General features: G+C 34.8%; 26 protein-coding genes and 1 long non-coding RNA gene across 34 annotated transcripts; 13 read left to right on the forward strand and 14 right to left on the reverse strand.

Annotated features, from left to right (window-relative positions):
• Positions 1-8380: 8380 nt before the first annotated feature.
• LOC116344399 lies at positions 8381-11173 on the forward strand. Its single transcript, XM_031772907.1, has 3 exons — positions 8381-9120; positions 9593-9732; positions 11069-11173. Exons 1-3 carry the CDS (start codon positions 8472-8474, stop codon positions 11099-11101), a joined length of 822 nt encoding a protein of 273 aa, XP_031628767.1. The 5' UTR covers positions 8381-8471; the 3' UTR covers positions 11102-11173.
• A 485-nt stretch (positions 11174-11658) lies between these two features.
• Positions 11659-12889, forward strand: LOC116344408. Of its 2 annotated transcripts, XM_031772927.1 has the most exons (5): positions 11659-12265; positions 12349-12503; positions 12567-12602; positions 12665-12700; positions 12771-12889. In XM_031772927.1, exons 1-5 carry the CDS (start codon positions 12166-12168, stop codon positions 12795-12797), a joined length of 354 nt encoding a protein of 117 aa, XP_031628787.1. In that variant the 5' UTR covers positions 11659-12165; the 3' UTR covers positions 12798-12889. The 2 variants fall into 2 exon arrangements, with proteins under 2 accessions (XP_031628787.1, XP_031628788.1); XM_031772928.1 differs by lacking the exon at positions 12665-12700.
• Positions 12890-42526: 29637 nt separating this feature from the next.
• Positions 42527-70868, forward strand: LOC116343558 (probable basic-leucine zipper transcription factor O). Its single transcript, XM_031771688.1, has 7 exons — positions 42527-43375; positions 64726-65291; positions 65475-65807; positions 65950-66197; positions 66306-66792; positions 66911-67208; positions 68207-70868. The coding sequence occupies exons 2-7, from the start codon at positions 65101-65103 to the stop codon at positions 68765-68767; spliced, it is 2118 nt and encodes a 705-aa protein (XP_031627548.1). The 5' UTR covers positions 42527-43375; positions 64726-65100; the 3' UTR covers positions 68768-70868.
• On the forward strand, positions 50134-53553 carry LOC116343559 (4,5-DOPA dioxygenase extradiol-like). The gene is made up of 2 exons (XM_031771689.1): positions 50134-50138; positions 52333-53553. Exon 2 carries the CDS (start codon positions 52359-52361, stop codon positions 53142-53144), a length of 786 nt encoding a protein of 261 aa, XP_031627549.1. The 5' UTR covers positions 50134-50138; positions 52333-52358; the 3' UTR covers positions 53145-53553.
• A 1203-nt stretch (positions 70869-72071) lies between the features above and the next one.
• LOC116344534 (serine/threonine-protein kinase Smg1) lies at positions 72072-134404 on the forward strand. Its single transcript, XM_031773138.1, has 15 exons — positions 72072-72351; positions 72451-75725; positions 75800-77661; positions 77732-78512; positions 78573-78842; positions 78912-79232; positions 79307-79343; positions 79444-79489; positions 79561-79612; positions 79856-79882; positions 79960-80099; positions 127680-128026; positions 129670-131347; positions 131543-133082; positions 133178-134404. The coding sequence occupies exons 1-15, from the start codon at positions 72206-72208 to the stop codon at positions 133363-133365; spliced, it is 10710 nt and encodes a 3569-aa protein (XP_031628998.1). The 5' UTR covers positions 72072-72205; the 3' UTR covers positions 133366-134404.
• LOC116344535 (beta-2 adrenergic receptor) lies at positions 85801-94761 on the reverse strand. The gene is made up of 4 exons (XM_031773139.1): positions 93512-94761; positions 89951-90083; positions 89194-89571; positions 85801-89074 (listed from the first exon to the last, which is right to left on the reverse strand). Exons 1-4 carry the CDS (start codon positions 94355-94357, stop codon positions 88410-88412), a joined length of 2022 nt encoding a protein of 673 aa, XP_031628999.1. The 5' UTR covers positions 94358-94761; the 3' UTR covers positions 85801-88409.
• Positions 134405-135138: 734 nt separating the features above from the next.
• LOC116344181 (TATA element modulatory factor) lies at positions 135139-139865 on the reverse strand. Its single transcript, XM_031772616.1, has 4 exons — positions 138760-139865; positions 136215-138688; positions 135897-136130; positions 135139-135826 (listed from the first exon to the last, which is right to left on the reverse strand). Exons 1-4 carry the CDS (start codon positions 139259-139261, stop codon positions 135584-135586), a joined length of 3453 nt encoding a protein of 1150 aa, XP_031628476.1. The 5' UTR covers positions 139262-139865; the 3' UTR covers positions 135139-135583.
• A 155-nt stretch (positions 139866-140020) lies between these two features.
• LOC116344011 (acyl-CoA-binding domain-containing protein 6) lies at positions 140021-141186 on the reverse strand. The gene is made up of 2 exons (XM_031772372.1): positions 141087-141186; positions 140021-140913 (listed from the first exon to the last, which is right to left on the reverse strand). Exon 2 carries the CDS (start codon positions 140910-140912, stop codon positions 140109-140111), a length of 804 nt encoding a protein of 267 aa, XP_031628232.1. The 5' UTR covers position 140913; positions 141087-141186; the 3' UTR covers positions 140021-140108.
• Positions 141187-141276: 90 nt separating this feature from the next.
• Positions 141277-143354, forward strand: LOC116344507 (protein misato). The gene is made up of 3 exons (XM_031773091.1): positions 141277-141464; positions 141633-141716; positions 141781-143354. Exons 1-3 carry the CDS (start codon positions 141384-141386, stop codon positions 143317-143319), a joined length of 1704 nt encoding a protein of 567 aa, XP_031628951.1. The 5' UTR covers positions 141277-141383; the 3' UTR covers positions 143320-143354.
• On the reverse strand, positions 143345-145564 carry LOC116344506 (GPI transamidase component PIG-T). Its single transcript, XM_031773090.1, has 4 exons — positions 145299-145564; positions 145106-145228; positions 143916-145040; positions 143345-143838 (listed from the first exon to the last, which is right to left on the reverse strand). The coding sequence occupies exons 1-4, from the start codon at positions 145558-145560 to the stop codon at positions 143477-143479; spliced, it is 1872 nt and encodes a 623-aa protein (XP_031628950.1). The 5' UTR covers positions 145561-145564; the 3' UTR covers positions 143345-143476.
• A 14-nt stretch (positions 145565-145578) lies between these two features.
• LOC116344511 (C-factor) lies at positions 145579-147733 on the reverse strand. The gene is made up of 4 exons (XM_031773095.1): positions 147422-147733; positions 146377-146428; positions 146119-146309; positions 145579-146053 (listed from the first exon to the last, which is right to left on the reverse strand). The coding sequence occupies exons 1-4, from the start codon at positions 147545-147547 to the stop codon at positions 145679-145681; spliced, it is 744 nt and encodes a 247-aa protein (XP_031628955.1). The 5' UTR covers positions 147548-147733; the 3' UTR covers positions 145579-145678.
• LOC116344508 (thioredoxin reductase 1, mitochondrial) lies at positions 146979-151358 on the forward strand. Of its 2 annotated transcripts, none has more exons than XM_031773093.1 (7): positions 146979-147157; positions 149220-149277; positions 149482-149772; positions 149844-150071; positions 150144-150565; positions 150632-150971; positions 151060-151358. In XM_031773093.1, the coding sequence occupies exons 1-7, from the start codon at positions 147142-147144 to the stop codon at positions 151187-151189; spliced, it is 1485 nt and encodes a 494-aa protein (XP_031628953.1). In that variant the 5' UTR covers positions 146979-147141; the 3' UTR covers positions 151190-151358. The 2 variants fall into 2 exon arrangements, with proteins under 2 accessions (XP_031628953.1, XP_031628952.1); XM_031773092.1 differs by lacking the exon at positions 146979-147157 and adding an exon at positions 147811-148205.
• Positions 151359-151471: 113 nt separating this feature from the next.
• Positions 151472-152659, reverse strand: LOC116344510 (deubiquitinase OTUD6B). Its single transcript, XM_031773094.1, has one exon. It carries the CDS (start codon positions 152551-152553, stop codon positions 151636-151638), a length of 918 nt encoding a protein of 305 aa, XP_031628954.1. The 5' UTR covers positions 152554-152659; the 3' UTR covers positions 151472-151635.
• A 153-nt stretch (positions 152660-152812) lies between these two features.
• Positions 152813-157422, forward strand: LOC116344082 (extensin). 3 transcript variants are annotated; one of them, XM_031772472.1, is made up of 15 exons: positions 152813-153495; positions 153557-153825; positions 154019-154147; positions 154270-154437; positions 154507-154617; positions 154749-154946; positions 155013-155126; positions 155264-155393; positions 155553-155786; positions 155876-155953; positions 156033-156085; positions 156201-156390; positions 156561-156680; positions 156753-156812; positions 156882-157422. In XM_031772472.1, exons 1-15 carry the CDS (start codon positions 153213-153215, stop codon positions 157115-157117), a joined length of 2373 nt encoding a protein of 790 aa, XP_031628332.1. In that variant the 5' UTR covers positions 152813-153212; the 3' UTR covers positions 157118-157422. The 3 variants fall into 3 exon arrangements, with proteins under 3 accessions (XP_031628332.1, XP_031628331.1, XP_031628333.1); XM_031772471.1 differs by having other exon boundaries at positions 152814-153495; positions 154267-154437; XM_031772473.1 differs by having other exon boundaries at positions 152814-153495; positions 154267-154437; positions 156201-156378.
• A 962-nt stretch (positions 157423-158384) lies between these two features.
• On the reverse strand, positions 158385-160756 carry LOC116343956 (transcriptional adapter 3-like). Its single transcript, XM_031772290.1, has 5 exons — positions 160570-160756; positions 160206-160390; positions 159045-160141; positions 158846-158984; positions 158385-158780 (listed from the first exon to the last, which is right to left on the reverse strand). Exons 2-5 carry the CDS (start codon positions 160378-160380, stop codon positions 158701-158703), a joined length of 1491 nt encoding a protein of 496 aa, XP_031628150.1. The 5' UTR covers positions 160381-160390; positions 160570-160756; the 3' UTR covers positions 158385-158700.
• A 281-nt stretch (positions 160757-161037) lies between these two features.
• On the reverse strand, positions 161038-163201 carry LOC116343676. Its single transcript, XM_031771881.1, has 2 exons — positions 163026-163201; positions 161038-162939 (listed from the first exon to the last, which is right to left on the reverse strand). Exons 1-2 carry the CDS (start codon positions 163065-163067, stop codon positions 161038-161040), a joined length of 1944 nt encoding a protein of 647 aa, XP_031627741.1. The 5' UTR covers positions 163068-163201.
• Positions 163202-163412: 211 nt separating this feature from the next.
• LOC116344007 (acetyl-CoA acetyltransferase, cytosolic-like) lies at positions 163413-166228 on the reverse strand. Of its 2 annotated transcripts, none has more exons than XM_031772365.1 (7): positions 166138-166228; positions 165648-165708; positions 165460-165581; positions 164920-165397; positions 163921-164171; positions 163723-163864; positions 163413-163650 (listed from the first exon to the last, which is right to left on the reverse strand). In XM_031772365.1, the coding sequence occupies exons 2-7, from the start codon at positions 165688-165690 to the stop codon at positions 163511-163513; spliced, it is 1176 nt and encodes a 391-aa protein (XP_031628225.1). In that variant the 5' UTR covers positions 165691-165708; positions 166138-166228; the 3' UTR covers positions 163413-163510. The 2 variants fall into 2 exon arrangements, with proteins under 2 accessions (XP_031628225.1, XP_031628224.1); XM_031772364.1 differs by lacking the exon at positions 166138-166228 and adding an exon at positions 165884-165983.
• A 1952-nt stretch (positions 166229-168180) lies between these two features.
• LOC116343854 lies at positions 168181-176215 on the forward strand. 2 transcript variants are annotated; one of them, XM_031772133.1, is made up of 12 exons: positions 168181-168824; positions 169146-172796; positions 172864-173624; positions 173686-173833; positions 173895-174131; positions 174206-174337; positions 174462-174635; positions 174697-174776; positions 174857-174967; positions 175046-175202; positions 175266-175485; positions 175564-176215. In XM_031772133.1, the coding sequence occupies exons 2-12, from the start codon at positions 169226-169228 to the stop codon at positions 175751-175753; spliced, it is 5781 nt and encodes a 1926-aa protein (XP_031627993.1). In that variant the 5' UTR covers positions 168181-168824; positions 169146-169225; the 3' UTR covers positions 175754-176215. The 2 variants fall into 2 exon arrangements, with proteins under 2 accessions (XP_031627993.1, XP_031627992.1); XM_031772132.1 differs by having other exon boundaries at positions 168181-168746.
• Positions 176216-176982: 767 nt separating this feature from the next.
• On the reverse strand, positions 176983-178191 carry LOC116344016. The gene is made up of 2 exons (XR_004201374.1): positions 177243-178191; positions 176983-177169 (listed from the first exon to the last, which is right to left on the reverse strand). It is a non-coding gene; the product is annotated as an uncharacterized LOC116344016 (long non-coding RNA).
• A 2243-nt stretch (positions 178192-180434) lies between these two features.
• LOC116344284 (E3 ubiquitin-protein ligase BRE1-like) lies at positions 180435-182069 on the reverse strand. The gene is made up of 2 exons (XM_031772756.1): positions 180861-182069; positions 180435-180793 (listed from the first exon to the last, which is right to left on the reverse strand). The coding sequence occupies exons 1-2, from the start codon at positions 181910-181912 to the stop codon at positions 180784-180786; spliced, it is 1062 nt and encodes a 353-aa protein (XP_031628616.1). The 5' UTR covers positions 181913-182069; the 3' UTR covers positions 180435-180783.
• Positions 182070-188890: 6821 nt separating this feature from the next.
• Positions 188891-204300, reverse strand: LOC116343886 (myophilin). Its single transcript, XM_031772187.1, has 3 exons — positions 204165-204300; positions 203556-203858; positions 188891-189999 (listed from the first exon to the last, which is right to left on the reverse strand). Exons 2-3 carry the CDS (start codon positions 203607-203609, stop codon positions 189484-189486), a joined length of 570 nt encoding a protein of 189 aa, XP_031628047.1. The 5' UTR covers positions 203610-203858; positions 204165-204300; the 3' UTR covers positions 188891-189483.
• On the forward strand, positions 190282-193307 carry LOC116343885 (zinc finger protein 160-like). The gene is made up of 4 exons (XM_031772186.1): positions 190282-191650; positions 191827-192024; positions 192224-192273; positions 192515-193307. Exons 1-4 carry the CDS (start codon positions 190477-190479, stop codon positions 193028-193030), a joined length of 1938 nt encoding a protein of 645 aa, XP_031628046.1. The 5' UTR covers positions 190282-190476; the 3' UTR covers positions 193031-193307.
• Positions 204301-206630: 2330 nt separating the features above from the next.
• Positions 206631-209147, reverse strand: LOC116344035 (eIF-2-alpha kinase GCN2-like). Its single transcript, XM_031772399.1, has 5 exons — positions 208870-209147; positions 207756-208776; positions 207606-207686; positions 207061-207544; positions 206631-206996 (listed from the first exon to the last, which is right to left on the reverse strand). The coding sequence occupies exons 1-5, from the start codon at positions 208931-208933 to the stop codon at positions 206766-206768; spliced, it is 1881 nt and encodes a 626-aa protein (XP_031628259.1). The 5' UTR covers positions 208934-209147; the 3' UTR covers positions 206631-206765.
• A 434-nt stretch (positions 209148-209581) lies between these two features.
• LOC116344115 (eIF-2-alpha kinase GCN2-like) lies at positions 209582-279985 on the reverse strand. Its single transcript, XM_031772524.1, has 8 exons — positions 279956-279985; positions 211886-212271; positions 211694-211825; positions 210804-211100; positions 210646-210717; positions 210475-210586; positions 210044-210415; positions 209582-209978 (listed from the first exon to the last, which is right to left on the reverse strand). Exons 3-8 carry the CDS (start codon positions 211717-211719, stop codon positions 209862-209864), a joined length of 996 nt encoding a protein of 331 aa, XP_031628384.1. The 5' UTR covers positions 211720-211825; positions 211886-212271; positions 279956-279985; the 3' UTR covers positions 209582-209861.
• Positions 212519-214285, forward strand: LOC116344114. The gene is made up of 3 exons (XM_031772523.1): positions 212519-212849; positions 212912-213984; positions 214060-214285. The coding sequence occupies exons 2-3, from the start codon at positions 212939-212941 to the stop codon at positions 214067-214069; spliced, it is 1056 nt and encodes a 351-aa protein (XP_031628383.1). The 5' UTR covers positions 212519-212849; positions 212912-212938; the 3' UTR covers positions 214070-214285.
• On the forward strand, positions 224341-225841 carry LOC116344117. Its single transcript, XM_031772528.1, has 3 exons — positions 224341-224456; positions 224522-225439; positions 225744-225841. Exons 1-2 carry the CDS (start codon positions 224406-224408, stop codon positions 225395-225397), a joined length of 927 nt encoding a protein of 308 aa, XP_031628388.1. The 5' UTR covers positions 224341-224405; the 3' UTR covers positions 225398-225439; positions 225744-225841.
• Positions 227963-229225, forward strand: LOC116344116. Of its 2 annotated transcripts, none has more exons than XM_031772525.1 (2): positions 227963-228078; positions 228183-229225. In XM_031772525.1, the coding sequence occupies exons 1-2, from the start codon at positions 228025-228027 to the stop codon at positions 229080-229082; spliced, it is 954 nt and encodes a 317-aa protein (XP_031628385.1). In that variant the 5' UTR covers positions 227963-228024; the 3' UTR covers positions 229083-229225. The 2 variants fall into 2 exon arrangements, with proteins under 2 accessions (XP_031628385.1, XP_031628387.1); XM_031772527.1 differs by having other exon boundaries at positions 228016-228078; positions 228170-229225.
• Positions 279986-288358: the final 8373 nt, after the last annotated feature.

Genomic DNA, 288358 nt, shown 5'->3' on the forward strand with positions numbered 1-288358 from the left:
CCATAGCTCAAACCTAATGTCTGTTATTGTGTATAAAACATGTAGTGTTTCTTCCATGTCTATGCTAATCGAAAAGTGTCGATTATATACATATTAGAGACTTATTTTTTTTTGCTCTCTCTCTCTCTCTCTCAATTTTTCATCGTTATACTATTTAACAGCATTATTTTGCCTACACAATTATCAGAAGTTCAGTCAGTTGTTGGTGGTTTTTTTTGTGTGCCTTGATGGATAGAAGCCAATTGAAAGAAAACCTTTTTCCAATCAACTTAATTAATGCGTTGCGCAAATCGAAAAATAAATCTTTGCACCAACGACACCGGATCGTATGGGTATGCTTATGCTTCGATTGGTCTTCAGCCTTATTGTAGCTCATTCGAACCAGGCTCTGTCTCCCTTCCACTCCTTCCGTTTTGTTATTTCAATTAAGTGGAAGAAATTATACGTTTCACTCGAACGATGTAGTATTATTATTTCGATTTTTTTTGCTATTTAAGCGCTTGTTTACTTTCTTAACTTGTTTATAAAGAATAGGCAATGAGCATATTCGCTATGTGTTTTTGTATTCAATGAATTACTAATGCCGTCGCCGTCGCCACCGATTGTCCGATTGAAAATTATAGATCGATTTGAGAGATGCCGGTTCGACGAATCAAGGTAGTGTTTACGTTTGGCTTGTTGGCAATTTGCTAGAGTGTGTTAACACATTATACGAATAAAAAAAACCGCGCGCGCACAATACAAACGTGCACAAAAATCCAAGTGAACCAAGATATAAAATATTCACATTCCATTTGTGCGCTTACAATCATTTTTACGATTATTGATTTAAACTAAGCAGAGCATTTTATGGCCACTCCTAATGACAATGCTGCATAACTTTTATCAATGCGACGAAAACAAAAAGGAAAAAAAATACACATTTCGAACGGTTTGCTTTCGTTCATACGCATACGAGGAGTACGCATTTGTGTCGTCTTCGCATTGTACAAATTTATTATCGTATTTTGTTTTTTTTTGTCTCTTTGTGTAACGCGTGCGTTTAATCTGATCTTATATTTTCAGATCGTCGAAAGAAAACAACAAATATCATACGGTGACAAAGACACTGAAAATGGACAGATTTCCAGATTTAAAATGAAGACAATTTGAAAAATGAAATGGAGAAAGAAATACCGAACAAGAAGAAAAAAAAACCAGAAAAACATGATAACAACTTGATCTTCTTGCTCGAAAGAGCTGCTTGAAACATGTGCGCGTATTTAACGACACACAAAGATCACATTTGGACAACACATTTTCACACATTTCATTTTGAAAATTCTATATAATACGATTGCTCACGCGTCGATCGTAGATAACCTAAGATCTAACATAAATAAAATCGAAATCATTTAATTGTCGCTACTTCATTTCACGCTTACGATTGAGTGAAAGAGACATTCACAAAAAAAGGAGGTTGAATAAGTCAAAAAATCAATTCAATGTTCGATTTTTTTTAAATAATACTATATTCTCTATCTCGTTTTTTTCTGTTTTGTTTTCAAATGCATTTAATCGACAACATGGACCTTTTAATCAGCTTTTAAGAGACATCACATTTAGAATGACCAATTAATGGCCTGAAAAATTCATAGATCAGTTGAAAATGTGTGTTATTTTTTTTCTCGTCTGTGTCTCTTTGCCATGAGGCGCTATTGGTTTATGTCACACCGATCAGAACGAACAAAAAAAATAAATACGCTCTCTCTCGTCTATCGTAAACTTCGGCACTGTAGTATGTGCTTAATTGTTTAACATACCGTATGATAACATTATGACCCGTCAAATAGACTACGCTATTTAGATTGTAAACACTTGTGCCACTGAAATGATCGAGCATTACATTTTTTTTCCACTGTCAATCGTAGTAGAAAAAACAGCTGAGCGTTCACATTGATATAGTTTTGTACTCGGTTTGGCGCTCGTTAGGTGAGATTTCAAAACATTTTCATCAATGCACCATGTTTTGTTTTCTTCTTCTTCGTTCATATTTTATTGCTTCGAGAAATGTTATTTAAAATAAGATTTACAATCGCCATTGTGAAATCGGGCGTAACCTTATTGAAACTCTCATTCTCGTATTTTATACATTCAAAAGCCAAGAATCTATCGATTTCTTTTTCATATATTCAACTGAAACTGCTAAATTCCGGTAGCTAAAACAAGTTCTTCGCATAATCTTCTTAGCGAAGTGATTCTTTTTTTTGTTGTTGAAAATATACGCATATGGTTTTGTATGGTTGTCTATCTATGGTTGTGTGTATGTCTTTTTATGATTGAACCTTAATTCTCTCGCCTCGTTTTTTTCCTCTTTTCCAAATGCTTTATGCGATTGTTATTATTTTGGCATTTTATTTCGGCAAATCCGTTTATATGTGAATACCGATGAAATTCGTCGTCGTTGTCGACGTCGATGCTCTTTGTTGTTGTTGCTGGTGGTGTGCAGCTCAATTAAAATACTTCTTTTTTTTATCATTGTCTGTTCGTTGTTGTTTGGGTATGCCTGATGACGCTGAACAAAAAATTGACATAAAGTAGTTTATTAATATCATAAAGTTCAATGAAAACGTGAAATGATCAGCTTGAAATGCAGCTAAGACGTGAACAAGCATGAAAAGATGCGAAGAGCCAACCAAACCGATTTGCATCGAAAAATAATAAGAAGAAAATAAACTGGTTTTACTACTCGATGGTTGATCGTGCGCGATTGCGCAAAACTCATGAGCGTGCGCATTTACGTTTTGTGTGTAAACTACGACAACCACAAAAAAAAACTTGTTTGATCGCGCACACACATATACACATGAGCAGATTATTTGCTCGGCACATTTAACAATGAATCCATACGCTAAACGAAGAGAACGAAACATTACCAGCGATACAAAGAGATGCGAATAAGAAGTGAAAAAAAAAACCATCCAAATTTGTTATCTAAGACGTGATGCCTTGGTGAGTTTTCATTTCAATGTACGGCTTTAATTCGAACGGTGTTTCTCCGCCTTTGTGTGTTTCAGGTTAATCTTGGTATTGCGGCTCAGACGACAAACCATCGACACATCGGCGACAAAAGAATTTATACTCTTGTTGGAGCCTCATCAAACTAAGAGTTGAAAGTAGAAATTGTCGCCTTTTTATGTGAGCATCTTCGGCGCTGTAGCTTTTTTTTACTTCTCTTATACGGAACCTGATTTGGGTATAATGTATATTGAAGAAGAAATAACGCGCGCGAATCACTTTTATGTCGACGCAGCCGTAAACCTGATATCCGGGACCTGCTCCTCCATTCGAAATGTAAAAATTTATTCTATTGCAAATCCGTTATAAATGAACACCTTCTATTTAAGAAATACGGAGATGAAGCGAATGAAAAAACAGAACTAGTGACTAGCATTCATACGATTGTAGACGTAATTGAGTAAAATGGCAGAGCCAAATGATTTAGCGTTGTTGTTTTTTTTTATCTTCAAAAACATAAAACTTTAACATTTGGCGGTAAAGTTTGTTTTTGACAAACAAGTGAAGAAAAAACTATGATCGGAATGTTGATGGTTTGTTTATTCAATGGCTTTATCATATGAAATTGATTTAATTAACAATAAGACGCCCATTGATTAAATTAAGTCGCAACGGAATCACAGATTCGAAGAGATATGTAGACGTAGAGAGAAAAAGGTCAAATCTCACAATAAGATACACGAGCAATGAGTAATGCGAAACCAATGTTGGGAACATAAGCAATGGCAATGCCAAGGTTGTTGATCATGCACACAGTTTATGATGCAATCAATTGCGCTACTGTACATATATTTTAACAATTTGTTTTTTTTACAAAATTGTATTAAACAATTCTCGGTAAAACGATAAAACTCATCAACGATGGAGAAACACAAAAAAAAATTGATTTTAACGTAATTGGACATTTTACCTCCCGATTTTCAATACAATGTTGTTTTTCTGCATACGAAAATCATGTGGGCCGCGTTTACTGATTGTGACGAGCACGATTCGAAGTGGTACGGTACAGTACAGTCCGATAAGTGTAATTAAGAAATCGGTCCAATCATGCCCGAAAATACTTAAGACGATACCGACGCAACGCACCCGAAATAAAGCTTGAATATTGTTTTCTTTTTTCGGCTTGAATTCAACCACAAGGAATATGTGAGCCGTCGGCACAGCCAAACAAACCACAAATTATTTGTGCTTCATTATTTGAAATCGAACACGATTACGATGGGAGAAGAAAAAACGAGCATTGCTTTTCTGTAATTATGGGGCAAAGCCGTTAGCGTTTCAAGAAAATTAACCTCAACTACGCACATCTCCCCCTCTTTCACTCCCATCTCCGGTATAATACGCATTTTGGAATGCGCTTTCCTTCTTATTATTTAATGGGTCGCATTTCACACTCGCTGCGATTGAAAAAAAAGTGCCACGAATCAGAGCAAACAAGTAAACCGAAAAGAAGCCTTATTCAAGAGATTTTTCTTGTACATGATGGCTGTCTTCAATGTTTTTCACGTCGTAATTATTTCTGTTTCTTGCATTTTCCTTATTTGCGTGGAATCCGGATTTGTTGCGATAATCTAACTGCGAAAGAATCTTCATCCATTCGCGGTAAACACAACATGCGCGACACAATACTTTGCCATTCGAACCAAAGATTTTTTTTTTTAATATTTGGCCTTCCCATTCAATATTTGATCACATCTTTTTGCGATGAAACATGAATTATTTTTTTTTTCATCAAAAAGGAGAAATCAGAGAAAATATAATTGAGTAACAACATCTAAATCTCCCAAACCATTGTAAGAACCATACTTTTTCTTAAATGAACCTTGTCTCAAAATGAAATGAAGTATGTCGAAAAGTATGATAAAAGTCAAATGGGACAAAGGCGACACACTTCAGCACGATTCTTATTTCGATGAAGAAAAGGTTTTGTTTACTTAATCATGCGATGGAGTGTGCAAAGGATCACCTCTCGATGAAAAAGAAACGACAAATCACTCAAAAAATAAGCACTAAAGATAAATACCTTTTAAGTTTCAATTTGGATATGATTTTTTTTATATTTTTCTTCCATTTCATCTTAAAGATAAATAAAAAAGGCGTTGCCCTTTCGAAATATAAGTAACACAAGTCTGGAAATCTTTTTTTTTTTTTTGAATTAAAAAAAATCTCTCGTTTCTTTTCACCATTTATTTACGATTTAAGAAAAAAGCACGACTTTTTCATACATGATTGTTTTTTTTCTCTCTCTATCTCTCGCTTTTCGATGTTTGATGATATCTACTTACGACCTTGATTCGCAATGAATATGATAATTATTGACCCGTTTGAACCCAATTAAATTACAGGCTGATGTAGTATAAGATATTTTTCTGAATGCCAAAAATGGCGACCAACGTCTAAAATCTAAATCAAAGTCATCATTTTTTCAATCTTAATAATGGGAGTGATACTTTTAGTAGTCGATTATTAATAATATGTAGGCTTTTAAATTAATTGCATCGCTTCATCTCTGTGGGTATCAGTTTACAAACCACAATCGAGTTGTTTCTCTCTGTCTCTGTCTCTCTCCGCGTTTTCTTCACCGCGTTTTTTTTTACGCAAATCGAATCGAATGGCATTTGGTGTATATATTTCAATGTGAATTTTTTTTTTCGTATTTCATCTGTCGTGTGCTTTGTTTCTGTATTTTACGAGCGCGTCGAAATAGAGAGCTTGAGTTGAAGACATGTAAATTGGCTGAATCGATTGAGGAAAAGGTCTAACAAAACTGATATTTACAATTTGGCGTAGGTGATAATTGTTTAGCGATTTATTGGTTGGAATTGCCTTTTATGGTTGAAAGCAGTGAGTCTGGTTTTTATTTGGTTATTGATTATGCTGTTCTGTTTGTTGTTTTCTCTCTCGCTTTCACGATTCCACTTCATTTGAAATAACCATAATTTTTTTTTTTTGAATAAATCGAAATCAAGCGCGGCAGTATGTTGTCGCGTCATGTTGTGCGTTGTATACAATATTTTTATGATGATTTTTGTTGTTGTTTTTATCATTTTGTCATTTCAATTCACCATTTCGAATACAAATAATAATAATTGTATGTGATGGGTCGTTTGTGATGTGTTGTAATAATCGTACTAGAACTGGTCTCAAATCAACACGACGAAGAATGTTTCTGGTTTCCATGGTATGCTTTGGTCGTTTTTTTTAATGGGTCATCGAACTAGCCAATCCGCAATCTTCTTGGCTTAAAATCAATAAGTAGACGCAATGAGGGAGAAAACCCACCTAAGAAAATTGTTCGCGTGAAATAATGGACTTTTTGGTTTTGAATCAATGCTGTATTAATTGACGCGCGCGCACCATCATCAAATTGAAACAGAAAAAAAACCGGAAAAACACACATTTACTCTTTTCTCAAGTGTGTACACGCACACCAAATTCGTCGTCAAAAACATTTTGTCGCCGAATTGATTGACAGTGAACAATGTCTGATGTCTGCTCGCCGGACTAAGAATAATCATCGGTTCGAAATGTTATTCATTATTAGCAAAACATTTGCCATCAATCATTTATCTGTCACACCATTTCGTATCTCGATGTTTGTGCTAAAACGTGCAACGACACACATCGACTTTGTCGTCGTCGTCATCGTCATCGGCTGTGTGAACTTATGCTCTTCGAAGCGAAATTCTATCTCGGAATAAATATTCCACCATTCTTGTTGCACACAACCATAAATATTCAGCACATTCTGCGAATGATATTGGTGTCACACGAAAAGATAGCGAGAGATAAAATATATACACGCTGATGTTTTGCCACGAAAACCATTAATTACACATTGAATCAGAATGAGGCTCATTGTGTGTTTTTCCCTCATGTTTCTCAAAAAGCTCGAACAAGCGGATTTTCATAATGTCAAGCCAAGAGTGAATAAAAGGAGTCGTCGTATTTACCATATATGTTCGCATACTGCACACACGTTCAAAAACCACTGCACCAAAGAGCAAAAAAAAGGCATTTATTTTCTGCGCAAAAATGGCATTTATTCACGTTTGATTTGTGCCACTATCAGATTGCGCGCCTGCTCGAGTTACGCTCGCATATACAAATACATTGCATCGCCATGACCAAGAATGGTAAATTGCATGAGACAACACATTTAACCTTGAAAATCAATGTTCTCGCTAAATCGCAAAGTCAATCTATAAAGAATTTGAGCACACACCACCTCCAATCGAATGCATCTCGGTTTCAATTCATTTTAAGTTTATTTCTTTGGTGCGTTTTTTTCCTCACATTGATTTTAAAATGAAATTAAAGACAGAACTAACTTACATTTACAACATTGTAATTTTTCTCTTTTTTTAATTCTCTTGTGATTTATGCATTGTTTGGTCAATTTTGGACTGACTACTGAATATTTCAAGTGTAAAATGAATGGCTCGCCTGCTCGACTTACGCTCTCATACAAATGTACTGCATCGCAATACAAATGAAATATGTTATTGTTGAGATGTTGGACTCATATAAATACTTTTATTGGATATTTTTTTTGAAAACATTCAGTCATTCCTATTTGCTGAACTCTCAATAAGTGCACGATTGTATAGATGAGTTCATATATTGAACTTGTAATGAATATTTATTGAGTTAACCCTTAACCGGGCATGTCAAAATCATAACGTTATCGGGCAAGTGGGGCCTCTGAGGCCCGACGTACATTTTTCAGGCAAATTCAATTAAAAAAAAATCTACATTCAAATTTCAATGAATTTATACGACGAAAATTATTGTTTTAACATAATAGATATTGAATTAAATATGTTTTTTGTAAAATATAACTGAAAATGAAAAAATGATCAATATTTATTCCGAATCGGATGAATTTAAGTTTCAGTTCAGTAGTTGTTTAGAACAAATTTTGCACTTCATTTAAAAATTTTGATGACATTTGGTATGGAAAATGTACGTCCGGTAGTTCAAACCTCAATACAGCGCTTCTTAGGGAACCAAATTCAAAACAACTTTTATCAACGATTAGTAGAAGGATGAAACAATATATTACAAAACAATTTTTTTGATTAAAATAATATTTTATGCGATTTTATGTATCTTTTATTTTAAAAAATGCGCTACCGGGCCTCAGAGGCCCGACTTGCCCGGTTAAGGGTTAAATTTGATTTGGTCAAATTGCCCGCTTTTCCTTCAATTATTCAATTAAAATTAATTGTACGAACTTCGAATGAAATACACATAGTTATTTTTGGATCAAAATATTACAATTGGATCTTCTTAAATCAGTTTTATTTGAGATTCAGTCGCAACCAATCGCACTTTATTTTAGTCCTCATGAGAATTTCGAATAAGTTGAAAAAGATTCGAAAAAGTGTTATATAAATCAAAATCTGTAAGAAATGAAATTGATTTTTTTGCTATTCACTTTTGTGCCATTGTTCGTCGCAATAGAGAACGAAATATATTTTGGTAAACTGTTAGAGTCGGATTTGCCAAAATTCTGTTTTCATGCATCTATTTTACTTGAAGAAGGAGATACTCGTTGCAACGGAGCAATAATCTCTTCCACGCAAATTCTAACTTCCTTCAAATGTGTAAGATATTGGGATTATCATACTAGATATGAGTCAAAAAATATATCGGTGCGAGTCGGTTCAATAGAACGATTTAATGGGGGAATTGTTAGACAAGTAGCCAGTTTTAAACACTTACCCTATCCACTTAATGATCATATAGCAGAAAGCGATTGGTACAAAGAAAGCACTCGAATTGAGTTTGAAGATTTGGCAAAACTTGATTTGATTGTGTTTACACTCAAAGATCCATTGCCATTGGGTCCAACAATTTGCCCAATTCGTTTGGCTGAAAAGGAAGACGATATTTATGTAAAAATTGGAACTAGCGTTGAAATTGTTGGCTGTAGTACACTCAAAAGAGAAACAATAGAAACCAGGGAGTTGCATTCGATAAAAGAAACTATATCCAATGTCACTGAAAAATGTCCCCAATTCTTTTTTCCTAGAACGGGCATCTATAAGGAGGAGGGAGGTAAGAAGTTTGTTATTTATTTATTTTATTAATTTTCATTCATACAGTCAATAAATTTACACCCGCAAGAACACCTGCTTTAGTATAGCATTTATGGAGAATATAAATGAAAATTAGATTTTACACAATTGTTGATAGTTTCTGGGAAAACCCATTTGTGTTATTATTAGAGAACTTTTAATACGATTGACTATCAATGAGAAATTGGCCCTTTTGTTTTTCTAAAATCTAAAAAATTATCGGTTTATGCACTTTCCTCAAGAAAGAATTATATTTTCGGAGGAGTGAGGGCCTTTGCAGTTGCAAACTGTCTTATATCCATTCTTCTTTGTAAATTAACGTCATGTAAAATTTTGTGCCAAATGATTGGACTTTCCATCTTTATAAATATAATACACAAAATTTTGGTCGAACATTTAAAAAAGACTCGAAAACAAATTAAAAAATTTTAATTTCATATTTTTTCATATAGCTCCGTTGATTGTTAGAAGAAAAAACAATTTATTTCCCAAGGGAGAACCATTACTATTAGGAATAGTATCAGACGGTGATTCATTTTACTTTTCGTACAACGGAGTTGTGAAAATTTCAGCATTTTCCGGATATATAATGGTAAATGTACAATGTTATTATGTTTTATTAATACCTAAGACAGTGAAATACTCTTTTAGAAGAGAGTAAACTCTATTTGTATAGTTTTGTTCGACTCTCTTATCACTCTTTTGCATTAAACACGTATATTTAGGCAACGTGTGTGACAGAAATCACAATTTTGAATCTGAGTATTTGCTTTGCAAAATTTCATTGAACTTCAGATGATGACATTTTTGGAAGTCACAAATTAGTCACTGAATCTATGTAGAAGATTTTTTCTAATTTCGGCCTTTTTTATGAAAAGCCATTTCAAATTTACGATTAAAAACATTTTTGTGCATATTTCAATTTTTTGTTCATAATATGTCCACCAGATGTCGTATCGAAAATCTAAAGTCATATTTGTGAGTCACAAATTAATCACTAAAATTCTGCATGGTTAGATTTTCATTTTTTGCTTTCATTCAAAATTTCTCAAAGAGACTTTTTGGCCAATATGCCTAAATAGAAAAATGGTGTGAAATATGGAGTCAATTTTTGGGTTCGGGGCAAGGGGAAAGTACTAAATCATTTCAATACCAGTAATACGATCTACTACAAAAAAATACCAAGCTATATCAAAAAATACGATGCAGTACTGAACATTTATTTCGATCTGTCACAACTAGACAAAAGTGCGTATGTTGTTCCAAAAAAATGTGTTTCTTATGTAAGTAGGCTGGTTTTGCATTTGCCTTTTGCGCTGTCTCTTTATATATTTGGTTTTTGCGCTCATAAAATTTGTATTAGTATTGTTTGCAGCATGTTCTGTATGTTATTATTTTCTTCTAAGGCCGTCATATAGAGTTCCATTTCAGTGTCAAGGTGTGAAACACCACATAAACTTTCACCCATATCTAGTATACTTTTCAGTCCTCTATCGATTTACATCATGGGTAAACCCCCTCTCGTACCCCTCCCCTGAAAAGTTTCCCCCTTGTCCATGTATGGTTCAATATTCATGGTACCCATGGAATCGCCGAGGGGCATAAAAACGCCAAATATGAAAAGTCGGACAAATGCTTCAAATTATATTATTTTTTTGGGGCTCACTACCGATTCCATGCGAAAAATCGAAAATCGGGATATAACACATTAGAAGGTTTACTGGTTAGGCTATGTAAATGACAACTGGAAGTTTCAGAGTTGTAATGTTTCAAATTTAAACAATTTTTGTTGTGTTCTTCAATTATTTATTTTATTTTTTTTTGCATTATTATTTACATTAAAACTCCGAAACTTCCAGTTATCATTTACATACAAAACATTTTTTTTTCAGTGTGCCAAATAGTTCAATTGAGTTATTTTTTTATAGGGAAACAAAACGATGCCTGATGGTAGATGCTGAAAAACTCATTCAAGGATTAACTCGAATGAATATTTTTTGTACACAATAGTACTACTTCGATTTAAAGCTATGCTGCAATTTTTTTTGAGAATTCTTGTTACATTTTGTTGAATGTTTTTTTTTTTTGCTTTTTTCTGCAATCTTTGTATATTATCAACCGGTTAAGCCTATGAAGAGACAAAATGCGAATTCCCCTCATCTGTGCCATCTTGTATTCCATAGTTGAACTCAATTTAGTTACAATGAATTGAATCGAAAAAGAGAAAAAAAACAACAACAGTAACATGGCTACATAGATCTGTTGACCAGTGAGATACGTATAGCAATGGAATGAAAGAATGAAGAAAGCGTATATGTGTATGTATGCATCAGCACGCATAGATGTACAGCTCTGTGTGGCCGTGCTATTGTTGTTGTTTTTTCACTTTTTCATTTCAATGCTACAGAATTAAATTCAGTTTTTGCATCTAATTCACACTAAAATCAGATGGCGCTCATTAGCGAGATTCGCAAAAAAAAGTCTCCAATCTCATACAAATATACACCGGCTGTATATTATTGAAGGCAAATACATTTGTATAATTGAATATTCAGTCTTATATCTTTCGTCAACCAAAAGAGTTCATGATGAAAACGTTCGTGGTTTTTATTTTAATAGTAATTAGTTTTAAATGTGAAGGAATCAGAAATGGCTACATTGTAGATCCCAATCGGATGTCATACTATTGCCACACGGCCGCAATAATGTGTTTAAAGGGAAATGGAGAAAAATCGTTGTTTTGTTCTGGAGCCATAATATCGCGATATGCGGTTTTAACATCACAAGATTGCCAATTAGATTTAAAAGAGCAATGTTTAACATCATACGTTCGTGTTGGAGACGTGAATATTGAAAATTCAAAAGAGTATGTTATTGAGGATATCAAACCCTACGACTTGAACGTTCGTGAATATAGCTATTGCTTTGCTAAAATATCCGAGATGGAGAAGAAGACAAAAACTCTTCCGGCCGATTAAGAAGCGCATTTCTTTACGTTGAAGAGAGAAATTATTGCAGACAACAAATGTACTCTTTAAGAAAGAAGAATTTGGAAAAAACTGACTTTTGCTTCACGTATTATCATGGTGGACAAGAATTCTATGGACAAGATGGTGATCAGGGCGGTCAGTTACTATAAAATATGACTTATCCCTTTTAATCGTAACATATAATGTATGAAATTATTTTCCTTTTTATTTATTTCCAGCACCCTTAGTATACACTGATCCCGAAAACAGTAAGAGATATTTAGTAGGTGTTGATGGGTGGCAAATCAGAGATGACAAAACTGTATTTCTTGAAACTACGCCAAGAATTAAGGACTTTGAAAAGTGGATAATTCGACACATACCTATTGAACACGTAAGTTTAAAAAAAAAAACGACGGTAATTTTTATTTGAAAAAGCTAATTTTTTCCCCTGCAGGAATCCAATGATATTGTTAAAACACCTATTGAACACGTAAGTTTTATAGAAAAACTACGGTAATTTTTCTTTCAAATAACCAATTTTTTTTCTTGCAGGAATCCAATGATTTTGTTAAAACACCTATTAAACACGTAAGTTTTATAGAAAAACAACGGTAATTTTTGTTTAAATGTCTAATTTTCTTCTTTTTTTTTGCTGCAGGATATCAAAATGACACCAGAACTATAAATTGATGATGAAATACGGCTGATATATGATGGACCTCTGTGCAAGACTCTCTCCGTGCCTATGTTTCTTTTTTCTATTAACTAATCACATTTTCGGTCAAATATAATTGTTATTTTGGGAAATTTCAATCAAAAATATTTTAAATGAAATAAAATTAGAAGCATCATATCTTTATATTTTATTTTTTCCGAAGTTAATTGCTTGTTAAATATCAATGATGAATTCTCAACAATCCCTGTTTCAATTCATTTTAAGTTTATTTCTTTGGTGCGTTTTTTTCCTCTCATTGATTTTAGAATGAAATTAAAGAGAGAACTAACTTACATTTACAACATTGTAATTTTTCTCTTTTTTAATCGTTCGTTCCTCGAAACGAATTCCTTTTTTTTATACTTTAATGCATTTTCTCCTTAATTCTCTTGTGATTTATGCATTGTTTGGTCAATTTTGGACTGGCTACTGAATATTTCAAGTGTGTATGTGATAGAGTGTAAAATGAATGGCGCAAAAAAATATGCCAGTCATTGGCGTCGTAAATATTCGTTTTTTTGCTTCTTCGAACTCTTTTCGATTTTAAATGAGACAAGTTTAACTTTAAATCAATGTGGTCATTTAAAATTGTAAAATAGCATATATCTCTAGAGATCGGATAATCGGATGAGGAAAAAAATTGTAATTTCTTTTCAGAAAAGTGCATAAAATCTCAATAAAACCGTCAAAATACCATGAGTGATGTGGATTCGTAAGCTGATGAGATCGATTGACGATTATAAACACAAAAAGAAAAACACAAACCCATATACAGTTTTTCACATAAAATCTGCGGCTCTGAAAATGTGAAGAAAATGACTCAATAAATATCATCTTTCAATATAATAGCCGTGGCTCAATTTCATCTGCGTGACGCACACTGCGTCTGATGGTTTTTTTTTCATCACAATATCATGGCGTCTCATCGTTAGGTCTTTTTCTCTCTCATCTCATTAACGTCTATTTTCCCTTTTTCGAAATTGGACAGTAACCAGAATATTGTCATGAATGTCCATCAATTTCATATGCTAATTGGCTAAATGATTCGAAATGTGATAAAATATCACAAAAATCAAACATGGAGCAACAGTGTCACTAATCTTGTTGGATACAGTGATAATGAGTTCACCCATCTCAATATCGTGGTCACAATAAATAAATATATGCAATGGAAAATACAAAACAAACTGATTCGTTTTCGTATCGATTTTGAATAGAAGACGCGGACACAAAAAAAAACCGAACGCCAATAAAAGGAATTCTCATGAATTTTTGAATAGACTAAATTGTATTTTTTTATGGCGCTGTGTTTAAGTGTCTGACTATGTATGTTCGTGGGTACAATATTTTTTATTCAATCTATGAATATAGTTTTCGGTGATGACCGATAAAAAAATACAAGTTTTACTTTACTCTCTTCGTTTTGGCTTTTATCTCATTGTTAATGGGCGCAAACGAGTGATCGCGCACCTCGCTGCGTTCGCTCAACAACAAAACTATCACGGTGTAACAATAGCTAAGCGAAGAAAAACCAGAGAAGAACAACAAAAAACACAACAACGTAGAAAACGGGTTCAACACAAAATTTATGATTATGTGATAAAGAGCCATGTGTGTGTGTGTGCATAGGCACATTTAGAAATCGACGCTGGAAAAAAATAGAATAACACAAAACGTTGTTCTATTAAGATTAGGTAATAAAAATGAATTCAGTAGTATTGCTTTCCTATTTAAAGCCACAACAAATAACAACAATCGAAAATATCAATATCACTATTTATAGCCCGTGACTGTTGTGTGTTGCGATGAGTTTCTTTTTCAGCATTTATTTTTTTTTGTTCGTTCCTGATTCTTGACCAATTTTCCATTGTTTATGAGTGACTGAACGATTTGTATTACGAATACGATCGAGCGAGCCAATCTAATTAGGCGTACGCTATCGCTTTAGGTGCCTTTTGTAATAGACCCATTTTTCTATTCAATTATAGCCTCAAATTGATAATTTTAGACTAGCCAAAACAATCACAATTCCGAGAGGATTTCAATTGGCTTTGGGATGCAAAATGGAAGAAAAAGAAATTTTTCAATTTGCCTTTAAATTGGAACGAAAAGGGCAAAAATCGACAAAATTACCATCGTCAGTCGATGTAAAATGCTTGGCTCATTGTGAATGTATGACTCAACCAGAACGATGATGCAGTCTTTTTGAATCTTAATGGCGCACATTATGGACGATCATTCAACAACTCAGCTCGACATGGATTTAAGAAAATAGAAGCTATATGCATGTGTGTGCTGCGCGCAAACCATACAAAAGATGAAGACGTATAGAAAAGAAATTGAAAACTGGTTTCGACTTTAAGTTGCAATAAACCTTTAACATATCTTCATAAAATCCTCGAGACAAACGAAAAAAAAAATACATGAACATTGCTCGAAAGAGCGATGAATAAAAAAATATGTTCATGGTTTAGCTGGTTCTACTATAATCGCCTTCTTTTCGCAGCCAAAATGCATGCGAGAGAAATAAGCGAGAGGATAAATAGATAGAGGGAGAGAGAGAAAGAGAGAGAAGAGAGTGTCGATGCTAAATCGAAATTGAAAACGTTTTTACCGAAAAACTAATAAAACAAAAGGTATAAGAATAAAACCAGTTTTTTTCGCACATATTTGCCCTGCAATTGCGATTGTGTATGTTGAGAATGAAAGAACACGACCGAAAGGAGGATTCTTATCGGTAACTGATTTTATTGCACAAATGCTTCTCGAATGCATATTCGAAGTTTTTGTGCATTTTCAAAAGAAATCATATGAAATGCTTGAGTTGGTCTTTTCTCTCGTCTTGCTGGTCCGTTTCAAAGGTTTTTAAATTGATTATTGACTTAATTGCATGTTACGATGTCAGAAAATTATTGCTGAGCCTTGTTTGATGGGTTGCCACAGCATTAACGAGATGAACGAAGAGAATCGAATCAGTTTCCATTGACTTTGTTCGTTGTCTGCTGTTGCAAAAAGTTAAAATCTTTTTATTCGCTATGGAAACCATTGCGTTACATTTAGTTAACACTTTGGTTCATCCATAGAGCATAATGTGTATTCACAGCTACGAAACGACCGAGAGCGAGACGAAGAGCAAGAGATGAGCAGAATTTAAAAAGAGCAACAGAAAAAAAACGATGTGAGAATTATAAGCAACGGTTTTAAAAATGTGAAACGAAAGGAGAAACAACGTAATTGATGAAGATACGAATGTGTAGAGATGTGGCGGACAGCAATCAAGAGTTGATAAACAGAATAAGAACAAAAAGCCAGCATGTTTACACAAATTCCAGTTCTTTCACACAAGCGATTCCATTTTTGAAGCCGAAGCATCTCTTTTTTTTCTGCTGCTTTTACTTCTTCTTCAAAATATATGTTGTGTGTGCGAGTGAATATACGTTTTCCATTATAAATATTTATTCTTTGTGCTGAATTTGCTCATTTCTACGTCTTTCTTCTCTCCACACTGCGATTCATTTCTTATAGTCGTTTTTTCTCGTAGTTTTCTTTCATTATTTCAACATTTTTATGTGCGAATGGTTTTTTTTTGTGTGTGTGTGTTACGCATGTTTCCTTTGATGATGCGTTTTTTCCTTGCATTTGTTAAGCAAATATGCCATAAACGGCCTTGTCTCGTCCCACACACTCACATACCATAGTCCTGTGTCTTTACACGGCTCGAAACTCGTTCGATTCGAGTTTCATCGTTGATCGTATGTGGTGCACTATTGTTCAATCAACTGAATGATTTGAAATTGCAAAATAATTCAATGTATTCCAGATATTCGCAACGACTACTCAAAGTAGTCTACTCTCTATATATATTATCAACACGGAATTGAAAAAAGAAAAACAAATCTTTTGTGCATAATTATGATGGAATGTGTGATGAGAATGCTGTTAAATGCTGTAGAGACGAGAGAGAAAGAGACAGAGATAGAAAGAGAGAAAATCTGAACGAAACAAAGATTGAAAAAAGGAGTCGTTCGTTTTTTATCATCCTCATTCGCCATGGCAACAGGCATTTGTGTATACATAACAATAGCTGAATTCTTATACTTTTTTCGTGTTCATTTTAAAAGGTCAAGCGAAATGTACGAATGAATCAGAAGAGAAAAAGAAGAAAAAAAATTGCCAAAAAGCGCCAGCAACTAATTACCTCTATGTACAACAACAATGAAACCGGATCGATTTTCCTTCTGTGATTTCATCGCCCTTAACAACGGGCTCTCTTTTCTATGGCTAAACAAATACGCATTCTACCAATTTACATTATGCATTTACTTTTTCTCGATTCTCTTGTATTGTGTATTCTCGCCTACTCGCAAAAAAAATATATGTACAGAAAAACACACACACATATATGTATTCTGGTCGGTTTTTTTCTTCTTGAATTCTATTCCGATTGAAGATACAAAAAAGAAAATCACATGGACATCGTACATGAAATAAAGCATACGATTGGACGTTGTGTGTGTTTTATCTTCGTCGCTCTCCCTCCGATTGGTGTATGTTTTGGTTTTCGGCAAAAGCGAATTTTACAAAGCCATTTGGATTATGCGGCTGTATGGCAAAGCAATTCAATCGAAGCAAAGAAACGGACAGTCTCGAAGAATATGCACACATTATGGTGAGCTGTAACACACAAAAAAGACCCCAAAATGCAAAACTTGCATTGCACAAGCGAAAAAAATTCCAAAAAAGACAATGCCAAAATCGTCGAAAAGAGACTTAGTCGCTATTTTTGTAAAACGACAGCATTTAGCGGCATCTTAACTTTGTGTTTCATTTCTTTTTCCATCTCTTGTGAGTGGTCCTTTTTCCCCCTTTACCATCATTCATTATTCGGTCGCGTCGTATTTTATGTGGCAATTAAACCAGATGTAAATTTGCAAATTTTTCAACACATGCAACGTGAATAGCATCGTGTGGAGTCTTCACACTGGTTGAAACTTGTTGCAAATTCCGTGTGATGCACAAAAACCCGTTTCATTCGGGAATCGGCTACTGTTTTTGCCGGTTTTTGCTGTTCAAGCTACCACAATTAACAAAAGCCGAACGAGACAAAAAAAAAAACACAACAAATCAACAGCGAAGATATTTTAAAATGTAAGAGACAGAGGGAGAGAGAAAGAGAAACGTTTCATGATGATTCTTTTAATCCATCAAACAAAAGCACGTGTTTATAACGCACAAGACCTGAATGGCGCAACACCGTTTATTCAAAAGTTGAATAGGCCATTTTTGTGTCGAACTTCGTTAAGGGATAAAAGAGCAACACATTTTTTTTATAATGTTGCTAATGATGACATAATTAATGAGTAACGAATATTTGTTGATTTTTCGTCTTAAGCATTGCTTCTTTTCACATTGACCCGTCAAATGTCTCACAAAGTAAAGTTCTTGGTGATTATCAAACTTTGTTTCTTTTAGAGAAAAAAATTAATTTGAACATCTTCGAATACCATGGTTTCAATAAAAAAACACACTCAATTTATGACCGAAAAAAAAAATATTTCATGAAATTGACATCGAGAATGTGTAAAAAATCACTTCAAAAAGAATCACTATTTCTTTTGTCGTTGCAATCAAAGAAGAATGAGCACAACGAAACTTAAGGTAGATGCGCAGAATAGGCACATAATTGTTGTTTCACAAAGTTATCTAAATTACCGAAAAATACAGCAAACGACAAACATAAATTAATTTTAATTGCCCAAATCAACTGTTTCTCATTCTCTGTCTCTGCCCTCGCCGGTTCGCTCTCTGTTTATCTCTTCAAGCAAACGAAATTCAAACGATGCGTTGTGTGTGTCGAAACCGCATAAATTTTCCTCATCGCCACGTTTACGCGAGCTGCTAGCAAATAAGCCAGAGAGTTGGCAATCGGTGCCGGTGCACGTTGCATAGTGATTTGGTGTAAATTAGAAAGTACAACAATGTTTGTGTTCGCTAGTATTTTATATGGTTTGACAGTTACGGGATTTTCGTTAGAAAGAGAGCAAATGGAGATAGAAAAAGAATGAATTGAGCTAGACGTTAACCGCCCAAACATTAGTTATTTTCGGGAAGAATGATTTTAATTGAAATTCCTTTGTGTCGTGTACGAAATGATTTTGTTTATTTTCGGTGATGTCAATTTCGGGCCGGGATGTGCTTGCTTCTTTTTTATCCGATTAAATTACATTGTGACATGGTTTTTAAGGACGATGCATTGGCAATATAGCATCGGATACATTTACGATTTATAAGAATATGTTCGCTAGACATTCAGACATACGACATGACAAACCATTGAAATGTGAATTGTCTGTCATGATGAAATTCCCTGCGGACGACTGAATTATTTAATTAAACCGATTTGCATGATGGTTTTAACTATTTTCTTTTTTTTTCTTCTTGTATCTCGTGCGCGCTGCCGGCAAATCAAACCAAAACTCGGCGGAAAAAGTAATCGCATTTAAAGCGAGTCATCATGTAAATACGACCAAGACTAAAAATACCGCACGGTTCAACGACAAGAAAAAAGACTAAATGTGAATAATGTGAAGTGAGCAGTAGCAAATTCGTTGAATTGACTCGAATCAATGCACGCACGCATTCACAGAATAACTCACAACTTTTTGTTCCTTGTCATTCTTTTTTTCTCTCTTCCTCCCTCCCCCTCTCCATTTTTATTTCTGTGTTGGTTTTTTTTTTATTGTATTTCTGTTATTTTGCTGTAAATTGCTGAGATAGTAATTATTTTTTACGCAATGAATTTTCTGAACCGAAAATAACTGCGAATTTTTGAGGCCGTTTGCCAAATTCGAGAGCGCGCTTGCTAATTCAAGTCATACAAGATGGCACTTTGCAGATGCCCACATGTGAACGGATTCTTTTTTTTCATTGTTTTTGTTGTTTTTGATGTGCGCTTCCATCATTTATTGTCATCACAATTATTAATAAAAATTGTCGTAACGTCGGCTTTTGCTACAAACCAAATGAAAAACTGACCATTTGCTTGTCGAACCACGCATGCAAAAAAAAATATATGTGGCGGGAAAAAAACGCTTAATTACTGAAAAGAATGACACAGAGAACAGAGAGAGAACAAGAAGAGAAAAAAAAACAATGAAATAGCGAGAATGCGACAAAAAGTCATTTTACTACACATCGTTCGTGTGTATGTTCGAGTGACATTAATTATAACCAAATGTTTTTCATCCGAAATGTTTGCCATCTTTCAACGGGATTCCGATGTGTGCGCTTGTGACGCGGTTTCATTTCAATGGCACCGTTGATGATTTCTTGGTATTCCGGTATTCCGAAAATTGGAGAAATTATCAACATTTTTGAAAATTTCTGGCGAATTTGTCGTCACACTATACACTACCAAACACAATGTAACCGGCGGTCCGCAAACAGCTTACTTCATTTTTATAAAACACATTGAAGCGGTCATGTGGCTCAAAGCAGCACAACATCACGACCGTTGGAACCCATTCGTGTTTTTGTGTACAAACACACGCACACACATTGCACAAATTATACTATAAATAACGTTCATTTTGCAAAAATGAAGAATATAAGGCCCCGCTGGACAATCGATAAGCGTATAACGATTAAAATTAACCATTATGGTGATCCAAAACTAAGCGAATTTTTTGCGTCGTTATGCGTTCGATGGGATAGAGATTGTGTATGTTGTAATTTTCTGCAAACACTTGCTGTAGCCATTGCTAATAAGGTTTTACAGCCGGACACACTGTGAATGAACAAAACAGTCGCTTCATTATTCGAACATGTACCGAAGTGCGAATGGTCACTGCAACCAAGTATCAAAATAGCACATCAAAGCGTGTGAAGCCTTAGGATGTGTGAGGATAGCACTCGAGATATATCGAGAGCAGAAAAAAACAACCAACCGAACAGACGACGATGATGAAAGGCACTCTTCGATCGAACCACTTGAATGATGCGATAAAATTGCAAACACAAGCGATAACAGAGAGTGAGAGAGACTGTATGGACAGTAATTTACCCATTCAATTTTTATTGACTGCCCTCATCGATTATTGATTAGTTACGGAAAATTACAGTTTGCTTTGATTTTTATTCGAATGTGATAGAATAATTTGCCTACACAATGTTTCTTAGTGTTGAGGCTGATGTTCTTTTTGTGTGCCGACAAATAAAACCAAGAGTGAGTCAGTTTGAAAGCGAACTCGAGATAGAAACCACTGAACAAAAAAAAACCACCAACAACAACAATAACTGAACGGTTAAGCATTGCAGTTTCTGTTTTGCAAGTTTTCGAAATGCTGTCCATAAAATGCCAACACGAAGACACAAATCAATTAACTTTTGAACATGAACACTTGTTCCCCTCATTCTTCCTCGCCTACGTGCACATCGACATCGGACGAAGAGTGTACTCGCGCGGGGCACATGAACGACGTGTATATATGTGTGTATTCGAACACTTTTTTTATTTCTTTCATTAATGCTACGGACATAAAAATAAAAAAATAAAATATCACCACAACGTACGACCAACTATTTAAAACGACGGAACATGTGTGTTTATTTTTTGATATTGAAGTAATCGATAGTAATAGCCGCCGGCGAACATACATAGTATGTGCAATTCAATGACATTAATGGCGTCGATGAAAGTGTCGATGTAACGACACATACACGTTCGACCGATCAATTTTCATTCACCGTCTTAATCACATTGCTCAGCACAATTTTTTTTAAATGGTTTATAAAGTCAACATGTAAATTTTTGTCACCGGTACCATGCAATATTCTGTTGTTGCCACTGCCTACCACTATTGCTGCTGCCCAGTGCTGTCAAACTACATTTTTTTCCGCTCCACTGCAATCGATTTGCTCACGTCTCTCTCTCTCTTTTACCCTCTTTTTCTCGTTCTTGTCAGCCGATCGAGAAATGAGCATGTAACATATTTTAATGAGTGATCAATTTTATAGCAATTTCTTGAATATCTGATGATAAGGCCAATTAATTTTGTGCGCTGCATGTAATTACTTGTTCGGAAATATGAATTTAATGCACTCATCGAGACAACAACATGTTTTTCCATCCGCTTTTGACACTCCTCAAACCTTTTCGATATCGATTCAATTAACATCTCTCTTTTTATTCACTTAATCCACTGACCCTGCGATGCAGCAAACGATGTTGTCACTTAAGCTTAAGTGAAATTTTAACGGCAATTTTCCCGTGGAAAGTATTGCAACAAAAACAAAACTCGTTTCATTAATTTAATGTCGAAAACGGCGGGTTGTGATGCTTCCGGGTTGTGAAAAAATCATTTTGCAAATCACAATCGATTTATTTAATATTTTTATCCCCTCCTCCCCTTCTTCATTTCGCTCATGATGGTTGCATTTCCTTTATGATTTATTTCACATCAAACGAGCGTTTAGTTTGTCGATCGCTGTTTTCTCTCTCACTCTTCTGGTTACAGCTTGTTTTGTGGGTAAAAAATACGACGCAGATGAACAAGTGAACATTCAGCTAATGACTATGATACATCGGAAAATTTACGCCGTTTTCTGTCAGCTCACTTGTACTGTAAAACCCTATCGACAAATTTAATGATTCATCCGAAAGTCCATTTTTTTCGGCTGTGGATAATTTTTGCCAGTAAATCGATTTATTTATTTTTTGTTGTTTTTGCATTCGAGATGCTGACGCTTTTCATATTCGCACGATGTATGTGACACACGATCGGTCGGGCTTAATTGCTGAATTGAAACAGAAAAAGTACAAGCGAGCGAAAAATATGTTGAATAATGAATTGCCGACTGTTGACACTCATTCACCGTTTTATTGGCATTTTTACAACTTTTGAGTGTTTCGCCGAATTTAAATTTATCTCTGTTCGTTGGATTTTACTACGATGAAGCAACATGAAAGAGTTTATTTTTAATCATTTGCGAATGGGGTTTTCACGTGTATTCATCTTATGCTTTTCTCTGTTTGTTCGTTTGTGTTTGTGTGTGTGTGTGCAAATGATCCGACACCGACACGTATAACACATCGTACAGACAGCAGTAGCCTGGTTGACGATTTTAAATTGAACAGAAAACGATGCTTCCGGCCGACTGAAATTGATCGGCATCGAGAGAATTCGAACATGGGTCAGCATATTCATTCTTTGCCAAAAAGTCAGTTATTGTTGTGTTCCTTATCAAATCAGCACCTTCATCGTTCGTTCGTTTCACATTTCATCGTTTTTACACGTTCAGCATTCCTTTTTTCCGATTTTTCCCATTTATTTTCAATCGAAAACTCGAATTTAATGGCAGAAAATGTTCATGTTGTCGGTCACCTTGGATACGTCTTCATTCAATAATATTTTGTAATACACAATGCATACTTATTTATTTATTTATATGAATGAAAATCGTGTCGTGTCTAAAATTGCTTCAAATATTTAGTTCTATTGAATGACCTGAGCCAACGTCACACACACACAGCGGTCTATGCTCTGATTGACGTTTCCAATTTTTGCATGTGCCAAAATCAGTCTAACATACGCCGTCTGTAAAATAGAAAGCAAAAAAAGTTGCATCGAACTGTGTATGGCATTTTTTTTCTCTGTCGTATCAAAGTCGTTTGAATTTTACCTTCGATACGTTCGTTCTCCAAATTTTCCATTTTAATTAACATGGGTGAGCTTAATATGTCACCGTTCCTTTTTTTAGACACAAAGTATTCAAACTGATAAAGGTATTAAAGTACACATTTCAAACCGACCGAAAATCTTTTTTTTCTATTGTTGTTCACTGCTGGAGAATTTTCTTTAGTATTCGAGTTTTTTTTTTTTCGTGTGCCTTTCATTTTGACCAACTTGGTGGAAAATTCTTCAAAGCTTTACCCAGGGATATAATTCGTAATTGGATGAGCTTAAAAAAATGCGGGGGTTTTTGGCCAAATAAAAACAATACAATTTGTCAAAATCGCGTCATCTGTCCAGTCGACGTCAATTCATTTTACCACACTAACGGGTTCAGGTAGCAGCGACATCAACAGCCGTTACCGGTCTTCGGTGTGCAAAATTCAAAGAATGAATTATCATTTTTACGTGTTGTCCTACCCATTTAAATATCATGTTACAATCAAGTGATGCTCTATCGTACATAAATTTATAATTTTCCGCCATGAAACGAGAAAAAAAGGGTTTATTTTTCATTTAAACTTTGTAATAATCATTTTCCTTTCAATGCCATCCAAGAACGTGGATTCGTGTCAACGTTTTTATTTTATTGTCACGTTTAATTTATGTATACTGCATTCGAGTCGCTTTTGTTATAATATTGTCATTAATTTATATTTTATTATCTTTTTATTTTAAAAATGTATTTATATTGTGACAAATAAATGGAATCGAACAAAGGCGAGAATGAGAAAAAGCGTGAGATAGAGTGTCATCGGAACAGTTCCGTGCTCAATGAAAATGTAATAATAAGACGCGTGTAATGTGTTTCCTTTTTTGGGTCGATTTGCAACGGTCGTACGTTTAAAATTATATTTATAGAGAAAAGAAGGTATAGTCTGAAGTAAATGTTCGGGTATACGGTGGAGAATCTGCTACATCATTATCATTAAATGTAATGAAATGTGTTTTGTTTTCCATATGAATATTGCACTTGACCTTGAAATATTTAGCTATCTCCGAAAGGAATCTCGTTTATGGTGTTTTTGCATTGTTTTTATTTTAATTCGCTGTTGTTCGTTTGCGATGCACCAACCCGCAGCTGCTCAATTTTGCCGCCTGTTTTTCAATTTGTACAGATGTTCATGCGACAAATATGTGTATTGTTGTTCGATCAAGGACTGGATAATCGAAATTGTCGATGGGTTATCATTAAATTGTAGCACAATTACTCGCATGAATGAATGCAAACGATGAAAACGAAATTCCTGTAAGACCAATAAGCGCCACAAAGTGAATAATCAACATGAAAACACCCATGTGCCGCATTCATTATCATAAAATAGAAGTTTAAAAAAAAGAAACACTGTTATCCACATCGATGTGTTTCACAAAGTTGTATCTTGCGTTTAATTGCCGACCAATTGTATGGTTGCTTTGGAAAAGCGTCACTTCTACTTGTTGTTGTTGCGGCAAAAAGTTAATAGTTACCTAATTCAAAGTAAGTGGGCGTAACATTTTAACGATTCCCTCGTTGCTTTTGCACCGGTGCGGTACGGCCGTGTGAGCGTTGGCTTTAGTTCGTTCTGCTGTGTTCATGGCCACTTTTTGTGCAATTAAATCTCTAGGTATTTATTAATTAGTTAAATTTAAATTTCAAACGAAAAACAATTGAACACAAAAACCACTTGAAAAAGCGTTTAAATTTGAAATGATGAAACGAAACATTCTCAATACTCGAATGCGGCAAATTACGTCGATTGATTCAGTGAGTAAAATGCTTTTGCGCCACTCTCGTTTAATCTCGTGCATTTAGATGTATTTATATTATATATCTTTTTGATTTAAACAATTAACTCGAGTCTCATTGCTGATCAAAATGCAAATAATTTGTATATAATTAGCTTTGCGGCAGGAACGACTTTTCTCTCTCCCACTCTCCCTCTCTCTCCCTTGGTCGTCATTTGAATTATTTGCGTACACAACTTTAATACGAGCTTACAAATTTGAATATGATATCCACATAATAATCAATGCAGTCATCATTAAAAAGTTTTGTTCTGGACATTAAATTTGTTCGATTGCCATACTTTTTTGTTCTCGCTCACTCTCTCGATTCAATTCGAAGTGGATATGGGGAATGGAATTTTACACGCTCTTTTCCCTTGTTGAATGTTTAATGAGCTTTAGAATTTTCGTCTAATGACTTGTATATATTTTAAAAATGTAGATCGCGTCCCATTCAGTTTTATAAAGAGATTTTGGCATAAATTCCGTTGAGATAGAAAGATGATTACCATCGAAATCGACTTTCAGCGAATTTTTCGATGTTAAATTTCATTATGTTACTGGGCAAGACTAAAAAAAACCAGACTATGGCGCGTTTATAATCCGGTTCAAAGTTATCAATTATTTGCAAGCTGCTCTTTTAATCTTCTTCGCTGAAAGCAACAAGTTGTTTTTTTCCTCCTCTTTGTTCGGCACATTGTTGTTGGTGTTTTTCTTCTATATACTTGGATACGTCGGTCGATGGTAATCGAAATTTCGAGATAAAAGCTGCCTCAAATATGAACGAACGGTGATGGACCATAAAAATTGTAAACAACACTTCTGCGTAAGTTGCTTGTTCACGAAAAACTTTTCTTACAAGCATATTTAATTCGGAAAATGTATGCCCCTGGCATTGCAGTGCTGTTATGTTGAAAATATAATATAACCTCGTTAAATTATCGTCAAAATGATGAAATTCAAGCAGTGTGCAGAGATTTAAATGAAATTCGATTTTTTGAAAAGAAAACAAAAAAGTATTTATAGAAAAAGATAGTCAAGAAAAAGTTCAGCTTTTCATCTCTAAAATGCCAGAGAATCACTCTTAAATTATACTGATACATTTAAATATTCCCATCACAATACTGACCAAAGAGCTCTGAAAAAATTTATCAAGAATGCAAAGATATTTCCTTACAAAAAGTGACTCGACAACATTACCGAAAAATAATAATAATGAAAGAGTACATCAGCATAATTTCCGAGCCGGAAACGATTTAATTTAACAAATGCCGTAACAAGTCAAAAGGTTTCATGTGTCAAAATATTTTGTTGTCACTTGGAAAAATCTTTCCAGTGGCTGAACACAACACCACTTTAATCTATCTCATGTCATTTAATCGGTAACTCACTCATGTACTCGAGAATCAGATCAACATTTTATCTCGTCGGGTTTCATTCAAAAAAAGACGAAGAAGTTTTTCATTTTGAGCTCATGGAGTATTTGAATATAATCATTGAAATCATATATGGAAAAGTTGAAGGAGAGAAAATAACATCGTAGAGACAAAATGAAAAAAGAGACAAACACACACACACACAATGACTAAGTACACTTTGGGCCCATTAAAAAGAAGTGATGATTTAATTATGATGAATTTATGCGTTAGCAAAGTTGAATGGCATTATTTTCTTCACGTCACATAGATGAATCGTGTGTATGAGTACACTTGGGCCAGATTGTTTAGTGTTCATAGAAAAAAAAAATTAACATTTACATTATGTGCTTCAGAATAATAAATGGCTAACAATGGTGGTTTGATTCTATTGAGAGCGATAGAATGGAATTTGAAATTTAAACGCACCGCGCAATGAGAATTCAGAATATCGAAATAGATGGAGCGAAAGAGAGAGAGAGTCAGACAGACAGAGAGAGAGAGAGAGGGAGATGAATGATAAAAAATGAAGAAGATGTATCGCCTCCTAAGCAGCTTTTTCGCACCGATTATATTTGCATAATGTAAATTGCGAAAATATTTATGCTTCGTATAAATTATAAAGATGATTTCAAATTAAATAATTCAAAGTGATTTTGGTGTCGAGCTAGAAAAGAAAATAGCAACAAAGAACAGAAGCTGTTTCGCCTTAAAGGCAATGAAATAAATCAATAATTATAGTAAATTTTCCATTTATTTCCGAGACAACGGCAGAAAACAAACGTACACATCATAATGATGAAGATGGGCGCATCGGTTTCGTCTTGCGGCTTTATATTTCCATGAATATACCATATACATATCTATGTTGTTCCGTTCATTTGCATTCCAGTGCGTGCATCAGAAAAGTAAATAAATAATTATCGTGTAAAAGAGTAAAAACAATCGAATTGATGTGCGGCACTATTCCCCAGACGCTAAAATCGCGCATCGTGTGTACATTGCTGGATATTTGGTGATTTAGGTTCATTTAATGTCTGTTTGTGTGTGCCCCTGTATACGATGTGTGTATTTGTTCAAACGAGACGTTTGATTTTGATTTGAATGGTGCTGCGTGTACCGTGTATATTGTCGGTCTTTGTTTTGCTCGAAAACATATTGCCATACTCGCGGAATACACATCTATTGTTTCTAACCGTTTTTTTTTTTGTTGTTTGTTTGATGCGTAGCTAGTTGATTCATCGGTTTTCATTCTTTACAATGAACACGAAAATTAAATAGAATCTTACGAAAGAAAGAGCGTAGAGTGAAAAAATATATTAAGTGGCAGAACAATAAAATTAGCACTATAATCAGTACGTCGACCGTGAGTAGCAGACGGGAGTGAGTGTGTGTGTGCGAGCGCGCGCCCTTTTTCATTCGCTTGCCATGATGAGTGTATGAATATGAATATTTCAAATGGTATCATTTATTCATCATTTTCATTGTTTTAAATGCTGAGCTCATCACGATAGTTTCACTCTATCTCACTTTTTTTAACTCGCACGCACTCAATGTTATTTCATACACTATATATATTCACTTTGTAGTCTTCATTGATTCAGATTAGAATTAGAAATTGTGTGTCGGGTGTTGTCTTTCTCTTTGTGCACGTGAACGGATCGCGTACGCACTTATGCTTAAAACTCTCTCTCTCTCTCTCTCTCTCTCTCTCTCACCAGGCGGGTGAAGGCGGAAAGCAGCAAATAAAACGCAGACATGCTTAGTAAACCATGAAAAATAGCTTACAAAAGTTCTAACTAACAAATTTAATATTCATTTCATCGCTTGACGCTTCTCGATCGTTTTTGAAGCGTACACACACACACACCGAAGGAATGGATGAACACATTCACGATAAATTGCATCCTCACAGCTTGTTTTGTGTTACATCGCTTCTATTCCAAATTCAGAACAAGTGGAGATGAGCATGGACTTACATTGCTGGTAAACATACGACATATCACATCACATCACATTATACGGAGTGTCTTACGCAAGAGCATCAACAGAATTAATTTTGTCTATGTCATATTCGAGATATACGTATAGTATTTGAAACACTGGAGGATGACATATTCAAAATTACACGCATATGATTCATTCCACACGTGTTTTGGCGTTGATGCCAATAAATTTAATGGCATTTTCGTTTGCCTGATATTCCATTATTATTGTGTTTCTCCCTCTCTTTCTATCCCTTTCATTGCTTTGTTGCGGTTTTGTTTTTCATCAAATTAAATCTCCGGCCGAGATACGATAAATACATTAAATATAATGAGAGAAAGATTCTAGGCGTGCGGTGAGGCGCATTCAAAAAGAACGAAACCATCAAAATCTATATATGTTGTCTATTTTGTGCAAACAATAAATTTACCATTCGCTCCTGTAATACTCTCTATATCACACATATAATACAATAGGGTGCGTCAAATGCCAACAGTTTCAAAAATCTCTTCTGAACCCGGCCACTGAACCTCAGATTTTATAAAAAAAGTTATATTCAGCTCTTGTTCCGCGATTTTGTTTTCTCAAAAGCCGTTGGGAACTGTGAAAAGTTCAAAAAATGGTAGTACCCAATATAAGCCTACTATGTGTGTGTGACGGGCTTTGTGAGCTGCGATGTATAAAACTTTTTCCATTTTACACACCCTATTCATACACATTGTTGCTGTTTCTGTTGTTATTTGTTTTATGAATTGCTTTCACTTCGATGTCATTTCCATAAATATAAATTTAAATATCGTCCATGCATAAAGCCATCGTTGCTGTTCGATAACTGGCGGCGTTCTGGTGTATGTACGTGTTATTTGCAAACGAAATAATCACAATTTTTCAATAAAAAAAGAACCAACTACCCAACTCCATTGAAAATATTTCAGGGTGCTTTCAAAGAATATCAACTGACGTCAATGCCATATATTTCACCCAGAGGTAAATAATATTTCGCTTATGCATATACAGTCAAAGTCAAAATTCTGGAATCTTCATGATTTCCTCAGCCATGTGAAGTATTTTCAATATTAGCATGCTTGCACGCACGTAAAAAAGCTCGTCCGTTTCCTTTTGTTCTGCAAATCTCAGTTTTACCAGCCTTAGATGAGGGACACAAAGAATGTATGAACGTAAATAATGCCGCATTTATAGTAATATTACTTTAAAACTATTATGTACAATAAATTTTTATTGCTATAGCCAGAGAGCTCTTTACCATTTCTGCACCATTTTTATGCCATCAAAATATTTTCGGTTTGAAAAGTACGTCCCGCTTGTCGAGATAATATACATAAAAATTTACGTCTGTTATGATGATTCCATGTCAAATAGCATCGAAATGGCTTTGTGCTTCGGTAGACGAAATGCATTGTGTGTGCGATACGATTTGCCATTCCACGAAATGGGAGAGCCCATATGATGTGGAATCATCAAAATACATACCAATATTTATGTATTTTGTCTCAATGAGCTGAATCCTCCGTACAATTGCGTCTGACAATCTCAACAAAACGTACAGACTCAACATACATGTTCAATGTATGCGATAGCTTTCAATTTGATGAAAATATAATACAAGCGCAAAAATAATTGGCATAATAAACCATGTTATATTAGCGCGTTGTTATTATTGCTGTGCCTTCCCTCGTCACCGCCATCGTCGATACCACCACTGCTGCTTAAGCTGCACTTAGCGTTTCGGATCACAGTTTACCACTTGAAAATGTTAAATTATGTTATTCTAGAATTGCTTGTTCTTTTTTCGCTCTCTCTTCCTCTCTTCGTTAATCATGTTGTATTTCCATGTTGTACAATTAATTCTTCTTCTGTTGAATAAGTACATTTATGGCATAGTTTAACTGTTTCGTGTAAATGGAGTAGTTCTTTCAACCCCATATATGGAGTATCACACTAGATCACACATTTCTATGGAATCAAGTCGGCAAATATAAAAGGCGACAATGAAATACGCAAATGAAACGAGAAAAAAACACCATGCTAAAAGAATTCACTGAACGACGACTGACTGTGTCCCCTTCTAATCGAACGAATCGCACGACCATTTAACGATATAGGCATAAAAAATATATATTTATATTTGCACAGTGTACAACATATATTTTCATGGCTGCTATTATGACAAGTTGCATATACACACGATTCGCATTGCTGCAATGACAAAACACCGAGATAGAGACAGAGCAAAAGCAAGAGAGTCAGAGAGGGAGAGGGAGAAGTGCAGTAATTCGAGAAACCGACTGTATATACGACATGTAATTGAGCAAATAGTGAATTAAATGAGTGCATGACAAATGATAAACAATAGTTTAATCGGGCGACAGTTGAAATGATACATACACAATATGAATAAAAAATAAAACGAAAACGTTAAGAAGGAATCACTCAAAATGGGCAATTGAATACAGACCCTATTAGCCATATCCATTCATTAAATTTAATTCAAGCTCAATGACGATCGCATGCCCAAACGACATTCACGTCATTTGACTAGCATTGACCGTACGTACACACAATCGCTCTATCTCAATAAATTGGATTATTTAGTGAAATTCTGTCGCAAAGACAGTCAATATTACGCTATTTGAATCAAATTCATTTTCGCATTCACCATTTTCTTTACTCGACATATCATCACATGATATTCGAGTGAGTGTAATTTAGTCATTTTTTGACCTATCTCAATCTTTTTTACCCAACAATGATTGATTATCTTGATTGTAACCAATGAAATGAAGCTGCTTTGTAAGTAAAATGATTATGTCATGGTTCACGTGTTTGGTCAATCTACGATGAATTGAAGAACACATGTTTTTTTTTTTAATTTCGCATCTTATTCTGAAATTCCATGGAATGCGAGAACTTTGAACGGAATACTTTATATGTAATATTGCTTGCATCACTTTTGAAAAACACGTGTTATGTGATATTCACATGATTCCTTATATAATTTGCGTCAAACGATATTTAAAATTTTCAATGAATTTTGTATGTGTCACTGTGACAAAAGGTGTATTTTCTTGTAAATTTTTACTTGGTTGAAATATTCATAAAAACGGGTCTAAAGACAATTTATTTACAAATGTAAAATGTCGACTTGCGTCACTTTTATTGGATAGCATTATTTTTCGTTTTCAAAATCTTCGACAGCAATTTTCATTCAAAATTCCATTTAGGGTAGATGTTTTCAACATATTCACATTTAAATGAATGATGTTGTTTGATTCGGATGCTCTTGTCTGATGTCAAATTGAATCGAAGCGAAAAAAGGTCTTCCATTCATGCGCTTAAAAATACGATTTGATTAGTTCTTCATCATTCTCTCTCTCTCTCTCTCTCTCTCTCTCTCTCTATCTATCTATCTCTGTCTCTCTATATTCTGCACAATACCAACAGCGACACCCACAACGATGATGATTTTCAAAAAAAAATTGTGCTTTTCATTGCCAATACATAGAAGAACGCACATTCAAAAGCGGATTTTGATTTTCCACAGTTTTAGATTGATTCGACAGTAGCAACAAAAACATTGAAATGCCCATACGAAAAAAATCGAGACATGTAAAAATCATCATCAAAAAAAGCGTCACTTCAGAGACTAACAATGACGAAGTAATCTTGCTGGATGGTTTTTTCTCCCTCGTTTTCCTTGTTTCGTTCTATTTGCGAATAGATACTCGTGTGCACGCGCAAATTGAACTTAATTTGTAATAATATTCATGCTTTTCTCCATTAGATCGACTAAAAATGACGCAAAATATTCCGCATGGTAACGCTGTGAGGGAGAGGGAGAGGTAGAGAGAGATTTTGTGATGGTTATTGTATTAGAAAAGAGGATGGAGGCAGTAATAGTAGCGACAGCATCAATATCTGCAGAGTTAACAACTGTGTGATGTGAAGTACAGGAGAATCGCGTGTAGGTTTTTATATCGAATGAAATATGCACACAGCATCGATACACAATTAATTTGTAGACCGAAGTATATCGTGTTAAGCGTTGGTTTGTGTGCACACAAGGGCCAACGTTCATCGGAATAAAGGAAAAAAGATGGAGGACGATTCAGTGAGCGGGCTGAACAAGTAGCAGGAAAAATAGGATATAACAAAAATATATTTTGTAATTGGAAAATCACTGTGAGTGGGCGAACAATTTTCATATAATTACTGTGAAGAATAAAATGTCGAGAAATGACTTTAAATATTCCGAAAATTTGTAGATTTTTCCATTTGTGCGCTGATGATATTACATTTTTCCCCATTGAAATCAAAATGTCGACGTTTTTTTTCCATTGCAAATGACTTCATTAGATGGGCTAAGGCCGACTAAAGTGAGCGATTTTTACGGAATGCTACAAAGTCCCAATTAGATCAAGTATCAATATCGATTCAATGTTCAGTACAAGCTCATCCATTGAAGCGCGCATCATATAATAACATATCAATTTTTTTGCCATTCCGTTCCTTGTCGTTGGCACTGTTGCTACTGCTACTTTTGTTTGCATCGAATAGCATATACATGTAGAAACATATCGAATGGATGCTCAATTCAAGGACATTTCATCGCTTATTATGTGTAGTAACATCGTTACACCATAATTGATTGCGAAGCATCGATCGAATGGCTTGAGGAAATTGGAAGCGAATGATGTTGATGGAAAAATAGTAGAACAACGGAAATTTGTTTACCCTACAGACTATGGCTATACACGCATTAATGCGAACCGAGAGTGAAGAAAGTCAAGTGCGAATACACAAAGAGTATTTGTTCAAATTGAGAGTCAGAGAAGGGATTCCGGGACGGAAAATTTTGATTCATCTTTCAAGTTTGTAAATTTACTTAAAAGCTTTAGCATAAAAATATCCGAGGGATGTTATGTGGCCGTATGAAAAGATATGAAGTTCATTTGAATGGCCGCAGATATAATGTATATATTCACATTGTGCAACGACTAAACATTTCATGTGGTAAAAGTTTTATCTATTCGCAGTAAATTTAATAACAACTTACTTCGGCTATAAGTTTATCCAATTCCATCGCATCGTTGTCGTGTTTGTGTGTAATAACTAGGCCATTTGATGGCAAACATTGAGCAAAAGAGATGGAGTAATGCGCTCTATTTTAAAGCGCCTTCAGTTACTTGAAATAACTATTTTTGAAATAAGTTATTCTCTTCGGAATAACTCGTCTGTTTGTGTGGCTGTTTCACTTCATAATTCTGTGTTTTTGACTGTTAACAAACATGCCAACCATATGTACACTTTGTGAGTTAGCTATATTTGTTTTTTTTTCCTTTCATTTTTGAAAGAGAATGAAAAAAAGAGAATATAATATAGGTCGTAGATTATCCCCTCATCTATTTTTGAGGTAGAGACCGCATCAAGTGCAACTTGTTTTTATGGACCGAGATATAAACATGGTTTGACATGAGAGTTTAAAGTCTCCCTCATTTTATCTGTTCACTTGCTGCAACTAGGTCACATTCGAATTAAATCTGCAACAACAAACAGCAACCGCACACGAAACAGCAAAAAAAAAATGGAAATATATATATATGCTCAACAGAAACGTATCAGAGAAGCATTGCAATTGACACAGAATTTTAGAGTCGCATCGTTTTACCGGCAAAAATTGCTTACGGCCAATGACAAATGATGTTCTCGGTACGTGTACTAGCCGGAGCTGCATACACCATAGATAATATTCGACAAACTCATGCGAATACATTTTACATTTTCCACAACGTTGCACAATATGTTAGAAACGAATGTCGCGCGACTCCAATTCAACGAGTCAAATGTGTGTGGCCGTAATTCAGGATTTATGAACTCCAAATGAGTATGCATGCATACATATTTTTTAAAATTGCATGGAACATTTTGTGATATACAACGACACAGGAGGTACATAGTACGTACACGTAACGATGTTCCATTTTTCCTCTTTTTCTGTTGCACGGCGTTTTGACTGCATAAAATGCTATATTTGGTGTTTGAGCTTTTTTGCACATAAATTCCCCTTGGAAAATGCGATGCGCATGAATGGAAGCAAAAGCACAAATGAAAATGGAATTGCAAATGCACGACAACTGAATTTTTAAATGTACATAGCGTGACAGGAGAAACGAAAGGGAAATTTTTCAATCACCTTCACTTTTTTGCCTGATTTCTTATTCATCCTACTTTGACTCTCTTTTATCCTCTACCCTCTTCACTCTCTGTCTCCTTTTCACTCGAGTCCTTTTTATTTTCAACCAACGTTCTGCCATTAAATTGTGCGATAAGGTGCCTTGCAGACATATTGTGGGTTTTTATCTAAATCGAAGCATTTTTTTTAATTGACATATTTAATTAAATAATCTCCTACGCGGTATCAAATACGTCAGGCATTAACAATTGATGTGGTTGTGTTCTTGAGACGGATCAGTTGAAAGATGTTTGAAAATGCCAATATAAAATATCTATTTCAAAGAATTTCGATGCACGTAACATTTTAACCAACCGCTCACACACACTATTCACAAAGTAAATGCCAAACAGGCAATTTGAAATTGGAAATTGCGCAGAACAAACAATTTAACCTTTTCCAAATAAATTTATGCTCTTCGATGCAGTTTGAAAACATAAAAACTTTTTCCTTTTACAAACATCATACACCATAGAGCTGAATTAAAACTTATGGTTAGTAAAAGCGGTAAAGTAATTTGTGTGTGTGTGTGTTTGCCTTCATAGAGCAAGAGCGCACCATCAACTTTAATTCTCATATATGTAATTTTATGAGACCAAGTAATTTACTGAAAGTTATTATACACCGATGTTTTTATGGCATGAAAAATCATATATACGTTGAATGAATAAAGTGAGTCCTTGTACAGACATGCTCAACCGCTTTGATTGCTACCCGTACGTGTTGGACGGCAGCTGAATGGATTCGCGAGACTAAGACTTCTATGCCTATTTTGCTATTCTTAATGCATATTCAGTGTATATAGAGGCATGGATGGATGGATGGATGGTTATACATATATATACTACAACATTGTTCTATTGCCAAACGTGTTGAAACCTGCACCTGGCAACAATTACACTTTATATGAAAATGAATGCAAAATTATCATCAACCGCAAACAAACACGCACCGGTGGCAAATCGATATTGAAGACTCTATTTTTAGTTGTGGCTTTTCTGAAATGGAATTGCAAATCGATGAAAGAGGACAACATAAAATGAACGAATCAGCTATGAGAGAGAGGAGAGAGATCATATGAGAGAAAGAAATAACAAAGTAAATATTTATACATCCAATTTGAGCTTATGCACGTATCGTTACACGACCAAATTATTCAAGTTATTTACTTCCATTGTTACATTAAATGCGATCATCAATGTTCCGTGCGAGTACCGTTTCAACTTTATCGTGATAATTAATGATTCCAATCCATATATGCATGTAGTCGGCAAAGTAATATTATCGTGCATTTGGAACAGTACGAGCCAACGGTTTACATGCATACCGCATAGCTAACTACACATAACAAATCATCTATTTTGTAAAAATGATCACCGAAATCATAAAATTTATTAACCACTATTTTAAAATTATCGGCATAATATAGATTGGAATGGCATGGCAATTTCAAAACGGGTACTTGGCAATCGCCCCATCTTAAATCCGAACGGAATGTGGTTAAGTTTAGTCAAAATGAGGCGGTCATTATTACTGTGATTATTTAAAAAAAAATAGCAACTGACTTCTTCCTTAATCAGTTGATAAATCAACCTGCATCAATCTTCTTTTACAATCAAACGGCTGCATAAAAATCTAATGCTATCCAATGGCTATATATCCAAAATTCCAAAACGTTTGCTCGCTTTAAGATAAACTAAAAAACATTTGAAAATGAAGTTATTTGTTGGTTCGCTCATTCATCAAAAAAATTTACGTTGCCAATTGGACTATTAATTTTGACGGAGGTAATTACCTTTTTAATTTATTTATATTACCGACACTGGCAAAACAAACAACAAAATAATTGATGTTATGAGAAAAAAGAGTGCATTTACCAAGTGATTCAGCACCTTCAAACAAAACCATAATTTTGATTACGAATGACGTGTGCATCGTCATTTCATTCAACGTAATCATCAAGTAAACAGAGTAAACCTGTGCACCTTAAATCGCAATGGATTATGTTGATTTGATGAAAAATTAAAGTCGAAATCGAAAAAAAAAACCAATCCGCCGTGGATAAATGTGGTGCGGACTCAAACAAGGGTGCGCAATATATATCCGCTTTGAACTAGTTCAAACAAAAAATGTTCGCGTAAAGCAAATCCCTAAAAACACGAAGCTTTCAAAAAAAGAACCCTGAACGAAGAGAATGGTGTTTACAAACGCCCAAGAACTATATACACATAAAATCCGTGCATGAGTGACGTAGCTAAATGCCAAATATCACAAACTTCTTGTTGTTAAGTCGAGAGAATGACTGTTTGTTTGTTTGTCCATTGTTGTTTTTCCTCGTCTTCTTCTTTTTTCGCCTATTCTCTCTTTCTCTATCTATTCCACTATCTACGAATTGAATTATTCACGGTAAATGGTTATTTCAGAGTTCGTTTCGAGTAATGTTTTATTTCTGTGAATGAATCGTCGGTCTCATATTGCGTGCATGTACATGAAAAGGACACACTACGGATGGAAAATGTACGGCGCGCACGAATTGCGAAAATGGGGAGAAAATGTGTATACCATATACAAATACACACGTACACAACCAATGTGAATCGAATGGAAAAGCAGTGGAATTTACGTCAATCCATTTCGTAGTGGTGTAGTCGTAGCTGCTGAACATCATTAGTTGATGCGATACTGCACAATATATTTATAATTCAACCCCATTCACATTGGCTCCAAACACACAAAACGGATATGGCATGGCATGGAAATACAACAGAACAGCGTACATGTTGTTGTTTTCTTCGTTTTATTTTATTTCCGTCTCTCACTCTTCGTCGCACTGTTTGTCTGTCGTCGCTTTGCCATACTATTACCGAGTGGAAAAGCATGTGGAATCGATTTGGTACATAGATTTGAACGTAAGAGATTTTCCCTTTCATCCAAAAAATGTTTTTTTTTCTGCATTCATGGTTGTTATCGTGAATGGCAATTTTTCAGGTCTATGTGAAATTCATGTGTCACAGAAGACCCAAATGAAATATGTTTCTCGATACGAATGATGCTTCGGCAGAGAGCAGAAAAAGAGCGAACCAAATATGTTCGGTTATCTCTTTTGCTCTTAAACCACCATGTTGTATGGATATTTTGCCGTATTTTTGCCTGACGAATAGCAATTGTTCAATGTGTCGTCTCAACTCATCCTCATTTTCTGTATTTTCCCAATGCTTTTATGTACGTTGTACAATTTGAACGAACCATTGACACATCAGCTCCGTGCCAAACATTGTTGCTAACGTGAAGCATAGCAGCAAAACAAGTTTAATCCATTGGCACACAATGGAGGGAGAGAAAAAGCTTAGCGCCTACACGAGCCAGCTTCCTCACCTTCACCAATCTAGATAACTACACAAGGCAACTTCTCGACACTGGCGAGAACAACAACAACAGCAACAGCAACAGCAACGACGACGACGATGACGATGAAAATATATTCGTTGTGAAGTTGTAAAGGGCATCTTTTTTACGAATATATGCTTCAAGAGTTGTGCCTTACACGTGTACTTCGTTTTTTTTTTTTCACTCTCTCATTCTCTTTATTGTTTGTTTTTTGTTGTTAGTTGACAAAAGAAAAAAAAATTGTCGGAATTCGTACAAATATAATGTCAATTCAAACGCAAATAAGTATTGACTGACTTCAGTCAGTACAATTGTACACCGCAGGGAATCAAAAGTAATTATGAATTTGTTATGTATATATAAATAGCGAAAAGAGAATGAATATCTTTGGTTTCATTGTGGAAATTATGTACATCGCAACAAACCGACATCTTCATTTGGAATTGATTTCATTCTTTTTCATTTCCATTTCAGCATATCAACACAAAATGACACTGAAGACAGCAACCGGATTAGATGGAAATAAGTTTTTCGTTTTCGTGCCATTTTGAGGCAGACAACAATGATCGCGCGCGCACCGCGTCAACAACAGAAAGCTGAAAGTTAAATGTGACTTTTTGTTGCAAAATCCATTCAATTTCGTTTGATGAAATTAAATGATTTTATGCAAGTGTTTGCACTTTTAAATGTCACACAACCGAACTTTCAATTCAAACTTGGCGTAGCAACCGAAAATGTCGTGCACTATGTATACCACTGTGATTTTTCTCATTAAACACATGAACTTTACCACATGTGTAGTCACATATTTAATGCCGTTCTTTGGTTGACTTTTTTTTCTTCCTTTCGTTCGAATTTCAACAAATTTTTATTTCTTTCTCTCAATTGTCGCTTCTTTCGTTGTATTTTTGAAATTTCGTTTGAGCCATCGAAAGGTTAAGATTTGACCCAGAAAAAAAAGTTTTACTTTTTATTTAGAAAAATGCTTGAAAAATATATTTTCATCTTTGGCTACTATAATACATCACATACAAAGTAAAAAGAATCGAATTCATTCGGAAAAAAGAAATCGGAAAAGAAATACGACGACGATGGTGAGCAATGTAGGAAGGAGAAAGAAAAAAAATGGATGATGGAAACCTTTGAATCAAATATCCATTTTACGTCTCAGTTGTCAAATAGGCAACATCAATTTCGCAGTTGAGAGCCAAGAGTGGAAGATGAAAAAAAGCACGTCCACACCGAATACATACTTTGATTGACAACGAATTCAACTGCACAATCGATTGCAGGAGCGAGTGAAAAACAGCGAAAAAAAGATGAAGAAAACGGCGAATGAGCCGGAAAATGTTCGACTGTAACGAAGCGAAATATTTCAATCACATGTTTCGCTTGTCACAAGAAAAACGGCACACACACACACACACACGCCAAAGTATTCGAAAGAAGTGAGCGGAAAGATATGTGAAGTATTTCAAAAACTAATCAAAAAGGATCACAACATGTAAATACAAGAAGGAGCACTATCTGAGATTCCGCCTACACAATGTAGACCATTTGGACACACACACACACACACACACACACACACATTCGAATGGCACTCGTGACATGATCGACCTTCGAAGATAAATTTCATAACCAATAACATTTATTACATACATACCTCTCGTTCACTCACCCACTCTCTTTCTCTCTCTTCGATATATGTTTTCCAAGAATAATAATACACTCCTAAAGAGAAAGTAATACCGTTTCTATTTTCGGACAATAAGCGAAATTGAAATGAATTTATTTTCAACATAAGAACACAATCGAGAGATTTCATCAAAATTTATTATTTTACGGGCTTCCAAGAGTTGCGTTCATTGTATCGTTTTTATCGATTAATCATTTGGTCAACCAATTACCTTTTCTTTCACCCCATATGTGCGATATTCCCTCTCTCTGTGTGTGTTTGCTAGGCTTCTGAATCAATCAGCACCAATTTTTTTTTTTTATTATTTATTTGCTTGTAAATAATTTATCATGCTGCACATAATGACATTTTCATGACAAAGTTAACCTCGTTGTTCATTAAAAAAAAAGAAACAAGAAATAAATGATGCACACAAGTACCGAAGCGTTATCGTTTTTACACTCTGCCGACAAAAACTTGTGCGAGAGGTTGAGAACTTTCAACATTGTTTCTCATATTTAGTTTTCACGTGCAGACTTTTTCAAGTCGGAAAATGTTCTCTCATTGTGTACAGACAGTGCAAAAGCTTTGCCTACAGACGAAAGCCACATAAATCAAATTACATAAAATGTATCTGCAGTAAATGCAGTCGCAGTTAGTGTGTGTGTTACACACAGGCACTTGAAAGAAATCTTCGGTTAACTTTGAACTGAAAACTGTAATCAGAAAGAGACAAAGATACAGAAAGAGGAGGGGAGGCTGAAAAATACAGTGAAATTTAGTCAAAGTGCGTTTTGTGGGTTAAAAATATGATTTCCACTTCGTAAAATATTCATAAGGTATTTTGTAACAAACGATAAAAGGAGACGTCCTAAGATAAGAAGAAGAAAAGGATCGAGAGAGGGTGAGCGGAACATGTAGAAAAAATATCGCCTCAAATGTGCGAATGCAGTGTAAAAACCATTAAAAATGAACTTCAAACGCCCTTAATAGAAGTAAAATATTTCGATTCAGCGTTTTCAATGCAACACGGCAAAAGACCAACGAAAGAACAAACGAAACAAGGAACAACAGCAGAGAGAGAAAGAAAAAAAAAACAACAACCAAAATGAAATAAAGTAACAAGACCAACTGAGTACATTTGAAAAAGTTTAAAGCCATATAAAATTGTGCGTATCACAGCACCACCGATGTTTATTTTTGGATCATATTAACTTCTTTCGTTGTTCGTTCGTTGTCATCGTTTCGATCAGCGAACGACACACAATATTAGCGTGAGCTGTGTGAAGACAATATGCTGAGCAAAGAGAGATACACAAACAACAAAACTAACATTTCGCATTGCATACGGATAATTCGCTTCTAGAATAAGAAGAAGAATAATAAGAATTGTGTATATATGTTGTTTTTTATATAACGCCTGACGATATAGTATAATGTAACATCCAATATTGAATGCTTTCAGAGAGTTGGCTTTGTTGTGTTTTTTTTTTTTTCGCTTTTTTTCTCTCGTTTTCTTTTTATCATCTTCTGTAAGTGTGTTGTGTCTTTTGTGCGCTGTTTATTCTCGTTTTTATCGTTACTCTTCGTCCGTTGTGTCTTCTATTCTCCGCTTCATCGATACGAGAGAGAAAAAAAAAGTACACACTATAGTAGTACGCTGCTGAGTTACACACATCGTTCATATTTCATTTGTTTCTTAGTAGTTTTTTTTTTCTTCATCATCATCTTCTTCTTGTTGTTTCTTTCCTTGTCTCTATGCATTCTTTCTCTTTTACTTCGTCTTCCTTTTCTCTTCGAAGAATACTATTTATATGTTATTTCTGTTGTGCCTCGTTCTCTACGCTCTCTAACAAATAATACCAAATTATGTATAGCAAAAGGTAGTCAGGCTATGTGTGTATGAGTGCTTGGTACGATATTGGCTCGGTTGGTTTGCATTGTGTTTGTGTCAAGTGTATACGTACGACACAAATCAGAGAAGTTCTGCTTTACGTTTTCTACTGCTGTTGCCTGCTTCTTCTTATTAATCATTTGTGTTTTTTTTTCGTGTTCTTTCTTTCTTTCCTTTTCATTATTATTTACGACGACTTGGTCCGTGCGTTTCAATTCTCAGTGTAGTAAGTCGTCTCTCTTTCCGTTTATCGTATCCAACATATGTGTTGGAGCGGCAATGGTGTTACTGCTGCTGTTGCTGCTGCTGTTGCTCGTGAGAGATTCGTAGTAAATTGCGGTAGACATTGCCGGATAATGTCTCACACGAGAGCGATTACGTTATACAACGATACACCGAAGCGGAGCGAGACAGAGAATGTGTAAGATATTGTATGAGTAAGTGAGTGGTTGCCGCACGCGATCTATTTGACTGTGTGATGATGCGTCGTCGTTGTCGTCTACGTCGTGTTGTCGGAATGTAATGTGCCGATATTGTATGAAAATGCATTTGTGTGTTTTGACTCCTCGTCAATCGTTCAGCTGGTGTGTGCGTTTCAGTTGAGTTTTGAACGTTCAACAATAAGTCTCGGTCGATCGATGTTCGCCGGCTATCGATTGTAATCGCTCGCCAAACTCATTCTCGTTTGCCGATTTCGTATCGTGTCAGATTTTGTGAAAAAGGAATTTTTTTTTAAACTTATATATATATAACAACACACAGTCTTCATTTCCTATTGTGTATTCATCGTTGGTGATTTAAAAAAAAAAGACGAGTTTAAATTGTAATTTAAATTTATAATAAATTTATGCCAATTTTTTTTATCTTTCAAAAAAAGTCATTCGAAAAGATTTATTTGAAGCAAAAAAATAAACAAGATTAAATTCATTTGTGTCGACCACGTCGCATTTATTCAAAGTGCTGAGAAAAAGAATGTAACATTTTATGCAAGCAAATAAGAGAGAAGAAAAAAAAACAATTTTAATGCCTACACAATAAATCAAGAGCCGAAAAAAATAATTCTTTTTTTGTCTCTATGTAAAAACTTGAAGAATATTTCAATTGTAGAGAGAACAGTCATTTGGCACCGAAATCAATGGATGGTTTAAATTAATGAACAAACGAATATGGAAATAGCCATATCGAAAAGAAACTGCAGATGCAATTAAAACAAAATTTATTGAGCTAAAGTGTGCGTGTATATATAAAAAAAAAATATTTTCGAAAAAATAAAAAAATAAATAAAAATCTGGTGTAAGAGTGAGTGTTATATCAACGCAGAGCGAACAACAACCACAAATTGAATAAATTTTATTGCCGTCATCCCAAGAGGAACCCCGTTAAATTAACTCCATTCTGGCCAACCACATTATTCTACAACTATTTTTCATATTTATTCTACGTAAGTACCAACATTTTTCTCAGCCAATCAGTAGAATCTGACAGTGTTTTCAGTTTTTTTTTCCGAATGTGCTTTACTTTTCAATTTGATGTTATGCGACCAAACGTATACATTTTTTCGTTTCTGTTCTGTGATTCATTTGAAAAATTTATATATATATTTGTAAAATTCATGTGATCATAAACGGTAACCATTCATTCAATGCAAAAAAAAATTTCATAGTCGATGAATTAAAAACGAGCGAGAGAAGAAAAAAAAATAGAAGTTTGCCAACGATTTGCTTATCACCATTCGAATCGCCGATGACAGAAAAAAATCTGTTAAATGATTGTGAATGGCGCTGTGCGCCGCTTAATGCGATTCAAGCAAGAGGTAAATGAAGCCATGCCGAACACAACAAAAAAATCTATATAATATAAAGCGCTGGTTAGAATTCGGTGAATGTTTATTTTCCGTGTTATTTCATTCGGAATTAAAAATGCTTAATTTGTACCCCGTCGCCGGTCGCCAATATATTTCCAACAGGCGTTGCTGCCTGTCATTGAGGTGTATGCGGTTATTTTTGCTCGTTTTCTTTCAATCGCGCTATATATTTTTTTTTCTCTGCTGTTTCTTCACTCTCGTAATATTTGTGTTTTTTTTGTACTCTGTCGTTGTACGAGCTGCTCTTAACTGACGAAAAAAATCTATTCAAACACACAACGTATTAATGTCACACACAAACAAACGATGAAGACAGCAAATAGAAAAAAAAAATTCACTTCATTCCTTTTTGCACGACCGCATAATATGGTAATATATATATAAACACAACACGACAGCACCGAACTCTTGTTCTCGTTAAACAAATCAAACGCTTAAGGAATTCGTTTTCGTTTCATACAACATATATATATATATTCAAGGTCATGACTCAAGCAGAATATGAAAAAAGAAGCATAATTTTCTCTCTCTCGTTCTCTATGCTCAAGTGCAAGAAGAAAAGGCGTCGATTCACAAAATTATGAGAAAAACGGCGAATAAAATGCCAAGAGAAAATCGATGAATGATGAAACAAAAAAGTCCATCATCTTTTTTCCCCTTTCCGTTCCCGGTATTTCGCTATCGTGCAGTTTATTTTCTTTGGCAAAAACAGAACGTTGCACATGAAATTAACTGCTTTATAACCCAACGAACAGAATGAAGAAGAATAAAAAAAAAAAACACACACACACACACTCAATCGATATGCGGTTAAATCTAGCATGCGATTTTTATATCGATATTAATATGCAAGTATAGTATATGCGACAGCCCATTCAATCGGCGGACGAAAAAAAAAATAACAACACACATATAGTCGCTCACTCAAGATATTTGTATGTTTGCTAGAATAATATACATATTGTAATTCAAGTCAGTGCCACCAACTCCATCGCCACCGACGCTGACACCGTTGCTGTTGCTGTCGTCAGGTTGGCTTGGTATTAGTTGCGTGGTTAAAGCAATTATATAATACAGTGTATAATAAAAAAAAAATTGTTAGTCATATTGGCTCTCTTAGTGCGCCTGGCGTAAGTCGTTTCCATGTGACGACGACAACGATGACGATGAATGAGGCGAAAAAAAAACGAAACATTTTTTTTTCTTCAAATATATACGAACCTATATGGAACCAGAACTAAAGAAACTAAATCTAGTTCTCCTTAAATAGAAAAACGGTGCTCATGGCACTTTATTAATCACAAAATGGTTTTTTCTAATTTTATGACCAAATATATAAGTTAATCATTTAAATAGAGATACTGTTGAGTGCACCGCGATAGGTGTCATTGTCATCAACGGCGTTTGTTCTTCAAATTGCTTTTACGATATTTGTCGCAGTGTGTCTTAAGACATTGTAATCAATCATTTTAAATTCCATTCACGCACACACGCACACTCTCAATGGCAACTAAACCATATATATATTTATAAAGTTGCGTGCTCGCTTCGTCATTCTCGTTGCTGTCGCTGTCGTCGTCGTCGTCGATTAAATGATGGGAAATTAATTCATCAAGTGATTAATATTCCATTCAAGTTCTTATTGTGTATTTTGTCTCAATCTCTCTTTGTTTTCATAATTTGTGCCATTTTTGTTGTTATTACCAAAAAATTCATCAAAATTTTCAAGTAAGGAACGTAATTATATACACTCTGTCACAATCAAAAGCAGAAGTGAATGCAAAAAAGAGAAAACAACCGTATCAATAAATTGCGTTGAATAATGAGCGTGTACACAATGGATAAGAGGAATTTCATGTCCAAAAAAAAAATTACGATTCTCGGTTGTTGTTGATGAAATGAATACATACGGAAACAATTTAGAAATGGGACATGAGACGCTCACAAGAGGCGAAAGAACAGCGCGGATAAATTAAAAAATATGCGAGAACAAGAGCTCTATGAATTGAAAATTATATAATAAAAATACTTAAAATGCTCTCTCTCTCTCGTTCTCTCTTCTACCTCTTGCCTGTTTAATCTTGTGTATACATTTTTGTATCGTGTAACGTCGTTCAAGTCAACTGCAAACACCTACATGCCCGTTTCTGTTACCGTCGTCGCCGTCGCCGCCGTTGCTGCTGGTGCTGCTTGTTTTCAATCGCTGTTTATGCTCTTCACTGTTTGTTCGTGTTCATATTTTTAATTTGACATTATTTGGCTTAGTAACGTGCACAATTGCCGTGTATTCTTGGATGTTTATTTTTTGCTCATTCAATTGCAATTTAAATTCTATGATGATAGACATTTATAAACTGACCTCCCTCTTTCGCTCGCACATTGCACCATTATTGTATACTTGTTCATCTGTCGCACAGTCAGATCGGATTTATATAGTTGTGTATCGACATTGTTTTTCATGAATCGAGCGAATTCTTTCTTTTTTACTCGCAAGCTATACTTTGCTTGAATCGTTGTCGCTGTTATCAACGAAGCTACTCATGGATCATAGACAAAGTGACTATATCATATATAGTTATACATATAAGTATATATTCATTATTCAAACGGTTAATTATCACCTTTATGTTTTGCTGGTAAATAGCGAGAGAAAGAGAGGAGAGGGCGAGAAAAGGAGAATCAGCGAGTTGAATTTTCGATTTGAGTCTGTTGACATTCACAGCAAGATAATACATACACATTTTCGATTTTTGCTGATGATGTATATAAATTGTAATAATTATCAACAAAAAAACATGTCTATTTTTGCTTTTAAAGCTTGTTTAAGATATGGCCACTTGACAGAATTGTTTACATAGACAATAATTGATCAGCACATTGAACGGTAATTGACGAAGCGAATCAAATTGAAATAGCAATTATTTCATTGAATACAAATTTGGTAGTTTTCATTCGTATTTATCGAATTATCGAAAAATAAATACACTTAGAACGTTATTACGTAATTTTTAAGCCTGTTTCCATGGCGAATTTTCATTATGCAATGATTGTTATTATAGCGAAAATGTAGAGCATTAAATTTCAATATAAAATACCACAATCATCCCCGTTGACGAATATCCAATCAATATGAGTTCATTTATCGATAATAATATGCTTTTTGAGCTGACAGATGATTCCCAAGGCTGTAGTCATCTGCCACAATGGATTTTCATTCGGGATTTTTTCCAAATTATACAATCGCTTTTATGCCATCGGACTACACCGTATCACGGCCCAAATTGATCCATTTTTACCCCCACAAATTTGTCACGTGAAAATAAGCAGAAAAAAAAGCGAAAGCAAAGAAAAAAATGACTTGAAAAATGTCAAGAATGACAATTCATTGGCAATTAAATTCCATTTCGACAAGTTTCAAATGACATAATTGCCGAAGTTATGCAATAAACTCATCATTTTATCGTATACCATTTCTTCATTTTATTGATCCACTCTGGTCGATCCACATTTTTCGTATTTGGTATGCTCATGCTCAAATTTCACCGAAATTACATCGAGGCTTAAACGGTACCTTTAGTGCATCGTATCAGGTTACACATAACACCGCTTGCCAATTTTCTTCGGTTCTTCCAATTTACTTTCTTAAATTGAAAGTATTAGAATATATACATAGTAAAATGGGTCATTAAGTGGCATTGATTGTTCTACAAACAATAGACCGAAAAATGCCAAATGACCATCCCAGAGAAGATGGGAAAAAAACAACTTTAACAACAAACCATTTTTTGTACTTTGTATCTCAATAATTCGTATGCTCGACATCATTTTTCTTGGGAAAATCAGATACAAAAAAAAACACAAACCTTGTTAGTTGTGTGACTCACAATTTTGTTAGGGATAAATGGGAGAATGAGAGAATTTGAGATAAAACGAAAAACTTTTGTCCTTTCAAGATGTGATTCATTAGGCTAAATCATTTTTTACACTAAATCTATAATCCATTTTATGGTTCGACATCATCATCATTTCTCTCTTACGCACTCACACACAAAAGACTCGAGTGTGTATTGTTATTTGTGACTTTGTTTTCGTTGTTGTGATTTTTCTACCTGCTTGCGCCTAAGCATCACTGAGATTGTGGTCTCAGGTGTTTGTTCGTTTTAAATTTGATTATTTTGTATGTGAGTTCAAAAGACGAGTGTATAATTATTTACAAATGTGAGAGGTAAAAAAAAAAACCGGACCAAAAACTCATATTGATATTGAAAAAAAAAACAGGCTTTGCCAAATGATCGTTTCACAAGAAAAACACAATCTTCGAAAACTGATAGTTCACCCAATTAGTAATATAAATTAGAAAGAAGATGAAAATTTGCTGGCGGCAAACAAAACATGTTTTTACATTTAGTGAATCAAAATGCGTGCATATCAAAACAGCGATAAATGACTAATGATTTCGTTACGAATATAGAAAGAGCGGGAGAACATTAAATTTTTAAATCGACGTAATTTAAATGATTTGGGATAAATGATGGTGAGTGTTGAGTTTCATTCGATGAATTAATTTCACTATATATTGTATTGGATGCGATTGAATGTATTACGACAGCAAAACAACGAGATCAACAAAAAATCAATACTAATGAAATTCTAAAGGAAACAAAAAAAAGAGAAATGAGAATAATATGTTTTTCGTTCGAAGAAAGCGAAAGCTTGATGCAACAACAGGAACATGAGCACCAATGTTGATTATCTCCAAACATTTCAGATATAAAGTCATACGTTTTCGGCGTCGCTTCGCTTCGAACATCGAATTTAACTCACAGCGACGTGTCAATGTAGATTGTGTGTTTTCATCAGATTGATATTGTGCGTGACGTAATTGGGCATTTTATTCGATCGATAGAATGATACGGTCTGTGTTCAAACTTTGAAAATTCCATTTCAATGCAATTAGCAATTGTTATTGTATTTTCCAAACAGTTTCAATTTTTATCATTCGTTATCTTAATGGATTTTGAATTTTAATATTATTTTCCCTACATCATCCATCACCACCATTCACACGGACACATACACGTGCAGCATGTTTGTATGAGCGTCGCCGTTTTGTTTCGAATCGTTTTTTCCTTCTTATTTATTAATTCATGATAGCTTATTTAATAATTGAGTCCGATTTTAAGCCGAAATCAAAATGATTCATTTTCATATACATACACTTTTTTTGGGATGATATTTATTAACTGGTCAAACACATGAATTGATTTTTTTTGTGCTCGAAATTTTTATCATAAAATTCGTCCTGTTGCCGGGGTACACACAATTACCGAAAGTGAAACAAAAAAATGTGAATGGGTGATAAAAAAAATATGCTTTTATTTGAAACGAAATAATTAACATGTTGAAGCACATCGGTAGCACTGTATTTAATTAATCACAAACATGACCTGATGATGATGGCGGTGCCGATGTGGACGATGAAAGGACAGTACGAGACTCGAGCCGCACACAGATAACACACCAAATTAATTCTATATTTATCACATGAATATTACGTACATACGACGTCGAATGAAAATCAATGGACATTTCACTCATAAAAAATGCATATGTCGTCAAACAAACAACATACACACACGACGATTCGATCAAAATGGCCTGATAATAAAGAATTTGAAATCTGGTTGACCGTACTTTTATATTCATTAAACATTAAGGTAGACTGATCATGTCACGCTGTTTGACATTGCTTTCGATGAAAATTAGAAAATGAATTGATGATGAAAAACGAATGTGTCAAAAAGAGAGACAGTACGGTGCCAATGATAGAGAAAGAGAAATAATTCACTCAAATGCAAATGTCTATATGTGGTTTGACCAATATAATAATTTTATTATTAACAACAGTGATTTGATTAGTGTTTCGACGATAAAAACGCATATCTATCCCCATCAGTTTGTGTCCATTTGTTCATTGATTGAGTGCGTCATCAATCAGATCGGCGTGAGCGTAAGTGCGCGCATACACATGCCCAATCAACACAACAGCGGAATGAGCCGCCAGTCAGTTTTAACAATAATTGGTGTGCCGTCAATGAATTGAAATGGCATATCGTTTGTTTAATTAGTTTGTGTATGGCGAAGCTCGAAAATAAATTACACAACAATAATTAGAAGAAAAAAACGTATTTTGGCAACAAATCTCACTCTCCCTCTCCGAAGACACATTATTTCGAGGAAATAAACGAATAGACGCTTACAAATTGCAATGTATTTAGTTTATCTGGCACGTCGCTAGGCACTTGGCGCATCATGCAAATCAAATGCAAATTTATTCTACGTCATCGGAAATTTTCATACTAAATCATAATATAAACAGAGTGCGCGGCACGGCGAACGAATGAGAAAAAAAAATAACTTGCAAGAAATAGAGTGGGTGTGTGACTAAAATGAACGAAATTCCGATTGTGTGTAAAAAAACTAACGAACGAAAAAGAAAAATCGAAATAATTGTGAGCGTGAGTATGAGCAACGTTGAACGAAAACAAAGAATCGCATTAAAAAAAATTGGTTTTGCTTTATTTTGTCGTATCAAAAGTTTCTAAATTTATCCATACATCTTGCGGCGACATTTTCTCCCATTTCTCAGCACAATCGGGGCTCCGATTTGAAATGTATATACAAAACTCGGACAAAATGTTTGTTAACAAATGACAAACAAATTAATTTGAACATTGTTTTTCATTCAGTTTTTTTTTGTATGGGTGTGCGAGTGTTTGTCGTGTCAAATATAAACATTTCGTGGACAGATATGCAGTTTCGTAAAGCGGAAATACCATTTCATTTATTGAATGATCCTTCGGGCGCTACAAAAAGATACACATCAATATCGCGTTCATATCGAGTGAGTGAACTCATTCAAACGCTAAAATGAAATATAATCATGCCGAGAGAGAATTTCTCGAATTTATTTTAACACTACGATTCATTCATTCGGCGATGGCGAAATCATCGGTATTTTCTCGTTCATTTTCAGATTGAGGAAGAAAGAGAGAGGGGGAGAGAGAGACGTCCATATGAAATTTCATCATTTCACACACTACGTAAACAAATCGTAGAATATTTCTTTTTTTGTTAATAATCGAAAAAGTTGAAAATCATGTGAAATGTAATATGTTTCCATTGAAAAAAAAGCCAGTCATTTCATTGTAATTGAGTGTATTAGTAACATTTTTTTGTGTGCATTCACGAAACACTTTGTATATACTTTTCAGTTTTGGATATTACTATAATGCTGACGGATTTAGAATCATTTTCCGATTGTTTTTGTTTTTTTTTCTGTGTGTTCTGTTCATTCTTCTTTTCTTCCAAAACGCAAACATTGTTCATTGAACAGAGTTGGTGGCGGCGGCGGCAATAGCGGCAGCGATGGCGACGATGAAAGCAGAAAAGTCGGTTAGCAACAATTACAACGAGAACAACCGATGAATGACATAAAACATATGACAAAAACGTACTAATTGTGAATTTGTGTTTTTGGAGTGAGCACGCCCGTAATGATGATTCTTTTTTTTTTTCTTCTCTGATGCAGTTTGCGTGTGTCGAACGATCAAGTGGTAATAATGGTGAATTGTGCGTGGTTCAAAACCATTACTAATGCACTCTTGCAATGAATTTTAAATGAACAAATGCTGACATCAAAACAAGCTTTTTCATGAATGATCATGAACTCATGATTCAAACGTAGTTATCGCGTCGTGTGAGTGTGTACTATTTCGGTCGATTTAAATGTGTACATGTCGGTTTTGTTTTTTCCATCATCTTCATTGCATTAAAATAGCCTTTGACAAATCCCATAAAACTGTTCTCGTCTCCTCTCTCCTCGTATCGCATGTATGACACGATTTATTTACACTTTCTGCTGTTTCTTCGTTTCGTCTCTCGGTTCATAAATTTAATTGTTTGTTGCGTCGGTGCTTGCATCGAATTCAGTAAAATTTCCTTTGTTTTCGAGATATGCATGGCAAGCGACAAGCTTTTTCCATTCGAAACAAACAAACAGAACAAAAAAAATACTAATATAAACAAAAACATACATTTGGTAGCCAGATGGCTCAAAGATTCACTATTCTCGTTTATAAATATTTATTTAGAAAGAAAAACGCAATCAAAATGAAAACAAATCCGCATTATGAGCGAGTTGTGTGTGTGTGCGCGCGCCTTTTTTTCCCTTTCTGTTTATTTTTTTGTCTCGGACAGAGTAATCCAAGTCGGTTATTTGTTGTTTTTCGTCTCGGTCAAATAATGCAAACGTTATTAGTTTACCGATTTAACAATGATAAACAGTGTGCAAATACGAGACGATCAATCGATCGAGCGTGAAGATGAAATTAATGCTGTTTTTGTTCTGGTCGAACGGCAGATTCGACCTTGGGCAAACATTACACTATTTATTATTTCTCATGTTATTTGAGCTAAAATGTAATGTTGAAATGTGCACTAGCAATTAATTCGGACTTTTTTTCTTGTTTAAGACGTGCTACCGTTGGGAGAAGTCAAAATGTCTGTGAGACGAATGCCTGTTCTCTTCATCGGTCATGGTAGTCCGATGAATGCATTGGAAGAAAACGTGTATACCAAGCTATGGCGTCAATTGGGACAAATGTTACCACGTCCAAAGGCAATTCTGGTGATTTCTGCCCATTGGTACATTGGACGTACAGCCGTTACGGCAATGGAAAAACCACGTACCATTCATGATTTTGGTGGATTTCCACAGGCACTCTTTGATGCCCAATACAATGCACCCGGCGCACCGCAATTGGCGCAAAAAGTGGCTGACTTATTGGCACCGGTGTCGGTGACATTAGACAAAGATTGGGGTCTCGATCATGGCGCATGGAGTGTACTAATCCAAATGTATCCAAATGCTGATATACCCGTGGTTCAATTGAGCATTGACGCCAGCAAATCACCACTTGAACACTATGAATTGGGCCAAAAACTTAACGCCTTACGCGATCAGGACATATTAATTGTTGCGAGCGGAAATGTTGTACATAATTTGCGTGCACTTAAATGGCGTGACGATTCGGAACCATATCCATGGGCACAATCGTTTAATCAATATGTGCGTGACAATGTGAACTGGAAAGGTCCGGCCAAAGAGCATCCATTGGTTAATTTTATGAAACATGAAGGGGCCAAACTTTCAAGCCCAACGCCAGAACACTATTTACCGATATTGTATGCGCTCGGTACTCGCCAGGACGATGATCCCGTTTCCCTTCTCATTGATGGCAATTTGATGGGATCGTTGAGCATGTTGTCGGTGAAAATTGGTTAATAGCATTTTACGCCGGATAAATAATATCGGTCATGATTTCGTTTTTCTATTTTTTTCCCAACATTTTTGCATTATATCAGTAGCTTCCATTATCGCGTATTACTAACTTTAGCATGATGCCACTTTCATAAAAATGTTTACACATTTTTTTCTATTTGAACACCCCAATGGTCAGACGTTATCAATCTTTTCATTTATCCGGCGTAACTGTTAGCCGAATTGTTGGCATCGGATGACGCTGCTAATTAATCATCACATGCAAATGTTCCTTACATCAGTTCAGTTTTTTGGTTTCGAACATTCCAGAGCAGCATTTTCAGTTACCATTCTCTACACTAGCCTTAACCAATTTTTGTTGAAGTTTAGACAATTTGAAAAGTTCCTTAAATAAAATGTATTTATACATCAATGATTTGCATTTTATTTTGAAAATATTCAATAATCTTGCATCTTTAATGTCACCACCATCATTGAATTTTGTTTAACAGCATAATAATTTTTTTCATTTCAAACGGAATCTATTCTTAGATTCGGAAGTCATAATAGTCTATTGATTGTAATTTTGTCTCTTTTATCCCTCATGAATATATATCTCTCTATCGTAAAAATGAAATTATCACAATAAATATTTTCGGTCTATTCAACGTTTTATACGTATTTCTTAACCAAAAAAAATCAATGCATTACAATTTGTGTACAACTGTACTGTTGTCGACTGTCAAAAGAGCGAGCCAGAATTGAGACACGAGTTAAAAAAAAAATATTAATCTCATTTGTGTGGCTGTTGTTGTGAGCGCACGGGCACACGGTCGCACTGTCGCGCGCGCACTCATCACAAACGAGATAAATAATTGATTTTGTGCCATAAATAAATGGATCATTTTTTGTTGTTGCTGCTGTTATTGTTGATGTTTGTAGAAATTGTTTATAAATGAATCGATGTGTATTTAAACTTTGAAACGATGCGCGTGATTGCAAACAAACGATTGAACGAAGTAAGAGAAAAAGGGAGAGTGTTGTATTTGCAGTATTTCAATGTAAACAGTTCTTTCAAAGTGCAATCAGATAATCCGATTTTCGAGCCATAAAACTTCTACTCCCGATATTTTATGGTTTTATGTAGCACAATTTTATGCACACTATTAATTAAATTCCGTTTTCGCTATTTTTATTGCTTGCCCCAATTGAATACATTGCACATGATGTTGCCCTGTTCGGGTATTTTTTTCATCTTCATTCCTTCCATTCTTTATTTCTCTCTCGGCTGCTCGAAAAAGTAATCACTTAATTCAGGATGATGCCTTACTCTCTCTATCCTTCTCATTCTGTGTATGCCTGTCTGCTTGAGTAACGTGTGTTTACTTTGTATTTTGGGAAAGGACGAGCAAATAAAATGCCTGAAATAGATTTATCGCTGTTTAGCAATAAATTCCTTCAATAAAAAAATATATACTCGAAACGATTATTGCAATTGTGTGGCATTTTGCTACATTATTTTTGATATTCTATCTTTTGTTTTTGCCAATTGGTCATAGCGACAGCAGCGACAGCAAATTGACAATAACGACCAACGACAAAGTACTACAATATTTTCGAAATAAAGAAATCGCTAATTAGCAAAATGTCCAAAGATGACAAATCAAAATCACAAACAGAATCCAATTACATAATTTGACCATCTGATTTTATGCTTGCTAAATTCGATTACAATTCGATACTACTGAATGGCATGTATACGACATTTATGCAATTCGGTATGTTCGACACCATCTGTGTTGTTTTCGTTGGTGTACTCTCTCTCTCTCTCTCTCTCTCTCTTTCTCTGTATTTGTTCGCATTTCGTGACTTCTCTAAGCCTCTGTATGTGCGCCCTCTCTGCCTCTCTTCCCGATACAACCGATTTAAAAAAGTGAACAAGCGACCATACGAGAAGTCGTACAAAATGAAAACATATTCTGCAATATTGCTTGTATGCTTCAAATAAAATTTACTATGACTGGGCAGTTTTTCGACTGTATTTTATTTGCTTCGATTGAGTTTTGCAAGCAGAGAACACACAACACATTAAACCACAACAAAATACAATAAAATGAAAATCATTCGATTTGAATGAAGGCATTGAGAAGCGTGTGCATAGTGAAACTATAATGATTGCTATGTGATGGCGACGACGGTGGTGGCAGCAGCAGCAGCCCGACGACAACGACAATAATCAAATGTAATCAAACCCAATGAATAAATGAATGTAAACATATACAGGAAACCCCTGTGCTGAAGTGAAAAAAAGCTTTTAGAATGGAATGAACCATTCATCTAACATGACATGGACAAAACGTGAAACACACAAATTCAAAGTCAATTTTCAAATCGTACACACAATGATTGTTCTTTTGTTTCTCTCTCACACACATTCGATTTATTGGTTTCGATTGGTTTCACGCGCTAGGACACGCGCCTCTCGTCGTTTCAAATCATTCATGTAACATAAGCTTGGATTTTAAAACTTGTCAATATTTTTTTTATGCTGGAATAATAAAAAGAACACGGTGATGCTTCTATTTTTAGTTTCAATAAAAATGAATTCCGTCTTGTCAATGCAATCAATCGATTTCCACTGCAGCATTTCTATTTACATAAAAATTAACGTGTTTTATATCCAGACATCCATTTGCACCGGTCCTGCATACCGGTATTTACTGCATTTGGTTCCATCTCGTTCTCTCCATCTCCATCAGTTCTATGTCACTTTCGAAATATTACCGATTTTTAATTGGAATCAATTAGACAGGCAAAAATGATCAATTTGACTGCAAAATAATAACAATAATTTAGCACGTTTTCATAACAATAAAGTCACACCAGATTATATCGGGTTATGTGTAGAGAGAACCGTCTCAAAAACTAAATGAGGGAGAAAAATGGTTTTGAATAAAAAAAAAGCGAAAAGATATGACGAAAATGGAAATGGCAGTTCGAGAACAAAAGGAAAAAAAATGACTTTCACGGTACGACCTCTGATATATGTGTGTGTGTTTGTTGTATTTTCCACTCGTCAAAAGATCGACACGATAAAAGCAAGCTTCAAACTATAGCATAACAACGAGCTACGCCAAACAAACGAATTCAAAATGTTGTGTGTACTATACACAATGCGCCTCACCACTGTTAAGCACCGATATGTGCCGAGACAGAGCGTTAAAAATGAGTGGCGAGATATCGAGAGCGAAAACGAAAAGAGAATGAATGTTGTTGCAAACGAAGCACATAATAGACTTCGGTTCACAAAGCGACTAGAACAAATAAAGCGAAGGAACAACAACAGCAACAGCAACAACAACAACTACAAAAAATTATTGTAAAAAGCATCGCTCTCACACACAAAACTAAATGGCTTATTGCTAATGCTAAACGATACTCACATTTCGAATGTGAATAGAAGGCTTTTGTATGCGCTCTGTCTCGCACACAATGGAGACCGTGTCATGTAATCATGAAAGAAAACCAAGAAGCAAACAAAATAAAATAAGCTCACAACCGCACAGTGCCAGAGCATTGAATATGTGCATGCATGGAACGTCGTATCATTGTTGATTATTCAAGCGCTGGATTTACACTATTCTTCTATAGATATATAGATAAATCTATCAATATAGTGTAGCATATAGTTATATTCTAGGCACGACCAGCGTTAAACAAGCATTTCACACATGAATCAACATAAATGCGCTGCAAACACACATCACTTCCAAATAGTTTTTAATGATGGAAATATGTTGTGCATTAAAATCACTCTATCCACCAGTCGTTAATATATATACTATATATGTATAGTTTCCGTGCTAACGTGTGTATAGCCATAGATGGTGCAAATAGTACATATGTGGAAATGTGCTTTGGATCCCTCATTCGATGTACGTGTGCATGAATCGAGTGATAGGCATTATAGCTAGGTTTCATTTCATAGTGGCAACAGCAGCAGCAACGGAGGCAACACTGCGATTCACAGCTTCAACAAATGAATGATATTAATGGTAGTGGTGCTGCTGCTGCTGCTTGCAAAAGCCACAGCTCATTGTCGCTTGTTCGCGAGCCGCACACACCATGCAATCAATTGTATGCAATCTACACAAGTGCATTTTGTGCTCTCCATAAGCACACTCTATAACAACAGAAACCATCATACATACAATACGTATACGGCGTTGCTCCCTCTTCCTCTATTTGCCATTCAGTTCACCTCTATTTCTGGAATGCGAACGAAAGAGCGCGGAATTGGATTATATATTTCGCTTATATGCAGTGGCGTGTGTTTTTTTCTCTTCTTCTCTCTCGGTGTCTCTGTCTTTCTGTGAGTTCTGGCCTTGGCCATGACATTTTATTATGCCGCATATACATGCATGCATCCACATACAATCACATTCATGCATACACGCGCTCATACACAAAAGCGATCATTTCACCATTCATCATCGTGGTCTCGTCGTTGTCGTGTTGTTGCCGTTGGTATTTTGCTGCGTATCTTCCGTCCATTAGATAAAGATACGTATGGTGAATGGGGGCCGAATGAGCGCACGAGCACCACTTTTTTTGCTTGCTATATTATAACACTAACTATAGCGTTAATTCCATGCTCAATTTTAAACGTGCATAGATTTGTCGATTTGCAATGTGATAAAACTGGTACGAGCGCATTTATACACATTGCACACGCAGCTAGATCTAATCGTTCCGTCCCTCTTCTATTGAAGTGCATTTTGCTATTGTGCATACAAAACGATTAAGCTTTTGCATTTGAATGGCTCAGCCATTCGGCAAACTTTAGCCTCTCTTACTCTCGTCCTCACGCTCCTCATCACCACCGCACCGCGCCGCACCACTCATCCATGTGCCAATTCCATGTGCCAATTTCCAATTGTGTCTACAAACACGTTTGCAATTGATCGTACCCATTTAAATGTTATATAATGGTGTTTCAAGTTTTCTGCATTTAATTCAGTAATTCTCATTTGATTTTGGTTATTGAGATTCTTCAAGACCAGCACATGTTAACGGTGGGATATGGGAGGAAAGCGGTTTTTCAATTTCGCACTTTCAGTACAGTATTTTTCCTCATATTTCAATCAACTGAAAAGTGACTCCATTGTTCGACACAAAATAATTGAAAAGTATTTTTGCAATTGCTTCGTGTTTGACAATGGAATCCAAGTCGTATCAGTTGCGAACATATATACATACACAACACAACGCCAACAATGCACACAAACAAAAGAAAACAACCAAAAAAAGAACGAAGACAACATAGTCGACAGGATTGAATGCTGACATGTTTTCAATGCACAACTTTCACACACATACAGAGCGAGAGAGGGACTGCATCTGTCTAGTAATAGCTGAAGTTATTAAGATTACTTTAGTTTTTCCCGCAAAACTTTTACTTCGACTACATCGTAATACAATATTTGATTTTCGTGGTAATCAAGTTTCCATTGCAAAATCATAATGTTGTGTGTTGTTTTTTTCTCGCGAGTTACGCGAAGTTTTGCCGACTCGTTTTTCACATAAATACAGTACAACGGAAGATAACAAAAATAACAAAAAAATGAACAAAATTGATCGAAATTTATTCGTGCAACCATAAAATAGCTAGTGAACATTTTGTTATTCTATCAGCATGTTGAGAAACGTGTGTGTGTGTGTGTGTGTGTTTGTTTGGAAAATCTTGTTGTTGAACAGCGACAGCCCCTATAAGTCTTCCGCTCAACAAACTGAGAGTGTTGCTGTCACGCTGTATGTATGTGTTTGCTGTTTGCCGCACACGAACTGAGTGAATAAGCAAATAGAAAAAGGAAGAAAGAAATTGAAAATTGAATGGAATTCGCCGGCGATAAGTTTTTGTTTACACGAATGAAAAAAGTTGAACGTGTAGTAGCCGAGCACAGAAGGAGGTGGAGTAGCGAGAAAGAAATGGGAAAAAAGCGAGAAAAAAGACACACACACACACACATGAAATGAAAACGTGTACAAATAGAATGAACCGACACAAAAATGAATAGAGAGCTAAGAGTCGATTGAATTGGCGACGGAAAAGGTGCAGTGGGTGGAAAAACGAATGAAAAAGAAAAAACAACAGAAAACACATATATAAAAATAACGCGCAAGAACACGAAAATTTCTGTCCGTTGTTTTTTTTCAGTTTGTGTTTTGAAAGAAAACACCAGCGTGGAATTTTACTCTCACGTAATTTATTTTTGGATTTGAACGTCGTTCAGGTTGTTTATGAAAAATTATCATATGATCGATTAACTTAATATGCTTGGCAATTAAAATGGATATCGTGTTTTGTTCTAAATAGCTAACTCAGTATTTCAGTCTTTTTCCCTGTCTCTCTCTCTGTCTCTCTCATTATCTCGCTCAACAACGTCTATCCGTAGTTTTTGTTTGTTCGTCAATTTGAAACGGTTTGATGGTCCGTTTAAAAATAAATCGTTTACTATGCTGCCATCGTTGCTGCTGTCATACACCATCGTCACATAATCATTTTACGAGCTATTTACAAATGCAAATTTAATTCCGTCGCTTAAATGCTGGCTTCAAAATGTAGTTGAAATTACGACAATCAGGCGATTGCCGATTTGTTTTTCGCCCTATCTCTTCCTCTCTCCTGCTTCATCTTTGAGATGTACACTGTTCAAATTCCAATTTGTCTTGCACAAACAATGAAAATACAACATCAACGTATCGAATTACAAAAAACATTGCTTTTTTCCCATGCCAAAAATAATTTGCAATCGAAAAATAAATCATTGGGTGAAGTTGCGCGCGCTGCAATGCATAAAAATACCTCAATAATAATAATAATAAAAAAAAGATCCAATCTGGCATGTAAGAAAACATTGATAAAAATAGGAGTCGAGTTTATAAATGCTAGTGAGGCGAGAATACGGTGAGGGATAGTATGTATACGCGGTGTGTGATTTTGAATCGCGTCACTTCGCCCATTCACGTTAATTAACATTTTAAAAAATGAAACAGAAAAAAACCCGTATGTACGCCAGTGATTCGCAAAGAGTGAGAGAGAGGTTTTTTGCGTACGCGCAAAAATTAACGATGCCAATACACGAAAGCCAATGACTTACTACATCACTCAGGCAACCCGGCCATTCGACAATTTCGCACGAACATTTTTCGCACGACACAAACGACCATAATATATATAGTTACGAGTCAATTGATGTGCGTCGACGAAAAGCAACGTCTCTCTCTCTTGCTCGCTCTTCATTTTTTTTTCGTTCTTGATTTATTCAGCCATAGGAAACCGACTACATTTCATAACAATAACAATCACGTCAACAGCGATATGACAACGAACAAAAAAGAGTCTACACACTGTCGCACGTTTTCTTCATTACGTGTGTTGTGTGTATTTTGTTTTTCCTTTCGGTAAAATATTTAACAAACATAAGGCTATGCAAAGGCGATGAAAAGGTGCTTGAATGCGCGCGCGTGTGTATTATAGTAGCCGCTTCTAAAAAAATATATATATATTTCGTCGAGACTTTTATACCGTATTCATTTGTCCTCTTTTCAATCGTATTTGTATTCGTTGTCGTCGCCTATTTTCTATCTGTTTGCCAGTTCATTTTGATGTTATTTTAAATTCTTTTGTTCTCTTCGGTGATTATGTCTCATTCAGAGAGCGTCTAAGCCGCCGAATACAACGGAACGGAACTGATAAATCCATTGTGGCTCGAATGTGTGTTTCGATAGTGTGTAGTTTCAATTTCGTTCACGTTTCGCACGTATATATTATACCTTTATTCGGCCCTCTATCTATTCATTTTTAATTGAAATTGTAAAATAAAAACAAACACACCGTGTTTGGCTGATGTCAGCGTCTAAGAATTTAAATTAGCTGATACGCGAGCCCGGTACAGGAACGACGCAATTATATGACTATTATAGATTCTCAATGTGTCTCAAAAAATGTGTAAAGAAAAAAATAATTATCATTTGTTTAACTTTCAATTCTAAATGAGCTAATAAAAATGAATTTAAGAATAAAAAAAAATGAACACTTTGAACACATAAATGAAACGAGCAATCGAAGCGTACGATGCCATACATTGTGTATGCAATTTATATACGGTTGTAAATTATCCGCTATAAAAACACTAAGTTCATTATTATTATTTATTTTTTTGTCATTTTAGTCGCGCGATGTCACTCGATGTCATACATATGCATTCCACATATTATTGTTATTACTATTTTAAGTTTACATGAAAGAAGAAGAAGAAAAAAAAACGTAGCAACAAAACGAAGTGGCATTTCAAACGTCTGTGATTTGAATCGTTAATTTCGCGGAATTTTCTTATCAATAAATAAATGCGTGCACAATCATGTACAAGCTGCGTTTTTTATATATTATTTATTTTCGTCAAAACGTATAACAATCATTGTTTGTTGTGCTTGTTGTTGGTTTCATTTCTCAGACGATGCGATATATGTGATAATCGTACGTGCGTAAGACTTTTTTTATACATTTACTATGTTTGTTCATCGTCTTCTTTCGCTGTCTATTTCTGCGTGATGTTTATTATTTTGATAACAATCAAAAATAGTACTTCTAATGTGTTTAAACAATAATAATAAAACAAAAATTGTGCTAACGACGATGGTGGTAAATTGAAGTGATTAGTATCGAAATATAATCATTTGCAGGTCTCCCTCTGTGTGTGTATGTTTGAATAGTCGCCCGACGAACACTTTGTTGGAATTGTATGTTTTGCGAACACATTTTTATTCCATTTGATTCCAGCAACAACATCAACAGCGGCAACAATAAAAAAGAGAAGAGAAATGCCATATGCAAACAAACAAGCAAAGTAAAACCCTTACGGTGTACAACAAGCAAAGCAAAGCAACAAACGAACCAGGAGAGAGAGTAGAAAAAAACAACAACTTGGCATTTACAATGCGATTCCAATAATTTATACATATTGTTCACATTTTCCTTGTAAAACACTCCCATTCATAAGCAGCCGTTCGCGTTTCGCCATGCAACGACACTGTGCTCACTCGATGTGTGTATACAATTGGCTTCATTCATTCAGTTTTAATGCGCACTGCATTCCAGTTCTGTTTCTACGCCAAAATATACGATATATATCTTATAAGCGGCCCCCTTTTTTCGTCGCTTTTATTTTCGTTCATTTTCTCGGTGGCAGCCACACTGTGTGACTTTTATTATGTGTGTGTATGGATGATGATGTGAGTGTGTGCGTTTCGGCAGAATGTCTCATTTGTGTGAGTGTGTGTGAATTTCCCTATTTTTCATGAGAATCGGCTGGCGCGACACAAGCAAAACCAACCAAACACAGTATAACGAAGCTATGACGTCATGGCATGTGATTTATTAAACTTCATGACCTTGAGAACCGCTTTTCTTTTATTCCTTTTGTAAACATTTCCATTATTTATTCGGTTCAGTTTTCTCTCTCGCACACACACACACCCCGTTCTTGGTCTGGCTTTCTATTCAAATAATAAGCATTCAACTTTTCTTTTGCTGGATAAATGTTGAACGTGCGCGATATTTATACATATAGATATATTTTATTCTGCTTCCACCAACGTATTTTTGGATGGCACAAGAAAAATGGAATGCAATCTACGTGAAAAATATACGATAGTGAATTTTTCTATAATTTTTCATTCAAATTATACGGAATATTTTAAATAAGGAATGCGATGTATTCGGTTTCAGAATAAAGGCACTTTCCGTCTCATTCAATCTCGCTCTTTTTATTTCACTAATAATTGAAACAATTGACATAATTTACTATATTGAAGTTGGTATTTCTTCAAAAAAAAGAAACGTTAAAACGTCATCGTGTACTTTCCGTAGAATATATATTTGTAAAATTGTGTATTTGTCGATCGCGTGGTGGCAGGCCAAACTTTATGAATATTCATTCTCCTACTGAAATATTCAATGAAAATGTACATTTACAAAGCTATCGAACTCTATACATTGTTTACAATCGATTCGGATAATTGTTGACTGTGCATTGCACGAAAGCCCGTACAACAATTTCGATTTTTTACAAAATAAAAAGAATAAAATGCGCACCTATTGAGTTTTACGAGTTGTGAATCGAGTCAAATACCCCTTTTAATAATAATACGGATCAAATCATACTCGAAAAAATACGTAGAATGTTCGAAAGTCATCAGCAAAGCGGCAGCGTGAAAAAAAAATGCAAGCTCTATACAAATCCTTATTGACTTTTTCCTTATCAACTCACTTTTTCGCTTGCGACAAATGCAATAAAAAAACGTGCTCAAGATTATAAAATCATGAGTGGTGGTTTCTATATTATTTTCGGTCGTTTTTTCTCTCTTCTCATGTTATTTTCTACTATTTGAACAGTGTTTTATCGTTTGATTGTTTATTTTCCCGTTTAACAATGTAATTACAATTCCGTTTAATGGATGGATAGTGAAAACAATTGCGAACATTGACAGATAATGTTCGACGTGTTTTATCTATTTCCCGCAACAATGAAACGAAATGGTGAATGGTGGGAAATTGAATATAAAACGTAGCCCGGTGTTCTTTTCTTTTTTTGGTGTTATCAATGTCGTTCATTGAAAACGTGGATCATTCCATAAACATGAATGGAGATCAGTGTGTTAGAGCAAATCTTAAATGATTTCTTTGTTTTTTGATAAATCACAGCAGGTTTTATCCAGAATAAACAATAATTGCTACTTTGTTTGTACACATGCTCGGCATGGAGCTTTTTTGCCTTTGGTGATTGCAAATTGATATCACACGGTTTGACGTAATTATCGTACCGCTTGCTGATAAAGGAATGAATTTAATTATACGTTGGCAATTGTGTCTGTTCCTCTTCACCTGTAATTTTTTTTTTCGCTGCCTGCTTTTCTCATTCAATCATTTGCACTCATTCTACCCGCACAAAATATCAATCAAGAGTTTTGTGTTGTTTCGTATCAATTGCATCACATCGATTGATTAATTATATTATTGGTGTGATACAAAGTTTTCTTCTCACGGGCGTTTCCATTGAAAGTGACACTCTTGTGTGTTGCCTATGGTACTTGAAAAACTTTGATACACACAACCCAGCGGTTTTGTCGAAGCAGTATTGTTGTTGTCGACGCAAGAAAGAGGGAAAGAAAGTAAAGAAACACCAACCGTATCGCTTAAAATTATATATTTTTTGCCTTTTTCCCCTCCTATCTTATCGTGTGTCAACTTAGTTCTCGGTGACATTCAATTTTATGTGCGCGCTTCACTTCTTTACTCGTTTATTTTTAATACATAATCAGTTTATTCAAAATATTCATTGAAATTTACGGTGGAATTCTCCATCGGTGCCGTTTTTTATCACCAAAATAAATCATATCTAATTGAATGATAAAGTTCAATCGATTTTTTTTCTCTTCAAATAACACTTTTTTTTACTGATTTTTGAAGCACATTCATCATTTTTTTTATGGCAATGACATTGAATAATAATATTAACCAATTTTATCTTCTTTTTATTTACAGATCGAAAAAGAATTGTCGAGAAGTCGCATTGAAGTGGGAGTGGAATACGATAAGTTAAACACCTGCAATTTGTCTGCCAACAATAATTTTTAATAATATAAATACCAAGTGTTTATTTCCGTGACAATCTCACATTGATATATTATTGAAGTGAAAAATCGTCGACGGTCACCAAGTGAAAAACCGTTAAATTAAAAAATTACACAAAAGCAAAGCAAAAAGAAGAAGAAAAAAGAAATCAATTGTATTTTGGTGTTTGATCAGAGTGATCCAAAGAGTGAGAGAAAAGGCGTTAATAAACTTTGTCTGTGTTTTTGAGGCGGCTTGTTTATTTAACAATTCAATTATAGTAAATGTGTGATAATCGTTTGTCCGATGTTATCTGCTGTTGAAAATCATTTTGGACCAAGCAGGTTATACGCGACGGGAGCACATCCATATAACAATAACAGTGCCGCTGCAATTGGTGCGAATAGTAATTTAATTGCAGCTCCGTGTCCGATTGTCGCTCTACCAACGCCTATGTCAGCTACAGAGTTTGTACGACCCCATCCAAAACCAAATCGGTAAGGAGTCTTTTTTGTTTCTCATTTCTCGTCCAATGTTTTTTTTTGTCCTGTAACTCTGCAGGGTGTTTTGTCATAGATTACAATAGAATTTTTATCTATATTAAAATATTTTGCAAATAACAATGCAAAACAATATTAATTGAAATTTTTTGTTGTGTTTATTTTTTCAATAACCAACAGTTACAATGGCAGTCAGTCGTTGCGAAATGGCCTGTCATCGCCATCATCACGATCAAAATACTCGCCGTTAGACCAATCGGCACCAGTTAATTTGGCTGTGAGTCAATCGATGCCAGATAATGGTGCATTAGTGTTAAGCCATAAGCCAAGCGATGTAGCTGCACTGTGCAAGCCATCATCATTGGAAAGTGAACAGGAACAGATTAGTAATTCAATTGCAAGTCTTTACCAGCACAAATTGTCGTATTGTCAACCGCCATCAATTCCAGATGCTGCATCATCTCTTTATTACCAAAATTTTTATGCAAGGCCATCGACCGGTTCGGTTTATGGGTAAGTTTCTATTTTTTTTGCGCTTTCTGTTGAATTCAAATCGTTGCAGTAAATTTGGTGATAAATTTTTATGATTTGTGAACGAAAAAAAATTTGCTATGTATATGCTAACATTCATTTTTTGTGTATGTTTCTTTTGTAGACATTCAATTTATGCAACACCATCACATGCACTAGCAGGCGCACGAAATCCATTACATCACGGTGTTGCAACGTATCCGCATGTAGAATCATATTCAAATCCGTACTTATTCGGTCCGAATGCCTACAGTCCTCCGGCTGCAGCTCGACCCAATTTATCGCCACATTCACCAATCGGAACAATAACCGTAGGATCAGCATCACAAAACAGTAACAATACCTCGATCTCAGCACAATCGGTATTACCAGGTATGTAGAGAAAGCACAACGATGGCAAAAAAAAACAAAGCAGTTGTGATTGATTTTCTTTATGAAATGGACTCTAATGCATGGTATTATTTTCATTGTTATATATAGCTAATGCTTCACCGTTATCAGTGTCACCGCCGTCGATATTTACACAGCAACAACGCGAACAACAGCATCAGCAACACCAGCAACACCAGCAACAGCAGCAACAGCAGCAGCATCAGCAGCACCAACAACATCAACATCATCATCATCATCATCAACAACATCAGCAGCAACAGCAACAGCAACAACAACATCAGCAACAGCAACAGCAACAGCAACAACAACAACAGCAACAATATCACTTGAAATCATCATCAGAGCACAGTTCATCAGTAGCAAAGCCAGTTAGTACGTATCGTACAGAGGCCAAAGAAAAAGAGTCATCAATAATATCGAATGGTAAATCGGCAGATTTTAAAATACCTTCTGGAAAAGAGGGATCATTAAAACATCGAATCCTGACCCGGCCATATGGTGAAAAGGAAACGACAGTGAAACAAACACAAAAACAATCACTGTCGATGCATAGTCAAAACACAGTTGTCACAAAGTATGTCATCATATCCACACTCTTTTACTCAAATTAACACCGCGTTTCTATTTAAACCACCCAAAAAATCGATATGTCCTAATTTCATTTTTATTTTTGTTTCATCTTTCTTTAACAGGCCATCGGTCAAAACAAAGAACAATAACGTTAGCAGTAACAATAATAATAATAACAATAATGCGTGCAACAAAAATAAGAATTTGGGAAATAGCAGCAATTTAACGAATTTCAGCAAAGGTACACTCATCGAATTGTCAAGCGGTGAATTGAAGCGTGTCGAAGACATGCGAACCGAAGATTTCATTACATCGTCCAGTAAAAATCCGAATCTACAATTAATCGACACAACGGTCGTCAAAATGACGTCACAATCCAAAAATAACGTCCTAATCACATTGAGCTACAATAATACTAAGGTAATTTGGTTTCTTGTTTTCTCTCTCTCTCTCTCTCTCTTTCGTCGGTTCATTGTGTGCATTGATTTTCACGAATATCGATTCGTTGTGGGGTATTGAAGAAATTGGAATTTAATAAACAGAGAAATGTTAAAGCTAACGAGCCTGCCAAAGTGGCTAAATTGGAAATTGAGGTCAGACATTGATTCCATCCAATTTCCATAATAATTCATATAATTTTGACGCGTGGCTTATCTTCATTTTTCCGCATTCAAGCAAAATGCACACACCCACACACACACACAAATCGATCGTCAATGAGGCACAAGCCACCATATGCGATATGGAAACTGAATTCGATACCAAGCAATTTTATATTATTATTTGCCATTCGAATCATAAAATAATTTTCCAACAATTGCAAAATGTTTGCATATTCCATTCAGAATGTTGAACACGTGTCTAATACGTGCTTTGAATAAAATCAATATATAAATTGGAAGAGATTCGTGTTTCGTTTGTCTATAGACACTGTTTTTCCAACAAATCGGCAAGCGCACAGAGAGAACGAGCGCCAGGGAATTCGAATTGCAATTCGCATGGATTAAAATGCGGATAAAATTGGCAAATGAAATTTTGCAAATTGCAAAGAGATACGACAACAATCCGACACACACACATACAAACAATTTATTAAAACAATAGATCATAAATTATTATTATAGAATCATCATTTGCATTTTCATTTGACCAAAAATATGCAGTTTTATAGATATTGCAAGGCCACTCCCATCCCATCCATTTAAATGTTTATTATATATTTTCTGTTTTGATCATTTATTTCGATTTCAAGTCCAATGAAAACAATGTTTTATTCAAAATGTGTCACGTTTTATCGTGAAATCGCAAAAAAGCACACTCATTACCTTCGATTATATTGAAAAATTTCGTTTATTTTTTTTTCTATTCTATATTTGTCTTATCGTTAGTTGTTAATTTCTTTTCTTTTATATCTATAGATTTGCATGGAAACACAGACAAGTCATCCATTTTTTGTCTATGGCAAAGGATGGTCATCATTTCGGCCAGAAGAAACGTCAAACGTGCACGGATTGAAATGTCAATTGCTAGAAATTGGTGATGTTTGTATATCGTTGACACCACGTGAACAACAATCAAAATCCATATCGTCATCATCCGAATTGGCCACATCACCACAAAATCTCTCTCGTAAACAAATGCCACATACCATTTTAACTACAGCCACTGCAACAGCGGTAACAAGTCGTCAAACGCAATCGTTTGACATGTCATCGTCGTATATGTCACAACGGCATCCAACCGAATTAGTCTATGGCCATCACATTCGACCAACGATGCAAGATAATTCATTACGGAATTATAGTACAACAATGGCACCACCACCGCCGCCACCATCTTCAAGCGCCGATAATTCATCATCTGCATCTTTGTATGATAACGAAGTCATCGATGCAACCATGCACTCGAGAAAACGACGTGCGTGGTCGGTAACCGAAAATCTATGTGCTGCCGATCAAAAGAAAACCAAACAAAATTAAATGGCCATTTTTTAGTGGGAGGAGGAGGTTGGTTTTAACATTAAATATTGATCGCCACATTGGATTTTCCAGTTTGTGTGTGAATAAATGATAGAAAACATTCTCAGTGCAAATAAAATGAAAAACAATACGAAAAATCTCTATGGCTACAAACTGACTTCCTTCTATCGACTGATCACTCAGTTTACTGCATTTATTATACATGCGATTTGACATTGTTTTCACATTCATTGAATCGCTCTTATCGAACATTCATTGAATGCTTACCGCGATAAGATTGCATTGAGAATCGCATGCATTATGCAAAGCTGTTTTGAAACACGAAAGTGAACAAGAAGAAGCAGGAGACACGGAAAGAAATAACAATATTTTATATATATATATAAATGTCCTATCGTTGCCTGCGACTTTGGCTGGAAAAAGGCGTAGCAATTTCATACAATCATGTATTAATATACAATATTATTTTATTTTCTTTCGTTGGATTACACGTAGACAATTAAGTTGAAATAATTGCTGTTGCTACCGCTGTTTGCTGTCATTGAAATGCAATTTCACCTGTCATTTTGGTCTCGTTATAAAGCATTTTTTTGATGATTATCATTTTTTTTTCTAGTTGTCCTCTAATTTGTTCATTATTTCCGAAATGAAAATGTATTGTTTTGTTTAGGTTATAAACAAACATCCCATTCATTCAATGATATATTGTACGAAAATATAGTAAAACATTTTTAAAAAAAATAATCATTTAAACTGAATTTATGTGATCTTATTTCACTTTTTATTCAATATGTAACTAGTTTTTTTTCTTTGTTCTGTAATTGTGTAAATATTTAGGAGAAAATTCAATCACAGTTTAATTGATACGAATCTATCGAGGAAAAAAGATGAGATGATCCTTCACTATTAGTGGCATATGTGTTTATTTGTACTAGGTACTTCGTCTATTGAAATAGTTATTCAAGCCCAAAATAAAAACAAATACAATATACTGATATTGAGAATATTGCAAAACTAGAAAATTTATCCATTTTTATTATTCACAATTCTTAGAGAGTTTTTAGTTTATTTTTCGATGCTTGAACAAAAAGAATAATGCGAATGTAGAAAAAGTCATCATATTCAGATTCTTCTTGAGTTTGTTTTCTGCCTTAGATACTGCCACTACTTGATTTTTTTTCTCCTCTTTCTGTTTTGAAAACTTACATGACCGAAAGAATCGTCGATAATGAAAAAAAATATAGTCGTTGCAATGAATGTTACAGCAAACTCAGAATATTCGATAAAGAAATATATTTTTACATGTGGAATGAGATTTTTTTTTGTTCTCGGTATAGAATCTGATGAGAGTTTTGATTTTAATTTGCGATCTCTTATATCGTTGTATTTGAATACGTTGCCGTCAAAAACTGGGAATCGAATAATGTTTTTAAATGAAGTTTAATCGAAGATTGAAACACACTTTTTATATTGAATTTTAAGGGAATTTTGTGATGTGAATAAGAAATCGACAGTAGATTATGAAACAAAAAAAATTACAGAAATTTAATTAGTTAGACATTAAAATGGATGAATCCATTAAACTCGACACAAGTCATAATAACACAGAGATCAAAGGCAAGGAAGTAGAGAAACGAATGTGCAACATGTTTTACGTAAATTATTAACAAAATAAAAAGAAAATTTTTAGCGAGAGAATATATATGTTCATGCAAATGAATGAAAAAAAAAAAGACTTAAAGAAAACGAACTACTGATTTATATGTTATATACTATAACACTCTGGGAGTCAAATATGAATGATACGAAACAAACGATGTTGTTCGTTTCATTGCGATCTCATCTGAAACCATTTTTTTTAAGTCTTATAACAATTCTGTTTTTCGTTGCTCTTTTCCCTTCTCAACACTATTACTATTCGATTCAGCCAGTTCTAGCTAATGATATTAACCCAAAAAAGAGAGAAAAAGTGAGAGAGATAGAGGAAGAAAAGTATTTTATTTTTCATTGCAACACACATTAATTGTTATTAAAGATATACAAATATATATATATTATAAATAAATAAATAAATAAAAGAAAAACAAATAAACTAAATGAATTTTATGATATGTCATTCATTTCATGTGCATGTAATTTATAAATTAGATAAAACGTGAAATGAATTATATTTGTACGTAAATTTTTAAGTGGCAAAGAGCGAAATGGAATGATTTGTAAGAAGGCGTCAGAATCAATGTGTTATTTGTATTATAAAATGAAAGAAACAAAAAATAAAAAAAAACAAAATGAAACAAAATCTATTGTGTCGATTGTAAACCGGCTGAAAAAGAAGCTGCAACGTTTTAATGTTAATAAATGAATATTTTCTTATTGTGCATGTTAAGGTCAAAGGTCAGCGAATAAAAAATGAAAAGAGAATGAGATGTAATAGAAAGAGAGCGAAGGAAGAAGATTAGCAAAAGTCACTTTGTATGTTTAATGTGAATATTATTATAAAAAATAAAGCACATAGCATTGCAAAGCACATGAAACTTAAAACAAAATGAAGTCCGTCAATGCATCGAACAGAACAGTAATCAATTTCGGTTTTGCCAATTTCACAAATTCAAGTAATATGAATATACACCACACACACAGAGACACAATTTTATCCGTTGTATTTTGTATAATCTAAAATCAATAAAACTTGCAAGTGCATTTTTTTTCTTTCCTTGGCTCAAACATCATCATGTAATCCATAAGCACTCGAATCTATGTTACATAAATGTTCAAAAACAAATGAAACATAAAAACAACATGAAACATTTCAATAAAAACTACTTATTCAAATAAAATGCATCTTTTATCTTTCAATATCATAAGTACATCAAATGCACTCCAGCTGAGTGAATCGATTTCATTCAACCCGGAATGAGGAGAAAAACGCTATAATATAAAAAGGTAATGATATCGTCTCTTGGAAAAATGGTAATGATATCTCTTGGAAATGATATCGTTCAAAATCACTTTGATGGTTCGGGGAGTTGTTGCGAAAACATCCCAAACGCTCGCCATGCTGTTAAATTGACAAATTTACCATTTGCTCTAGAACAAAAAAAAAAACGAAACCAAAACAAACGATTATCCAATGTTTACAAAAAACAAGTGTCCAATCAAAATTCGTAAATCAGGCAACTCATTTGAACGCATCGCAACGTATGCAAACGCACTGGATAAAGTAATTTGACAGTTGTTGTCAATCAGATAAAAAGCGAAACGTCAATGAAAACGTTGCTGTCATTGCACAAGAAACAACATTTCTAATCAACACACATTTTGAACTGATTGAAGTTTTGTCTTTTAAAACTAAATTCCGAATAAACACCACAAAAGTATCAACAATTGGACAGCGAATTTGTCGGAGAGTTTTCGATAAATTGTGATCAACGTGAAGCTATGGAAGATGACGATGATAATGAGAGTATTATTTCGGTAAATAGAATGAGCGACACAAATGTTGTTGGCAACAGAGTGGCGATTTTGAAGAGTTCCAGATCGGATTCGGGCTCATCATCACGCCGTGATCGTCGTCGGAATCGAAGGTATGATTGTATTTTATCTCGTGTCTGTCTTTAAAATCAATTTTACATGAAATGGAAACGATTTAATGTGATTTTAAATGTGTTTGTGCGAATTTGCAGCAGAGACCGAGATGGGAACAATAGGCGCGTTGTGGTATTATCAAATACAAACAGTGGTTCGTCACGGAATCGTGGTAAAGGTGGCAGCAGTTCTACATTATTGGCGCCACAATGGTCTAACAACGATATGCGTTACAGTTCATCCGAACTTCTTGACATAACCTCACTTTCGGAAGCGTATAACGGCGATGTATTAAATACCAATAAAATCACCAATCTATTGGCCAATTTACCCGAAGATATGCGCATATCAAAGCTATTACGTCAATTGAGTACGGAAAAGGATGCAGTTGAAGCGCGTAAAATTTGCATGAAATTGAATATTGTTATAATGGACGGAACGAATGCGAATTACATTCGTCGATCGTTTGATATTCTTGCCGATCACATTCTGCGTACATTCAAAGATGGTCCAATTGATGCAATGAACGATGTGGCTGCCGTGTTCGGTAAAATGGGATGGATTGTTCGATCGGATTTTTCGATTTACCGACAATGGATTCAAAAGATGCATAAAAACGAACGCATTCGTGAATATGCTTTAAAAGCACTACAAGAAACACTCGAAATGGACTCAATGGCACATGACATTCGCATGGACAATTGCAATCGGATCATTGAAATGCTTAAAGAATATTTGGATGGAAGCGATCAGGCCGCACACTTTGTTGCCGTTACAAATGTAATTCAACAATTTGCACAAAATTATCCGAAAGCATTTCAACCACATTTTGCCGATATTGTTGATTTTGTCATCGGATGGCATTTGGAAACCGATCAAGTGTTGTCGATTAAGCAACATTGTGCATACATTTTACAACAATTTAAACCGTTTTGGTTGAACGATGTTGCTTTCACACGAAATTTGCTCAATCAATTTTTGGAAGATATAATCAGTTATCGAGATGAAATTCAAAGTCACATCGAATCAACAGTGGGTGGCAGTTCAAGTAGTACACCAACACCGGAAATTTGCTTTGGTTCCATTGTCGGCGCAACAAATTCAATTTTAAAATGTATTTACGATACTCCGACCGTTCTTTGCAATCACATTGGCATTGATTTGTTGTCCGATATTTTTCGAAGTGTTTTGGAAATGATTCAGGCATTTGAATGTACACCGCAAAAGCATTATACGCTCGATCAACGTGACGTGATTTATATGTATGTGAATGAATTAATCGTAATCGCATTGGATTGCCGAAAAATTGGCATTGAAGGTACCGAGGAAATGCTACTCGAAACCGTTGAATTACAATTGAGAAATTTAAGCCCGGCCAGTGCATCTGATCAGAAAATTGTCATTATTTTATTTGTTATTTACAAATTGGTGGCCGAATTAAAATCAGAAGTTCCGATCACATTCATTCAAACGATTTTCTCCACCGAACCCACCTGTGTCATTCATCAAATGAAATTCTCGAGAAATAATCAAATTGTGAAATCAATTGTGAAAATTTATCAAGCCGTGTTAAATTTGAAAGTCGTTGAAATACTACAAGAACTCTATGGACAAATTATTGACGATCTTATGGTAGCCGTTGATATACTTCAGCCGCGGGATGCAGAGAGAATGGAATGTGCCGTTTATACAAAAGAGCAGGCCGAATGTATTCTGAACTTTTATCTTCGTACCATCTCGACACTGGCCACAGCATCGTCATCGATTATTGTTATGTGGGTGCTAGAGCCAAATATTTTGGAATTACTTAGCGAACGCCTACAATCAGCCGAATTTGAAGTGTTTTGGTCGCATTATCCCGAAACGCACTTTGCCATAATTAGCCTGTTGACCTCACATTGCCGTAATAATAACAATTTTATTGCATCCAGCACATTGTTGAACGAGGAGCTCACGAAAATCACCGACGTTTTTAGCAAATTAAACATGGACGATAATGCCAGTAACAGTAGCTTCAGTGAATTTGTACCGGGTGCTTCTTCGTTTAATATGCCTGTACAAAAGACCGCCAATACCGAATCATCTCCAACTGCCGGCCATTTTGAGTTAATTTTAAAATATTTGTGTAAAATTCTAAAACAACGATCGCTACCCGAACATACCGTTGCCATTTTGCTGGATTGGTGTGAAAATATATTCAAACAAACCACCAACTATGCGATCATTTTGAAAAATAACGTTGAATTCTTACAAATTTTCGAATCAATTGGTCGATATTCAAGTGAATTTCAGGCAATGAAAAAAATTCAAATGAAAGCGGCCGAATGTTTTGATGCATTGCTCACGTATGATGTACTGCATTCGGATGTACTGGAAAGCATTGCGGAAATTTGCTGTGTTAAAATGTGCGTCAGTGATGCGATTATACGAAAAAAGTATGCGGATTTGTTTGCAAAATTGCCATTAAACGTCTCACTAAAGCAAGTAAATCAATTTACTGGCTTGGCAAAGGCACAGCATCGTCAAATAAACAACATTCAACATTGGTATTTGAGAACGCAACAACGTGGGGTTGAAATGCGTGCAAGGTTCGTAGTTGATTTTACACGCGCCATAAAAATCCGTGAAACTGACATAAATCAAGCCGAACCAAATCAATACGAAATTATTGAGAAAATCTTGAAGAATATTTTTATTCATTCGCAGAATTCATGTGTTGGCATACATTCAAAGTCGAAACTCAATGAAATCGCTGAATTTTGTAAGGTGGCGATGGCCGATGTTCGTGTACTCATTTCATGGGCACAATGGGAGACCGCACAATCGTGTGTAAACAATAAATTACGTACATTCTTGGGAAAACCACAAGAAACATTCCTCAAAATCGAATCGATTATTAAAGAAAATGCTCGAATTTTATCGCTAAAAGATAAACTCAAAGTTCCAAATGTTGATACGATTTTGGCTAATCAACGTCATGCACGTATTTTACTTGGCTTTATGGAAGCATTGGAAAAATATATTTATAATGCGTCCGAAGGAACCGTTTGTTTGCCACCAGCTGAGAAACCAGCACGAACATTTTTCCATGTTAACGCTACCACGTGCAATGAATGGTTTAATCGAATAAGAACCGCTGTCGATCTAGTGGCCCTGCACTGCATGGAACCAGAAATGGTAATTCGATATACGGAAAGTGTGTTGAAAAATTTGGCGTCAAATGGTAAAATCAACGAACCATTATTTGAACACACGCTGATGTCGCATACATGGGCTTTACTACGTAATAAAGAAGGCGATGCACTCGAAGGACTGTTCGTATGGACGAAATCGATAACAAAAAAGAAACTCATGTGGATTAAAATGGCAGCAGGTAAAATTGAAATTTAACACTTTTTCGAATTGTCTTTGTCACGAATGTAACGTAATTTTCTCTTATCGTTTCAGAACAAGCAAATGGTCATTTGGAAACGGCGACCGCTGGATACAAAAATATTCTGGCCAATTTAGATGAGCCAAAGCATGATGCTCATTTTCGTGAATTTATATTCGATCAGCTTACGTTGTGCTTGTTAAATTCCCAAGAATGGCACGAATTGTATGAGGTCCTTCGAACTGAAGAAGGTCGTAATACACCGCGGGCAACCATTCCATTGCTGTCGATTAATTCGAATCAAATTGAAAATTTTATCGAATATCAAAAATCAAACGATGCGGCCATTCTTGAGATGAGCGACTGGGAAGTGCTGAACAATGATTCGAATGGCATTGCAAATGATTTTTCATATCATCGCCTGATTTCGTTGACGGAAAATACAATCAGCAACATGAGCATTGAATCACAAAACAAGCATATTTACAACACAGAACTTGAGAGATCTTGTTTTGAGATTGTTCAAAGTGGCCTGCAAGAGTGTCTTCGCACCAAATCACGTGAACACCTCAACAATTTGGTGGTGATGAATCATATTTGTCATAAAGTGGCCAATCGAAATCGCACCGGAGAACGAGAAAATACACACAGTTTGTGCGTTGATAAATCATTTGGTTCGACGGTTTTAACAAAGCTTTTGAATTGGTCCGAGTATTTTGATAATGTTACCGAAATTGGTGAGCAAATTAATCTCGATTTACGTTTGGATGTTTGTTCGATGACGAGAAAAGAGGGAAATTTAACACATTGCCGCAAACAACTCGAAATATTCTTTGAGAAAATCAATTTTGGTCCGCAAATCGGATGCGTTGAATCGAAACTGGATGTAATTTGTGAACGATTAATTAACAGTGTCGACGAACCACAATGGGACATGAATATTTGGAATCAAAATACGGTGCGCAGTGTGTACGAAATGGCCAAGTGGCTATATAGCTACCCCGATAAAAAGGAAACGGCTATTCAATTTGCCGCTGCCAATTCGATAACGATTCGTAATAGTTTGGAGTGCATTAAAGGTACAGAGGAGGAACCATTGATTCAACAACGAATTGCACGAAGTTTCTTAAACCTGGCCGAATGGCTGCAATCGGAAAATGATCAATTTTTAATGGAATCGGCGAATAAACCAATTGGAAAATTGATCAACTCAATGGACGATCACATCTTTCTTCGGCTGCGAAATGCCAATTTGAATTATGAAGGTGAAGAGGTGTCGTCGATTCTATCACCAATCGATGTTGCTGTCGGAAAGCTTCTCAGCCAAAGTATACAACAATGCCCGAATTTGAGCAAATCCTATGGTGCATATGCTGGATGGTGTTACCGATGGGGCCGAAAGATTGTTGAACTTCGCACCGAAAAGAATGAAAAAGCCGGTTTACGGCCGTCGGATTTGTGTAGCATAAAAGATTTAATACCAAATGCAAGCTCCGGCGATATTGATCTCATATCGAACGTACTTGATTCACACAAAGTCAGCGCCGAAGATGAAGAATTGGTGGTATCAAATTCAGATGACATCTCATCCACCGAATTAATCGAGTCTCAACTACGACAAATTGGCATTTTAAGCGATTGTTCTACAGAAACGCTTCAGAAAATCATCGAAATTTGGCGATTGGCTAATCGAAATATATATAGTTTTTATGAAATGGCAGCCGAAGCATACTTTAAATATCTTCAATTGGCCACTCAAATGCAAGATGATGGCTTGGTGAATGTAACAAATATCGCCGACGATGGAAAATCCAATGAAAATTGCTCGGTTGTAACGGCAACCCTACGAATTCTACGTTTGATTGTAAAACATGCATTGGGTTTGCAAGAGGTTTTGGAACATGGACTGGAAACAACACCCACATCACCATGGAAGGTAAGGAGCTTTAAATTGTTTTAATCGAAAGTGACTTTTTTAAAAGAATATTTACTCTTTTTTTATCTAGATCATCATTCCGCAACTTTTTTCGCGTTTAAATCATCACGAACCATACGTGCGGAAGCGAGTGTCCGAGCTATTGTGTCGTGTTGCCCGTGATTCACCACATTTAATCATATTCCCAGCGGTGGTTGGTGCTGCTCAAGAACAACGTGTCAATTTCACCGATTTATCCACATTCTCAGCGAATGGTGATCGTACACAAACACCAAATTCAGCATTAACTACGTGTTTCAATTCACTTTTGGACACTTTGTCCAAACAAGCATCCGAACAAGTGCAACAGGTTCAGCTAATGGTGCGTGAATTGAAGCGAATCACCTTGTTGTGGGAAGAGTTGTGGTTGTCATCGTTATCACAAGTGTATTCTGAATGCGCAAAACGTATGGCAATTCTTGAAAATGACTTGACAAAACTAACAACCGAAGAAACTAATTCGAAACAAGTGGACGACAATAAACGAACTGTACTTGCCGAAAAATACCGTGTAATCATACGGCCAATTTTATTTGTAATGGAGCGTTTGAATGAAGCAACATCGGTGAAGGCCGAAACAGCCAATGAATTGGCATTCCAAGAACGATTTTCACCCGCAATTCAAGAAACAATCACTTCACTAAAAGAACCATTGCAGTTTACCAGCTCATCGCCCGACGGATGGTCCAAATTTAAACAATTGTACACGGTGCTGCAACAACGTTCACAAAAACGTTCAACGTGTCAATTCAAAATGGCCGATATTAGTCCAGTTTTGGCGCAAATGAAGAATACAGTCATTTCAATGCCCGGTAAGTTAAGTTAACAATTATTAATTTAAATGTACTTTATTTTTAATATCGATTTGTCAGGAATTGAAAATCATCAAAATCGCAGCCGAAGTGATGGCGACAATCGATGGATTTATATTCGATCCGTTGACAATTTCGTACAAATTCTTCCGACCAAGACCAAACCGAAAAAGTTGGCATTTTATGGTAGCGACGGCCGCAAACACACCTATCTCTTCAAAGGATTGGAAGATTTACATTTAGATGAACGTATTATGCAATTTTTGTCAATTGCCAATTCAATGATGTCAAAAACACGTACAACCATTGGACAAACAACGAAATATCGAGGTGAAAATGCATATTTTTTCATATTGTGGTTTTAAGCAAAGAAATAATATTTTATTGTTTTTTTTACAGCAAAACATTATTCCGTTACGCCTCTCGGTGCTCATTCTGGTCTTATATCGTGGGTCGATGGCATGACACCAATATTTGCATTGTATAAGAAATGGCAACAACGCCAAGCAACAAGTCCAAAGAAAGAGAAGAGCCCATCAACAACAGCGAATGCAATGACCACATCGAAGAATACACCACCGCAAGCAATTCCACGACCATCCGAATTGTATTTCCAAAAACTAACACCTCTGTTGAATAAGCACAATATTAAGGCAACGCAAAGTAGTCGCAAAGAATGGCCTTTACAAGTGCTGAAAGAAGTCCTTGCAGAACTCACTGGTATACACTGTCATAATTTTCTCATTAAACCGTTTCATAATCATATTTCGCAACTTTTCTTTCTCTTTGTACAGCTGAAACGCCACGAGACTTACTTTCAAAAGAATTATGGTTCGTAGAATTAATTGAATTCAATGCATAGTTATTTCTATTTTTATGATGAACAAAATTAACGTGAAGGTGTGTTTTACTTTTGTTTTGCGTGTTATAGGTGCTACAGTACAAATGCAGCAGAATGGCGTCAAGTTATTCGAAATGTGAGCATATTCTTAGTGATTATAATGAAAAGCAATGTCTATAAATAAATGATGGTATTTCTTTGTTTCAGTATGCTCAATCGTTGGCTGTGATGAGTGTCATTGGTTACGTTATTGGATTAGGTCAGTTAATAATTTGATGCACAAAATAAAACACAAAAAACTTTTCTCCGTCTCTATAACCAGATTTTATTTTCTTGTTTCTCGAAGAAAAATTGTTTTCCACGTTTTTTTCCTCAGTAGAAAAAGAACTAAAAAAAATTTCAAGAGATTCTTTACGTAGTTTCTTAACTCTGAAAAAAGTTATTTTCAATTAATCCTGAAAACTTTTCATCTTTCCCGATTTCTTTCGTCTTTATCATCTAGGTGATAGACATTTGGATAATATTCTAGGTAAGTGAGCTGTTTATCTGATTTTGACCTCTGATAAGCGAAAACCATTTCTAAAATACAATGATTGTGCGTTGCAGTTGACTTGATGACTGGCGAAATTTTGCACATTGACTATAATGTGTGCTTTGAAAAGGGAAAGACATTGCGTGTTCCTGAGAAAGTTCCGTTTCGTATGACACCCAATTTACAAGAAGCACTTGGTGTAACCGGCATTGAGGTAAGTTTCACCGAATTTTTTTCATTTTATCGCCACGTGTTACCATGTTGGTTTTGACAAAATGTCCATCACTTCGAATTATGTACAATGTCAGAAACACTGTTATATCAGATATGCATCTGTTTTGTTGCTATGTTTAAACTTAAGTTGAGATTCTCGAGCATAAACCACTCGTTTCATAAAATATAAATTCCAAATTTCCGGTATACCGATGAAAATTTGATCGAATTTCATTGTGTGCGTGCACAAAAATGGTATACTTTCGTTATGAGATGATTCTGTAAACATACCATTAACCAAGCATTTCTGGTGGATTGTAAAATTGGTCGCATACTTTATGCATTGCGATACCAACAGCTGAGAGAGAGAGAGAGAGTTAAGGTTTTTGCGATGTTACTATGCAAAGTGTAAATGAAAATATCGATACAGATGTTTTATATATGCAATAAAGTTTGAATTGCATTTTCGTCGGCATTTTCCATTGCTGTTCAACTTCCCTCACTCCGCATACCGTATGCTCTTGATATTTTTTTGTTTGGACAGCATCGCATCCGATGAATCGCATTTTGCTCAACCTCAATTTATAATTCATTATTAAAGCTTGAGAAAATGAGACGCAATCATCAATTCGGTATATTACTACATGGATATGGTGATAGAAAAACATAAGAAGACAGGAGGAGAGAGAAAAAAAGAGAGAGGGAGAGTTCTTCTTCTCAGCAAATGTTTGTCAACTGGGAAATAAAAATGAACAAATAGAAATTTTTTGACTACAATGCTCCATATCATCTTTGTGTGTGTGTAATGTTTTAATCATCGTGTAACTGTCCCACGACAACCGGTGGTGTATAGTGAACGCACATAAAACTGTTGGCCAAAAATAAATTCTATAGACACGCAAGCAATGGAGAAGAAAAGAAAGAAAAAACCGAAATAAAATATGGAATGTATATTTGAATGGTTGAGAAAAATCATGACTCAAATTATTTCTTATTTTCAAATATGAAACATAGAAAAATTTGCATTACAAAGAGTGAAACTTTATGAAACAACTCAAAAGATCGATTCATAAGAAAACAATTCCATTGAAACATAAAAAAAATATCCCGAATGAAGGCAAATTTGAATCATAAAATTTAAACACGCAAGAGTGAAACAAAATAAATATCCTTGTGGTATTTTTTTACGTTTCAATTATTGATATTTTTTTTTTCCAAATTTCATTCATAGTTATTTTTTTCTTATGTTTCATTCTTCAAATTAAAAATATTTGAGTCATGATTTTTCTCAAGCATTCATTTTATCATCGAAAAACGTGCTTTATTGAAAATCTCCAAACGAAGCAGCATAAAAGAAAAAAAAAATCTCTTTTCGTACTTCACCTGACACAAATTCATTCTGAAATGAGTAAAATCCCTAGCAGCTTAACTAAGTTGCAGAATTCCCTCGAACAGAGCAAGAGAAAAACAAATTTAAACTTTATACAAAATGGAAATGAATGTAAGCTCAAGTGTACTCAGAAAAAGAAATGCTTATCAATTTGCTCGAATCAATTTACCGTTGAAAATGGCTAAACACATCTCCGCTCCGGTGCAATTTCAAATAAAATTCTACTTCAAAGTACACATAAAACGGATGCGAAAGTGGAAGGAGATGAAAAAAAAATTCTGAAAAATGCAATTTTATTTATGTACTTTAATTAACACTATATTGTATATGGGTCGTCGCATGAACTGGGTCAATCAATCGACTCGTTTTGCTTTTCTTCACTCTCTTTTGCTCTTCTGTTCTCGAGAAACTTCATAACATAACGCATTTGTCGTTTGGAACAAAAAAAAAATGCTAAAAATGTGTTGACTATGTGCCACTCGGATAGTGGTTACAAAATAAATTTCATTCGATCGCACAAACCGCCTGCAATTTCCTGTCCAACAGAATTTATGAGCGGCCACGCACAAACAACAAAATCTCATAGAACAACAGATAGCGGAAAATAGTTGATGGTTTTTTTTAAATAATGTGGTATGGGCACTGCTACTGTTGTTGTTGCATCTACGCTGTAATAGGAGACGATTAAAAGAACTGGACGTTTTTTTATTCAATTGCGTTTGATTAATGTGCATAGCGTTGCTTACATCTCTCTTCGAAAGAATTGTAGTTGCAAACATGCACATGCACATGGCTGATAAAATAATGGCTGGAAGATTTCTATTGTGTAAAACTGTGTCATCCATTTCAGATGGGTTGAGTAGGCCATCCTTATCCGAGTTTTATTATACTTATGATGGTGAAATGGCTTTAGTTTAATGCATAGTTCATATTTTCTGTCAATTATTTGATTTTGTTCCCAGTTTCAAACGATTTGTTAGTATGTGCACACACATGATTCGATTCAGCAACAACTTGTAAACTTTCAAACTCAAACTAATGCAATAACCTCACTCCGACGGATAGTTAAATGGATGCACACAGTTGCAATGTTTTTACTGCACGTTTGTATTTAACGTAAACCGTTTCAGTTACAAAAACAACTCCAACCACTCAAATGAACATAATTAAAACCTGCGTGTTATTATTCATCCAAACTCAACCCCACATATTCATCATGTTACATTTACCATACTTCGACACACTTTGATTCAATTTATAATTAATGTTGTCGTATTAAAAATGACTGGAGTATCTTCAGGGCAATAAATTCAATGCAGAGCTACCATAACAATGGTGGCTGTTTTTTATTTTATTTTCATCGCAAGTTAATGAACAATGTAGGATTGCAGTGTTTTAAAAAAATAAGAGCTGAAACCATTTTCTTCATTCATAAATTATATATGTGTATACATTTATGCTTCTTGAAAACAAAATTTCATAATATTATTTTTCGATTTTGTGTTACGTAAACGCTATTTCAAAATGAACAAGTTTCCGACAATCCAGTTCGACAAAGTGTGAGGGTGTTTTTAGCCACTTGCCCAAACCGTGACATTGTTACGGTATGTTTTGAGTTTTTCGGTATGTTTTGAGTCATTTATTACATTTATAAAAAATGATAATTTTCCGAGAGATAGTTGATAAACATAAAAGTCTATATAAAATATAAATATTGAGAAATTCGTAACTTCAATACTTTTAATAATATGGGAATATCTTTATTAGTAATTTGCATACAGCTTTGAGTAGAACGTGTTTGCGATCAAATGATTATTAGAGTAAGATTTGCTCCAATTATATTTTTTGTGCGTATGATAACCAAATTATTCTAATTAATACCTATTGAACATATCCCGAATTCAAATAAATATCGGGAGCAATATAAAATACATTGAAATAATAAGTGATACTAACGAGTACGTGTATTGGAACCACAATTAAAAACAGGAATATTTCGTTCATGAATAGAATCTTTTCGTTCACTTGAAGTATATCGTCAATGCGTAATTAATATTTAAGCACGTGCGGTTAGTATACAAAACTGTTGATTTGGATTTTGTTCAATTCTTTGATATGGGTAGAAATAATAAGATAATGGGTAGTTGTTCCAAATAAGTTTGAGTATAATGTGATGTCCTCACTCCACTCAAGCCCCATAGTATTCGTTAGTTATTTCACTCGAATGCTCCTGTTCTCTGTGAACAATTAGAACTTATTCATCCAGAATAAATAATCTCGTTGAGAGATCAATCAAGCAAGTACGAATTCCATTCAAATTGTGCGGCTTACAAATTGTAAGCTTATGATGCAATAATATTACCAAAGAATCACAAAAATGTCCCCTCCATTTTATTATCTTTGAATAAAATTCCGCATGCTTTCGGTGGGCGTTTCAATTTCAATAATATGACCTAATTGAAAATATGTTCCTTGGTTGCTTGATATAGTCACAATATCAGAATGAAAGCAGACGTTTTTGCTCTTCAATTCATTTTGTTATTCTTCAAATTAATTCAAATAAAATAAAACATCAAAGTCGTGATTTTTGTTGATAAAACATATCCAGAATGACGAGGGTGAACGACAACCTGTCGGCCTATGGTAACTGAAGTCAACGAAATTTCATTGACATTATGATTGTCTTCTTCAAAAGTTTGGGCACTACTTTATTATTTACTCAAAATAAATAAATAATAACATTATTTTCAATTCATATCAATCTTTATTTTCACTTATTTTTCCAAAATAAAAACACTAAACTATTTTGGGTTCGTACAAAAAGTCACTCTTTCTATATCTGTTTCAATTACGTTGTTTTCAAAAGTCTTTTTTGGTGAATCGATTTGCCTTACCCTGATATTATACAAAATCATGGAGTAAACTGAATTGATAATAGCTATGAGTACATCTAAAAGACTGTTTATATTTAGAATTTGATATTTTCCAGAAGTTGGGATAAAAACGATATAGTACATCTTGGATTCCAATCGCATTAAAATGACGTAACATTGTTCATATTTGCATGAAATATAATAAAACAGGATATTTCCATATTCTCCGAAATATGCTGATGATCTAAAATAAGCTCATATCTATGTGGCTATTTTTGTGACAATCATACCCGAAAGTAATGTTTTATTTTCGCTTAGTATCCCGCATGGTTTGCAACGATAAAGTTGAAAATAAAAATTGTCATTAAAAATCGACTGGCATTTCAATAAAATGATACAAAATGTGCGAATAAATAAAGAAAAGCTTCACATTAGCTGAACAAAGGCATAAAATTTATTAAGTGTGCTTACTTACGCAAAAGAACGGAATGAAAGAATGTGTGCCTAAAGTATTTGCACCATTGTGTGAGATACATTGTTCTTCGTTCTGTTCATATAAGCATCATACAATGTCCTCTTTATTGTTATGGCGGTAATTGTATTTTGGTTCATTTATTATTGGTTTTGATGTGTTGCTTCCGCCTTTTTCCGGCTCATCGATGTTGTTGCCAACTGCTTTATGACTTCATATTTCCATCCGCATAATTTGCGCTCTTTGCAATATGTCATTTGATTGCTAATATGATTACAGAGCTGAATGGATAAAATTCATCAAACATTATGTTTATGTCAATCGAACTGAATTACTTCAGAATATTTTTTTATGTGCTGTGGCTACTATGGGAAATTTCCATTTTTTCCGCTACCAACTTTTCAAGCATCCATGTTTACATGCAAACAGATTCCTTTTGTATTGCTGAATCGAAGAATCCCATCGAAAACACTAATCGCTCCATGAAGAGTAATCATATATCATGTGAATTATCCTTGTCTATTGAACGATGCGCGTTTAATCGAATCGATGACTCAACGTTGCTCTCATCCATTTTATTGAGAAGATTATATAAAATCCAATTCGAAGTGAAACATTTAATATTTAGTGCTCGGAAAACAGTACGAAATCGCCTACACAACCAACGTGAAAATTATAAGGGAATCAATACACAATCAATAAGGTTAAGAACCAGAATCTTCTATAAGTTGCAGCATTTTCTCTGAAACTTTTGTTTATAAAGTTCACGCAATGCAACCTTATTGTTTTCTTTGCTTTATAAATGTTTCATTCACCGTAGAAACTACAACGTCTACGAAGAAATTGAATGCGCGCAAAGAAATCTAAAAATAAAATGTTATTCGCCGAATATAGCCTTTTATGCAGTCAAGTGCGCATAAAATGAGAAAGAAAGTCGAGTAATTGGTTTATTTTTAAAATAGCCTTTTTTATTATCATAATGTTTGTTTGTTTGGTTCGTATAATCATTCAATTTTCATATCACAAAAACAATTCGATTTTTCTTTGGTATGCATGGGTTAAATCCTTCACAATATGCAATAGTGCATCATTTTCATGCCTCTAACAAATATACTTTTACAATCACAAATAACAAATCTCTTGAAATTCGTTTTTTCCATTTCTTTTGTGTGCTGTTTCTTCTTCGTTCTGCCTTTCAAACTCATTCTGATATATTATAGTAATTTTTTTTTATACACAGATAGTAATAAAAATTTTGGTTCGATAAATTCAACAACATTTTCAATATTTTGTTGTTGACATTATCTTCTCTTGTTTAACATACATATATACACATCTATTTGGATTTTTTTTATTTGGTACTAAATTTCGTTTGTGTCTGGAGAGATGGACAACATTGTGGGAAATCATTGTGAGTGTGCAATTTTCATTTCAACATCGAAACTGGATTTTAAACGAAAGCAAACAGTTCATTGGTGCGTTCGCACAGTCTGTGTGTCTCTGTGTATTTGACATTGATAATGGATAATATGAATCAAACGACACAACTGCATACTGAATCAAGCGGAAAATTCCTGACACAGAACTCTCTCCATTTGTACTTGCTTCAATAAATCAAATCAATTTTTCATCACAGTCAAGCCAATCAAAGCAACAAGCTCTGTTGTTGCCACTGCTGTGAAATTGAATGAATTTTCTGCGTGTGTGCCATTGGTAAATTTTTATTTATCCACACATGATTCATTGGAATTCGACGCTAATTCGAAAGTTGCCTGTCTCTCGAATCCTCTCGCTCTCCTTCTATCTGTGTTTGTTTGCTTCAAAAATATCTTCTTTGTTTGGCATATGGTTTTACATTTGGTGCATCAACGACAATACCAATTTATATTTGTATATTTTCTTTGACAATATTAATACGGCTTATACCAAATTCGAATGGACCAGACTATTGAATACTTAATAGATATAATGTTTTCATTCTTGAACAATATCAAATAAACAATTCTTCTTAAATGCATATATGCTGCAAGCCCTGTATGCTGTTGTGGATGAGGTCTGTGTGTATTTGAAAAGAAAAAAAAAACACACACACACTCAAAATTGGAATTTCATTTAGATTGTTTCAATATTATTTTGAGTGAGTGTGAGAAAGAGAGAGAATGAGCGAGAGGGTGGTGGTAACATGAAGATGAATTTATCATTTGTAACATTTACATGGCATAAAATTAATTCATTTAATGGTTACATGCATTCATTTTCACATAAATGTGTTCGAGTTGATCTGCATTTTCATTCAATGCCTCATATTATACGGTATATATCTAAACATCTAACATTATATCACAGGTAATTTACATATAAACTTAGTTTTATTAAAATAAATTACATCTCGTGCATTCTATTTTGATTTCCCAGTCGCCGTTGTCTGTTTTCCCATATATTTTTTCTCTACAATTCTCGAAATGAATTACACAGTAAAAACTTATACAATGCTTTTACACACTATGAATAAATATTTAATCGGAAAATGTATCTACTTCTGTGTTATGAATGTTCAATTTGGCTGGAAAACTTTATTCAATTTTTCTTCGTCTTCATGGAAAAATCACTCTTTCTTTCCGGTTGAAATTAGATTAAACTTATGTGTGTGTGTCTGTGCTTTTTTTAGGATAGCAAAATTGAAAGAGATCGAGTTTAATCGCCCGAAGTAGGAAGAATAATTGAATGGCATTAATTTTGTGTTCGTTCTAAATTTGGAATAGTTGAAAAAGTTTTCTTATTATAAGGAACATGTTGCTTTAAAATACCACAATACTGACATTGAACAGAAAAAAAATTAACTTTGTTGTACATTCTTTTCTATATTCTATCCATCTTATCCGTTAACTCATTAAAAATTTAAATTTATAAGAGAAAAATAAATTCTATTCATTGTGGATTTTGTAAAAACCCTAGCAAGAGAGAAAAAAAAATCGTTGGAAAAAAATATCTAAACGATTCGAAGATTTTCTTAACTATTTCTATCTACATTTGTCATTGTGCACCGTCTTCCAATTTGGCTACACTAAAAAGCTCAGTGTTGCGTCAACAATTTTCCAAGAAATGTTCGACTTTTCGAAGAGCTAAGCAAGCAACGTCATTCATTATTCACAGTATGCGACAGTATACAGTCATTTTTATTGTACCAATAAATCAATGAATGTCGATGCACAGCACTGGTTTGGCTCTCAGAATCTCGACCGTTCTTCAGGTTTTATTAAAGCTTCAACTCTGTTTCTGATTGGAATAAAAATCTATGCAACAAATAGTGAATGTGAATTGATTCGGTTCTGTTTAAGACGATTTTCCAAAAAAGAATTCCATTGTGTTGGAGATTTTCCTGCGAATCATTACGAAACCTGTTTGTTGTGTAAAAGAACAGTCACCATGTGAGATAATCAGATTCAAAATGGAATGAAACCATCGATTTTTCATTGGAGAAATCCATGAGTCGATCCTGTGTACGTATAGTTTTAGTACTAGTTTATTTCATTGTAGTGTCTAGTGATGGTATGTTTTCAAAAAAAAAAAATCCATTTAAGTTGGTCCACTCCAGAAATTAATCGATTGTGGTGCACTGCTGCTCAAACTATATCCCCGATAACAGTACAAATTATTTGATTTGATTGAATTATAATGTTGATGTTGATCGTCGCCTTGACCAATTGTATCATTATTGTTGATGGAAATGGTGACACATTGAACGGTACCATTCGGCGATGTTTTCGATGTGATCGGAATTGGAATGGTTTTTGTATGACCATTAAATCGTTGTTCGGCGAGCGCAACAGTGGGCAATTTATTCTTTGAATTATGTATCGCAATCGGTGTATTTGTTCCGTCCATTGAATTTCGTCCAATTACACAATTCGTGCTGTTTCGATAGTTTTTGCGATTCATTATATTGGTTGTATTTGAGTGGTTCTCCAAATTACCGAGAATATTTACAATCAAATTTCCGGTTGGCGTTAATGGTGCCGATACAACTGAATCAGCCGGACTGGTTGTGGTCAAACGATGCAAATACAATTCATTATTATTGAAATTCTTGAATTCTGTCTTCAATATGTCATCGTCCATGATGATGTGATGATTTTTACTAAACGATTGCCAACGATTTATACTTGGATGCAAGTACAAGTGGTTGTTCAGCTGCTCGTCATTGTTATTTTCAATGTCAGTATCCGCTTCGTTTGGTGAATCTATTTCAAGATGTCCGAGATGAAGAATGAAATAGAATGTAAATAAACAAATTTCGTATATGATGACATTTTAAAACGTTTTCAAGTTCTTAACATAAAATGAAAAAAAGCACACATACCGAAAACGCATTTCACATTTGGAGCAATGACAATGGTTTCCATTGGTTCTTGAACGGGCGACTGGGGAGATGGTGGTGGTGGTGGCAAAGGAAATGCGGTAAATCCATGATGGTATCGATGCAATGAAGAACGATGATGATAAGAGTCGGGATAATTGATTGGTGGTGGCGTCGCTGAAATCACACTATTCGGTGTTGGTGGTGGTGCAGATAGTGACGGCGCTAATGATGATGATTTTCGTTTCATATTTTGGCGTGCATTTTCATCGTCGATTAGAGCATGCGAATCGGGTGTTCGACAACGCAATAAATGTGTGAATGCTCGTCGAAATGTACGATTCTTCCACGCATAGATGACTGGATTCATTCCGGAATTGGCTGAAATGGAAAATTGAAATATTGCTTACACACTTTGAAATCGCTTACAATTTGACGAGAGTCGAGCGCTATCCATATAAAAACATTGTGACGTCACACATCTTACACAGAAACGACATCTTTGTAAAACAGACTAACTACAATGTAAAAGTATAGCGAGAGGGGAAGGGAGTAAATAAAAAGGGGAAACAGATACGTTTGATTTACATTGTAGTTAGTCGGTTATTAATAGATGGCGTTTATATAGTGTGCCCTTATTGCGCTTGACTCTCGCAATTTGAAAAATAACAATAATTTGCTTAATTGTGTGCTTACAAGATTGTTCAAATCATACTCTTTTTTGCAATTATATAATGTGATTTTCAATAATGAAACTTACCCATGGCCAATGAAAATGCTGCTTTATAGTAAATTGGTGAACTGTTTGCCGCAAAGTGAAAGATTTGCGAACATACGACGACAAAATATGGTAGCCAACAGATTGTAAAACATCCCAAAATCAAAATAACAACCTGAAATACAAAGAATTGGAGAAAATTTTCAAAATTAGGAACACATGTTGCATCGAGTTCTATATATATGTAATTGGTATGTTTGTGTTTCGATAAATTTTTATGTCACTTGATGCGCAAAAAGATTCGTATAATACCATAAAAATGTAGCCAAAACAATTTATCAAACCATAGAGAATCAAGCGAAATAAGAGCCAACAAATTAACTGACAAAAAAATATGTTTACAACAACGAGATGATTTACAATCAATTTGGCATTATTACTTTTGTAAAACAAAAATTAATGTCAATTTGGTTGAGATTTTACGCGTCATATGTTTTAGTCTAGATCGCATTCCAATTTTCTTTTTTGGTTCAATTCAATACGCATCAGAAGATATGCGAAGTACCTTTTTTAAGAAAAGAGAACATTTCATGTGTATATATTGATATGGGGAGACATTTCGAACTGTGAAATCCCATTTTGTTTATTGGCTTTTTGTACAAACACGTGTCTTTTTATCTTCAAATTCTCAAAATTATTTTTGGTATGAGTGCTATGCGTATATTAACATTGCTCGGCATACTTTTTCGTATGTGTCTCCGTATGTGGCCTTGAGCGCATGCTACCATCTCAAAAACTGATCCCAAAAGGAAGTAAGTTTTGCACATGGAGATAAATATATAAACAAAACTAGAGCATATAAGTCAAAAAGCTCTTTATTCTGTGGTACGCTATATTCGCAATATTTGTTTGTGTCAATCGGGATGCAAAAATCACTTGATCAAAGTGGATAAAATGGTATTTTTAGATTCATTCCATGAATAAAGCTACGAAAAAGTATTGTTCTAATACTTTTTATGCGTATAAATTGCCATTTCACATCACATTAATAAATGACAGTATCATATTTAGACATTGATATACATTTTCTGACAAACTCTCGCCCAAATGTTCTCCATTTACTATAGTTTAATGTGCAACAATGTGTGTTCTGGATTGAATAAACCACAAATGCATTATCGATAAGGTATCATTTCAATTTATTTATAGACATTTCATTGCGTTACAGTCTGTCTTCTTATTAATATCAATAGGATCCTTCGAATGTCAATAATCTCACATGTTTTGACTGCGAAAAATTGATTCATTTCGTATTATTTGAATTCATCTCGATGCAATGCGTCTATGGGAAAGTTCATGGCCAATTCGAATATATTTCCATGAAAAATATTAACATTTAAAGTGAGAGAAAAAAAGCCTGTGATTGTTATGACGTTTAATAATGTGGTGAGAAGCCGCAAAAAGACAGCCAAATCAAATCAATTATGCGAATTTGGTGAATTTTCATTTAATTGGCATGGCAAATGCTTTTTTTGGCGGTTTTTCTATGAACATAAATTGAAAATGATGGAATTATTGACTGAAAATCATTTACTCTCACATCATATCTATTCACATGAACAATTCATGGCCAAAAAACACATGAAAATCATTTGGCTACGACTATTATTACATCCGACGAGCGCAATCAAATGTTAAATCCAATTAGTGGAACAGTTGATGTTGACAACAGCTTCAGAGCCGATGGCTCCGATCAAAAAGTCACGATGATTTATTCATCTCAATTTTTGCATTGTAGGAAATTGGCCATTGGCAACTACTACATGGTATTATGGTTGGCACATCGTGAATGGCTATTAATTAGAATTTACATGTGTCATAAATCTGACAGGATGCATTCATAATAAATTAAGCAGCTGTCGAATGTTTCAATATTTTGTATTTATTGATTGAACGATAAATTGGGAAAATGGTCATATCGAAAGTATGCCTTACACTTCATGATATTGGCCACGTGTTCATTAATCGGGTTACATTAGCATTGAACGACTTACTTAATATCCGAATACAATTTTGCTCTAGATTCTTCGGCCCGTCATAATCATTGACTTTTCACTTGATCTAAATCGCATATAATTTGTATTTCTATGAATTTCGTTTTGTGCCGACGGTGTTATTGGAGTCGTTTTGCAAAACAATCGACAAGTGGGTCAAGTTCTTTTTTTAACTTTTGTATTGCGTACTGCGTAGCCGGGTGTTTGCGTACTAGTGCAATACACGCCCGTTTTGATGGGGCTCATGTTATTGCCACCTCACCATACGAGAAAAATGATGTCAAACAATGCGGCTGGAAAATTCGTATCGAATTTCAATTTGCATTACCTAGTTTCTGTTTGAAGAGCGCGGTTGTGGTTTTCTGTTTATAGTTGACATAAACAATGGCCCTTATATTCACTATCTTTTCATCTATGCTGCGTTTATTTGCGTTGGTGTTAATGTTTGGCATGTTTATTTTTAGTTTTGCGATGAAAGTTTGCTCTAATTATTTTATTGTGGCATTAGTGCAGATAACTTTTCCAACGCGCTGAGGGCGACGGATGTCAACGACAAACAGAGTCAGCCACACAAAACATGTTTGCTGAAATATTCATCTCCGTATATCGACGATGATGGTGTCGACGCACAGACGATACCACATCAGAAACGGTAAAATATTAAAATGTTTACATTCTCACTAGGGACAAATTGTCTCCATCCACATGGTATCGTTGATGTGCGTACATCAGTTAGTCCATTCGTAATTCTTGTTTATCTGGCACACAGTGCGTTACGAAATTCATTCGATGAATACATATTTTGGCGATAATAAAGTGAGAAGCTTTCACTTGTTATGACATAGACATGGTTTTTTTAATGACTTGTTTATAAAAAAAAAATGACAGCAAGACCGAATGAGCATAATGGTATTTTCGAAGAAAGGATGTTCAAAATAATATAAGGTTCGTAGTTAGAAAAAAGAAAGAGTAACGAGAAACAACATGAAAATGACATGCAATTTGAAATGGGTTTTTATTCATTTTATTCATAACGAACTCTTTCAATACATGAAATCATGTGTCAGCCTCGAAAGCTTTTACCGCTTTATAAAACGGATGAAATCAATTTTCACCGTACATGATATTCACACAAAAATGAATTATATTCAAACATTTACACTCGAGTACATCGAGACATCATCAGATTTGCTCTCCATTTGGCAAAACTCGGTGCTTCTTTTTTGTTGCATGTAAATTATGCATGAGACGCGCGCACATTCAAAATGGGCATCGCAACCAATTACTTCCAGCAGGAGGTAGAACGTGTTCGAACACATTTTGTTTGAAAGCAATTTTTCTTCGCAGTCAAAAATGACCAAAGCAAAAAACATAAAGGAAGTTGTTGTTCTTTTTTTTTCTTGACAAATGGTGCTCGTGCAATAATTTTCATCTGTTGCTGTTTCGCTCAAAAATGATTTAGAACGCTTTAATGTTTTTGACACTACACATGTATATTTAAAGAATGGAGGCAACAAAGAAAGAATAAAAAGAATGTGAAATAATTTACCTGCACACTTTTCCAGTCAGAATGTCCACCTTCGTGTAAGCCAGAAATGCTTGCCCGTAGTTGTTTTGCGTGTTTATATGCTTCTCTCCATATTCGCCAGTAAAGCGTGAGCATGCATAGCCATATTAATGAGAATACCGGTGTCACAATGCCAGCCATATACCATGGTGGTAGAACTTCGTCAAATTCACATTCGGTTGATGTGTGAAAATTGTTCCAAAAAAGTGGAATACCTCCCAAGAGGGTGCCCGATATCCAGCCGAACATGATCACAGTGATTGCCACACGTTTTGTTATCCAGCGGCTGTAATGTAATGGATAGACGATGGCTATATATCGATCGATTGCAATCGCAATCAAATTCCAAATGGAAACGCAGCACGCAACAATGTTGAAGAAAAATTTCATGATGCACACAAAATGTGATTCGCCCAATGTTACATCCAAATAAAATGCTAAGTGATACGGTATGGTGAGACCGACCAATAAATCCGATATGGCAAGAGACAAAATGAATAAATTCGAAACGACACTTCTCAGTCGTCGGCTCAATTGTACGGCTGCAATGGTCAAACAATTTCCACAAACAATTGTTATGAATAGTAAACCATCAATTATTGACCATAAAACGACATTTTCACGAATCTCCGAGTACCGATCATACGGTGATGTGTAGTCCGGTTGGGATGTGGTCGAGATGATCGCTTCCAGGTCCGAGTCTCTTTTATCGAATGGATATACTGCAATTGCATCACCTGCTGATTCTGTTGAATTGGTTGCCAGGGACGCAGTAGCCGCCATTGTTCGTACTGTTAGCAACACTGGCGAAATTGTGTTATAGTTCATGGTTTTTGATTTTAGTTTTATTTTGTTTTCGCTTTGATTTTGTTTTTCAATTGTTCGCGTTTTGTTTTTTCTCTCTCTCTCTTTCTCGACTTTGTTTATTGTTCAGAAAATTCGAAGCGATCGTTCACATATTTTGATTCTTGGTTTTTGAATGGAGAAAAGCGTAAATGAAAACACGATAACGTTTTTGATTTGACCTCAATAACTGACTGAACACTCATTTAGTTTGTGTTTACTTTGCTGCCACGATGTTGTTTACGATAAAATAAAATCAACTTGATTTCTGGCAGGTCAAATTCGGTGAAATCGAAATCAATTTCGTTCTCAATGGCGCAATACCGGGACGGCACAATAATAAAAACACCAAAAAAATGACTGATTAGAATATTGTGATTTCGATAAAATTGCGCTGATTTTTGACGATTGATTTCTCAACTAGTCCAAATAAACTTCAAAACACCCACACACTTCCGCGAATACAACTGATAAGCTTATTATTTTGACCTTTTTTATGGTTGAATTCGCCGCTTGAGATAATTTTATGTTTCATTAAACTGTCGGCTATTTTGGATCGATTTATATTTCCGATTATATTTAGTTGATGCGCACCATAAATTACAAGAATTTATTAAATTTTCATTGATTTTGATGCGCACATTCGAAGCACTTTCCATTTAATTCTTAATATGGTTTTATTTCCAATTTGTGATTAATTAATCGAATCTATTTTCCCGATTTAAATTTAAAATTTTCATAAATAATCTATTTTTCGCTCTCCTTCATTTATATGGTTTGAGTTTTAAATTTGCCACGCGAGTTCTTCGTCTCTATCCGTTCGGATGTAAAATGTATATTTTCCACTTGGCAACTGTGCTCTCGTCTCCAATTTTAAAATGATGCACGCCACTGATGTGTACTGTTGCTGATGTCGTCCAGTCGTTTTATTTGCATGCAAATTAAATGTGACAGTCCTGTGTCAAGAAGAGTATCAACGCTAAAAAGAAACGAGAAGGTGTCATTTAATGTTATTTAAAGATTAGTTTTTTGTTATGATTGATTATGCATAAAAGAAAATCGTTGCTTATTTCTGTCCGGTCAATTGTACGTAATGCATATTTTCTCGCATCATTGAGCATTAAATCGCGGAAATTTCATGTTTTTTTTAAAGATAGAATATATGATTTATGGCAAAACGTGTATTGAGGTACCGTGCTCGTATTGTGTATTTTTAGCACCTCTTGTCGAAATATTCCGAAGCACGAATATCGACTAATGCCATAAATCATAAACCAGTCACAACCTAAATCGCATAAAAACAATTTCGTTTGAATTTCAAGTATTTTTGCGCTGGTTGCCTGTTTATGTCAGCTGATTCTTTTGCAGAGACCTACTTTCAATTTCAATTGCGAACATTTTTCATTTCAAACTTAAATTAAAGCACATAAATTCGGTTCGGCATTGCATTTATTTTGATAATCAAGACAATATTATAATAAAAATGGTTCAAGTTAAGGGATTTTCAATCGACTTCCGATTTTTTTTTATTCGATTTGAATTTGCGGTCGCATGCAAAAAGGTTTTTGCCATAAACATAAAATCGCGATGAATAATGAAGTTGTTGCAATGCTTTCGGAGTTATTCATTAAGAAATCATATGGTTTTTCGTGCCGTTGGAAAAGTTCACGATATTTGTGCTGATCCTGAATTAAACCAAGCGAAACAAACAAAAATACGCAGAGAGAAATCGTACTCAACGAAAAACGATGACCTTCAAATGGAAAAAAATACCATTCGTTTTTCCACGAAACATTTGCACACATTGTACCGAGAAAAAAACTGTGAAATGTTCAAATGCTCAGGCGATTGTGAATTTCGTGAGAGAGAAAAAAAGCAAAATGCTAAACTGACTGTAGTCAATTCAAATATTAGCAATCTCTCAACTGTAAACAAGTTCTGTATATCCCACTTGAAAAAGAAAACATGAAAAAAACCAGTAAAAATCATCCGAACAAATTTTTTAATAACATTTTTTCCAGTATATTCTTGTTTTCGTCTGTTGTGTGATTGTTCATAATTGAACAAGTTTCTCTTACAATGGCAAGGTGTTCCGCGTGCTTTTATTTTCTCTTTCTGCTTTTTATCCACGATATGTTTTCTTTTGTACTTTTTCAATGTATCAAGTTTACTTTTAAACGAGCGTATAGTAAACACAACAAGAGGATGTTTTTACGTTAAATGTCATTTTTCTAATTTACTTTGTGCCGTAAGCTACAATTCTCGTATTGTTTTGATTCAATTTTCGTGATATAGTAAGCAATATGCTTGCCTTCTTCATTCTCTTCCACACTTGCTCGGTATCGCTTTCGCTGGTAAAGACATTGGTTGACGTTCAAATTATTACTTTTCCAACTTTATCATTCATTGTGTTTTTGTGATTTTTTTCTTTGGAATTTATCGGGTGGTTTAAGGCGACACCAAAAATGTGGTACGACGCAAAATGAACGTGCAACAAAAAACATGAACTTTGTTTTTATAAAAAAGATACGATGATTTCGTCAACAGGAATATTATGTTTCAATTTTGACCAAAATATAATCGAAAATCGATATAAATACGACCATTTTCAGTAGAAACGCATGAAAATTGACCAGTCATTGATTGGATTCTTTTTCTGGCTGTCCATCATTAAAATGTAATGGAGCTAAACACGAAAAAAGAAAACTGGTAATAAAATGGCAGTAAAGACACGTGCGACAATCAAATTGTTTGTAAACTTTGGTAGAAAACATTTTATAACTTTTCTACAACATTTTTTTCTTCACTCTTTCACAATTTTGCCAAACGTTTCGGGTCGTTTTTTTCTCTGAAACTCTCCATTACAAACATTGTCAATTATGCGTTAAATAATTGGGAATGTCGTTTCATTGTCGGTCAGATTTTCAGACGGTTTCCATTATTGCACAGATTACCATATTTTAGTCTCAATTTTCATTCTCATACTCGCATTTCCATTTGCATCCACAGTATAAAAATATTTCTGGCGAATATATTTCAATGTCCGGACCAGAGTAATTAGAAAATTATGCTCAGCAGCTTTTTTTAATGGTGTCGATGGAATTGAACGATGTCAAATATTAACTCATGTAAATGAATTTTTAATCTATGTTCGCAAAGAAGAGAAGTGCTCCGCGAGAAATGACGCGTTGCCCCAAGTCTATCGCCAATGTGTTGCATTCCGTTGTGTGTATAAACACGAATAAATGAACGAAAATGTTGCAATCGAGTAAGTGTCGATAAAGTAAATATAAAGAAAAGTTCACTTTATATTCAAGTGTGCGTCTTTTCTTCCATTCTGTCGTTTGCAAATCGTATTTAGCATGAAAATGTGATGGATACAAAACGAATTTAAATCTCCTCATTATTACAATATTTACAGTGGCGCAGAGAGAGAGAGACGAGTATGAGAAAGTGTGTGGTTTCATTCGGTGCTTATGTTTATAATTGCATACACGTGCTCAAATTGAAAACCTGATTTGATGGATTTATTGTGCGCAGAAAATCTGGTTTTCAATTTTATTAATGCATTTCTTCAATTGCATGGTATCGCAACCGTCTCGCCAATCCTCTCTGTGTATTCTTTTTAATGGTGTTTTTGTTTACCAACGAAGAAAATCAAGTATCGAAGTGCATTTCGAATATATTCGTAGCGTCTGTCGGCCGTATTTAGCGCGCTCGTTTAACAAATGAAGATAAATTGCTGCGATAATTTTGTGTTCCATTCTTCTTCCTTTTTTTATACATATTACAATTGTGCGCTGCACATATGTGAGAGAACAAAAGTTGCAAAGTGAGAGTCCGAATGAATTTGTTTGCAATTAGTGTTGGATGCAATGTTGTTTGCGTTGGTTACCATGTGTCAACAAATAACGTTGATGTAAAATGTAATGGCACTCGTGTGGCACTCCGCTGTGGATTGCATATGTGCATTGAATAGAATGAGTGGTTGCGAACATGAGTCGTAGGAGAATCATAAAAATAAATGAATACGTCGCCATCGATCGCACGAAAAACCATCATAAGAACCGTTTTTTTTCTTTCTTTCGATTTAAATACATTTGGCAACTTGACAAACGCAAGGACATGTTGTGGACACACAGCTTCCATTCTGCATGCACTTATTGTTTGACCACTAAAAAGCGTACATCATGCGGTGGTGCATCATTCTTCCCTTTTTTGTTTTCGTTTAAAATTACGGCCGAATTTACTATCGTAAAATAATTTTTATTACATTTAATTCCACGAAAAATTGCCTCCCATTGCTTTTTACTTTATCCTTAAACTCGTTGATTTATAACATAATCCCGACAACACATACAAAATGTCACACGACAACAAATTGACCAAAATGGAAAATATTCACGAAACCCTGAAGCAGACAGAAAATGTTCGGTTTGGAGCAAATCACCATGTGCATTCATTGTTCACGTGAGAAATTCATTTGTGCTGGTAATGGCCAGACTGTAATAAATTTGTGTTGCGTTAATCACTGGAAAAATCTTCTAAGTCCCAAATTAATCGTTTGCAGTTTTCGTCATGTTCTAGTTTTTGCCAGAGCCCAGCAGACAGGCACACATACCCATTTGCTGTGCTACACCGTATTGCCGAATTAAAGAGTGGAAATTTCATGCGACCCACTTGTTAACGAACGTTCAACATTAATTCGCATTTAAGGCGATTTGTGTGCATGTGGTAGCTTATGAATTTACCGTTTCAACGCACATTTATCAGAATAGTGGATTGCAACCCACTATCTGTGTTGGGTTGTCATTATCATCGTCATTTCATTATTTTCGTTTGCCACTAGTAGCCTACTATGGATTGCAAGCCGTATTTTTCGCACATGTTTTTGTGTGTCATTGTGTGATGATTAAAGCATATTATCGCATTCGAAACATATTATTACTGATATCAAAGACAAATGGATTTAATGTACGCCCTGGAGAAAATGTCGAATAAGTGAATTTGAAATGCATTTTGGTTCATTCTTTTGGGTAATTACATACTTAAAAGCTTAGGCCGGAATTGGTGTCAAGTTTCTGATGCTTTAATCCATGTCATGTAAAATGTACGAGTTTGTTGCGAAGAAGTGACACGGTTTTTTTCGATTCACAAACGTGGCATTTTGCCTTTGAAATTAGACTTTATCACAACTAGATTATCCACACTCGACCGTATACAGATAAACTTACGAATTTTGCACTTAAGCCTAATTCACAACCGACCATTGCAAGGTAATCGAAAAATGAGTTTTCCCCTCAAAACCATCGACTAATTGTTACAACAAACATTGTGCGAGATATCTATTTTTGCACAAGATAAGTCTGGGTCATGTTAAGAACCGTTTCAGCGTAAAGTCAAAATCTCAGTCCCACCACCATACACGCTTTGGATTTTTTCAATCTTGAAGCATTGAGTGTGCGTCTTTAATTGGATATTACATGCATTATCCATTACCATTGTCGTTAGAAGACGATGGCATTTGTCTGTAAATTTGTAATACGCAAAGCGAAGAGGTGTATGAAGAAAGAGAGAAGACAATAAAGAAGCGTACAATGAACTTTTACCTTTTTACATGACACATCAGTGCTTTTGGTAGGGTAAAACGAGCAAATGCTGATGATAATTGGTGACATTTGAACGTACAATAACAACAGCGAACATTTGAAACTATATGCCAAAGAAAGTAAAAGTAGCTGGCATTCAAAACACAACATGACATACATTGTGATTCACGAACGGGTTGAAACTATCGAAAATTGCTCATTTGCATAATGTTATTGCTCCGCGTGTCAGAATTATGGCGTCACTTTGTTTTTCATTCATTTAATCGACATCAATGCAATCAAATCAATTTTCTTTATTAAGTGATTTTCAAGATGGGATGGGGTTTGAAAACGTGATAATAAGTAAATCTTATTTTATACAGTGTTTCGCCAAATATTGACCAAACATTTAGCTGTACATCAAGACAAACATTGTTCCGAACATCGATCAAGGTTTTTCCAATTCATTAAAATTTAAAGCTACTTTTTTCGCTGAAATGTTTTAAGACGGCAGACAATATTAAACCCACATTCGTCGTCATGCTGGGGATCAATAATTATGCGATCAATTTCATCTGCAATAAGGATATTATATTTGAAAAATAACATTTCTAAGAATAACTGCATTAGAAGGTATACTGTTAGACGTAGGATATAATTTCTGGAAGTCGATAATAATGAGCAAAAGAGTATCTTTTTTATTATCTCCGAGTGATAACGAATATAATCTATTGCACCTTTTCGCTATTGCACACACAAACAAATCGACAGCTGCCAATGGATTTGAACGCAAATTGATCGTTATTAATTTCGATGGGATTGTTCCAAATCAATTAACAACATAATCGAAATATTCGGGAAAAAAAAACGTTTTTTGCACGCGCTGAATGAAAACGAAAATTTCTAAGTATCTAATCGATTTGGTGAAGTGCGTATTGGATTGTGTTTTGTTGAATTTGACATGTTTACTGATAGCAGCATGCCATGTTTACCAAGATAAACATGAAAAAATCGAAAAATAAATGCAAGATGGACATTAAAGTAGGAACATTGACGGATTTTTAATTAAAACGTATCGAATTTTACGAATTCATGATGAAATATATCCGATATTGCGTCACTAATCACAATTGAACTTCCAATGGCCGTTGACACTTGCCAATTTCATTCTGTATCCGTGCCATTAAATCTTCATTTAATCTGTGAAATTAGTCGAGCTTTTGCTCGTTTCCTTTCAAATCTTCTAAATATTTAATACCGCTCATTGAGCACGAATATAAGCCAATTGAGCGTTCGCTTTCGCTGCTCACATACCACAGTTAACGAAAACATGTCGACATATTTAATTGAAACGTCGGTTTGGCACAATCTCCATCTAATGAGCATTCGTATTAAATAATTACAGTAAAGCAGTTACAATTGTGTCTAGTTGTTAGTGCTTCGGTGGTGTTTTGTTGGAAAATCAGTTTGGAACGGAATTCAGTTTGGAAGAATCGGACAAAAACAAAGCAATACAAGTTAATTTTTAATTAACTTGTAGAATTCTTGCTAACTTGAAAACACCTTTCATAACGACTCTCGTTGCTTTTCGTTTTTTTCTTTCTCTGTCATTTTTCTACGTGTTTATTTTGATTCAAAAATAGATTTACAAATGCATGGAATTTCAATTACGTAATTGGTAGAAACGTTTCGAATTTTCCCGAAGACATAAGGGTTTAAGTTCATGGTCAATAAAAACCAGCACATTAGAGGCAAATAAAAATGCTCTGTTGTATTCGATAAGTTCTCGAAGCGACAAATCGAATCGTATTGATTTGGTCGGATGACAGTGACCGAAATACACCGTCTTCAATGTGTGAGTGTTCCAAGTTTCAGATCAATTAGGATCGCGATGTAGTATGAAAATGATAATAGTGTCGGCATTCACAATGTCATAGTTGGATTCAATTTGCCAGTAGAAGTAGTGAAGCGCAGCATTAAACATGCATGAAGTTTTGATGTTTCTGTGAATGCTTTTTTAATATGATTTATTTCTGGCAGCAAACTTCCACGCGCACACACACGTGTTTGCCAACTCATCGTGAGAATGTATGACTTAAACGATGAAATTCAAGTCATAGTGCATCGCACAACTCAAGTTCAACTATGGAATAAGAGAGAACACCCTCCGTTTATTTTTATTTAATACATGAACTGCGCACTATTATTTGGATGCCGTGCATCACCATTTTTTAGTTGTTGTTTTGTGTGTATTTAAATTTTGTGAAAAATGAATGAGAGAGAAGAGAACGCCAACAGCGCAAGTTACAAACATTTCAGATATATAAAGTGAAAGCTACGATGGTATCCATTTTCACACGATACATTTTTAATGATTCTCAACGAATAGAATGTAAATAAAAAAAAAAACAAAAAAAAATTGTAACATTGTTGCTTATTATTAGAATATGTTCTGTCATTTATTGTTGCTGTGAGCGTTTATGCTGTTGGCGCCCGATGTACGGTTGTTGTCGTTCTCATGTACTGTGGAATGCACTACGTCATTCAAAGTATACCAACTGGATAAATAGCGCGAACACAATTTAAGCACCAAACAAAACGGTGATCAAAGTAAATGATTAGTAAATATTGCTAATTCATTTGACTCTTTCACTCTGTCGGTGTGTGTTTTTTCTCATTGCATTGTGGCTTCTGTCACGTAGCAAAAATAAGCCAAAAATTAGTTCAGATTATCAACGCTTCGAGCTTCTTCACCAAATGGTGTACGTGCCGCATTTGACATTGTCACTCCACACAAACAGATACACGTAAACATTTATTGAAGAACTGAAAAAGCCAAACGGAGGTTGAGCTTAGGAAGAAATTGTTGTCTTAAGAACAACATCTTCTTTTCAATATTACATTGAGCTTCTTTGAAAAGTTTCTCTACCATGAATAACCGACGTTGAAATTGTTTTGTAGCACAAAACATACGCAAAATCAACAAACGAAAAATAAATGCCATGTTCGTCAAGTGACTAGTCACCTTCTCATAACGAGAAAGTCCAGAAGCAACAATCTCTTTGAGGCGCAACGATGCCGAGGAGATAAGCACATTTTTTTTTACGAATACATTGAATTTGTTTGGTGAAGCGAACACAACGTAATCTTCGTATCTCAAAACACCGCAGAGAAAACATGGCACAATCATGGACAACGAACACCAAAACTCGTCAAACCATATAAACGCCAAACTGGAAACACTGTCCTTCTCATTTCATAAATAGTTTATTCTTTCATTTTCTCATCCCGTCGATCGCCAACTCTCTCACTCTCACTCTCTTTCTTCACATCCCTTCTCCCCCTTTCTTTCTTTATCAACAACCTTTGCATCTATTATATTTTGTGAAAAAAAGAGAGAAAAGGAGAAAAATTATCATTTGCTTTGGAATCTCGAGTGAAGGGCGCCTTTTAATTCTTTCAAATTGTCTGCATTTCAATTTTTTTTTCAACTTCTCAAAGTTAAGTAAATAAACTTGCACACGATGAAAGTTCCGCTCAGTTTATCTTTCATAAATAAGAAAACAAAACATACATCGAATAACATTCACAAACGGGAGTGATAGAACTAAAAAGAGAAAGAGAGGGTGAGCCATCGACATACATCGACAGATAGAAAGATGATGATGATGATGATGACCTTAACCCAAATCGAATGCGTGTAGAGTGAAAAAAATGTATGCCATTGATAGGTTGACGTGCACACATATACGCACATCCATTTCGTGAATTTGATATGATGATTTCGTTATTCGAATTGAATTGTGTTTCGGTGGTTGTTAGGCCGAAGAATGTAGCATGAAATCTGAATGTTTCCCATTTCACTGCTATGATTCCAGACTCAATTTAATGCAGCATACATTTGCTCATATTACCACCCGATAACAATTTCTGATCAAATGCCATACGAAATCAAATTTATTTTCGATTCGTAAACGCAACAGAGTCCGGAACATGATTGCTTCGATACAGACAATTTCCCTTTTTCTCGATTTCGTATTTATCCGTGTAATGCGATGTAGCCAGTTTTCTATCTCCGGGAAGAGAAGAGAAAAAAATGTAATGTATGCTCTTTGATGAGATATCAAGCGGTATTGGCCACTAAATCGACAACTCGTGCTTTTGTCTGTCTATAAATTCCAACATTTTATTATTTTGCTTTCAATTCATTCGACTTTATTGCTATTATAAAGTGTAGTTTTATGAAATCGACCACAATTAGTATCTGCATTGTGAAAATTACCACATTTTCACGATCCAATGTCACGCATATCAACATACAATTCTCTGGGACACAGAGTGCTTTTCTATCGAAATTGTATGGTGTTTGATATAAATTACAAGAAGCATATACGCTTCTCAGAAGAGGAAAAAAAACACCATAACAAACTCGATTGAAAACGGTTACATTTGCTTTGAAGTAAAATCACAACGGAAAAGCAAATACCAAACTCATTGAAACGTGCGATTTTCCTGAATTCGAGATAAACTATGAGATGTCACATGAGAAACAAAACACCGAAACCATAGCTGAACAAGTGGCTTTACTGCATCTTTACGATACGAAAAGTACACGAAACAATCAACAGCTCATTACAGCTCTTGATGTAGCTCAAATGCAAATAACATGACACGTTTTATGATATTTCGCGAGAATATCAAGTATTTTGATTAAAAACACATTGTACTATGTAACCAAAAATTAAATAAATATAGTTATTTCATCGGCATCCAGCATACGCTAAGAAATAATGTGTTTATGTTTAAATGTGTTAAACGCAATTAAGTGTTAAAATTTATAATGAAACGATTTACTGGAAATTCTTAAGAACATGTAAAACAAAACTAAGGCACACACGTGGTGGAATATTTTCCGCGACATATTTACATCGTTGTGTTATTTAAAACTGAAAGCCACTAATTGGATCACTTTCAAGCGTTCTATTTATTTACTTATTTCGTTCAACATATGGTTTTAAAGCAATTTTCTGGCGCTCCAAGTGTTCACACATAATTTAAGGTGTAAAATGTCACCTACCACAATTTTCAATTTTAAAGATGTTCAACAGCTTATCAATTAGACGCTGCACCAGGTTCCAATGGCAAGACATAAAATGTCAGCCAGCTTGGCGATGAACTTCAATTTATAAATTTTTCAATTTATTTCGTTCGGGGTCGCTGTTTTGTCGATGAAAAGAAGCCGCTTAATTCATGGAAAGTTATGATCATGGTCAAGGCCATTCTAATTTCGGATTCTAATCATATGAGTATTTTTTTTTGTTTGAAAATCATTTCATTTGGAGAAAACTTGTACGAGCGAACGTGATGATATATGATTTGAATTAGTTCCACTTCACACCCATCGAGCATAATAATGTTCAATTCATCACATGATTTCTATATACCTATAATCAAACGTATATTGGTGGAATAAAATACAAATCGTACATACATTTCCTCATTTAAATACAAAACGAATGAAGCCGAAAAGTGTCATAGATAATACGCATTTCTATTCATAATATCGAAATGGCTGCGTATGGAACTTGGTAATACGAAATTTAATCTCAAAATGCAATTACGAAGGAATTGCGTGTCGCATTCAACCTCAAGGAGAACCAACATCGGGGCATTATTTCAAACACATTTTCACGATGACAGTTTAATGTTGTGTCAAGAACTCTTCCACACACACACACGTTCATACATTTTTGTCGTCTCAAATCATAATTACCATTAGAACGCTACGCACATTATTGTTGTCAACGCTTAATTTGATATCCAAATGCGATACGTGATAACTACTATGAATGTTCAAGAAACAATAAAAAATCTCTTGAAACTTTATCATGTCTTTCCTGTCCGCCACCATTTATTTTGGCCAGAAATCATTCGTAAAATGATACGCGCAAAGCATAAACCATAAATTAATTCAAATGCGCTTTTTTCTCTTTTTCTGACATTTTTTGTCGCTTTTTCTGTTTTCCAATGAATTTTCATGCGAATTTCGAACGGAAAAAAGACATTTGATTTTACGATTATCTTGGAGCATTTCCTAATTCAGACATTCATCATTGCAAAAAAAAAAGTTAGATGCGAACCATTTTAGATATATAAATATGTTTTATGAACGGTTAATGAACCGAGTATTAAGTAACAATATTATTCATGTACAACAATACATGGTGTAATACCCAATTGAAGTATACGAAGTTCGGGTGAGTCCGAACAATATGTTATTGTTCGTTATCCACTTATCAATACACACGCAATGCCATGATATGCATTGTTTGGCAGATGATAGCTACTCGTTCTCTTATTTTCTCAAAAATAATAGAAAAACTGTAGAGAATCATTATATTTTCTGTATATGTGCGAATAAATGTGGCATCATCTTGTTCCATCCATGTGTGTAATATGCTGAATGTTTATTTGTTTATTCACATTTTCATGTAGACACTCGGTCGCGGAAACTATATGTTTCTCTTCTGAAAAAAAGAAAGTGTTCGAAAGCAGTGGGAAACGCAAGAATTTAATTCCATATCACAAGTGTTTGTTTTGAATATACTTTTATGTTCGCTCTGCTTCGTTTCCATCGAATCTAAATATAATATTTATAGGAGAGAAATCTCTGCTGGCTGGAAATAAATCAGTGACCGAAGCATTATAATTTTGTGAAAACTTGAAGTGGTTTTTTCTCTCGTCTTGCCACTAGAAATTGAAGCTCAAAGAACCCATTAAATTCATATAATAATACAATCAATTTAACAATAGGCTTAATTCTGCACTCTGATTTTTGGTTTTGGAACGGGTTCAAAGAAAAATAAGTCAGATAGACGAAGATATTCTTGTTATTTATTTATAACATACTTGAAAGGATCTTATCTTTTCCGAACAAGAGACTGGCTGGAAAATTATAACATTCATTACAAGTTATTTTCGTCTCATTGTGTGTGCATCAGTTGTCTGCATTTCATTGGGCTCCCATATCAAATGCTTGCATTTACCCAACCTGATCTCTTCGTTTTGAACCGAAGTGCCTTTCAACGTATTAAAAATGCAAACGAACGGATTTCTTTCGCCTGCATTTTCTGATGAGGTTTCACTACAGTGTGGAAAACATGCAAATCGAGATTAAATACTTACACATCGGTATGACTGAATAAAGTCTTTGGCTGTTTCGATTAAAGTTGTTCAGTTGTTTTTTTATTTATGCAATTTGCATTCACTTTTGTTCACACAAAACTAACAATAATCAAATTAAAATTACACGTTTCATAAATGTTTATTTTGCAACACATTTGATTACCATCAAAACAGTGCTTCTAATGATGTTGCGTTTCGAAAACCAAAAATCGAAATCTCATTGATGAAAATGTTTTTTTATTTTTAAACATTTACTGCAATTTTGTTCGGTTTTTTTTGCTCGGCAACTCCTGATTTTGTTGAACTTTTGCTATTTGCTGATGATACATTCAACGTTCATCGATGCCGTGTTGAACAATTGATACACAACTATTGAAATTATTCATGAAAAATTGACGTGCACACGTTGAACACGATGATATAGTCATCAAAAACTTTCCGTCGAACAATGATTGACTCTTCGTCTTTGCTAATTTAATTGAAGTTAAAATGTGATATTAATTTTCACTACTTCGGTTATAATGATCCGATTTTGTAAGAGGGATTTAAAAATGTGTTTGTTGGAGCACAAAAGTTTTGGCATCTGGTTCGAATGACTGCTACCCACAAACTGAAAAATCATCTGTTTTTCATCCGCTAATGTTGGCGAATGCCGATTTTTCCTCAATCACAATTTTCCTCAACACGTTGTTTTTCTCAACGCATCGAATTCTCTCATCCGCATTTTACCGTTGCAAACCGATTTCACTCGAATTTTCCATCCGAAAATCAGTTTGAAATTGTAACGGTTTTCTTTGTGATGCGCAGCACCCGATGCGCACCAGCACATATTGAGTGAAAATTCGAATTTGAATAATTTCTGCTCAAATCGTTCTTTTCTTCGGTTATTATCCATTTTTATTATCGTTATTACATGCAATGTTATTGTTCATCTAAAGTGCAGCACAAATAACCATCACATCGTACCCAATGGATATTATTTCAATGGAAAGTGAGGAAAAAACGACCGAAAATTGTCATATTCAATAGTGGCGATGCTGGCAAAGCAGAACCAATGGTATAAGCATTATTTAATAAAATTTGCATGAAATTCGATGATTTTGCAAGCGAAATTATGTGGATGCACGTTTTGAAATGCAGTTTCATTTGATGTTTTTGGTATTGTACTAAGGACGAACCGAAAAACCAATAGCAATCTCATATTCAAGGCATTAAATATTCGAGCTTTGAGCATTTAATGCGTTGCAAATGCGATTTGAAATTTGTTTGATTCGATTTTGTAGAACAAAAAACCTTACAAGTGAACATTTATTTGCATTGAAATTGCTTTGAATTATGCTTGTGAGTCCCGGTTTTTGTTCAATTTGAAACGAAAAACTTTACATTTTAATCCATAAAATTGATGGCATTCAATGTTTTAATAATAATTCGTGTTTGTTCTTCTTTTTGGCTTAAGATTTTTTTTGTTTGATTATGATTGGAGTCGTCTGCAATGGAATGTTGTCACGTGTATCCTTTCACTTTTTCCACAATTTTTTCGCACATAGTATGTGTACGAATTTTTGGAATGTTCATTCACCCCATGCGCCGTGCATTTTTGTCAACGGTTCGTTTTTTTAAATTATTTTTGGTGGGATGGACGAAGAAATTGAATGTTATTGAACGTACCGCATACTCGACTTCTTTTGTTCGCTCACCCGTTCAAGTGGTTGGTGTGTGTGTCTGTATATCGAAATGATTCTATGAATGCAAAAACAAAAGCACAGCGAATTTGGCGACAGCATATATAATTTGAAGATGACAAGTGAGAAGAAGTAAAAAAGAATGCGCACGACACCCACAGTTTATGGCTCATTGCATTCGCACAACAGAGAGATGTACAAATCACAGTATCGCAAATCAAACGAGAAACACTATTTTTGTACTCAATTGCACACGAGTGTGCCCGGAGAGAGTTGCAAAACGGAAAGATATTCATTTATTATTTATGTTCGAATAAATTTTGACACTACGTTCTAATAACAGCACTGAAATCCATTACCGCTCAAGAAAGACAAGTGAAATACATAAGGATGCATCTTGGAAAACAAAAAAAGAAAAAAAAATAGAAAAAGAGGAAAAGAATATCGTTGTCTTCGGCTGTTACTATGTAAAATGGTGCAAATGAAAATTGCGCAATGCAAAATCTATGCACGGATAGTTTTTTCCAATGGCACCACACCGAATGCAAACACGTAGGACGAACAAAGACAGAAGAAATGCGAAAGAAAAAAAAGGAACTGATTTGATTACGTGTTTTGAATATGAATTATTCGTTGTTATGCATGAAAGTAAAACAATGATTACGATAAGTTTGTCTGCTTCAGTTGATAATAATATTTTAGCTTGGCTCTCGTTTCTTTTGTTTTATTTTTCTTATCGTAACTTCAAACAGATATTCAAATTGGTTCTATTTTTCTTGGTATACGCTGATACGCATTTACATAGCAGCACGTGTATCTTGGCATCACTTTGTTTGGCCATGGACACACTCACTGCACCACCAACTGAATGAGTTTTATTATTACTCTCACTATTTCCTGCCATATTTACCACCATCATAATAATCATAGTCAACGCACGCCGTGAACGTGCTGTGCGAAACGGCGTGTGCATTTTAGCAAAATCAAGAAATAAACTATCGCACAATAAAGTTATTAGAAAAGTGAACATATCACCAACAAAACACGTGCTGATGATAAAAACACAACGAACAAAAACTATAGAATATACCTAACACTTTGTTGCTTCTGTTTCTTTGAACCACTTTGAATAATTTGTAAACATTGAATGTGAATGAAATTAGCTATTTATATCTATGTTTTTATGAAATGACACTCTTTGATGAAAAAACACGTGGGAACGGGCATGTTTTCAATGATTCAAATATAATCATGATTGTTGTTCATTCATACTTCGCTTCGTATCCTGTGGTGATTTTAAGAAAATGGTAAGATAAAAGCCGTACACATGCAATTCTCAAGAGCACGAGTCATTTTCAAACACAAAGGCCAACAATACGATAACCAACTTCCGTTTTTTTCTTACAGAATCAACGTGCAAATTCGATTTATTTTGAGTATAAATAAGATTATCAGTTGGTATATTGCAAGCAAATCATTGTCTCGACGTCGGTTGTAAGCAATCGAAAAATATAATTTACCGGTTTATAACTTTATTAGTTCACTCTTTACTATCTCGATTGGAATGGTCAATAATATTTCAGTTTCGCTTCAAAGCTACATAAAGTGGATCCGTATACCTCTTTTCTCCACTTTATTTTATCGGACATTTTCAAGATGTGGAAAGCCAAACGAAAAAAAAATGAAGAAAAATAGATAAGAAGTAAAAATGAAAGAAGCGCTCGAAGATTGGCGACACGTTCCTCTAACTACATCCAAAATAACATCGTAAATCAGATAAGGCAGGGATATTCAACTCTGTGGAATCCCATCATGCACGTGCGTTAAATTTCGTTGTGCTTTTAAATCATATCATTTTCTGCACACGATGTATATATATTGATGGCGAAAACGATAACGATGGAATGGATAGAAACCATCTCAATTTTGGAATTTATTACAGCCTCATTATAAAGTTGTTTAACCCCCAACAATGTTGTTTTATTGTTCTTCATTCATTTTTTTTTCTTCGATGATTGCTTGAATTAAGTTATTTAAACAGCTCAATTCGACTTCCGTTGAGTGTTTGCTCTGTCGTTTGCTACTTTTCGAATTCGAGCAACGTTTTACACAAAAGCCTATATTTACCTCAATTCATCGATTTGTTTGAGTTGGCTGTGACATGCTTCAGTGGCAGGCACATCTTTAAATTAATTTGATTGCTCTTTTTACGGTTTGAGACAACATAATGGCTATTCGATAAAACCTCGCAAAAGATACGAATATTACGGTAAACGGCATGTAATTACCGTTTTGTAGCCGATTTTTACGCGTTCACACATTTTTAATATCAGTTTCCTTTTTTCGCTTTCATTCATTTCCCTTTTATTATTCATACGGCGAGAATCTTTGTTCCGGTTATGAAAATGCTCATTTTCATTTTTTTTTTCGTTAAACTCAAGTGTAAAAGAAGGAAAAACGAATAAGGAAGCCGAGGTTCTTGAACTTTAGCGGAAAGAATTGTCTTTCACGATTTTGAGTTCATACCATTTTACATACTCTCTCTCACACACACACAGATTCATAGTGGAATAGTTGTGTGCGCTTTGCGTGTGTCAACGTTTTCACTTTCGTTGTGTTGCCGCTTGTAGTTGTTGTTGTTGTTGAATTCTCATGAGGTTATTTGTCGTACACGTTTTTGGCGTTTATTCAACATTCACATGATGGATATACATTTTGTGTCCGCAATCTCTATCGAATCTGTGTAGTCATGCATACAGTTGAACCTAATTCACTTTGTAAACCCTCTCAAGACGAATCGGTTGGACGCGAGTAGTTTCACCATAATGTTGACTTTTTATGATTTTCCTTTCACTTCATCGCTACCATAGCGTATATGCCACATTCTTCATTCAGAAAGCACCGCTCCTTTGTAACTGATTTGGATTTGACAGGCATACAAATGTGTGTCTGTCATCTCGAATATCCATCATTAAACCGAAAAATATTCGGAAGCAAAAAGCGTCAAAATTCACATTTGTGCGATGATTATGCAATTTCGTTCGATAGTGTGATACATGGAACAAAAGATAACGTTATTTAGCTATTATTTATGCAGTAAAATAACCATTTTGCAAATGAAGTGAGTGGTTTTTGGGTATTGATACGTTTTTTCTTCGGCTTTATCTCCTTCTCCATGGTGTTAATGCCTTTTTATAGACAAGATAATCGTTTACAAACAAGAGCAGTAAGTTTCGAATTACACATTAAAAAGTTCAATATATAGTTTGGCTGGCAGAGTTGGGGTGTTTTATTTCATATTTTATTATTCATTACATAATTTCAATGGGATCATAAAAAATCTGAACCAAATCGAAAGCGTTCGGTTACTTTATAAGGGTGGAAATGTAACATTGCTTTATTTCATTAGTTGCAAAAATAGCATCGATTTTTGATGTTTTGTACTCTCGATTTTTGTCTGTGTGGTGCCACAAGAAGAATAGAGAAAATAGAGATATATCGAACTATGTTTATAGAGCTATAGCTGAATATATTCAGTGAAAAAAACGCCACACTATGCATCCACTTACGAAATATGGTCACTGAGAGCGAAAGAGATAGAGAGAGTAAACGAGATGAAAGTGAAATGAACGAAAAAAGTGAATGAGCAAAAAGCAACAACAACAAAATTTGCCGATGAGGTTTTTGAACTTTGCAAGTGCTTGGCAGCGTTGTCGCTTGCAAAGGGACAAACACGATTTATACAATCGGCGTCGTCTTGTATGCTCCGTCGCAAGCAAAGTGTGGTGGATGGTTTTTTTTGTGTGCCGTCGAATGTGTATATTTTATACAATTCGAAAACTCTTCAACTCCAAGAAAGAATATCAAACAAGCACCACCGCCGACGCCACCAAGCCAAAAAATGTATGCGTTAAAAAAAGCGTTCATGTCATGTTTGAATCGGGTCACAAAAATGTTATTTATACAACACGTTAATGTTAATAACGATGAAATTTCAACCTAAATATTTGGGTTGAATTTGACACAGACTTTCGTGCACCGAACGTCACAATGTAAGAAAAAAGGACTTGCTTTGATTGCTGTGCATGTCTAAACACCATAAGGATGGTTGACGTACAAAAAAAGCACAAAAAATGGCCAACAACGTCTCAGATATCAAAAAACAAATAATTTTTTTTTTCGCCATCGACCAAATTTGAGGAATTTACTACGTGAGTAAAAATTTCATCAACAATTTGTCGATCATAATTTTGTGAATGTGTTAAATGGGCATCGATACGACGAGCATATTTAAACAATATTGTCTATGAGTCCAAAAAAGTCACGTGAACTTGCAACAACGATGTCATAAAAAGATGGAATCAACGCTCAAGTCAGAGAATCTTTGCATTATTCACATGACACAAAAAAGAAAATGAACGAAAACCGTCAAATACAGAATTATTACGAAGAAAAGTACGAAAACTGAATAATTTCGGTCACTGTGTGATTTTTATTCACATCAAAAATGCATAACATATTCTTGAGCTCTTTCCATAGATGATGACGTAAAATTTTTTAGAGGGGGGTGATGGCAAAATTCCGTAGGGGGTCCCTGGAAAAATCCATGGGAGATCCCTGATGAAGTCAACAATTTGTCGGAAATGAGGATAAAATCGTTTTTTTTTGCTCTTCACTTTTTTGACGAAAATCCCTAGCAAATCGGAAGAATTTTTCAACTTCAAATTACCTTGCAAATCCGAAAAATGACAAGAAAATGGTTTTTTTTGCTCCTCACTTTTTTGACGAAAAACCCTAGCAAATCGAAAGAATTTTCTCGGCCAAAAAAAGTGAAGAGCAAAAAAAGGTCCTCATTTCCAAAATTGTTGAGGGTTCCTAAAAATATTTTAGAGGGGGGTAATCCGAAGCCTACGAACCCTCGTCATCACCTATGAGCTCTTTTTGCTAATAATTTGTTCGACAACACAATTCGCGAACATCGGCGTAATTTGTGTGCACCATACGATGGCTGGGAATATGTGTTATGAATCGTTTGAGAATAGTCTCGTAAGCAGGCAAACAATCCATTAAGTTTATTGTTTTCGTTGTAAATGTTGTTGATTTATTGAAATCGCTTGAACATGTGCCGCGTTGTGCACAAAAGTTTTAATGGAAATTGTAGTAGCCAATGAAATAGCAACGATTAGTGATGAAATCTCAATTTGAAATGCTCAATAAATCTCTGTTTAGCCGAATCGACGTTTATTTTCAATATAAACTGAGTGAAGGTGAACGAACCTACATAACCCATATATACATGGAAAGTAACAAATAACGGAGCAGTAACACCATGACTTTGCTATTGCGTCTCATAATTTGAATGAAATCTTTTGCTCCCCCACCTCTGTACCTGCTCTCGATAAAATTTGTTACCTTTTAACTATGCACAGCAAGAATTGTAGCACAAGCAAACTATGGAACCCATTTAAATTGAAACCTCAAGACAAAGAACCGAAGCCATTGGGGACTCGACGCATGTGAATTGCCTTTTGTCATGCATTACAATTCACAAAAGGATAAACTCAACAATGCTATTACCTTTCGCTTTTCATGAAACAAATCTTATGCAATGGACCACATTTAACCGTTTAAATGTGATTCAACAAATTTGCGACAGATTTCAAAGAACGACAACATTTACGGTAAGAAAATGGCAAGATACGACGTAGTATTTTGCATAACTAAATGTGGAACTCAAAGTAATATCTTGAAATAGATTCGGTTGAATCAAATAACAAAATGCTATACAATACACATGAGCGCATTTGCGTTCATTCAGTTCGATCATTCAGCCTTAAGTTACGCGTAAAATATTTTAATTTTATAAAATGTCGCTTTCATCTGAATTAAATAATAATTCGCTGCACACTATTGCTGGCTCATTTTTTTTCCATCCCATCGCATTTTTAAAAAGAAATATGTAATGCAATTAGCTATAGAAAAACTAGATGCTGATATGCGCCCTAGTTACCGCCAGGTTCATTTTTCGTCTTGTATAACGATCTATTCAAGAATAAGATGTTGTTGTCGAAACCAAGAGAGAAAAAATAGGATTTAATGCTAATTATTTCAAGAAAATGCGCTCGTAAGCGCAAACTATCAACATTGTCCAAGTGAAGCAATAGAAACTCTTATTATGCGAACAGTGTTATGTGAGCAGATGATTAAATGGTCTTTCTTGCAAAATATGAATTGACTCAAATTGCTGGCGTTGGCATTGTATTTTTCCATCATGGCCAATTGCATAACTTAATTGAAGTTGAACATTATTCGTTTTGCGAAATCGACCTTCGGATGCCAAAAAATATGCTCCACCATAATATGTTTGACGTTGCGTCCAAAATTCATATAACCCTGAAGGGAGGGGGGCAGTGATAGAACGTCTAATCAAAAGAACAACGAACGTGAGCTCGCATCAAATCGATGTTAGCCCGATTTTAATGAGCACTTGATATTAAATCATTTTAATAAAATCGCCTTCTTTTCCATTCTTTTCCATTCATCCCAATAGCTTGTTTACAAATTAGATAACTAGAACGATAATAAACATAGAAATAAAAAGTCTTTATACGTAAAATGAACTTTGCAAATATATTTTGCGCTAATTGATTTAGAAATATTACATCCGCGCTATACTCATGCCCAATTAAATAATGAGTGTTTTATAATGAGGCGAACAGTTCGCCAATTCAACTTTACCTACAATTACATCATTTTTTGTTTAGCTGAAATAAATCGTTTGAAAACATTGAATGTGTTTATTGGTTAACATTTTGAAGGTCCGTCGAACGGAAGCTCATTCAAACTGAATAAAATATTCGCTTTCAGTCCGATAGACTTACACACATTTTCTGACATCACTTCAAATGAAACGTATTCCATTAAAATGACATTTGGCATCCGAATGAATTTCAAATAAATGGATAATTTGTCTAAACATGACCTACATAAATCCTATGTCATTGCTCATTTGACCCAATGCGGTCGGTTGGGTTCAAAGAAATCATTCGCCGCATCGATATTTTTCACTGTGTTAATCCGTTTGAATGAACAAACATCACATTCGTTGCCTGACCGAAATACTTATTCATCTGAAAGCACACGCACACACTCAAAGTTATTTTCGCTGAATTGCTGATCTTATCGCATCTATAATTCTAATGAGAATTCTTGGTTATCGACAATTGCTATACGCTCCGAATTAAGTGTGTGTAATCCTTGTATGACTTTGGCCAGCTCATCGCCATAATGATAATCATTTTCATGCTCATAAATAAAATCCCATTGAAGCATCATTTACAAGGCAACCAAAGAGCCAAATCGCGTGTGCTCATTATTTGCATTGCAAAAGAATAATCGGATTCATTTTATATGGTTGATGTAACAACGGAAGAAAAAAAAATGCAAAGCGAGAGAATTTCCCGGTATTTTTTTCTAATTGAAGGTGAGAGGAAAAACATGTGCCCGGTTCCATTTCATTGTTATTCATTGTAGCCGTATCAAACAGTAACAATGGCATAAATGTGGAGCATCACGTAACACGACTTTGATCTATTGGAAATGAATCATGCAATCAATTCAATTCTAGCATTTTCTTTTACAATGCACCCTCAAGATTTTGTGGTATTTCTATTGAAGGCTTGTTGCAAACACTTTGATCGGACGACGCCATGCCATTTTTATTCAGGTTCATCATTTCTTCTAGATTGTTTGGTTGATTTTTTATGGCACACAGTCAAAACACAATCAAATAAAAGGCATATTTTATTGCATACACTGTGCCAAACAAGAAAAATCTGATTGAAGCGTACACATGGTAAAATCCGAACTGAACTGAACCGTATTTGTTATTATTTCGTCTAAAAAAGGGTATTGTACGATTATGTGCTGCGTAAAAATGCCGACTACATCAAGGATGCACAAAAACGCTTCATATATTCAATATACGTGAAATATTTGTTCGCATTTATTACGTTGTGTTATTTGTTTTTCTTCAGTATGATTTTTCAAGCGATGATTTCGTTAAATGCCGAGATTATATCGGCCGTTGTAGACGATTTTACGATGTAAATTCATCATCATGCGAGTAATATTACCACAAAGTACATATTTTCACTTCATTTTTTGGATTTGCTTAGCACATAAAATCGGACAGATTTATCACTTGTAGCTAATGCATTCGGATCGATTGATGTAAACAAAGAAATTAAAGGATTTCTACAGTGTGTCACAGACTTAAGTCGACATTATCATATAGTCAAATCGATCGATATTTCAGAATGAAGTGATTCTCTAGCTCAAGTGTTTACTATACTTTAGAAAACTTTTTACTACACGACAGATGCCTTAGGCTTGGGATTAAATCACGTGCTGAATCACATGTTACATCAAAACCACATCGACGCATAAATCCATGTCATTTTTATTGTAGCACTTCTCTCTGTTTGGGTTTTATGCATATGTATATATAGTTATATTGTCCGAGAATGAATGTGAGTCTTCCCCTGACAGTCAGCAATTTTTGTATGGCGGTGTTACATTTCAATAAACTCTCAGGAGAAGACTCACATTCATTCTCGGACATTCATATATATTTACGCATGCCATATGGTAAAACATATTGTTATGTAAAAACGGCGTGCACGTCTGCCACATTTGTGAAAGAGTAGAAATGTCATGGCTCAATGTGAATTGTGAATTTATTAAACTTTTTCTTCGGAGTGGAAGAACAGAAAAAGGGCTGTTGTCATTCAATCATGACCTATCATTCCATCTATTCTATTGCATACTTTTTTTCCGGGCGATAAGATAAAAGTACGAACTCAATTTACTGCCTATTCGTTTATTTCGCTCGAGAGAAAAAAGGAGAGAATCCAATTTCAAGAAACGGAGCTGGGATAAAAAGAAAATGAAACATTAAAACCGTTTGTTTTGAAGCTGACACCTTGAACGACGAATTCAAAAGTTCGCGTGAATTTATGATCCAGTGCATAGCATGTGTGTGCGTTTTTGTGTGTCTAAAGGTAATAAAATAAGTCGAATGGCTTCTTCACTTGCAATAGAGGCACATTCAAATTGTTTTGCATGTTTTTTGCTCTCCTTTTTGCCGCCGTGTTATCGATGTTTTAAAAAAACGACAAGCGATTTTTCAATTTCAAGGATTTGTATAAAAGCATCATGGTATGATAGATTTGAAGGAAAACTGAAACGGGACCAAAACGAAACTGATCGAAATTGACAGTTTGAATACTATAGAGAAACTCCCAGAAGGATTTTTTTGCATATAAAAACGGATAAAGCGAAAACCCAATAAAAAAGAGAGATATAAGAGAAAAATCAATATTGAAATGTTATTCCGAAAAATTGAGCGAATTTCACACAGAGAATTACAACCGCAACCAATCCAAATTCATTTGGAAGATCAAAAGCGAGGCTATTGTTTTTACGACTCGACACAAGACGGCGAATGAGACTTTGGTGAATTAAAAAAAAAATTCTTATGCGATACATCTTTTTTATTTCATATTACATTTATAAAGAGGTAGAATTTACTATGGTTGAAGGCAAATCATATAGAAAACAGGATTTTTCGAGAAAACGCAAAAGATTGTGGTTGAAAATGAAATGTGCCACAAACAATGATATATACAAGGTCTATTGAATTTGGAGTGAAAAAAGCAAAAGGTAACGAAAGACGGACATTTTAGTGATTGCAGATAACGCGCAATAAACAATCGAAACGTCTTGACAATATATCATAAGCGATATATATCTAATATGTCATAAAGTGTTGGAATGTGTTCGCACGATTTAAAGAACGAGAGTATTCTTGTCATTGCAATAAAATAAATTTGAAAAGCGATTGGCCAGTTCATAGAATTGAAAGTTGTTTTCCATGTGAAATCGATTTCGCAATGGTGATAAACTTCAAATGAATATAAATCGGTTTGTTCAGTCGCATTGGATTGGTGCTCGCATTACTTTATTGACGATAAATCAATTCGATGTGTTTTGTTGTTGTGCACTTTTCAAATGCAAGACAACACATAGAAATTATTCGGTCTCATAAATAAATGATTTTCAGTGTGTGCATCTGGCGTAAAAAAATCTCGAAGAAATTCACATGAAAATATACAGACACTTAAAATGACAACAATTTCATTCGCGATTCTTGTGGCGCACGAGAATATATTACGAGAGCGCGATTCCTATCGAAGGACCGACATTTTTATTGCCGTGTTCTACATTTACCACTTTGTTTCATTTCGCCATAAATGCTTTTACTTTTTCATTGATCTTTTTTTACGCATCGAATTGAATACGAACGAAGTCGATATGAGCGAATCGAAAGCAATCGACATGAGCGAATATGCTGGGAAATAAATGGCTCATCTGGGAAATATGAAAACGTCAAATCGGATAGTGTTCAATGCTAACAATTTTCCATCGAGTTTTTTGTGTTCTTACCCTCGTGCAACTTCCTTTTTAAAGCTATTAATGCTTATAAATGAATCGACAAAAAATGTCGATTATATTGTGTTCAATGAACTCAATGATTTCAACTCTGTGTCTGAATGAACACCGATACGCATTTTTTCATAAGGTTTCAGAAGAGTGCCCTAGTTATCAGATATTACACATTTGTGCTTAAACACACTTTTTATAAATTAGGATTCTAAGAGTTTTTTTTTATTTTTCTAAAAACGCAGTGAGCTAATTTGCTCCTTGAAAAAAAGTGAAGTTCAAAAAAGGTCATCACTCAGTGAAAGTGGTATTTATTCATAATTTAAATTTGAAATCCATTCTCCAAGGTGGAAGTAGTTTCACCGGGTAGGTGAAAGGTCCCAGTCGTGAAAAAAAACACATTCGTGAAAAAGGTTTAAAGTTCGAGGAAGTGTATTCTGGAAATCTCCCGTGGGGTTTCATAGAAAAACTTTAGCAAATCGAAAGAGTTTTCCACCAAGTCTGTCTATTTTTAAAAAATCGTTGAATTGTTGACCATGGTGAAATGCTACCCAAAATTATTCGGCCAGTATAATATGTGTAGTCATTTAATGTGCGATTAAATAGATCTACAGCCTATGCAACCATTAAAGCCAAATCGTCGAACAAATAAATTAGATTTTCCTCTTGAACAATACTCAAACAATCCACCATTTATTGCAATACTATTCATACGTAAATAACGGCACATGTTTGAGCCTCTCTTCTCAAATATGTGAGCCTAAACATACTCCTGCGGAACAACATGCGGAAAAACAATACGTTTTTTATTGTCTCACGTGGAAAATATTTGCTAAACTACTGGATGTTATATCGAAAAATGGGTGCTGACCTGATTTCTAACAAGCGTAACATTCTCTTAAATTCTAATATGGCCATGAATTATATGAATATGTTCGAAACGAATAAAAAGAAAAAAAAACAAAGACCTACTTAACGTAAATGGTGTTGTTTTTTCCTTATTTCTTTTTTTCTGTTTTCAAGTAATAAAGTTCGACGCTCCGTGACGAATGCGCTCTTCTAGCGCTAAATATTCAGATTATGTGCGAAACATGTATTTCGAGTTGTTGTTATCGATCTAATTGACGTCTAAAATTGATGAATTTGTTTCTCCCTTTTCATTATTGGCATGTTATGTGACACACAATCAAGCCGCGTTATGCGAACAAAAACAAGCCATCTACTTTGATTATAAGAGTGCTTCAGCTTCAGGACTCTCAATAAAGTACTTGTACAACAACTTCGACACACACTTTCCCTCTCAATGGTGGCATAGTATAGATAGCTGCTTTGCAAAACGACACTGAACTATTTATTGAAATATTTGGAGCATAACTTTGCTCCCCTTTTTCTTTTCTGTCACTCACTTTTTTTTATCTAGAAAATTCATGAAATACCTATTAGATGAGTTAAACGCTACAGCAAGTGGATCGTTTATTTCAGTCAATAAAAACATGTTGTTTATTTTCAAATATGCCAAGCACTAAGGACATTGCAATATGATAAATGATAAAGCTAATGGAATTAATGCCGGAAAGAACTTTTACAAATTGTGTGCAACGTCTACGAAATTCACGATAAAATGGTGTGATTATCTTTGACCCCATTTCAGATTTCACATCTAATACCCATGTTGTTGGTGGTATGTCTGACAGAGGGAGAGGTGACATACAGCCTATAGCTACCAATTTGTTGTTGATCAGCCGAAAATTATAGTGCATGGCCTAGGCAAACTTAAAGTTCGTTAACCTTGTGTGCACATCATTGTCGGCATGAATTTTTCTTTTTGAGATGCGCGATTACAATGAAAATTGAACTTATTGCTCACGCACTCATTGCTATATAACTCTCTCTCTGCCTCTCTCTGTCAGTGCGATGTCATAAGATTACACCCTACCATAAACCTCAATAATAAGATTTTATTGTATGAAATAATACAACGGTTACATATTACCAACTTTGAATAACAAAATGATAAATCATTGTTTGCAGAAAAGTTCTACGAACGTCCCACATTTGCAGAAAGAAAATAACCATAAAATTTAAATGAAAATGAGAATTTATGCATGAATTGAATGAAAAATGTCGATAAAAGTGTTTATTTTGTGAATATTTTTGTTATTTTAACAGAAATCTACTTCAGGCATTTTTCTCATTTGTTCATCGCCAAAGAGAAAAAAACTTATTTTAGCGTAACAAAATCGTTGTGAAATGCTCTTTAAAGATCTATGGTCGGTCATTGTTGGCGGAATGTCGATGTGTGTGGAAATATTGGGCGACAGTAAATAGCATAAAATGTGCCGAAGGGGCGAGCTCATGATGAAATATTTCTGTTTAATAAAATCCCAAATATCGTTACCCACTGGATTTAGTGCCAATTTGATGGTGTTCGTTTTTTTTCTTTGTTCGCCGGTATGTATACACTGTGCAATGATTGCGAGACGTGCGTTGATGCATGGGAAATGACTGAGCAGCTAATCTTCTGGGCCATTGAGAAATCACTGACAAGTCATTATTCACGATAATAAATTCCTTTTTTATACACAAAGAAATCGAGAATATGCTCTTGGGCTGCCAGCATTTTGCTCTTTCTGTTGGACAGGAATATTATGTGCGCTTCATTTAGGAAGAGGAAATTGATAAATATATGGCGTTTTTTTCACAAACATCTTCTGTTCATTTATCACATGAGCCAAGAGTATTGCATTAATTTCGTCGGGCATTGACCTCGTATAAACCGAACTTTGTTTTACTTTAACCGAAGCAGCAAAAAACGCCATCCATCGATATGAGGATAATGCCGTCAATATGTGATAAAAGTCAATTTTCATGGTACATTAGTCCGTCTTTTGGAAATCACTTCAAGTGTTTGAACACATTCGATGAAATCAATAAAGATGACTTTATTGAGACACAGATACATACATAATAAATTTATTAGCAATGCACTGCGAGAATGAAATTGGCAAATGTGGAAATTTTATTATGTTTGCTCTTTCATTTAAATTGAAATCGAAAACTCATCAAGCGAAATATATTCAATTGAAACGAAGAAACGTTAATTGTTTTCTGATTCTAAGATATTCACATCATATGTTTTGTGTGAGCCTTTTGGCAGCAAATATCGATGCCGATTTTTGACAGCGCGAATGGATTGAAATACAAAGAGAACAAATAAAAAAAAAATGTTTCGAATTCAATTTCAGTATGAATTGATCGTTCAATTAATATTAAATGAGTTTCAATACAGTGCGACGCTGTTGATTCTCACCATAAAGTCAGCAGGAAAATGTTCGGGTTTGTTCAAGTTTCCAAAAATGAGCTCATGCTTGGAGCAAGTTTCGTCACACTGTGTTTGCACAAACACAAACAACTAGCCGCACAGCATGAGATGGAAACGAGCGCAGCTTTTTCGGTGATACATTTTCAAAGCGGCAAACAACGCGCACACCATTTTTCTACACACAGAATATGAGCTGCTGAATAATTCAAAATACACTCTGCACAAATTTCAATTCAGAACAACATTTTCGTGTTCAAACTAATTAATGTTTCATTTGATTCCTTGTGTTAAGTGGTAATTTATTTTGAAAAATTAAAGCAAAAAAAAAAGGAGACGATGACTTGAGAATGAAACTCGCGATGAAATATGTTCGCAATAAATTATGGGTTCAGTTCCGTTGACATGAATATATTCCTTTTCTAATTTCGGACGATTGACAAAATTCAAATGTTAATGGATGAATATTTACATTTTTCGTTATAACAAAAGCACGAAATCAATATTGTATTGGAGCAGTGGATGGGTGCAATTCATGACGGATTTTATGAATCCGTTATGGAAATAAAGATACATGCTTCCATTCGATATTATAATGCACAACGAATGAATTTTGCATAATTTATTCCAATATCTTCTGTCTGTGTACATTTTTGTGACTGAAAAGTTTGGACGTCGTCTCCAAGGTGGAGTCAAAGCATTCCTCTTGAAATCACGACAAATTGAAGTAATCTTAATTTACATCAAAATGACAATAATATTGGCGTACTCTTCATTTCTTCAAATTATGATTTGATTTAGTTCAATATATTTTTGAGTGTGCCGAGAATTTGATATGAGCAAATGCGTATTTTTTTCAAGAAAATAAAGAATTGACTTGAAACATTCATGAGTGTGCTTATTTTTAAAAGTCAAAACGGCATCAATTTCAATCTCAATTGAAACTAAATGACTGTTTATGGGCAAAAGACTTTTTTAATTGGAGGGAAATGCTCAATGTTATCTTCATCTAAAAGTGGTTCTTTTTAATAACGACGTCAATTTATGACGAAAGAAAAAAATGTGCGTTTCAGAGATGATTCGTCGAACCGATGTTTACTTCAAAAATTATGTTGTCAAGGTAACTGTATCGGATTTTATGATTGCTACCGTAAATGGAATCGTAATGAGATTTGTTCATTTCACTAAATAAATTATAAAATTCAAAGTGCTGAACAAAAGCTGATCAACAAAGCCCTCAAATTTTGGCTGAGATTTTCAAGGCTGATAGGTAAACCAAAATTATAAAATCTCTTTGGAATTCAAGTCGGTGTGAAGACTCCACGTGTTTTTTTTTCTGATTTTATTGTATAATGTGAACGAGATGAATCACAATTTTAAAATATTCATTGCATGAAATGAAACAATGTTGCAGTTCTTCGTACAGCCGCATTCGGTCAGTAGCCTTTTTGTGTTTATATAAATACCGATTTTATGTTCGTTTGAAATTTTTGAAAGAAACTTTTTTTTACGATGGACTTAAAAAAGAGCAATTTAATGGGACTACATAAGCTATAAAAAGGCTCAAATCAATTCGATTCACTGGATAGTATCATTGGCATGTCTTAACGCACGCTTTGCAATGCAATAAATGTGATAGATGTTTTATGAACTTTCTCCTTCTTTTCGTCTTCTACATCCAGAGGAAATATCACACGATGAACCTTTTTTTTCCGCTTTTATTCGAATCGAAAGTAAAACTAGTTGAGAGCTATTGTTCCAGTAAATTGAGTATATGATGAAATAAACAAGTAGTGTCTAGCCATGTATCATCCCGATCAAAGTCGCAAACCATAAAATTTATTTACACCGATGGATGGTTCATCGAGAATCGCTGTCGGTTTATGATTTGTTTTCATCGCGCCAAATGACTTGATCATGATTGTTCGAAAACAAACCAGACAGTCAAATGTCGTAAAAATCGTGTTGTAATTTGAACCAATGTCTGATGAAAAGTTTGTCGACAATTGTAAGCAACGCTCAAAAACTTGCCAAATATAGCGATAAAATAATCAAAGAATGACTATGAAATTATAACAGTTTTTTGTACCATTTTTATATGACCTGCTCCACTCGCATTTATTCTACATTTGTGAACAGCTTTTATTGGGCTGAAGCTTTGAATGTTAATTAGATACGAGTGGAGAAATGGTATAAAGCGTTGAGTTATTCTTTACAAAATCTAAGTAAAATATTTCGGAAGTGTTGACGCAATAATAGTCACGTCATTTAACGAATAAATTCGTAACATACTCTAGTTACAGCGGTTTTTTGAATTTAAAATAACCAACAAACCCAAAATAGCATCGATTAAAAAACGTTAACGTCAACATGATTACGGATTTAAATAGCAAATATTGTATGCTGCATATTTTACCGAGAACACAAAATACTGTCTTGTAATCAGTGATGCGATTTCTATAAATGAAACAAACCACACCAAAATTGTTGTCATGGTTCGCTCTTTTCAGCGACTATTATATTATTCATCATTTCTCGAATAGATAATTATAACGGATGGGTGGAATCGAGTATTTTTGGGTGGACGCATTTGTCTTTTGCCGAAGATAGCGGTGAAAATTATACGTAATCGAAGAAGGCAATTGTTTGGGCGGTAAATTAATGTGAACGTACCCGAAAGCATCTTTATAAGATTTTATTATTTAATCGATGTTTTCTTTCTGAGCGAATGCCTTCGTCCTATTTCGGTATCCATATTGTCACATTACGTTTTGATTTCATCGAATTGAAATAGATCCGACTATCATTTTCAATGGAATAGAAAGCTTATTTACCAATAACAACGCAAAAATAATGAAAAATATATTGCCAAACATCGACCAAATTGAATAAACAACTCTGTTAAATTGGTGACCTACCGAAAGTCGGTAGTTAGTGAAAAAAACGCAAAGAAAAAACGATCGTCAAAATAATGGGATTTTTTCCGTATTTGTGGTCCCACAAGCCAAGCCTTCCAGCAATAATGGCGAAAATCGGAAAGGAAACACGTTTTCACACAGTTCATGTTTTGTTATCCAATTCAATTTATTTTTATTCCAAATATTTCATGGTCAAGTTCACAGAAACGTAAATAATAATTACCGAAAAACAATAATTTTGTTTTTGTGATAACCTATCGAATTTCATTAATTGTGTCCATGTTGTGATATGGTCATTAAGTTATACGTCGTAGCTGACACATTTTCTTGGCCGAAATTTCAATTTATTTGGTCAAGTGAATGAAATGCGTTTCGATGAGAGCAAAAGATGTAATTGCGTTTTGAAATTTCACTTGGATTCATGATTTTCCTACGGATATTCCTTATCCATTCCTTTTTGCAGATTATACATTCACCGCATATATTCACGTGCTAGTAAATCAAGCCACTGTGGAGTTTGGTTTAATATTTAATACAAAAGATGCATTGAAATTGCCACGCATTACCATGATTGTACGTTCAACACGTACTGTTGAATGGCACCATAAAATTCCTCGTGCGCACTCACATATGATGCGATTCATACATACGTAGATGGTTGGTAAACCCATCCGCTGTTGGCTTGCATACAAACAACATTAAAGATGATCCGATTTTTTCGACAGCTATCCTTAATCGCTCTTGACATTTCCAACATGCATATGGAAAACGTTTGTAAGATTAAAACTTTCATTTATGTCTCGCCTTTTTTTGTGCAAATAAATCTCGGTTGCGGCCATTTTTGAATTGTTCCGGTTTAGACAACGTACAATCCGATTAAGTAAAAGTGTCAAGTATTTGCGAATTAAATGCATTACATTTTTCTCTCATTGCACACAGATATAAAAAAGAGTTTCACACAAAGGGCGATAATGTAATTGGCTGTCTACAGGAATTTGTCATACTTAATGTCGTTTCATCGAGAGATTCTTTTTTCAATTCATTACATTCGCTTATGTAGACATTTCAATGCTTCAACTATATGAAATATTTTACATGCTTTTGGTCAAAGCGGTTGGAAATTCCCAACTTGCACGATGTTTTACCTTGAACATTTAATCTATATTTGGAATTAGGTTAAAGACACATTCTCTCGATGTGTCTATTTACCTTCGGCATGAGCCGTCTATTTACATTTTATAAACACTTCTTTGGTCATAGTAACTGTGAGTGGCATCGAACACAGTTGACTAAGGACAACGACTTCGTTGACAATTTACAACACGTTTAAGCGTTAAATTGCGTTTAATCGTGATATATGTTCCAGACTCGTTTTTTTTCATCTGATGTCACTTCAATGGGCGACATTAAATACAATCCAATCAAATATTTGGTGAAAAAACATCACTCAAAAGCAGCACATTGTAAATAGTAGGCTTTATGAAAAAACCAATAAAACATCTTTATATTTATCGCCACATAAATTGTTTGCACTTTTTTTCATGTATATCTCGTTTGATTTTTTGACTAACAGTTTTACCTTGTGTTGGATGACAAAAAATCGAAAGAAAAAATGTGCTTTGTAGTAAATTGTCTAACGTTTGCTTCGATATATACGCCTTTGACAATATGTTGAAAGCACTTTCTGTGCTCTGTGCACTTTCTGTCGTTCTCTTGAATCGAACGCATTTTCATTTAATCTGTTTGTTTTGCAAGAGACAATGTATTGACATTTATTAGGCCACATCAATGAACTCAAATAATTTATGCTTAATTGTGCATTCCTTGAATTCCCGTGTCAATGACTCACACATGATGTGTTTAATTAAAAGGCGTCGGACACATGTGATGTATTGTTCGCATCAAATCATACCGAATCACAGACATTTCGAATATGAAATTGTATTCCAATGCGCCAGCATTCATTGACTCACATTCCGTGTTAACATGTGGAAATTTCAATCGTAGGCGAAATTATCTTAAAAATACACATCACCATCACTCCGTATAGTCGTTCTAAGAAAGGTTAATTTCATTTCTTTAATTCATTTATCATTGTTTACTTTGGTGCAGGGTACGTTTCGGCTGGCATGCGAACATGTTTTGAAAACATTGAAAAAAGGACGTGAAACATTATTAACACTATTGGAGGCATTTGTTTATGATCCGTTGGTTGACTGGGCCGTTGCAGAGGATACAATTGGCGGCGCAGGTGGTGGCGATGGTACAAATGACACACCATCGACTCGAAATCGTCAAATAACCGAAAGGGATCGTCATAACACCAATATTGCAACATTTGGTGCCACCGAAATGGCTTTTGGCATTGAAACAGCACGCAAACAAATGCAGGACGAATTCAACCGAGATACACTCATCATTCAATTCACCGAACTCAAACCAGACTGGATACAAAATAGGTCAGTGTTTTATGATATTTAAACAGCAAAAAAAAAACGATTCTCTTCTGTTGAGAAAAGAAAATGTTGAAATACACACACACACATGGATAAATATTCCATTGTCGTTTCGTCTTCATAAAATAACTTAATGGTTTCTCCCTCACACACACATGAACTTCATATAATTTTAAAATAGAAAGGTCATGTTCGTTTGTCAGTGCATTTTAATGAATTTGCATTACGTTACATGGTATTTCGCCAACGTTACACCACTGAATTATTAAAAAAAAAAACTTCGTGCAATATTATAAAAATTGGTATCTGAAAACTGGTATATTCGTTTACTTTCTCGTCATTAAAGCAGCCCAATTAACGTAACTAGGCAAAAGCTTCACTGTAAAATCATGTAATTCTTGTTTTCGTCGCTTGTAATTTTTTCTCCTCCGCATTTATTTATCCAAGAGAAACGGAAACAAGCAACAAACTCTCTATCTCGTTACTCTCGTCAAGTTCATTTGAAACATAAAAAAAACGTGGTGAAAAACACACATCTTTTCATTGTTATTAACCATCAGCCCGAAGCGATTCTCTGTTATATGTTGCGATTTTATTTGAAGAAAATCCAACGAGCTCTTTTTTTTTCTTCTTGTTTGTTGAACGCAACGACGAATTAAGCATGAGAAATGCTTCAGACAACAACAACAAACACACACACACACAACGGAATACCAATTTATTTTCTTTCTCGCTCTTTTTCATCTTCTTTCATGTGTTGTCTTTAACGTCAATAAAACTTTGCCACAACGTTTACAATCCATAGCTTAGAGCCATTTACTCTTTTCGTTTCGTTTTTTTCTATTTCAAATTCACTTTTACCATTCTTCAAACCAGTTGTATTTGTTTTGGTTGCGATGCAGCTCGATGAGAAAGGATACCAACGATTTGTGTGCTTTTTCGAGTGGAATAAGCATTGAAATGTTTTATTATGATACCGTTGCACAAAATGAAATGTCATATTGTTGGTTTGTTATGTTAAATGAGGTACAAATGCATAGCACACACACACACACATAATTGTTGTATGTCTCTTTCTGTCGTTTGTTTGTGTTTATCAGGAAATAACGACTTATGAGATTCCGTAAAATGTCTGACTGCAACGGAAACATTGGTTTATATCATTTGCAACATTATATTATTATTCAGATGTATTAGAGAGATGGCTTTGTGAAAATGTGCAGCATGTTTGTTTGTTTATTTTAGAGCGTACGCTTTTGATCTATGCACTGAAAATGTGTAAAATAAGAGTGAAACAACGACGGAAATTGTATTACATTCCGTTTGTGTGAGCAACGACGAATGATGCATTATGATAAACATTATCAATTCTTTGGTAGATGCTTTCACAGTCATTGTCATTTTGTGATGAGTATGCAGTAGAGATGAAGTAAATGTGTGTGTGGAAAAGTTCAAAAATTCACTCAACTAAGTCAAAGCATAGTACATGTATCTAATAGAATCATTTAAGAATACGCTGAAACCGTAATATTTCTCTTCGCATTTCGTTTTTAATCCCAAATTGAATTTTGTTGTAATCAGAGTGTGAAAATACCGTTCTAAATTCCTTGTCTCATCATTTTTTCCCTCTTTCCTCTTTTTTACAGAGATGGTTTCTTCAATCAATTAAAGCAAGTGCAGGCATATTTGTTGAGTTTGCAACAGCAGCGATTGCGTCTGCAGTCATTGGAGGAGAATCGTTTGTTGCTCGCAAAACAAGCGGCAATGGTATCGGAAGCTGGTGCGCTTGACTCAGCATTGGGCAGTCATCCGTTAAGCACACTAGCACATCGCTACAGTGGTTACAAGCAGAAAAAAGACGAATGTGATAAGTGTCGACGAGCATTATTAGATCGAATGTCAATGTGTAACAAACAAATGATGGATTATCATAATTGTTTGTACTTAATTGAAACAAACAAAGTAGCCGAAAAACTGGGCGATTTAAATAAATTGACGGCTGCGCTAAAGGTCATTCATCCAAATCATGCATTTGATTTGGTTAAAGATTTTCTCGACAATTCGGCACAAAACGTTATCTATTTGCAAAGTTGTCAACTCAGTTCGGGTCTAGATGTGTTGGTGAAAAAACAAATTGCCACCATTCAACAAACGCTAGAGACATTAGTCGAATATGGTGCGATAACAAGGTATCATCCGCCAAAGGTGCACCAAACACATCGCATTACAAAGTATGGTGAATGGTGCAAATATCTAGCCGAACATCAATCAGTTCAGGATTGTCATAACATTGCCAAACAATTTCAAATGACAATTGGAAAGAATATCATCAATAAAGAGGCCATAACACAGGTGATTGATTTCTCGAGTACGTTGCAAACAACGCTACGAGACGGAGAGTTTAAATTACAAAAGTTACTCGAGCGCTTGAATGTCGAAAGAGACAATGCGGTAATGGATGGCAATTCAAGCGCAAACATCATGCAATACACAAATCTATTTGAAGATGCTCGTAATTCGATTCGAATGTTCTTCCAAGATCAAAATACTTTATCACCTGTCACCAGTGGAAGTAGAGTCATCGCTGCTGCTGCCGCTGAAAAGAAATACAATGTGCTCGCCTTGCATTGTGTAACAATAACCATATTATGCGATTTAAATAAGCGACTTTTGATGATGGAAAATGCAGCCGCCAATTCGGCTGGCATGAATAATATGGTCGCGTTAACATTTAATGGAAATTGGGTGCTAGACGAATTGTACGCGCATTCGGCAATCATGTGTGAAATGTCATCAATCATTGAAAAAGCTCATCGGGATCATGGCACAAAAACCTTGACCGAACCATTCTTTTGTGCAACAAAATGCTTGTGTGAAATTCAAAACATTCACGAAATTCTGCGCGAGTTCAATGAACAAATTTCGTTGAACATTTTAAATGATGCATTGTATTGTATTATCAGCGAAAAAGAAAGCATTTTTAGCATTATTTCAGCATTCGATATTCTACAACGGAATATCGAATCGATTTCAGACCTAACTACTAACTTATATGTAGCATTGAGACATGGTTCGAATGCTGAAGTGACAACACGTCAAGCATCGGCCGATGTGGCGATTTTGCGACAGAATTTTAACGCGATTAAAATGCAAATCGAACAAAATGCCCCAAATGAATTCGGTTCAAAACTATTTCTACGAATTAATGGATTATTTGATAAACTTGACGATGAGTACGACCGCTTAATCGATTGCCTGCAAGACCTTAATTTGGTGGGTGATCAACTTAAAATCGACCAAATGAAAAATGCCACCCAGTTAGCGGTAAGATATATTATACATTCTTGTCGTCTTCTTCATTTCATTTTTTGATTAGCATTTTCTTGCGTTGAATACAAATTTGTGAACATTATGAAAATTTTGACATTATTTTCGTGGACAACACACCATTAACTATTCATGTGGCACACATTTTATACTGATGTCATTTTTTTTTCTCTCGTTTTGAATTTATTTCAGTCGTGCGTTCTTAATGGCGAAAGTCGTGCAATATTGAAGGAAATTTTCTTTGTGAAAAAAATCGAAGCGATTGCTCATTTCTTTGCGAATATTCTAGCAATCAGTGTTGCATTCAGAGCGTCCGGAGAAAAACCATTGCGCGAGGATAGCTACAAGGATAGTGTATTGTGTCTTCCGTTGCGGAACTATTTGACCGATTTTGTGTGGCGTAAAATGTTCGGTCTTCAATCATACTGTGTGACAGTGATATTGTGCGATTTATTGCATGGCATCGGTGTCGATGTGGACAGTGAAATAAATATGGTTGATGTGGGAGCCCAGAACATTGTTTCCATGGAAGAACTATGCAATAAATCGATTGAGAAATATGTTCGAAACGAAAAAATCCCAAAGATGATTGTAACACAAGCGACAACACTTTGTTGGAATTTGGATGGGGCATTTCGTAAACTGTGCACAATACAAAACATCCAAAATCATATAAATTGTCAACAGAATACATTGATACGAACACAGTTGATATTGACGGCACATTTTTGGATGTTCGAAGAACTGCTGACCAAACAAACTGGCTTCTCAATAGTGCCGACACGAAATCGTGCAACCATAATGTTACAATTGGACGAAACCACAAAAACTTTGATCGCTTTACAATCGACTGTACAACGGCAAAAGGATGAATTGGGTGTATTGACGACAGCAATAAATCAACGATTGAAATGGGCGGCCGGAGCAAATCCACAACTAGTGAATTTGATGAATGATTTTGCTAGCACAGTAACAAATCGACATGAAAATATTGAACGCGTCGGTTTGTTAGCAACAGCAGCTCTGAACGAAAGTTCAGCCATTTTACAATATGAAAAATTGCGTGTATCAACCACAGAGGCATTGGATGAAGATCAAAAGTTTTTGAATTTGATATCGCAATGGGAGAAATGTTGTACAATTGCACAGACTTGCGTAAATGTTGTAACACCCGTCGAAGTAGCACTGATTGAATTACTCGACCCAGAAGGGCCTATCGATCGAATGTGGTTGAACAATGTGGCCGGACTTATTGATGAAATGATAAATCAAGTGCAACAAGATATCAGCAAAATTGAACGGGAAATTGTCGACTCACAAGACGAACTACAGTCGTGTGCATATCGCTTGCGTGCATTGATGGCAACTCATAATCGTGTCGGAACGAAAATTTTAACATTGGTCAATGCGATTTATCGCATTGTCGACGAAGACAAGAAATTAATATTGAGCGAATATGTTGAGCGGCACGGTTTAATGAAAGAAACCATAACCGAATTGCAAGGACACAGTTTGAGCAAAGATTTTACTGAAGAATTGGTGAATGTTACACTCAATCAAACCGCTGAATTATTGAACACACTCAAAGATATTTTCAATAATTTGATTAATGTTGGCAATCTACTGAACGAAAATGACAAAACAATCACATCACCAGTCATTGCACAGGTTCAACAACAGGATTGTATGCTGAGTCGACCAAGCAGCCCATCAAAGTCGAAGGCACAGAAAGGTAATCATATTTTAACTATTTCATTTTCTTCATGTCTCTCATAAACTTGTCTGCAAACTAACAACTATATTTTTCAACACACAATGTTCATACAGGAATGGAGCAAAAACGAAATGCATATGCTGTATCGGTATGGCGACGTATTCGTATGAAATTGGAGGGTCGTGATCCGGATCCGACACGACGTTATTCAACTGCCGAACAAGTTGATTGGATGATACGAGAAGCAATGGACGCCAACAATTTGGCCGTTCTCTATGAAGGATGGACGCCTTGGGTTTAAAAACAATCTCTTATTATGGTGTACATGCAACCTTTGTGAACTACAATCAAATCAGAAGAAAAGAAAAACAAAATTGAAATTCGATTTGGAATTTTAATGGACACATTTCTTTTGATATAACTGTAACGACTGTTTGTGACGTTGTCATCGAAGCGCATTTCGCATCTTCACCACAGTTAACATCAATCTAAAACAAACAAATAGTTTAAGTAAAAGCTATTCAACAATCCAAGATCCATTGTCACATACAACAACAACACAAATACACATTGTCGAAATGGTGGTAGATGGAAATAATCGCGTTGGCAACAAGCAAACCCAATATAGATAGCGATCGGGTCGAGCTATGGCTCAATATTTTGTGATGCAATTTATTTATGCATCAAATTGCATTTGTGTATCCGTATCAAGAGCAAAGACAACACACATTGCAAAAACAAACAAATTATATAAACTAACCTAAATTGAACTCATTTTTTCAAAATTAATTCATTTCGCATTTTAAAGAAATTATTAACATTTTATATTTGATTTCGCAATAAATTCGCCGATAAAAGATCTGAATAGAGAGTTAAGAAAAGTTTTGTTGCGACACAAGTTAACTGTTTAAAAGAACAATGCAAACTACGCTCAATTTCAGTATCTTCGAATGAATTTGTGAATCGAATTATTTTTAAAAAGAAAATTCATTAAATTTCATGAAAATCACTCCTTACATATGTTTTGGCATTTCAGAAAAAAGAATCGATTTTCTCCTAATTATATCATTCTATTTAATTGATAACAATTCATTTTTGTTTTATTTCCTTTTGTTGGACGCAAAGTTATTACTAAAAATACACATCTTAATCGAATTTAAAATCATTCATTGAAAAATCTTTTTTTTTATATTTTGGGTATTCTTTTGACCATTCGATTCATATTCTCACATCCTTCATTTCATTTTGCTTGGATTTTAAGTTACGCTGACAAAAAAACACACACACATATATGACATAACATAAATGTTCAATAAAGATTAAATTGGATATCATGCATACTCCAGTTGAGTTTGATTTCTTGACTTTTTGCGGAAGCCAAATGTTAACTTTGGAAATTCTGCGAAGACTGCATTAGAGATTGTAAGTATCTTGTTCGATAATTGTGTATGGATTTTGTAAACACTGGTTTGTATCATAGTCTTAACTTTAAAGTGAAAATCAACAAATTTTGATGAAATTTGGTATGCATATTGCTTGAGAAAATTTTACAAAAAACTGGTCCAAAACTATTTTTCACAAAATATACCATTTACCAGGCACTTTATATTTACACTTTTTTTTATTGAGATATTTACAGCGAGATAAATTAGCGTCAGGTGCTGAGATGAAGTGAAAATAGAAATGACTGTAATAGTTACAAAAACACTTTCATTGTATCCATCTGTATAGCAATCTGTTTTATTGTTTCCACTTCATTTCAGCGTCTGATGATAGCCGCCTGAATTGATTCATCTCGCCGAAAATATCTCAATATCTGATAATCAAATGAATTAATAAAGCCGTCGAAATTATTTTTAATCGCGCTATTCTTTTTTTGGCCATTACTTAATTGCTCTGTATGGGTGTACTGCTGGTTGGGTAAGTATATGACAACAATAACATTTATTCAATTTTGAAACCATTTTAAATGCTAATTTCGCTACTTGTCATCACAATTTATATTAGCAATGTGTTAAGCAGGACAGAATAACTACTGAATTTTTTTTCCTCATAAATAAAAATGCGCAGAAAATGTTCATGATAATAATATTGTATTTTATTTTCAAATAAATTTCATAATACGATTACGGCTTGCATACATAAATAACAAGATTTTAATACATTTCGAAATAGCAAGACCATTTGTTATATAAAAAAATGTCCATATCCTTGCAATGTTCATCTTCATTGAACATCAAATATGTTTGATTTTTTATCTCTTCAAAATACATATAAGCTTTACTGGAAATCCACTGACCTAAATAAATACGACATTTTAAAACGATGAACAGAACATATAGAAATAATAGATTGTTAAGTGTGGAACTAGGAAAAAGCGAAGGGCCGTTGGCGTTCTTCTAATATAGTCGAACCATGTTCGAACGTTTTTTTTAATCCGAAAATTCATCTTTTAGCACCGAGATTTTTACCGGATTTCGATAGAATTTATGATGATTCCGGAATTTATGTTGAATGAATTATGTGCTTGAATCGTCGCCTTTTTGTTGCGATTCAAGTAATTTTTGCTTTAACGAACGTTGTTGAAGCAGTAAATCGTCAATTTGCGATCGATACATGTCTTTAACATCCTGCAGGTCCAATTGCAATTCTTCTGTTTCTTCCACCTTCTCTCCGTACATCTGCAAAATTGCATCATATTGCTCTTGCAATTGGTTGAATTGACTCACTACGGAATCATGAGTTTCTAGTTTATCTTTGATCTGAAAATAGAGAAAAACGAGAAAAAATTTAGAAATTTCAGAAATCGGCATTTATTTGTTTTGAACTTACTCCTTCTAATTGTGATGTAAGCGATGAAACTTCCGACAATAAGAAATTCCGTTCCGATTGCAAACGTGATAATTCCCATTGAAGTTGATGATTTTCACCGTCACGCTGCTTCAAACTTGATTGAAGTGTTTCGATGAGCGCCGAACCACCGCCAAATGCCAGCGGAACTGAACCATATGTTGAATTTGTTGGAGTTCGTCGTTGACCGACTATTGACACTGAATCCAAATCATCCTAAATGGAATAATGTTCATTTTTTGATGAAAAATTAACAAAGACAATGAAATGAAAATTAAAAAAAAAAAATAGTTTTCGTACCAGTTGCCAAGCGGAATCATTGGCAGACATTTTCCCAACGCTATAAGCAGGTGAGCTATTATTTACAATTCGACTAAGCTCCTGTTCGTCACTATGATCACTTTCATTGCTATATTCAACGCTATTTTCGGCAAATTCAACTGAACTAATTTTTCGCATTAATTTCGGTTTTTCCATTCCAATTGCATAAAGGCGCTCTTTCTCCTGACTGTCTTTCAACTGTTTTTGCAAGAGTTCAATATTTGCATTCAACTCATCAACTTTGAGTTTGTATGTTTGAGTTTCTGTGTCATAAGTGGCATACTTTTGTTTGGCATCATTTTGAATGAGTTCCAATTCCATTTGTTTTTGTTGAATTGTTGCTGCCGATTGTTCGCTTCGTAGCAATGCTTTTGATAATGATTCTTCTAAATTGTGAATGCGTACATTGAGTTGATCACTTTGTTCGTTTGCCGATTGTTCCGATTGATTTACATTGGCTAATTGTTTTTCAAGTAATTCAATTTTCTTCAAAAATGTCATCTCTTGTTTTTCCCATGCCAATGTGCGTGTATTCAATGTTGCCTGAAGACTTTGACATTGTTTTACAAGTGGTATGGTGGCCTCCGTAACAGCGTGTGCTTGGTCCTCAGATCGTTGTTCGATTTCTTCCAACCGTCGAACTAACGATGTGTTCTCTTGACGAAGCCTTTGCACTTGATCGGCTTGTTGCAATGCATCCTGTTTCATTTTTTCACGCAACGATTCGATTTCTGTGGTTAATTGTTGATTTTGTTGCTGTAATGTTTGTTGTTCGCCTTGTAAAGTGGCCAAATTTTTGGCTTTCTTTTCCAACGAATAATGTTCTTGTTGTTTTTCATTTAGCTCTTTACGAGCTGCGTCGAACGAAGTTTGAATTGTGTTCAATCGTTGTGTGGTGTCATCCAAATCACTTTTAACCTGTGCCACTTCTTTGTTCAATTTTTGCTTTTCCGATGTTAATTTATGAATTGCCTGAATTTGACTCTTCTCCACATCCTCTTTGGCCGACAATGACTTTTTTACGCGCTCCAATTCAAGTGTCAACTCTTCAATTTGTTCCGTTTGCTTTTTCAATTGTAAATCGGTTTCTTTTTCTTTTGCTCGTAATTTTTTGGTTATGGTTGAATGTTGTAGAATTTGTTTTGATAGCTTTTCGCCCTCAATTTTCAATTCGTCAATCATTGTGTCTTTTTCTTTAACAATTCTATCAATATCTTCTTTGGAAATGCTTTTACTAAAATTCGCTTGAATACTTTTCATTTCGATGCGTAAATTGTCACGTTCCCGTAACGTTTGTTGGAATTTTCGTTCGAGCGCTGACATTCGTTGTGTGTAATCGTCGGTGTGTGTCATTCCCTGTGAATCCACTTGCAGTTGCAATGCATCAAGTTTACTATTCAATTCGGCATTTTTCTCATGGATTTGTGCATTTTCACGGCCCAACTGCACAAGTTTACACTCACGATTTTCGATTATTTCATTTAATTCGGTGATTTTTTGCGTTAATTTTTCATATTCTGAATGTGAACAACCGTCACTGCCACTTTCACTTTGCAACGAATACGTTGACGCCTCGGACAATTCACGATAATGACCTTTTTTCTTACTGCTCGGATTACCAAATACCACGTACTGTGAATGAGCGGACAATTTTGATGATTTACATGCAATTAAAACACCAGCAACACTGCTTGTATGACTGCTCGAATCTCCATTCGGGCCAGAGATTATTTCAATGTCAGACGATGTTGCCGTTTCGATTTCATCAGCTGATGTATGCCCCGAATTGTGTGTATCACTGGTCATAGTTGCTTTTGATTCCAGTGGATTTTTCTCGTCAATACTTTGCGGTGACATATGTGCTTCATCTTTGGTCACATGCTTTGAATGAATTTTATTGACTTCATCCAGAAGGATTTGTTGAACGTCTTCGAAACTTTGTGTTGAATCGGAATATGTGGTCTGAATGTCAAGACCTTCTAAAGATTTATCCAAAATCAACGATCCACCAGCTCTGTGGATCGATTCCGTATTTTTACTGTCTGTAGCATCGTTTGATGGTTCGATAACGGTTGGTAGGGTCAATGTTAAACTACTTCGATTTAAAGTTTTCTGCTGTGAAATTGAACTTGGATCTAAAATCGATGCCGTACCTTCGGACACGGTATTATAGGATTGTGAAATTGATTCATCGTCATCGTCGTGCTGTCCGAAAGACAAATCATCACCACTTGGCGAAGTTACGTTGAATGTGGCCGGATTCACATCGATCACTTCGACACTGTCTGAAATCGATGTGCAACTGGCCGATGTACCAACGGGCGCTGTGGAAATGACCGAGTCGGGAGAAAGTGCCTCACTTGATGACGCATCTTTAATCACTTCAATTGATTCGGATGTTTTGTGGGAATGTTGTAGTGTTATTATGGATGGTGATGAGGATGGTTGACAATCTAAATAAAAAATACAAACATTTAGATACATTTTCACGAGAAAAAAAATATTCAAAAATTGAAAAGCTTACTTCCAGACGGTGACGTTAGTCCCGACGATGGTGTCAACGGCGAACTAAGCAATTCAACCGATTCAGAGGCTGAACTCGTACGACCTGATATGCTTGAATTTTGTGGTTTATCTTCGGCTTTGGTGGAAATCAATCGAGACTCACTTCGACTGGTTGGCGCAATTGTAACGGCTGCTTTATTATTTTCATTATTCTCATTGGCCGCATCAAAAAACGATCCAGTAAATGAACCCCATAAATTACTAGCCGATGTTGCTGTTGTAACCGTTGACAAAATTGGATTACTTATAGATTGTTTCATAACTTTTAAATTATCACTTTTTTCGGATGTGTCGGGCGACAGTTTTACACTCAACGATGATGATGAACTTGATGATTTTAAATCACTGGCATCATCGTCTCCATCTTCTTTTATATCTAATGCTTTATCAATGGTTTTTTGGGCTTCTTTCAATGCATTCTTTGCCAAACTGGCGATTCCGGTTGCATCAAACCAACTCATTTTTTCTCTCTCGTTCAAATTAAATAATAAAATTTACGATGAATTAAAAATAAATGAAAGAATACTGTTTTTGATTTATCTTCGAACAACATTCTTAATGATATTCGGGTATCAGACGTTATTTGTTTGCACAATTTACGTATGACACAGATTGGTGTTGGTATTTTGCACACGTACACAAAATCTAGAACATTTTTTTTTAAATGATAACATCTTCATTATTTTCGCACTTGATTTTTTTCCATTCTAAACGTCGACCGATGTTTATTTGATATGAAATTTAATTTAGAATGACGAATTTCCTGCTTTAAGGGATGCCCCGAATAATAAACATTTTGAGTCGCTGATTTTGAAGTCGACGAATAATATCACTTTTTACAACACTTCTCTGTGGAATTTGCGTGGCGGAAAAAGTGTAAATACTGCAAATATCTGAAGCTATTGCCATAAAATCGACGACATTTCCCACTTTAAACTAAATTTTTTGTGCAATATTCACAGTGTCTGTTGTAATTTGATTGATTTCAATATAGACAGACATAAAACGATACAAAAAGAGAAAAAAGAATTCTGTAAACACGTAATAATATTGGCTTTTGTGTCTACTTTGTGTTTTGCTGTCAAATACAACGTCGTGTCAACCTAATGTCATTGTGACGACATTCAAAGAGGGGAAACATGGAACAAAAACGTTCAATTTCATAACGTTCAATTTTTTTAAATGTGTGTTTGTGGAATGTGAATTAAAACGCAATGCAATTTCTATTTGTAAATGAGTAATCGTATATTTTATTTTTTTTTGTACATATTTCATTGTGTACATCTCAGATGTTGTGCGATTTGTAATTTAAGTTTTTAAAAGTTCGATAATATACGGATCTTCTGATTCGTTGGCCAAGTCGATGGGTGTTTGATCATCCGAGTCGGTGATATTTTTCTGGGCTCCATGTTTCAATAGAATTTTTATACATTCTAAATGGCCGCAACTGATTGAATAATGCAATGCTGTTTGTCCCGAATCTTTGTCGATCAAATTAACATTGGCTCCGTTTTTCAGAAGAATTTCCAAAATTTGATGGTGACCCCGATCGGCAGCCCAATGAATGGCTGCCAAACCGTCTTTGTCATACTCGTTGATTGGAAGATGTTTTGCTTTACTTTGTTTATTTATCGTCATTGACGAACTGAAATGAGCTAAAATCTCGTCGATGTTTCCCTCTTTGGCATGATCAATTATCGTTTTTTCACCAATGTGTTGGTCATCGTCGCATTCGGCCATTGGCTGTGACACCGAAACCCATGCTGGTTTTTTCGATTTTTTCGTCTTTGATGGATCATGTTGATTCCAATCTGGTTCGATTTCATTCAATTTGGAAATATACGATTTCATCGCTGTTTCCTTGGACATTGTGGCCAAATCATTCCATGCATTCCATTTGGAACGGGCGTTCATATTGAAAATGCCCGGTTTTGATGTATTACATGGTCCGACTGTGGCTTGTTTATATAGGCCGTAAAATTCAAGCAGCTGACTTGCATCTAATTGATTCACCAAATGCTGCAAATAATCACATGCTTTATTGAACTTTGTTTCCGTTTCGTCTGTTTCATCCAGGTCACTGAATATATCGTTGAAATGTGCATCGTCCATACTGAAAATAACAAAGAAAAACATTTATAAATATTCCATAAGGTAGAGATTTACATGAGATTTTTTCATTTTTTCAAACCAAATCTTATTAATTTCATTAAATCTCCATGAATATTAGTGATATATAAAAATTTAACAAGATTCAAAGAAAACACAAAAATTTCGGTCACTTACATGCTAAAAAACAATTTGGATTGAATGTGATGTTTAATGAGCACTAATGATGTAGTGATGTTATGTTATCTATGTTGGTGAAGGACTTAAATGTCAAAACTCACAAATCGTTCAAATTCCGAAACATACGTGAAGTTGGCAACAAGATAAACGTCATGTTTTACTTTGTTTACAGCCCACACATAATGGAATAAATTCACGTGCACCGCATACGATAGAAAGAAGTGCGCATTTCACCAATTTAATTCGGTTTTTTTGAAATTTAAAGTGACAAATGTGAATTTTTAATTTGGAAAAATGGCATTTACACGAGAAGTCATCACATTTCAAATTGGCAACTATTCAAATTATGTGGGAACACATTGGTGGAATATTCAAGTAAGTGAATGATTCAATTGATTTTCATGAATTTCGAGCAAATATAAAAGAACCCCTTTGAAATGAAATGAAAATGGAAGTTTACTATAGAAAAACACACGATAGATCAAAAATACATGCAAATTTGAACGAAATATGACTTTTTTCAACCGGAATTTTTTTCAATAGGAGTCGGCATTTTGTTACGATCCAAATGGTGCACCGTCCGAAGTGAGCAATGACATATTGTTTCGAGAAGGTGTCAATCAACAGGTATTTAATTTCTTCACCATATTTCCAACATTTCAATTAATAAAACATTACATTTCTAATTCAGGGATCTGTAACATACACACCGCGTTTGCTTTTAATCGATAATCGTGGTGCCTTATCCCATATGCCCACCGATGGTGGGCTGTACAGTGATCAAGCTTATTTAGTGAAAAAATTTGAATCTGACGCGCCAACATTTACGGAAAGCGATACATTATGGGAGCCAAATCGTTTGGAATTGTTAAAAGAGCAACCAATCGAAAAGCCGGAATATCAGCAAGATTTGGATCAAGCGGCGCAATCTGTCGAAGAGAAACACTATGATTTTCGGAACAAAACATCATCATGGGCCGACTATATGTACACTCGATATCATCCGCGGAGTATAAACCTGTTACCCGCCCTGAATAAATCCAATGAAATTTCATTTGACTGTTACACACGCGGCGCACAAGTATGGACGGAAAATTATTTTGATGATAATTTTGGCGATAATATTCGTCAGTACATTGAAGAATGTAATAACTGTCAAGGTTTTCAAATGTTGTTCGATGCGAACGATGCATTTTCTGGACTTGCATTGAAAGTGCTGGAGCATGTTCAAGATGAATATGGCAAAACCAGTTTAACCATACCAATATTTTCACCGAAGCAAATTTTCAGCGGACCAGACGCAAACGATGCTCTATGTGATTCGACTCGAGTTATTAACTCAGCGCTAACATATGGAAATCTCATTGATTTCAGTTCCATGATTCTACCTCTTTCGACCATGAGCCGATGCTGGCGCAATTTATCACGTCCCCGAGTATTTCCACATGTCAAATATGATTCATCCAATTTGTACGAAACATCGGCGATTTTAGCCACTTACCTCGATACAATTAGCCTGCGGTATCGCATGAGTGAGGCGATTGATGGTTGCCATTTGGCGAGTTTTTGTAATGATTTAACGAATTATGGACGAAAATTAACAGCTGCCGGTTTGGCTATGCCTTTTAATATGTCCGCCGAACATGATCTGATCGATTGTCTTGATCAATTTGATGGGAAATTATTCACACAACTGTCGCCCAATTCAGAGGTCGGTACAGATCGTATTGTACAGAGCGTTTGTGTACGAGGAATTCCAGAAAATCGAGTCAAAAATACAAAATCACAAAAAGAAGTTGAACGCCAACAAAAGATGGCAGCATACCGATGCGATAGCGTCGCTGAAATGTTCCAATTGTACTTTCAATGCAGTAATTATAATAGTTTGTCACATGTTTCAGCACAGAAAAATGCAATGAGCACAAAGAAACCATTCCCGATGGAAATGTTTGACAGTCGATTGAATTCGCAGGGATTCCGAACTGAATTTGAGATGAGCGAAGAGGAAAGCGCAAACAACAAAGTTGGATCGATACCGGTTTTGGCCACCGCACAAACTTCCAATGATTTAGCAGACACTATCGAAAGTTTACATAGGGAAGCCAAACGTATTAAAATCGCAAGAATTCATCGGTTTAAAGAGTCTGGACTCGAGCAAGATGAATACGAAGAGACACTGGAGAAAATTTCCGAATTCAAAGACAATTATGAAGATGCCTTTGAATTGTAAAATTACATTAACAACTCATAGCACGTACTTTTTTTTTTAAATTAATGTTTTTTAATACTTTTCTTTATTAACGTAAAAAAATGTACTTTTTGATGAATCAGAATCATCCTTATTTGATCGAACACAAAACAAAAAATAAAATTCCATAAAAATCAAATTATTTTTTGAATATTGCCTTAATTTTAGCCAGTAATGACTTTGGTGCTGCACTTTCGGTGCCGTCTTTGGATTTTTTGCTGAACGTAAGTTTTTTCGTGGAGAAATTATGAATTGGTCCAAACGCTAATGCAACTACCGTGCATGCCAAGCAGATGACGTTATAGGGCATTGAGAAATCTGGCGTGGGCAATGTAATCAGCAGTGATTCGGTGCGAATATTAATCAAATAACCATTTGGTCGGCTGGCATTAAAACTATCTGCAAACAAATGGCCATCGATTGGAATGGCAGTGTAATTACGAGCGACTGGCAACTGGGTGACCAAAATTGCCGAACCGATGTAGTGTCCATGATTTGCGTCTGCCAAAAAAATGAAATAAAAAGAAAAAAGTTGAAAAAAAATTCCCAAAAATTTGTATCGAATGATTCAATCTTACCTGGTGGATATTCAAGCCATTTCAAGAACACATAATCGAAATCAATGGCAACATCGACGGTACATCTATTCGGAATCTTAAAAGCAATTTCCAATTGTGACGGTCGTTCTCTCAATCGTCCCGGCTTATATTTTATGGCATTTGGTTTAATTTTCTTATTCACCCCGTTCACTGTGATTGTCAATGTATGCAAATAAACGGGAACAAACCAGGGAAGATTTTCTTGTAGCACAACATTCAATGCGGCCCAATGTGTGTTTGTGATTTTCGTCAGTATTTTGCCGCGTTCTTGTCCGACTCCCAAAAGAAACCGTTTGGCATACAATGGCGGTGGAGCGGATAAACTAACAATTGGTGCAGCATTCGTGTTGTCATTGCTTGGATAAATGCCAGCAATAGAGAATAGTTGGTTCTTAAATTGTTCTTTAACATCATAAACTGCCAACGTGGTTGTCGTTCCACCTCGTTGGGTTGTAATTGTTTTTGTCGGTTCTGGTGATAATATGTAATTTGCATCAGTAATATCCACATAAATTTTAGTACTTTCCGCTAAATCATGTGCACCATCCATGCCTTGGCCGAAGAGTTTGCGAAGCGACCAATCTTGAGAGTTTGACGTGATTTTAGTATCGAACACACAGTTTACCGTTTGTTTGATTTCAAGCAATTCCATTGCTTGGTTCGATGATGTTTTCGGTTGTGATTTTACCGGCGTGCGTGCCAAACGACGTACATGCAAACCGAGCGAATGGTAATTGGTGGTGTGAATAAAACCTGAGTTTAAAAGTGATCTGGTTCCACCATATCGACTGGATCCGGGCAAAAGTTTTTTCCACGGTGTCAAATTCTCTGTACACACAATTTCACGCGGCAATGTTGCATAACGAATACGATATTTATTGGTGTCGACATTATTTAGGCTTGCTTTGCCGGTACCCGGTGAAAATGTCGGTCGAAATGTGTACTCCGGTTCAACTGTGTTCGATTTATCGATAAAACTGAACGATGCACACAGCAGCCCCGATAAAATACCGCATAGTTCTTTCCACTGTTCGTCAATGTATTCATCGGTTCGATTTTGAGCATTGAACCACACGGTCACCTCAGCACCACCAGGTGAATCAACTGCAAATTATATTTCATTTAATGGATTTTTCCCTTAAAAAACTCTAAACTCTTTCAAAACATACCCACTGGATAGCCCCAACTTTCATATCGCCACAATCCATTAGTCAGGCTGACATGCAACTCCATCAAGTCATACTTTGAAATTATCTCGGCCAATGGTCGGGCCACCAAATGTGTGTGATAAACTACACCGCAAAATTGATTATTCATTGATCAAAATTGTTTTTCAAAATAAATCTTGTCATCATTACTTACAACTTTCATTGTTTTGAATTATCCATTCGGTTGTGAATTGAAAATATGTATAAACGTGACCGGAATGCAAGGCTTTTATAAATAATTCTTCATTGTATCGGTCGGGCGATGCGGTGAGATCGTGAAAATTAACAAACAAACAAATTAAAACTAATATTTTACGATACATATTCCCTGATTCACTGAATTTTCTCATTGGCTCATGATTGTTTTGTACAATAAAGCGGCTTCTGACAGATGTGATGTGACATGACCAATTCATGTAATCTAGTACGTTTTTCTTCTATGGTAAAAATGATTCAAATTCAAATTTTTCTTCTAAATACTTTTTATTTGATAAAATGTTCACAAAAAAATGGTTTCAAATTGTGTAATTTAAATCACCATTTTAATAGTGCACCATCATATCGAACGAAGGTTCCATTGTGTGTTTCATTCAAAGATAAAATTGTTTGAAGCATTTTTTTACAAGCGTCTTCAATTTGCATAGGTGCATTTGTACCACCCATATCAGTGCGAACCCATCCGGGATGCATTGTAACGCACAAAATGCCATCGTTCTTAAAATCAATGCTCATCGATTTCGTTGCCATATTCAGAGCAGCTTTTGACATACGATATGCATACGCTGCGCCTTGTCCATTATCTTCAATGGAACCCATAAGTGAACTCATATTCAAGATTGTTGCACGCTGTACGCCCATCGGTTGCGATTCATTCGCTGAAGATGCTTTCTTCAATAATGGAATAAATGCCTGGGAAAGTGGGAAATAAAGTGCTGTTTCAATATATTTGAAGGTAATCAAAAGAATGGAGGCACCTTTGTTAGCATAACCGGTGCGATGGCATTTATTTCAAAAGTTTCCCGAAGATCAGTATCTTTGGCGAAATTCAATCGTGTCGATCTTGGAGCGACACCAGCATTGTTTAGCAGCACATTAAGCCCGTCATCCTTGACAATTTCATCGATTTGCTGCACCAAATTATCAAAACTATCATAGTTTGAAACATCTACATATCGAAATAAAAAAAAGTGCTTTATAACATGTCATACTATCTATAAATGAAGATCAATTACCCAACGGAAAAATATGCAGATTATTATGTTTTGCTTTTAACTCATTGAGCTCCTGAAAAATGAAAATTCCATTATGTCATAAAAGCCAATAATATCATAAATTAAAACAGTATCATTAAATTTACAATTCGTTCAGTATAAAAAAGAAAACGGATAAAAATCTAATACTGCGTTCAATTTCAATATCATCATGTAAATGTTGACACACATACACACAAGCGTCAGGCATTGGTGCTGCCCGTTCACACACCGGCATTGATTATGGTGTGAAATGTATGTGATTCAAAAAATGGAATTACCATTATGATGTGTCTGTGTGTTTCAAATACGGGAAAAAAAACAATCGAATAATAAGTCGTTTCGATAAATGCTGACTGTGAGAATCAATGATTCAGACACAAACAGCGTAAAAGCACAACTCAAACATTAAATCAACTATTTCGTCATCGCTATTTCGTGACTGTTACTACGTTCATTTTTATTTTGTCTGTTGTATATCTTCTCGAACTTAATCGAATCGTTGATCGACTACACACTGTTTGCTGTGTATCTGTATGTGTATGTGTGCGCGAGTGATATTCCGTATGAATGTATGTGAAGGCATTTCATTTTGTTAGTTATATACAGTTCATTTAACAAACGACAGTAGTTCACATCGGCGCTTAGACTCACATAAAGTCTTGAATTAACTATTCATTGAATTTTTTTCACAAAGAAAATTAAAATCAGAATTTGTGAAACAACAATTTGCTGTTAAAATCAACGATGGCACCAATTAATCGTAAGTGATATATTTATCTAAAAAAAATATCTATGGACTTGTTGAAGTGTGTGCTTCACTGGGTGTTTTTTTTATATTCTCCTCTCTTCCGATGAGGTTATACATAATTACGTTCTTATTCTTCATAAAAATCACAAATAGTTATGATTTCATTGTATGTGAATCGATGGAGTCATTTTTGTGCTTTGACACTCTTTGATTATGATGTAATTTTACCATGAAAAAAACGACTCCGAATCGAATTGCAAATAAAATCAAAGTTACCTGCGCTTTGTCAGGATTGCGGCATGTTGCAAAAATGTGTTTTGCTGGTTTATTAGAATTAAGCAATTGTTTAACCAAACCAAGTCCCAGCCCGCGATTACAGCCAGTTATTAGAATTGAATTCATAATGTTTTCTCTCTGTTTCGAAATTTTGATGAAAAAATCTCAATTAGTCGATAGTCCAGATGCAAATGAGTACACTTATTTATTCGAAATGATTTGTTTGTCGAAATACACGTTCAAACAAGCTATGTCCGCACTTCCATCCATTCGCCACTAAAAACGATAAAGAAAATCTTGTTCGAATACCATCGAATATTTTATGAGTGTATGAGCGTTGCGATGACGTTTATCACGCTTTTCAGTTTTATTTGTGTGCTCGATTGACGTACATGTGTGTGTTGTTGTTCAGCAACTATATGTGACACTTTGATCTTTTTTCTTACATTGTGTTGTCGCCGAATGCGAGATTCTCTTTGATTTTGGACATGCAAATCATTTACCGAAAATTTATCATATTCGATTGACACAAAAGAAAGTACAACAAAAGTAAATAATAAATTGACATATATTGAAAAAAGAGACAATTGAAGGCATCATCGGCGCCATATTCGGGCAATAAAATAATAAGAAGGCCAACACTTTGTGTTTGTGGGGGAACAAAAGGGAAAAGGCTCAGGGAAAATGGCTTTTTTCAATTTATTTCGAAGACAAATTGCACCCGTTGGCTTAGTTGTTACCACAAATATAAATCATTTACATCGGCGATTTTTGTCGCGATTGCGTAAGTATTGTAATGTGTATGTGTGTGTGTGTGTGTTTTGAATGGAAAAGTGCCTAGAAGAGAGACTGTGAGCCAAAATCAACATAATGCGATCTGAGCAACACCATGACTTTCACATTTTGATTCAGTGCCAAATTCTATAGATTTTTCGTTGTTTTTTTTTCTTGCAAATAAATCGGTTATTTGTTCAACTAAATCCACATACAAATCAATTTGAAACTGTAAATAAATCAATCGGCAATTGGAAAAAAGATTTCTAAATGCGCCATTCATGAAATGCACTTATCGATACAATGTTAATTTCTAATTTGCACACCATGGATGATCACATTTTGCGCAATTTGAGATATACACATATTTAAATGAAACGAACAAATCAATCAGTCCATATCAATCTGACGTATAGAGACAAAAAAAAACTAACCTACAATTCATTCAATATACCGCCAAATTGTATGTTATCATACCACTCAAATGACAAGCAAATAAATTGTGTCTGATAATGAATGTATGTGTGTGTTTGAATTAAATGTCCAATTTCTACACATTCATTTACAATGTTTAATTGGCATTATCAGGAACGGGTTTACATCGTGATTGTATTTAATGAGTATTCGTGCAGTGATTTGATACGCTTTGCATGAATATTAGACTGTTCATCAGTTTGAGATAAGAATATTAATACAAATTGTTCATATATTTAATGCAATTTCATGGTGATGGTATTTATTTTATAGCTACGTAAATTCTTCAGCTTAGTCATCCCAATTAAAGCCGTCCCATACCATCTCAATTGCGCGATATGAATGTTTGGTTAAAACGATTTTTACTTGGCTGTCTTTTATCATTTACACCGATTTTATTGCTTAAACAGTATTTTGCATTTCATAAAATGAGCGGTATGTGAACAGTACACGTGCTTATACAATTTAATTTCCCCTGGCTTTATATTTTATAATTTTCAAACAAACTTGCTCATTTCCATTCATGTTGTTGTTATTTTTTCAATTGCAGAGGAAAATTTCGAGTATGACTTGGTCGTCATTGGTGGTGGTTCGGGTGGTTTGGCTTGGTACGTACCGAAATTATGCTCAAAGTATCACACAGCTAGCGCCACGAAGGAATTCAATGTAATCTATACTAAGTTGCCGCCAACTAGTGAAAACACTTTTGCTCAGTTACAAACAACTGACTAGAATTCCATAGTTGTCCGTAGTGGCGCTAGCTGTGCTATAGTTTTGCATTTTATACAGTCTCTTATGGAACATAATTACAGTGCCAAAGAGGCGGTAGCTCATGGTGCAAAAGTGGCTGTGCTGGATTTTGTTAAACCATCACCACAGGGAACAAAATGGGGTTTGGGCGGAACCTGTGTGAATGTTGGTTGCATTCCAAAGAAATTGATGCATCAAGCAGCTTTATTGGGTGAAGCCGTGCACGAAGCAGCCGCCTATGGATGGAACGTTGACAAGGACAATTTGAAATTGGACTGGAGCGTTTTACGTCAAAATGTTGAAAATCACATTAAATCGGTGAATTGGGTTACTCGTGTCGATTTACGTGACAAGTAAGTTTTTAATCAAGAAAAATAATGACATTCAACTAATGATAAACCGGTTTTTGAAAACATGATTACAGAAAAGTTGAGTATATCAATGGTTTGGGTTACTTCAAAGACAAGAACACTGTGGTTGCCGTCATGAAAAATAAAACCGAGAAGGTATTGACCACAAAATATGTTGTTATTGCTGTCGGTGGCCGGCCAAACTATCCAGATATTCCAGGCGCTCTTGAGTACGGAATTACCAGTGATGATGTTTTCAGCCTGAAAACGGAACCGGGAAAAACTTTGGTCGTTGGAGCAAGGTGAGATAGATTTACTTCGATCATTTTTTCTTGAGTTGTATTTTCACTCCATCCTCGTTTTTCGTTCGTTAGTTATATTGCACTTGAGTGTGCTGGTTTCTTGAATGCCTTCGGTTATGACACAACTGTGATGGTTCGTTCAATTTTCTTGCGTGGATTCGATCAACAAATGGCTGAAATGGTGGCTGCAGCAGCTGCTGAAAAAGGTGTTAAATTTTTGCAAAAGACGGTTCCAAGTGCCGTTGAGAAAACCGAAGATGGTCGCCTGTTGGTACGTTATACAAGTGCTGAAGGTCAACAAGGGTCAGACGTTTTCGACACGGTTCTCTTTGCCATTGGCCGTAAAGCATGCACAGATGATCTTCAATTGCAAGCAGCCGGTGTTAAATTACATCCCGGCTCACATAAACTTGCCGTCAATGACATCGAACAAACAAATGTTGAAAATATTTATGCTGTTGGTGATGTTCTACAGGGCAAACCAGAATTGACACGTATGTATCCCATCGAGATAGAGAAGAAGAATTGAAAAAAAAACTAATTTTGTTTTATTTTGACAGCGGTTGCAATCCATGCTGGTCGCTTGATTGCTCGTCGTTTGTTTGCCGGTGCAACGCAAAAGATGGACTATGCTGATGTTGCCACCACTGTATTCTCACCACTCGAATACGGTTGCGTTGGATTGAGCGAAGAAGATGCCATCGCTAAGTTTGGCGAAGACAATGTTGAAGTTTACCATGCTTACTACAAACCAACCGAATTCTTTATTCCACAAAAAAGCGTTCGCTATTGTTATTTGAAGGCAGTGGCATTTAAAAGTGGCGATCAAAAAGTATTAGGTTTACATTATGTTGGACCGGTTGCCGGTGAAGTGATTCAAGGTTTTGGCGCTGCTGTCAAGTATGTATATTTTTTGCTATAGAGAATTTTCGTTTCGGATAAAAAATTGGTCAGAATGATTAAAAATTATTTTGTTTGTTTGTTGTAGGGCCGGTTTGACAATCAAAATTCTTTTGAATACGGTCGGAATCCATCCAACCACAGCCGAGGAATTCACTCGTTTGAGCATCACAAAAAGTTCGGGATTGGATCCCACACCAGCTACATGTTGCTCTTAAACACTCATCAGCACTCTGGATATTTTAAGAAGCGCATAAATAGCCTTTTTGCTCACAGCAACACATAACAATAGAATTTTTACTATACATTCGTTTTTCTGCATAAAAATTGATATATTCAAATTGTAACAAAAAAAATAAATGATTGATTTTTATGTTGTTGTTCAAATTACCTGGTTTTGCATTGGTAACATTTGGCATATCTTAAATCTGATAAAAAATTGCTGATTTTATATCGATTTTATGTAATAAAAAGTATTTCAAATAATAAAACATCCCAAATTTACAATAACATTTTATTAAATATATTTGCGTTTAAATGGTGTTTTACATTAAAGTGGTACACATATTGTAAATGAGTTAAAAGAGAGTTTACTGATGAGAATATAGATTGTGTATGTGTGTTTGTGAATGGCAACCGTTTTTCGGATGATTTAAAATCATGTCTATTCATCGTTATCGTCGTTATCGGTGGTGTTTTTGTTAAGCGGTTTGGTTCCATTGTAATGTTCACCCAAACTGTACATCGCTCGATGAAATGTGATGACTAAATTCGGACCTTTGAATTTGTCATCACCTTGAATGGTGGGCGGACCGGTGGCTTGAATCACTTCAATTGGAACTTGTAAAATCTGTGACAATGCAGATATTTCAATTTGGCCACCCCAAGCAGCGGTATTTTTCAAATCCAAACAGTATCTTTCAAATTCAGCGTCGGTGAGACAGTCTCCCGTATCGGGATGGCTCATGTAAAATATCAATGAATCCTTATTTTGTAGAATATAATCGGCAGTTTTATTCCGTAACGTTTGAACGTCATCAGCATTTCTCCCTGTAACTTGTAATTGATTCCGTAGTGCATTATATAGACAATTTCCATCGCTAGCAATGGGATGAAGCAGTAGATTTCGTTTGGCCAGGATATTTTTGATGGTATTTAATTCAATAACGCGTGGACCGGTTTTATTTATTTCTTCCTGTGCTAAAATTTCGGCTTGCCGAATTTTCTCTTCGTTTAACTTCTTCTCACGACGTTTTTGAGCTCGCGAAACACGAACAGTTTTATCGTCATCATCGATGGATTCGACATCATTTTGATTGATGGCATCTTGTTCATGGTCACTGTTCACTGTGGTAGTTTTTTCAGCTTGAGCCAATTCATCGGCATGCCTTTTATCCAAATCGCTTTCCAATCGAGCGATTTCTTCGAGCACCTCTTTTTTCTTTTTCTTATCGCCTTTTCCTGCGGTCTTTTTCAGCGCTTGTATTTTTGCCTGCAATTCTTTTCGCTCTTTTTTATGACGTACTGCTATATCTTCACCATCAAGCGAAAGATTTTCTAAACTTTTATCTAAATCGCTCATTGTGGCTGTGCTTTTTTTAGTATGTGCTACATTCACTCGATAAATATGTTGATTGAATGAAATGTCATGCACACAGACTGTGCTGTGTGCAAAACGAAATCAATCATTACCAATAGGGAACGAACCATTATGATAAAGAAACGTGAACTGTCATCTGTCATGTTCGTCACGTTAGTTTGCGTGAATGCCGTTAGGTTGCGCAAACAGTGGCTGATTGTACAGAGACGACGCTCTCATTTCAAGAGATTTGTTTTAGTGTTAAATGGAAAATGCCGAATTGTAGAATGTATATTTCATATTTTATATAATCAAACAAATAATTTTTCATTCTTTTTTATTTGTATCTGTGAATCACTGTGTACATCAAGGTTCAATCAAATCACATTGATTCGGTACTTTGGAATTTAATTATTTTTTTGGTGCTATTTGCAATTATTTTGCGATTCCATTCGCTCGGTCGTTGTTCGGTGTGTAATTGCTCAAAGTTTTCTTTGTGTGTGTGTGTGCGATTGTATGTTTTTTGTCCATTGTCTGCGCTTTTATTTTCGTCAGAAGTCAATTTGAAAGCGAAAAACTTCGAATTTTATTGGAAAAGAAGAAAATAATCGGCGTATTCACTTTTGATACATCGATTTCGAATCGATAAATCGAATAAAATCATGTCTCTGGCATATGGACAACAACAACAAACGCCTCAAGCGGCACAACAGCCACCGATTGGTGCAGCACCGAATCAACAGCAACATCGTGCAATGCCGCCAAATCGAGGTCCCGCACAAGGACCACCACCGCCAAGTCCGGCTCACATTCAAAAAATTCTCGACGAAAATTGTAGTCTCATTCAAACCATTCAAGAATTTCAACATGCTGGCAAAAGCCATGAATGTATGTCTTATCATCAGACACTGCACCGTAATCTCGTTTATTTAGCACAACTTGCGGGTAACTTGAAATAAAACTATGAAAATGAAAACAAGACATTCAATGAATTTCTGTTGTTTAGATTCAACACAAAATGTAAATCAAATTCTACCACCACCACATGTTTTGCAATCTTCGATGGGACAACAAATTCCACCGATGCATCATCCATCAAATGAAGGTGGCAATCAACCACCAGGCGGACCACAAAATCCAAATCAACAACCACCAATTGGGGGTCCATACAATCACATGCAACATCAAATGCCATTGCCAAATTCATCGCACATGCAACAACAACAACAGCAGCAGCAGCAACAGCAACAACAACAACAACAGCAACAGGGACAGGTATAAGCACATTTTTTTGAGCGAAAAAAAAAATATTTCGTGTATTTTGAGCTGTATTTACGAATGGATTAGTAATTTATGCTAAATTATGTAGTTTATTGCTATAATTTACAATTCCTTTCTGTTTATTTCATGAGATTATTTACAAAATGTATGTAAAATATTAAGATTGAAATTTTGCTCTATTTATTAGCAACATCCTGGCCAGAGCCATCCATCGGCACCGCAACATGGTCCACAGCATCCAGGACCTCAACATCCTGGCCAACAGCATCCAGGTCCACAACATCCTGGCCAACAACAACATCCAATCTCAAATCAGGTACAGAATTGTGAAAAGAAAGTTTGTTTTATTATTTTTATGATTTATTTGTGGAAAAAATAAGTGAAGAAACTCGTCTTATTCTGATACAAATTTATTTGTTATCTCAATTATTACAGCAGCCACCGCCTCCTCAACAAAACGATACTGCGGGACCAGCTGGTCAACCTGGTGCGGGGCCACAGCCAAACTATCGAAATGCTGGTCCACCGACTTCCGTTCCTCAATCTCAAGCTCAACCCCAACAGCCACCAGTTCAATCACATCCACCGTTGTCGCATGCCCAACAGGTAAATAATAAAATGTCAAACATTCCGGTCAAATGGGAGTATGCTCACAATGAGAGAAAAAAATTACAGCAACCACCACAACCGCCACAAAATGATACGGCTGCTGGACCACCGCAGCAGAATTTCCGAAACGCACCACCGCCAAATGCAATTCCACACTCTCAGCCCCAACAACAACCGGTAATTTATTTTTAATTATAACTATATTTATTTTGTGTTTTTTTTCATTTATCACTTTTGGTATCTGCCGCTCCCTGTTTAGTAAATTATTCAAAGTTTATCTAATATATGGATTAATTTATTATTTTTAGCCACATTCTCAACCGCCAATTCAATCGCATCCAACGATACCACATTCGGTTGCCAATACACCACATTCGCAAGCACCACCAATGCCAATGTCAACTACACCCCAACCTACAGCTCAACAACAGCAACAACCAACAGTTGCAGCTCCTACGACACAGCCCCAAGGTCCACCAACACAGGCACCAAATCAGCCACCACAAGTAATTGCAAGCGATTGCTTTAATTTGAGCGATTTTGTTGACGACTCTTTCCATTTTTCTTTGTAGCAACCACCAAGTCAACAGCATCCAAGCTCTCAACGGCCCAACGCTGTTCCACCAAGCTCACAGGCACCGACCGTTCCAGTTTCGCAAGCATCACAACCACCGGTTGCACAACAAGTAATTCATTTTGATCTTTTCTTCACTTTCGGAATTTTAACATTCTTTTTATTGCCAGCATTATAAAGTGAATTCAATTTTGTCTTTTTAATAAACATTTTTATTAAAGAAATTTCAACATTTTCTTCAATTTTTAGCAACAAGGTCCAGGGCCACAAGCTCAACCTCCAAATCAGCAACAACCTCCTCAGCCAGGTCAACAACAAGCTCAACCCTATCGTGGATATCAACAGCCTCAGCATTACGGTTATGGTCCACCACCTCAAGGTAAATGCACTTTTTTGAGGAAAATCGACCAAACTCTTTTTTGAGATTTTATTTTAGTATACTGAACTCGAAATTCAATGTTTATAAGAGTTAATATCTATACTGAGAGTGATGAGATGTGTTTATTGGAATATTCGTTATTAAATATATTTCCAACAGGGCAAGGTTATCAACCGAATAGCTATCCACCAGCCATGCCACCGTATGGACCACAAGGTTATGCACCGAACGCAGCGCCTCAGGTTTATCACCACGGAATGCCACCGTCAACAACACATCAACCTGGTTATCCACCACCACCTGGTAATCAGCCAATGTATGGACCCCATTCGCAAAATATGTATCCACAAAATGCACCGCCGCCAATGAACTACTATGGTGGCCCAAACCCGGGTAATAATCAATCTAACCATCTTTCATTTGATAAAACTCGTTAAAGTAAAAGCAAACATTATCATTCTAAATTTTGAACATATTTTTAGCTTATCCCAATCCATATCCACCGCCACCACAACAATATCAACCACCAGCACCTGGATATCCGCCAGGTTCTCAACAAGGTACAATCAATAAGACTAACATATCGCATATTGGCAGAAATTACTTTGATTAACTAATTTATTTAATTTTTATGTTCAGGACAACCAATTCCACCGCCAACACACCATCAACCTGCAGCTAATCCTCCAGTGGTAAATTCATTCAGAATTATTTCACATTCTTATTGATTATTTTACGATTATCTTCGCTTATTTGTCGATTATTTTAAATTAATTGTATTCTTTTCTTTTGTGATTCTATCCTTAGGTAAATTCAATACCAACGTCGGCTGCAAATCCAAATCAAACAACATCGCCGCCAAACACTTCAAATGGCAGTCAAGCACCAACTATCGGAGGAGGACCACCACCACCAGTTACAGGGGCACCACAACAAACCCCAGTAACCGGCGCACAGCAGCCACCAGCTCAACCGCCAGCTTCTGGTAAAGCAATGCGTAATGTTTCACACCATTTAATTTAACCCTAATTCAATCAAAAATAGCAATGCAAATAGTTGAGAAAAAATCTTACCAATTTTATCTACTAATATATTGAACTATTTCTTGCTATATATATACCAAATGAGCGCTCCGATTTTAATTGAAACACTTTTTTCCATTTTTAGCTCCCAATTCTCAACCAATGTCAATGGCTCCGCCGCATCCAAATATGCCGCCTCCACCACAAAACAGTCAACCGCCAGCTGGTTATCAGCCACCAGGGCCAATGCCACCACCAGTATCAGGTAAAGTGAACAATTGAACAATTGTACAAAGACCGATCAATATCAATTTTGTTTTTTTCTTTTAATTTCTAGGAGCTCATTCACAGCCAAACTATACTCAGCCTCCTCAGCCCCAAGTACAGAACAGTACAGGTAAATGACTAAATTTCCAGATTCCCTTTTGAATTGTGCGTTAATATTCATTTTATTTATTTCCAACAGCGCCAAATGCTCAATTGCCGCCACCAGTTGGTCAAAATATCTATTCGCAACAATATCAAGGTCCACCACAAGGTCCCTATGCACCAGGTGGCCCCAATTATCCGGCCACACATGCAGGTTATCATCAACAAAACTATCATCCGGCTCAAAACTATCAAGCATACAGGCCTCCACCTGGTCCACCTGCTCCTGGTGCTTACACGGGCTACCCAGGTTACGGTCAACCACAACAATAATTCATCACTCACTAAAAAAAACACAAGCAATCTATTATGCTTGATGCAAACAACGACGCATACAGGCGAACCATAAAACTAGCGCTTTTTAATCGTATACATTTCAATTGATTCCTAATCGACAAATCACATAGAATATTCACAATTTTATATAAAGCTCTCCCATCATACTTCAACACTCTATCGGCAATTTAATGGTTAAAATGTTAAGCATGGTCTATTTTACGATTTTAATCTCTTGATGCAAATGCCAGAGTTAATTGACAACCCAATGAGAAATAAAACATCCGCAATTTTAATGCAACATACATTTTTAACCGTTCTATACATACAATTATACTATATATATATGAATTATTTGTTAAGCTAAACGTTTTTAAAATTGACTATTATGATTGAGTTTTTACTTCAACGGCATCTAAAACGACGCTATTCGTAGATTGATAAAATGAATGAGTTTAAAATGAAATGAACTGGGCGTGGAATTTTCGCAATGATATATAAACACGGTATTTTCGTTAAATTGTCATGAATGAAGGAATTACGCGCCAAATACATTGTGATGGCTGGATCTACTGACGCGCAATTATGTGACACGACTTAAATTTTAGATTTTTATTTTTTTAAACATAAATTAGAATGCGTTTTGATTGATTTGCAATTGTAATCAGTGGCATGGAATTGAAATGATCGTTCTCTCTAGCGAATTTTAGTTGGCAATTTGTTATTAATTTTGCCAATGAATATATCGAACATTGATCAATCATGATAAAACAACGCCCATATTGATATAAATTAGACCGAAATAGATTTCTAGAAAATATTAAACATAAAATACAAAAAAAAATATCGATAATCAACTAAATGTATCTAATTTTATGTTCAATGAATTAAATAATAAAAATATCAAAAAAAATATATTTTCAGCATGTCTCTGGATTCGTTTAAAAATTAAATTATCACAAGATTTTACACACACACGCACTCAGTTTCATGTGATGTAAGTGCACACCAAATATCAACAAAGAATATCTTTACTTGACTCCGTCCTAAGGACTACTGAATAAAGAAAAGATGAATGATAGGTACTTTGATTGTGGAACCTTGTTCAAGATATAACAATATATTCTTCATGAATTGTATTTTCTACGCATTTGATAGGTTTATGTGATATGACACAGGCATGTATCTCACTACTTCAGGGAATATTTCTATCTTTGGTGAATTTCTTTTTCTCTCTCAAAAAAAACCATACACAAAAGAATTCTCTCATTTCAAATGTCTTTTATTATTTTCTTCAAATTAAATCTCATTTCCTTCGAACGTAATTTATTGTTAGTTTTTGTTTAAAAACTCAAACAAATTCAAAGCATTTTTATGTCTTTTGTATAATTAACTTTATAGTTTAAAATTTCAAAAATTCAACAAATAACGAATTTTTTGTAAATAATAAGTTCTCTGCAAAAATGGTTAATAATCAATCAAAGAAAAATATTGCATCGAAAAATTGACTTCATTCTAAAGTATTTATATATTGATTGCAGTCATATATCTTTTGATATTCATATAAGGCAAATTGTGTCTTAAGATTTTGATGTGTTCGAGGCAGTTTCTGTTTTCGTTGATGATGTCGCATCGGTGGGATGAACTAAATAATTGAAACCTAGACAAATGAAAGGAAATGAGAATGAATTGAACAATGTGAAAATGGTTCAGTGAATGTCACACCTGGTATTGGCATTGATTCCAACAGATCTGAGAGTCGCTTTTGTTCCTCGACCAGCCGATAAATATCGGTGCGTTCATGCTTTGAAAGTGGTCGTCGTTTTTGTTTGGCAGCAAGTACCCGTTTATGTGCATCAATGATCTGTTAATTTAAAATGAATGAACTAAGTACCACAAAAAAAAATGTAAATATTACACAAACCTCTTTGTCAATTCGGTCAATTTTGCGTTTGATTTCTTGACGCTTCATTTCCCCTTTGGCTGCTGTTTTCAATAATTTCAATTCATCGCGATTAAATTCGGCAATGGCCTCCAGTTCATTTCGAACACGATTGATTTCATTGAGTACTTCATCGTCTTTATTTTCAAAGTCGCTTGGTTCCAAAATGCCCAAATCAAGTAGTTCCTTCTTCAATCGATTTTCCACATCGATGCCACTCTTTAGCAAAGAAGTGACCGGCGTGCTTTGTTTTTGAGGTGTTGCTGTTAAATTGGTTTCGGTATGATTTTCATCTTGACTAGTTGCATCGGTGGACGGTAATTCACATTGAACCTCTTCATTGTCTTCCAACAATGCCGACACCAATCTCTGCGTCAACGAACCACACACACCTTGATCCAGCAATTTTTCATTCGATTTCTTTGGTGAATCGGTTACATCAGTGGATGTAGAATTTTTACGTTTACTCGGTTTAACGTTAGCATTCGAATTGGCTTGTTCGTTGCGCAAATCTTCAGCTGCCCATCGGACTGTATAATGCGGTCCCAAATCAGGAATTGAAGGCACCAATGGCTCTGAATATTCATCAATTAAATCATCCAATAGTTTAATGTCTTCCTGTGTGATTGGAATGCAGTAAGGTTCGACTGATAGCCAAAATTTGTATGGTACATCGTTTTTGAGTAACGTTGGTTTCGGATTCATATGCGGATGACTGTGACCAGCACTCGGATTTGAATGCGGCAACGCATCAGTGCTTCGGCTATGTTCACCATGTGCCGGCAAATGCGATGAAGTATTTTTGGTTTTCGCATGTTTTGCATGAATGTGTCGACTGGATTCTTTCGACGATGATTTTTTCTCTTCTCGCTTCCGTTTGCCACTTGTGCTGGGCAAACTCAATTTCTCTTTTTCCTTGTCCGAACTTTTCTTTTGATACTTTCGATCTTCCAGAGAATCATATTCCGACTTTAATGTACGGTATCGCGTGGCCACCGATGACAAAAGAGTCTCCAACTCTGTTTGAATGCCATCCAATTCATCCATGGGCAAACATTCATCGTGCGGCTTACTCAAAGCTGAAAATAACGAATTTCACAAATTGTTTGATATTTATTATTCAATTTCATTTGTCAAACCTACCAACACTGTAACGCGGCAAAACTTTTGAGCTATCTTGAATTTTAATGTACGACGATAAATTCAACATCGACTTTGATGAACTGTGACCAGACGAACTTGACGGATGTTGGTGGTCACGATGATGATGATGATGGTGGTGGTGGCTGGATTTGTGTTTTGCCGGTGAACTTGACATTGTTTCTTATCTTTAAAAAGGTAAACGATTCACGTGATTTTTACAAATAAAAATAAAACGCATTGAATTTTCAATTTTGATATTTGAAAAATATTTCAAAAGCAAATTATCCGAAAAGGATATTTATGTTCTACGGTGCATTGATCGCCATCGTGATCACGTAATGTTGAACGTTTGAGAAAAACTCACCCTTTTGATTAAAAAAAAATCAATCTAAATTATGTGTAAATTCGATTACATAAACGAAAGGAAAATCAACCATTTAAAAATAAATTGCACGCAGAAAATATTTGAGCATTTGCTTAGCAAATCAAAATATTTACAAAAAAAGTTTGCATTGTCATTTGAGTGATGAAATTGTATTTGTGAAGCAAAGTGACAGTTCGACTTTTTTTTTCTTGTTATGGCACTTGAACGTCAGAACGACACATAGATATCGTAGACAACTGTCAAATGTCAACGGCGCTTAAATTCGACTTTATTTGTATTTTTATCACTTTAAATCTATTGATATTTGATTGTACGATTAATTTATAGAAAAAACTAAGAAAATTTCATATTCTTACCAAATTCATTTACTTCTTAACTGAAAGATTGAATACTCAAATCAAACTATTTATTCATGTAAATAATAATAATATTGTATTTATTATAATTTCATGAGAAACAAGCTTTGAACTTAAATTTAATTTTTCGATGGATGTTAAATGTCAGATTGCTCAAAAATTCCGTAATCGACTTGTTACGTGTGTGGAATTTGAGATCCATTAAATTATTGAGTGCATGTGCCGGTACTTGATAGTTGATCAGCCGAACATCGGAATGGAATTGAAGGGTTGCAAGATTTTGGCAAGAAAATAATATTGATACATCAAACACAATAGATTCCTTGTCAATTTGGTTTCTTTGCCAATTTTTATTTGAACGATATTCAAAATGCTGTAGTTCTGGAAAATTCATGGATCGGTTGTGTACAAAGCACGAATTCTTCGAAGGATCAAAATGTTCATTAACACACATGTTGATTACATTTCCGCAGTGTTCAACGATAAGATTCCACCAAATCTCTTCAAAATCTCTTCCATCGAGATTGATTTCGATATTTCTAACATATTGTCCAAATGTTTGTATTGCTTCGCCACTTGTTTCACCTATGGTTGCGATAAACGCTTCTCCATTAACTCGATACCGCTTTTCCACAGCTCTTTTAATCAATGTATCAACTCCTTTCCAGCGATTACATAGAGTACACAGGCTACTTATATCCAACAATTCATAATCTAGCAAATGAAAATTTAGTTGACTGTATGTTGCTGCATAACCCACCCAATGCACCAACTTGTTCCGCCAAACGATTGCTTCTTTGGTGACGGTTGCTACCGTTTTATCATGTTCTTTTAACTCAATCTTTACGTCATTGGATCGGTTTTCTGTGGCCAGAAGAAAGTCATTGTGGAAGATATCAGAAAAGTAAGTTTGTTCAACCCGACCATAAATTTGATCTAAGCAAAATTTATTGAGATGCACACACTCTTGGAAAAGTGCTAAAATTTGGTGGGAGTATAAAGGAAGTGTATCAAAATGTACTTCAATGAATAATTGACTCAAATTCGGTAAACCTTTTGCGATCTCTAGCAATCTTGTTGAATTAATTCTGTACACCAATGTTAACGATTCAACCTGTTTAAAACGGTGTATAGCATCAACTGAAAAATAAGAGTCAATAAAGCTGGGAGTTGTATTCAATGCCAATGCCAATGTTTTGATGTTTGGACATTTATCACTAAGTTCTCTTAGCAATGGAACTGAGCGTTCACCAACCGATAATCCAAGCGATTCCAACCGGTTCATGGACTGTGTTGTTAAGTCAAATGATTCTATTGGTTTTCTGTCGATTATGTGGAGCTCTTTTAAATGATTTAAATCCATTTTGACATATTCCATCATATCATTCGCGCCCAATCCATATACAATTAAACTTTCAAGCTGTGGATTATTTTTGCACATTTCTTTGAACGATAAAAATTTTCCATCGACAGAACCATCTATTTTTAATTTTTGTAAATTACGAAGTTGTGATAATGATAAGTTGTCTATATCACACTTTCGAAGTGTTAAGTGCGTGATATTCGAATGTTGGGAAAAAGTATATGGTGAATCGGTGAAAGAACAATCACGAAATTTAAACTTTTTCACTCGTTTTGGTTGCATGATCCAATGATTATCATGTATATTATTTATCATGCGCGCACTGATTGATGTGATAACATTTTCGAAATGTTTAAACAAAGAACGAACCTGTTCTTCATAAAGTGTTTCTCCGTCAACCAGAAAATAATTCTTGGTATATCTTTGTTTAAACACACTTTTCGTGATAGAATCGAATCGGTAACTAATGTGAGCCAAACGCATCAAATCAATATCGTTCACTTTACTAAAAATCTTCGATAGGATTTCAGCCGGAAAATACTCTAAGTTTGAAATTTTCGGGAACAATCCATCAATAAAATAGATTCGGTCATCTTTGCAGTCAATTTTTGCACATTTTATTGGCCGAATCTATATAAATAAACACATATAAAATGAAGATTGATAATTGAATGGCAATTAATGCGTAAAAAAGATTGCTCTTTTATATGTATTACCTGATCTTCAGTTACTGAAGATTTGTGTCTCTTTGTGAACATTGCCTTTGAAAACCTCAATATTTATGGTATAGCTTTTAGTTTCTCATGTTTGTTTGAATAAGTTAATTTAATGTTATTTTTTTTTTGTTCACCGCCTCAAACTGAATTATTCTACGAAACGTCAGCAAATTAAGTGTTTGTGTTATGCCAAATGATATCATAGCTATCAAAAAGCATCTTACAAATGTCAAAATCTATTTTTGAAAAGTTTGGACGTGACACGAAAAGTTTGGCCGTGTCAAAACATAGTCAACTTTTTATAATAACAATCAACCGATAAATCACAGTGAGCTTACTTTTTTTAGGGTTTGTTTCTGTGCGTGAAATAATTAAATTTTTAATGGATTGATATGAATCGGTATTTTATTTGTCAAACAAATACGTGATTTTCCTGTTGAAATGAACAATTCTTCACAAAAAACAGTTTTCTTTATTAAAAATGTTTATAATAGTTCAATGGCAATTGCAATTCCCATTCCACCGCCAATGCATAGTGAGGCAACACCTTTGCGTCCGCCAGTTCTTTTCAATGCATATATTAAAGTAACTAGTACTCGACAACCAGAGGCACCCAGTGGATGACCTGATAAAATGAAATAGGAACGCTGGTGTTAAATCGGGTTCAAAAAGCTACGAAAATGAATGAAATATTTACCGAGAGCAACAGAGCCACCATTGATGTTAATTTTTGACGGATCAATGTTCAACTCTTTATTAACGGATACAGATACAGCCGCAGAGGCTTCGTTCAATTCATATAGATCAACTTCATCTTTGCTCCATCCGGCCTTTTCAAGCTAAAATTGATCGCATTTATACAGTTGAACTATTCAAAAGACTTTTTTATACTAACCACAACTTTAACTGCGTATGCAGTGCCCATGCCCATGATCAGAGGATCAAGTCCGGCTTGACCAAAGGCAACGATACGTGCCAAAGGTTTAACACCACGCTTTTGCGCCTCATTTTGTGACATTAAAAGCACAGCAGCTGCCGAGTCATTTATTCCGGATACATTGCCAGCAGTGACAGAACCATTGTCATCAAAACAAGGTTTTAGTTTTGCTAGTGCTTCAATCGTTGTTCCATGTTTTGGAAATTCATCTGCGAATTCGTGTTTTTTTTTTGCAATGAATTCAAAAAAACATAGGGAATTATGTAAACCAGTTAGTTAAAAAAAGAAAATGGTTAGTAGAAAATGTAGAAATAGTTAGTGAAATATTAGATCGTCGGTTAGCAGTTTAATAGAAATAAGTGCGTCAAAAAAAAAAAAAAAAAATTAGTAATCAATTTGGAGAAAATTAGTTATAAATTTAAAAGTATTAGTTTTTTTATTAAATGGTTTGTCGAATTTCGTTAAAAGGATAGTTCATATGTAAAAAAAGGTCCGCCGTTTTTTTTTAATAGTTGGTAAATTTTTTAAAGAAAAATTAACTGAAAGTTTCAAATTTTTTTCTCCAAAAATTGCATTTTTTTAAAAAAACATCAAATTTCTTTTGATATTCTTGTTCATAGGTTCTGACATAGTTCGCATAGGTCGCATTGACCCTCCCCTAGGGTCCAAGGACCTCTCTAGAATTTTGAGAAAATATTCGATTTTCCTAGGGTTTTTCACAAGGAATAAAACTATTGCATTTGCTTGGGATATTAAATTTTGCTGGAGTTTTTCAGAGCGGGGACCCCCCGTAGATTTTGGGCTGTGACCCGTTCCTAAATTTATTATTGTCAGAACCTTTCTGTTCTTGTTCGTGGTTTTGCTTTACTAAATTTTCTCAATTCAATAACATTTTTACAATAAAAAAGTTTCATGGATGAATGACAAGTGCAATTTGAATTTTTCCAATGAACTTACCTTTATCAAACAACGTAAAACCATCTCGGCCTTGAATTGGAACCGGTACAATTTCAGCATCGAAATAACCATTTTTCTGTGCCGTTTCGGCCAAATGTTGTGAACGTGCCGCGAATGCATCTTGTTCTTCGCGGGTATTCTTGTATTTTTTATTACAATTTTCAGCAGTGTCACCCATGTGAATGCCATGAAGTGCGTCAGTAAGTCCATCAAGCAATATTGTATCCGTTAGGTCGGTTGATCCCAACTTAAAGCCTGATCGTAAATGAACTACATGAGGTGCTGAAGACATACTCTCTTGGCCACCGCAAACCAAAACACTTGATTCGCCCGCTTTAATCGATAAAAAGCCAAGATATAAGGACTTCAAGCCAGAACCACACAGCATATTCAATGAAAATGCAGGCACATTTTGTGGAACGCCAGCTTTAAGTGACGCTTGACGTGCAGGATTTTGACGAGCGCCAGCAGATAAGGTCTGTATTCAAGTGACTTAACTCAGTAAATTCACTTCGGAAAAATTAATTTGAATTCACTTACTTGTCCAAGAATAACTTCATCAACATCGGCCGCATTCACGTTGGCACGATTTAACACTTCTTTCACCACAATCGCACCAAGATCCGATGCAGGCAGCTTCGATAACGTTCCATTCAAATTTCCTATCAGATAAGAAAAATGAATATGGCCATCTTATCAAAAACCTTAGGGAAAATAAAATCTTTTACCGATTGGTGTTCGGGCAGCCGACACTATATATACGTCGCTCATTTTAATACCGTTGTAAAACTATTACGAGAGAGGATAAATAAAAATGCAACTTGAATCGCCTGATATAGTATGGAAGAAAGGAATTGATTAAATTTGAAACAACTTTTCGAAGCCGTGTTTGTTGATTGCCATCAAAAATGTAAATTTGAAAAAAGTGTCAAAAAACTGAAAAATTATTTATTTTTGAAAATACATTTTTGGATTCAAAATTTGATGTTTTCATATATGAATCGGTTAGAATATTCATGACACCGGAACATTTTTTGGAATAAAAGGGCAACATGTATGCATTTTTATTTTGAAAAACTCCTTGGGGTCACGAAAATTTCACTCGATTCCTATATAATTGTTGTTTTTTGGAACTGAAAAACTATAACTGTGTTGGCAAAAACGATCTATTCTTTTGAATTAAGTTTCAACAATATTTCTAATGTATAAAGAACTCACTTGAAATCACACTTCTCTAATTAAAAAAATGCAAACTGAATGCAAGAACTGGTTTACTTGAATGATGAAAATCGTATGATGTACGCTATCGTTGTAGATAAAGACATAAGTAGTGTGTGACAGGAGTGGGGAGATAAATTTCATTACAACTAAAATTTGAATAATAAAATAAGCAACCTGAATCCGGGATTCTAGTTTTATAAATTATTCAAATTCGAATTCCATGCATTCATTTAACTATTCAATTGATATTCATAATATTCAACTTTTTGACGTTAGTTTTATACATTTTGAAAAAAATACCCAGCAGTTGGCGGTCAAATAAATCTAATCTAATGGACATTTTTGAAGTTTGGCAGACTGAAGTGGATTTTTATTTTATATAAAATAAATAATTTTCTTCTTGAAAAGCATCTCAAGAGCTTTCCAATTTTAATCTAAATCGTAAGAGCTATGACGTACAAGTTGAATTGCTTCTGAGTTCTGACGTTCGCGTTTCCATTTGAAAATTTGTTTGAGCGAAAATTGAAAAGAGCAAAAAAAAGTCTTCACTTCCCTAGGGATAAGTTGCTGTTGGATAGGTGCGATAATACAACCCTATCTCTAAGCCAGACAATATATTTAGCTGTCGTCATCTGGATATTACAGCTCATCTGGATATCGTCAGCAGATGATACGAAGTGAAAACAATAGAAGTGATTGTTATAGGTATTACTTTAACAATCACTTCTATTGTTTTCACTTCGCATCATCTGCTGACTGCATCCAAATGAGCTGAAATATCCAGATGACGGCAGCTAAATATATTGTCTGCTCCAAGCATTCCCATAGCAATATAGTTTCGGAAAGTTATGAATATTTATTTTTTATGGTTTCAGTTTCTTTTCATTGAATAATAAATGGATGTATGAACAATATGCAGTACATAATTTACGGCTTTGTTGTTACCAAGTGAACTCAACACACAAGTAATATATCTATTTAGTTTGATGACATGCATTTTTTTGCAACTTATCTCCCTTATCTCGTATATATTTCAATGTAAAGAGGTTCAAATTACAACCTTTCAATGACTTATAAGTATTATTATTATATCACTATCTAATCTGACAAATCATGCGGGGGCCTAATAAAAAAAGTACTTCAATTGCCTTTTTTAAATTAAAATAGCCTATAAATAGGGGAGATAGAGCGGAATGAGTCTAAAAAGAAATTTTCTTTTTTTTTTTGGAATTAAAAAAATCGATGACATTTTTACATTCCGCTCTTCATTGGAATCGCTGTATGAAAAATGAAAATTAATAAAAAATGCTTTGATCTGCCTACTTAAAAAAGACTGCCTTTAGATCAGGAAAGCAGAGCCAAATGATTCATTCAGGCTTTTCATGTCTAAGTAGTCAAAAAGTCAACTGGTTCTTTCTGTATTCGTTGTTTGCTGCAATTTTTTCATTTGACAAAATTATTCTGATTTAATTATGTTGAATCATTTTTTTTTTAAATAATTCATTATCATAAATATTCAACTTTATGCTGATTTTAAATTCAACTGGCGCTTTAAATTTTGGTAGAAGCAAGTTCTTGAAGGACCATTTATTAAAAAGCAATAAACAACAATTTAAAACGGTACAACAAGGTTGTACAATGCACATTTGATAGGTTTTTTTGTTGTTTCGTTTTGTCTTCATAAATATTACCGGGTGCTAGTATATTTTATTTTTGAAATTACCATTACCAAACAAAAAAAAAGTATGTTTAACATGACGACAATAAATGAAAACAGTTATTTTTCTTATAAAAAAGAAATCACTTTGCCGCATTTATTTCAAAACAATAATACACACATACGGTATTATGACATTTGAACATGGCGCCACGTGACTAGCATGCATCGAACCACGATTCACGCAACGAAACAAAAATAAAAAGCCGTGGTCGTTCGTGCGCTTGGGTGCTGTCAAATTGCATGAATAATAAATGAGAATTTTGCGTACCCTTCGTTTGCTTATACGACAAACACATTCGTTTATTCGCTTCGAGTCGTGCTGTATATGTGCATGTCTGTGTGCACAATATATATTTTTTTCTCTCTTTCTTCATGGTGTTGATAGTTAATGAAACAGCGTTTGTCGTAAACAAATTTATGAATTTAGTTTACGATTGTTTACAAATCGCGATGTGAATATCGAGAAAAAAAGACGTCAAAATAAAATGTTTGAAATAAAGTTGAAAGAAGCCACATTGAAAGCGAAATAAAAGGAATTCAATAGAAAAAAGAATAGTGAATAGTGTATATGGTATTGAATTGCTAAAAATAAAGCCGATGTTAATAGAATAAAAAGAAGGCATCAAGTGCATTAGTATCGCCCAAATCGGTAACACGATTGAGCGTATGCAGTAGATTTTTCAATAAAAAAAAAAGTGCGAACAAAGCCAACGAACCAACAACAATATCGCCGAGCGCAGAGAGATAGAGTGAATATGTGCAAGATGTCAGCCAAAGTGGTACAATTGCAACTAAAATGTTATTAAGTTGCAAATTCGAGTGGGTGTTGGATTTATAATAATCAGCACAAAAAGAAATCGGAAATTTTTAAACACAAATGAAAAAGGTGAATGGTGAACAAAATTGAAATGATTTACGTATTTTTATTGATTATTTTTGGTTGGTGAGCGGACGAGTATCGAGAGTGAGTGTAATTGGTTGTGTTATATGTAGAGTGTAGTACATTTATCCGTCTCGGGTCGTTTGTTACTTGTGTTGTATGCTTTCTGTGTGAATGAGTCCATCGTAAAAAAAAGAAGTAGGAAAGAAAACATATCCGTGTCTGTAATAGGCGTGCAGTACAGCCAATGTTCCGCATTCATTTTTCGTTTCAAAATCAGACTGTGACTTTTTGGCAAATTTATCGACGATTTAAATGCATTAAACTACATTTGTTTACATACAACATTGAAATTAATGTGAAAAAATTGTTTGTGGTTTTTTCTTCTTTTATTTTCCTCTGCAGAATTCTAGTGTCGATGGAGTCGCGTATTTAGAGCATGAGCTTAAAATAGAGTCATACCGCATCAATAATTCAGTGAAAAAATGATGTCGACACAAACGACCGAAAAGAAAACAACGGTGTTAACAGCAACACAAAATGCAGTTTCCGATGTCATCGAGAATAATATCGAGAGCATTGAACATGTTAAAACGGAAATGGAAAAACTAAAAATAGACGAACAACAACAGCCGCAACTTATCGACTTATCAGTTGAGAATAACCAGCAAAAACAAAATGCAGATAACCAACATAATAATGGTACAAAGCAAGATACAAACAAGGAAACAATTTACGCAACACCGTTACGAAAACTCGACCGACCAAAAGTAAAAGCAAGCACAAACCATGAGGCAAAACCAAATAATAGTGACGACATAAATGGAGGCACCGCCGAGGATAGGCATATACTGAATTTTCTCAAAGACACCAGTAAATTGCAAAAGAAATTACAACGTTCGGGTTGCGGCAGCGGAAATAATAGTTCGGGCGATAGTGATTATGCGAAGGCAAATTTTTCGTCACTCGCACAGGAACAACATTTTGTGAATTTAGTACAACAGAATGTCATCGGATACAGTGAAAATGTTACGCACGAGACTGATACAACGAATAACGACGACGAAACCGCACCCAAGGGAGAAACATCGTTCGATGCCGGGGCTGATTTGAAATTGGTACCGTTGAACGGTTGTAACAATAGAGAATATTTACCAAAGATTTCCGATGTTTTCATCAAACGTGAATGGATCATAAAACTCATAGCGCTGTGTTTGGAGCAAAGACTGACGAAACAAACAAAATTGTCGTCAATGGCTTTGGGCGATGAGGCTGTCGGTGAATCGCATAAAAAATCCGCGTCATCACGAATCCAACAAAAATCGACGACGTCACAACATAGTGGTGTATTTTTACTCGGCTCAAATGGTTCGGGAAAAACATCGATTTGTAAGCGAATTATCAATGGCAATACGGGCACACAAGGCATGCTTAATCGAAAATTACTGTGTTGCTATTTTATAAATACACAAAATGCCGAGTGTCATTCGTTGAGCACATTCATTCGATGCATTGTTATGCAGATCTTATCGCATTCAACACTTTTATCGTCAAAAGACGATGCTGACAGTGCGAATCAATCGAAAAATAGCAATGACATTTCATCAGACACGGCCGCACTTGATACCACTCTAATGGATACAACATCGTTGCTAAAACCAAATGAGGATGAAGCAAAAGCATCAACATCAGCCGATAAAGACGGCGCAAACAACGAAGAGAAATCGATAAAAACACAAATGGTACGTCAAAATTCCGAAACAAATAAAAGCGGCGTAAAGAGCAGTAATCGTAATTCCACCTACGATACATATCCGCCAGCACAAAAGGCGAATGACGTAAAACCAGCCGAACAAAATCAGTGCTTTACACCAAGTAAATCTAAAACGACACGTGGTTCATCGAAAATTCCAGTTAAAATCGGCAATAAATCTGGCTCACCGTCGATGACAACAACGGCTAAAGAAACACCAAATACATCACCGGCTAAAAAGACGAACGAAACCAAATCAATTATTCAACAGAGCGAAAAGATTGAAGAACCAAATGAAGATACAAACGATGCACTATGCACAAGTGTCGAGTATGAAAATGTGGAGAGCCGTAAAAAGAGCAACGAACCAAAGACCGATGCAAAAATAACAACCGCCGTGGAAAATGTCGAAACGAAAATTGAAAATAATCAACCACAATTACCAACCAAAACCAAATCATGCCTTCAAATGATTGCCGATGAATATTTTGCGATTTTAACACAAAATCCGGAAATTATGGACAGTTTGAATGCAGATAACATTGAAAAGAATCCAGATGAATGTTTTAAAAAAGCCATTTTATATCCATTCTTGGAATTGCAACCGCCAAAGTCAGCGTTGCTATTTCTAGTCGATTCCATCGATGAACACTACATTAACGAAGAAGAAAATGTGATGTCAACATTAAAAGGCAATACGTTGAATCGGAGCAGAACGATTGCCGAGCTGCTGTCGAATAATTTCCATTTGATTCCAAAGTGGCTGTTTCTAGTGTGCACAGCGAAACGACAAAGTCGACATATTGTCAAGAAATTCAATGGATTCAAGAAGATTGCATTGGACGATTTACGTAAGAGTCATGTTGTTAAAGATGTACAAGAGTATATTATAGCACGTTTGAATGCCGATTTCAAGGGTCAAATTCAATTCTCGGCAGACATAATTGATTGTCTCAATCAACTTTACATTAAATCGAACGGTTCGATATTGTACTTGGAAAAAGTATTAAGTGGCATACGGGAGAATGTATTTTCATTTCGTGAAATCAAATTGATTCCATGCACGCTGAATGGTTTGTACTTGTACATTTGTCAGAAATCGTTCAATAAAAAGCAGTACAGTAAAATTCGTCCGATCTTAAATATATTGCTGGCAAGTTGTGATTTCGTTGATTTAACATTCGTTATGAATTGCCTACGTACCCATAATTATACGATCGATCAACCGGAATTTGATAAGCGCATCGATGCCATGAAATATGTGCTGACATTCAACGATGACAAAACCAAAGTGAAAATCTTTCATAATTCGTTTAGCGATTGGTTAAGTGATGTGAAATTTTCAACGAAAAAATTTCTATGCAGTGTCAACGAAGGGCATGCCATGATATCAATGTATTATACGCTGGTCAGTGATACATTGTGTCCGAATCAAGTGCTTCGCTATTTTGGCCATTTAATTAAATGTGATGAATATGCGAAAGGTAAAAGTATTAATTTGGATCTCATTCTTATTTTATTGGAGTCAAAAGCAAATCTGGTCGATTGTTTCTATGTGAATGCATTAAATTGTTGTGCCGTTTGTGAATTGGATTACAAACAAACGTATTGTATGATGCCAAGAATGCGAACAACCATCGAACGATTTTTGAATAAAACACTTTGTGATGAAGTTTTGGATTTTATCAATGATTTCTTTAAACCGAGCCTACCAACAAACACAAAAATACTCAAGCTACTCATTGAGACGGGCATTAATAATGCAGACTGTCAATTTTCATATGATTCATTGATTACGTCACCGGTGACGGAAGATAACGATGAATTGGCCAAATTATTGATAAACAGTGAGAAATCGTGTCAACGTAATAACAGCAAAGATACCGACGCCAATGAATACCAAGAAATTATGTCACCATCTTTGTCACCGACAACTCAGAATCAACGTAAACGCGACAACGATGAATGTTCAAATGGCGATGATTTAGCGCAAAAACATCAGCTACTGTCGTGCGGAAAGGCATTGATTCATTTACTTGCGAACGAAGGTAATGTCGCAATGCTCAAGAGAGCTTTAAACGCTTGTAAGAAAGACGGTAATGGTTTGGCCACCATTGACCTAGAAGTTGAGGATGAGTGTGGACAAACCGCTCTGAATATTGCAGCTCGCAATGGACATTTTGAAATTGTCGAATTACTGTTGAGTTTACGATATGTTTGCACTACGTCGCATCAAATCAAACATGTCAATGTTAATCATGCTGATCGCGATGGATGGACACCCTTGAGATCAGCTTCATGGGGTAAGAACATTTCGAAACATTCATTGATTTTTAATCCATTTTTTCTAACAATCAATTAATTTTGTAGGCGGTCACGCGGACATTGTTAAATTGCTCATCAAACATCCGGAGATTCAAATCGATTTGGCTGACAAAGAACAACGAACCGCATTGCGAGCTGCATCTTGGAGTGGTCACGAGGACATTTTGAAAGCATTAATCAATGCTGGTGCCGATGTAAATTCGGTCGATCGACAAGGCAGAACATCATTGATAGCCGCATCGTACATGGGCCATTATGAAATTGTCGAAATCCTTCTGGAAAACGGTGCTGATGTCAATCATCTTGACATCGATGGTCGAAGTGCTTTATGTGTGGCTGCGCTGTGTGGAAGCAGTGGTTACAGTCGTGTTATTTCTATCCTATTGGACTATCATGCAAATGCGGATCAAATAGATAATGACGGCATGTCAAGTTTACTAGTCAGTGCATTCGAAGGAAATGCTGAGGTGTGTGAACTATTGATGGAAAATGGAGCTGACCCAGATTTATGCGATAATATGGGACGAACACCATTATGGGCAGCATGTACAAAAGGCCATGCAAATATTGTAAAATTACTTCTATTCTGGGGATGTAGTATTGATTGCATGGACTCCGAAGGTCGTACGGTGCTCAGCATTGCCGCCGCTCAAGGTAATCCAGAGAGTGTGCGACAATTACTTGACCGAGGCTTGGATGAAACACATCGCGACAACGCCGGATGGACAGCGTTACATTATGCAGCGTTTGAGGGATATGATGATGTTTGTTTGCAGTTAATTGAAGCGGGTGCAAAAATCTATGAGGTAATTACTTTTTTAAAATTTCCATTGTTCAGGTGCTTAAAAATGTTTTTTTAATTCATAGTGTGATAATGAGGGCAAGAATGCTCTTCATATTGCTGCTCAAGAAGGACGAAATAATGTCATCGAAGCATTGGTTACAGCGACAAATGTGTGCATTGACCAAAAAGCTCACGATGGAAAAACGGCGTTTCGCTTGGCGTGCATTGAAGGTAAGCGAAAGTGAATCAAAAAATAGTTTGACAAAAATCTAATGAACGAAAGGTTTCACAGGTAATATCGAGTGCATTGACACGCTAATCAAGTATGGTTGCGATGTAAATTTACGCGATGCCGATGGAAGGCCTACGCTCTATATTTTGGCCCTTGAAAATCAAATTGCCGTTGCCAAGTTTTTGTTAGAGCATTCGAATATCAATGTAAATCTTCCTGATAACGAAGGACGTTCTCCACTCCATGTTGCCTCTTGGCAAGGCCACCTTGAAATGGTTGAGCTACTAGTTGCTCAAGGTAAAGAAAACACTTTATTTGGTACTCAAACATCGAATTGTTCACTAACATTTAATTCTATTTCCAATTGGCAGGATGTGCAGATGTAAATGCGTTGGACTTAGATTTTCGTTCTCCGTTACATTCGTGCGCTTGGCAAGGTAACGACCGTGTCATGGAGATGCTGTTGTTTTATGGTGCCTCGTCTGATCATGCCTGCAAACAAGGTGCTTGTCAATGTTTAATAACATGTTCCTTCTTAGAGAGTATACCAACCTCTGATTTCCTTAACAACGAATGCTGCTATGACAGACAAAATAACATCTGATTTTTTTTCCGTTTTCTTCGTAGGTGCAACGGCTCTCGGTATCTCAGCTCAAGAAGGCCACGAAAAATGCGTTCAAACTTTACTGCAATATGGTGCAAATCCAAACAAATCCGATTTATGCGGTAGAACGCCAATAAAACTGGCTATGAAATCGAATAACTATTGCATTCTAAGGCTATTGGAAAGCGCATTGAAAAGTATGTCAATATAAAACCGGATAAACTTAAATTCAATCTTAAAATGTCAATTTACTTTCAGATGAGGGTTTGAAACAGCAAAAACAACGAAGCGCAGCGCATAAAATCCTTCAATCACCGCCGGAGAAAAAAGCATCAAATGTAAGTAAAATTGTGAAATTGACTCAACTCCAAATATTGAATGAGCTAATAATAAAATCGATCGAAATTGAATTCGTCAGGGTACGGTTTTCTATGAAAATACCATGCGGTCGGATGCATCATCGAATAATGCCAAATTCAATCGGAAAAGCGTAATTTCTAGTCATTCAACCGGAAGCAGTAATAATGAGGTTAGTTTACTGAAAGCGAAAAAAAGAGGAAAATTGGAAAGAATTTCTGAGGAAAACATATTCTTTTATTTTGCACAGACAACGGGTGCTTCATCGTCAACAAATAAAAACTATCAAGCATCACAGTCATCGTCAAAACCAGCAAACCAACAACAATTGCCGGGCAATTATCGTTCATCGATGAGCAGCCATTCGGATATTTTCATGAAAGTAGATGAACAGAAAATCAATTTTGGTGAGTTTTAACAAAATTTGCTTCGAAAAGTGAATTCAATAAAAATCCCATCTATCATTTCAGATCTGAAAATGGATTATTCTGATTTGGGATGCATGTCACCGTTGTACGCAACGCCACCAATTTCACCAGGGAGCGATAATGGACCGAATTTTGACGATCAATTCGAAACGCCGAGCACAATATTCTCCGCACACAATGCAGAAAACAATGACCATTTTGCTCGCGACACTCACATGCGCATCATTTTGGGCAACAGCAAAGAAACTAGTCAATCCTCAAAGTAAGACCGAAGAGTGTTGATGCACCATTGAGCGCCCCCTTTATTAAATCGTTTTTTTCCCTTTTTATTCTCAAACAGGAAATCATTGAAACGAAGTGGCATCACGACAAATCCAGCCGTTCGCTTGTTACGCAATCGTTTTGATTCAGCAGCACAGCTCATACGACGTACCAACAATATGTTATCATCGTCATCGAACAATGAAGGTTCTTCAAGTATCGGAGTCAAATCCGGAACATTTCAATGGCGCAAAGAGAGTCAAATGTAGAGAGATATTTTATTTTTTAAATCAAAGAGATGGTTGATTATACTCAAGAATATCCGGTTTGTCACAAGAGTGATTTTTCGAACAACATTTTATTTATATATATATATACTCAAGCATAAAGTTTGTCCTCAGTCTAAACGTTTTGGTTCCTGCGTTATTAATTTTTTAGTTTCCAGTGTGATTTTCGTTTTAAATTGCGTATCTTTTTTTTCGTCACTTTCAAAACAATATGAGTATTAAATGAATATCTTGGATGCAGTTGAATTACGAACATAATTCTAATCTCGTAAACATGATATAATTATATATGAAAAATTAATCAACTTAGTTTTCCTAGCATCTTTTTTGTGTTGTGACCACCATATGTATACACCACAATTTATATATATACAAGTGAAACAAGCAATTACAATTGTAGTATTAGCCGTAGAGCCGACAAAATAAACGATATTTAAATTATTTCTACACTCAAACACCGGCCTTTTAATTATCTTTAGAGATGGATTTGTATGCCGGTGACATTTTGACTAATTTATTTTAAAATTTACATTTGTAGCGAAGAACTCAATTATTATTCTGAATAGCAAATTCATTAACTTATCTTCTCTTTGTTACTAATGTTCTTTTCATTTATTGAAAATAAATGTGTGTTTTTTTGTTGAAAACAAGAAATTACAAATCTGCTGGTAAGTACTTTGTATGGCATGTATTCTTAGTCGAAATACCAAATCTGACTTGGTTCAGCTCCTAATTGTTACTAACAACTGGAAATGAAAGTGTATTTTTTTCAAGTAATGGTAATTGTGAGAGTTATTCATAGTTCAAAGTTTCAGATAAACAGCTAAAAAGAGAATGTGATTGCGTAAACAGTTTCGGTCCGTTTAATTATGAAATCAGAGCCACTTTTGACAGATGAAATCATAAACACTTGTTAATGTGCTGTTCGGTACTGTTACTTGCAATTTAAAATAACCTAAAAATACATATCAAATACTGAGATTTGGCATTAAAAAAGACACGTTTTTGTATTCAGTTAATAAAATAAATTTAATTTGATCAAAAAAAGATTTTCTTATGTTCATGATTTAACAATAATAATAGATTCTTTTTAGAATTCTTGAGAAGGAATAATAATTATATTTTCTTTTATAGGAACTTAACCTTTCTTTTCTTATTTGATGGAATTATTTATTATTATTTATAAATTGTAATGGAGAAATGCCGAAATATTTTCTTAGAATGAAAGTTTTTAAAAAATTGTTTAATTGCACACAAAACTTAGATTGAAATTATAAATACAACTTGACGCAAGCTGGTGTTGATGTTGAACTGATACAGTCCGTAAGAGTTTATTTAGAGTTGATTACGTCTCAGTATATTTGATCGTGTTGTATCCATCGCTGAATCTAGTAGATACTGGAAATTCAATAGAAATAACGTTATTAATCAACAAAAATTATGACACAAGTAAAAAAAACTAAAAACTTACGTGGATAAGTTCGCCGCAAATTGTCCAGAGTAACGGGATCTTTGCAAGTTGAACACGTGTTATGATTGTAATAATAATTTTATTCTTTTATAGGAATTGTGTTCTTTCTAGAAATTTAACCTCTCTTTCCTTATTTAATGGAATTATCAATGCGTTGTAATGGAGAAATGTGGAAATATTTTCTTCGAATGAAAGTTTGAAAAAAATCGTTTAAATGCGAATGGGTAATCAATAGGCGAAAAAGTTGACGATTTGCATTGAACTTGACGCAAGCTGGTGTTGGTGATGAACTGATTTAGAGTTGATTATGTCTCAGTATATTTTATGGTGTTGTATCTAGTTGACATCGGACATGGGTGACTGTTAGTCCATCTACATCCATGGGATTTTTATCACAACATGGTTCAATATGTCTACTTGTGTTGGGTTGAATTTCAATTTCAATAGTGATTGAATCGTCTATTACAAAACCATTTTCAACGTCCGTCAAATCGTCCCATGTAATATAAGAAAGAACGCCAAACCCCATAGATGGGTTGTAATCAAAAGGATACCCATCAACAATCCTTCCAACTCGATCAAAAGGCGACAGCAGTCTGAATTTTGCAAATGCACCAATCGACCAGTTTTCCGGTCGTTCTTGCTCATTACAGAACAAATGCATATACAGCCAAGTTACTGCAAACCTGGTCTGTATATCAGCTTTAAATTTAAATGGTACGCCATGAACCAAAAACTTCTCAGAACAAACGTTATCCAATGTGTTAAGATTTTTTATGTTGAATTTGTATTTACAGCTTGATGCAGACACACTTGCTGTAGCCATTGTGATATAATATTTTTTATATATGATCAAAAAATGTATTGCCAATTGACTGTCGATTTCTTCAACGAAGTTGATTCTTTTAGAACCGAATATCGAATGTGTCTTTTTACGACTGAACCATGCGGTGTATGTACATTGTACAAGTTCTGCGAAAAATGATCGGCAAACCTCTGCTGTCATTCAACGGACTTTGACAGTTTCAAATGTGTGGGTAAGATTGGCGCTTTGAGTTTAAATCGAATTCGAAATTGCTCAGTTGTATGCAGTGAGTTTGCTATAATGAATTGAACGTTTATATCTTATGTATAATTTTTAATTAAAGTAAATAAGAAGATATTTTCACATTAGAATTTATTATTTCTTTTAAAATCACAGTTGAATTTATTACAAAAATTGAAACATGAACTGCAACCGTATCTGAGAGTTTAAACGATTTTAAATTTAACCCTCCTAGGTATAGTTCGAAATAAAAACAATATAGTATAGTTACGGTCTATTAGACCGTTCATACAAAATACAGGGAAACCAAACAAAAACCAAAACAAAATCACACATTTTTTCAAATTTTTGCATTTTTTTTAAATAAAAACATTGAAAAAGGTTTGAAAGTTAAAAATTGAAAAGATTTCAAGAAAATAATTAATTTGAATCATCATTTGAATTTACATGAGAGCGTTTTTTTCTCGCATTTTGCACACACAACAGTGATTTTCGAATGTTCGCCGCATACATTTTTATTGCATTTGTCGCAACATGTTTTGGTTTTACGATTGATTGAACTTGGACATAAATGACATGCACGTCGTTGTCGTGGTGTAACTGGCGCTTCTTGTTCCTCTTGACCCATCAAATGCTCACGAACTTCTTTGAAAGCCGACTGATTAGATGCATTCATGCCACGCGCTGTTCGCCGTGAGATATGATCGTAAACTAAACCTTCATACAATTCGATCAAAAATGTCTTGCGTTGAAATGCATACTGTTCATGCGTGATATCGTGACTTGTGTTGTAAAGAACAAATGCTGCAACACCACATACGTTGATGAGATTCATGAAGAATGGAAATGGCCATCGATTGGTTCCAAGTTGACATGAGTTTGAATGGCACATTTGATCCCTAGTTTGATCCAAAACATCCACACCGCCTTTTGTGCTATTGTAGACTTCAGATCGATTTTTTTCTGACAGACATTTTGTTGAAATAATAATATTATGTACGCGATAAACAAGATTCAAATTGATTTTTCTTGAGAATTTCAACCTATCTTCTCGTTTTCCAAATTAGTTTTTCATTTTTATTAAACGGATATCATAAATTTTCACCAACTTGATTTGTGAAAATGCTTGATTATGTGTTTCCCATACATTTTGTATGGACGGTCTAAGAGACCGTAACTATACGATCAAGTTAGGATTTTCGTCTTTCTGGATTTTTTTTTTTTACAGAACAGTTTCAGGATTTTAAATGTTATTTTCAATATTTATCCATTATTCTCGTAAAAAGGCGAAAATTTGATGCCAATCGGTCGACGCATTTCCATTTTATGATATTTTTTTTAAGTTTTCGGTCTAATAGACCGTTACTATACCTAGGAGGGTTAAAAAGTGAAATTTTAACGGAATTTTTGACATTATTTGCTTAAGGAATTAAAACAAAGTATGAAAAAAATCTTCGACAATTATATTTTTTTTAAAAGAAACTTACTTTATTTCACTGTGTTCGTATGGGACATTTTTTGAAAAAATATGTTATGACGTGATTGAGAATGTTATAAAAGAACTGTTATTTCGAAGGGCTTTGGATTACTTACCATTTGTATTTATATTTTTTTTTCATCTGAATATGTCATTTCAATTTTAATATCCACATTGCAATATGTTTATTCCTGCGGCATGTATTTTATTCGATTTATTGAAGATTTGTAAGAATTTATATGTTTGATTGAATGAAACAGTCAGTATGAACATTGTTTACGATATCTACTTGATGTTGATCGCGCCAAAATTCACAGTCATTCGTATGAAATTCTGAAACCTAGTTTTTTTCAGGCAGTGAAAAACACATTTACGGCTATATTTATGAGTTAAATACACAAATAGTTTGCTTCTTGGAACTCTTAAATCTGATCAAGTTCTGTCAAAGATTATCAATGTGAAATAAACAAGCACAGCCTTTTGTCGCGTAAATTTTGATGTTGAAGTTCTATATAAAGAAATAAATGTGATCGAATAAATGTTGGACAAAAGTCACTTACATTCACGAATTTTACATATGAAATGATACCATGAAATACATACCTCGTATTTATTTATTAATGATCATGTAAACAGTTGAGAAGGGAATATGAAAGAATAAACAATTTGGTTCCGTATAATTTTCGAATCAGCTTAAGTCGCTAATAGATTTTTTATTTGGAATTCTTGTGAAGGAATTGTAATTGTGTTACATGGTATTGTTGTCATACGAACTAAACGTCTATATTCGTAACGAAATTATTTATGCTTTTAAATATAGATATACTCGATTAGAATGAAAGTTTGAAATTAAATTTGCTTAAATGTATGCGATTGAGTAAAAATAAGAATGAAATAGGCGAAACATTTGATTTGTGTTGAACTTGACGCAAATTTTTTGAATTGAATTGAAGTTCATGACTGTTTTCCTAGTTTTGATTACGTCTCAGCATTTGATCGTGCTGTATCCATCACTGAATCTAGTTGACACTTGAAATTTAAAAGAAATAATTCTATTAATCTCTTTAAATATGGTTGAAATCAAAGTTTTACTTACAATGGCAAAAAAACTGGATGCAAATCTTCCAGAGCAATGGCATCATTGCATGTTGGGCACACTTTTCGAGCTGTCACAGATGTCGTGATACATTCCGTACAGAACAAATGGCCGCATTTCGTTGAGGAAACTGCTTGGTCACCAATAGTTTCGAAGCAGATAGAACATTCTATTTTCCGTTGTTTTTCATCGTCGTCACCATCATCGAAAATGCCAGCAGGTTTGATTTTCATTTCAATGATAATCGAATTATCGTTTACAAATCCATTTTCAGGCTTCAACAATTCATCCCACGATACAAGATTAATTAATAACCAACTTGACGTAAGACACCTGTTTTCAACTTTTTCGATGGCCTTTCCATCTTTTGAAGATACCAATGTGAACAATATTTTTGATTTGTACGATATTTCATCGGCATCCGAATTTGAACTCAAGCGAATTTTGAGATCTGACGATTGACTTTTGTATACTTGCAAGTGGCATGATAATTTGCGAAGGTTGAATTTCGTCGATGCAACAGCCATTAGATTCTTGACATTGGCGATCGTTAGTCGATACAAAACCAGGCAATTTTCATCACAACTCTTTTCAATATTTTCAAAAGTTAATCGACTCTTGTTTTCATCACTTGTTTCGGCTACAATTTCGATTTCCAAAGTGATTGCATCGTCTTTAACATAACCCTTCTCGACGTTCAATAAATCATTCCATTTAATAAAATTCGGAAAACCATAACCCAATCCGCTGTTGTCAAAAGCATAAGCTTCAATAGTGCGTTCAACTGGATTCACTTCATCCTTAGACGATAATAGTTTGAATGATGCAAATGCAGCATGTGACCAATTTTCCAGTATTTCTTTCTTTTGACAGTACAAATAAATACCAAGCCTATCAACTGCAGCACTGGCATTTTTGACAACTTTTACATTCCATGGTACGCCTTGAACCAAAAATTCCGGTGAAAAAATTTGCTTAAGTTTGCTAATGTTTGCTATTTTGAAGTTGAAATTTACTTTTGGCACAGATACAGACACATTTACTTCGGCCATGGTGATATAATATTTTTTATTCCGAAAATGAATATGGTCAAATAACAAAATTACTAATTGGAAATCAATTTCGTCAACGAAATACTTATTGTCGATTCTTTTAGAACTAAATGTGTGTTCTCCGTCAAGCGCTCTTACGACTGAATAGTGCTGTGTACAATTGTACATACGGTTTCTGCGAAAATGATCATAAACCATATACTGTCATTCCAGAGGACTTTGACAGAACGAAATGTGTGGTTAAGATTGTCGCTTTTAGTTTGAATCCAATTCAAAATTGCTCAGTTGGCCACAGTCAGTTTTCAGTTTCAATTGAATTCACTGGTTTTTCGAAAATGTCTTACTAGAGTAAATAAAGGGCAAAATCATGATCATTTTAATTCTCATTTACGTAACCATTCAAAGCGGTCTATTTTATTGATTTATTTAAAAATCAAAATTTTACTGTTATCCATACGCTAAAAAGATAAAGGATTAAAAATTACGGTACTTTAAAAAGTGAGCATATTGACATTAATGTCATAGAACTTGTTTTTCATGGATGTAAATCCCATCGAAATTCATATATCCAAAAATTCTTCATTAGTGAGAAAAATGTTTTTTTTTTCTGCATTGAACGGAAACAAATTTTCGTTCGTTTGCCATTAATTTGAATTATATGAATGTTTCATACAAAATGAAACCCCAAACAGCAGCACCGGCACACATTAATCAAAATGCCGACAAACGATTCTCATTCCTCTGCGTTATAGCGAATCGATGTTCATAAAATGCGCTTATTAGCACTCAATCGACAGGAGCTCATTTATCTATTGTTGAAGCCGCAACATGTTTGACTGCGTATGTGATTTTTCGCGTAAAGTCATGAGTCAATACACTTGCATGAGCGTATATATACACATATCGGTAGAGCGTCGAGTAAAAGACCAAGAATCGTGTCCATACAACGTTTGTGCATGAAATCATAACGCATCGCGCATATGGCAACAGCCAAATCGATGCAATTTGTTTTGTAGCCTGTGCGCGCTTACGTCTAATTTATAAGCAATCTTTTGAAACATGATCAGGCCAAAAGCGGCATTTCTCTCACTCTTCCTCTCTGCCACTCCGCGTGTATGTGTGTGTGTGTGTCGTGAAAATCGGGCGTATCGTTCGAAATAAATAAATGGAACAGATTGGTTTTGGTATTTATGGTCTGCCTTGAATTATTGCTCGTTGCGGTGGTTCGGGTAACAGTTGTGTGTTATTGTTTTCGCGCAAAATGTTTTGGTCTTTCTGCAAGATGCAACATTAAATCATTGATACACAATGTTTATATTTATTTGTTGTTCAATTCGGTTGAATTTTGGTGTTCGGCTGTTTTTATGCATTAATATTGAGCCGACATTAACTTCGATAAACAAGTCATTTTTCAATTAAGCTGCTCGGCCAAAAGGTGAGAACGACGGCTCCAAAACATCCAATTATGTGTTAATAATCAAAGAGAAAGTGCGTACCTTCAATTTTGATTGTCTCACTGTATGCAGTCATTGATTCTCCTTCGCCAGATATGCTCATGTTAGCGGCAAAATATTATGTGTACAAAGAGAACCAGCAAAACGAAGTATATCGCTGGGTCGACGCATATGTGCGTGTTCGATCCTCAAGGGAATCGCATTTCTGCGTATTATTGATGTTTCCTCTCTTGATTTGATGGTTTCTCATTTTCAACTCCCCGAATAAGTGGTTCATGTTCGGACACAAAGAATCCGAAAATGGTCACGAGTGGTGTCAACTGCTGAACAAATAAATCGTGACGATTTGGTTTGAAGAACGAATATTCTATATATTCGTTTGATTGATATGAGCGGGAGAGTGAAAGAAAATATCCCACACAACAAACGTCTTGCTTGAGCCAACAAACATTTCATCAAATTTACTGGTTCAATGTTTTCACATCAAACTCTCGTTCGACATCCAGTAATGCCCATACAAAAGCATCAAATAAATTTTTTCCTGAAATGTTTGCTTTTATTACACTTTATTTACAGAGTGTGGGGATACGTTTTCACTCTATTTACTTTACCATATATACAAAAAAAGCGAGAAATAAAAACTTTTGTTACCATTGGGCTTAATAATAATTTACTTAGTTCGGTTTTCCGGCCATCATTCCAATGTTTACAATGCTTTATTTGTTATACTCAACTCAATTTTAGTATATATTTCAATTAACCGCCACTCGGCTCACTTGTATGATATAAGAAGAAGAGGAATGGTCAGGTGTGTGATATCGTCTATTGTTATAAATAAACCGGATTTAATAAATCGTTGTTTGAGTTTCATTACACTCAAGAATGTTTCTTTTTTCAATTTGATTTGATTTGGACGCCGATCCAAATAAAGAAATCGTATATTTTACTATGATGTTCATTGAACAGATAATTTCACAAAACCTTTTTTTATATCCACCTTATTTGGGATTGCACTTAAGGTCTTTGCAAAAACAGTGGATCTTGTTGACTATATTAAAGGAATGTATTCAAGTAGTCTGGCAAAGATTATCGGATTTGGTCAACGCAAGTCCTTTCCATTTTTGATTGGTACTTGACTCGCAGATGACATTTTTTTTCAAGTTTAAAATTGCGACTGAATGACTCAAGTCATATTTATTAATGAATCATCAATCAAAGGATAACAAAATAAATTCTTCGTCAGACAAAGCGAAAGAAAAGCAGACTATACCGTCATCATCCGATATACTTTGAGAAAATGCTCAAAAGCTTCACTCATATGAAAAACCACTCAATCGAATGCGAGCATTTTCTCCACTTGTGCTGTTCGTTTTCCATAAGGTCCTTTTCCGCGGCACCAACAACACACCGTGTCGCACCAATAAAACGTTGCCACACCATGAAAATGAAATGCACCGCATGCGATGAAGATTAGCAACGCATATCCAGTGCTCAAAAATATTATTTTATCAATGTGTGACTTGTAACAACTGTTCCAATCCTTCAAGTCATTAAAACTTTGTCTCTTTCTCTGTTCGAATTCAATTTTTTCTCGCCAAATATTTCTCGGCAGAAGTCGAAAAAAACCATCGAAAATGATCCAAATTTTATTGTTATTCTCACGTTCTCGCTGAGTTTATTTGTGACATAGAAACAAAAAAAATGACACTGAAATTGATGCTGTTCGAAATAAAGTTTTATTTTTGGCCTGTTGCAACGTGATTACTCGCTGATTGAAGACTCCAGCATTAATAATGAATCAAGTGGACATCGATGTTCGTATTTCAATGAACTTTCAAGAGCAAATACGAGTAGCAGATGTGAGCGTACGACAAAAGAGCAAATAATCGAGCACTTGATGCTCTTTTGTTGTTCAATATACGAATATTTGGTATTTGTGCACCGATTCGATGATGTCGTGCAATTGAAAAATCGGGTTGTAATTTTCTGTGTACTCCATTTTCCACAATTCAATAAATGATAACAGGAACAAGAGGAAAAATACGAGTCCCATTGATTGCATTTAAGTCGATTGGAGTCATGGTTTGCCAATTGGATTTCATATATGGTTGCGTGATAAAATCATATAGAAAACGCTCTTTTTCTTTTTTTGCTGCATCAGCTCCTGTTCAATGAGATATTGAACGAAATTATCAGTTGTAATGAAGCCAACTAGGCAAATGGCCGTTGTCAAGCAAATGGCATATGCAACGAGTTGATATCTTGTGAAGTGGCTTTCCATATCGATACACTTGAATCATTTGGATGTTACATCATCGCAATAGGCAAAATTGGAAAACGTTAGATTATTGCATTTTCGATGTCGCCGATGTATAAACACACAGATGCATCCCCCCAGCAATCCGTTGACCGTAATTTATTGGTGCTGCAGGAAATTTGAATAGATAAATTTATGATTTGAAAATGTTTGAACCCTTTTCCATATGTGATAAAAACAATTAATTTTACTTGCAAGAGAAATTGGGCCGAGTCCGAAGGACAATTCTCTCGAGACAGTAATTTAGGAAACGGCAATTGTCTATATTTAGAATTAAAAGCATTGCACCATTAAATCGATTTTTTTTTGTATTTATCACAAGAATCCGGATTAACAGCCCCGAAAACTTTTTCGGATAATAAATGCGTAATAAACGTCTAGACGCGATATTTTTTATATACGGCGATTGAAAAAAAAGCAACAATTTTTGACGGGTGCGATGTGCCATGTAAAATTCATGTGTTATACTTACAAGCAATTACACTGATTTATATCAGAGGCCAAATAATTTACAACTCGCATTCGATTGATTGCCCCGTAATTGGATATCATTGTGATAACATTCATTTCGAATTGGAAACATTTGTGATAATTTCAGGTTCGTCGAACAACAAACTAACTATAATACACTTGATTACTATCATTTTCAAGTGGCTTACAAAAATACATGATAGTCATGTGACTTGCAACGAGGATGGTAGAAAGACCGAGAGAATCCGTGTGACTTTCAATTTAAAACTTTAATTATGTAAACAATTTTATTAAATCGATAATAATTGGTTTGTCATCGATAGCATTCTCCATAGTCTTCATAGTTTCATAGCAAAATTATGTTGTGTACTATGCTAATTCATGATACCAATTAATATCGGCATGTGTTTACTGATCATTTTGGAATGCGCTCAAGTGATATTAATTTAAGACGTAAATTTGGTTCAATGGATTTGCATAACGATAGAAAAGCAGCATATTTTGAAAATGAAACGATGACATTGTCAGTTGCGTCGTCTGCGCTTATTTGTGTTCTTGCTTTCTCTCTCTCTGTCTGTCTGTTTCGTATTTCGTTCTCGGTTCACTCCACTTCTGAGTTGTCAAAGTTTTTGAATTGTTTGTGTTTGTTCATGATTGTGTTTTAATATTTCACATAATGTCATGATTGATATTCAAATTAGATGGAGGGCAAATAATGTCAATGTGTATGTTTGATGCTCATAGGCTAATGCGGTGTGCGTTCACGCTTAAAATGAATTGCTAATCAGTTGGGGGTCAGTGTTAAATAGAAAATCAGGTTGAATTAGAGAAGCATAAAAGTGTTTATACTTGTTTCGTATCGTTTTGACTGGACAACATGACTCTTTGTTGTCGTTTTACTCCTGTGTATTTTCCAATAAAACCCTTATAAGCACAATACAAACTCAGTAACTCCATATAGAAACACAGATCTACTTTCCAACTTTCGCTCTCATTCCACCATCACCGTCTAATATAAGAACGGAGAATAATAGTCGAAATATTTACATATAGAAAATATGCATTTCCATTAGAATATTGAAACAGTTATTGATTCCGAATTCACCTTTGTTGAGCTGTCGGAGTTCGAGCGGATGGGTGAAGAGAGCGAAAGATAGCATAGTAAATAGCACTTGCAAAAGACTTATGCATTGAATTTTCGATTAAGGATACAGTATACAGAAGAATAGATGATGGTGCGCGTACGTGTGTGTATGGATATAGTGAAATGTGTTTGAGTGTCATACACTGAAATTTCTAATCACGTTCGGAGCGGTGCTTTATTTTGCATCAAGTGCATTTTAAAGTACATATACGTAATATTCATTGGCATTGTCGTTTTGTTCGTTCGTATGCGCTCGAGCATTTAGAAAATGCTTCCGAAAATCTAGCCTCGAATAGACACTCACTGTATCTCACACTACAACGAATAAAGCACTCGTTCCGGGGTATAAATACAAAATTTCGGAAAATGAAAACTTATGCATCTATTGTTGTATGTATCAAGTAGTTTACACTTCACTTGATATTTTGCACGATTCCAATACCATTTCGCATTTATTTTTCGAAAAATTCACCATTTTTCCAACGAATAAACAAAATGCTGTGCACATTTTATATTGGAACAAAACGAAATGAACATACACATATTTTTCGATTGGCATTTTGGATAGTAACTAAGCTGAATGAAGAAAAAAATGTGTCACAGAAAGGCAACCAAGAAAATGAAATGCCACAAAACAAAAAACACACAAACACACGATATTTTCGGGGTAATTCACGTATGTGTGTCATCTCTAGAGACTGTTTGTTTCATTTTTAATGTCCATTGATGGAAAATGTATAGAAATAAGCAAGTCGCTCTAAATCTCAGGTATCGGTGTATTTTCCAAGCACAAAAAAAAAACACACAACAAAAGCTAGTATTTTTTCTCTTAATTTTCTCGGCAGCAATGCAGTCGGGCGTTATGTCGTTCGGACTTTTTGTTTGGAATCGAGAGAAAACAAGACAAATTCTGATTTTCCTGGCGCCATCATTCGAACGCGCTCGACAATTCATTTGCGCAAAAGAGGAGGATTGAACAAACGAATGATACGGAAGTGCATTAGGTCAACATGCGATTAGAATTGAAAATGTTTTCACATCGATTTAGTAAACAGAATTTTGTGTTTGCAATTCGGACTATTCGATAAATCAATTCGGAAAATTGGCCTTCTGCTCCAGCAAGCACAGATAAATCACAGAATCATCGCTTCTCTCTCTCTGTGTGTGTTTGTTCATCCGCTTTATACTACTTACTTGTGTGTATATGTGTCATGTCGACCATTCTCATGTCATTATCCATGCATACATATCATGCCAGCCAAAAATAAATCGACGACCAAAATTGAAAGACATTTTTTTGTGGTTCCTAACTTTTATACTTTATTTAGATCGCTTTTAAATTTAACGAATATAAATCAAAAAAAAAAAATAATTTTTGCCTGAAAATTTTATTTTCAATTTCTTTTTTTCTTAAAAAAAGACATAAAAGACAAAAAAATGATTATTTGCATAGTTTAAGTAATTTATGCTGTTGTTTCTTCATCATATATAATAAATTTGTGATTTAACATTATATAAAGGTTTTGTCAGCGGTTTGTGCGATCGAAAATTCTTAACAACAAATGTGTCATTTTTATGCAAAACAAAAAGTGTGTGGAAAAGGGGCGAGTATAGAGAAAATAATTTATTGATAATTTGAATTAAAAAAGGCGTAAATTCCATGATAGCATCTATCACCGATTCACATTTTTTTTGTGTGTGTTTTCTTTTCATTTTACAATGTAATGGTATGTTTGATTTCATTGATTGTGTACGTTGTCCGTACGGAATGTTATGAATACAATTTTCATGTTCGTGTATCTAAATTGTCTTACGAAAATTGAAATTTTGAATTTGTTTCAATTAAAAATTGAGAGAATGATTTACATTTTGTATTTTTTTTTTATGCAAAGCCTAATAATTTACAATGGGGATATTCGTGCTGGTAATTTGTTTCCAATAAATTTAAAGTGCCTTTTATTGCAAAACGCAATTTCCTGTTATGGCAAAAACGACTCACATCAAAACAACAATATACACCGTGTATTTTAAGTTATCAAAAAAAAATAATAATACGTTAAATTTAAATCCATTTTCATCTTTATCTTTTTGTCTGTTTGTTTTTGTTTATGAAAAAGAAAGAGTTGAGTTCTCTCTCTCTCATTTTGAGTGCTTGTATTTGTCATGTGCGTGCGATGTTGTATCATTACATGTGACGTGTATTGCCCATGATAAGTCCACTTTGTGTTGCTCCTTTGTTTGAACCATATTGAAGTGAGATGATTGTTTGTCCGGCTTTGAGCTGTTCTTCGCTGAATTGTCTCACATTCTTATCGGCCTCTTTCGGACCGATCGATGGTTTTCCATATGGTCCGACCTTTCGGCCAAGCGATTGCAAACAAATGACAACGGCATTCAAATTTTGTCGCTCCCACAGATCAACACTTTGGAATGTCTCTTGATTGGGTACATTGAATATTTTGATACAAACATCAACAAAACCCGTTAAATTTTCCATACATTTGAATGCCATTTTGCTTTCGTTGATTTTTTTCACCGAGCCCGGTTTGATTGCGTTCACCAATTTGCACAGGATTACACCGTCTTTTAGCACTTCAAAAAAGTTATCCATATCGCCAGATGTATTTATTGGCTCGCCGGTGATTTCCTTTACCCATTCCAAGCATTCAGCTGCCAATTCTTCGCTGTACTTCGAATTGATCTGGAAAAAATGCAAACAAAAATAATTAAACAAATATTCGTGCCAATGTAAAAACGATGAGTATTTTCTTAACGGCTAAAATTTTAAACTTTTTTAATAATTCGATGTATATATAGTCCGAAAATAGCGCGTGAGTGAGTGATCTTTTGACAGAGATGCGATTCACGATCGTGGCAGGCGGCTGGTCAGGTTCAATGCGCAAACGCACGTGTCGAGATGAATCTATTTTTATTTCATATTTTGTGTCGTTGTCAATAGTATAAGCAAACAGTTTGCCTTGCATTTTCGTTCATGAACACTGACAACCACAGTTACTTGCCAGAGAAGCAGTGAAAATGACGCAGAATTTTCTCGTTTTCAACAAAAAAATCAGTGTGTGTGTGTGAATGAAAATATCAGAGGCTGACATTTGCTTACAGCAAAAAAAAAACTAGAGGATAAATCGATTTGTGTCAGTGTGTTTATTGATTTTATGTGATGATGGCAATGTTATCATGTCCATTGTGTTTAAAATCGTGTTTTTCCAGTATCGATCTATTGCGTACAAGTTTGATCAGTATAATAAATCGACCGTTGGTTTGTCCCATATGCAATGACATACACCATAGTCTCGACGATTTGGCAACACATTTGACACAGCACATTGAGATGCCCAGCCAAATTGGCCAAAGTGAACATTGTGACGTCATTCACAATATAAATATAAACAATGACAATAATAATAATAATAATAGTACAATGATTGAAACGAATAGCAGAGCGAATCAATTCGATAGAGTGGAGCTGCTAGAGAAATGTGATGGAAGTATGACACAAAAATTAAATGCACAATCGCTTATGTTGCCATTGCTGTCACCGTCACCGTCGTCGTTGTCGCCGTCGTCATTGACGGCCACCGTATCACCAGTTGTTTGTAAATTTGAACAAAAAAGCAACATTAATAGTGCACAAATCGAACGAATCGCTGTTCGGCCATTGTTTATTTGTAATTTGTGCGATTGTTCGTTTCGTTCGCAAGAACTTCAACAAATGCATATGCAATTAGTGCATGAGATAAATATAAAGTGTAAAGATGGTAAATTAACAAACGCACGTGTAATATCATCAACAATGCTGCAATGTAATTTATGTCCAAAACGTTTCAAAATGATTGGTTCACTGCGTTTGCATGTTCGTATGGTTCACGGAGTATCGCATGTATCATCATCATCATCATTGCCGCAAAAAATACGCACACCAAATGCAGTTGCCGATACCATCGATAATAGTGCAGTGCAATCGACAGGAAACAATGAAAATATGCTCGGAACAGGTGGAGCGATACCATCATCATCAGATTCTACGTCACCGACACATGTGAACTCAACCAATCCACCACTAGTTCATAACAATCATTGTGATTACTATAGTAATTATGGAGTAAGCAATGTCGTTACTTTTGGCAGCAAAAGCACTAACGGTGGCGGTAGTGATGATGGCGGAGGTGGCGGCGGCGACAATGAACAAAAATACAACGAAGGGTTATCCAACGGAAATAATAACAGTAAAGAAATGATCACCAGCACCGAAGATCGTGTCCATAAATGTGATATTTGTAATAAACGTTTTACGACCAAATACTTTTTAAAGAAGCACAAACGCTTGCACACAGGTATTAAATTTGAAGTTGTCGATAATTTCTGCTTTTTTTATGATTCTTCACGTTCCGAAAACTCACTATACACTGCATGAGTGTCTCTGTGTGTTTGTGGAAACGCCATCGTATTCATAAACGCATCGTATATTTAATACTCTTTTTTTATTCTTACACTGTCTCTCGAAATTCAGGTGAAATGCCGTACACATGCGAGTTATGTCATCGAACGTTTACATTTCAACAGTCATATCATCGACATTTATCGTATCATACAAACGATCGGCCACATAGCTGCTCGATTTGCGGACGTGCTTTTAAAGAATTATCCACATTACACAATCATCAAAGAATCCATAGCGGCGAAAAACCGTTTGAATGTGAAACATGCGGTTGGTGGTGATTGAATATAAATATAAAAAAAAAACCGAACAGAAAAATCATTTTATGAATCGTCTTTAAATGGATTTTCTGCTTTGATTCTAACAGCATAATTGAATCCATTTGTCATATCAGAATATATCGTGTGTGTATTAATTCTGCTTTTTCTTTCTCTCTTTTCTGTGTAATTCGCTGTGTGTAAATTTATAGGTAAGTGCTTTCGTCAGCGTGTCTCATATTTGGTTCATCGTCGGATTCACGTAAGCATATATACAATTTTTATATTTCAATGTTTATTTAACCATATAGAGTAACGGTTGCGACTTCAATGTCATACCCATCCGGAAGTTTATACCAAATTCGGATAAATTTTCAAACATTAAACCGACTCAAACGCATTTCTCGTGTATAAATCATTTTCATTGGAATTTTTCTATTTTTTTTTTTAATTTTATTTCTCCTTCTCTCTCTTTCTCTTTTCACGCGAAAATCTATATGTAGACGGGAGTAATGCCATACAATTGTACGATGTGCGATAAAAAATTTCGCTATAAAATTTCGTTGCGAACACATAAATGTAGTGGATTTATAGTGGCCGAACATAAATCACCGCTAAACAATGACACAACCTTCAGAAGTAACGAGCATCAGCCAGATAATATGTCAACATGTTCACAATCGCTAGATGAACTCATCACTGAATCATGCAATCGAATGGGCATCGTCGATCAAACCGAACTAAATCCATCCGATTTATCAACGTATTCAACGGCTGCCACCGAAACCGGTGACATCAATTCAAACACGTCCATGTTACATTTTGAATGTGATTCATTTAATTTGAATGATTTAAGTTTTTGCACAGGCGAAACGAGTAATACAGATTTGGCAAATGTGATGCCATCAATGGATGAAATTTTTCCACAAACTATGGAAATAATGAACGCATTATACGATGATATGAACATGAATAACAGTGACCTACAGCATTTTTACGATCCAACATCACAACAATAAGCAGTGACCGTGCCGTTAATTTGTCTACATTGTTCGGATATAGTTTCAATAAAATCAATGATTTTTTTTTTTTAAACAAAAAAGCACAAATAAAATTGCACGTACTTTGATGTACACCGAAGGTATTCTCTCTTTTTTTTCGTTTTGTTCACACTCATCGTTTAGTCATAATCCGAAATATGAAATCGGTGTTAATGTGATATGCAAATGAATAGATTTTATTCCGGCCGTTTTCTTGGTATGACGTATGGATTGCAATGAGAAATATTGATTTATTAAAACCGCATTCTCTGTGCAAGATTTCGAATCGCCAATCTCATTATTCATGATTGAAAGAGAATGATGATTCATTCGACGCACATACACACACATATGTGTGATGAATTATCGATAGCGATTATGACAGCGACAGACAGATGTATCAAAATTTTTAATTGAGATTAACACGACAGCTGGCCACCATTCACATTCAATCAATATGGTGTGAGTGTGCGCCAAATACCAATACTCTGCACACATTTTGGTTGTCGTTGTTGATTTTTTTTTATCTGTTTGTTTTCGCATTTTGTCAATGATTTCCGTTTTTGGGTGTGATTAAAATTCGAATACATATCCATACACTGGCTAATCATTTGTTATATATCGATATATTTATAGAATATAATGTCATATTATGACACATCATATAAATATATTATGCTCATTGGCCAATACCAAATTTAATTTTCGGAGCCAAATCGATTTTCATTAAATTAATTTTAAATTTCAATTGGAAATTATTTATGTATATTATTTTGAGCTCATCGCATCATAATACACAATTTATACGCATTTTGTTTTGTCAGTAGTTTATGTATTTTTCCACTTGAATGTAAAGTATTTATATATTATCGTGGCTGGGCGAATTAAAAAAAGCAAAAACACAAATTGTTTATGATAAACAGTGATAAGAATGGCATTGAAAGCCTACACAAAAGGCATTTAATCAGCACGCAGCTGGATTACATCATTCACAAGTCAAAAATTAGCGATATATCAAATGCACGCTTTGTTTATTAGCAAAAAATAAAAACGACACCGTTTTGCTTTTTTTCCCAGTAAACATGTAAACTTTGAGTTTGTTCTTGAAAAAAATATTTCACAGTATTTTTTTTTTTGTGATAAATAATAATGAAATTTCCGTCATGTGGACAATTTTGGCATACCAATATTTTGACGCATTCCCTTTTAAAAAGTCGCAGAAGGCAATTTGATGTCTCCTTGGAGAAAACCGTTTATTCGTTTGAAGATTAGAAATGATATCAAATAATTTCCGGCCCTGGACCGTTCCATTCCAGTCTCGCGACACTCTTATTTAGAATTCTCATTTCCATTTTCTCAGCAAGTTTGTAATGACTTTGTCAAACTGAATCAGCAAATTATGGTTTTTTTTACAAACTTCGTTTGTCACAAAAATCACATAGGTATCGTCGCCGTCTAATTTGAACGTGATTATGTGATTGTTTTGAAATACGAACAAATCCATTTAGAGACATTACACGAGGCCAGAATTCGAGACAATAACGAAACAAAAATCATAATTTAGAGCGTCGATAACTTACGATATAGATGCCAACAATGGCATTTTCCATATATATACACGCATATGTGTATCAATTCATAAACGGACTCAATTCGAGCACACAATTCGTATGTGCTTTTCAATCGAAACAAAATGGAGCGAAAACAACTACAAAATGCGAAATAAATCGATAAAAATTCGGTGTTAATCGGAACAATATAATAATAAATAATTTGCTAGCAAGTAGTTTGTTGTGTGTGTGCGAGCGAACCGATAATGCGATCAGTCAACAATTGTTTGAATTAAATTGACAAAAAAAAATCAAGTGAGCAAGCGACAAGTATTTTTCATATAGAAAAGCTGAGAAATTGTATCGTACGGCATTTGGCACGGCTTTAAGGTGCGCATGTATTGGCTTACACAGCAAACCACAATGTGACCTCAAAAGGTGCTTCGTTTGTTTGTTGGTTTTCATCATATATGTCATGTCGGTTTGCAGTACTTATATCTGATTCCATTTTTGGATTTTTTTTCTCTATCTCATACGCTGCTGCGTTAGCTAAGTTAGCGTTCTCTGCCGCAATTTTTATTTGAAATATGCATGAATTTGAGTTTTTTATTTAAATGACCTCATCAAAGGTTGTTTTGTTTGAGATTCAAGTGCATTAAGTGCTCAGACGAGAGAACGAAAAAAAAGCAAACAGAAAATTTTCTGTTCATTTTTTCAACGGGCTAAAATCGTCGTCATCGCTGCTGCCGTCGCCGCCGTCGCAATCGTCGTCGTCAACGTCAATAAACTGAGTTGCTTGAATGCATTTCAATTTAAATAAATTTATTTGTTGATATTTCATTTTGCCATGTTTTCGTCGTAATGATTCGTTTACGACCAAAGGCAGACAAAGAAAGAGATAATTCTCTCGTTGAAATGGAACAATTGCCGAAATATAGCGAATATACAATGTTCTCGCTGGAGTTTATTCAGAATTTTATGAGCTTGGATATTCGTGGGAAGCATACGTCTGATGGAAATCTCCGTATTCTTCCTTTGAAAATCTTATTCGAATACGTTGAGATTTATGTAAAAAAAATGGTTGTGCATTCTGATTACTCGACTACCTTGTGATATATGCAGAAGTATCAAATGTCACTTATCGTGGTGTGTGTGTGTGTGTCTCAATACAAACAATGAAACACAAAAAAGACAGTCGGCTCATGTAATTCAAATGAGGATCGTGTCTAATAGCGCACTCAAGTTGATTAGTTCTGTTTTCAACTTCTGTCAAGTCTAAAGTTCCTCGTTCTATCGCAGATAAAACGCAAAAAAATGCAATCAATTAACAAATATTATGAATTTATGTAAATTTAACTAATGGAAATCGTCAATTTGCAGTTGAAATATATGCGTCGTGTATCTAATTCACAATTTTTTTCTTCTTATTCTTCTTCTTTGAAACATTTAAATTTTGCATTCACTCTAAGTCGCCCCGTCAAATGTATATATGTAAAAAAAAATTAAATGTGTGGCTTATTTTTCGGAGCAACATGATTAATGCGACTGGTTTTAATCATAGTGATTCCATGTGCTCGCATCAACCTCTCCATTTGAATTTGGAAATTTCGAGAATGGATATGAGAGAGCGAGGTTAACCGAGGCTGAGACAGAGAGAGAGACAGACAAAACTCGAAGAAAAAATCGCATAAGCCCCGAAACAGCGTGCAAGAGAAATTCGAGTTGAAAATGTGTTGAACATATGTTGTTTTGTGATTGAAGTTGAACAAAAAAAAAATATGTTTTAATATAGAAATTACGCGCACGCTGTTTTGACCATATAAAGTGATTAGTATCGTTTATGCGTCTATCTCTATTTTCAAGTCAGCCAAAAGACAAATGAATTAGAATGCTTGCGCAAAAAAAAAGAATGCGCGCTCATTTTGTAGTCTTATGATCGCATAACAAAATTCTTTTTTGTTATATGGCAAACGGAAAGGAGAAGGAAATGTGCTTAGAACACGCTAAATATAGTCATGTTCTGTAGCCATTGGAGCCTGGTGCTTTGGCCATCACACAATAGCCTTAACGATTTTCACGTCATACACATCTTTCGTTGTTCGTGTATTTTGTTTTTGCTGCTTCGATGTGCCTTTTTTGCTCTATCTCTCTGTCTCTTGCTTTCGACGTCTTCGTCTTCAATTTTTATTATTGTTCATCTCTCATTTCATTTTATTCAAATGAATCATAATCATTTTTTCACTCCTCAAAAACTTAACGATTGATTGCTCTGATTTGTTCGAAGCTGTGAATGTGTATACTCTTTTTTTTCTCTTTAAATTTTTTTCCCGTTTGTTCAAATTCAATGCACATTACATGAAACGTGTATGTTATTTAAACATCCATATTTGTTCGGGCTCACATCAAATCAAATCGCACGGTGTATTATACACCGAAAGACTTTAGCCACGGCAATAATAAATAAATAGCGATAGCTTTTCTCTCTGTCTGGCTCTGGCTCTCTTTGAATTTATCATGATTCAAATTTTTTACTTCGTCGTTGATTCATTAAGCGATTTCTCTTTGAATGTGAGCTTTAAAACTCTTAGATACGAATTAGTGTTGTGTTCTGCCATTACTCAAAGTACAGCAATTATTTTGATTCACAACATCGGCTGTACTGCGGTCGATGATGGGTGTAACAGAGACAATGTAATTGAAACCATTTTTTTCTCATCTTCATCACTCTCGCAGCCACAATATATCCATTTTCAGTCTTCAGATTTCATATGTTTGTGGCAGAGGAAAAAAAAAAAGAATTTTCGGGTTTAATTCATTAAAATGAGCGACGAAATGGTTTTCATCCGCATTTTTTTTTGTTTCTTCTTCAAAATTCGCGCGTCGTGCTCAAGTTCAGCATTGTGCTGTTGCCAAACACGCCGAAACAATAACAACACAAAGCACAAAAGCGAATGAGAAAAAGAATTATAAATTACTACAACCATACGCGCAGCGGATACATGATCCTCAGTACAGTATCGACATACGAGCAATGAATGGTGCGCATTCTTATTCAAGTTGTGAGTGTGTAATTTGGCACTTAAAAAAATTCATTTAATAAATAGGTTTGCATTTTTATCCATTAAAATGGATTTCATTTGAATGAAGTGCGCACACTCACAGCATGAATGGATTGCACGCAGTCTCATTACATTCGATTTGAGAATCGTGAAAAATCATCCGTATGAAATATGATGATTTACCATAATTTTTAAGCATATGCTGTTGGATCAATTCGAAAACAATAACAAAAAAAAACTCGAAAATTCAATTGATTTCGAAAGAAAAAAAAAATAACGCCTGATAAATAAAAATAAAACACTACCGATATACATTATAGACAAAGAGCGTCCGATGAAGAAAGTCCAAAATTGAGCGCTTCATCTTGCAATTGATACATATTTAGTAAATGGACTATGAACACACTCGGAATAGAAAAAATATTGTGCACAAACTCCAATCGGTCTGGCACTACTCAAATGGCAACGGCTAAAAAAACCAACAACATCGCTTCGCGCCACAAAACATTTGCAAATCGAATCAAAGGCAAGCGCTCATATAAAACAGTAGAAAATGAAAATCATAACAAATTAATAAGTAATTTATTCAAGAAGTGAGAAAAAAACACTCAACACACTATACAGATTGTACGCTTCTCCACTTGCTGATTCAGTGTATATGTATTGATTTTTTTGTTGCTTTGCGCTTCTGTTCCGCTGCAAAATCATTATCATAAATTCATCAAGCAAATGAATAAAGATATAAATTTATTAGGCATTTTATGTAGAGTAGCTGCAGAAAAACTAAAACATAATGCTCATCTTTCATTATTATTAAAATCTTCTTCGATTCTTTGTTTTTTTTTCCAGCGCACTGTTTTGTTGATATTCCATTCATGATGAATAGACTTTTTATAAATGTGTGTTATATATATCACAATAAAAAAGCAAATTCGAGTAATATTCAATATCAGATAGACGGTTTGCACGCTGTCTGGTGGGGGCTACACGTTCTATTTGCTTTTGGTTACTCTGTTTATTAAATAAATAGTAAATAATAAAAAAAAGAATTATTTAAGGCCTGGGCAATTACGATAGTGGCGGTGCACAGTACCTATCTCATGAAGATTCAATCAAATTGGCTACTTGAGCGCATTGAATGAAAACCGACCGATTTGCATATGGTTACGTTTTTTTTTCTCTCGAAATCGTTTGAAAATTCAGTGAAATTGATAAATGAATCCAAAGAATTATGAAGAAACCGAGAGAAAAAAAAGCGAAGCGAGAAAGAGTTCTCATCATCAACCCTCAGTTGGTTACACTAATTGCGCGGTGCCAGTTGAATATCTTTCGCAATCGCATTTCTCTCACTGTGTGTGTCGCTTTTACTCTACCATTCTCTGGGCCCACTGCTTAATAAATTCTAATTTATGGAATTATCCAACAATTAAGCGAACCATTTAATATGGATCAGTGGCTCGTGTGAATATTTTCATATGTGTTTGTATTTATGTCCCAAATTAATCATATTTCTCTTTTTTTTTGCTATGCTGAACGCTGCCGCATATTGAAATGCAGCAAAATGGGATTAATTCAGAGCGCCTTTACCATTAAAATCCATTAAAAATCTGATGCCGTTCTCGGAAACACAGTGTTCATCGTCAAAAATCAACACCCAACATTCGAGGGAAAAAAATTATTCAACGAATTGCTTAATTGATTAAAAAAAACGCGCGAGCGCAATAAAATTGCTCGCTTTGTTTATGGCGTTGCATCTCGTTGCTGTTAATTGATATTTTGTGTTGAAATGCAACGTAATGGATGCAAATATAAATGACGAAATAAGCAGCATGTACATGGAAGTAGAAATGCTGATACTTGTATTCGAGCATCATTTCCATATTTCCCATGGCAGTATTAGATTAGACGAAGCATAATCACATTGATGTCGAGTGTATATACGTTTTTTGTTTTTTGAATTCCAAGTAAATCCTTATGAGTGCTTTTGTTCACTTTTGTTCTTGATACGATCGCTCATTTGTCTTTAAATGAGCTCGACAAACACTTAGCAATAGATTTACATGAGATTTAAAACATCAAGTAGCATTCATTAGTCCATCGGTTTTTTTTTTTCATATTCTCAATTCATTTGCCTTTCGTTTCGATGTGAATGAAATAGAACCAAATCTTTCGTTCACATTTCAAAATCAGTTCTCGTTGCGTGTATGTGAGACGAAGTGAATGTGTGTAAATAATTAAAATTCATATTTTATTAAACATGCAAACATTTCCAATTTCAAAACGATGAACGAGTCTTCTTGAACTTTTAAGAGTTTGCGAAAAATTAAACGGACAAATAAACATTTAACGAAAAGAACGAGAGAGAGAGAGAGAACAAAGAGAGGTATAGAAAGAGAACGGGAAAGAGACAAGAGAAAGAATGGGAGCAAGAGATAGGAAAAAAGAGGAAAGATAGATAGAGCGAAAAAAACATAAAAGAACCGATTATATGGGAACGATTTGGTCATAAACTTATAAAAAAAGACTATCTATATATCAACGGTCGAGTTATACAAAACTATCAACCGTTGAAATAAAACGGGCAAACGTCTAAAAAAAGGTAATAGAAAAAATGTTTGTATGTGATTTGTGTTGCGTTTCCACTTCATATTTGCTGTTGTTATTGTGTTTATTTTCCCTCGTTCTTTCTTTGCGACCGTTCATATTCCTTTTCTGTATCATCGGTCCTGTTCTCTCATGTAATATTCATCGGTTGTGAATGTTACCATTACACGGGGAGATGATGTCATTTTTATAGCCGGTATTGACGTATGCGACTCGCGATCGCGAGCAACTGCTACTATACTTCAGATTCGGGTAACCGTGATTAGTTTTTTTTCGTTAAATGCGCATTCCGTTCGTATTGATAATAATGCGAGACCGAATGAGATAGCGATACGAATAGTGAAAAAAAAGACGACGGTTAAAGTACATACATTCGAATGAAGTGAAAAAAAAAAAGAGAATACGTTTGTTTGAATTCCTCTTTTCTTTGAAGATGGTTTTTTTTCTCTCTTTTGGATTGGTCATTTGTTGTTGTTTTCATACATATATTTGGGTAGAATAGCGCGTCACGGATTGCATACTCAATGATTCGTTTCGTCTTCATTGTTAAAGTGGCACTGTGTATACACACATACAAATCGTAACACATGCCATCGAATGGATTGACAAAAATATACAGATGACTCAATGGCTTTAGCATGCGGAGATCGTTAATTATTCGTTTTCATGCATTGGGGCCCATTGGGCTGTCTGTTGCGTCCAATGAAACAAAGAATAACTCAGATTTCATCGTTTTATTGTTGTGTGATGACAAAAAAAATCAATTTCAATTCAAACATAATTTATTGCTTAATTTCGGACGCTTGAATTTGGCTCCACATTTCTTCTTATTGTCACACTCAATAATAACAAATGTTGGGGTTTTTTTTCATCACCACAATATTCAAACGAAATTCTCTTCAATTTACAAATCACGTGATTTGAAATGAATTGCATGTCAAACAGATGAAAGAGCAGAATGGAAACAAACGGAATAATATCGCGCGCTGGGATGAAAACAAATGTGATAAACTATGTGAATATATGAAAGAAACTAGGAACTTAATTGTCTGTTAAAAATTGATCATAACATTGTTTAATAAATCTGAAAAGATATAAATATTGTTATGCAATGTGAAGCAATATTAAATTGAATGTCAGAGTGGAAATAAAATGAGCGCTCACAATTGAACACAAAATGAATTGACCTTTGCTGATTCCATTTCGATTTTACACGATGCAATTTTGTTCCAGTTTGTTTTTTTCCTCTTTTCTCGCTTCATGATTTCAAACCGTAAACGAAGACAGCAGGATTATTTTACACGAAGAGAACGAGAGAGAGAGAGAGAGAGAGAGAGAGTCAACCGATTGGAAGTTTACAGTACGAATCACGTATTAAAGTTATTATGTTCTGTTCATGAGCACATAAACACAAAAGCCATGCTCAACACACAAGCCACACAATGTTCGATGCAAAATATCTGCAATAGAGAAATTATTATCGAAGTTTTCAATTTCATTTTGCCGAATGGGAACCTTTCCTCTCTTTTTCTCTCTCACTCACATTCGATTCGTTTCGGCCGTGCTGTTTTTTCTCTTTCGCTTCGTTTATTTGTAAAGTTGTGATTGTAATTTGCATTTGACATGAGTAACATTTTTATCGATAAATAAATAATAACGTTTTTTTTTCTCTCGTCCAAATTGAGCAAAATTGCATGTTTCAATACTCTCAATGGATAAAATAAGTGAGTGAGTGAGTGCAGTGTGTTTGTGGATATGATTCCATTGAAGTGGAAATGGTAACCCAAAACGACATTATAAAATGTAAATATTTTACTAATGGCTCACAGTTAATGCTCTATGGCATGCGGGGATCGGTACATTTTGTGCACGATATGCACATATTGAACAAAATATGACGTGGCAGTATATAGGTCATCGCAATTTATTAATTTTAATGCTCGAAAATTGTTTATCTATCGAATGATGGCACATCGTATGCTATGTGCGCTTGATGACTCTTGTGCACAACACAAATGAGACATATAGACACAGCGTAAAAAGTGTCAGAGTGAGGAAGAGAACGAGGGAGAGAGAGAGCGTCAGCAAGAGCTGTGAAGATATGAAAATAAATAATGTGTTGTCGCATTCGAAATGCCCATTTAATCGAAATTATTATCTGACACACAAACAAATAATATGCGATGGTTTCGAATCATTGAAACAAGCGATTCGGTGCGCCACACAAATGAATGTGTGATCCAATTTCTAGGGAGAGGCCAAACCGAAAAAAAAACAAATTATTCACAATATATTCGTTCTCTCGCGCTCAGTGTGTATTGCGATGCATCGTTGAAGATGTTGCGCTTTGGTGGCGACCAGAAATACAAAATGCAAGATGAAAAATGTCTACTCGATGGAATTCTTCTTCTTTTATTTTGTGTGTATGTGACAAAAGAAACAAACTGCAATCGACTGAAGTCTCCATGTATATATTGTATAAATAAATATTGTTTGAAGAAAGAAAGAAAAAAAAGATGATTCTCGAAGAAGTATGTTTGGCATTTTAAGCTGTAAAGATACGGTATATTCGTGCGCTTTGCCATCGCCATGAACTTGATTTGTTGGAACCCACAATCGAATTGTAAAATCGGAGAAATAACACGAAAATAAAAGAAAAGGAATATCCAAACATATAAACGGGCACGACAACCAACAGAATAAACTGGAAATAGGCGCATTGTGCAATGCGCACACATGCATCGAAGCAACAGTCAACATACAACAACAGCCAAGATGGCAACAACAAAGAGACCAACCAAATTGCATTTCGCGCATCTCGCGCGCGCGCGCACACCACACAAGAAAAACGCGAAAAACTACAATATTTGCTCGAGCTACGAGCAACGAGAGGAGAGAAGGTTAAATATTTAACAATAAAGCAATGAATGCGATATCCAAAACGCGAGACAAATACGGACAAGAACAGACAAACACAAAACCAATTCCATTCAATGGAAAAACCAGTCATACGCTTACACTTCTAAGTGCAACTGCACACCAAAATAAAATAACAATAATAATGAACAGGCAAAACAAAAAAATAAAATGAAACAAAAAATAAGAATCGATTTGCAAGAGCCCGAAGAAAGGAGCTTGCAAATACATTTAAATCACACACACCAACAACAACGGAATAAAAATAATCATACACACATATAATATATGTGTTGAAATAAAGAGAAAAGAACACAAACATAAAAATAAATAAATAAAAAAAAGAAAATAAAACGAGTAAAATCATTTACATACTTTTCTTTGTGCTTCGGCAGCGAATCCGGATTTTGGTGCACGATTAATCGACATAATGAGGTGAAATTGTAGATGACAGCGGGTGTACGAAACCAACAAAAAAATAACAACAACAACAATATCTAACTAACAACTTATAAGAAAAAAACAACCCGAACAGTTGCGTTGTGTATCCGTGTGCAAGTTTAAATGACTCTTTTGTCTTCGATTTCGCTTGGAAATGACTTTTTGTCACAACAATTTTTTTCCTCGTATTTTCTTTCTTTCTGTTACTCTTTTATTCGCTGATTTATTATCTCGGCTCTGTATATCCAATATTTGATTTGGTTTTTATTTGTGTGAGTGGTTTTTTTTTCGTTTGCGTTGATGATGTGCAATATATATGTGGAATGAAAAATAAACGAAAAAAAGAACTATTAAAATTTTGCAATTTTTCGCAACAATAACTTAGCACTAGAAAATTTAATGCGAGCAAAAAAAGAAAAGAATTTAATTATAAAAAAAAAAACAGAACGAACAAAACGAAACGAAACGAATTAAGAAAAAATCCGAAAAAAGAAAACAAGTTAATCAATTAAAAAATGAATAAAACCGAATTGCAAAGATTACAGTTATTATGCGCTGGACGACGAAAGAGTCTTCGATCACCGTGTGTATTCGATACGAGCATTAAAATTTAACTGAAACCAAGTATGGTGAACTGCCGCTAAATAGGTACTTGTGCACACACACCGAACGATCCAGAGCACACATTCAATTATAACTCTCTTTGGCATATCGGCATGGAACGTGTTAACGAACAAACAATCAAACCGAAATATAAAAAAAAAATACTACAAAAACAACACAACACCACCACGAAAACAACAAGCAACAAGCAACCGAACAGAGCGGGCAAAAGAGTGAACAGAAGAATAAAAAGAAACACATGCGACGAAAAAAGGCGCACGGGATCGAAGAAGTGAACGAAGAAAATAAAAAGAACAATAAATAATGATGCGGCGAGCTCATTCGGCTATCGCATTCGCTATTGCCTTTTTGTCTTTGTGTGTGCGTGTGTATGCATGTTGTTCGTTGTTTTTGGTGTGCAAGTTGACTTTTAATGCAATACACATGTAAAGTGGCATTAATGCCATGTTCGCAGCGTGTATATATTTTGATTCGTCTTTCACTGGAGAGAGAGAAGCAAAATGCTTAACAACATATTGTTATCGTGGTCTGCTCATTACCTCACCGACGAACACCATTACAAGTTTTCGGCTTCTTATCGTGGCCAACCTTCTCACCTTGATTTTGCCGACGTCACACGCTATCAATGGAATTTTGTCTTGATTTGTTTGTAAATAGATTTTAATTACATTGGAATGTGTCAATTTTATGGAGTTTATACTCATAAACAATGGCATTGATTTAATAATAGCGAAACGTTCTAGTGTCGACAATTTGCATAGAAAAAAAAAACAAACCGAAATAATAAAATTTGATAAATAGAATTCTAGTACGGTTCTAGTATCATTTTTCAATTTGCCTACATTCAGGAGATTTCCAATCGAACATATGTTGTTTTCTTTAGAAAGCAAAGCTCTCGATTGGTTTAACTCCGTTCATATTTCGAATACGAAATGCACAATAAAACCGACGAGTTTGAAATTCAAACGGTCTTATGTTCAGTTGACGCCATAAATACCGAATGAAATATGGTGTTGATACTATAAGAAAAACACACACTCGAATTAAACTCATTTAAATTCAATAAATCTCGTCGCGACGTTGAAAAAACAAAAGAACAATGAAAGTGATATTGGCTGAAAAATCCAATTTTGAAACGAAAACAAAAAAAAAAACAATACCAACAACAAGAAAAGATCATCACAACAAACACGTTTAATGTTAATATAATGCGTTTGTGCGACAACGACGACGACAATAGCTGGAAATGTACGATTTATGTAGTGCTGAACCGACGCACATGTGTGCAGATGTCAAATGAATCCCTGAGATTGTGTCATTACATTAGATTGTTGTTGCTTGTTTTTCTATTTGTATTACGCATACTTGTAATGCCATTAGACTTTTTTCCGTTTTCCATAACATTGCTGCGTCTAGTGTAATCGCTTCGGATCGAATATGGGCTAAAAACAAATCCATTACCATTGTGTGTTACATAAATCTCAAACCATTTGCCCCATTACATTTATTTATGCAACGCATTTGAGATGCCGTGATATGCCGTCTGTGAAAACGACGAGAGAGAAGGAAAGAGGGGTGTGCATGAGCGCAAAAGAGAAAGAGTGATTGCGCGGGAAAGGGCGCAGAACAAAAATAATACAAAACGAGTGTCGAACATCGCAAGCATTTCACGGAATTTAAATAAGCTCATTATGGACGACACAAAGTGATAGTAATATGTGAGCTCAATGCTAAATGCGTCGACAATACCCATTTGAATCTCACACTCAATGTAAAGCCAGTGCTGGTGTGTCTTTTTCGGATTGAAGTAAAACAACTTATATCGAACTGTTGCCAGCGGTGAAAATAAACTTGCAGAAAATCCAAATGGATTTTCATACCTTTTCATAAATAAATACAATTCCAAAGCACATCCACTGTCGTTGTGCATCGCCATTATTGAAGTTTATGTTACTGAATAACTGCAAATTTTTGAACGCAAGGACTGGAATATAAATGCGACTGATAATCGCCAGCAACTCAAGATAAATTGCGTTTGAAACTTGTTTAGATGGTATTTAGATTTGGTTGCCATCATATCATTTTTACACATCATACCGTTTCAAAAAATGGCACGTTTTTACTTTCAAATTTTGCCAGGTGAATTTATATTTACCATAGACATTTGCACGATGAACGGACAAATTTTATTCCTTGCAAAAAACACCATCTATATCACATTGTTGTTCTTAATCTCTCCAATTTGCAATATACACAAAAACACTGATTCTGAGTAGGTAAAACATTCATTTTTATGTAAAATCCAAATATTTGTTTTTGATATACAATTGTAAAAAATTAAAAAAAAATTAATTATAACATTGGAATACAAAGATAATACAAAGAACACAATTTTTTTTTTAAATAATACCATTTTAGGAGATCGAATGTCTAGAAAGAACTTTACGAAAAGTTGGATGCTTCCAAAGTTGGAATACAAAGTGTTCATGGAACTGGCCAGTGATATCTACAAGTTTTTTTTTATTTAGAGTAGGAAATGTTAGATTCATTTCCATCGTACTCATATTCAGATTCACTATTTGAGTTCAATGGTAATTCTGGTTGGATTCCATTAAGCGACAATGAACGGTTCTTTATGAATGCATCGTCCTCAAATCCTTCGTCTTTCAAACAGGCAAGTATGAAATCGCAAACAATACTATCCGCGGTTGGTCGAGTCTCTGGTTCGTGCGCCAGCATTTTTTTAATGATCTGTAAATGGAATGAATGAATGTCTGGAGTACTGATGATTATTCTTGTATTATAAAACACTTACGATGAATAACGGATCATCTGAATCTTCCATGAAATCTGGAAATATTTTGCGGCCTGCATCGGTCAAAACGACATGTCTTTCCATATCAGTTGTGAATGGTGGATGAATCATTTCGAAAAAAATCATGCCCAATGAATAGATATCGGCTTTATTTCCATAGGTCGCATTCGATGCCTCTTGATCTCTCAATTCGGGTGCTATATAGTATGAAGTTCCTACAAGTCCAGTTTGTGAACTTCGGGCATTGGCGCTATTGGTGACTGGATTGTCTCTTTCACGTTGTTTCAAAATTAAATCGATTGTGGTGGCCAAACCGAAGTCAGCAATTTTCATACGACCATTAAAAGTCAGGAAAATATTTTGCGGATTTAAATCACGATGAATTATTCCCAATGAATGAAGATATGCCAAACCGCACACTATATCTTCAAGCCATGAACGACACATTGACTCTTTTCGATTGTGACATTTCTTGATTGCCCTCCTGCAAATAGATTGAAATTATGTATGCAATACATCAAATTGTGGAAAAATCTGTCTTTTACCTTAGATCCATTTCACATAATTCCATTTGAATGATTATCGTATCGGCATATTGTGGACCATCATTTGCAGACGTCGATGAACTATAAGTAAACGACCAAAATTAGTATTTAGTATGAATTTGAAAAATATCTTTAAAAAACTGATCATACTCATATGAAGAAGCTGAATTATATTCTCCGTTGAATATTGTTATGTCAAATCGATTCTTCAATTCCAGTGCATCCACAGTTTGCTCCCAACTAGTTATGTATTTCACCACATTTTCATGATTTAATTGTGAAATAAGTTCGACTTCACGTTTGACCTTATCGTATTTTCCTTTGCTACCCGTCGGCAATGTGATTAGTTTCAATGCATATTCTTGGCCACATTTACCTTGTGCTTGAACTGCATTTACCTTAAGCACACTTCCATACGCCCCTTCTCCCAATTTTTCTATGATTTGAAAATGATTTAAGAACGGCCCGTCATAGATGGTGTTTGCGTCACCAGTGTGAACATTGGATAAGTATGCATGTTTCAATAGATCCTTTGATTGTTCACATTGACACATTTTTATGAAATCTCGAGCGAAACTATCAACGATTTCATGTTTTGTTGCAACCAAAGATCCCAGTGCACGAATGTCAGTAACTGTTTGCACTGAAGATAACGTGCCTTTCAAATACATGAGGTACGGTATCAGATGGTAGTCGCCAACATGATATCTAGCTGATTTGCCAAGAAATATCGAACCATCGTTTATGTAGCCGTGTGTTATGCTGGGATTCATGCTGTGTAAATATGAAATCGCTTTCAATAACCATTCGGCAATTGGCGAAAGGCTCGGTAAAATCCCTTGATCGCTCATGCACTTAACACTGACTCCTTCAATGTATTCTTGCACCAAATTCACCGTAAGATAACCATCCAAAATTTCACAATTTACGTCTAAGTAACGCACCAAATTCGAATGCTTAACATTTTCGATGATAAATTTAGCTCGCGCTTGGAATGCTTCGACGACGTTATCACCATGATTAGAGCATTCACTTTCAATCGATATTTGAGCGCATGAAATTGGACATTTGCGTTTGATTGACTCAAGGTCAAACTTCCATGTTGTTATGAAAACATCTTTTCCATCACTTGATTGAGCCTTGTACGAATTGCATCCTTTTTTCGATGCACCTAATAAAAATAATAATAGTAAAGTTAACCAAAAAAGATTCGTATGAACGTTCATCAACTTTGGAGTGAAAGTTGTTTAAATTTCAAACCTACCCAAATACTGTATTTGATGATACACGTTTCCATTCTCAAAAGTTATTCCCTGGTTTGAAAGCATCTTCAATTTCAAGTTGAGAATATCACAGTCACAAACTTATTTTAATACACAAATTGCACGGAACAATTTTTTTTTCTCTTATTTAAATATTTTAAATTTTAAGAAAAAAAATTGTGAAATGTCAAACTGAACACAATTCAATCCATGTCTTTTTTCGGTTGATTTTATAAACATTTATTGCATGTTTTCCTGTCGGTGCATGCAAATACATGAATTGTCTTAAGCGCACTTTTTAATGTATGCATGACATTGCTGCGGTTTGTTTTGACTTTGAGGGGAAATAAATCTGTCATAGATCGTTTTTTCTCATTTCATTTTCATTGGTGCTGAGTCAAAAACGATCAACAGATGTCACTCTCAGCGACCATCTCATTTGAACGATCAACTGTTTGATATTTTGGTGTCTTATTGGATGAATATTTGCTTTATATTAGATAAACAATGTTATGTGGTCGTATTAAGTGCAGTTTTGATTTAAGTTTTGTATATATTTCTTTATTTAAAATTGGTATAATTAAAAGAAGTTTGACTTTAAACAAAAAAAAGATCAAAGTTCTGACTGTAATACGAAATAACAAATACTATCAAAAATTTCAAATTGACATTTTTTTTACGCAAGTAAAAAAAAACACCAATATATTTGGCAGGCCAAACAATACAGGCAATACAAAAAGTTATGTTTAATTTATGCAGACATTATATTGAGATATTTAGATTAGATCAAATGTCTCAATATAATGTCTGAATTTATGTCAATAGGTGTTTCGATTCCCTTTTTCCGTGGTTAACCCAAAATCATCTGAGTTCATTTCAGATTCGTATGTTGATATATTCGAAATCATAAGAAGTGATATTGTTCTTGTTTGATCAGAATCAGTTATAGAAATAAGAATTTTGACATAATTGGAGACAAAATGGTTGTGCACAATTATGCGTTATTAGATTTGAAATATTTCGATCTCAAGTAGCGCCTACGATGACATTGCCAAAGTACTTTTGCATATGGGCGTTGCTGTTGATCATGGTCCAGCATTCGCAGAATTGCCTTGAAATTGAATAAAACAATTAGTAATCATGATATAGTGTGTGTTTTTGTTTCGCATAACTCACTTGAAGCTGGACTTTGTATTTGTCCTCTTTCAATTTATCCGGAATGATGAGACTGTCGCGCACCTTTCTTAGCACTATGTCTCGCTCCATTCCTGTATCAAAACGTCCATGGCACATCTCCAAAAAGATAATGCCGAATGAGTATATATCTGCTTTTACAGAATAAATCGTATTTGATGCAGATACATTCGATAACTCTGGCGCAGAATAGTACGATGTCCCGACTGGGCCGGTTTGTGAACTACGAGTTTTGGCACTGCTTGGAGTGCGATAGGCTCGTTGTTGTTGTTGCAAAATCAATGCAGTTGTCGTGGCCAAACCGAAATCGGTAATTTTCACATTACCCGACCAATCAATCAATATATTTTCCGGCTTTAAAAAGAGAAAAAAAATTAAATGATAAAAAAAGTGGAAAAAAACTATTTTTTAACCTTTAAATCTCTGTGAATGATGTTCTTTTTCTGCAAATGATGAAGAGCCAAACATATCTGCGAAAAAATTCTCCAAGCATGTTTTTGAGAAAGATTCTCATTGATCAAAGCCCTGCAGAAGAAAAGAAAATGAAAAATAATTTTAAATTTAAAAACAAAACAGCAAGATACCTAAGATTTTTCGAACATAATTCCATTTGAATGACCATTGTATTTCGAATTGGACCCAACTGTGCTTCGTTTCTGTTGAGAAAAATGTGAAAAAAAAATATCGGAAACAGTGAAACCATTCAAACATGGAAATAATTCGATTTGATCAATGGATTAACTTAGAATCAGAGTCTGATGAAATCGGCTCCTCTTCGTCGGTATATTTATTTAGTTCCGTAAAATTGACGAATTGCTTCCAGCTGGTGATGTAACGCACAATGTAGCGATAATTAATGCTCCTCAATATCTCCACCTCACGTTCCATATGCTCCAAATCTTTCTTATCATTCTGGGGTATTTCAATAAATTTTATGGCGTACGGTCGTTGATCAGTGTGATATTTTGCTTGAAAAACATCACCAAAGCTCCCACCGCCCAACCATTTTTCGATTTCAAATTGTTCCAATAGTGCATTCCTATGAATTGGCTCACGTTTTTTTAACCCAATCATTACTCAAAAAAGAGTGTTCAAACAATTGTGAATGGTTCAAGACACGGCCCGAACAACACTTTTCGATAAAGTCATTTGTGGACTTGGAAATGATATCATCTAAAGAGCGGACAAGAAGACCCAACGCCCTGAAATCATTGACTCCATGAATGTCGTGCTTTTCATTCAAATACATCAGGTATGGAATTAAATCATAATCGGCAACACGAACGACTGCTGATTTATCAAGAAATATTGATTGGCTGTTCAAATAGTCATGAGTAATTTCGGGATTCATGTTATGGAGGTACTCGATGGCGTGTAGAACATTCTTAGCAATCGCTGGAACATTGGTCAGTTTGTCCTCTTCGCATAAATTTTTAATACTCGTCCCATCGACAAATTCTTGCTGCAAAATGACTCTGAATGTATCGTAACGAAATTCACAACACTCAGACGTGTATTTGACCAAATTGCGGTGATTTACTTTTTTAATCAAGTACTGCGCCCGATCTTCAAATGCCTGCTTTATTAATAAGGGTGTGTCTATGCCATGTCCCTTGCACTTGTCGGGCTTACCTATATTTGGACATGAAATCGGACATTTATCACGGATTTCGTCAACGTTGAACGTCCAATATGTTATAAAGGAATTTTCTCCGAAGTAACAATTATTGACTTTGAACGAATGACATCCTTTACTTGAACTATCTGAAAATGGTGAAATTTATGTTAGTTTTAAATTATTATTTTCATTAGAAATTCACTTACCGAAAACTTTCGTTCGGAATAGAGAATCGCCGATATACTTCACAAATTCACGATTATTGGATGACATTTTCAGATTATTTTTTGGAAAATATTGGATTAGCAAACTGCGCATTAAATATTATATATTCACTGTTGGCCGTCTCTTTGTGTTACTCTTCTTCTTCTCATTCTATTTCCAGCTTTTTTTTTATGCATTTGACATTCCTTACATAAACTTACTTTGGGCAACTTTTCTCATCAACACATTGAACAAGATACCCATCCGTATTTAAGAACACATCAGTTTTGCACTAGTTGATTACACTACGCCGCTTGTAGATGCAGTTCGGATACGCATCTGTGTGTAACTTTATTATGTCAACAAGAAACAAAAAGTTGTTATGATCCTGTAATAGTGAAAGTGACAGTGACAAAATAACTTATGCTGAATTAAAATTTGTTTTATCTCTGCACGAGAGATGGCAGTCGTGTAACAACTGCCAAAAATAATCTGGCATTATACCGAACTCAATAGTTTGATGACTATTTTTTTTTTTTTTTTTTTTTTTTCAAAAATTTAAATACGTAAATTTTATCATTGTTTTTTATAATTTCATTAAATAAGAAAAGAGATTCATAGAAAAGTAATTTTATATCAGATTTTCTCAAGAATTCCAAATAAAAAGTCGATTTGCAATTGGAACTAAATTAGAGTACGTTGTTATTCAGTCTACGTTATTTGTCCAAACATTTTTCAATTTGGTTGCAACAGACAAATTTTGAATTCCATTCGCCACTCACAGTCATCTGTCAAAAGTCCTGTCATTCATTTTAGCGGTGAAAAGAATTTCTCATAGACACAACAGAGAGATTGATTTATTGTGGCACGCATTACAATTACTTCACACCATAAACATTTTCGTTGATCGATAAAGTACGAAGCAATCAATATTTACTAGTTTTATTTTTTGGATTATCTATTCGGGTGAGTTGAAAATGAAATGAACAACACTCAAATAACATTACTAATGGCATTCAATTGTTCAGGATTCCATCGGTACATTTAAAAGAAGCATGGCGTCCACCATTTCGAAGATCAATTTTGATTTCAAAATTCCAAACATCAGTCAACTGAACACAATTGATTCTCCGAGTGTTGTTGTTCAAGGCGTGCCATGGTTCGTTCAAGTCCAGAAGCTTAACGGATCGCTTGCCATTTTCTTGCGATGCAAAGGCACGGGAAAATCGACAAATTGGTCATATGTTGCTCAAGCAACATTCAAATTGCTACCGTTCAACGGCAAAATGAAGGCAATTGAAAGAGATTTCGCCAATGTTTTTGACTATAAGAAACGAGGTTATGGTTATCAATCGATGATCAAATGGAATGATTTGTTCGACAAGGGAAAATTCTTCGTGCAAGATGATGCAATTAATTTGTCGATTGAAATTGAGGCTGCTGATGCAAATAATATCAATGCAAGCAAATTGATTGTGGACATCGACAAAAGTTCTGATGAAGGTTGTACTGCACGGCTGAAGATCGAAAATATCGACAAATTGATTGCGGTTAAATCTCATGACTTTCAATTAAACAATATGTCATGGTATTTAATAGTATCCAAATGGATGAATTGTCTAAATTTTCGGGTAGCTCAGATTTTAGAAGACGGCACACCAACTGAACTTCCGATGGATATTAAATGGTCGGTCAAAATAAATTCAACGAATATTGGACCAATTGAAGAGACAAAAAACGAGCGAATACTACCCGGAAATTTGTCACAGATAAATTTGATTTCCTGGAATGAATTGTGTCACAAGGAAAGTGGATTTGTTGTGAATAATTCGATTGTTATCGACATTCAATTGAAGGTTGAGAAACCAAAAGGTGCTGTTGATGTTCCAAAGGCGATAAAACGTAAAGCATCAACTGATGCGATACAATTGGAATGCGCAATTTGTTTACACAGCATTCGAGATCAAGCACTTGGTGTCACCCCATGCGGTCATATGTTCTGTTTACTATGCCTCGTAAAAACGGCTAAAATTCACAAAAAGTGCCCAACGTGCAATGACCGTGTCACTTCAAATCAAGTGAAACGCATCTTTTTGCCAATGTAAGTAGTGATCATTTTAGTGCAACGACTTCATTTCAAAAATTAATTTCTTTTCTACTCATTATAAAATTATAGCGTGAACTAGACCAAAATGAAACTGATCGAGATTCACCATTCAATTTACGGACTCGGCTTAACGATACATTAGCGATAGAAAAATCAACATAAAAAGTGTAATCTTATAACAAGATTATTATTCGATTAATTTGCGTTATTTTGGTACAAATATTCCAATCAAATGAAACCTTATTATGCTAGCATTATATATTTTTTACTAGATCAAGTGTGATGTATTTATGATACAATGTGCAAGTTTTTGTTACTGTTTTAGTATTAAGTTTAAACATGTCGTCATTGAAAACATCTCAAATATGAATTAAATTAACCTAAAATGAAAAGAAAATCTGCAGTTTTTATCATTTTCAAAGAATTTTTATTTGAAGCGATGTTCAACGTTGCCAGTTACTTTTTCAGTCAACGATGTGGAATTTTATTGTAATAATGTTCAAAGAATTGTCAAAATTGCACGCTTTGTATAAAGTTCGATGCGATATAAAATCGATGAGGAATCGCTTCATAGCTCTAGTGCTCGCATCAAATATGATATTCAACAGAGAATAAATTCCAACAAAAGCCACAAATATTGGTTTTGTTCACTCGATACGATAATAATCACATATGATTTGCTCTCTCAACATAATAGCTTCGGTGGTTTTCTTTGTCCAACTGACCGCATTGGGTTTAGTGACTGTTCGATTCGCCAAATGTTACTGTCTGCCATGGATACAATTGACAGTTATTACGACACATAAATTACAATAAATTGCCAATACACAATCATATTCATATTCATATTTAAATGAGATGCCACATTAACCGTCCATTTTGAGTCCATAACTTCAGTTGAACTGCACAAAAACAAGAGAAGACAATTGGACATATGCAAATTATAATGTTATTGCCAACGAATACATTGTCAGACATTAAATTAGTTGGAATGGAAACATAAGATGTCGATTTGTCATTTGCATGTTTTAATGCATTCAGATTTATAATGTAAGTGAACATCGTATGTCACTTGTGAAATGGCAAAATATTTTCCGCATTAAAGTACAACCACATTCAAGACAGAATCGTTGGAATATTAATTATGGTGTTGCACATAATATGATTCACAGTCAATTTGGACATACAAGAAGACTCACTTTCCGATTGATATACGGCGACAGTACCAGCATTCAATTCAAATCGAAGGTACTCAAATAAAACTGTCCTTACAAAATTTACCCGTACCAATTGTCGTTTGGAGATGAAAGTAATATAAACAAGCATTGTTCACAGGTTTCTCTTATGTTTCGAATCAATATCATCATTCATAAATGATTCGTGTCAAAATGGTAAATAGAATAAACAATTACCGTGATAAGCAACGAGAAGTCTCAAAAACATTCTTTTGTCTCACATACAAATGTTTGCAGTGATGTTTTTTCTTCTCCATTTTCTTTAAGTAACATATTTTAGACTCAAAACTAACATTTTCGGTTGAAAAAGATGTTTGGTCCAAAATATGGAAAACAATCGAATAAATATCACGAAAAAAAGTTTCGTTCAAAGAGTTTCAGGCAATAAATTAAAAATTTTGTCGGCTAATTTAACTTTGTAAAATAAAATGGTAAATTGCAGCAAAAGTAGCGGAAGAAATGACAAAATCTTCTCTAAAAACTTGAATTTTATGTGCTAGTAGGCAAATTACATTCAGCAAAAAAAAACAGAACGGACGGATTGTGAACGACAGCTCCACTTTTTATAGGTGAGTTGTCAACGATGTACTGAGTTCCTCATTTTTTATGGTTCGTAATAGGGAAATGTTTCTCAAAAAACTGTAAAAGTATTACATGGATGTGCACATTTTTCTAGGGGGTAGACACGTGGAATAGGATTAGACTTTTAGTGTAAAGATTCGAGAAATTTCAATGAAATAGCAACGTATGTGAATGGATTCGCGTGGAATAGTGAAACAGTACATGCAATAGCAAAAATTGTTTCACTTCAAATCCATTTGACATTTCTTTTGACGTTTATTGATGGATTAGTGGAAAAGTGTGGAATAGTGTGGAATAGCAGAATTAACATTTTTGACGGAAACAGTGCATGGAATAGGAAAAAAAGTTTCGATTCCACTTTTGTGTTTTTGGATTAGTGGAATAGCTGGATTAGTAATTTATATAGTGGATTCGGAATTTATTCTTGGTGTCTCCCCCCTAGACATTTTTGATATTTCCTTTGATATTAAAAATTCCACTCTATCAGTATCAAACTGTGTGGAGCTGTTGTACATGACGCTAATAAAATGTTCTGCCGAGCAATGGACGTATATAACATTGCTTAACATAAATATGCGACGAAGTCTCAATATATTTCGCGAGAGCGTACAATTATTTTGCCATTTTCTGTGTTTCGTGTCTATTTTCAAACTGACCATTTGTTGATAAAATCGAAAGAGCAAAAAACGTTCTAGCGAGAAAAAAAAATAAATTGCTACAAGAGAATTTTTCGAACGAAATAAAACACAGCAATTCATAAAGGGCTCATTTATCGTTGTTGCTGGAGTAGGAAAAGTCTGTGTTTGGCCAAGGAAAAAACTATGTTTTGATATTTATTTATCTAAAGGGATACTATTTATCTGAAGCGCTTGGCCTAGTTGTTCATTGTGCCAAATAAAAAAAATACCATGCTCAAAAATTTGTAGCGCGGGAAAAAAATCCACTTTTTCTAGTTGTGAAATGCAACATGAAAAAAATGATATAAAAAAATGGTGAGATGATGCACCAGCATGTGCACATAAGAATACGAGAGCAAGAGAGTTCCACGAATGCGATGTTATTGTGTTAAAAGCTTCCTGTTGAACGCGAAATTCCGGACTCGGGGTGCTGTTGTATTGTTTATTACAAATGCTGGGAAATATTTGCGGGAAAGCCATAGCGATTGTTTATGTTCGGTACGAGCGTGCATTTGTGCTAGCGTATAACATGTGTTACGTGTGGTCGCCATTCTCGAATTTGCCTTGAATATTGCAAGCGCGTCATTTTGTCGGAGACGTGCATTGAATGCTCGAACGAACGATAACAACCGAAATGAAAATGAGTTGAACGAACGAGCATGAGGAGTGTGATCAAAAATCCGTAACATATTTTCACGAAACGAGAGAAAAACGAACGACAACAACAAAAAATCATCGACGAAAATTATTGAAAATGCAGTAAATTACAGGGAATGAAATACAGTGAACAAAAACCAACCAGAAAAAAAATGCGCGCTCATTCTCGGCCACAGCCAATAAACTATACACTTTTTTCGATGCTATGGCTTTTGAATGAAGCACAAATTGGATGGTATGTGTGTGTGTATGCCACGCAATGAGTCATTGCCGTTTCTGCAACTTGAAATCAATATTGCATTTTGTTTGTTTGTCGGTTGGTTTATCTTTTTTGTATGCGTGCGATGCTCACAGAAAGATGCCAAATGCTTTTGTGGAAAGTGAGACAAATGCAATAATGAAATAGTTTCGAAATGAAATAAAACTCATCTTTTCAACACTATCAAATCCAACTATGTTCAAACGCCACACACAGCAACCAGAGAATTCAATTCAGGTTTTGTTATTTGCATTGTTAAAATTCTGTAGCAGTAACGCTGAATGGCCAAGATAGAGAGAGAGAGATACAGTGAAACAGAAAACCTCGAATATAAATTGTTTACATTCCACGCAGCAGTCATCGGCCATTAATTATCTCTGGAAAATATGTTCTAAATTCGTTTCTGGCTTCTCCATATGCCCGTAATCGGAAAATGACAGACTTGAAAGCTTGGTTTCTCTCTCATTTTAGCACTTGAATACTGCATAACTATCGTCGATATTCATACGGCAAACAAACCCACATCAAATGAAATGAACGCATCTGAATTGTGTTTATTTTACTGAAGTGATTTATTTCATGCATTGGCACGTTTCATCCAAAACGGATGCTGTGTCCATATTCAAATCTTGATAATATGAAATTTTGTTTGTTCGCCACCTGTAGTTGGGTGAATAAACGAAGTCATCATCATCCATCTTTATGGTCAGAGGAACTGTGCTTGTCTCTATGTGCCTGAAATAGAGGCAATCAAATTCAACAAAATGTTGGCCTTTGTTTGTAGATTTTTCGGCAATTTTTTTTAAACCAGAAATCAATTCATCTGACTCTCAAAGGCGAAAACAAAATCTATTCTGCATTGAAAACCAACAGGGGGGGGGGGGGTGATTTTAAGCTTCCAATTTATTTACATTCTCACCTTTAATTCACACACAAATGGTATTTTTGTTTGCCCATACAATGTTCAGGTATTGGAGAGTACAGCGTACGTTGTTGTCGCGTAGATATGTGCGTCCGCACTCTCGGTTAGAGATGTCAAATTGTGGCTTATGCAAAATATCTCCACATTTTACTCTTTGCATATTTTATTTCATTCGTTTACGGCCGAACTTTTTATTGTTTTTCTTGGTAATGATGATGGTGATGATATTTGTTTTGGTTGAAAAATGTTGTTTGGTTATTCAGCTCAGGCACCATGTATACATATAATCCATTGTATTGCTTTTGCCAATGCCACATGCACGTCGCAAATGCCTTGGAAAAACCATCAAAAATGTCAGTGTTAATTATGTTTCGAAAATACGCGTGCCAAACACTTTTACCATTGACTCTTGTTCATTCGGTTAATTCCTTACACACTCGGTACTCACACTCTTTATTATTACATAGACGCACATACATACGAATTCACATCGCAGACATTGTAGAGACACAATTTTGAATGCATAGATAATTAAGATCCCAAACGCTACATTTCAGCTTTGCCGAATTCTATCTCAATTCTCTCTTTCGCTCGTTCACTCGATGTCTATCACGTTCAAAAGCACCACCGATACGAATGGTTAAGCAAGTGTGCTTTTGGATTTATGTTCCCTCCAACTTATTCGATCCACTGCATAAATTGAGATTGATGGTTTCACATTTACATGTTTATAAAGATGTTGTTGCTATGTTTATCACGCAGAAAAGTCAAGCCTCATTCGGTCTCTCTCTCTCTCTCTGTTTGCCTCTGTCTCTGTCTCTCATTTGTTGATTTTCTTTGTCAAAACATGATGAGACTTTCAGTTAATCACCTCAAAAGCTGAAATCCAAAGCTTCGATGCGGTTTATTCAATCGTATCGGTTTTTGTTTTAGCATTGAGCACATGTACCGCACAATGTCGGTTCCAAATGCTTCACATTTGAATTTCAACAAATGTAACAACAATGTTCATTGCACTGCAATAAACCTGATTTGACTTCCTTGCAAAATGAACACTTCCAATTCGGTCCACACAACATGCTTGTAATTTTTGTGTATAAAATATAGTCTTCGCTTTGCTGTTTGCTCATCGAATACAATTACTTCTGCCATCGTTGCGTGGGTTTAATCCTTTGGTTATTTGGATCCATTGTGGAAACATGACACAATGATTATTATTGTTATTACGAATCGATAGAGATATTTGTCGAACGGAACATCGCCATCGATGCAAGAGCAAATCTCTCACTTCACTATGTACAACAAAACCAAATGGAATTTGTTCTGATGTCACGAATTTTGTGGCTCATAATGGCAATGAATTATATCGGTATGCTTAACGATAGTCGAATTTAGTTGACAGCTTGATTTTTTCAGTTAACATGGCACTGATGTTTGGCATGAACGAATTTCGGTTTGACAAGTAGTTGCACATATATTTTAGTTTTATTTTCGACAAATTTCCATTTTAATAAAGAATTTGACGCAAAATCATTCCAAATTTCATTTTCTTCAAAATAAAAAATCACTCCCACTTAAATAGAGTAAAACAAAATGAAACAAAATCATGTCAAAAAATACTTTAAAATAAATTGTCATTCTATCATGACTTTTAAATCTTTTAATCTGATTTATTATTCATTTTCTTCACGTTCGGATTTTCGTTCATTGTGGACGTTTCAGTTTTTATAACAAAAATAGTAGCCACAAACATCCATCATGTGGAAATGAAAATGGTTGGAATTGTGCCCACTATTTGTGAATATGTGTGGGTTTTTTTAATTAAGAAAATGAAACTGATATGCGTAAAAATAACTGTGCTCGAACAATTTCATTGTGTTTGTGAATGAAACAAATGTATCAATTGCACTCGAAATAAATTATTATGTAAAATGAGTGTAGTAGTTGAAAGTGAGTGAAGAGCTCCTTGATCTAGCTGTATATGTGTGTATGGCTTCATGCAAGTGCATTCATTTCATAGAAGCTATCTTGATTCGTGTCACTTGTAGAAAATTACAAAAAGCCAAAGAGACATCCTCAGGAATAATGGAATACAAACCATCAAAATGAAAGACTTTGAATGGCACTTTGGATAAATCCAACGCTATCAGGTATCTTATCAACGTTGATGCCAAAGGAATTTAATTGCAGAAATGAAGTGGAAACTATTGTTTTGTTTGCTTCTTTCTTAACTCTCTCTCTCTCTATTTTTCTTTTTTTTTGAAATTCTCTTCACTCTTTCTATCTCTTTCTCTCGATCTCGCACTTAATCCATTCATAAGAGACGAGAAAATGAAATGCCATTTATTTGTTTTTGTGAAAAGCGTTTCATATTTTTGGAAAACAACAAACATTATTATTTTGATAGAAATCGTCATGGTACGAAGTTTGGCCATCAGTTTGGCAACAGCATTTTACAATATGTAACGATAAACTGTGATATTCTTGTTGTAAACTTGGCTGCAATTTCAAGAAACGACTCATAGTTATGAAAACCAAGTAAAAGCGGAAGAAAGTTATGAACTTGAGTGCATGGTCATTGTGTTTGTGTGTGAGAGAGAGAGAGAGAAGGCGAGTGAAAGAGAGAGAAGAAGAGCGCGCACAAAGGGCCATTTTCAAAGAAGTTTTGTGTCGATGGCTCTCAGCGACAGAATGTAACAACGAAACTATTTCGCTGCAAAAGTGATGCAGTCATGTAACGAAACCCGTATGCATTGAAAAACACCTCAATTAAATCAAATGAATTAATACAATAAGAGTGTAATCATCTTAAGTTTCGCAGAGAATGCGGTTCCATTGTGTTGTGAGCGGAAAAGTAGCAAAAGCCGAAGAGGCAATGCTTAACATAAATGCACATAACACTTGAGCGTAAACAAAGTGTTTGTCGTCATCGCCTTATTCTGAATGATGCTTATGGGATACCTTCTTGCTCATGGATATTCTTGGTGTGTTACAAGTGCGCTTATAATAACAGCTGTTTGTGTACAAAACAAAGCCGCTGTGTAATGATTTAACCAAAAAACACACTCACACATAAAACTTCATGCATAAAAACCTAGAAAATACCATCCGACAACTTCCAATGTGCAGTTTTTGCAGAAAATTGGAGCAAGTACATCCAATTCCGAGAAATGGTAGAAAGGAGAGAGTGAAAAATGGATTTTATGGCTTTTATGCATTGTTTCACTACATTCACGCGCATTTTAACGATTTCATCATCTAGTTTACATTAAAATTAAAGCGAAGAAAAGCCGGCTTTTTCTCTCAACCATTTCACCGAAATGTCATTTATGGATTGTGTATTGTTCCGCTTTTGTTGATTTAAAAAAAAAACATCCTTTTTCAATTCCATTCATGCAAACAGCCGTAAGCTTTTCCTTCTTGTAAATATAATCGATTTCCTATGGTACTCTCTGTGGTTGGATTCGAAATGGTGCGAACATCGGTTTTGTGCTGAATTCGAAATCGATTTGGTATCGAAAAGTTCATTTTAGTACAATAATCGTTGTCGTCAAACAAAAAAAGCCCCTTCTGGTGTTGTTCGCTTTATGGTTGTTGCTGTTACCACCGTGCTCTTGTTGTTATGTCAGTTATGATTGTTAATATTATTACGGTTATTGTTGTCGGTGTTTTATTGTTTGTTCCATTATTGCGAGAATAATCAGCTGAATAGAGAGGCAGCTCTCAGAGATTGATTTTGTAAAACCAGTAAATTCCATCGAATAACGTTTGGCATATTTTCTTTTGTTATTTGTGATTGACACAAATACAACGTTGTACATAATACACTCAACCGACGAAAAGCATTAAATGTCGCACATACGTTCCATAATGTTGTGGACCACCAAACAAACTAACCACATTTGCTCATTCACAGAGAGAGTTCAATCAACTGGAAATGATTTGATAGATTTTGGAAAGGATTTTAGCTATTTTTTCTTCGTTTTATTCATCTCATAGTTCATGCCATTGCGTCATTATTTCCGTTATGGAATAAAAACTATGTCATTTGAACGGGGCAAACCATGATATATATGAGCCATTGCATAAAATTTATGAACCGAACTTTGTGACATGCACACATACACGGAATGGGACGGCAAATACTGCCATACGGAAAATAAAAGGTTACGATAAAGTTCGTTGTGTTTATGTGCGAGTGTTGTCACGATGATAAAACCATCCATTCTACACACTGTCGATGACCAAGCAAAATTTATGCACACACAAAAGTGACTGCTATCATAACGGCATAACACAGTGCAACACAGTTTTGTGTCTTTCATTCTGCAGGTGAACATGTTTCGTTGGTTTTCTAAGAAAAAAAAAACGCTTCCGCTGAACATACATTCTAAACCGAATTCTCGCTTTTTAAAAGCCATAACAGTAGATCCAATTTTAAATTTGTACTCCTTCAATTTCTTTTAGATTTAGATTTCTTCTTGATGTACTTATTATGTATTATTTAATTTTCCTCAAAAGAGGAGGATTTTTATTACCAAAAAGGCTATTTTTGGGATCAAAATAGCTTTTTGATAAAAAAAAAATTCAAATCAAAATTTTCCATATAATTTTTCAAAAACATTCTATACATTCGCCAATATACATAGATATAGATTCTATTCTATACACTTGGTAATTTAACACAATTTTTTATTTATACAACTGAATAGTTCAAATATACATTTGATGTGAAATATATATTTTTCGGAATAAAGCTGAAAACAAAATCTTTGTTTGTTCAGGTTTAGCCTCTTCGAAATTCGAGCACGTGTAAAAAAAGTAATATTTTTGAAATGAAAGAAGAATTTCTGTCTATAAAAGTCGTACTCTATCCTGAAGATCTATCAATACAAATAGGTAATTTGTATTGTGAACTTGGTATTGATTGTGGGAATTTTCTTATTCTAATTCAAAAATGTTGCGACGTGGCATTTGTCTGCTGTGTGTAGCTGTGTTTATCAAGATCCGTATAAAAAAGTGAAAACAAAAAAGTGGCCCAGTCCAAGGTCGTTTAGAGCACAAAATGTGGTTTCGAAAGACGTTTTATTCTTATAAAGGCATCCCATATGCTCAACCGCCGGTAGGCGATCTTCGATTCAAGGTATGAGTTTTCATTCTACTAATTCGAATTTATCAGACAATATTTTTGTTTAATTTTTAGATTCCAAAGCAAAAAATCCATTTCTTCCGAACGATCCGTTGACGCAACTGAAAAAATCCACCATCAATAAAACTGCATATTACACCATTGCTGAATATGTAAAATTTAACACAATTGCACCTCAAACACACATATTTTTTATTCAAATCGTCTATTTTCTTCACCTCTTCACTTAGGAGTATCAATTGTTTGGTAAAGGATCGAATTATGAATCACCAACGGCAATAAATACATTTTTAGATAATTTTTCATTTCCATTTTTCATTTCATTATTCATTTGGATACAGAACAATTAATGAGAAACAAGTAAGCGATATTTGAAACTTATTTTTCATATGTATTACGGTAATTAGTCTTAATATTCAATTTTTAGCTGGCATACCTTCGGGGTGTATTCACTGACGTTTGTAAATTTTATTTTGATAAGGCAAAGAGTGACAAAGACATTTTAAGACAACGACTCCTCTTGGATTCGGATATTAACTATTTGTATCCTATTGAAAAATGGATGGAAGCTCACGTGGCAAGATCGAAGAAGCCAACCTATTATCATCGGTTTGTATTTTTCAAAAAAAAAACAACAACAACGCTATCGCTGCTCCAAATCGAATTCAAGAAAAAACACAGTTGTTTGTCCTTGTACTCGCAATATTTCACACAAGCGTATATCTTGTATTTCTTTCACATAAATTTTTACTCAGAGACGAATTAGATCGATTTACGAAACTCACACATTTTTTTCTGGAATGTCGGTAAAATATTATAATTTAAAAAAAATTCTGTATAAATGTTCTGTATAAAACCAGAGATGATAACTAATTTTTTATCAGTATTTTGTGAATTCTGTTATAACTAACTAACTTACGGATCTCAAACCAAAATGTCAAAACTGTCTCTTTTGCCATTCTTTGTGCTATCAATACTTAATCAGGTAATTAGAACCAGCAAAAATCAGATTAAGTTCGTGCCTTTTTTAATTTCATTCATGAATATTAGTTGGCCGGTGGAGTTGAATTCAGTTTAAATGATCCTGTCTATGACACATTTATGTCAAGATTTGCAAGCAGAATTACTGACGTTGAAATGGGTTCAAACTACCGTAGCATGGAGGGATGGAAAAACTTTTTAAAACCAATGTTCGAGTATCCCAAATGCGATCGAGTCGCTGTGCCCTCAAGTGTCAATGCTGGAAGGAGTTTAAGTTTTAGCGAAGTTACAACTGATTCGGTAAAATATAGTTGGTTTATTACAATGTTTGATAAATCGGGCTTGCCTGATGTTGAAAGTAAAGCGAAAAAAGTTCTTGGTGCTAAAATCTATTGCCTCCCACGAGAAATTAAGAAGAATTTAGAAGATTTGAGCAAATTACGTCATGAAATTCGAAATTATCACAGTACTATTTATAGTGCTTTATTTATTGAGCCAGCATTTCGTGATATACCTGACTTTGGAAAAGCTCTTCAGCAATTCTCGGGAAAAAAGATGAAAAAGAATCGTGCAACACAGATTTATAAAGAAGCAGAAAATATAAAAAATATATACGATGATTTAACCAAAAGATTGGATGAAAAAATGCAGGACATACCAATGAAAAGACATGCGTATTTAGAACTAATTGTTCCGACTGTTAACAGATTAAAAGCAGCTGAAAAAATAGAAACTGAAGCGGTTAAAGTAAATGAGGTGATCAATGTCGTAGACGAATTGAAAGAAAAATTAGAAGAATTGAGAAACGTGCTTGAAGAGGCTTCTTCCATTGCGTTTGAGTTGAGCGTTCAACGACCCAAGTGGGCGGAAGCTTTGCTGGGTGAATCTGTAGCTCCAAAAGGATGGAAACTCAAGCTATGTTGTGGAATACCCTCGACAAGTTGAAATCAAGAACCGCGAAAATTTGAATAATCAGTTATAACGTTTGTTAAATTCAGTCTATGTATTTCGGATGGATATCCATCCGAGATATTTTAGAATATCTGGATATTCAACGCAACTGCACAGCGCCAGAGCTGTGTGCGTCGCAAATAGAATCTACGGTATGTCGCGACGTATATGTCTATCAAGTGCCGCACGTACACAGTCACACTGTGTCTGTATTTTACGTGTAGCGACATACCGTAGATTATATGTGCGACGCACACAGCTCTGGCTCTGTGCAGTTGCGTTAAATATCCAGATATTCTAAAATATCTCGGATGGATATCCATCCGAAATACATAGACTGGTTAAATTTATCCAAACGAAAGTAGTTTGTCAATGTTATAATGTCAAGTTATAGTTTGCATTGGTTCAAAATAAATTCATGCCATGTAACAATAAAAATGTTGTATTTTTCAATGGACCAATCTGAATGATATTATTGACAACAAGGGCAGGATGTAATTTTCAGCTCATGAATTTGTATTTTTTCCCTTCAGTCATTGCCGCATCAAACAATTATTATTCGCTCTATGTCAAATAATATTTCTGATGAAATGTATACGAGAGTTGTTTTGAAATTTAAATCTTCTACGAAACAAATTTGAACGATATTTTTTGCAAAAATGTTTGCACAAGTGGAATAAATTGACAAATTCTGAATAATTGTTTATGTTGAATTGACGTAAGCATATTATTAAAGTTTCCACACGAGCTTGATTTGAGAAAACTAGATATGTGTATAAAAGCAGGCTATTAGTTATTAGTTGATATTGATGATAATAAATACTACGGATCTCTCTAACGAAAATGTCGAAGCTGTCTCTGGCGCTGTTATTCTTTGTATTGTCAATACTTAATCAGGTAATTAGAAGTGATGACCAAAAATATATCAGTTCGTTAATAAAAGGACGTGAATCTGAAACGAATCATTTCACTTTAGTTGACAATTATCGATGGAAATGAATATGATTTAGATGCCCCGGTCTATGCCACATTTATAAAGACATTCCCCAAAAGAGTAACTGATGTTTATTATGAAAAAGGTGTTCATCGCGGTCTTCGGGAGTGGGAAGCTTTTTTGAAACAATTTTTCGATTATCCAAGAATCGATCATGTTGCTACGTCGTCGGGTGCTTCTATTGGAAGGAGTTTAACTTTTAGTGAAGTTAAATCTGATTCGGTAAAATATAGTTGGTTTGTTCAAATGTTCGATAAATCTGGATTACCTGAAATCGAAGATAAACTGAAGAAATTCCTTGGTTCTCAAAACGATGTAAATCATAAACAAGTTCGTCAGAGCATTGAAAATTTAAGTAGTTTACATCATGAAATTCGTAATTTCCACATTAATATTTATAGTGGATTGTTTAGAGAGCCAACATTTCGCGATATCCCTGGCTTTGAAAGAGCACTTGAGCATTTCTTGAAAACTCCCATGAAAAAGAGTCGCGCAAATTCAATTTATGAGGAAGCACATAAAATAAAGCAAAGATACGTCAGCAATTGTGGATGAGTTGAGCGTACAACGACCCAAATGGGTGGAAGCCTTGTTGGGTGAATCTTTTACACCAAAGGAATCGAGATTTAGACTCAAATGTTTTGGTATGCCCCGGAATATAATATTAAGAACCAAGCACAAGATTATAAGCTTTTTTTAATGTTTATTTCAATGCAAATAAAAAATAATAAGCGAAACAAATTTGCGAATGAACTGACGGCATGCAATAATAAAATTCTTGTTCTTTTATGTTTGTTTCTAGAGATATTATTTTCTTCTTTCCAAAAGAACTTGTGCCACTCCGTATGTTTGTCTCATTCCTTCTCATGAGAAATTGTATTTGAATTTGACAGTTAGTATGACAATTGCCACAGGTTCTTTATTTGGATTTGAAAAAAAATAGCCATAATGGAATTATGACTTTTTTGAAGAATTGAAAAAACTCAATCACTTTGAATGTTGGAAATAAATTATATATTCTTGTTATTTGGGTCCCGAACTAGGGGGAGACACGAGCTTCAGTATTGGTAATTTTTCTTATTAGTTTTTTTTTAGTTTTCTAGTTTGTGTCTACCCCCTAGGTCCCGAATTATAAAATTCAGAGCACATTCACTCATTTTTAGAGCGAGAAGTTTAGCCGTTTTAGTCAGATACTGTCAGACACGTTTTGGACAAATTGGACTTTCATCCTTGGCTGGCCAACAAATTAGAGAATTGAAATAAAATTTTAGACACGATTAAAACTGACATAATTCCATACTCGAGTGACTTGATCGAAAAACAATATCTTTGACGTACCAATAAATTGTTTTCATCAATTATTATTCTGTTGATATTTCGTATGTGTATTCAGTGAAACCTGTTATAAATACACAAATATGCTTATTCAGGTGGAAAAAATTCGTGAACAGAACTTGAATTAATTTTTTTTAATATTCTTACTTATAATTTGCGTCAAATTTTATAAATTACGCAAACGAATAATATTTTAAAAAACATCATAGACTCATTTTTGTGTATAAAGGCAGGTGTTGTTATAGATTTTTTTAAGTTCTGGTTATAACTATTTTAGGTGTCTCTTACGAAAATGTTGAAGTTGTCATTAATTGTGGCATTATTTGTACTGTCGACGCTCAATCAGGTGAATAGAAACTTTAATCGAAAACGATCATAAAATATCGAAATCGTTTTTTTTTTTTTGTTATTATGAACAAACTTAAAGAATTGAACAGAATCCATTTCTAGTTGACAGTGATCCATGGAAATAACACTGATTTAGATACTCCTGTCTATGAAACATTTATGAAGAAATTTCCAGCGAAAGTAGCTCCATTTTTGCCAAAAAATGGTAAACTTAGTGGTCCAAATGAATTTGTAAACTTTTTGAAACCAGTGTTTGAATATTCTAAAATCGAAAAAATTCCCGTACCAACAAGTGGTTATGTTCATTGGTGGACCTTGAGTTTTAGCGAAATTATGACCGATTCGAAAAAACATAGTTGGTTTTCCACATTCTTCAACGAAAATGGTTTACCCGATATTAAAGATAGATTGAAAGAAGTCCTTGGTTCCAAAAACGACAACAATCATAATCAAATTCGTTCGAGTATTGAAAGTTTGAGTAGTTTGTACAGTGAAATTCGTAATTTTCACAATATTATTTATAATGGATTATTCAAAGAGCCAACATATCGCGATATACCTGGCTTTGAAAAAGCTATTGAACACTACACGAAGAAAACGATGAAAAAGCCTCGCGCCAATGTAATTCTTCAGGAAGCTGATAAAATAAAAAGTAGCTATGATGATATAGTTAAAAGGTTGGATAAAAAATTGCAAGACATGCCGCAGAAGAGATATGCATATTATGAAGAAACTGTATCGAAGAAGGATGAACTAAGGAATATTGGAAGGTCCAAAGATGAAACAATTCGACTGGTTGCGCTATGTAACATCGTGGCTGAATTGAAAGAGAAACTGGAAGCATTAAAAAATCTCGTTCGAGATGCATCAGCGATTGTAGATGAGTTAAATGTTCAACGACCCAAATGGGCAGAAACTTTGATGGGCGAATCTTTTACACCAAAGGTGTCGAGACTTAAACTAAAATGTTTTGAAATGCCCCGAACAATATCAAAATCGTAAATAATGAATCGTAACACTTGAATATATTTTTCAAGTGAAATAATATTTCGGTTTTTAACTTTATATTTACTTTGTTCCACTTAAAATTGAAAAAAATGGACAAAAACAGTTTTCGAATAAATTGACGTCATTCAATGATTTAACTGTGTGTTTCACTTGACTTTCTTCTTTTTGTTGAAAAAAAAAATACAATCAATTTCATTGCACTGATGAATTTATCATTGAAAAAGTGTCCTATTCTTTTGATTTGAAGAGTGCCATAATTTTTGAATAAATTAAGTTCGGAAAAACAATGAAATTATGCATAAAAACATGTTCACGATGTTAACATGGAAAGTCAATAGAAAGGTGTCTGTAACAAAAATTGAGACACATGAGAGGAATAACTTGCAGCGTATTTTGAGTATTAGCAAATATTTTGAGTATACAGGTTTTCGTGAGCATCATTTCAATTTTCATTAACTTATAATTTTTCAAAGTTGTTTGAATGTTGCACGGAAATTATTTGCGGATTGAAATTCCCGAAGAAGAAAACGACGAGAATGATGATGATGACTAATTAAAGAAGCTCATTAACCATTCCGTTTTAAGTTGTTTTCGTTGGTTTTGGCTCATTTTCATCCTTCAAATTCCATAAATATTTTCCAAAGCAACCATTTCTGCGTCGATGAAACTGAAAACTTCCTATTTACACAAAATTAATCGAAAGCGAATGCATTTATTTCAGCAAGAAGTTTTCATTTTGGTTTGTGTAAGGTATACGCATTTTGTACATAAATACTATCTATATCGAGTACGTCTCAGTCATTTTCTTGGAAAAATGAGAATCTTAGTAAACTTTTCATAGGAAGAAGTGTGCATTTGATCATAAATGTGTAGTCGCTTTGTTTTCCTTACAATGCAAAGTGAAAGTTTGCCGAACGAAACGGAAACATTTTAGGAAATGAGATTGTCGTTGAAAGCATCTATGTTTTCTTTTTGGTTTTCCGTTTTTTTGTTGTTGTTCATTGATGTCGGTTTTTAGCATAGTATATGAGTCATGGAATATTTATGGGCTGGTTGTTGCACAATTATGATCACACATAGTCATGAGCACACCATGCACATGAGTGTGTGTGTTTGTGTGCGTATGTGTGCTTATGCAAAATTATTTGCAAACGAAAACCAGGTTGGAAAAACCATAAACAACACCCAACGGAACAACATTGTATGTGCGTATTTTGAAACCCGTATGATTGCTCTGGCAGCTGCTGCTACACTTGTGCAAGCAAAGTAAAATGTTTGAAATTGTAAAATAATACGGCATCAAAAAATTATGAGCAAAACTGAACTTACATCGAATTATGCTTTTGATTACACACTTCCGCTTAAAATGCTGTTTTCGGTAACAATGCCAAACCAATTGCTTCTGTTCAACTGTCTTTGAAGAAGAAAAACGGTTGTTGCTTTCTTATAGCTACATGCCGGCTGAAGAATAAGAAGGCAATGACGTTGAAAAACACAAAATAATACGAAGAAAATGTGTGTTAGATGCATCGGTGGTTTGTTCTTGTTTGAGTTTTCAACAATAATTATATCGAATTAAGGAAATTGTTTTCAACTTTACTTTGGACTGGTTTTGTGAAACTGGCTCTTTTTCACTGGTTCTAAACGAACGAAACGAGAGAAAACATTATGCAGAAGCCGATTTGCCGGCAATGCAATCGCTTTTACTTTGCGTCACCAAACCATATTTCTCAACACTTTATTAAAATATAAGAACAGCAAATGGCGTGAGGTTTCTGTTCAGTGCGGACTTTTCCAACACACATACACACACCACGGCAAGTAATACAATTTATGTAACGAGTGGCTTGTCGTTGTTGTTTTGTTTCCTTGTATGTGCACACGCAGAGACTCGACTTTTTTTGTCTCGCTTCAGCCAAATGAGTTTTTATAGTCGAGGATTAGGAAATGAAGGTGACTTTCTTCTGTTTTCAAAGGCACTAATTTGCCATAATAGACATCGTGTTTGTTTCATCCGGGGGATTTATGTAATGGAAGTTGATGTAGGTCCGTTTTTGCTCCATTTTTCTCTCTTTGTGATTTACTTGCTTACAATCTCGTGAAAAAATATGAGAAAAACAGTCAAAATGCAGAAAATAATGTTTTTTTTTTTGCATCCATTTCAGTTTTTCTTGACATATCAAAGTGCAGTATTCACGATTAATTTTATGTCTTCTGAGCGACAACAATAAACGCTTTGTAGAAGAAACTAGAAAATGGAACAAGTTATAAAACAAGCTTTGACATAACTCTCTCACAAGATGGAAATAAAAACTAAGAACAAACGTACGTATCTAAAAAGCAACGAATTCACAAGAATCCGGTTCTTTTTTCTTTTTTGGCAAAAAATGGGTCTCCTTGAGTGTGACTTAAAAGAAAAAAAGAAGAAAGAGACAACCATATCCAAATATATGCTTTTCTATTCTTAAAAAAATTCCAAGTAATTTCAAGAATAAAATTATCATCAATACTGACTTTTTTCGCTCTTAGCATGCCTCCAATTTCACCGGCCTTAGCTGGTCTTGCAACTCAATTAATCTAATTAAAATATACTCTGTTGGTCCGGGTTTGAGTTTCAAGCCATACACTTTTAAAGGCATCACATTAAATCTGTGTTTAAAATTGTTCGGCCGCGCCATCACTTTAATTACTTCAGTAGTAAATTCCGTCGATTTTGGATTCGGGCAACGGCTTAAAAAGTGCGATTTTTATTTGTCTGCATCGGTTTTAGACAATGGATCAAGAAACGGACCATTTTATAAAGAACTGTTCCTTCCAAATCACTTTACATTTTAAAAGACATTCGCCCCTTGCAGCGCATCCTTAACATAAATTGAAGAAAGGAGAAAGAAAAAAAATTTTCTTCAGAGTGCTAAAAGGCATTTCAGTGGCTTTTCTCTTAAGCGGCACTTTTTTTCTCGTGCATCACGCGCTTTGATTGTCGTAAGACACAACGCGGAGTGACGTTATTTTTTTTCGTTGTTGCTCTCACTTCTTCATTTGAATTTACTACCTTCAGTCACTTTCTTTTTAGCACCCTTGTCTTTATCTACTGTACCGTAAATTATGTAGCACCATAATCTGAACATTTCGCTGAACAAAGTGAATGACTTTTTAGAAGGAATCAAGTCATATGTTGTCGCTGCTGTTGAAATGTATATACTATATTCATGCGCTTTTGATTTTCTCTAAAACAAGAGAGAGAAAGAGAGCGAGTGAGAAGAACTCCGTCTTTGTTCAAAATAGATGTGTGTTTGGCCTTTGAATGTGCCTCTCAATGCTGTCACATTGCTTGCAAAAGTATGTGAAAAATGTTCCTTTCACTTTCATCTATACATACATACATACATATATTCAAATTGTACATATTTCCTTTCCGAAGAATTAAACACAAAGAAATTAAGAGCGGCGAAAAAATGGCAAGAAACAAAAAGAAGAGAAAAGAAACAGAATGCAAAGAGGAAAAAGGCGAAAAAGGCAAAGCCTCATTTCAAACGGAGATCAAAATGATAGCAAAGTAAACGGTGTGTGTGAGTGTGATTAAATACAATGGAAGTGAAATGCTCTTGTAACTTTTTGAAAAACGTACAGAGAATATTCGAAGAAGAAGAGATTGTCATGGAGTTTTAGCTTCCAGCTACACATCTCAAAAGGAAACGGAATACAATACAACAAAAAGAATACCATTACACTCATTAAGTAATTGAAACTTTATGCAAACACATACACCCAGCGACACACACACACACACAACGACATTCGGAACTTTGGTTTCGAGTTTGTGCGGTGAAAATGCGCGTTTTATCTTCCGCAAAAGAGTTTCTTTCTCATTGATGGTTTTATGTGTCTGTATGTATGTTCGCATCTACACCGAAACGAATGTACAATATCCACCACGAGCTCACGTTAATGAGATGGGAGATGGTTCTAATTAAATAATTAAATGTAGAAATGTTGTATGCGTTACACTTTTGTATAGTCTTTTTTTATTTCTATTCTTCTTGTTGTTGTTCTTCGTCAGCAATTTCATTTCGAATTGCGAAATCTGACACGGTGTCGTTTTGCTTTCTCTCTATCTCTCCCGCACTCACTTCACCAGAAAAACGAATTATGTGTTGAACCCCAGTTGCCACTCTAACATTACAAATGTTCTGGTTATATATTTTGTCTTTGTATGCAACGGAAACTATTTTTAAGATGGTTATGTTCAGTGAAAAAGGGGTAGTTGAACCTAAACGAAATTGGGTCACTGTGAATCGTATAGTATTGCAAACTGAAATTGTCCGCAGAAGACGATGGTGACTTTCATGTATTAATTAGTACGGTTACGCTCATTAAGTGCGGCTCATTACAAATTGACTGTACGCACCACATCATCATCATCAGTGCCGTCATCATGGTTAAGGATAGCGTTTACAACGGAATAGAGATAACGGGGCAACAACAATTTGCGATGCCACATCAACCTCTCAAACAACTTAATTATTTATTTAAAATGCGATTGAGCACTTTGATGTTTACGCACCTTTAACAACGCTAGATTAAACCAACATCGCTCTTTGTCTGTACCCGCGACCATTTTATGCAAGTGGAAACGGTCAATGCACTTCAAAAATTTAATCTATCAATAGCAGCGATGATGCAACCGCTTAGTTTGATGCTGATTTGAGCTGATTTCATATAGTGGCTAACTGGCAGTCTTCTGCATGTTGATTAATAATTTGATTTGTGTCCGTCAAATGAAATGTGTCCAACAACCGATTTAATGACGTGAAAATCTCATCCATTACACACATACACACGCATCCACTGTAAGAACCAATAATCGTTTTTCAATTAGTTTTCACCGGCGTCGTTATGGTTATGACAAGATTCTACCGCAGTTCGATACATTGTTTTAATTTAATCAATAATTATAATGGGTTTTATTGAATGCATTTCATTCACATCGAATATTATAAATGAAACTATTAATTTCATTTGCTCAATTATGAACGAATGCATTTCTTTCTTTCTTTGTTTCGTGTATAATGAGCGAAATGAGTGAAAAAAGCGGAAAATTAATTTGTGAAAATATCCTGAACATTTCTTTTCCTCTTCCATAGCAGAAATAAAAATAATGAAAATGTCATCATTTTTCCATGTAATTTCCAAGTAATTCGACATGGAGTCAATCATTTTATAATCTCCGACCATATATTTTTTCAAAAAATGGTTAAGTGTGTTTGATGTTTTCCCAATTAAAAAGCGATAATTTAATGTCAACGATTGAGTGAACTGTTTTGCAGGTGCTTATGGTGTTTGTACGGAAATAAAATCGATGTGAAAGATTCAAAGGATAGAACACTTTTCACACACACACACAAAAAAGAGAGTTGAAAATGGACGTTGGCTATAAAATTCTAATTAAAAATCTCATTAACGGTTGTTGTTACATTTTCAATTTTTTTGCTTACTTTCGAGAGTGCACTTGGCAAAAGAGAAGAATCATTGAAATAAAGAAGAGCCAATATTAGCTGACAAGAAAACCGGTTCGAGAGAAAGTAAAGTAAAATAAAATCGCAGAACGCAAAATAAATTAAACGAACGGAAGCAAGACAGAGAAGAACGAAATGATACGAGCTATATATAGCTAACCAGAGTATGAGATTTTTCAGTTAGAGAGCATAGGTTACGTAAGCGAAACGACCAATAAAGCAGCCCGCACGGGTAAGACAGAAGAAGAGAGTGGGTGAGCGGTGAGAGGAGGTGGAGGGGGAGTAAGGTGTAGCGAAAAATCGAAAATGAAGAAACACCAACAATAACCAGGTGGAAAATAGAAAATCGCTTTAAAGTGGCACAGAAAAGTATAAGAGAACAAATCGGAAAATAATTTAAACGGTTTGTGTTGCTATTAAGGGAAAAATAAGTGATAAAATTTATCGTACGTTGTTTGGATTCAATATATTTTCATGGCTTCAACCGATGGTGGTGAGATGGTGAAGAAATGAGTTCGAGATGTGAAACAATTGCACAATGCGGAAATGCTTCTAGATTTGGCGAGGTTTCCATCCCTCTTTCTTTCTCTCTTGCTCCCTCTCTTTCGATGTGGCGTTTGTTGATTTTTTTTGTCTTTTTTCTGCACCAAAGTACGAAACATGCATTGCAGCCGGTGATTGCAGGCAATGTTTTACATTGAACAACAAAGAAAATGAATTAAACAAATAAATACCAGAACAAAGAGCGAAAAGGTGTTTTCGCTGCGCTGAATATAAAACGACAACAGACATATATTTACACACTCTCTCTTTCTCAAACACACACACACACACACAACCAAATAAACACCATTCTGCTTGCTGACGCTTTGGTGGGCGCTTTTTCTGTCGACAAATTGCTTCTTTTTGACTTTTCGCCTCAATTTTTCTCGATAAACGTAAGTGAAAACACGCTCTCTACCTCTGAATATTTAATGTTTTTTTTTCGTTTACGTAATTCCACCTTTTACAGCTGCATTGTTTGTAATTCGTGTAATTTGCACATTCTCTCGCTTTTTTGTCGTTTTTTCTCTCTCCTTTCCTCACACTCACATTTGCTTGCTCCGTTGCGATGTGAATTCAACTGCACTTTTTTCTTGGCTCCATCGCACACGATGCACACTTTTGAATTGAATAAAAACGAATATTTTCGCATCACCGACAAAAGTGTGCAAAAGATGAACAAGAGCCAAAAAGCCAAAAGAGCACACTTCGTATACCTTGTCATTTACATTTGGTGGTAATTTTCGACATTTTTCATGGATTACCCGCCACTTTTGAAATTACCAGTTACACGAAGATGCTTCTTACCATAGCAATCAGATAAACGATGCTAAATTATTTGATAAAACAAAATGCCACGACGAGAGCAGAGGAGACAGAGAAAGAACCGAAAAGAAACATAAACATCGAAGTACTTCAAGAAGCTGCGAAAATTTTGAATGAAAAATTCGATACAACAAGATACTCTGTAGTGCTCGTAAAACAGACATTCGCAACAGCACACAATAAAATAGCAAAGTGAATTTCGTTTCGCGTTTACACACAGATTATTCAACTATGTGGATGTTATATAATTGTGCCATTGAAAGGAAATTCGCTTGTATTATTCCATACAGCATCAAATCGAAGCTCTTGATTAGACCAGCGTCAAGATGGTAAGTGTTTTGTTTTCACATTAGACCAGAATTGAAATGGATGCACAAAATAGACTAATTTCAAAAAATTATTTTCTATATATTTTAAAACATAGGAAAAGAAAACAGTTTGCTGTGTGTAAAGTCACTTATGCACACAAAAAAAGGTATAAAAATTGTAATAGTTCTAAAACATAGTTCGAGCATTTGCGCTACGTACCAAATGAGACATTTTAAACATAAACACTTTATCCTGATACAAAAACAGTTTATGGGAGTTTACAATTCTAAAACCCTAAGCAAAACACAACTTCTTCATGTTCTTTTATTTTCATTGATTTAAATTGGCGTTGAAAGAATGGAATAGAGATTCTTTCGAAATGGAGAACCCTGATTGAAAATCTATTATTCACTCTACTTTCTAGAAACACAATCTCCTGTTAAATGCTTGCTTATCCTTACGTTTCTGGTGAGTTTTAGATGGTGATTAACCACTTTGAACATGTTGTATAACATCATATGGTTCGGACTTTGGAAAATGAGCTCGATCACAAAAACTTCGACAAAATGGGACATTTTCAAGTTTTCAAAGTTTTTCCTTGTTATTTTTTTTTCATTCGCTTTTAAATAAATTCTTTTAAAAGTTTGCAAACGGAATTACTTCCGTTAATGTAAAATGTGTACGAAATCGTTTTCTCTTCACCAAACGTTCGAATAAAGACTTCGCACAATTGAAGCGAAAACATTTTAAAGTCGAAATACTTGGACATGGCATTGTCACTGTATGGAATGGTATGTGGGTGTGTGCGTGGTGTTGATGACATTTCGGTCACTTATATGTTGTTCATCTGCCTTGTATTAGTTTTGAAAGCCATCGAATCTATTGGAAAATGTATGTTATTATTTTCATCACGTAGTTTTTCGATGTGCATGTGCTTAGTATCCTTAAGCAGTGACTTGTTTCCATATAATTATGTATCAGCTCGAACTTCAACTGGCTTCGTTTTATTTCGATGCGGCATCGCGTACAAGTCTAAACTTTCACCTTTCGAGCTCAATAATCTCACATTTTCGTGTCATTCGCAAGTAGATCGTGCAACTAAATCAAGAGAGAGAAAAAACATACCACGGCCATGACATAACACAAATAAATCGAATCAACAAAGTTTTGTATTATCACATATTGCAGATTTACTTCCACTCGGATTCCATCTCCACACTTTTCGCATTACATTTTCAACTACATCCAGTGTGTATATGTGCCAACTGTGAACGAACAATAAGAGAAATAGTAATCTTGATATTCGAGACGCACACACACACACACTCACCAAGTCCAATGTATAACTTCAACTCATCAAAATGGATTCTCCATAAATCGATTATCTCACACTAGAATTAGATTTCTCAAATTATGTTATTTTAAATTTATATACATGGATAAAATGGTAAGATGAATTCTTACTGAATTTTCATTTCGATTGAATGATGTTAGTTTTAGATTGTAATATCCTGAAATATGTTTCTGTTTATTTAAGAAAGAGAGAGAAATCGAATCGAATCATAAACTTGGACGCGATTCAAACATAAGTCGATGAACTGGAAAATAATATTCGATCCAGATTCATGTCATGTTTTTCTCAACAATATTTCATTGAATTTGTTAAAAAGAAAACATGGAATTCTTCCTTAGAAAATATCCCCCGCATCATGAACAAACCGTGCTCTAGTTTTTATAGAAATGTGTACGGCACCAATATTTTCAATCCGCTTTCTCGATTTTTTTTTTTTTCAATTCTAATGAAATAAGATACTTCTATTGAATAAAGGTTATTGAAGATCAAACATTTTAAATATATTTAAATGTTTATATATTGAACAATAAGTTGAGAAAATCGTTTATCATCTTATGATTTCTTTCATTTCATTGAAAGAACGAGCTCAATTAAGGTCAAAGTGAAATACACTTATGAAGTCGTGGTCCAAGAAATCAATCATCCTTTGTGAGATAAATTGATTTGTTGAGTGGTTTGTTATTAGAGAGATTAAAAAGGGGAACAAACAACGAATGTAACCACTTTAGAATAGCCACTTGCTTTGGCTCATGTTCACTGTACATATTTGATTCCCACTGAGTTGAAAACTACTAAATTGAGTTGAAGCTTTTTCCATATTAAATGTGAAGATGTAATTCGATAGAATTTCCATCAATTGAGCGCTATAGTAAAACATTGTTGTCCACATACACGCCAAAATCTTTGGGGGAGAGGTGAAAATCATAGGTGATGACGAGGGTTCCTAGGGGTCGGATGACCCCCCTAAAATATTTTTAGGAACCCTCAACAATTTTGGAAATGAGGACCTTTTTTTGCTCTTCACTTTTTTTGGCCGAGAAAATTCTTCCGATTTGCTAGGGATTTTCGCCTCAAAAAGTGACTTCCAAAAAAAAAACGATTTTATCCTCATTTCGTACAAATTGTTGACATCGTCAGGGACCCCCCCCTACTGAATTTTGCCATCACCCCCTAAAAAAATTTACGTCATCATCTATGGGTGAAAATTGAAATTTTTTTGAAAAACGGTACGTCATGGCGATTTCGTGATAAATTTCGCATTTACCTTGAATGAAAATCTTTTTCTAATATTTCAGATTGATCAATACTGTTCATTGAATAATAAATGTATGCGAAATGCAACAGCATTGAGATAGTTCCAGAGTGGTATTATTGCATTTTCATAAAAGCCTTTTCGCATCTATTGATTTTGTCTTGTCTTGTACAGTTTAGTTGAGATTTTGTTTTGCTTGGTGCTTTGTTTGTGCAGTTTATTAATAATTTACTTGAGAAAAATATGTGCAAAGGATCTTAAGAATAGGAAAGGGTGGTTGTTTGAAAGTGATGATGACGAACAGATGTTTTTCAATTATCGTTTAATTAAATTAGTCGAATATACACATACGGATGAATTCATTCGAATTTTTCATGCACCCATGTTCCTTGCATTGATGATGAAAAGTTTTTCAATTCTCTGGAATGCAGAAGAGGCAAGAGAGGCATAAAAAGTGTTTAAGTACTTTTTGAATTTCAAGTATGGAATTCAACAAACATTATCACGAATAAATTCATTAAAATGGCTGTAAAGCTTTTGGGAGGTGAGTGAATGTAACGCGTTCCTCCTCACGCTCGTCGTTCAAAAAATCCAATTTCAAATTTAAATAATTAAATTTAATCGATGTTTGAACTAATGTTCTCTTGTCGCATATATGTTCTGTCGTTTAGGAAAGTTTACAAAATCAAAAACTGAAACTTTTACCGAATTTCGGTAATTTTACAAGCTCATTATATTTAATGGATGATTGTAATGCGATTCACCAGGTATTTTATTTTTTCGTCTATAAGCCGAACATGTGTGATATAACACTGAATTTCACAACATTAACGATTTGCTTCCATTCACAGCATTCTCTCTATTCTGTTTAGATTTAAGAGGTTTTTAGATTCATTAATTGAAACAAAAGGTTGTTTTTTTCATTCATATCTTATTGAAAATGGTTTTATCGGAAATAGTATGTTTAATTTGTGTGCTGAAATGATATCACCTTTATATCTCCATTTCTATGGATACAAAAGTGAATGCATTTAAGAGGTATACGTGTTTGTGTTAAATACCGTCTATTCTAGGCTTCAAAGGGAATTAAAATATGCGGGAGTTCTGTGTGAGATGCATAGATTTGCATGTGCTCTATGAACCGTGCACAAATGCGATTGCTATTTTACTGTGGATGATTTCATGTATGTGATTAACAGTATCCCATTCGGTATGCAAGTGCAAAATACCAGGGGAGTGTATTGTAGCACAATTTACATGCACCAGAGATAGATAGTGGAAAAAAGGCGGATTCGGTGGTATGCACACGCATATTAAAATTCAATATATGCAATACACAATTTTCCATACCTTCGACGTATAATTCAAACGAGCGGAAGTGAGGGAAAGGAATTGAATGGGTCGATGAAGTAAAAACTAAAAATAAACGACAAATATGTATTCACGTGCATGTTGCTACGTGCTCTCAATTTACGATTAAAAGATTTCCAAGGCTTACGCATTTTTTTGCCGTTCTCTATTTCATACGGACAATATTGGAATCTGTGTATCAATTTCCATCGACAAGATTGAAAGAAAAACAGTAGATTACATGAAATGATATATATCATCTTTGTGCAAAAGCGTAAAATCGAAAGTTATTTTCTTAAACTATAAAATACCGGTTGTAAGCAGGATCCAAACAGGAATTCAACACCTGTACACAAAATCAATTGGATAATTTATGCTCGCAGAGAATAACATCGATTTTACACATTCGAAGCGTTCCCTCCGTATTTATCCGATTACCAACGTAAAGTATTTGATTTTACTCTGAAAAAGGGTCATCAACCTATCTCCAACTTCTTTTTACTCCCCCTTTTTTGTAGAAAAACGATATCCATCCGTGCTATATCAAGCACACCAGTCATGAATGCTTTGGACTCTTTTTTTTGCACAAAATCAAATGTTACAGTGAGTAAATGGAATTTGAGATTTCACATCTACAGTTCACAGCACAAGGAAATATAAATGATTGACCTGAGTATGCATCAGTTCATCAAATACATACCGGATAGATATTGGGGTAGCGGATAAATTGCAGAATGTGAAAAACAGATGTTTTCGAAAGATTCTTTTGACAAGAATATAACACAAAATAAGTTTATCGGCTGAATTCGGGCAAAATCTCTCGTGTTTGAATGTTGCATGGAATGTGAAATGCATGGCCCATGTTTTGTCTTGTTGGTGGATATGCGCATCAATCCAGTCGTTTAAAAAGCAAAAATAACCCATGATTAAACCTACATCAACTGACGAAGATAGGAATTTTTTTTGGGGTGTTTGGACGTGACATGTCTGCGACCCCTTGATATATCCCAAACGTAAATGCACAAAAATGTATACATTTTTCAAATGTAAATGATAGAGTATTTTAATTTCATATAATAAACGATGATCAACATTTGGATGTGTCTATGAAGTTTTAAGCTTATCGCTATCAATGCTGTTGTATGCATATGTGTGTGATTGAATAACGACACACTGCATGAAGAGACAGTTCACCATTGCAGTTCACTTTATCAACACACTCGTTAATTCGATACACAAACTTATTGTGCCCATATGCAATGAGAGAATATGTGAAGCGATGAGTTACGTTTGTTATTCGGTCGAATGCACACAAGCATAATAATGATCATGTATACCATTGGCAATGTTAGTTTTCATGTAATCATCTGATAATTGTTGTATCAACCGAATTTTGGTCTCTTACAATATACATATCAAAATCAGACATCATTGCGATATGTTATAAGCACACCTGAAACACGAAAAGAAACACTTTCCAAACTAATTTTCATCTTGTCTTCAACCAAATCGGAGGAAAATAGAGCAAGAGAGAGAAATACAACTCAAAATTACAGTTTCAATTGAAGTCAATGTGTGTAATATGAGTGCGGGCGGTTCAGGTCCATATTGATAAAATATTTGTGGATACGAATGTGTTGGCATTCCAAATGAGAGCAATTGCAATCGATTGTTGAATGTAATTGGCATAGACACAAGAGACATACACATACACACACACAAAATGTTTATTGAATCGATGTGTGCTTCCTCACCCAAAAGTCATTATGCCAAAATGAGGTGTATAGAAGCAGCGAGATGAAGATAGAAAGAGACAGAGCAATTCCTTCGTGTTCATCTGTATGCATTAGATGTTTTCAGTGTTATCTGACTCGTGATGATGCTGCCTGCATTTAAATATTTAATGCAACACATGTGGCTGTGCAGTTTATATCAACACATGGTCTAAAATTTATGCGAAATGGCCAAATCAAACGATGAAAATTGGAGATAAATGCGCTTGGTTGGTGGATGAGTTATTGTTACACCTTTCATATGATAATACGAAAACCATAAATAATATCATCAAAAACCCGGAGAAGAGACTTCATTTTCTACTCTCGCTTCATCGTCATCTATATAAAGTATACTAAATTAGAATATGAGACAGACATGTGTGTGTGTGTGCGTGTTGTTATGGGTACAGCATACAAAATTCCATTTTCCAAATCAAGCACAAATCCATCTCGGGTGGCATATAATAAAACATAATAAAATAATGCTTGGGATTGAGTCGATGGTTGTGCTCACCGTCTGGCTAATAAATGTGTATTGAGTGTGGTTTTTGAACGAATTCAACTAACTCTCGTACCGATTTCGGTGCGCATAATTACCTAAACCCATGGAAATCGAATGTGTCATTAAGTGTCCCGGTTGTTACCATAACGACCACACACCATCGTTCCACACATTGATAACCAGCCGGAATTTCTAGATTCATTTTGAATGTGCTCATGTAAGCATATGAAATATTTTCTTAATTATGATTTCATTTGTTTTCGGGCCATTCGAATATGATTTCCATTTTATGGCTACTCTATATACCGCTAAATTGCATCCATTTCATTGGAACAAAACCAATCATGGATATAAATCGATCTATTGGTCGATATTATGGCTAAGATAATAGCAGAAATGTGCGGAACTCTCATTCGTACGATGGTCATTTCAGAAATGTTACTCTTCATTTCTTCAACTTCAAATGTTGAAAATTTTATTTTTATCCCAAATTTTCGGAGGGTGTAAACTCATAATCTATTACTAAATAATTGAAATTTTAGACCAGATTCGTTAATCACAGGCATAATTCTAGAATAAAAACAGTCCACTTTCGTCGCAGGTGAAAGCAAAGCCTAAAAAATACCTTGTAAAAATGGTATACTTGTTGTTAACTCAGCGCTGTTTTTATTCCAGAGCATTCAATTCATGGAAATGCGTCCGATTAGATATTGAGATTGAGACAGGTGCATTGTACAACATAAAGAATAGTTAAACGATAAACCGATTTGCACTTAAGCCGAATTCTGGATTGGAGTGTTCTATATTGAGTTAATAACTTGCCAAGAGCACAATTCTGTGACGGAATCCACTTCAATAAATCCAATGATATGTGTTTCGTGTCTTGTTGTTTTGCATTCTTGGAATCTCGGGTACATGCTTCAACGAAAGTCGTTCAATCATTGCACATGAAAAAATACCGTTCTTATTAAAGAATTTATTGACATCATTGCTGTGCTTATTTCTACTCGAGCAGAAGTAAAAAAAAGTGAAAAAAAAAAATCACAGAAAAAAGTATGCGAGAGAAAAAAAAACACATGAGATTGACTCATATGTGAATGTTATGAATTTGATTTCAAATTGCAATGAATTCTTTGGCACACGCAAATAAAGCGACGTTTTTCATTTTGTAGTAATGTTTACAGTTTGTTTCACACTTTCGCTCTTGCACAATCTGCATGTATACAATGTCTACCGTCTATTGAAACACAATAAGATGTGTGAAGTTTTTACAATAACACAATGAATTCAATTGGCATGTGAGACGGTGCGCATATGTGCATATTGAATCAAGCCAAAGAATAGAGCTGGAAAATTCACAGCATGGTGTGCGCGGAAGGTTTGTTTGAATTGCAAAAAAAGAAAAACAGAGTCACATGCATGAAAGCAATTTCAAAATGTGTCTTTCTTTGTAACATCCCGACGGTACATGATTACTTTTCATTGTTCAAAGGATAAAAGAGAACAAATATAGTCGGCTGTAACAACTTTTTACATTGTTTACAATTGGGAGAATTGTCAGCTTTATCGATATTCTTTCGATATTAAAACGTGAGCTTTTACATTTTGTATTGCAATTTCGTTGAATTTCAAATATTTTCAATTGAAAGCGACGAACTGTGTTTTATGGGCGGTATTTTGAATTTTATAAAGCCATTACGACTGTGTACACGATTGATTGGAAAATAAGGCAATCATTGTGATGTGAAACAATTCACATTTGGTGCGTAACCTTCAAAAGTTTAATTTTAATGCAAATTTCTGTTTTTATTTTCTACGTAATCAAAAGACACATAAAATAATAATTAGCAAAGTTTTAATTTCTCAACGGGCAGACGCCAAACAAGTTTCCAACGACATCCGAAAATGAAAAGCCAAAAGAATGCGGTAAAAACGAACGAAAAACATACACACAAATCAACTTTTCAAAAATTCATCAATATTTTTTTTTTGGCTGTTTCGTTTGGTTTCGAATGCGATGCGGTGACATGAAAAACTTTGGCTTAAGTTTATACATTATTGATGTCGTCATGAAAACCGCATAAGAAGTTCAAACGAATTGGCGGTGTGCATCGAAGCGAAACTAACTATATTTTTTTGTTTTGTTTTTGCTTTCATCCATAAATTATTGTACAAGAGACTAATTCACATGCATTAGCTGAACTTCGTCGAACGAAGATTGAGACAGAATCGTCGTGTATCTTATGACTTGAGAAAATGATATGTAAATAACAAACACCCGACAACCCATATGACTACTTAATTTCATTGGGGTGCGTATGCTAAAAAACATATGCGCTGCTAACTTTACACTTTTACTGCAAATCACACTATATGTAAAGACGCATCAATGATGAACACGCATGAACAAAAAAAAAACTGGGGAATACACATCAAGTTTGTGCTTGCCAAAGGCTCAGAATATAGTTTTCAGCGAAGCGAAATGTTGAGAAAAAGCGATACAGGAAATGAACACAAAAAGATGGGTTTCGCAATCAAACTTTTGACATTACAACGAAATGAAACATTTCCTGCATATGTTTCGGTGTCCTTGTGCCATGTCACTTTTCCCATGCTAATTTTCCACGCATCATTCAAGCTGGATATTTTTCTGTTCGCAAAGAAAAAAAAAAGAATGAATGAGACATGACACTCATTTCAGTAGTCACCGCTCTTCTTCTGTTTGATACGAGATTTAGATACATATATGCTGCATACACAACTGCTGGGAAATTCAAACTATATTATAAGTTTATTTCAGTAGATCTTCTGAATTTTTCATAAATAACTTTGCAATTCTTCATTGGAATTGAAAAATTGTGAATTTTTTTTTCGTCGTTTGATCTTTGTTCGCGATTCATGCATTTTTTTAAATAATGAATTCAACATTGACATCTTGTTATACCGATAGCGTAAATCGATTCTCTATATATCTCTCCATAGAGCGCATGTTCCGTTCTCTGAATGTATGTTTCTTATTTCAAGAATTTAAGTTATTTAAATTTAATTTCAAAAGTATATGATACAAGGATGCGAAGTTGAAAATGTGTTGACATATGAACGACAATGCTAGGGGGGAGACACCCGCGAATCCATTCACCTTTTGTGTCGGATTTGTACGATTAGTATGATTACAAAATTTTACAAAGATTCACATTCGATTCAAATTTTTGATTTAAATTGCTATGATTCCAATGATTTGCACAGATTCACAGATTCGTAAAGATCCACAGATTCATTAAATATTCACATTTTTGTGTTTTTTCTTTTGACGTACAAACGTATGTTGATTTTATAGAAAATAAATATGCTAGCAAACATAAATTAAAATAAAATTCAATTATTTTTGTTTATGCAATGATTTCATTTTTACCGACTTTTAACAATGGAATAAAATTTAACTCAACAATCAACACATTTTATATTATTGACAAAGTGACTTTGTCAAAGTCCCTATGATTCATGAGATTCTTCGGATTCTTCGGATTTGTGAGTTTTGTGTTTTTTATTATAATTCTAATGGAATCGTTGGAATCAATGAAATTATACAATTGAGTATTTTAACATAGATTTTTCATTTTGAATTGGTGTCTACCCCCTAGCGACAATGAATAACGACATGAAAAAAAAGTCACAGTGAATAAAGATGGTGAAATGTGAATAAATTTTTATTTCGAGTGACTTGCCTTTAATCACATAAGCAAATGCAAATTTGAAGAAAAAAAAGATTAACTCTTTTGAAATTGCTTGATTTTTTCGTTGGCCAAAAGCGGTGTAAGAATCCAAAAGAAAACGTTATAACATGTGTCTTACAAAAGCGGACTGAGGCAATGCCCTCTATCAATAGCAAATTCCTTCCTGTGTCGTGCTTTTTTTCGTCAAGCGATTTTCGTCGTTGAGTTTATCAAATGAAGCAAATCCCATTATTATTCCTCCTGCAAAAAAGTACGAAAAGAAAAACTGTCGGACCAATCAACAAAAATTGCGCAAATATTATGGTTCACCGTATGAGCGTTGCATGTGTCTCAGTTATCACTAAGCACTTTAGGTATTTTGGTAAGTCATGGATAAAATCGAGACGATAAATGCGGACGTCTACTTCACACACATACACACAGCACGACAACTAGCGATAGAGGAAAAGAAACTCATGCAGTGAGAGCGAGAGAAAGTTCAACACGAAAAATGCTCTAAAAGCGTTTTATAAACGTTCCTATTTTTTTCACGAATCATTAAGCAATAAACTCAATGGATCGAACATAATTCGGATATGGTGTTTGTGTGCGTGGTATTTTTTTCGTTGTCATCATCACTGCTGTTGCCGGAGAGAATAATTCTTTTCTTACACTATTTTCTTTGGCATTGAATGCAAAAACGAAGATGGGCATTACTTTGTTGTGGATGCACAAAGGAAAGATGCTAGAGAAAATGAAACATATGTTTTCTTTTAGAAAAAAAAACTCAACACTATATCCAGAGTAATGACAGGTTTTGTGGAAAGAAAAATGAATAGCCAAAAACGACTAGCGTTCTGTATTCTCAGCGCAAACAGTCATTTTATTTTCTATATGACTATCGATCATATACACACTCGCTCTTTGTGATGATGGAATACACGGTGAAAGAAAAATCGTCTATCTCCCATGTGATTATCACCGACCATGAAACACATACACAACCTCACTCAATCACATCTGGATATCGGTTTAGCTATTGTTTCAAAATAATCCATAATCCTTATTACAGATGATGAAAACATCAACATAAACATGACCAGGTTACCCAAAAAATGTCTGCCTGACACCGGACCATTGAATCGATTTGTAAAGACGATTTATTATTTCGATGATTTTATGCTTTGATAAACACCGAACATTTTCATTTCAGTTTAAACGAAATTTGACACGGTTTTTGATCAACTTTTGTTGATTTAAAATTGATATGTCTAAATTTGGTTTGATACGTCTAAAATCTAATGTCTTAAATAAGTCAAGCGGTTCAAAACATCGAATTGCGGTTCGAAACATTTGTTTCGGTAATTGCGTATATTGATTTCGGTGTAATTCAGCTCGTTTTTCAAAATAAAATCGACGAATATGGATATTGACGTCAATGTTGAACTTTCCAAATCAGTGATGAGCAAGAGTAAGATTAATTTTCAAAAAAAAAATTGTCTGAGAAATAAGGGTTTTGATTCCTTTCGGATCAAAATTAATGACCGGAATTGAATGAGAGAACTTTCTTCAAAGAATCGCAGAAAATCAAAAGAATTTTTAAGTCTGCAGTTCGTATAATACTGTTTAAAATCCATAAGAATAAACAAAATAATTGTTTATGCCAATAAAAGAAATGAAAATGTTCCAAAGGTATTCATTCTCAAAGAGACAATTATAAATCTATTGTGGTTGTTGAATAAATCAGCAACAGTTCGCAAAGACATACTTTCCTTTGAATTTTACATTGAGTCGAGCCTATTCTCCGCTTTGTAATATTCGCATTGTTATCAAACAATAAAGTCTACTGCATCTCTTTCTCGTTTTCATCTACTTATATTACAAATGAAGAACGGTTTTGGTATTCATTAAGTCGACACGAAATTCATAGAATTCGTAAAGTCTGAAAATCGTTTGAATCCAATTATATACGGCTCAATTTATGCACCATAATATTCTCCTCAAAAACTACGTTATTTATTGATACATTTCATGATTTAGTACTCTAATTTTCTGCCCGAAATTCCATTAAATAATGATCAAATTGGAGTGCACTTTGGTCATTTGTCATCAAAATAGTTTTTTTTTTCTTTATTTTGCAAACATTTGTAAAACTTAATCCTTGGCATTTTGGTTGGTGCAAAGAAAATTACGAATGTTGGCAAAAACTTTGGACGAAAATGAGAAATCGAATCAAGTAATAAATACAAATTGCGAATATGCTGTTGCTAAAACTTTTTGGTGTGTGTTCAAGTTAACGTAATAAAATGGATGACGTAACAAAACTTGGGTCGAAAAAAAGGTGGCCGCAAACAGAATGCAATATCAGTAACGGGCAATTATGTACTATACGACAAACTCAAATACAATAACGGCGAATAGAATGGACATCAATGTTTCAGACACAGCGAGTACTTCAGTTGCACCGTGAAGAGTTGTATGCAGGCAAACAGCTTTTACTTCGATTCCATAGAAAAGTTTTCGATGTTGAAAAGTGGAAATGACGTGTGTCGCTCATTCAATGCCACACACTAATCCCTATTGCCTGTATGTATTTTTCGAGCCGTTCACTTTAATTGACTTAGTCAAAAGTTACCGGACACTTTCTGAAATGTTGATTCGCATCGCAACGAACGATACGATTTAAGTTTTTTGTGTATGACTGAGCCATTGGCCGGGCCAATTCGAGCCGTATGCACACACACACCAAAATACATTCGAGCAAAAAAGTTAACGGCGTGCAAACGAGAAAATTCAATAAAAGCTTGTTTCTCGACAGACAGCAGCCCTCAAATACATTTGTGTGTGTTTTTTTCACTCTTTCATTCACTTTTGGTGCACGCTTTATCAAATAATAAATAAATCAAATTTATATGAGGATGGTCGTATCACACACACCCACACATTTGTAATGCTATACGTTTGCTAAGGCGATTATTGAACAGCATCGGATTGTGCACGGATGCTTTGGATGACGTAGAGAATAGCAATAAATTATATGATGATTACGAAAAAATAGTTATTTTTTTTTCAATTTGTTTCTTTTGTTCTCGCCAATATATGGATCGGTTTGATGATTTTATTACAATTTCATATATGTTATCGTCGTAAATGTGAGAGTTTTCAACAAAAAGTAGGTCACAAATTGACTTTTTCCCCGGATCACTGTCAATAAAATATATTGAAAATACCGCGGAAAATACATTTAAACTGACTATGTGATATGATTTTATAATGAATTTTGCAAATTGATGATGTATAAGCTTCTTGTATTTATTGCAAAGTTTAATTTCAAACTTTATTTTGATTTTTTGTTGTCATATCGATTTTTTTCTTCATTGTGTGACAATCTCGCAAACACTAAACAAACGGTACATTCATCAACTGGATTCAAATTGTACTTGCAGATGTCACATACATCGACATTATGAACAAAAAAATCGTTACGCACGTGTGCGCGACTGAAGATTTTTTTTCCATTCAAAAACAATGCGAATGACTGAATAAATGCTGCTGTGTAGAAAACACAATGGCGCACATGTCAAATCAATTTTTCGGTGTTGTTTTCTCGATGTTTTGCTTAATAATACAATGAATGTGTGCGGTGAGCATACACAAAAACACATGTTTTAGTGTCGGTTTGAGAGCGAGAGAGTGATTGTCTTTGTCGGTGCCAAGTGCACACCGTATTCACCTTTTTTTCTCATTGAACGGAGATGGTGAAATAAAAAAATAAACGTGACTTGCCATCGAATTTTGCACATGGATTTATGTGTCTACGTTTATGTTGTGGCTTCAGTTTATTGTTTGTTTTTGTGTGTTCGAATTAGACATATCATATCTAGAATGACAACATCATCGGCCCATTGGAATTTTATTCACTCCGGACAAACGAACATACCATGCATATCGATAGATTCTATGGTAGAATCGTCCTGTGCAACGAACATTGACGCATTTTATATGTTCTGAAATCTGAACCGTGCAAAACACAGTGTAGACAATGATGCTTCTTGTTTTATGTGAATACCAGGTGAAATTTAATGAGAAAAACCACAATGCGGTTATTGGCAAAATTCCGATTAATGACGCACAATACGAACAACAATTAGCCGTGTGAATGTTGCATTAATGTAAAATCCATCATTGCCAACCACATTTCAACCGAGGAGCTTTAAGTCACTATTAGAATCATTTTGTTGATTAAATTTCTTCAACAGTGCAAAATATTGCACGTTTTTGAAGTCCGCAGTCTGTATTCGCAGTGGTGAGATCAGCTTTTGAAGTGGTTTGTACACTGAATGTGTGAAAAAATGCCATTAACCGTCCCGCCCGCGTAGATGTACATGTATTTGAATAATTTCACACACTCTGCTATTCTGAAAATTGTGTATCACATGATTTCGTTCTCTCTCTGGGAAAAAATCTCTCGCCGGAATTATGAATTGTGTATGAAAAAGTGAGCGGATTTTGATTTTGAGTGCTTTCACAAAATAAATGTTGCATGCACCTGTATTCTATTTGTATTTTTCTAATGTTTATCTTGGTAAGTAAGTCTACGACAGTGCGAGAGTATCAAATGCGACAGCCAGAATGAAGATGGGAAAGAAGAAAAAAAAACAAACGACACATTTGAAACACGTTGGCATTAAATCTCACATTATTTTTGTTTTGTGAGCATTTGCGTTTATACAAGCGATTAGCAGGGCTCGTCAGCGTCAGACTTGCTCAGACATGCAGACATGAACCAACAACGCAACGTTTGCTGTAAAAACCACCTTCGACTATGGCACGTAGAAGAACAAAGTTCAACACAGAGAGAAAAAGAGCGTGTGCATGCGTGTGAGAGGGTGAGAAAATGAAAGCAAAAACGATTGCAAAGAAAAAAACGAATCGATTCTTTTTTTATACGTGAATTGAGTGACGTTAGAATTTTTTGTTATGTTTTTCGGCTGAATTCACAGTTAATGCCTGGCATTTGCAAAGTAATTTGCATTCAATTAGAGAATCAACTGTGATTTGGAATGAAGTATTCGCTCAATGAAACCATATAAAATATTCTTCATCGTTTTCACCTGATTTTTTCATCATTGGAAAATCCAATCACAAATGAAGCTCTTTGAACAGTGACGAATTCGAAAAATGCACACAAAATTCAATTGAAAGGAATAAAATAAAAATGATCAAATAAATGGCAACTAATTTCATTAAATTTATAAAATGTTCACGATTTATGTTCAGTATTTAGAGAACCATGTTTTTTTTCTTTGAAAATCTGTATAAAAAAATATTGCTCGGTTGGTTTGCTAACGATTCAAGCGACGGGAGTAGTTCAAATTTCTGGAATTGAGCTTGAACTCGTGTTTTTGCGATTGTCGTTCCATGTTTACCCTTAATTCGTGCATTGAAACGACATCAGCATTCAATTTGTTGGACCAAATCGTGCACATGCAATCGAGTCGACTGTACTACGAAAACTTATTGGCAGACGCATTTCGATGGCAGGTTTTTGATGACCAAAACATTGCACATACGCAGGTTGAACAGTGGGAAAGAGAGTGGAAGTAAGGAGAAGAAGAGATAGAGAGAGAAAGATAAAGATAAAGAGGGAAAGAAAAAGTTGGTAACATATAAAAAGGCAATGTGAGTAAAAGTCAAACCAGGATATCAAGCGCAAATAAAATTGCTGAGATTTCAAGTTGATATAAAATAATGTGAGAATAAGCAGAATGTAACCCGTTCACATGAAATTCACATCACGACATGAAACGACACATCGCAAATGCCATCGTCAATGAATTTCGACTTTCAATCAAATCGATTCGGAGCGTATCCACTGATTTGGATTCTCGGTTGCTAGTGTTTTCCCATGTAACTGTCTTTTTCTCTGACTCAAAGAGAAAGGGAAAAATATCAGTGTAGTTTTTCTGCGATTTGAAATTGATTCAATCGCATGCTCCAAATACTTGAAGAATCAACTTTTCGAATATTTGAACCGAAAAGCAAAATAAAAATTATATGAATGAATAAAGGAAAGAGAAATAAACTCAAGTAGAGAGATCAGAAATTTGGTAGGTCGAGCGTCTTTTAGCTCTGCCGTATGCCGGAGGAGTTTCATTCTCGAGAAACAAGAAATCGACGGTGCAAAAACTTTGCTGCCAATTTCATACACATCGAAAGGCAAACGACACAGTGAGATACACGAAATAAGTCTCGCTCAACAGAAAATTGAAAATAGACAAAATATGTGCAATCGTCGAAGTCTTTTGACAACGTTTTCATTTGAACACGCGCGAGATGTTTTTTTTCTCTTCCTTTCGCTGTGCGCCACTCTATTTTGAAAACGAAGTTTGTGTCTATCGAATCCGGTGAAGGAAAAAGCGTAAAATTGAAAATGAACTGAACCGCTTTTATGCAGTTGTTTGTTTAAAAATGTTCGCCGAAGAAAAAGGGAATAACAACAACATCACCACCGACCGAACCAGTTGAAATATAGCATTCGATGCGAAAACAAAGTGAAATCATTGAGGAAGGACTCGTCGAGAGGAAAAAACACAACCAATGACAACAAACCCACACACACACACACATACAAACACCCAAGAGATGACAGCAAGATGGATAAATGATAAAGTTTTTCAATTTTAGTCGTTGGCGCACAGTTTGAAACGGAAAACGAGCAAATAAATTCGTTTATATCGGTAAACAAATGGAAAATCACTCGATAACAAAACAAAAAACAAAAATTCGAAAATAGAATTGCGATCGCAGACAGACACAACTTTTGGATCAGCGTATAGAATCTGATACGAGACGAGAAAAATGAATGGTTGAGTAAATAAAACAAGTCCGCCGGAATCGTACCTGTTTGATATGTAGGCTGTGACGAGAACTCGGCATCAACATATCCAAATACACACACATATACGTGCAATAAATTGTGATCAATGAGCATGCACAAACTGTGCACCGGAAAAAGTAAATTGAATGCTGTCGACGATTTCAATGTGTATCTGGTGCTCCTCTATCTGTCTCCCATTTCCTCTTGATACAATTTTTTTTAATTTTCTTTATTTATTCGAAAATTGTGTAAAAATCAATAATATCCCAGGTTTTTGTTACAGTTTTCGACAACGACCCAAACAATTTGTCAATCCAAACGAATTTTTGTTGGAATGAAAAATGAATGCGCTTTTATTTAATACAGCTTTCGAAAATGGTTGTCATTTTAATCAACCTGAAAACGATTTGCCATCATTTCAACACGGACTCAACCCAAATCAACTGAAAAGATTATAAAATGCAAAAAAAAGAGAAGAATTATTACAAAATTTATTGAGGTCCACAACGAATGGTTTTGTTCGAATTTCGGTGGTTCATTCAGAAAAAAGCTACAAAAAAGGAAATAAAATCGATTTGAGCGAAATAATTCGGTGCGAATATTTATGGTAACCGCAATTGATGTTTTCAGCATTTGGTTGTGAGTCAATCGGGAAATTGGCAACTAGTAAATCTTAAACATGAGGATAATTGAAGCAAGATGTTGTACTCGACAAATCGTATCAACAACAATAATTTCCATAAAAAGGCCCCCTCTTTTCATAACGAATGTACAAACAAACAAACGGCCATTCGGTTAACAAATTTTATCCTTATTTGACTTTTAATGCCACAAGCCATCGATACAATTCATTTTGATTCTGTCGGGTTATGGTAGCGGTGGAATGTCGGTTACTGAGGCAACGTCTCTCTCGGCTTTGCAATCGAATAAAGTGGAGAGAGAGAGAGAGAGAGAGAGAGAGAGAGAGAAGGGATATGAGAGAGGAAACTATTCACCCTCGCATAAAGTTATGGCCATGCATGCAAATGGCAAACGGTGAAAACGGAGATGCGAACGAAATTGATTTGATTCAAACTGGCAATAAAGAAGATATCCCCCGATTCCCCTGAGGTTAAGAAAACCTATTTGTTTTCGTAGCGAAAAAGGAGCGCAAAACACAAACTGAAGACAGAGACCGATGTTGCCGTTGTGATTCGTTACGTATCAATGGCCAGTTGACTGCTTATGGTTAGTTAAGCTGCGTTGCTGTACGCGCGTTTGTTGTTCCATTTATAGCATTGTTTATTCAATTCGTTATGGAGTTTCGATGTTTTATTTCTTATTCTTCGATGAACGTGCGATTTGCTTCGAATATATTCGATTCCGTCGTCTTGAGTTTTGTTTCTCTCACTCGTTCACTCACTATCTCTGGCTCTGTCTTTATTTGATTGTGAAATTTGCCGGTTAGTTTTTCATTGTTATTGCTTTTATGCGCATAGACAAACAGCCATGCATCCAAATGAACCGGAGAAATAAAATATAGTTGATTGGCTTTTCTGCTACATTACGCGCTCGATGGACAAATGAGAGCCATAAATGACCGTGTGAAGATGGTAAATCTGATTCCAATTTGGTGAACAGAAGAACCATCGTCGCTTACTGCAAGAAAAAAAGATAGATAAATGCGTCATTAAATTCGCCGTTGTATAAATAATCGGATCGAAACATCTTTGGGGTTTCCAAGTTAAAGCGATTATTTGTATTTAATCTGTTTGATGATAATATCCAATTTGTGCTTATCATTGCCGTTTTTTAATTGCAATTTCATCACCCCAAATACCACATCGAACAAACAAACTATCGAATGGAAGCATACAAATGAGTAATTAAGAATCCCGTTCACATTTTTATCGCCATCGCTGAAGGATTTTCATCGATGTATTTCGTTTTCTCTTGTCGAAAATAATACAAGATGTGAGCTTAATGCCACACTCATCGATCGAAAGAATGAAATACAGCATGTCGAAAATAGATCCGATGTGATCCCCAAACCATATAATTTTACGGTACAGCCAATTGTTGTTAAATTCGTAATTTAATGCATTCGTTTGCGAAACATGCAAACTGAAAAATATTCGCAATAACTTGAGAGATTTATGGGAAAATCACATGGAAAAATAATTTAAATTGAAAAAAAGGAGTTACGGAAGATTTTATCGAGAAGATGCAATTAAATGGAAAAACAGTTGTTATTAATAGATTACAAGTATACCTATTGTACGTATTATTTCCAATTTAATTTTAGATCAAATCCACTCAAATCTTCTGCTTCACCTTTTGGAAATCCTCGTTTGCCAGATAAAGATGTTTATCGACATCAACAATTATAAAAATGTTCAATATTGAAATTGGAAAATGAAACGGAATTAAAAACTTAAATTCAATTTCTGATCCACGCAATTGAAGTAGATGTTATACCAGATATTTCACAAAATAGCAGCCGGCCGGCTAAAAGGTACATTTTTGAGACTTTTATTGAGTGTCTACTTGAATGTTTTAATTTGAACGTACCAATATTTGGTATATCTATACAAGAGTTTGATGGGCTTGAACCTTGAGTCCCGTAGAATGCTTTTTTTCTGAACTGAAATGACTCCCCCAACATTTTTAGAACAAACCAAACCTACTGTTACTGATACATTTCTAAGAAATCGATTGTTTCTTTCGATTTTCGTACATCGAAAGAAACAATCGATTTCTTAGAAACAAACAGTCGTTTTAATGAAAATATGATATCGTGATTCGTGGTTCGTGAAGTAGCATTCTTTCCATTCAAAAAATTTTCGCTTCAAAAATGTACTAATTGGCGTTTTCACATTGGGTGGCTTTGATGTGTTGAACGATCCCTTCTATATACCGTGGCATCGACAATATTTCAACTTCTCGTGCCGTTGACTCATTACGACGAACAAAGATGTTTTTATGAATTTTTTCTTCAATTTTGTAACATTTTCAATGGAAAATCTAAACCACACCGAGTTGTGTTTGTGTAGCTTAAGACGATGAGACACTCAACGATTATGCTCGTCTGGAGTTGCCTTTTGAATGACGAAAAACAATCACAATGACACGCACACCCATGTACCGGCACACAAAAGAGCAGCCAGTTGTGTGAGTGTGGTGTGGTTTTCAGGTTTGTTTATGCCTGACATAGTCTGGTCTTGAATGGATGAAATTGGATGTGCGACATGAACAATGCCACTGAAACTGTAAATATGATTTCAACCTCTTCGTTTCTGTGCACAATAGAAAAAAAAATAGATTGAAAGAGCAAAATATGCATCGATCCAATTTTCCATATATATATTTTTTTTTTCATCAAGCGCGGTTCACTTCAGCTGCGCTGATGAATAGCAATGTATTTTTGCACACAGGTATAGATGATGAAGGTGAACGAATTTCAATAAAGGAGCTCTTTTTTCTTTGCTGTATGCTCGCATTTTCATCGCTTTGTTTCACTTCTCGTGAAATTGGCGCTGAAGTTAATAACGAATAGAGATGATTGATGTCTTTGTTGCATTCTGTCGTCATCTTGCCTTTCTTTCTATTTTATAATCAAGTGCAATATTGCAATGCCTTTTGTTTTCTTACCTCCTTGTCTCGTTCGATATTTACTTTCGATGCAAAAGAATGTCGTACCTGCAACTTAATACTTTCCTGAAGCACAAAGGATTGGCTTTTTGGCGAACTGAATCGAGTTGAGAGAGTGAATACACTTCAGATGAGTTCAGATGAGTTATATATCTTCATATTTCATCTAATGATAATACATACATATTACGCTTTGATCTTTTCGAATACTTTTTCATGTTAAATTCGGTTTTCTTTTTCTTCTTTTGGATGTGCTGCCATTTGAGCATGCACAATGACGAACATTTAATAATGTCGATAGCCTGATGATTTTTGACCCTATGAGTTCTCTTCGATTCTTTACTATTTCCATCGTCAAAGCATTGTCCATCGTCAAAGCGCAGTGTAATACAAATTCCAACGATGATTGAACGAAGAGGCCGAGCAGTTTGAAGAGCAAGGAAAGCGCGTGCAAAACTTCTGTCGAAAATTCAATGCATTTTGCAGACGCCTTGTTTCGCCCACCTTCAATTCCCATTCAAATGTTATAGCTAAATAAGAACAGTTTTCAAGTACTGCCACAAAATTGCACAAGTTTGGTTTTAGTTCCTCTCTCTTCATTTGAAAAGAGGATCTATTTTATAATTTGGTATTCAAAAAAGACAGATAGGAAAAGACAGAAAGAAAATGAGAGAGAGAGAGAAAGAGGAGAAGAAGAAAAAAGAAACAACTTCAAGTTGAAAGTTTTTCCCACAAAATATTCAGATGCGACAATTCTTTGCGTGTCCTATTATTTTTGTTCATTTTTCTTTCACACTTTGTGTTCCCTTCATTCGGAAGAGGCAGAAGGGAGAGTGAAAGAAAAAATTATCGAAATGTTATTACTCGGAAGAAAAAAAATGTTCCTAATGATAATCTGCAGACAAAACCACGAAGTGAAAGTATGAAATTGTGCAAACGAAAGAAAAAAATGTGTAATGAGTTTTGACACTATAAGAAATGAAAAGAAACAAAATCACCGCAGACATTGGCACATCACGAGACCGCATATAAACGAACTCGTAATGCGTGTGTTAAAAAAATATTTAAAACATTTTGAATAAATTATTTACGTAATTCGTGACATTCCATAAAAATGTTTTGGTTTTGCTGCCTCTCTCTCTCTCGCTTCAATTCTCTAATTCCGTCGCAGATGCGTGGGCTGTCTGTTTGATTTTTCTGCACTTCGTCACGTTGTGAATTGAGGAACACGATTACTTAAGAAACTTTTGCCGTTTGTTTTTCTTATTATATCATCAAAATCCACTCTCTTTCTTTTCGTTCGGTTTGTCTCTTTTGGCTCCATCTCATTCCATGTTTTTCTTTCTTCATTTGAAATGGTCGTCGTTTTTATTTGACATTCTGCATGTTGTTTTTGCGCTTTTTATCCCTCTGACGCCCGTGAAAAAAAAGGATTCGTAAATGTTCGACTTTTGATCGGGCGAATCATGAAAATGACGTTGAAGTGAAAAGAAACTTCGGAAAATATGTGATTGAGTTACTTCAGATAAAGATATAATGTTGAGCGTAGAGAGAGAGAAAAAAATAATAAGAAGTGTGTATATATGCGAAAAGAATAAGAAAAACGTTTTGACATTTATTGCACGTCACACGGCAACGAGGTATACAGCATTGTAAAAGTGTTGCTGGTGAATTTCAATACACGCGGCAGAAATCCAAAATCATCCTTGAGTGTGTCGCGCACGACGCGCTCGTGTGAAGTTCTTCTTTCTGCAGTGAAATTTTCGATGCTTTTTTTAATAAAGACTAATGGTTTTTTTTTGTCATTTTCTCTTCTCACCAGTTTTCCAAAGTACGTGCCAAACGCTGGAAGTTAGCACCCGCACCATCGATATTTTCTCCGAAAACTTTTCGTTTCAATTCGGTTCATGCGAGTGTGATGCAACAATTCTTCATTTCATGTTTTTTGCGTGTTTTCATTTCTAATTCAAACATAACTAATTTACACTGCAACTCTGTCTCAACTTTGCATTAACAACGATGACATTTATCATACGAAACATAAAAAAACGGAGAACATAAAGAACGAGGAAAAAGTCCACACACACGCACACAAGCACATACAAAACAAAGTATCTGTAGAAGTTGTGCAAACAAAACGGGCGACGATACGAAACGAAGCGTACGTGCATGACATGGCATCGGCATTTTCGCTGAATAATATAACAATGTTTTCCTAAGCACCAGACCGTCGGAACAGAGTCTCGTGCGCCATTCTAATTTTCATTGCATTTGTTGTTCGAACAAATAAACCAATTCGCATGCTCGAGAATCGCTCCAAGCACCTGCATTTGTTGCATTTTAATTTTACGGCAACTGTATGTGTCTGTGTAATACATGTTTGAAATGAAAATCGCTTTCACTCGTTTTTTGAGTGTTGCGGAAGAAAATATAGGTTATAATAATATACGTATTACCTATGTGAACTGTGTGCTCGGCCACATTTTATTGCTGTTTGTTGGCACTTTTCTCTCTTCTTTTTTCGCTCTATCCACTGCACAAGGGAAATTCGTGCAGTGAATCCAGTCACATATTGAATGTACCCGAAACGAATACATATGATGTTCCGATTTTATGGCGGACAACCGTGTCATGATTTAAACCAAACAATGTATGGCATCACCATCAGCAAAAGTTCACCGGTATGCGGTGTGATTGGGAAATAGGCAAAACAAATCGGCCAGATTGTAGAACAATCGCAGAAAAATCGAATTGGATTTGTTTCTTTGGTTTAACATTGATTGAAAACAATTTTCAATGATTTTGTGCATCATGTTGCAACATCAGCGAATACAACGGAAAACGTGCCAATTTACTTTACGGCTCATCCGGAATTTTTTCTTGCTCCATTGTTTTGACGTCCCCCATCTTGAGGTTGTACCATGTTGCCAAAATTTTTGTTCAAATCACTTCGAGTTTGACGCGTTCGGATTAACAAGTGCATAAAATTGAGCTCATTTCAAATTCAAAGCATCACTTTCCGGCTACGTCAATTTACAAAACAAGATTTGATTACGATTTCGATTTATTTTATACGATTTTATTTATATGGCCCGTTTCGTCGCGCAAAAATCGAGGTACATAATGTAATGGTTAAAAATAGCGAATAAATGAAGCGCGGGCTTTGATTTAATTTCAAATGGCAAATGTTATCAATCGATTTGCCCCCACTCGTGCACACACTGCTATCTGGTAGCACTGTACGTTCGTGTTAAAGTACTAAATTAACTCTCAAAATAAATTGTGATTGAGCATCGTTTTCATTTTGTCGAAATGTGAAAAATGCCCTTGCATGTGTATCATTGGGGAAACTGTCAAAGCAATACGACGGCAATGCCATATGATTTCAATCAATCAATCGAATTAATCAAAGTGAAATTTATGTTGTGTATAATCAGCGACAAACAACTCATCCACTCGCACAAAGGTTTATTCATATGGAAAATAACGGCAACACAAAAAAAGAGCCGAATGAAAAATTATAAAACATTACCTGCACTTTTTTTGCATGGCATTTTGAACGCCAACAGCATGTACGTATAGTCATTTCAACGCAATCAAAAAGAAAAATGGGCAAATTTATTTATTTAATTAAATCTGGCAAGAGAAAGAGGGAAAGGGGAGAAGATTAAAAACAAGCAAGTGCTGCCATTTGTCGAACCGAGCATCAGCAAGTAATGTGAGTGCGGCAAAAGAAAACAAATCCAATTTCATTTAATTTTCCATATTAAATGTGAAGTCGAACAAAACGCAAAGCGATTTCATTTACAGTCAAACAAGCACCACATTTCGTTCACCGTCTTGCTCTATTTCACCACATACACCACCATTGACCAGATAACCATATTTTTACCCCCAGAAATCACTGGGTGCTTTGAGCTCATTTTTATAAATATTTAATTTTCGCAGAAATTGGCTGCAGCGAAAAACTACCATAACGGTCGCCTTTCAAATGGTTTGGGTGGAAAATTTATGCACGAACAACACATGAACATCGGACCAAAATGACTGCACGACAAGCGTCACTGGTAACGGTTAATTCAGCACTTCAATTTTACCTGAGAAAAGTGTGCCACACAAAAAAAAACGGTTCGAAAAATGCGCAAAAAGATTCTTGGTAAACATTTTTTTCTCGTTTCACACAGTTTATGCAGCTGACTTTTTTTGATTGGCACGGTGTGTATGTGTGTGTGTGTGCCGGGCATCAAATCCCAAGGAGTGATGACAAACAGAAAAAAAATCACTCAACATTTTAACCTCTAGGTGCGAAAGTTCATCGACTCAAACTACGCTTCATTCAACAAACAATTATGCATGTTAAAAGTTATGAAAACATCACCCGCGCACGCTTTCCACTTCATTTCATAAAATAATTATCATAATTTGATGGAATTTCGTATGCGATCAGTTTCACTGAAACAATTTCAACCCAAGGAAAAAAAGACGCCTTTTAATGAGGCGTAAATTCGAAGTACTATGGAAAGTGTATTTACGCGGCATTGGAAAAACTTAATAAAACTTGCCGAACTGCTGACTCATTTTTTGTCCAACTAATTTCACAATTATGAACAAAATATTTAAACACTATGATTGCCTCATGTTTGTTGGAAATGTTCTCAAATTATTTGGAGTGTTTGCATCATTTTGAAAATGTCTTAATTCTACTTGATACATGTGGCTATCTTGAAAGGGATTTCCCATTTATTTTTAAAGAAGCACAGATCTAAAATTAGAGTCAAAGTAGCGCACAGTGTTAAAAATTCACTTCCGAAACAAATCTTTTAAAACTTTATATTGGTATACATTTTGGTGGATCTGAAAGTCAATCAAAGAGTTTGTAAAGGGTGTTGTTTCAAAAATGTTGCCTACTTTTATGAATGCATTTCTGACTGGGGTCCAAATCAAAGTCGTCAATTCATTTCAAGGTGATGGAATTTACTTTGAACATGAGTTCTTGAATTGAATAAATTCAGTATTATAAAAAAAAGTTAAAATGCGTTCAAGAGTTAATGGCTTTTTTTTCGTCATTATTTCATCGTCAATTCAACCGCTCGTCCGGCTTCAAATTGATTCACAATTGGTGGAATAAAACATTTGGGTAGAAAAAACGCATGGCCATAAACCATTTTTCATTCTCGTTAATTATTCACAAAATGTACACTGAAGCGGATGAAAGGAAAGAAAAAATAATCGAGGTTTTCTTTCCTTTTTACGAGACCGAACGGGGAGAAAACTTTTTTGTTATATAAAAGAAACTGACTTTCATTTGGCAAAAGTTCTTTTTCTCATTTGTTGAAAATTAAAAAGAAAAGCGAATGTATTTGCTTTCGTTTTCATTGACCGTTCAAGAGAATATTCATTAAATTGGGAAGACCTTAATGGTCAACGAATGGAAAAAGTTTTGCACTTCAAATATTCACTTGGTTCCGTGCCCTGGTGGTAATTAAAATCCGGTTAAAGTCATTTAATTTCATGGGCTTGTATATACAACTTCTTTGAAGTTCAACTAACAAATGTCGTTGTAATACATACGGTCGTTCGACCCAGAAACAGCAACGGCATCATCAACAGCGTTGATTGTGTGTCATGTTTTCCGGCTTTGACGAAAACTTTCTGCGAAGAAAAAGACAGACAGGGTAGTGTTGTTTGTATTGCAGGTTTCGTAAACATAAGTTGGCAAATGGCCGATGGCAAAACAGTCAATCTTTAAGCTATTTATTAAAATTTAACAGATATTTTGATGGAACACATTCACAGCTACGGCGCGTCGTAAACAGTCTCAAGTGTTGTTGGATTAATGCCAAAAAGACGGAGATATTCTCTCTTCGCGACAACTTCGCGAATGACAGATATCAATCTTGTCGAGTCACAAAACGACGCCGATGAGCAAATTTATGAATCACATCTTTAAAATATTAATTGACTAAATGGACGACAACACACAGCTCAAGTGCTGAGATAATCTCTTTTCACTTTTCAGCGCAAAGTCATGCAAATGGAAGAGCACGAGTTTGTAATGTTCAAAGAATCTTAGTTCATTTATCTTTTCAGCCGTCAAACTCATCGCCGGCGTCATATCGCTACATTGAATCAACGACAAATGAATATTAGACCCAAAATTAATTTAAAAACAACATTTATTTTACACTCGAATGCATTTCTAATCTCTTTGGATACTTTCACTTTTTCAAAGATTTTATCGACAATTCAACAAATTGGTGTCCCAACCGAAGATTCTTCGGTGAAGAACAATAAAATGTTCTTCCTTTTTGATTGTACATCGGAAAGAGGTTTTTGTTTCGACGAGCGTAGGTTTTGAATAAATGGAAAAACTTTACTTTGTGACCGTAGCATGTTCTTGAACCAATTCATAAAGCCCATATTATTCGTGACAGAAAACGTTCAATTGATTTCCAGTTCATTCCAATTCCTACAGAGTCCTCATATCGAACGGAAGAGGGTGACTTGAAAATAAGGGTGTTTCAGCTGCTGATGTTTCACAGGTTTGTGCATGTGCTGTACTTCTAGACTCTCTGTTTGTTTGGTATTCGTCAATTTTCTCCGCAAAACGTTCATTTTTCCATGCAGCTCATACGCTCGTCAGCTACATCTCCCCTTAACTTCCCCTTCAAAAGGGACGCACTTTTCACCAGTTGATTTCTAGCGATGGAATATTGTTACAGTTATGCGAATTCATTGATACTGTTCGACTTGTTTTTCCGCTTTGAAATTGTGATACATTGCGTGTGTATGCAACGTGCAAAATTCAACAGAATACATCGGAGCACATCTATTTGTACAAGATGTTTTGATATCGTTCGCATGCGAAGCTTATTTTATTTTCATTGACTGCGTGTGTAAGCAAAACATCTTTTAAAATGAAAATAAACATTTTAAGTAAATAAATTCGTTATACGAACATATATACATACATATTATTCGAGGTTTGGAAATGTTGTGAAGCTATTTAATTGTTTTTTGCATATTTTGTGCGAACATATGGTAAATGTTTACATAAATTCTGCCTTTTGTATGGGAAATGTACCAGAGATGGGAGCCAATGATGGAAAAGGAAGAATAAGAGAGAAGAAATGAGTTGAATTTGTCTGTACAATTTGCACAAATCTAATATTCGCGTATGTGCGTTTTGGTAAATATGTTTACCATTACTCACATTTTTCAAATCCAATAAAAATGAGAAAAATGTAAAATCGACATCAAGTATAGTACTTATAGTATATAAGTATAGTAGTGTATTACATTTGGAACTAAGTAACTCACCGGTGGTCCGGATGGTTCTACTAGTTTAGTTAATTGACAATGCAATTCGTTTAATGTTTACATTAAAATTTATATCATCGTTGCTATCGCTTCATAATCTTGGACAAATGAATGGTTGAGAATAAAAATCCGACTTGTACGCAGAGTCTATAAAAGTGGAACACAGAGTTTATATACTCTGCGTACATGTCGGATTTTTATTCTCACCCATTTAAATGTCAATCAATATAATTAGCTTCCAACTCTGGTTTACTGACATACAATATGAAAATCGTACTTTTAAATATTTATTAAAACACAAAGAATGGCAAAAACGTTTGGAAAATGTCATGTTCTACACATTTTCAACGTTGATATAATCAAACCCGTAAAATCGATTTTCTTCCACATTCATTTCTCAACATATTTACATTGTGTTGAGTATTCTTCTGAAAATCGAAATTACTTTCATTGAATAATAATTAGTACATTCGAAAATGAAACTTACCAGCGTAAAATGAGAAAAAGCCATCAATATACGTCATGGCACGTAGTAAGTAGAAAATTTGTGAAAGAGAATGTGTCGTGCGAAAACTCCACTAGTGAATTTACTTTTTGTATATCCTCCATAAAGAGCATTGAAATGTCTGAAATCAATTGGAACACGAAAGACGCGAATAAAAAATATATGGCATTTCAAAAGTAACATTTCGGTAAAAACCCCATTCATATTAAGTGTGTCACAAAATGAAGGAAGAAAAGTGGGTTATCGGTGGTATAAATAAACCAAAATGCACAAAATTTTGATGCATTTATAAATTATGTAATGATTTGCTTTTGCATTCAAGATGTCTCAGCTCTCAGCATTTAATTTTGTGATGAAAATGTTTCATGTGATTTGTTGCAAGTGTCTCTTTGCATAAGTATGCTTATTCAATATTTTATGCAGTTTATTCGTACGATTATTTTGATATCATGACGTTTTGCTATATTCCGATCGATGTGCTAAAGTAAGCAATCGATATGCGAAATCGTGTTCAAGTTCCATTTCGTTTCATATAAAATGTGATACCATCGAGTATTTTGCCATGGAGCTCGGATTTCATGAAGACTGAACAACATTCAATGAAATTGAATGTGGAAAATCAGGGCAGTGTTTTTTGAAGAATGCGGATGTTTTCCATGATAAAAGAGGTAATGTCAAATGCCTTTATAAAGTCCCTAACGCAGTTTCTTATACTCTTTTACTCACACACAAACAAAACAAAATGTCAAAAAACAGCTGTTCGACCGAACCATTCATAACCAACTTCATGCTACTAGTAGATTCGGAATGAAAATAATGTTTGAAAATTCTATGATATTTCGAAAAATGAACTAATTATTTTGGAATTTTTTAATCTGTTTAGAATAAAATAAATTTTTAAACATTTTTTGTACTAGCAATATTTTTATAAACATTCACTTATTATTTAATTTTCACAATTTCCATCAATTCACAAAATTTAATTCATAGCACTAGCATGAAGTTGGTTATATGTCAACCTTTATTCATTCGTATAAAAACATATTATGTTCACGCACACATAAATGTTGGGGAGTTTTGACAATTCCTCTTTAAATCACACTCTCCCATTCAATGCGAAATGATTTCTTGCGGTCATTTGTGAACCACTTGAATTTTGCATAGTAAATCTTGTGTTTTTTTTTTGCAAGCGTTGGCGTGAAAATGCGTTATCAGCAGAATAAACCAAATACAGATTTTAGTTCAATGTCCGGGTATCATACTTCTCAATCCAAATCATTTTTCATAGTTAGTTGTGATGAGATTCTTTTTCTTTACGCTCAAAAAAACCTCCATAAGCACTGAAATCCAGCCTTAAACTTCTCTGCCCTCAGTGTGCTCTCTCTCTCTCTTTCTATCTTAAAATGATGTGCATCACATTTTGTGATGCTTTGTTGTCTATGCCGTATCAAGTTTGCCGTTTTTTGTTGGTTTATTTGCGGGTATATGTTTGCGTTTCAATGATAATTTATTCGTAAGCACGTACTTCGTCTGTACACATAAAATACGAGAAAGATGCAAACAACATCATGTTTTTAGCATATTTTTACCGCTCATACTCTCCCTGCGTTCTTCTCTCTCGTTTTCTTCTCGTTTCACTGTGTCACTCAGCCTCAATTCATTTAAGCCGAGACAAACGATACACTCTAGCTGTTCTTTGCTTTTCCTTCATTTTGATATATTCGCATTTTGTGTGAGCCCGTTTAATGTGTGCAAAAGCTTTTGCATGCATTCAAATGTCATTTGAGTTTCTCACAGCAAACAACAAACTAGTCGGCATCATCATTTTATTTTTCTTTCTGTCTCTTCTAAATATAAATACACTGCTGGTGCTGTATATTTCCATATCGGAGGGAAGGGGGTGGAGGGCATTGCAGCGTACACAACAAAAGTTAAGCGATTTCACATTGAATCGAGAGCACTTTTTCCATCCTAATTTGTATTTTGTTATGTCGTCATCTCGCGTACACACAGTCATCTTTTTTTTTCTTTCAAAAACCCTCAATATTAATCATGCTACAAATTTCAACTGACATCTGACAAATGATTCACAGCACACAAATTCATACCTTTTCTGTTAAATTGACCGAAAGTTATGCACAGTTATTGTGAGCTTGTCTATGATTGTTGCTATTTAGATTTAAAACAACATAAAATAGACAAACATCGAAGCGAAAAAGAACAAGATAGAAAACATCACGAATAAATAAAACGAATGATGAAAATTTTTCATGCAATAACTTTTGTTTCGTTGAACCGATTTAAAAGTTTAAGGAAACCAACAGAAAACAACAACAAACTGGATAATAAATGATGAAAAATTTGTTTTTGCTATTTGGATTTCCCTTCTTCTTTTTTTCAATGTCACGAACATTTGCTCCGCGATTCAGGTCGATACTAGAGAAACATATCTGATTGGAGTTTTGATTCAATTTTTCATGGAATGGGAAAATTGATATATTAAAAAAGATATTCTTTGAAATTTTTCGCGGATACTTTTCTTGGGTTAGTAACTTTGTCTTTAAACCTCTGCAAAACCGTGAAAAATCCAAACGTTCCGAACAACGACTCGGAAAAACATATGTGTGCAAAAAAAGGATGCAAACATGTAAATGCAGTAAATTGTGCAATCCAAAGTGACAAATAACATTTACAAATGTTTCATTACATTGGCATTCATGTGCATAATTGAGAACACGATTTTGCGATTTGTTCCGTTGAAAAAAATAACTAAACCTATAGTTTGTGAGCGGCACATCGTGTGTGTGTTTGTTTTTCTATTTTCACGTTGGAATTCGATATAGCTTTTATCGACAATCATAGCTAGATTGTATGTTACAGTGATTCACGTTCGTATTATATTCAAATGGTAACACATCCGTTGTTTTCTCTACCGAGTGAATTGAGAGAAGTATAAAATCTCTAGGGGATTTGATGGTAGAATGAAAAAAAGAGACACACACACGTAAATAACATAGACGATTGAGACGAAGAAGAATTGTATTGCCGTGTGTATGGCGGAACGGGAAATATATTTTGTATCTCTGAAGTCGATTAGCGGTGCTTCGGTAGATGTGTCTGAATCCATTGTGAACGATTTGCATGCATTCCTTTGGGGGTCTGAGCACCAAATTTACCTTTTCATTTGCTTGCATTAGATTGGACTCAAATTGATCCATTTTTATGCAATTTGTTTTGTTTTGTTTTGTTTTGTAAGCAAAACAGAATTTGCTGGTTGTATTGATAACAGATTTATTTCTACACTCGCTCAAGCTTAGCTTACGATGAATTTTACCGTTGAAATTCAATCCATATCACACTGTGAAATGCACCAGATATGCGTATAATTCACGTCATGAAAGCAATTTCCCTTTTATTTTCACCGTATTTTTTTTCGCTTTTTATTGTTGCTACAAAAACTATCGATTCTGCTTTGTTTGAGATAATAAACACTAAGTAAGTGAAACTTCAGACAAACGTGATTTAGAATTTGTTTCTTTGTTTTTCTTGGTCTTGTTCGGTCGCTTTCGGATGAAACGTTACTATTTTGAAATACGACAGGATATTGAATTTAAACAATAAAAATTGATCCGTTTTAGCATATTGTACTTTTATTTCGTCGGAAATGTTTGCAATGAGGAATCGACAATGGTGCGTCTGAAATTGGCAACAATTCAATACGTTGTTGTGGATATTTGTCCTATTTTGTTTTTATTTTCAGCTGAAAATAAATGTTATTGGTTGAATTATTCATTGGATGTATAGGCTCAATCGACAAATTCCTAACGGACCGATTTACACATTGATCCGTATACCTTCTTTTGCATAAAAAAACAAGTAGCGCCAATGGAATGGCCATAAAATGTTGGAACATAGAGAGAGAAAAAAAGACAGTGTAGAAAACGACAAATTGAAGACCATGCTTGTTCGCACATTTCAAATTGGAGCATACACTTATCAAAAAAAACATATGCCATTTTAACCCCAAGAGCCAAATCGATTCTTATGTGGTTCTGATCTCTCTACGTCATTCAGAAAGTGTTGGAGAGTGCGCATTCACCGAAATGGATGTAATGTTTTTTTTTTAAATTCTCAATCATGGTTTTTATTTGATCAAACGTATTATCGAACAACATTATAACTAAATTAGTACATTTGCTGATTGAGTATTTCAACAAATTTTACGTTTTCGATGAAGAGACACTCGCTACGTGTGTGTGTTGGCAAAATCGTTCTCGTAATTAAAATTGTATTGACTCTTAAAAACGTTGAATCGATGTTAATCAAATAATAAAATTGGTTTAATAAATAACGCACACAAACATACAACATCGAAAAGTTAACCAAGAGAGGCCATAGTAATTATGTATCAAATGGATGGAAAAATTTAAAACATTTACGAAATAATTGAATTTCATCAATTATAAATGCATGCGTCATACTCGTCTGTTTACTATAATTGTCGGGCAATACATAGATCTCTCTTTCTCTCTCTCTTTATGAATAAATTGTTCATCGATTGAGCACAAATGGAAAACTGTTTTTTTTTTGTGTGGATGCTGCAAATTGATGATGATGGTAATAGTGAAAATGCAACCGGTTATTAAATGTACGATGTTTATTATTTAATTATCATATCATGTGAACGTGTGTCGTACGCCCCAGTGAACAGTAAAACATATCCGCTTTTATATTTTGCACTGAATTATTCAATGGCATATACTCGATGGACATTTTTGATCTACCTCTGACTCCGTGTTCAAATGCTGCGAGCACACAAAATGAAATTCAATTTTAAATCCAATTTTCCGCATATGAGAGCAGTTAGTTAATATGCCATTTCGATTGTATCTAGAATGCAGAATTTATCCCGCATAAGACAAATAGCTTTTTTTACATTTTTCCATCTTCGCGACGACAAGATGTAAGCGCAGATATGTAAGTTTGTCGTTTGGTCTTTTGCTTGATGTTCTCATTGACCAACAAATCGAAAGCGCCGACATATAAATTGGTGTCGGTTACATTTGGGTGCACGCAACGTTGAAAACCGATTATGAAATGTTCAAAAGAAAAAACACATCCGCTTTTGAGTTTTCCTTTCAACGCTATTTGATGGACGGGCAAAACAAAAAGGCCATTCAACGTGCTAACGCTTTCTCTCCTTTATCGCTGTTACCTAACGTCATTAAATCACACCCAAACAATCTCAGCCAAACACCGGTATCCATAATAATGGGCCCATGTTTATGTTTAACAAGAAATTAAATAACTTTCAGTTGGTGAATTTGATTGCGATAGCAATTACCAAGCCCGAAATGACCAATTTTATGTTGTTGTTAATAGATTGTTGAGCGGCCATTTTATGACCCGCTTCCTTTCGGTTTTCACTTTGTGGCCATTCATTAATAATTACTGTTTTTTTGCTAGTTTATCGACTTTGGGTGTGTTTCGTCATTGGTTTCACTTCCTCTTTTTTTTCAATCGCTCACACATAAATTGCTTAAAAATACATACACTTATGTATTAATGACATGAAAAATGCGGTTTTAATTTAAAAATGTAAAAATAAATGTCAACGTACATTTATTTGATATGATTAAAATTTAAATTGAATATTTAATCAAAATGGAAACAATTAAAAGCTCAAATAATTATTGTTTATTATTGTACGGCGAATGTATCGATGATTGCATCTGACACATGATCATCGGCTTCATCAGTGTTTTTGCATTACAAAATCTTCAAATTGGAATTAAATCATAAGCTGACCTAAAATAGTATGTAACGAATCCAGACACCGAAGAAGATAATTTTCTTATTAGTTTGATCCATTTATGATTCAAAATGTGAACAAAACAGGACATGCTGTAAAAATCTCATTCTCCATATGGAAAGGATACGTCTAATGCTTTGTAGCTACAATAACAATTACATTAAGTCTCATTTGGGAAATTTACCGACGACACAAAAGGCTCTGTCAAGACCCATAACTGATGTTTTGTTTGTATTATCCTTAAGTTGAATAGAAGCTGCTTCAGAAGCTTTGTCCATTTATATAAAGCCTTGATGTCTTTTGTTCACATATTCAGATACAGAGTTTCCTCCTTTCTTCGAGTTTCAAATCCATTTAGCGCTGTGTATTGGCTCATATTCAATTTTGTTGCGGTTAATTTGCGTCCAATCAAACGACCATTTTGAGGACAAAAGCAACACGTCACATTGTTACAAGAAGCTACTTTTCTCATCATCATCATCATCTTCTCGGAAGAAGGAGGATTATGACCATTAAATTTAAATTGCAAATGCTGAAAAAGTGGACGACAGCAACAAGGTTTGATTTGCACAATACATGATGTTGACGTTGAAAAACATCCAACATAATTGTATGTGTGCACACATTCGATAGATTTAAATTACGTATGAAATAATAATTGGCTGTTGTGTGCGCTTGTATTGTGCTCTAAAATGATGCTCGTCGAATTTTATCAATTTTACATTGAATTGTCATGGCACAACACACGCGTGCACACACACATACACATGATAAAACTTTTGTTGTCCAAATTTGAATACATATTAAAATGGTACGGTTGTTATTGTTGTTGTTCCTCTCTGTGTCCACTTTGAACAAACATGAGCAGAGACTGGGATGCGCATTCTGTCGTTCATTTTGTCGTTTTTGGCGAGACCATTTCATATATGAAATTTTATTGAATGTGATCCCTTGTTTTTGTTGTATTTTATCAGTTTAATTACGAAAAGGCCAACCGAAAAAGTCCGTTCCGTGTCTCCATCTGTTTCGGTGTGGGTTGTCATTTCGAATGAACGCGTTTGGCAATGCCATATGGTTTTTATATGTTTGGTCTCTCTCTCTTTCTCTGTTTCAAATTGTAAATGTTCCGACATTTTCCTAGGATCTTTTTTTACCGAACTATAATTATTATTGTACTGTAATTTTCGTCTATACATACACACACACCGAAATACGAGAGGTATCGAGAGACGTTGGATTAAAATATTATCATTCATTTTGCACCCAGCATATTTTCGTATATGTGTGTAAGCATTGGCCATTGAGGCCGACATACTGGCGAAGTCATTTGAAAACCACACATATCATATCAACACGTATTCAAGCTTAACATTCAAATCCATGTGCGCCTTTTTACGTATTGGCAATGAGAACAAACAGCAAAATTCACATTCACGTACACAAAATTCGTTGCAATAAATTGAGCACCACCAATACCATTGCACTTTGGTTTTCATTAATATGGAAAATGGATTTGAATAAAGTTATCAAAATATGAGTGTGAACGATGAGCTGCAAAAGCTTTTTACCCATTTTGATTTTATACAATTTCACCATAATTACAGCTTATGCATACAATCAACTTCGTTTGACTGATATCAGAGTGACGGGGTTTTTTTCGTCCCATGTGCAAGCATGTTAATCGAAAAGCAACATAAAACATCAAAATCGCATCTCTTGTACAATGGCATCTGATGAAATGTTGATGAATGTTACGCTTGATTGGTTCATGCATTTCTAGTCGAAAAGCCTAGCGAAAAGCCTATGGTGCATCGAACTCTGATAAATGCCATTTAAATATAGCAATCTCAAAATATAATAACGGAATGACCGCATCCTATTCGAAATTGTTAAAACTTGATTGTTTTTATGAGCCGATGCATTGAAAGATGCCTTCAATAGTTTTCATGCAATTTATGCTAAATTTAAACCCCTACGAATGACATTTTTGAATTCAGTCGGCTGAAACTCATTCATCGATAGATCCATTTCAGATATTTATTATTAATATCGCAATTCGCGCGGAACATTCTGTTTAGCGGTCAGTTGTGGATGTATTTGCGCCGAAAGTTGCGATACGATTGAAATATATTTACACGAAAATAGCCACGGATATTAGATTGAATACAGTGCCAGGGACTGTTTTTAAAGTGATAGATACCATAACTCGCTTTATCTACAAGGGACAGACTTTTGTTGAAAAATCGAATTGGAAAATTGTATTATAGATTGATTATTATTTAATAGAAAATAGATAAACTTTACCAAAGAAAATGAGCCAATGCTAGGCGCTGTGCTCAATGTGTTTTTCGAGTGCATTTAAAAGTTTCAAACTGAATTTTGCAGTATATTTAGTTGAAATCTACTTAAATAATACCACATTCCATTTAAATTCATCATTGTTAAATTGAATCGGCTATAAATACAATAGATATGAAAAAACAGCGATTGTACTTCATTTTCAATTTGAGTTTTATTGAGATTGCAAAATGGATTTTATTGATTGAATGAGAATGTTTCTCTTATGCGGTGCACATAAAATTCATTAAATATTACTAAACTGCAAAAAACCCATAAATATCACTAGAATGTGCTATGGATCGATAGAAGTAATGTACATTTCTATTGCCATTTAATGTATCACAATACATTAGAAACTTTTGCTCATTCGTTATTCATATCGTACGGTGGTGCAATAAATAGTGGTCGGAAATTGAGAATCTATCATTTGCAGTCCGATATCAATTCAATAAAAATGATTGTTCTCTTAAAATTATTGATAATGCCCGTTGCAAAACCATGTTATAACGTTGTGTTTCTTCGTTCAATCGTTCTTCTAAACGATGCGAAAAGTAATTTATCAAGCATTTTCGACAAGTCGTCAACAAATTGCGTTCGATATGTTCATATGTGGGGAGACTACGTTAAAACATTTCGTCTGGGATTTTGGATGAAAAAAATATGACCAGCGAATGGCTTTTAATGTAATTGTATACACATTCTCCAAGTAATAGAATGTTGAATTCTTCGATGTTTGGATATCTGGAAGTTGGGTGCGAATCAATCGTTGCTCGCAATGAATCTCGAAGAAAAATCCATTGCGGCCAAGACGATATCCATCAGTCTCAAGGGAAAATGATGTAATCCATTTAATTAAATTGCATCAAGCGTAGAATACCACCAAAGCCACCATATCGAATGGAATTCTCTATCCAAGCACTGATTCATTCCTCCATCCATATCTATTTAAACAATATTTCATCGTTTTCACACAATTTAAATCATGTTGGTCATTTGTGTGCGGTGTGTGTAGGATTCTATTCAATTTTTTTCACTCGATTTTCTGTCGGTATAAAACCCGTGTCGATCATGTGCGTGTGAATAATCTCATAAGCACAAGCAAAATCCACCTTAAAAATGTTGTCTTTGATTTAAATCTCATCACTCAGGCCGCCAATGTGTGGACACTTGAAGACCATTTTCTGATTACTATTTGCTTCAGCAAATAGAGGGATGAACAAAAAAAGAGTGGTTGCACAAAGATTACTTTGCCAAATCGATTGATTTTGTAAGTGCGTATGTGCCGTTTTGGCGACTTTCTTCATGAGAAGGGTGCGAAACAGGAAAAAAAAATCATCAAATCGATCTAACAATAATCGCAATTATTTTTATATGATGCCATTGGCATAAGAAACTCAGTCGCCGATTCAACATACACACTCTAATACGCTGCACACTTTTCCTATTCGAATCGCTCGTTTGCTCGCACTAAATGCAATATTTGTTTTTGATTTACTTCACAATGATATACAAACATAGCGCGGCGCGCATATACACATGCACAATGAGTTGGTACATATTTCCATGTTACCATTGAAAATACGTGATTTTCCTACGATGCCATATGAAATCAAAGCAAACTATATACAACCATGTGCAATATTATTACTATTTTTATTATATTATATTATTACGTTCATGGGGCGAATCACGCTAGTGAATACTAGAAAAACTAGTAAATCTAGTGTGAAGAATGACGTCACAAACGAAGCCAACTTCACACCAAAGGCCATATAATTTATATGAAAAACTACTGAGAGCCAACTTCACGCACTAGAATTTTCTAGTTTTCTAGTGAAATCTTATCAAAAACTAGATGCACTAGAATTTCGTGAATGACCCCATGATTACGTTTATTTTATTTTCTCATTTGTTTCGACACATAACATAAAAATTGGTGAAGTGTATGAAACACACATATATTTACAATGGAATGAAAATCGTCTGAAATTCGGTGGGTTTTGCTGTCGACGGGCAAAACGATCGAAAAAAATTCGTTTTTATTTTGATTCCCTTGATACTGTTGCATTATTTCACTTCTGCATGTCATTTCGTTTCAGCGATAAATGTAAACACACTTTACTCCAACCAATTCGATTACGGCAAAAATATTGATTCATTCGCTTCACTCAATCTCTTTCGCTTTCAATCTTTTTTCTCTATGTTTACCTCACTCTTTCTCCATTCCTCTACTTTCACCTTCTCCCTTTGTTTTTCTGCTTCTCTCTCTCTGGCTGTTCATAAAATATTTTCGTCTATTTGATTGTGTGTATATTTTGGAAAGTGCTCTTCTCAAACGAGATACATTCCTGTGACTATAATTGTGTTATTTTTTTTGTTTTCTGATTTCGTCTTGTATTTCATCTTACTTAAAGGCCCTTTTTGTCTTCATATAAAATGTTCGACGTGAATTTTTCCATGGAGACGGGACGGTTTTTTTTTGTCCAAAGTCTGTGATTTTTTCCTGAACAATATTTTCCTGGTAAAACACATCGAATGTTGGCATTTCTTTCTTCATTTCCGTCGACAAAACAAAAACCGGTTCACAAAGTGTATCATGCAACCGACTGAGTTTTGTTCATTTTTCTGTTCTTAAATGCAAAGAAAAACATGTTCGCTTTTTTTCGTAGCGATTTTCTCGCATTCTTCTTTTTTTTTCTCGTTTGTGCGAGTGTGTGTTTGTTATTTTGTGTTCGGCTGTTGTTTATTTTGTGTACAAAGATTTTGGTGAATTGTGGAAAAATAAATGTTTCACATTCATTATTTTGGCCTTAAGCACCTGAATTATGCTTCTGTTGTATGTATTTCTAAACGATGCCATCACCAATGTTTGCATGTCTGCAAAGATTCCCTTTTTCTTGGTTTTAATGGCAAATAAATGTATATGTTTTCTTTGTGTGCCAACGGTTAATCGTCCCCCTTAGTTTCTTCTACGATGACAATGACGACGATGGATTTTATGAGACTCAAGCATTACCTGTTCCATCGTGCGTTTCTTTGATATTGCGAAATTGTCGTATGCATTTTGCCCACAAGTGAATCGATGCGGTTGTTGATAGAACAAATATGGTTGAGGTTTGCGTGTTTGAAGCCGCATCCACCGTTGCCAGACTGTTGCATTCCATGTATAATGAGAAGAAGACACACAAACCGAATAGAGTGGAAAAGACGAATGTTTAAAGAGAAAGAATCACTTCTTAAACCAATCATTTAATTGGATACCGTCTCGTAACATGGTTAAATAAAACAAGAACGGATCCAATTTTTACTGTAGAATAAGAGTGAGTACGAGGGTTGCTCCATAATTTTTTTTAAAAACATATATAACACAGTTGTTTTTTGTCGAAAATGGTTTTATTGTTTTTCAAAATATTCCCCGAGATGATCGATACACTTTTGCATTCGATGAAACCATTTGTCATAGCATTCGTGCCACTCCGAAACTGATATCTCCAAAACGTGTGTTTTGAACGCTTCAACTGCTTCTTCTGGTGTCGAAAATCGTTGACCACGTAGTTTTTTCTTCACGCTTGGGAACAAAAAAAAGTCATTGGGTGCCAGGTCAGGACTGTACGGTGGATGACCCATCAGTTCGATGTTTTGACCGGTCAAAAATCGAGTAGTTTGAAAAGATGTGTGAGAGCTCGCATTATCGTGATGAAGAATTATTTTGCGACGGTGGTTGTTTTTTCTTATTTCACCAAACACTTCGGGCAAACAAATGGTGGTATACCAATCAGAATTGACGGTCTTACGATCCTCTAGTGGAACGGTTGCCACATGACCACTTCTCCCGAAAAAACAGGCGACCATTCGCTTCGAAGTGCTTCTTGCTCGAACAACTTTCGTTGGGTTATCTTCATTTTGGAAGACCCATACAGTCGACTGCTGTTTCGTTTCGGGCTCATAGGCATATATCCACGATTCGTCACCAGTGACGATTTTATTAACGTCTTTTGAAGCACCACGATTGAATTTCTTGAGCATTTCTTTACACCAACTCACACGAGCCATTTTTTGTTCGTCGGTCAATTTATGTGGGATCCAACGAGAGCAAATCTTTTTTACGGCTAAATGTTCATGCAAAATTGTATGTATGCTGTGGGATGAAATGCCCAAAGATGCCTCAATCTCACGGTAGGTCACATGACGATCTTCCATAATCAGTTTTCTGACAGCATCGATGTTTTGTGGCACAACAGCCGATTTTGGACGACCTGTATGAAACTCGTCTTTGAGCGAACTACGACCGCAACGGAATTCTCGGTACCAGTTATAAATTGTCTGAAGGGTTGGTGCTTCATTGCCAAAGGCCAAATGAAGTCGATCGAAACACTGTTGTTGAGATAATTTACTTCGAAAATCGTAGTAAATCATTTTACGAAAATCTTCACGTGTAAAATTCATTTTTTTGTTGAGTCGCAGTTTACCAGTCACTGTAAACAATACAAATAGCGTTCGTACGACAAAAGGTTCAGGGCACGAATACATACCAAAACATCAAACTTTACGAATATGACAATGGTTTACATCGGGCAACACTATAAGTACCATTTTAAAAAAAATTATGGAGCAACCTACGTATTAGATTTTCATTTGAAAGGAAATTCTTTTTAATAATTTATGAATGGCAAAATGGGTATGTAATGTGATAAAGCACCAATTTGACTGACTTGGCTGATAAGTGTGTAAATAATTGAGTCAAAAATTCGTCGAAAACTTTTTGAATACACATTAACATTGTAACTTTTCAATTTTTAAGCTATGTGTGTCTTTCCTTCAATCTAACAATGAAAGTTTCTCGGAACGAAACCATCATTATTGAGGAATATTAATTATTTTTATTTGTCTGGCATTCCGTTAAATTGGACTACAGTTGTGCGTGTCGCATATGGTTACAATGGGAATTCGTGTTGAATTGTCATCAAGAAATTGGTATGCATCTGATTGACCGACGAATTGCTCCAGACGACATACACAAGTTAATTATTGAGAGTGAGAGAGTCGTTTTTTTTCCTCTCCAATTTATTCTTAATGAAAATTGACAGTTAAGCAAATCAGACAAATTGATAATGAGAGAAAAACCGATGTAGTTTTACAACAAGTACTTACAAATAACCGTTGAACAACTCTCTTGATGAGACAAACAGTTGTATAAAAGTAATTAAAGATTAATTAAAAAAAATAGTTTGAAATGAAAGTGCGCGACGAGATTGAGGGGGATAATGGATAAATGCAAATTGACTTGTTGAGCAAGTGTTGGACAATTTCATGTAAAACAGCGACAAAATGAAAGATAATGAAGAAATCAATGCGACGCGTTGTTTTTATCTGTGCTGTTATCAGGTGGTTGTAGAAAATAATTAAAACATCTTCCATCAGTCGATGCAAATGAGTTTCTAAAAGTTACGGCGGAAATTACAATTCGATTTATTGATAGATTGTATTTTCACTTTGACTCTTTTTTTTTGCTTCTCTTTATTTATTTTCAAATGGTGTTGTGGTTTTATCGACGGAAATGCACAACCGATACATAAATAAAATGTTATGCAATGTTGCCAATCTTCTTGCGGTTTGTGGGTAAATGAGTTTTATACATGAAGCCGGACCTCGACGAGAACGTCAGAAAAGAAAACATTCATTTTGTCGAGATGGAGTCACAGTAGTCGCCACATAATTAAGATTTTCACTGTATAAATAAATGATCGCGACGTGATGCTATAAAAACATTGCTGATATTAAGAAAACGATACCAACGGCAATCGTCGAATGTTTTCTTAGGGTGTGTGTGTGTGCTTGTGCTCATTTCGAGTTCAGGAATGAAAAAGTATTTAGTCGACAGAAAGACAGAGCAGCACATACATAGCGGCAAACAAAAGCGGCTGTAACAATAACGGCAATCATAAAGTGTCTTCCAATCTAATCGGCTTGAGAAATTGGCAGAGAAACATGCTTGTTTTGCCATCAGATTTTATCTAAAGTGTAACAAATAGACACCGAATGCTTCAGTAAATGGCAATAAAACTAATTCCCACATAGTGCTGCGTTGATATGCTTCTTCGGCTTCAGTCCGATCGACACAGACAGTGTCATACATCCACATATACACATGCATTGCATATGTAATTCCAGTCATTTGCACCTACGGTTTTCATCGATGTCAGTTGCAGTGTATTTCGTTTTATAGCCCAATGTATCAACAGAATGTTAATTTTGGCACATTGCACAGCAACGACAGCGACTTTCCCGATTGCAAATTTTACGTTGAATACGTGTTAAATACTCTGAACAATGCATGACAAATTTCAACTTGATCACTCTTTCTCCCACTCTCTCTTTCCCTCTCTCTCTCTCTATGTCATTCGCTCTTTGACACACGAATACAGACATATACCATACTGGCAGAGGAAGGAAATGGAAAATTTACTCTCCGTATATGCATTTCTTCGGTTTGTGTGCGATGTGGTTTCAGCATTACTTTCAATCTAAGCTATTTTAGGCCGGTGTATATGCATATATATGATACATGCATCTATTCAAAATCTTAACCAAGATATTGTCACAATTTTCTAAAATGTTGGAAAACAACACTTTCAAATGACATGTTGAATTGGTAGACAGTATTTTACTTGCATTATATATTCAGAGATAACGAACCAAATCAAATATTCTTCATTGTGGTCCATAAACTGCTCTAAACCGTTCATGGGAAGAATCAAAATAAGTTCATGTGTTTTCTTCATTGACCTATGACCAGATATTCTATCAAATTTCAAAATATTTACTACAAAACATGAAATTTACATCATAAACGCAAATAATAATACATAATACAAATGAATATTTAAATAAAGAGTTTTTAGTCGGAAGAAATCACTGAAAATATGACTTACATGCGTGGATTTAATGTAATAACAAACTGGTAAAAATAGTCAATTTACATAAAATCTCTCCGTACTCGATTCAGCTTATAGCTGCAATAATATAATGGTTCAAAGCAACATTCATTGCTGCTCACTGGCAAATTGCATTCAATTTGAATCGAACGGATTTGTCTCACTGAATATACATATCATTTTATTATTGGAGTAAAGTGACTTGATTCAATGTTATTGCTTCGCTAAAATGACTTTTATTAATATTATGCAGGAAAAGTAATATGGATAAGAGTCTAAAGACTGAAAATGTGATCAAAAAAATACCTTCGTTTAGCATAAATTCTAGCTCGGATTTTAAATGATAACCGTCTGCTATTTGCCGGAGCGTTTAAAAAAAAAACTGCACTTTATCCTATGCAAACATGATGTCAACCCTCATCTGGTATTGAGTCGAATTTCCTGCTACTTTTTTTACGTCGTAAGTCACTGTGTTCCTTTTTTTTCTAATAAAACATGTAAAAGGGTCATTTCATTGGTTCGGTAATTCAATTTTAAGCGACTTAAACAGCGGTGAAACAACCAATTGGTTGTTTAATTATTTCAGCTATAAAATTGGCCTTGGCGATGGCATTTAATTTATATATTGTGACTTCACTGTAGTCGTCCAGTCTCAAATTCTGCAATATCAAATCTAATTTTGAAAAAAAAAAAATCACATGAAAAATGTCTATAACAAATTCGAGTTAGAATTGAAAAAAAAAATCCGTGTTGTGTTGCTCAGCATGGTCTCTGACTCAAGGCGTGGGGTTGACACGTACATCTTTTGTTGTTGATTTTAAAAGGAATACGAAAAAAACTTGAATGAATTCGATTTTGTAAAATTCAATACGAGGCAATATTCGGCATCGACACAAATGAAATTCGTTCCGGTCGATGTGGATTTTTATTGCCATGATTTTTATGCAAAATTAAAGTCGTTCTCTCGGTTCGCAACACACTAACTCTGGATTGAAATAAAAAAATGTATAGAACGAATCAAATGCGTATATGAATTGTTGGATTTGAAGAAAACGAAGAAGGCAAGGAGAAACTATAAAATAACACCCCATTTGTGCGTTGCGTAATATATTTTAATGAGTATAATTTCCAAAATATCAGCAAAATCAGTAAAAAGGGAAAGTCAGATTAATATGCACTATATATTGTATTTAGTTGGGGTGAGTGTGAGCAGTGAGCGCGCTCTCTCTCTGTGTCGTTTTGTAACGCATGGGCATGACCGAATAGAAATAATAAAGAGACACGGGAATAACAAATCCGTGTATTATTGCATACTATTGCAGTTTGTAGTGTGTGCGTTTGTGTTGCCGAAAAGTTTTTAATTCGGTACCATGTTCAAACAATAAATAACATTTAAAATGTAAGTAGCGAAGCAAACCAAATGACTGAATATACGCTTAATTTGTACGTATTGAATGCACTACGTTACATGCTGTTCATGCAATAGTTTTGCGGCAATGCATACAATCTGTCCTCTTCAGAAGGGGTGTATCGATTCAATGTGTGCGTGTCGATGTGCGTGCGTGTGTAATACTTACTGAATAGTGAGCATAAGTGTGTGTGTGTGTGTTTGTGTATAAGTATGGGCAAATATATGTATGAGTATCGTGGTTTGTCGTGGGTCTACATTCTGTTCAAATAAATGCAACTTATTCTGTGCCAATGTGGAACATCTTTTACAGTGCGGTTTTCGCCCGATTCTTTTCCATCTTTTTACAGTCGAAAAATATCTTTTCACTTTTTTTTGCCCTTCAATTTAGCCCATGCAACTCGACGCAGTTCAAATCATTTCGAAAGATAAAGTAAATTTTTAATGAAGTTTTTTCGGAGACAAAATCCAAACAAATCATAAAATGAACAGTCATAACACCCTCACTATTATTATTAAATCCCAACATATCAAATGACTTCAGCATTTTGCGATGCCAGTACAAATGAACAAATATCGAAAAGTAAATAACCATTTAAATTGCAACACCGACCATTTCGAATGTGTGACAAATGAATTTTGCACTCATGCACTCGCCCAATAATTCGCTTTGACAGCTGTACAAATTATGATTGCCTGTGCTTTGGCTGGTTTGTTCAATAAAGAATGTGATGTCGTGGTTATGTCTCGCTTCGCGCTTCCATATGTATCAATGGGCCAAATGTTGAAAAAGGGGACACTGTTTGCAATTTCAAATAATCAGAATGCATCTGACAAATAAAACAGGTTGTTCAACGTACATCAAATGAAACCATTCAAATTATCATGACACGCGGACTAAACAACGAAACACAATGACACGAACTACGAAAAGAAACCAAAATCATTAATCAAATGGTCTCAACGCAAGCATTCGATAGACAGTGTTTATCTCTATGGATTCAAATACAAATGACACATTGACAACTGCGGAATTCTAATCGTTTTTTCTAAAGCCGCCAGTGTTTTCTAATGGTACGGACGAATGAACCTATTGAATAATTTGAAATTGTTCCAAACTTCGATGTGGAAAACTCTCTTATTTCAAGCATCCTTAAAATGATTTAAAAATATTCATTTTTTCAAGCTTTCTTTTGTATTTATTATTCAGCTGAAGATTCTGAATAAAAAAAGAGATTTTAAATTTTGAAGAGATGCATTTTCGAGTTGAAAATGTATTGTTAACGAAGTTTCAGTTTTTTTGTTGTATACATTTTTGAGCCACTCAACCGATAATTGGCATCAAATCTATAAAGATTTCATAATCTGATAGCGTTCCCCATCGAAAAGCATAAAGCATCGCAAAAGTTAAAAATGATTGCATCTTTAAATAGATCTGCAAGTCGATTGGCATTGTGAAAAAAACACGGATTTTTTTTCGAACACATGCATACATTAACACGGGGTAATTTCATGTTGAACTCAATCAATGGTTCACTGAAGAATCGTAGTCAAAACAGGTGTTCAAATTATAATAAAGTTCTCATCAAAAGTGGGCTTTAGCAATAATATTAGCGATGAAAGGACGTTTTAAAATGAAACAGCTGCTTGATGTTGCACAGCGATAGAGTGACGGTTAACAAAAACAACCTTTTTGAAATATATCGCTTGCACATATCTCTATGGTTTGAAGCGGATTCTTTTTTATTCACGACCATTGTATGGACGGTATTTGGAATCAGTGAGGCAGCATCAGATTAAATTAACTCAAGCGTTTGTTATCAAAAACGTTCGACAACAATTCATCAGTGAAATTAATGATTCTTGCTTCCTAATTCGCTTGCATCTCACACGCAAATTTTGATTTTCTTTTATGTTTGTTCAATCATTATGCTAATTGATGGCATTCTCGACGATGAATTCGCTTACAAACATGAATCGGAAAAGGAGAATGTTTTTTTAGGTGCATAAGAAACACATATTTCAGGGTTAAATGAATGTTTCGAGGTTTGAAGACGGTTCGTTGCCCAATTCATAAATGAACCTCATCTTCAAAGCATTTCATATCAGAAATTCCATTTTTTTTCGACTAACATTCAAACGTTTTAAATTTCTCGCCGTCTCAACGACACTATATAGAGCCTATATGTGGACAAGTCTGAACTGAAATATGCTCCCTTTCGAAAATTTACTTTACATCCGTTTGTCTCTATTATGGTTATTATCCAGAAAGAAGTTGGTCGAAACTTTATGCTTGCGCATCAAAACAAATATTCGACGTGCACAAAATGCTCAAAACAAAATAAATCACAACATCGTCGAACGATTTTCAAGGGAAAATTTGTAACAATAGACGTAATCAACGTTGCCACAAATCCAAAATGGGTATCCATTTACAATGGACTTGTTTCAATTACACCGATAATTTACATATGAAATACGAACGGAAGTCACTGCAAATGAGACTACTATCTCGCAGCATACGTGATTCTAATATACTCTTGACTCTATCATTTTGAAATAAAATCACAAAAGTCCGGCCTCGTGAATATAACCCTTTGACGGTGTATCGTTGATGACGGCGACCTACAATCAACTTGATTCATCATAAAGTTTGATTTTAAAGTTTTCGAAGCAAAAATGCCAAATACAACAACGAAAAATGTAAAAAAAAATCGATTTGGTCTGCATGGGACAGTTTTTCATGTCTACATCAATATTTCATTTGATACCAATATGCTGTTGTTCAACTTTCATGCATTCTTTTTCAACTTGGGACGGAGGTTTAAAAATCAACCAGAATATGCAATAAATTTGTCAAAACACATTGCGTGTACTATTTTGGACGGATTTTATTTGCGACGTGTGTGGTCACCCTCCTATTTTCAATGCTACGCAATCACTGTGTCGATAAGCTGAGTATATGCATTGACTTCTTTTATGCAAAATTTGCGTGTCTAATAAGTTTCAATTCACTTTTTGGTCAGCGTCTACAATGTTTACAGACAGCCTTGATTCCAGTTTATTATTTTGAATTACAATTTCTTTTTGTATAAATTTGCAAATAGTCGAACCCTTATCAGAGGCTTCTCACATGCAGCCCACCCAATACAATATCTAAATGTGCTCCATTACACTAGTTATTGTGAAAAGTTTTTAATTGAAAATGTAAATTATAATGCGTGATTCAAAACAATTTAGAATCTATTAGAGTAATAAAAAATAACAGTCGCTTTCCGGAAGAAGTGCACATGAAATATAAAATCAAAATAAATGTGATTATAATTTGAATTGTATCAAAGAAGTGCGATTATAAAAATGCGATAGCATCAAAATGATACCATTTCACAGTATGTGGGTGGTAAAAAGAAACGAATTGAATTTTGTCTGAAAAGAACCGACAATTTTCGAAACAATGCGTAAACGCTAATTATTTCACAATGGCACTCGATTCTAATTCGGAGAATTTGATTCATTTTTTTGTTGTTTTGAAATGGAAAACAAACAACATGAAAAATGATCGCATCTAAGACTCTCTATAGCTAAATCATTTGCTTAAGTACACAGATAAATGACTTTCATTTCAAATACAACGTCTTATCAATATAATTTATAATGATAATTCCAATGGCTTGCCTAATGAGCATCAACCGCTGCGATGTTGTCAAATTACCTGCACACTGTCATTAAATGTTGGTTTTGTATGGCACATTCAGCAGATGCGCATTTTTCCCCATTTTAGACATTATTTTAAAACATGATTAATTTGTTTAATTCAACATTATCTTAAGGTTGCCATCGCACGATGGTTTAATGAACTTCAAAATAGAAAATAATTACTGCTCTTTGAAAATTACATCAATTAATTTGAATTTATTTTTACCATAAAATTGTGAAAATCGGATATATTATAGCCACCGCTCATTATGAAACCATTTTTATATGAGCTCGATTACAAGTCAAGTGTATTTTAGGGCATTTACCGCAAACAATGTTGTGAGAGAGAAATCCGAATTGAAACAAAATACGCGTTGGCTTTCATTTTTTTCGCCCAGTTTTGAGAATATTGCGTTGGAAAAAAGAGTAAGAATGGGATAATTCTCGGAAATATGCTTCAATTAATTTAATACAGTAAATTCAATGTCGAAAATTTATCTAAATTCATCTGTAATGAATCCTAAAAAGAATCAAAATCTCAAACCAAATTTTCACTTTTCTAAGAACTTATTTGATTTTGAAGACATTTTATAAATGTTGAACGATGGATTTGCCATTTCTTTTACCTGCACCATTCGAGAGTCGAGCAGAAAATCATTGAGGCGTCAAACCTAAAGTTAATACTAAAATGTACCCATTTTTATTCTATTTTTAAGTGTTAGATAGAAGTGTTGCCATTCAGCACCGAGCTCAAAGCACTTAAAAATTAACGTAAATGATATTAAGAGAATGAATTTACTGTGCATATGCTATTTCATAGTTGCATATGATTTTCAATCCGTGTTTCTATTGCCTGTTATACGTTCTCTTTTATGCGCTTGTGATTCGAGCGTCTAAAAATTAGATTTAGTTGGAAAATCAAGCACTTGATCTAATGCGATTTTGAAAAATGATCAAAGCAACTTCTTTTTTTTACATCACCGGAAAGCATGTTTTGCTAAATCCAAAAAGATACCATCATCAAATACCTTATTACTATGTCCACTGAGAGCATAAAAAAACTGTAACTCGAGTTTGATGTAGAGCATGAAAAAAAAAAATGAAATTGTAGATGCGAATAAATGTAATATCAAAAACAGCGCCGAAGCAGAAAAAAACAACATTATTCCTCTAATGCAATAATAAATTGGAAAAAAATATAATAATAATGCTCTTAGCGAAGAAGGGGAACGTCGCTTATTATTACTGCATGCTAAAATGATGTGACGCATGAAAAAAACACGTCCATGCCTTTTTTTGCGATTGTTTATCATAAATCATAATAAATAGACGAGAGGCCTATTTCAATCTGGTACTTTCATGTACATCTCTTGTGATGACCGCATTGCAATCGCATAAGAGCCCTCTCAGCAGTGCAAAAATAACCGCATCACGGTGATGAACTAGAAAAACCGAAAAGACACAACAAACGAACAGACTGACATTGCACTAGAATTGCATTCGGGGCCTCATAAATATGATTCTCCCGGGGAATCGAGAATCCATAATAAAAAACGACAATTTTGATTCACTCGATATATTCGGTTGTTTTGATTTGATATTGAATGTGGATTTAGGAGAATGATATAGAATGGGAACACAAACACTTTTTTTGGTAGCTCTTAAACATTTTTCAAAGTAAAATTAGCTTCAATCAAAACAGATCCGATGATTCGGTTAGCATAGGTTCGGGTAAAAGGGTATTCAGTATAAAAACAATGTCGATGCTTTACACTGTCGAAAAACCTCTTGAGTTTCGATCGAATGAAAACAGTGCGTATTTTTTAAAATGAAATTCAATTATAGAGCGTAGAGAAATTCTAGAAAGACCCTCCAGACCAAAAAAAAGAATTTTGCATATATGATTATTGACTGATTTTTTTTGGTGTCATTGGAAAATATTGTCTACTTTTAAATTTGAGCGGAAACTAAAGAGAAAAAAGCAATATCCACTTTTTAATTTCAACATTTGTTTTAATAACATGTTTCATTCCCGTAATCGCAGTTTTGTTAATTTGAATTTATTTCCCATTTTTCATATCGCATGTTAAGATACAATTCCAGAACAAAAAAAAACTAATTCGATCAGTGCGAGCGCGCCTCGGTTGTGTAATAATTTTCAGTTTTGTTTGACAAACTGCCGAAAACATTTGAAAACAAATATGATGCAATTCGGTCATACGGCAGCTGGCGTTATTTCATAATTTTTTTTTCTATGTTGCTGCGTCACCTTTTATTAGTATTTATGTGCTGTTATTAATTGCTTATGAATTGAAATTATACCATGTTCTTCTGGTTAATTTAAATACTCGGTCCAGTTTTTTTTATTAATAATTCCCTTTTTTGATTCAAATTACAATGCATTCATCACACGATCTGTGTGAACGAAAAAAAAAAATGTAGTTTTATTTCCAGTAGTTGAACCGATGAGTATTTCGCTTGGTTTTATGTTTAGGTCAATATCCTGACATGGTAGTTTCTTTTCGATTACAATTTTTCGTGATCGGTACCTTTTGAAATACATAAAATGCAATCAAGAGACACAATAATGAAAAGGAGCATAACGAACGTCAAAAACATGTGTGTATGCGGGAACAGTTGATTTGTCGAATGAAAGCAAAAGTGGCGATGACATGCAGTGTACGTCAACAGCTATGGATTCAAAAAGGCATTTTTATCCGTTCAATAAACGCATTGCCACGTAACATACTCGTCTCGAATAAAAGAGAACGAATCGAAATGGAGAAAAATTGGCTATTTCAATTAAATCAACGGCCAATCAATCGATTTATTGTCTAGGATATAAAACAATAATGCATCACACTTCGACTTTTATATTTTGTGATTAAATTACAACATGCTGTGGATGAAGTGAATAAAGAGAGTGTGAGCGATTCCTCATAGTCGCATTCAATTGGCTACTTGAACAACAACAACATTCATGTGTTTTTTTCTCTCTCCTTCTCCGTTCATCCTTTTTTTGTTCTGAATTTTTGGGATATCTATTAAAAATTGGTCCGTTTGTCGAAATCACACTTCATAAATATAGAAAAATAGAACGAGAATGCAGTCGAAAACAGAAATAGAAAAAAATTGAACGATAATAAACAAAGGCACGCTTATCCGTTTTACGATTCTGAAACGTAAAGTGGTCGCACTCTTTTCATTACTCAAACAACATTTCAAAATGCTGTCAATACTCTCAGCTGGCTTATTATTTTATTTTTATTGTTGTTTTCATTTACGTTTTTACTTATACCCGAAATTTCTACCAGAGGGTCAAATAACAACAACAACACACGAGCGCTCTCGCGCACCGTGTTATGTGCTAAGCGCCCTCGATAGAAGAAGCTGTGCACACGAATTAAGGGAATAGGAAAAAAATTAATGTGCTGTAACTATCCGGTCGTAGTTAATAATTAGAGATTATTATTAAAAAAATGTTTCCGTCTCGAACTCGATAAGAGTCTATTTTGAATATCCATCTAGTTTGTACATAGTATGTACTACATACGTCACAGGAAATATTTTTTGAGTGATAATAACCTAAAATTAAAGATAGAGAG

This window comes from Contarinia nasturtii, unplaced genomic scaffold, assembly GCF_009176525.2.
Source record: "Contarinia nasturtii isolate CC-2019 unplaced genomic scaffold, AAFC_CNas_1.1 Cnas_scaffold_1037, whole genome shotgun sequence".
Lineage (NCBI taxonomy): Eukaryota > Metazoa > Arthropoda > Insecta > Diptera > Cecidomyiidae > Contarinia > Contarinia nasturtii.

Bases quoted from the DNA above. Each gene is read 5' to 3' on its own strand.
- LOC116344399 (XM_031772907.1), top strand. From the start codon at position 8,472: ATGAAATTGATTTTTTTGCTATTCACTTTTGTGCCATTGTTCGTCGCA. The intron at 9,121-9,592 runs GTAAGAAGTTTG...TTTTTCATATAG, and splicing joins CATCTATAAGGAGGAGGGAG to CTCCGTTGATTGTTAGAAGA. The intron at 9,733-11,068 runs GTAAATGTACAA...ATTTTTTTATAG, and splicing joins CATTTTCCGGATATATAATG to GGAAACAAAACGATGCCTGA.
- LOC116344408 (XM_031772927.1), top strand. From the start codon at position 12,166: ATGTACTCTTTAAGAAAGAAGAATTTGGAAAAAACTGACTTTTGCTTC. The intron at 12,266-12,348 runs GTCAGTTACTAT...ATTTATTTCCAG, and splicing joins ACAAGATGGTGATCAGGGCG to CACCCTTAGTATACACTGAT. The intron at 12,504-12,566 runs GTAAGTTTAAAA...TTTCCCCTGCAG, and splicing joins GACACATACCTATTGAACAC to GAATCCAATGATATTGTTAA.
- LOC116343559 (XM_031771689.1), top strand. From the start codon at position 52,359: ATGTCTGTGAGACGAATGCCTGTTCTCTTCATCGGTCATGGTAGTCCG.
- LOC116343558 (XM_031771688.1), top strand. From the start codon at position 65,101: ATGTTATCTGCTGTTGAAAATCATTTTGGACCAAGCAGGTTATACGCG. The intron at 66,198-66,305 runs GTATGTAGAGAA...TGTTATATATAG, and splicing joins AGCACAATCGGTATTACCAG to CTAATGCTTCACCGTTATCA. The intron at 67,209-68,206 runs GTAATTTGGTTT...TTATATCTATAG, and splicing joins TGAGCTACAATAATACTAAG to ATTTGCATGGAAACACAGAC.
- LOC116344534 (XM_031773138.1), top strand. From the start codon at position 72,206: ATGGAAGATGACGATGATAATGAGAGTATTATTTCGGTAAATAGAATG. The intron at 78,513-78,572 runs GTAAGTTAAGTT...TCGATTTGTCAG, and splicing joins TACAGTCATTTCAATGCCCG to GAATTGAAAATCATCAAAAT. The intron at 131,348-131,542 runs GTAAGATATATT...AATTTATTTCAG, and splicing joins AAAATGCCACCCAGTTAGCG to TCGTGCGTTCTTAATGGCGA.
- LOC116344535 (XM_031773139.1), bottom strand. From the start codon at position 94,357: ATGAACTATAACACAATTTCGCCAGTGTTGCTAACAGTACGAACAATG. The intron at 90,084-93,511 runs GTAAATTATTTC...TTTGTATTTCAG, and splicing joins CTGACTGGAAAAGTGTGCAG to GTTGTTATTTTGATTTTGGG. The intron at 89,075-89,193 runs GTATGTGTGCTT...ATCTTGAAATAG, and splicing joins AAATGTGAAATGCGTTTTCG to ATTCACCAAACGAAGCGGAT.
- LOC116344181 (XM_031772616.1), bottom strand. From the start codon at position 139,261: ATGAGTTGGTTTGATGCAACCGGAATCGCCAGTTTGGCAAAGAATGCA. The intron at 138,689-138,759 runs GTAAGCTTTTCA...TTTTTTATTTAG, and splicing joins ACTAACGTCACCGTCTGGAA to ATTGTCAACCATCCTCATCA. The intron at 135,827-135,896 runs GTAAGTTCAAAA...CTCTATTTTCAG, and splicing joins TTACATCACAATTAGAAGGA to ATCAAAGATAAACTAGAAAC.
- LOC116344011 (XM_031772372.1), bottom strand. From the start codon at position 140,912: ATGGACGATGCACATTTCAACGATATATTCAGTGACCTGGATGAAACA.
- LOC116344507 (XM_031773091.1), top strand. From the start codon at position 141,384: ATGGCATTTACACGAGAAGTCATCACATTTCAAATTGGCAACTATTCA. The intron at 141,465-141,632 runs GTAAGTGAATGA...TTTTTTCAATAG, and splicing joins CACATTGGTGGAATATTCAA to GAGTCGGCATTTTGTTACGA. The intron at 141,717-141,780 runs GTATTTAATTTC...TTTCTAATTCAG, and splicing joins GAGAAGGTGTCAATCAACAG to GGATCTGTAACATACACACC.
- LOC116344506 (XM_031773090.1), bottom strand. From the start codon at position 145,560: ATGAATTGGTCATGTCACATCACATCTGTCAGAAGCCGCTTTATTGTA. The intron at 145,229-145,298 runs GTAAGTAATGAT...TTTGCGGTGTAG, and splicing joins AATTCAAAACAATGAAAGTT to TTTATCACACACATTTGGTG. The intron at 143,839-143,915 runs GTAAGATTGAAT...TTTTTTTGGCAG, and splicing joins ATGGCTTGAATATCCACCAG to ACGCAAATCATGGACACTAC.
- LOC116344511 (XM_031773095.1), bottom strand. From the start codon at position 147,547: ATGAATTCAATTCTAATAACTGGCTGTAATCGCGGGCTGGGACTTGGT. The intron at 146,310-146,376 runs GTAATTGATCTT...TTCGATATGTAG, and splicing joins TCTGCATATTTTTCCGTTGG to ATGTTTCAAACTATGATAGT. The intron at 146,054-146,118 runs GTGCCTCCATTC...CCACTTTCCCAG, and splicing joins CACCGGTTATGCTAACAAAG to GCATTTATTCCATTATTGAA.
- LOC116344508 (XM_031773092.1), top strand. From the start codon at position 148,106: ATGGCTTTTTTCAATTTATTTCGAAGACAAATTGCACCCGTTGGCTTA. The intron at 148,206-149,219 runs GTAAGTATTGTA...TTTCAATTGCAG, and splicing joins GCGATTTTTGTCGCGATTGC to AGGAAAATTTCGAGTATGAC. The intron at 150,566-150,631 runs GTATGTATCCCA...TTATTTTGACAG, and splicing joins GGGCAAACCAGAATTGACAC to CGGTTGCAATCCATGCTGGT.
- LOC116344510 (XM_031773094.1), bottom strand. From the start codon at position 152,553: ATGAGCGATTTAGATAAAAGTTTAGAAAATCTTTCGCTTGATGGTGAA.
- LOC116344082 (XM_031772471.1), top strand. From the start codon at position 153,213: ATGTCTCTGGCATATGGACAACAACAACAAACGCCTCAAGCGGCACAA. The intron at 155,954-156,032 runs GTACAATCAATA...TTTTATGTTCAG, and splicing joins TCCGCCAGGTTCTCAACAAG to GACAACCAATTCCACCGCCA. The intron at 156,681-156,752 runs GTAAAGTGAACA...TTTAATTTCTAG, and splicing joins AATGCCACCACCAGTATCAG to GAGCTCATTCACAGCCAAAC.
- LOC116343956 (XM_031772290.1), bottom strand. From the start codon at position 160,380: ATGTCAAGTTCACCGGCAAAACACAAATCCAGCCACCACCACCATCAT. The intron at 160,142-160,205 runs GTAGGTTTGACA...CGTTATTTTCAG, and splicing joins TTTGCCGCGTTACAGTGTTG to CTTTGAGTAAGCCGCACGAT. The intron at 158,985-159,044 runs GTTTGTGTAATA...TTAAATTAACAG, and splicing joins TTGACCGAATTGACAAAGAG to ATCATTGATGCACATAAACG.
- LOC116343676 (XM_031771881.1), bottom strand. From the start codon at position 163,067: ATGTTCACAAAGAGACACAAATCTTCAGTAACTGAAGATCAG. The intron at 162,940-163,025 runs GTAATACATATA...TTATTTATATAG, and splicing joins CTTCAGTAACTGAAGATCAG to ATTCGGCCAATAAAATGTGC.
- LOC116344007 (XM_031772364.1), bottom strand. From the start codon at position 165,973: ATGTTGCCCTTTTATTCCAAAAAATGTTCCGGTGTCATGAATATTCTA. The intron at 163,865-163,920 runs GTTAGTATAAAA...GATCAATTTTAG, and splicing joins CATACGCAGTTAAAGTTGTG to CTTGAAAAGGCCGGATGGAG. The intron at 163,651-163,722 runs GTAAATATTTCA...TCATTTTATCAG, and splicing joins TGGTGGCTCTGTTGCTCTCG to GTCATCCACTGGGTGCCTCT.
- LOC116343854 (XM_031772133.1), top strand. From the start codon at position 169,226: ATGATGTCGACACAAACGACCGAAAAGAAAACAACGGTGTTAACAGCA. The intron at 174,132-174,205 runs GTAAAGAAAACA...TCCAATTGGCAG, and splicing joins TGAGCTACTAGTTGCTCAAG to GATGTGCAGATGTAAATGCG. The intron at 175,203-175,265 runs GTGAGTTTTAAC...CTATCATTTCAG, and splicing joins TGAACAGAAAATCAATTTTG to ATCTGAAAATGGATTATTCT.
- LOC116344284 (XM_031772756.1), bottom strand. From the start codon at position 181,912: ATGGCCGAAGTAAATGTGTCTGTATCTGTGCCAAAAGTAAATTTCAAC.
- LOC116343885 (XM_031772186.1), top strand. From the start codon at position 190,477: ATGATGGCAATGTTATCATGTCCATTGTGTTTAAAATCGTGTTTTTCC. The intron at 192,025-192,223 runs GTTGGTGGTGAT...GTAAATTTATAG, and splicing joins GTTTGAATGTGAAACATGCG to GTAAGTGCTTTCGTCAGCGT. The intron at 192,274-192,514 runs GTAAGCATATAT...ATCTATATGTAG, and splicing joins TGGTTCATCGTCGGATTCAC to ACGGGAGTAATGCCATACAA.
- LOC116343886 (XM_031772187.1), bottom strand. From the start codon at position 203,609: ATGTCGATTAATCGTGCACCAAAATCCGGATTCGCTGCCGAAGCACAA. The intron at 190,000-203,555 runs GTATGTAAATGA...CATTTTTTCCAG, and splicing joins CTGCCGAAGCACAAAGAAAA to ATCAATTCGAAGTACAGCGA.
- LOC116344035 (XM_031772399.1), bottom strand. From the start codon at position 208,933: ATGCTTTCAAACCAGGGAATAACTTTTGAGAATGGAAACGTGTATCAT. The intron at 208,777-208,869 runs GTAGGTTTGAAA...TATTTTTATTAG, and splicing joins TCATCAAATACAGTATTTGG to GTGCATCGAAAAAAGGATGC. The intron at 207,687-207,755 runs GTATGATCAGTT...GTTTACTTATAG, and splicing joins AATTCAGCTTCTTCATATGA to TTCATCGACGTCTGCAAATG.
- LOC116344115 (XM_031772524.1), bottom strand. From the start codon at position 211,719: ATGTCCGATTTCATGTCCAAATATAG. The intron at 210,587-210,645 runs GTATCTTGCTGT...TTTCTTCTGCAG, and splicing joins TTATGTTCGAAAAATCTTAG to GGCTTTGATCAATGAGAATC. The intron at 209,979-210,043 runs GTGAGTTATGCG...TTCAATTTCAAG, and splicing joins AATACAAAGTCCAGCTTCAA to GCAATTCTGCGAATGCTGGA.
- LOC116344114 (XM_031772523.1), top strand. From the start codon at position 212,939: ATGGCGTCCACCATTTCGAAGATCAATTTTGATTTCAAAATTCCAAAC.
- LOC116344117 (XM_031772528.1), top strand. From the start codon at position 224,406: ATGTCAAAACTGTCTCTTTTGCCATTCTTTGTGCTATCAATACTTAAT. The intron at 224,457-224,521 runs GTAATTAGAACC...CATGAATATTAG, and splicing joins TGCTATCAATACTTAATCAG to TTGGCCGGTGGAGTTGAATT.
- LOC116344116 (XM_031772525.1), top strand. From the start codon at position 228,025: ATGTTGAAGTTGTCATTAATTGTGGCATTATTTGTACTGTCGACGCTC. The intron at 228,079-228,182 runs GTGAATAGAAAC...ATCCATTTCTAG, and splicing joins TACTGTCGACGCTCAATCAG to TTGACAGTGATCCATGGAAA.